The sequence below is a fragment of the Cryptomeria japonica genome, chromosome 6 (genome assembly GCF_030272615.1).
Source record: "Cryptomeria japonica chromosome 6, Sugi_1.0, whole genome shotgun sequence".
Lineage (NCBI taxonomy): Eukaryota > Viridiplantae > Streptophyta > Pinopsida > Cupressales > Cupressaceae > Cryptomeria > Cryptomeria japonica.
In genome coordinates, this window is record NC_081410.1 from 651347723 (window position 1) to 651636080 (window position 288358).

The 288358-nt window shown below is 38.6% G+C and overlaps 2 protein-coding genes across 2 annotated transcripts; one reads left to right on the forward strand and one right to left on the reverse strand.

The window, feature by feature from the left end:
• Positions 1-82829: 82829 nt before the first annotated feature.
• On the reverse strand, positions 82830-83597 carry LOC131876769 (uncharacterized). The gene has a single exon (XM_059222245.1). It carries the CDS (start codon positions 83595-83597, stop codon positions 82830-82832), a length of 768 nt encoding a protein of 255 aa, XP_059078228.1.
• An 8558-nt stretch (positions 83598-92155) lies between these two features.
• LOC131033173 (indole-3-acetaldehyde oxidase) lies at positions 92156-223475 on the forward strand. Its single transcript, XM_059207548.1, has 6 exons — positions 92156-93121; positions 154976-155062; positions 219890-219985; positions 220067-220165; positions 222754-222943; positions 223071-223475. The coding sequence occupies exons 1-6, from the start codon at positions 92204-92206 to the stop codon at positions 223277-223279; spliced, it is 1599 nt and encodes a 532-aa protein (XP_059063531.1). The 5' UTR covers positions 92156-92203; the 3' UTR covers positions 223280-223475.
• The last annotated feature ends 64883 nt before the right edge of the window (positions 223476-288358 follow it).

The following is a 288358-nucleotide window of genomic DNA, read 5'->3' on the forward strand; positions in this document are numbered from 1 at the left end:
TCTCTAGAAACTGATCCTCGCCATGCAGGTATTCCCGCCATAAATCATGAACTGCTGCTCGTTCCTCGCGAACGTATTCTTGGAATTTGATACACAACTGGAAGAGCAGACTGAATGGAGGCATGGTAGGGTGGCGAATTTTGTACTGCATGCCCTCGAGATACTGGTCCATGTGCTTTAAACCGTCCTTCTAGCTGGAGCGATTACGCTCAAAGGATAATATATCTTGTTGGTTGAAAATTTTGTACACTTAGGGGAAATATACAAAATTGTGGTTTCAACCACAGCACACGAGTAAAAACTCTCCTAATTAAGGGAAGGCTCCCCCTATCTAACTAAAACTGAAATAAAAATAGGATGGGACAGCAGTCTTCCTTCTTTCTTCAAGAAAGACAATATCCTTTTCTCTTCACAGAAAAGGATAGCGATTGAATATGAACAGCAGTAATTACTTTCAAGTGAAATGAGAGAAAGGAAATGAAGTTTCCTGAAAGCGCAAAGACTTCCGTCACTTCCTTCGGGACGGGACAGCAATATCAAGCTCAAAGACTTGACTATTGGAAGTCCTATCTACCCTTTGCTATACTAAAATTTACAATGAATAAAAGATAACAGCTCAAAGACTGGAATAATCTATTCTTTCAACATAAAGACAAGAAATAATGCGAGCTCAAAGACTTGCTGCTATTTCTTATCAAACAATAATTTTCCTCAAGAATGGACGCAAGCTCAAAGACTTGCTGTTCCTTCAAGAGAGTTTCCTATTCTAATTAATCTTCTCTACTTGCAGCTCAAAGACTTCAAATCAGATTGGACTAAGCTCCTTTAGAAACACTTTGCATAGAAGAAATAAAAAGATTCAAACTCAAACATGTAGCTCAAAGACTAAAAACTTGAGTAATCCTTCTTTATTATTCTTCCAAAACCTTCAATTCACATTCATAAGCTCAAAGACTTCTTGCTGTAAATTTGGCAGAGTTTTTGCTTGCTTTCCAAAAAGATCCAAAATTACAATGGACCTCTCAAGTATTTATAGAATAGGAGCCTTGAGAAAAAGGTGGGAGGATCCTAACTAACTTGAGAGATTCTCTCAACCACCAAGACTTATTCAATAAATAACTGAGACTTCATTAACTAACTAAGAGTTACTCTAACTAACTACAGTCCTAATCGGACACAACTTGTTGTTAACTTACATGTAATTACAAAAGTACAAGTAATGTGTAACTTGCATTTTACATAAACTACTTTTACATGTATCTTGTTAAAACAAAATTACAACTAAGAAATTACAAAAAGAGAGAAGATTCAACTAAGTGCTGAAAAACACTTAAGTTGAATTTTGTGAAGACATGAATCCTTGAAACTTCAGGATGCTTGCTTGTAGTTCCTCGGGATTCGGTTCATGAGTGTTCTTAGCAACTACCATAGTCTTCACAATAGTGTCGTGGCAGCGGAGAAGCGCGGAATTGTCTTTATCCAAGATGGACTGAATCTCATGCAAGAAGGCTTGGTGTTTCATCAATGTTTGAATTGAAACTGCTGAGAATTGTTCACTTCTCCATTCACTGTGAATCCTCATCTGTAAATCTGCAAGAACCTCTTCTTCTGGAATTAGCTCTCCATCCTGACTTACTATGTTGCAAGAGACCCTTTCACAATGTGAAACAATACCTTGATAAATTTCATCCCGGAATTTCCTTGCATCGCTGATCTCTTCGATGAGGGATTTAAGAACAAGAGTTTTATTTTCCATGAGTTCCTCGAATTCCAAGTACATGACCCTGGAAGAAATGATGGCGTGATCCTGCAGGATATTGAGCTGTTGTTGGGGCATGGTACGCCAGATTGCCAGACTTTTCTCAACACTTTCCAGATTCTTTTTGAAAGTGTTAGAAGTCTGATCCAATTTCTCCTCAATGGTTTCCAGCTTAGACATTATTTGAAAAATGTCTTTTATAACTTGCACGCATTGATCATGAAGCTGATCAACCCAGGAATCCAGTGCTTGTACTTTCTGAGCAGCTCTTTCCACTCCACGAATCGATTCTTGGGAACCAGAAGAACCAATAGAGTTACTCCCTTCGGCAGCAGGTTTTGTGATTTTATGGATGGCTGTCATGAGCTGTCGATTTTCTTCTTCTAGCTTGTTTTTCTTAGCAAGAAGATCGTCACATCTTTGCACTAGTGAAGCAACAGAAAACTGGGCATCATGTTTAATAACCTCATGTGTTTGCTTGCCCAATTCTACCTTTGTAACCCTATAATTAGCAGCTGACATTTCCTCAAGTGGTTTATCCGCAATAGGTTCCACAATTTCAGCTACCTTCATCTTGTTGCTATCAACAGTTACCCTGGAAATAGTCTTCGCCTTCTTAGCAACTTTGGATCTGGACTGTTTGAGTTGCTGGTAGTCGAAGGCATCAGGTGAGATCTCTTGCTTCTTTCTTTTCGGGGTGAAAGAACTAAGCCATGGAGGCAAAGTCATCAACTCACTTCCTGTAGCAGCTGTAGGCAAAGGAGAAGCAGTTTCTGTTTGAATCACTGTGGTCACCCTGGGAGGAATATCTGTTTGAATAGCAACTATGTTTTGCTCAGTTACCAACGGACATGAAGATTGCCTCATGAATTCTTCAAAACCAGAAGTGGAAGTGTCAATTTCTGATAACTGAATGCAAATGGGAATATCTTCAGGAACTTTCAACATACTTTCTCGCTGTTGATCAGGAGAAGGCTCGTATGCTGAAATTGGAACTGCATTCTGAGGAGACTCATCAATGAGCAAATCAGGAGGAGAAAGAGGCGTCTCAATGGAAACTGGAGGAATGACCTCGTGAGGCGTGTCTAGAACTGGAGACCTAGGCGCATCATCAGATTGCTGCCCCTCTTCTGGATTATCCAGATCAACCACCTGAACATGGAACCGCGATTTCTCCTTCCCACGAGTAGTTGTTTCTTCAGGTGGAAGCACTACTGCACGACTAACTCATAATTTGATCCTTGTGCTTGAAGATGAAGCACCCTCCTTATTATCAATCTGGATCTCAGACTTCCGTCCAAGAGGCCCTGTAGAATCATCTTCCTTCCCAACCTTGATTTTGATAAGTCTAACAGCATTGCTTTTCAACCATGCGTTGGTGTTGGCCAAGATGGGCTGAAATCTGTCAAGAATGGAGACGCACCCTTTATGTGACCATTGAATCAAAGGAAGTGGAGCTTCCTCAACCCTCCGTGAAATGTATTCAAGATCAAGTATACGCCCGTCATCAATCATCCCTTGTGGGATATCTGCCAAGTTCAAGTCAACAATTTGCTCAACAGTGAGCCTGCAGTAATCCATCTTCAGGACTTCAGCTTCTGTGCGGAGATCTGCCCAGATGTCTTCAATGCGATGAACATGTACAAAGGATTTCTTGATCTTTTCCTTCATACCTCTATAATCAAAATCAGCCCTAGGTTTGAACCTCTTAAGCTTGATTTCCTGCAATTCAACCTCCATGGCCTTAGCCTTCACAGATGTGACAAGGGAGTATCGACCAATTTTCAATGGATTTGTGCTGGAGATTCCCATTCCGACCTTGTGTCTAGCAGACTGAAGACTATGAACAGCCATAATCTGTCTTCCCAACTCCATAAGAATTATCCTATCGGTCGGGTATCTTGGAAGCATGTATGGTTGTCCATCATAGCACCCAATCCTCATGTAGGTGAAGGTGGGAAATTGCAGGAATAAGCAGCCATACTCAGATACCTTGACCCATGCTTCATCTGACACTCGTTTATTTCGGAGATCCATGTCAAACTGACACATAAAATATCCAAAGAATGCATCTTGGGCTCTTCTGAAATGTAGTCTGCTAGGTTTCAAGGGCAGCTGGTCATAATATTCCCAAACTGGTATGAGCGAGCGATCACCCTTGGTAGAAAGACCTGGAAAGTGTCTAAGTGATGCTGCTAAATATACCAAATAAGAATTCATAAAGAAGGTCATAGTGGTAGGAACTGCTGCAAGTTGTTCGCACAAAGCATCGCTGATGATTTCACCCCATGAAATGTGATGCGACTGCCGTATGAACATGATGAATTCATACATCCATGGCTCAAAGACATTAGAGTGCTCAAGGCCTATCATTCTGCTGAGAAGAGTGATGGTGTCTCCTATCTCCCACTTGAAATCACAACGGTACAACTTTGCCCATCTTGAGAAGGAAGGACGTGGCTCATGAATCCACTTATTGATGTGGCGCTTGCAATCTTTTTCTCTTTTCACATAATACTCTGCTGCACTTTCTTTGGTGATTTCCATATAAACAGGTGCAGGAGGTATTTTGAAGACCTTCTCGATCGTATCCGCATCAAGACGAATTATGGCTTCACCATCATCATTTTTTATGACTCTTGACTCTTTGTCAAAATGATGGGCGCATGCAAGAATAAATTCAGGTTCTAGGGCAGCCACTGGGAAAGAAGACGCATGATGGATATGGCTGTCCAACAGCCGCTGCAAGTTGTTATCCTGTGGATCTTCTACCCTGTGAATGAATTCCGCCATATCAACGTGCCCTATTTCTGTATCCCTGATACGATCCAATGGAGAAGATACCTGGGAAGGTGCAATCTCATTCTGGTATTTGTCATATTTGTATTTCATTTTCTTTGGAGTTGGCGATGCCGGCAAATCTGACATTGATTGCGAACCTGGAATGCTGTGATGAAGACTTAAAAGGGTTAAGGCCACATCATAATCAGCTGTAAATATCATTTTTTCTTTTTTCAAATGGGTAAAACTTTGATCTCTGAATTTCACGGTTTTGTGAGAAGAAGAGGGAAGACATGTAGAAATGGGAAAATCTTGACTTTGACCAATTTCGGATCTTGGGGGAATTTTCGTAAGTATACAAGTTGGAAAGTACATACATGCAATCGGGATTTTAAAACCCGAATACAAGTATACTTGTAAATTCGAAAATGGAGAAACGGATGGAAAATGGGGTTTTGACTTGCGGGAAATGATGGAAATGAAAAGTGCGGATATGGGGAACGTGGATGGATAGAAATGGGAATATCCGGGATAGTCATTTTCATGAAAATGGGAAGATCTTTTCAACATGTAATCCGGTTTTCAAAATCCGAATTTGCAAGAGAGAGGTATTTCACATTTTTCAAGCTTGGAAATTTAACCAAAAATGATTAATTTTCTCAACCGTAAGGGAAGAACAAGAATTTCCAGCGAACTTGCAATCGAGATTAAAAATCTCGAATACAAGTTAAGATGGAATTTTGAGAAGAATAGTGCAATTTAACAATTGCATTTTAGAGGGAAGATTTGTTTCATGAAAACCAATTTTAAGGGAAGAACAACACATGCGAAGAACGTAACAAGAAACGAAAAATGAAGAAGACATGAAAATAATAAAAAGAAGAGAAGAAAGGAAGAACATACCTTGATTGGAAAATCAAAATGCTTCTCCAACAATGCAATACTTCTTGAGATGAAGAAGCAAAACTGAACTATTAAACCCTTATCACGTTTTTGTGAAAATGCCCCCAAAAATGGCAGCAATCTTAAACTTGCAAGAGTAAAATGCCAATGAAAGTGTTCCTTCCGGGTTTGTTGAAGCAAAACGATCAAGGTATTTGCTGGAATAATAACACCAAAGGTGTTTGAAGAGATATTAATGCCAAAGGATTAAACACGCAGCCAAGAGAGAGTCACGTTTTTGTTAAAACGTGGCATTTATCGCATATTGCACATTCAATGCACCATTAAATGGTGCGAAACCTTTCTTACCCTCCACGCCTTAGGAAGAAAGGCCAAAACGATTTAGGAGTGTGGGCAACATTGAAGATTTAACCGCTCAAATCGTGGCATTCATGAGGCACGTTAAAAAAAACGCAGTTGCTGTTTCTTAGGGTAAAAACCAGCGGATTTGTCTTTGAAATGGCATGATAGATGTCAAAAAATGCAAGAAGATAGGATGCAAACTCAAAACGCCCCCATCATCCAACGATTCATCCACGAATTTCGCCTTGAAAAAGTCCAAAATCGCTTCATTCTTGCATTTCGGGTTTTGAAAAATGAATGACAAGTTCGATTTTCTTCAAAAGGAAGCAAATCGGGTTTTAAACATAAAATGACAAGTTCGATTTTCTCCTTTTTCCTTTTCATGCTCAAAATCGGGTTTTAAATATAAAACAACAAGTTTAAAATTTCACTTTTTCACTCATTAAGCCAAAATCGGGTTTTTTTTGGACAAATGACAAGTTTAAAAATTGTCAAAAATGAACTTTATGCTAAAATCGGGTTTTGAAAGACAAACTGCAAGTTTAAAATTCCTTGTAAGGGGGAAATAAAATCCCTACAACAAGTATTAAACACTTGCACACATGTAATGGGGATTTAAAATCCCTATTACATGTAAAACCCATTAAAGTAGGGGTTTTTTGGACAAACTGCATGTTTACTTGCAGTTGAGCTAAAAAACCCCTATTTTAACTAAAAATGACCAAAAAACAATAAAAAGATAAAAACATTAAATGGGAAACTTAAAATAAATTACAAGTGACATATTTGAAATAAAAAAATGCACATGTAAGTGATAAAAAATTCCCCTACAAAGACCACAACAATGAATATCATTAAAACTTGCAGTTTGAAGAAAATTCTCCACCTGCAGTCTGGGTTTTAAAACCCGAATTTGAAGGAAAGGCATAGCAAACGAACTCAGAATTAGACGAAATTCGAAACGTAGTTCGAGAACGGACTGAGGATTAAGCCAGTCCAAGGATTAGTCATAATTCTGCCTCGGGAAGCATGCCATAGAGTAATAATTTTTATTTTTTCATAAAAATTTCCTCGTAGTGGTCCTTCATTTTTGGAAACAAAAATGAGGACAACATATCTGAATGGAACTGACCAACAAAACTCAAGTCCTTAGTGGAATAGGAAATCTTATCCATCCCCAACTTTTCTTATTAGTCCGGCTGGATTGCACTGTCGGACAGGTCATTTATCCATCTTGAAACCATTGATCGGAGGATTGTCTTACCTAGTTCTTGCATGTTCCCCAGAATTACCTCACATGCGCCACTTTCTTTGTCAATAATTTCTTTGGTGTCGTTCTTCATGGTGATGGTCCAGTACCACTCCTTGAGAACACTGATGCTATGAGGATCTAGGATGGTAGAGAATGTGGGAATTTGGGCATGTGTCCAGAAAAGAGCTCTCATGAGGGGAAGGGTAGAGGCTGCCACTTCGTGCATGTGAAGGGATTCCTTCTTTAACTCTAACAACTTGACTAGAGTGAGCTCTCGATGGAGGGCCATTTCTTTCACCTCTTTAAGGATCTGTTCTCCCCTTTTCTTGACGTCTTGCATCCACTGCTTGACAGCCTTTGCGGTATCCCGAATTCCTTCAAATTCAGTTGTGGTCCTTTGCGCCAATGTTGTTGGGGGAATATGGGATTCGGAGGGGTTGTGTAATGGCCTTAGGAGCCGATCAATGTATTCCTCAGCTTGCTCGGCACGAGCCCGTTACATATCCTTTTCCACTATGATCTCTTCGAGCTGTCTGAGTATGTTCTGCACTGAATCCTTAAATTCTTCTTTTTCTTGCTCTTTGGTAGCTCGTCCGATGGGGACAGTTGTGATGCTATAATCTGCTAGTGTTATCTGATCTGCTGGCTTGTCTACGGGCGGGGTGGCAATATGAAGAGTGCGGTTCCTTTGTTCGTCCTTGGTCACTCTAGAATATGCCCTTGGTTTCTTCTTCCTTTTGGCTTTTGCTTGATCCATACGCGAGAAGATATCCTCTAGATCGATGGGTGCTTTGGTGGCGGCCCTGCGCTGAGCTCTGGCAATCAACCACTCTTGAGGCACTGTCTGGGTTGATGATAGGGTCAAGTTAGCATTCTGTTCTCCCACGTTCTCAACCAACTGACCACAAATTCGTAGTTGCCCTGCCACCGAAGGAGTGAAAGAGGTGTGAAGCTCTTTGCTTGCAGCTGAATTCTCCCCTATTTCGCTGAACAATTGCCCGACATCTTCATGTGAAGGTTGCTCTTTAGTTCTCTCGAGCTCATGAGTTTCGTCTATCCTTTGTTCTCCCTCGACAGTGGAGTCGTCTTTGGCTACATTGAGGAGCAACAGCTCGTGATGGCTTTGTTGGGTAGGTTCATGCACTTTGACCCCCTGGGTGGATGGGATTTCTCCTTCTTCTATTTGGTTACCCAGTTCGGTCAACTCGAGGGCTCTTAGCTCAGTGTCCAGTACATCAGGCGTAGGAGGATCATTGGCCTCAAATGCATCGATGTCGCTTTGGGAGGGCGGAGCAGGAACGCAATCCAATTCTATGGCATCGTCGGACGAACTGGGATCTTTTGAAGATGAAGTGACCTCCGGCCTCTTTATAGGAATCTTCTCCCTTCTTGTTCTTTTGGACATCCGACTTTCTCTACAAGCCTTAGCCTTCTTTCTTTTCTTTGGTTTCTCAGTTCTTTCCCGGGGTGCACTAGATGTTCCTTCATCTTCTGAAGACTGAGAATCGAGACTGCCCATCAAATGGTAAGTGAACTGGACTCCCTCATGGACTAGCCTCTCAATCTGCTGATGTAGCCACTGATCTGTGTACCTTGCTGGGGCTGCCATAACTGCCTCAAAATCTGTGATTGGGTCTTGGGACCAATCAACGCCTGGCAGGAGGTGCCTTACTGCTTCAAATTCTCGGGCCTGGAGGCAATTTCCTGAGTCTGTGAGCTGGTCTGGGACCCGACGGTATTCAAAGAGTCACATCTGCTGCACACTCAACCTAGAATATTCCCGTCGCCTGATCTCGCAGTCATTGGAGCAATTCTTCCAATAGTCTTCAACTAACTCCTTTGCTTTGTACCTTCGACCATATGCTCTTTTAGCCAGATTATCGTGATCAAAATATTTTCTTGGGAAATGGTCCTGTAGGCCATAAGAGGCCAGCTCTGGAAGGGACTCCTCTGCTAGGGTAGGGGTCTTCAAGTGGACATCATGGCTGCCTATGATCATAGGAAATGTGAATCCAGCCTGCTTGCTCTCTCGGAGTCAGATGCCGGCCGGGTGTGATTGCCTTGCAACCTCCATAAGAATTACTTTGTCGGTTGGATACCGTGGAAGTCGGAGGGGGGCACCATCGAAACCAGCTATTCGGATGTAGGAAAACCTTTGGAACTGAATGAACCAGGCTCCATACCTCTGCACTAAAGTAGTAGCTTGCTCCGAGAGCCTTATGTGTAACCCTCCTTGCATTAGCCTAACCAGGTGCATTGTGAAGGCGTCATTGACGCGTTCATACTGACCAACCGTGTAAGCCGGGCTATTCTTTTCCCTCTGAGCTATATCCTGGTAGTGCAACTGTGGGTAACAATCATAGACTTTCACCTGACCGGGCTCAATCCTCCCCTCTGATATTGATACTTCATCTTTTCAACCTTACGCGGGATATCTGATTTGGAAGCTCGTGAGGTTTTGGCTGTAGCGGGCGTTTTTGATGATTCCACCACCGATTTAGGCATTTATCCTACACAGCTGGACGCGGATTACGAAGTGATACAAGAATGGTAATGCGGGTTAGATAAGAAAATGCTCCAGCACGCCGGGATTAATTTAAAGTTTTAGTTTGGACATGGAGCAATATTTCTAGCAAACAGCTTGATCAATTTTAACCACAGCATATTCATGAAGATTTTTGATTGGACACTTATACTAATCATTTATGGATTTTGGATTAATTCTCAGTAGAGGCAAAGCACGGAAATTTTCCTAAGTTGGAAAAGAGATGTAGTTTTCGGTGAAGCTTTAGGAGTGAATTTTGAATTTTCGAGTGCTTTGAACAACGTTTATGAGCAAAAGAGATGCAAATTTCAAGAATTCAAGCAGTGCGATCAAATTTTACACATTCGTCCATTCGATTTAAGCATTTTTCAAATGATCATATGCAATAAAGCGTACTTACCTAATGGGAGCAGATGGCGAGAGATTACCCAACCTTGTCGCGTGAAATGAACGAACGATCCTGCAAAGTTTGAATTCCAATGGTTATCTCTTTGTTTTAAATTTTCGCGGTTGCTGGACAAAAGAGGACTTATCATTTTAAATGGTTTTCTTCTTACCCTGGGTGATTGGCAATCTGAGTTTAAATGATCAGGAGGGGTTAATGTAACACTTTACCTTCCTATTTTCGGACCTCGGAGGGTTTTCAAATTTTGAACTGCGTTTTCCTCCTTGCAAGTTTGCAAATTTCATGTTTTCTACTTCGCGATTCGCACACCTCTGGCGAATTTCGGAGGTCTGACCCACTTTTGGTGAATTTCGGACCTCACACTTCCTCTTTTGCAAACTTGGAAACTTTGCGATCTTCACCTGCTGGGGCTTTGGGCGTTTGGCGGTCTTCGGAGCACTAGCACCATTTGCGAGCAGAACTTTCGGACTTAGAAGACGATCCTACAAATTTCGGAGCTGGGAGACTCTTGCTACCTCGGAGATATTTTCGAACTTCAAATGGTTTCGCCAAAACTTCGGATTCAGACGCTATACCCGCAGCTTATTGTTAGATGTTTGTCGATATCCAAAGGAAGAGGCTTTGGCGATTTTGAAAAAAAACTTCGGAGGACCTGGAGAGTTTGCCAATAGAACTTCGGAGGATTCGAATGAGTTCACAAGCTGCGCGAACCCTTTTATACTATACCATCCTTTGCGATTTTCACGACTTCAAGAGTCACGACGCCTCTATTCGTAAATAAAACCTCGGAGCTGGAGGCGTTCTTGCGATTTTTCGGACCAAACGCGCCCCTTTCAAATATTTCGCGTTTTTATCATGTGCTTTCTAGGGTCCGAATTTGAGTGTTTAGAGTTTTTCAGAGCTGGGAGGGTGCTTTGGTGAATTTCGGACCAAGTGCGTCCCTTTTGAATATTTCGCACATTCTTCATTTGCCCTCCAGGGTCCGAAAAAGAAACTTAAGTGATTTCGGACTACTTTGCGTCTTTGGAAACATTTCGCACGTTTTCTCTATTTTAAAAAAAATTCACTCTAAGGTCCGAATTTGAGGACTTTAAGTAATTTCGGACCTCGAGGCACTTTTGGAACATTTCGCGTTTTAATCTTTTAATCCCAAGGGTCCGAATTTGAGTGTTTAGAGATTTTCGGAGCTGGGAGGGCGTTTTGGTGAATTTCGGACCAAGTGCGTCCCTTTTGAATATTTCGCACATTCTTCATTTGCCCTCCAGGGTCCGAAAAAGGAAACTTAAGTGATTTCAGACAACTTAGCGCTTTATCTCCTCAAAATTCGCTCCAAGGTCCGAAAAAGTAACAAGTTTAAAGGTTTCGGACTTAGAAGATGATCCCTTGCGACATTTCGCACCTACACATTCGCCCTGGGGTCCGAAAATGTAACACCCAAGTGCTTTCGGAGTTGGAAACACATTTGGCAAACTTCGGACCTGAACGCCCGTATGTGTGTGCTCTTTACGTTAGCCATTTCTTAAATTTCGGAGCTGGGGTCCGAAAATAGGTGCGCTCTGAGGCGTTTTCGGGGTTTTGCATTTTACGCCCTTCATCTTTTGTCCCAGGGTTCGAACTTGGACATTTTTCACGATTATCGGACCTAGAACCATCTTTGCAATGCTTTAAAGGCTTTCGCATTATTTTCGGACCAAATGGATAGCATCAGATTTTGAAATTTTCGCCCCAGGGTCCGAAATTTGATCCCCTAGGCAATTTTGGCAAGATTATCTTAGTGAAATTGTTCGGACCTCAGACTAGCCTTTTGCCGGATTTCACAAATTTGGTTTTAGGAGGCTTCAGAATTCTAAGGCATTTGGCCAGGCAATCCGATCGTTCATCGGCAGGTGAAAAACATCTCCCATTTAAATCTCATAAACATCACGGCAACAATCCTTATGCAATTTGCTTCATAGCTGTTGTGCGAAAAAACGACAGCTTTGGTCTTTGTGCGACCTTTAGGCGCACTGTTCTTGCTTGGCGGGCTTCGCCGATTCTTGCTACCTTACACCTACCCAAGGCGATTTTCAAAACTTCGAACAAAACTCTTGGCGTTCACGCCCGAGAGCTGGACCAGCCGGGAAGATTCATCGGCTCATTACTTCAACATCAATCACTTTACGGATCAGTGGCGGACTCGCTTGAAGAGACGTGAGAAACTCTGCGCGAAACTCAGCAGGCAACGACGGAAAGCTCAAAGGGGGACCCTGTCGGTGACAGGGAGCGTGTGCAACGCATAACACTATCTTAGTTAAATTTATATTTTCTGTATCTCTCTCTCTCTCTATCCCTCTTTTTTCCCCTTTTTATCAAGAGAATCCACAGTCCTATTGAAGACAGTATCAACCCAACTTAAACCATTCGATAAGCGAGACTATCAAAGTTTTGGGAAACTCATCCAACAATTGCCTATTTCACCATAAGTCCCCCTTGTGTTTCCAGCAAAACACATCAAACCACTGAGCAATCCCGCAGTCAAGACCTGACAAACGAAACCTTGAGGTTGTCCCCTTTGATCAAGCACGAGAAATAGCATTAGGGATTTCCTTATCTCAAGAGAGGATAGGATACTCAGCAAGTTTATTCTATTCTGCGTTGGCCGTATGGAGTTTGCAGCAACGCGACTTTAGACACGTCAACAGAATTGGCGCTAGAAGGAGGGCCTTAATAATGCAGTATGGTATTGCTGCATGAATTCTTGCTCAATCTTCCCCTTGAACAGCCTGATCAAGGACTGAACCAATCATATATTGCAGACCAGTTACGAACCCTCGCTTGGAACTCAGAAGCAGATCACCCTCTTTTCAGACAAGTAAGTCGCACTATTAATCAGGAAAAAGAGAAGGGTTTGCAAATAGATATTGTGATCAGGGAAAATTTAGACAGACAAAGGATCACTGCCCTTCGCAAGCAAGTTCTTAAGGAAATCCGACAGTTGTCTTTCCGGTCTGCTAATATGGTAAGCAATGGGTCTGCCCGTTAATCCTCCTCAGCCAGGAAAAGACCCAAACCAGTGATACAGCCAGATTTGAATTTCAGCGACGAACAAGAAAGCCTTACCACTGAATTATATAGCTTGGGCTGGTCAGTAAAAAGAAATTATCCAGACTGGTCTCGAATGCATTTTATCCTTGAGCAAGAACAAGAAATTACTGATCGCATCGACGCACAGAATCAGAGAGATCAAGAAGAGGCTAATCTAGCTCCCGCACCGCATCAATAGATTTGATATTGGAAATAACCCACGCTGGAACGAATTGGATCTTTCTCTCCGGAGAGATTCGAGAGAGTCCTAAGGTCTAGCCCAGAGCGGGAAAGATTTGCTGGATTTTACTTTTACAGACGCAAGAGTTATTGCTGGGCTGCGGACCCCAGTGAGCCCAGTTCTTCGAACTAGCAGTTTGCTGTCCCAACAAGTACAGTTTTTGCAGCTCCAACGGTTATCACTCCGGTTCCTATTGTAACTCAAGTAATCAGCCATAGATGGCACACAATCCACCTGCTCCAAATGGTGCCACAGACTGAATTGTAGGAAATCAAGCTCAAAAGGTTTAAACCTAGAGCTGATTTTGATTATAGGGGTATGAAGGAGAAGATCAAGAAATCTTTTGTGCACGTGCATCGCATTGAGGACATCTGGGTAGATCTCCGCACAGAAGCCAAAGTTCTGAAGATGGATTACTGTAGGCTCACTGTCGAGCAAATTGTTGATTTGAACTTGGTGGATATCCCACAAGGGATGATTGATGATGGGCACATACTTGATCCTGAATACATTTCACAGAGGGTTGAGGAAGCTCCACTTCCTTTGATCCAATGGTCGCACAAAGAGTGCATATCCATCCTTGAGAGATTTTAGTCTATCTTGACCAACACCAATGCATGGCTGAAAAGTAATGCTGTTAGACTTATAAAAATCAAAGTTGGTAAAGAAGATGATTCTATGGGGCCTCTTGGACGCAAGTCTGAGATTCAGGTTGACAACAAGGAGAGTGCATCATCTTCGGGCACAAGGATCAAGTTGCGAGTCGGTCGTGTAGTAGTGCTTCCTCCTGAGGAGACAATAGTTCGTGGGAAGGAAAAATCACGATTCCATGTTCAGGTGATCGATCTGGATAATCCAGAAGAGGGGCAGCAATCTGATGATGCTCCTAAGTCTCCAGTTTCAGACTCACCTCATGAGATCATTCCTCCAGTTTCCATTGAGACGCCTCTTTCTCCTCCTGATTTGCTTGTGGATGAGTCTCCTCAGAATGCTATTCCCATTTCAGCATACGAGCCATCTCCTGATCATTAACAAGAGAGTGTGTTGAAAGTTCCTTAGGATATTCCTACTTGCATCCAGTTATCAGAAATTGATACTTCCACTTCTGGTTTTGAAGAATTCATAAGGCAATCTTCGTGCCCATTGGTAACTGAGAAAACCATGGTCGCTGTCCAAACAGATATTCCTCCCAGGATGACCACGGTGATTCAAACAGAAACTGCTTCTCCTTTGCCTACGGCTGCTAGTGGAGGGGAGTTGATGACTTTGCCTCCATGACTCAGTTCTTTTACTCCAAAAAGGAAGAAGCAAGAAATCTCACTTGATGCCTTTGATTACTAGCAATTACAACAGTCCAGATCCAAAGTTGCTAAGAAGGCCAAGACTATCTCTAGAGTAACTGTTGACAACAACAAGATGAAGGTAGCTGAAATTGTGGAACCTATTGCAGATAAGCCACTTGATAGAGTTGGGAAAACAGACGCATGAGGTTACAAGGATAGAGCTGGGAAAATAGACCCATGAGGTCATTAAACATGATGCTCAGTTTTCTGTTGCTTCATTGGTGCAAAGGTGTGATGAGCTTCTAGCAAAGAAAGACAAGCTAGAAGAGGAAAACCGACAACTTATGGCAGCCGTTCATAAAATTACAAAACCTGCTGCTGAAGGGAGTAACTGCATAGGTTCTTTTGGTTCCCAAGAATCAATTCGTGGAGTGGAAAGGGCTGCTTAGAAGGTACAAGCATTGGATTCCTGGGTTGATCAGCTTCACGATCTATGTGCACAGGTAATGAAAGACATTTTTCAGATAATATCTAAGTTAGAGGCCATTGAGGAGAAACTAGATCAGACTTATAATACTTTCAAAAAGAATTTGGAAAGTGTTGAAGAAAGTTTGACAATCTGGCATACCATGCCCCAACAACAGCTGAGTGTTTTGCAGGAGCATGCCATCATCTCTTCCAGGGTCATGTACTTGGAATTTGAAGAACTCCTGGAAAACAAGGTCCTTGTTCTTAAATCCCTCTTTGAGGAGATCAGTGATGCAAAGAGATTTCGGGGCGAAGTTTTCGGAGATATTGTCTCACATTGTGAAAGTGCCTCTTGTAACATAGTAAGTCAGGATGGAGAGCTGATTCCAGAAGAAGAAGTTCTTGCTGATTTACAAATGAGGATTCATAATGAATGGAGGAGCGAACAATTCTCGGCCACTTCAATTCAGACATTGATGAAACACCAAGCCTTTCTCCATGAAATCCAGTCTATCCTGGATAAAAACAATTCTGCACTCCTCCGGTGTCATGACACTATTGTGAAGACCATGGTTGTTGCCAAGAACACCCACGAACCAAATCCCGAGGAACTACAAACGAGCATCCAGAAATTTCAAGGATTTGTGTCTTCACAAAATGCAACTTAAGTGTTTTTCAACACTTAGTTGAATTTTCCCTCTTTTGTAATCTTTAGTTGTAATTTTGTTTTGACAAGTTACATGTAAAAGTAGTTTTTGTAAAATGCAAGTTACACATTACTTGCACTTTTGTAATTACATGTAAGGCAACTACAAGTTGTGTTCAACCAGGACTGTAGTTGGAATAAGTCTTAGTTAGTTATTGAATAAGTCTTGGTGGTTGAGAGAATCTCTCAAGTTAGTTAGGATCCTCCCACCTTTTTCTCAAGGCTCCTTTTCTATAAATACTTGAGGGGTCTATTGTAATATTTATCTTTTTGGAAAGCAAGCAAAAACTCTGCCAAATTTACAGCAAGAAGTCTTTGAGCTTATGTATGTGAATTGAAAGTTTTGAAGAATAATAAAGAAGGATTACTCGAGTTTTGAGTCTTTGAGCTACATGTTTGAGTTTGAATCTTTTTATTTCTTCTATGCAAAGTGTTTCTAAAGAAGCTTAGTCTAATCTGATTTGAAGTCTTTGAGCTGCAAGTAGAGAAGATTAATTAAAATAGGAAAATCTCTAGAAGGAGCAGCAAGTCTTTTAGCTTGCATCTATTCTTGAGGAAAAATTATTGTTTGATAAGAAATAGCAACAAGTCTTTGAGCTTGCATTAGTTCTTGTCTTTGTGTTGAAAGAATAGATTATTCCAGTCTTTGAGCTGTTGTCTTTTATTCGTTGTAAAGTTTAGTATAGCAAAGGGTAGATAGGACTTCACATAATCAAGTCTTTGAGCTTGATATTGCTGTCCCATCCCGAAGGAAGTGACGGAAGTCTTTGCGCTTTCAGGAAACTTCATTTTGTTTCTCTCATTTCATTTGAAAGTGGTTACGGCTGTTCATATTCAATCACTATCCTTTTCTGTGAAGAGAAAAGGATATTGTCTTTCTTGAAAAAAGAAGAAAGATTGCTATCCCATCCTATTTTATTTCCAAAGTTGTAGTTAGATAGGGGGAGCCTTCCCTTAATTAGGAGAGTTTTTACTCGTGTGCTGTGGTTGAAACCACAATTTTGTATATTTCCTCGTGCACAAAATTTTCAACCAACAGAGTTAGCAAAAGAGAGATAGTCAATAATTAGTAGCTCAATTGTAGATAGCATTTTAGAGTAGAGTAGAAAGAGAAGGAAAAGATTGTTGTCAAGACATTGTTGCAAAAGACACATAAACTTCATTGAAGGAATGGTGAATTCTATGTGTCGATTGTACAATTTGCATGGTCTCTATACTTCTCAAATTTAATTTCATGTTATTAGATGAATGGAAGAAATTTGTATGATCAATGGTGAAAATTGTATATCGATACTACTAGTGGTTTGTTGATTGCAAACTTGCCTTGCGTAGTGTTGTGCGAATCGCACACCCATCCCTGTCTTGGACAAGGACCCCCCGGTTTGTGCCTTTCTGTCTTTGCGGAAGAGGAAGGGGATATGAAGGGTCAAGTGCCGCTAAAACCAAATTCGGCCTCTAGGGCCATATTGCGAACTTAAAACTCCCCAATTCTTGCAAAATCGCCTAAATGTGAAGAAAGAGTCAAAGCCTGCAATGACGTTGAAATGCCAATTTTCGCCAAGGGATACAAAGGAGATAAAATATGCAAAGTGCCAATGTTGACAAGCTCGCCCAAGTGCCCAAGCTTGCACTTCTTGAAGAGAAAAGAAAAATCGCCAAAATGCCCGGGAAGGGCGAATTTCGGACTTTCAGGCCAAAATGAGGAAAATGCCTTAAGTTGACAAAAACCCCAAAAGGTCTGAAATTCACTTAAGTTGGCAAAAGTGCCAAAAGGTCCGAAAAATGCAAAAGTTGGCAAAAATGCCAAAAGGTCCGAAAAATGCAACAATTTACAAAAAGTGCCCAAAGGGCCGAATTTGGGCCTTTAAGTGAAAATTTGAAAAGTGAAAAGTTTGCAAAAAGTGCCCAAAGGGCCGAATTTGGGCCTTTTAGCCAAAATGTTAAAAAGTGAAAGTTGGCAAAACACTCCAAAATCCCAAAGTTTGCAAAAGTGCCCAAAATCTCGAAATTCACCATTAAGGGGTGAAATGTCAAAGTTTTTAAAACTTTTCAAACGCCCCTCTTGCCCAAAATTGCCAGGAACAACTAAATTCACGGAAGGAGTAAAGCGTTAAAACTTGGGAAATTTTCAAATGACCCTCCAAGCGTTAAATTTTAATATTTGTTAAATTAATTAATTAATTTTTCAAATTGATTTATTGAAATGAAATTGATCATTCGCAGGTCGCAGGACGTCATTAGAGAACCAGGAGAAAGACCTGAAATGCAAATCAAAGAAGGATCGCAATCAAGGCCAGACGCTGAAGACTGGAAAAGAAAAAAGATGTGGGAACGTGCTGCAGGAGCACGAGAGCAACCAAACATTGGGAACCATGCTACTGAACAAAGATGAAGTCCACCATCGAGACCAAAGACCAAACAACACTCTTAATGCTGCAAGTTTATGCCTTCTCGAGAAAAAGCACACAGCTGGATTTAATTCCAAGAATTCAATTTCTGAAAAGTTGAAATTGTTTTATTGTAAAACTGCTTGTAGGCCTCACTTAGATATTTTGAAAGAAAGGGGAAACAAGTCAGTTGTGGACAGTTATGTCCAACTACCGGATAGACTCAAATTGAAGCCAAATAGTGACAGGTAGTTGAAATTGTGGTTGAATGGATGAGTGAGAATTTAATGGGCATGGGTTAAGGCTGCTAGTTTCTGGAAGGCAGATCAGGACCTTTAGATGCAGTCAATCCTAGCCTCTGATTCAAAATTGTAAAATCTATAAAAGGCAGAGGCCTTTCTTTTGTAAGGGGTTAGATAGTTAGAGATTTTTGTTAAATAGTTAGACTCTGGTGAGAGAGTTAGAATAGGTTAGATTTTAAGTAGTAGCATAGAGATGCTGCAGAAATTGTTGTAATAGGCAGCGGAAATCAATATATAAACATTGATTTGGTGTTTTTTGTCTTGTTTTCATCCTGTTTGCATGGTTTCTCTTAGCATTTTAGATAGATCTTTTTGTTTTGGGTGTGCAGGTATTTGATAGATTCAGGCTCATACCATTGAGGATATACTGATTTTGTATCCTTTTGTATGGTTAGCCTGAGCCTTCGATTGTGCTTAGTTCAATTGCAGATGTCCATCTGAGCTGCGCTAGAATTGGGTGCTTAGCTGTGCGTCTCCAGTCTGAAAACCTTCCAAGTCCCTTTGAAGATTGCACCGTTCCTGCAAGGTTGTGAGCTATTCTGGCCAAACAAGAATTGGTTATGTTGAATCCATCTACCCGCATACCCATGTTGTTAGTTTTAGATCTCCTAAATCTTTCCTTTTGCTCTTTATTGCGTAATTCGAGAATCGCAGCAGACCAGCTTGTTGCAAATCGTAAATCCCCTTGTGCTCCCAGCAAATCACATTGACCACTGAGTAATCCCGCAGTCAAGACCTGACAATCAAAACCTTGAGGTCGTCCCCTTTGATCAAACATAGAAAATAGCATTAGGGATTCCCTTATCTCAAGAGAGGATAGGATACTCAGCAAGTTTATTTTATTTTGCGTTGGCCGTATGGAGTTTGCAGCAATGCGATTTCAGACACGTCAACACGTAGTCAACTGGAATCATTCAGCTTAAGCTTAACTTCAATTATTGCTTGTTTATTGATATGCATCAACCTGACGGTGTCTATGCTTGTAGCGGTGATCTGAACATCATAAAGCTTTCCTTAGAAGATCGCACTAACCTTGTGGAGATGATCGTCTCATGTCAAAGCAATACTTAGTTAAAGTTTCATCAAAGGTCATCCATTTCTCCTACATTCTTAGTGTTATAATTAGATCCTTCTCCAACCCTTATCCTTTTCCCTTTTTTAAAAATCAAGGATCAATAAAGACCCACGTTCCAATGATATCCAAAGCAAATCAGACACTCAGGTCATCGAATGTAAGTCCCCTTGTGATTCCAGCAAAATCACATCATACCGCAAGAGCTTATCCACACGTAGAGAACCTACAATCAAAACCTTGGAGCTACTCCGATTGATCCTTCTGCGAGATCTTCAGCATTCAGGGAAGGTTTATTCAAGAGAGGATAAAGTACCTTTAGGTATTTTATTCTGTGTTTGGTCGTGTACAAAAGACACATCAACACAGCCTTGTGTGAGTGATCTCCCCAAAGGAAACCTCTCGGTCAGTGAACCATTAACATCTACTTGAGCATTTGCATCATTCATTAATGCTTGTACTATATGGAAAAATGAAGTAGGTAACCCAAATGCTTCTAGCATCATCAACAAATAAGGCTACTCAACACTATCATAGGCTTTCTCAAAGTCCAATAGAAACATAGCAGTATTCTGATTGGTTTCCTTAGCCTAGTTCATAGCTTCCCAACTTGTCAATTGGTTTTCCAAGATTTATCTCCCTTTAATGAAACCCGTTTGAGTATTGCTCACAAATTTGGGTAAAATGTCCACTAGCCTTAATGCAATGATCTTAGCTAGGATCTTATTGGAGACATTTAGGAGAGTGATTGGTCTCTAGTTTTTGATTGAAGTCCTATCTTCATCCTTTGGGAGAAGTTTAATTACTCCTCTATTAATTTCTGAACCAAGAGAGCCTTTGCCAATGGCTTCCTTATATATTTGTATTAAATCCTCACCTATCCAATTGCTGTTCTGTTTGTAGAATTCAATGGGCAGCCCATCGGGCCCTGGAGATTTGTCATTTCTTAGTACATTGATTGCCTGCCGGACTTCTTCTATAGTGATTTCTTTGTCTAGTGAATGTTTGTCTCCTCAAAGATATTCTTAGGGATGAATCTCTTACATTTTTCCCTGGCCTCTTGACATTTATCATTGTTGGCTTCTGAAGTGAATAAACCTCTATAGAATTAGTAGAATGCCATTTTGATGTCTTTTTAATCAAGAAGTGTCCTGCCACCCTCCCAAATTTTATATATTCTTTCTCTGAACTCTTTCTGTCTTAACATATTGAAAAAAGAATTTTGATCCCTTATCCCCATACTGCATCCAATTGGCTCTAGATCTAGTCCTTAGTCCTTGAATTCTTTTGGACTACTCTTCTCATATTGTTCTTTATCATAGTTAATTTGTCATTGAAATCCTTCTATTGGGGGTTGTCCTGTAATTGAGTTTTTGCAACTAACAACTCATTCAACTATCCTCAGTCCTCCTAGCATCTTTTGCTTTCTTCGTCCCAATAGTCTGAAAAAGAGTTTTCCAACTAGCAATGTTTTGCTCCAATCTTTCTATAGGCAACCTATCCTTCATACCCCATTTATTTAATTGTCTAATCATGCATATGGCACAGTTGCAATCTTTATCTTTTAACAAACTAGTATTTAGTAGAAATTTGCAGTCTCTACTTTTTATAGTTCTCATGTCATCTTTATAAACAATTTCAGCTTGAATAGGATGGTGGTCAGAAAGAGTGTATGGGTGGACTTTGATGTTGCACCCATTCTCATCCTTGTTGAAGCTAAACATGTCTCTGTTTGCATAGAATCTATCAAGTCTGCAATAGATTCTTTTCCTAACCCGCTGAAAGTTTCACCATGTGAACCAGGTGTTCTTTCATTCATGCTTCTTCCCTACTAATGTATCAAATAGCTTTAACTTATCTTTCAACTTAGACCAATAGTGTTCTTCATTACTCTTCCATTCAAATTTTGTGCCTCCACATTTGTCATCTTGGTGCTCTATCATGTTAAAATTCCCACCTACCACCCAATGTACATCAAGCAAGGTATACATCCATTTCCAAAGTTCTATTCTGTTTTTGTAATCATTGATAGACAAAGCACAACCCTATTTTAACATCATCCTTGCTAATGATAATACATACCACCCTATTGCAGGGAGAGGATCCATGTTCAATAACATAGTTAATCTATTTGTTAGACAAAAGAATGACTACTCCACCTTTGCCTTTATCATGCTTAGTGGTGAATTGTGTGGCATCCTTCCATATACACTTGAAATTGACATCAAGAGTGAACTGTGTGGCCTTGACTTCTTGAAGAAAGATTACATCCTTATTTTTGACAGAGTAAAGGAACCTTTTGAGTACATATTTCCTCTCCGGGGATTCCGAACCTCTTACATTCCATGATACACAATTCATATTCATAATTAACTTTATTAAGAAGTGTCCATTGAATTCCTAACGCCTTCACAGAATTTAGGTAGTTTATCCTCTATCTCCTTCCTTTTATGAATGATAGAGGCAAATTCTTTATTCCTATTCTTCCTTTTATGATTAACTACTTTGACAAAACCATACCCTGCTGGTATTAGTTTATCATTGAAGTCATCTTTCAGTTTGGACTTCTTCTTCCTCTTAATGACTACCAAGCTAGGGCCATCCATAGTTGTCCCAACAGAATTCAGAATAGATTCCCCATTAGGTTTTAAGCTAGGGAGGCTATTATATGGAACCAAAGCTTGACAGTCAGGTCTATTGGGATCCTCACTCTGGCAATTGGGGTTCATTTGCAGGCCATCATCGGCCTTGTCTTGGAGTGGTTTCTCCATAATATCAACTTCAAGGGGTGCCTTATCACATACTCCATTGCTTGAACCATAACAGCTTAGAGACAAACGATTTGTTGTTTGCATAGTCCTATTAGTCTTCTCATCCTCCTTGGCACGGGCTGCCTTAGATCTTTGCCCAATAGGGAGGCCATTTGGGGAGTCTTCCTTCCCCCTAGTGGTCTCATTAGCCACTTGGTTTGAGAGTACGCTAAACCTGTTAGATAGACCTAGGGCAGATAGTGCCTTAGAGGATGAAAGACTACTAGGTCTTTGCACACTTGAACCAGAGTGACTCTTACTTTCTAGTTCAAGGATAATAGATTTAACCACAAAACCCAATTAAGAAGTCTGGCCCTCTATGGTATTCAACATCTTTTATTAGTCATTATAATCAGTTGGTGTACAAGGCACCATTTCCTCTTCCATATAAGCCTTCTTACACTCAATAGTGTTTTTAATCTTGTCCAAAACAATTTGCTGTGTATTTTTCTTCCTAAGCCTATTATGTTTGGAAATGTCATTCGGTCAATAATCCCATTTTTGCCTTTCGAGGGTTCTCAAATTTGGGAGAGAGACTCAGAGATAGCTGAGTACGAAAGAGGGTCAACATTTAACTTGCTCACTTCTAGGGACTCCAGAGGCGAGGGGAAGCAATTAGGGCCTTTATTAGGATTTGATATCTCTACCGGGTCCTTCAAGGCCCGACGAATGGCACTAGTCAAGGAGTTAAGGTTAGCTATAATACCATCCTTATTCCCTTCAGGGAAATTGTCCATGACATACTTATTTCCCATGCTAGATGAGTTAGGGTTAGGTATTGAAGCCATGGTCATGTTAGCACTGGGAGAAAGTCCTTTGGAAACCACTTGCTTAAGTTTGGTACTGTTATTACCAGGTTTATTAGAAATAATAGGGCAATTTCTTCAAATGTAGCCTTCTTTCTTGCAAAGATAACATGCATTAATATCTCCAAGCACATCAATATAACATGTAAAGATTTCATTATTGATATTGATTTCTGCAGAACCAAGGATCTCAAAAGTGAGGAAGGGTAACCCTTGCCTCTTCTTGTCTAACAATTTTCCCCAAAGAAGCGAGCATTTGAGGTAATAGAGTCCATAGAAAAGGTGGAATGTTCTTGAAAAAGATCTATCCACGGTACAATAAGGCCATAGCCTCATTGTTTACAATGCCAGGTGTCCATTTAAGGGCCTGAAAAATGCAGTTACCAATATTCCAATATTGATTATTGGTAAGTATCAGAACTTCTACAAACTATGCCATAATTAAAGGTAGCAATCACCAATATAGTCGGTGACAACATAGTCGGCGGGAATCAATGCAAGCCACAAGAAGAAATGAAAGTGAAACCGACACTTGAAGGCAACTATGCTATTGATCACATGTTGTTGACGATGAGCATCGAGAGAAAGCCGACCATTGTTGAGATCGAAATAATGGGTCTGAACTTGACCAACACCATCATGGATAGAGGCCTAGGAGTTAATGTCCTACTAGAAGACACTTGAAAATGTCTCAGGAAACTAACCCTTTGGCCGCCGACATTCCATTTGGTGGGTGCTGACCAATATTGTATCAAACTGTTGGGAACATTGATGGTGCAAAAGGTAACAATTGGGATGTAGTAGTTCCTCTTGGATTTTGTGGTCATCCCATTGTAGGTGTATGATGCGTTGCACAGGAGGGGATGGTTGATTACTGTGAAGGCAAATTACAACTGAAAATGGAACACACTCTCCATTGAGAGCAAAGGAAGGAAACACGCCATCAACTTGAGGAATCAGGTGGTGAGCGAGTGTCATGTCCCCTCTTTAGCTCTGTCTAGCAGAGACATGTGAGTTAGCCTATTATGGAGTCTTGTAGGTTGGCAATGGTGGATAGAGACTTAGTCAGGATATTCAGTGTTTGGATTTGGTGTTTCTGGCAGTAGAAGACTAGTTTGGAGCAGTTCCTAGATTTTAGGAGGCAGTTCCTACATTTTAGGAGGCAGTTCCTACTTTTTAGGAGGTTGTGACAGCGTCCAGGGTTGGGGTTCCATGAGACCATTCCTTGGTTTCAGTTTTAGGAGATTTGGGTGTGTTTCCTAGTTTCTAGGAGCATCCCTAGATTTTAGGGATGAGACTGCCAGTTGATCCATGATTTACGACATCAGTCACAGACAGGTGACAGGTTCCGTTTCAGACTTTTGGAGTCATTTGAGCCTTTTGCAGCTATTTGGGTTATATTTTTAATATATTTAAATATTTCCTAAGTTAGCGTTTAATTAATTAAATAAGGCTATGTTAATAGCCATTTTGGAGTAATAAGGGGTTTTTGGCTTCATCTGGATGCATATGCCCATGTGTTATAGCTCGTTGGAAAGGTCTTGAACTTTTCTAAATGTTTCCCATTTGTCAGGGACCCTTTTGATGAACGGAATTCTTTTATATTAAAAAAGTGGCCTTTTCTCTATACTTGGCGACTAAAAATGAGAAATAAGACTTTATAAGCCTAAGCACACTTTTCATACACTTTTAGGGTTCGAGCTAGAGGGAAGGAGTTATAAGGAGATGGTAACCTAATTATCAAGTATCTTTTACACGTTTCATCTTTGATTTGGAGAATTTGCTCTGGAGAGCGATTCAACATCTGGGACGAAAACCCCAGGGTTTTGCCTGTCTGGGACATAGCCCCCAGCACAGTGGTTTATTTGGTTCTTGCATTCAGTTTTCAGTGCCTTAGAGTTTTTACGACATCTTTTCTGGAGGATTCAGTGAACAGAGTTAGGGTTCAGCGTGGAGATTGGGGTTTCTAGCTTGGCATCACCTAACAGACGTACGTCTGTACTTTGCAGCCATTTCTCTTCCCACGTGGAGCTATGTAAGAGCTTTGGATGTTTGCCGCAGCTTCCTTCTTGATTTCAGTATTCACTCTTCATTCAGGTTGGACTCATTGCTTATTGTAATCTTCCTGGAATTGTTTGGAATCACTATTTGGACAATTATTTGATTTAAATAAATCAGAAATCTGCTTGGTATGATTCTGATTTGGCTGTGTATGAACATTTATTTCCAGTACTCTTTTCATGTACTTGTTCTTCAATTATTACTTGCTGAAAAACTATCAAAAACACAAAAATAAACAAACCTTCTGCAACTTCTGTCTATTCTCTAAAACCATCAAAGGAAACACAGGAAAATATAGTTTATTAATTTAAAAACTACAGCAGCTCAGCAAGGGGATCCATCAGGGATCTTTTAGTGGTATCAGAGCCTGCATCTTGCCAGCCTATAGGGTTTATGAGAAATTGTCACATCTGGGTACTAGATAAAAAGTTTTAATAATTCATTTCAGCATCTGGATACTGGATAAAAGGTTTTGATAATTCATATCAGCAACTGGGTAGTTGTCAGCCTACACATTTATGCTTACAGTTGACAGCTGGTAAGAAGATACGCTGGCCAAAGTCCCAAAATTGTTGAGAACAAACTTTTATTTCGACCTCCGAGATCCGTTGGGATATCGGTTTAGTTACAGGTAAATACCATGGCTAGAACTAAAATTGGGCACTTAAAAGTTTCATCTTCTCCAGCACGTAAAAGTAGGATGCCTCCTGCCAAGATATTTAATGATACAGTTATGAGCATCTATTATCAGTATTGTTCTCTTCCTAAGATGATACGTGAGCTGCTTTCCTTCACACAATTTATGGGTGTACTCAGAGCAGACGAAGATAACTTGGTAGCTACAAGTTCAGATCAGTGGCAAAGAAGGAAAGAAGAATCAAGGGTGCAAGAATCAGGAATGGACAAAGAACTTTCATTTAGGGGTAATATACCTCTACATAAGAATGTTTTGGTGCCCTCAAGTTCCGATGAGTGGGACAAGAATTTATGTGATGGTTTTGTTAGACATGTGGATTCAACTCAAGGAGACATTAGGACAGCTTTGGATAATGAATTGTCCTCACCTTCCATGTAGGGGATTTCCCAAAAGGCAACTGATTTAGAAGTTAGCAATTCTGATTTTTATGACAGTAGTGAGGTACCTTTGCATCAGCTTGAGGTATCAATGTCTACACTTGTACAAGATGGTGCCAATGGGCTGTCACATGAAGGTATTCAAAATTCGGGTACCAATGATGCTTGGAATGTTGAGAACTCATATCATCATGATTCTGATTTTATAGATCAGACCTTAGAATCCAGCCCAATATGTTCTCTTAGTAGCACTGGATCCCAGGATCGTGAGCCAGTGGGTTGTGTGGACACATGGGATGTAGAAGAGAGTGATGACAGTGCATTTTCAGCAGTATCATCATTGATGGATGTGGTGTTCTAAGAGGCACAGAGCAGCAGTACTTTGGATGAGGTTGTATCCATGGCCGAGTGCATACACGATGTTGACTACAGAGAGGTACAGGATACAGATACAACTTCTTTCCACAATGTAGATTTTGAGTTTGTACAGGTACAAGAGAGCCAACATTCTCGGACTCCTCATCACCTGATTGGACAACTCAAGGTTGATGACAGGCGTATAGATACAGTTATTGAGCATTTCGATGTTGCTCGCCAATTGTTGGCTACACATAGTTGGAGCACCCTCATGATTGATGAGCAGGGCAGCAATGATTTTTCCTTACCAGAGTTTCATGCTCTTTATGGAGCCATTGGGATATTGAAGCATGAGTATTTACAGTTAGTGGGTGACCGAGATTATCTCCTTCAGAGGGATTTTATTAGTTATGGTGCTTTGTTGAGGGAAGAGGAGGAAGTTGATATCCTCTCTCAGGAGCTTGAGGCGACTATTGTTGCATGGGAGGATACCCAGTTGTCCCTTCAGGAAGCGAACTCCAGATTGGAGGAGCTTTCTGATAGATTGAGAGTGGCACAGACATCATTAGCGACAGATACAGTACAATGTTCTATTGTGACACTGCGAGATTCACCAGAGAGTTGTTATTTGACTCACGATATTACTCCATCATTGTTTTCACAGGTGACTAGCAGTTTGTTAGCTGGTTGGGAGTATGATACTCCTGTTGACTTGTTTCCTTCTCTGGAAAGCAAATCTTCTTTTACACCTCTTATAGCTGACGAGGGAAACCAGTATGTTTCACCGCAAAGCCACAGTGCTCAGTTGAGGTGTATTATGAATTTTGGATCTTAGACATATGAGTTGTCTTCGGATTCATGGTTTGAGAGCAGTGGGAGTGATGATGAGTTTGATGGACAAGATTATGACACAGAGCCATTGAGTGAGCCTACGAGAGTCCATTTAGATTACCTCGCGAGGAGTGCACTTCATTTCTCTTTTAGTCCGATTGTAGATGATTGGATGGCTCGTAGATGTGAGTTGGTTCGAGACTTATACTATCCGTGTTGCGATAGTGCTCTCCCATCTTCAGAGGATAGAGTTATTGATTGTAGGCACTTGATCCAACAGTTTGGGATGGATTGTTTGTGGGATCAGCAGACAATCAACCGTTATGATGAGCAGCGACCATCAGAGTTTTTCATCTCCTTGACACAGAGACTTCATCCAGGATCATGGGGGAAGGATGATGCATGGATTAGCAAGTGTGTTGTTGTGGATGGTTATCACAGGTGTGAGAGTTTCACAGTGGCTGTAGAGAGACACGGTATCGAGGATGCCTCTTACTATCATTGTCTCTTCATGACAGATGGATGTGGATTTAGTTTTATTTGGGATCCAGGTGTTGATTCATTTGATACAACATCTTATAGGGATTATAGTATGTTTCTCCAGATATTAAGATTATATGGCACTTATAACAGAGGAGAGCAGCAGGAGCAGTTTATGTCCTACAGGTGGTTTGTGTGGGATCATGGTATAGACATGTGTAATACCTTTCTTTCGTGGATCCTACATGGGTTGCTTCACTTCAGATGTATAGATGTAGTCGTGGGTGTACAGTGGTTGTTGAAACTTGGACGGTATGTTCGGAATTTCATGAGGATGGAGCTGGAGTTTACCCACTATCCATCTCAGTTTATCGAGCAGAGTGGGACGACGGTTGATCCATAGGTTGATTGTCATCAGATAGCTGACATGGATGAGTTATGTGATGTTACTCCTAATGAGTACTTTGAGCCAGTTGATGTGGCTATTTCACCCGATTCTCTAGACAAGGTGATTGTTTCATTGCTGGTTGGTGATTACATATTTTTAGATGCCAGCCTGGACAGTGATGATTTTAGTCAGTATTATATATTGTCTAGTGATTTGGCATTAGATCTTCCGGCACATCAGTAGCAGTGTGTGGCAGTTGTGTGTCACTTGTGTCAGATGGGGTCAGATCATAGAGGGTCTTCCATGGATTGGTATTCATTGGATATTATGACGGATGTTATGCATGTTGGTGATCACCGACACACTAGTGATCTTGGCATTTATGGATATTTGATCTATGGAGATGGTATAGTTTTCTATTGCTCACTTGAGGTATTCAGCGGGAGCTATGCTTCGCTCTGGGATCTAGGCAATGTTGATTTGACAGCACAGGTGCTTCAGCGTTTTGAGGAGCCATTCCAGACCGGGTTATTGCATGTTGTTTATATCAGAGATGAGCAACAGTTACACGCAATGATTTGTTTACGTCTTATTTGGGATGGTGGAGGATTGGTGTTTCAGTTGCTTGTGGGCAAGCATCTTCGAGAGGGGAGGACTGTAATGTCCCCTCTTTAGCTCTGTCTAGTAGAGACATGTGAGTTAGCCTATTATGGAGTCTTGTAGGTTGGCAATGGTGGATAGAGACTCAATCAAGATATTCAGTGTTTCGATTTGGTGTTTCTGGCAGTAGTAGACTAGTTTGGAGCAGTTCCTTGATTTTAGGAGGTAGTTCCTACATTTTAGGAGGCAGTTCCTACTTTTTAGGAGGTTGTGATAGCGTCCAGGGTTGGGGTGCCATGAGACCATTCCTTGGTTTCAGTTTCAGGAGATTTGGGTGTGTTTCCTAGTTTCTAGGAGCATCCCTAGATTTTAGGGATGAGATTGCCAGTTGATCCATGATTTCCGACATTAGTCACGACAAGTGACAAGTTCCGTTTCAGACTTTTGGAGTCATTTGAGCCTTCTGCAGCTATTTGGATTATATTTTTAATATATTTAAATATTTCCTAAGCGTTTAATTAATTAAATAAGGCTATGTTTATAGCCATTTTGGAGTAATAAGGGGTTTTTGGCTTCATCTGGATGCATATGCCCATGTGTTATAGCTCATTGGAAAGGTCTTGAACTTTTCTAAATGTTTCCCATTTGTCAGGGACCCTTTTGATGAATGAAATTCTTTTATATTAAAAAAGTGGCCTTTTCTCTATACTTGGCGACTAAAAATGAGAAATAAGACTTTATAAGCCTAAGCGCACTTTTCATACACTTTTAGGGTTCGAGCTAGAGGGAAGGAGTTATAAGGAGATGGTAACCTAATTATCAAGTATCTTTTACACATTTCATCTTTGATTTGGAGAATTTGCTCTAGAGAGCGATTCAGCATCTGGGACGAAAACCCCAGGGTCTTGCCTGTCTGGGACATAGCCCCCAGCACAGTGGTTATTTGGTTCTTGCACTCAGTTTTCAGTGCCTTAGAGTTGGTACGGCATCTTTTTTGGAGGATTCAGTAAACAGAGTTAGGGTTAAGCATGGAGATTGGGGTTTCTAGCTTGGCATCACCTAATAGACATAGGGTTGTACTTTGCAGGCATTTCTCTTCCCACGTGGAGCTATGTAAGAGCTTTGGATGTTTGCTGCAGCTTCCTTCTTGATTTCAGTATTCACTCTTCTTTCAAGTTGGACTCATTGCTTATTGTAATCTTCCTGGAATTGTTTGGAATCACTATTTGGACAATTATTTGATTTAAATAAATCAGAAATCTGCTTGGTATGATTCTGATTTGTCTGTGTATGAACATTTATTTCCAGTACTCTTTTCATGTACTTGTTCTTCAATTATTACTTGCTGAAAAACTATTAACAACACAAAAATAAAGAAAACTTCTGCAACTTCTGTCTATTCTCTAAAACCATCAAAGGAAACACAGGAAAATATAGTTAATTAATTTAAAAACTACAGCAGATCAGCAAGGGGATCCATCAGGGATCTTTCAGCGAGGAGTTGGCATCATCCAAGTTAGAGTAAGAAGACAGAGCTAGGAATAGATGAAATAAGAAAATGCATGGAATTGAACAATGAAGGGGTACTCGATTTGGAGAATTGTTCTAAAGATGAGATGAGTTCTCTGAATGTACTATTCCATTGGTAGATGGAAGACTATGAAGTCTTTCACTATGAATGCAAGATGCTATAGATTGGGGAGATGAAAGAAGGCGACCAAGATATAACAAGTAAGATATTTCCTCCGGAGTACGAAGAGTATAAATAGAGAGGAGCATGGGTGGATGATATGCCAACTCATCACTTTGAAAGATACAAGATAATAAAATACGAGGAGTTGAGTGTGAAGAAGGTAAATTTGGGTGACACAGACAACCCAAAGATTATCTTGGTTGATGACGACTAAGACCCAATACTGAAGGCCGCTTCATTCAAGATATTCATGTTGTATTAAGGCACCTTTGCCTAGGCATACAAGGACCTTAAGGGTATACCATCCAAATTGTGCGTACATAGAATTCCCCTTGTACCTGGTGAAAATAGTATGAATAAGACCATATAGGATGAATAAGAATTATGCCACCAAGGTACACAAAGAGATTGAAAAGATGCTGGAAGTTGGCATAATATTCAAAGTAGAGACAAGCGAATGGGTTTCACCAATTGTGATTTCGCTAAAGAAGGAAGTAGAACAAATCAGAATATGTGTTGATTTTTGAAGCTTGAATGCGGTGACCATTAAAGACCCATTCCCAATTTTGTTCATAGACTCAATCTTGGAGGAAGTTGCTTGTCATGAAATATACTCCTTGATGGATGGATTCTTGGGTATAACCAAATTAGTATTGATGAAGAGGATAAGCTGAAGATGACATTCGTGGTTGAAGAAGGCGTGTATACAAACAATCGAATGTCGTTTGGTCTATGCAATGCTCTAGAGACATTGCAAATAATCATCCTCCATATTTTGATAAGATGTGTGTGGGAAACTTCAAAGCATTTTTGGATGATTGGTTAGTCTTTGGTGACCAAGAGAATCACTTGAGAGCACTCAGAGAGTGCATGGAACAATGCAGAAGGGCACATCTCACACTCAACCCAAAGATCTGCAAATTTTTGGTATACCAAGGCAAGTTACTTGGCCACATTGTCTACAAGGTTGGATTGAAGACAAATCCCGACAAGATAAGGGTGATTGTGTAGATGGAGGCACCTGATAATATCATAGGGGTTAAGTCATTCCTTGGGCATTTGGTTATTACAAAAGATTTATAAAGAATTGGGCTTAGATTTCTCACCCACTAGATATATTGATGAGGAAAGGCCAACCATTCGTAAGGACTGAAGGCTAGGAGGTCTTTAATGAATTAAAGACAAGGTTGATAAGTTCGTTAATCTTGGTATACTTGGATTGGAGTCGAGAATTCCACATACACGTGGATGCCTCAAATTATGTGACTAGAGAAACACTCACGCAAGTGGATACCCAAGTGCTATACTATCCTGTATTTTTTGCAAGTCTTTCTATTACCAGAAGAAAAAAGGAACTACAACACAACCAAGAGGGAGGCACTTGGAATGATGTACTCAGTAAATAAATTCAGGCACTACCTTTTGGTGACACTGTTTACATTCTTCGTAGACCACCAAGCTCTTATGTTTCTAGTGAACAAACCAATTACCAGGCGTGAGTGAGTAGATGGTTGCTGCTACTTTAGGAGTTCACATTCACCATCATCGTTAGTCCTAGGAAAACCCATGCGATAGCCGACCAACTCTCAAGGATAAAGTTGGGAGAACCACTTGAGGGACTAATTGAAGATTTCCTAGAGGCCCACCTATTCCAAATTGCTGCACTACCACCCTAGTATGAGAACATTGGAGAATACTTGTCCACAAGCACATTCCCAAGAGAGATGTTGTCATGAGAGAGAATGTAATGTGCCCTACTTGGACGCTGCTAGTTTACCAATAATTAACATATATCATTAAATATTATTATGCCTTAAATTAAGCGTTTGCGATTAGTGAACAACTAGTTCTTCATAATACAATCAATAACCAATTATATTAAGGATTTATCCTTACTACTTCCCTAACCCTAATGGAGGATGGGGGAATTATTGTGCTAGGGTACTTGGAAACCAATCCACAAGCAGGCTCCCTCAAGGTTTCAAGAACATAGGTCCTTACCCCATCTTGGAACTTCTCCCTCAAGGTTTCCAGAACACTTGTCCATACCCCATCTTGGGACCTACCCATCTTGTGAGGAATTACTCCGCCTCTCCCCACACAAACTAACCTATCCTTATGAAGGCATTAGCGGAAGACCAAGGACTAGACCATTTAATATATTGGCCTTTCAACTATTATGAATGCATAAGAAATTAAGTATAAATCTGATTTCTTTATTATTACCAATGTAAATTATTGACAACATTCCCTAATATACGTTTATAAATATAGTGTCTCATATTATAGATATTTATTCTTTGTTCTTAATGTTCCATATCATATAATTGCAAATAGTCACTTTAGAAATCAGTGAGATATGTCTTACCAAACTGTTGCCACACACAGTAATGATCGATCTTCTTCTTGATGAGTGTAGATTACCCATATTGTTCCTTTGATCTGATTCGATGATTATTCCTTTTCTGCATTCCCTTGGAGGTTGATCTTAACATTTATATCTCCCCACAGAGTGAAAAGGAATGTCTCTTCAAATGGTCACTGTTTGCAAAGGACATGTCCCTCGTTGTCATGTCTTTTGACCATTCACTACACTTAATTAACTTTTAGTTAAATGATATTGATTATTTCTCCTTGTTCACTATTGGTTTCCTAATCTTGGCGTCAGGTGATGAGTATTAATGTTATTATTATAAAGGCAGCTATCAACTTTCTGTAATGATCCACAATCCTTACTTTTCTATCGCCGCTTAGCAAATTATATATATGATTACATTTGCTTTATTTCTTAGTTGCTGTACATAACTTTCATTGTTTTATTTTAAATATGTAATCACCACTACCTTTAATCTCAAGTGCTTCAATTTTATATTTATCACTGTCATATATCAGAGGTTTACACTTTGATCGCTGGTTTAATGCTTTGTATTTCATGAAGTTGCTGCTTTATAGAATAGAAACAAATTAATGATGATTGCCAGCTGGAGACTGGAAAATTGTGATGTCTTATAAATAAGGCAATTTTCCATTTAATCGATTTTAGTTTTACGTAATATATTTTGTCTTTTAAGAATGGTTCGAGGAGGTATCTGGCAAGACATGACAGTCCGTTCTCTCCCAAAATTGTTTGTCCTCAAGCAATTATAGTCCATTTAATCGATTTTAGTTTTACTTAATATATTTTGTCTTTTAAGAATGGTTCGAGGAGGTATTTGGCAAGGCATGACAGAGAATAAAGCTTCTTGAAAAGTAAAACCTTCCAATTGGTAAATGGATTACTATACAAAATGGGGTCTGATCAAATGCTTAGGCAATGTATAATGCAAGAGGAAATACCAAGCGTACTGAAAGAAGCACATGGGGGTCTTATGGGAGGACATTCGGGACGGGATTGATGGAAATATTGTCATTGATGTCAAGGTACTTAGTTGTGTTTGTTAGGTTTCATCATTGATGTCAAAGAAGAATTGTTTGAGAAAACATGATGGCCAAAGGCCACTAATCATTCAGAAATTTGATTTAGAAGAATTGAAAAGATACACAAGAAGACTCGCCTGATTTGTGTGCAAGACAAAGGCATACATATGAAATGATTAGAAGATAATGAATGATAATTGTATGTGGGAAAAGCGGGGCGATGAAACTTAAAATGTGAAAAATAAAGCTCAAAGAGGCTTGTCCACACACCCACAGGACTTCTTGGTGCAAGTAATGGAGTCATGAAGAATGACTCAACTTCCCAAGGATGGTTCCATGGTTCTCTATCTCACAAGATCCCTCAAGCCAATGTCTTTGCTTTCAGATCACTGAGCAAAGTGGCTTAGGGATGACAAATGCAAGAATGAGGGATGCTTATGATTGATTTAGTTATGAAAATGCATCCTATCTATGCATGATTCTACAAATGCAATAAACTAGATTATAAGATGACAAGATTAGTAGCAATACTATCCTAACATGATATACTAGTTTATGAGTTAAGCTAATGATAAAGGAAATAGTCTAAAATGCTTATTAGATTTATTCCTATAACAAAGAGAAGCTAGATGTGTTAATAAAATTGAGCATAAATGAGATATTAAAGCTTGCATGGATGTTTAAAATGGAGGGATGAGAGCTCTATTTATAGTGAAAATAGGGCAATGGATGGTCAGGATTGAAAGAGTTAATCAAGGGTCAAGTTTGAAAGTTGTCAATCCATGTTTTCAATTTTCACCAATGAAATGGTGACAATTGTCAACATAAGGCTGGTTGAGAGGAGAGGTAAGAAGCATTAAATGCTTGAGAAGACCTCATGGTTACCCTAGGAGGTAAGGGTTAAGGTTAGGTTAGGGTTATCCATTGGATAAAGCTTTTACCCAAAGGGTAAACTCTTGTGCAAAGGTTAAAGGAATAACTATGGTCAAAGCAATAAATGCTTGATGAGACCCTTGGGTTAGATGGAGGTTAAGTTAGTCAAAAAGTCCTTAACCATACCACTAAGGGTTAGTTAACCATTAATAGTTTGAAGACTTTGGGGACAAATTTGTAAGCATCCATCCAAATTTGGGGGCTTTAATGCCTTTTGAAGACTTTACTCCAAATTTGAGAAGTGACCGCTGTTATCGGGAAAAAGTGTATAATTTAGTAATGTTAATTATTGATAGTTAGTTAGCTGACCGGTAGGTAGTTGGAGTCGCGACGGTTGTGTCGCACCCCTTCGGCTGTCATATATTGTACCACCTCCGGGTGTTGGAGGACATGTAATATGGGCGACAGATTATAATATGAACATCCTTTGACATTAATGGCAAGCTTATTCTGGTACTTCTTTTGTATTGGCATTGTGCATTACTATTCAGTTTCTGTATTCTTCCTGTTTACCCAGTGAGGTAAACATTTGGCGCCGTTGCCTAGACGAACTCGGAACGGAAGACACGGATGGCGCACAGACCCAATGGGCCTACCCGTTGCTGAAATAAACCCAGAAGTCGACGATGCCCAAACAAAACTCTACGTAGGAGAAGACACCGCGACGAGAGAATTTTCAATTCTACTCCAAGTAGCCATTCAGACCTACGTGCGACGAGAGGCGGCGGAGGCGGAAGTCCCACTAAGTGCCGTGTGGACAGCGTTGGAAGTGAGTCCGGAGGTCAATCGGTTGATGAACCATCTCCCCCGATTGCTAGCACAAGCATCGTTGGCACAACAAGCTTGCCTGGAGGAGATTGCCTGGGAGGAGCGACGCCAAGAAATTTTGCAACAGTACGAGGAACGGGAAGCAGAACGAGATGGCGCCATGTCAGGGGCATTTGAACCGTGAGCCATACGGGGCGGAATAAAGAACACTTATTGTAATAATTATGTCATATTGTTGGCATAAACTTGTCTTCCACATTATGAATGAATAAAAGTGTTCTACTTTTTATGCCATTAAGTATATAGAAAGCTGTCTGGGAATTAATGCCCAATACACTGAATAAAGACAAAAATAAGCCACAATATATAGATGAATGTGCAGTAGCCCAACGTGCCTTGACCCTTGAACAGCAAGCGGAAAGGCGATAGAGGTATAAGCGAAGAGAGGAGGAACGCTCCGAAGGGGACGGTGAGGCCAGCGGCCACCCACGGAGTCGGGAGGAGTTACTTGCGGAAACCCGCCGTAGGATAGAGTGTACCAAAACTCAGTTGAGGGATTTGAGGGACTTGCCACACACACCAAAGGCTAGGAAAACTCCAAGGAGTGGGGAGGAGGCAGAAGAGGGAGAAGACACCGGGGCTGCCAGGAGTGTTGGAGGGACACCGGGGCACGGCGGTCAGGCACCCCTTATAGGATCTGACCCATCCGGAGTAGGACAACAGCCACCAGTAGTAAAAAGGCAAGGTATGGCACAAAAACAAAAACTTCCAAAGTTCCATGGGGATGGGAAAGAAGACCCTGTCCGCCACTGTCGCACTTGTGAAACAATTTGGGGAGCGAATGGTGTTACCGATGAGGACGAGTGGGTAACACAGTTTCCCGCAACCCTGAGGGGCGTAGCCATCGACTGGTTTTCGGATACGGATAAGGCTAAAATTAGCACATGGGCAGACTTGAAGAAGGAATTTCAAGCAGAGTTTCGTCTCCTAAGAGACGATAATGAGATCGTAGCCGAAATCTACGGCACGAAACAGAGAAAGGACGAGACTGTTCGAACCTACAGCCGGCGACTCAAAGAGCTGCTAGGAAAGATGGAGAACCAGCCGGTAGACGGACTGAAAAAACGGTGGTTTGTGGAAGGTCTAAAGAAATCCCTTAGACGAAAAATGAAGATAGTACCTCCCTCTTCATATTCTGACGCCTATAACAGGGCAATGGATTTAGAAAGTGAACAGAAGACGTCCAAGAAGAAGAAAAATAAATCCTCGTCGGAGGATGATTCCTCTTCTGACAAAAGTGATAGCAGTGATGACGACTCTAATCGGAAGGTACGGGCTCTCCAGAAAGATATGGAGCGAATGATGAGAGAGATAAAGGCAACCAAAGGAAGCACAAGCAAGGGCGACGAAGGGGAGTTATGGTGCACGGACTGCCGTACTGACGGACACACCAAGGGGTCTTGTCCGAAAAAAGCATTTTGCGATATTTGCCAGATTGCCGGGCACCTTACCAAGGAGTGTCCGTACAATATGAGGACACGTAACCAACAGGTTCTCTTTACAGAACCATCTGCGTCAGCCGGCACGTCCCAGCCTGCGAGCAACAACGCCTCATCTGGCGGCTATCGAAACAACAGGCGAGGAAGAGGTAATAATAACAATACGAATAATAGAAGCCGAATCCAATACGACGCTAAAGGGCGGCCGATGATACAATGCCGAGCTTGCAATCACTGGGGGCATTTTGCCAGAGACTGTACAGTGGAGGAAGCACCACAAAAACTTTGCAAGTGGTGCGGTCCGGGGGACCATGATGATGGCAATTGTCCCAAATCTGGCATGAACCTGTTGAATGTAGAAACGGAGGATGTACTCGCCATAACAAGGTCCAAGACGAAAGCAGCCACTTATCCAGATCCCCGCACGGAAAAATGAAAGGCACTGGAGGCACGAGCGGAATTGGAGAAGGAGATGTCAACTAGCAAGGATGCACAGGGGCTTGCGGGTACTTCTCGCTCTGAAGGAGAAACAAACATTATAAACCAACTGTTACAGGTCGAGATACTCGTCAAAATGAAGGACCTCCTGGAAAGTATGCCGCACTTGCGAGCGACATTGTTGCAATCCGCAATGATAACCCTAGTAGGCCAACCAATACATGGCAAGGACAACCTTGGCGAGACAGCGGCAGACCCATTAACCCTTACGATCAATAATGGTAGACACCCAGCAGTGGTGGAAATGGGTATATTGGGCACCATCCTGACCGACACAATTGTCGACGGCGGGTCGGGAGTAAATGTCTTGCCAGAGGAAACATGGAAAAAATTGGGTAAGCCTACTCTCTGGCCGTCCACCTTTAATTTATTGGGAGCAGACCAACACGGCATCAAGCCGCTTGGCACACTCATGGCGCAACCAGTGACGATCGGAACACAGCCGTTCGTCTTGAATTTTGTGGTCATCCCATTGAAGAAGGGGTATGATGCCATCCTCGGCAGAGGCTGGTTGGTGGCGGCCAAAGCAAACCACAATTGGAAAAAGAACACCTTGTCCATGGAAAAGGCTGGTAGAAGGTATACCATTGACCTCAAAACTCAACTGGTCAGTGAAGAGTTGGCGTCAGAGTCAGAGTCCGACGGAGACAACGATATCGACGAAGGAAAAGATGGCAGGGAACCAGATGACGAAGGCATCTTAGGAATTCAAGCCTGTTCTGAGGATGAGATGGATTCTTTGAAAGGGCTCTTCCATTGGCAAATGGAAGACTATGAATTATTGTACGGGTGCAATATGTTGGGGATTGAAGAACTTGACATGAACGAGTTTCCGCCAGAATACGGACAATACAAGGAAGGGGATGTCCCTATGGATGATGCACCAGCGCACCAGTTTGACAAAAGTAAGCCCATAAGATACGAAGAATCCGCACTTCAAGTTACAAACCTTGGAGAAACTTCAGAACAGAAAAATATTCTGGTCGGCGACGACTGGAATCCGGTCTTAAAGACGGCGGCGTTCAAAATCTTCACAGAATACAAAGATGTGTTCGCTTGGACGTATAAGGACCTCAAGGGGCTACCACAAGAACTTTGTGTACATCGGATCCCTCTGGTTCCCGGAGCCGTGCTCGTACGGAAGAGGCCATACAGGATGAACAAAAATTATGCGGCCAGGGTAAATAACGAAATTGACCGCATGCTTGAATCAGGGATTATCTTCAAGGTCCAGACGAGTGAATGGGTATCACCCATTGTGATATCCTTGAAAAAGGAGGCCGATCAGATAAGAATCTGTGTAGACTTCAGGTGTTTGAATGCTGTCACAATTAAAGATCCATTTCCCATACCATTCACAGACACCATCCTCGAGGAAGTCGCGGGTCATGAAATCTATTCATTTATGGATGGATTCTCCGGATATAATCAAATTTCCATTGTAGAGGAGGACAAATTGAAGACCACCTTTGTCGTAGAAGATGGCGTCTATGCATACAACCGGATGCCGTTCGGGTTGTGCAACGCGCCAGCTACCTTTCAACGGATAATCCTCCATATTTTCGATAAAATGTCCGTAGGAAACTTCAAAGCATTCTTGGATGATTGGTCCATTTACAGCACGGAGGAGGCACATCTGGCCGCACTTGGCGAATGCATGGAGAGATGCCGACGAGCCCGCCTCGCCCTAAATCCCAAGAAATGCAGATTCATGGTGCCTCAGGGCAAGTTACTAGGGCACATCGTCTGCAAGGCTGGACTGAAGACGGACCCTGACAAAGTACGGGTCATTGTGGAGATGGAGGCGCCCGACGATGTCACTGGTGTCAAGTCATTTCTTGGACACATCGGGTATTATAGGCGGTTTATTAAGAACTTTGCCCAAGTATCATACCCACTTGATAGGCTGACATGAACGGGGGAGCCGTACGTCTGGGGGACGGCCCAAGAAGAGGCTTTTCAAGAGTTAAAGTCATGGTTGGTGGGTGCGCCAATCTTGACATACCCAGACTGGGACAAGGAGTTCCATGTACATGTCGATGCATCCAACTTCGCCATAGGGGCCACCCTGGCACAGGTTGGCAGCCATGGGCTGGGCCACCCAGTGTATTTTGCAAGTCGACTCTTGTCAAACGCAGAGAGGAACTACAACACGACGGAGAGAGAAGCCCTCGGCATGGTATACTCCGTCCAAAAATTCCGACATTACCTATTGGCGACACCATTCACATTTTATGTGGATCACCAGGCGTTGATGTATTTGGTGAACAAGCCAATCATCCAGGGGCAGATTAGTCGATGGCTGTTACTGTTACAAGAATTTACGTTCAACATCATTGTTAGACTTGGCAGGAGCCATGTCATAGCCGACCAGCTATCACGGATCAAGTCTGGAGAGCCGGCCGAAGGCGTTAGCGAGGATTTTCCGGACGCCCATCTTTTCCGCATTGCCATCCTTCCTCCCTGGTACACGAGTGTGGGTGAATACCTATCAACGTCAAAATTTCCTAAGGAAATGTCAGCAGGCGAAAGACGGAAACTTGTACTAAGAAGCCGAACATTCCAACTTATAAATGGCCTTCTCTACAAAATGGGACCTGACCAGATCCTACGACGATGCATCTTGGAAGAGGAAATCCCAGGAGTATTGAGAGAAGCCCATGAAGGGGCCGCTGGAGGACACATGGGACCGGATACGACAGCAAGGAAGGTCCTACCAGCTGGCTTGTGGTGGCTGACACTGCATAATGACGCCAGAGAATGGGTGACAAGTTGTGATACATGTCAGCGTGCTGGGCGACCGTTAAAGAGAGATTTCATGCCACTTAACCCGTCGCATGCTCAAGAGTTGTTCGAAAGATGGGGGTTAGACTTCGTTGGTCGATTGAAACCGAGTCGCGCCCGACGATGTAGATACATTGTCGTGGCGACAGAATATTTGACCAAATGGGTCGAAGCGAGGGCTTTGGCAGACAACTCCGCTGTCAGTACGGCGAAATTCATTTATGAACAGATTATCACCCGGTACGGAATACCTATTCAACTGACAAGTGATAGAGGGGGGCACTTTGTAAATCATATTATTCGACTACTGACAACCGAGTTCAAAATTTTTCATTCCCTATCAAGTCCGTACTATCCCAGGGCAAACGGTCAGGTTGAGGCGACCAACAAAATCATGGTGTCGGTAATTTATAAGTCCTGTGGGGTTGAAAAAGAAGACTGGGAGGAGCGTCTGCCGTCGGTACTTTGGGCGTATCGAACAACTTACAAAGTAACCACCGGGCAGACACCTTTCCAATTGATGTACGGTCAGGAGGCTGTGGTACCAGTGGAATTCATGGTGCCAAGTCTCAGAATCACTATTGACAACAGGCTAGGCGACATGGAAAGCCTTCGAGAGAGACTATACGCCCTAAATAAGTTGGATGAAAGACGGACGATGGCACAATGGGTGACAGACGTGGCCCAACAACGCAGGAAATATTGGCATGACCAACACATTCGGCGGGCGAGGTTCACGCCGAGCCAATTAGTCCTAAAGTATAACGGACGGAACGAGATTAAGCCCAGCAAGTTCAGAGTGAAGTGGCTAGGTCCTTACAGGATCCGAGAGGTCGCAGCGAATGGATCGGTCAAGCTCTCGACCCTTGATGGACAGGAAATTCCAGAGGGCGTCAACGGGTCAAAACTGAAAGTGTATCACCAGAGGCTGGAGGCGTGCAGTCGCAGTCAGATAATGAAAGAAAATGAAAAAAAAAAATTTAGAAAATTTGAAAAAAAAATATATATACGAAAATTTGAAAAAAAATATATATAAAAGAAAAATTGAAAAAAAAAATTGAAAAAAAATTGAAAAAAAAAAGAAAAAGAAAAAAGAAAAACGAAGGAAAGACCACCGTACGGTGGCCACGTAGTGGATACCACCGTGCGGTGGCACCACCGAAGGTGGAACCCACCGTGCAGTGGAAGCCACCGACGGTGGAAGCCACCGTGCGGTGGCACCACCGAAGGTGGAACCCATCGTGCGGTGGAAGCCACCGACGGTGGAAGCCACCGTGCGGTGGAAGCCGTGAAGCCGCATAAATAAAAAGGCCGCGGTTGTCATTACAACGCCGCGCAAAGGGAAGAATAGGACACACAGCCAAGGAAAAAAGAACCCCGCACCACCACGCCACCACGCGGTAAGGGAATCACCGAAGGGAAAACAAAAGCAGCCGAAGGGAAAAAAGGAAGCCACGGTGCGGTGGAAGAAGGCCGCGAAAATAAAGCCGCACACGAAGTAGGAAGAAAGAAAGCGCACCGCACGAAGTAGGAAGAAAGAAAGCGCACCGCACGAAGCAAGGAAGAAAGAACACCGCACAACAAGCAAACACCGCACGCAGCCATTGTTCGGGTGAAGCATAGGGTTTAAATAATAGTAAAATAGAGCGAGCTCGAAAGGACCAGCATCCTGACCTTCCAGCAGCCGTTGGTCTAAGCTGTGGGCATGGTCGTTAGCCCATCCATCCCCGTGACTACCGTTAAAGTTTGACAGTCTTTCCTGGAAAAAGCGGCATTTTCTTTGCCGAAAACCCTTTCGCCCCGGATGTGCGGATCATGGTGTGAATTTCATCATTCGGCCAAGGCAGATTGCACTCTACCAGGGTCGTGATGTACCTGCAGATTGCACTGTTTTCATTGGAATTGTGAAAGATTTTTGGGTACAAGTTCTTGCTGTGTATTTCATCGTTCGGATTGCTCTCTACCAGATTTCATAGTGATGACCTGCTTGTATTGATAGAACAGGAATCAGGATGCAACCATTTGAAGTTTTACCTCTAACTGTACACAGAAGATAGAGCAAGAAGCTATCGTGCGGTGTTCACAAGCATAGGCGGAGATATATAGTGCGGGAGGTGGACAAGAGGATTTTTTTTTTGAGCTTTTTACTAGCCGGAGGTAGTTGGGGATTACAGCCGTACGGCCTACCTGACAGGAGGTAGTTAGGTGCCTTCCGTCCGACAAGGGAAAATCAAGAAGTGGTTAGCAGGTCAATGGAGTCTGCGGGAAAAAGAAATTGGAAAAAACAATTGCAGGATAGCAGCCATAGAAAGCCGGATGCACGTATTCTTCCTTCAGGTGTTCGAATAGCAGGTGGCACAATGGAAGCCAGGCAGAAGAAAAAGACACCACAGCAGCCCACTGCACGAGGGAAGAACACCTTCACTTCACAGAATATCACCTTTGAGGGATTGAATGGGGTGGAATGTAGGAAATGGTGGCAAGACACGCAGGATGATAATTTGGTGAAGGCAAGTCTTCGCAAAGCAGGGGTAGAATGGGCTATCCGGATGCCTGTGTTCGCCATTCGCGAGTACGTGGGAGCATTGCGATATATGGTTGATACCTTTGATAGCCACTCACGGACGAGCACATTTGAGTACCTTGGGAAGGATATCACCATATCTTTCAAACCTGCAGATTTCACCAGAGTATTTGGCATCCCAGGCATACATGGCAAGAAAGTGGACTTGAAGGCGAAGAAGATGGCACGGGAGGAAAAGGAACATTGGATTACGCGAGTGTCCTGAGACTTGACCCCAGCAAAGTTGGCGAGCATCGTAGACGCCACGAAGGGTCGTGGGATGCGTAGGTCCTTTGTCGCAGAGGGTCATTGGCGATGCATTATGGACGTCATCAAAAGCAGGTTGACAGGGTCGGGTAGGGCATCAGACATCGCTCTACCACAGATCGTATTGATGAACGGGTTGATGAACGGAGTCGTGTATGATTGGGCTACCTTGTTATCAGAGTGGATGTGCGCATTCTTGATGATAGAGCAGCACACCTTTTACATGCCCCACTATGCCATTGGACTGTTCTTGGAGGCTACGCGGGAAGCAGTGCCAGAGGCTGAGTTGGAGGTACGGCCACAGGGACCTTTGGCGGAGGGTGAGCCTCCTATCATGCATTGGCGACACCTTGACATTGGCCACTCTTCCGCGAAGCGGAAAAGGATATTAGAGACCACCTCAGCAGAACCTGATAGTGGGCGAGAAAATTCTAGCAGTGCAGAGGATTCAGAGGATGAGGAGGATGAGGATGACAGTAGCAGTCGGGCCACAGACGAGGGGAGGATGGAGCCCGCCGGAGAGCGAGTGTTGTTTGCACCACCCACACTCCCACTTGGCACACTTGTGGGGTTATCAGCGGGCAGTACTTCGATTCCGGCATTTGGGCACAGCCGCACGCCCATTACACTCGGGCCCATGCAGTCGACCGCATCACCTTCCGCCATACCACCGCAGCAGGCTTGTGCACCAGCCGCAGGACCGACTCCCGCAGAGGCATGTACTGATAGCAGGGCGGAGTTGTGTGGTCCACCGCAGGGAGGCGTGGCAGGGGAGATGGTTGAGACGGAGCCTCAGGTGCGACTAGACGTTGTGGAATCCGACGCAGTGGTGACGGTTGCTGCCTCCTTGTTGGAGGAGCCCACCGCAGGACATGTTTCCGAGGGGGAGAGAGGGTCGGAGGTGTTGAGTGCAGCTCCATCGGTGGCCGGTATGGGGAGTTGGTTGACCCGGAGATTCCAAATGACAGTGATGCCACCCGTAGGAGTAGCTGTATTCTCACCTCGGCGAGAGCCTCCCACTGAGGTGGTGGATCTAGAGGATTCCTCGGCGGAGACGCAGGCACCAGCAGAGGGACAGGTGACTGGAGAGGGTGTTCCTACCGGCCCAGAGCAGGCGACTGCTATACTTGAGGGGGCGGGGGAGACACCGTTGTGCCAGCAGGATGCAGCAGGTGTGGTCCCTGAGGAGACTTTTGACTTACCACGTGGGCTTCCTGTACCTACATCGGGGCTGGATGGAGAGGATATTGAGCTTTACTTGGCAGATATGGTGACGAGGGGTCGGCGAGTGGTGGCCGCGGCTCAGACACGAGCTCTGCAGCAGGTTGTGGAGGAATTAGAGCAGGTCCTCTAGTTTATGCGAGACGGCTGTCCCGTAGCTTTCACTTCATGTTTTGAGGCACGAGGGTGGCCAGTTATCCAGACGGATGCGATGTTGGAGGCTTGGAGTGTGCCTCAGCCCGTCGTGGAGAGTAGGGTGACGACTCTCATCCGGGAGATTGAGCAGGTTTACAGGGAGGCCTACTATGCCTTACGCCAGACGCAGCATGAGTTTGCGGTTCGCGAGGCTGCTTGAGTTGAGTTAGAGCAAGACATGGCCAGACAACAAGCCTCGTGGGCAGCCGAGAGATCAGAGTTGGTAGCACAGCTTGAGACAGCCCGCGCAGAGAAGGTTGCGGTGGACACCCGTCTTTCGGAGGAGCAGAGTGCGCGGAGTCTCGTCCAGCAGGAGTTAAATGTTGCTCAGGCTCAGTTGGTTCGCATGACAGAGTCCGCCGATACCAAGGAGAAGGAGCTATTGGAGGCTGCGCTTATGGTGAAGACGGCCTTAGAGAAGGTCTTGGTGGCCGAGCGGGATGTGGCAGCACGCACCCAGCAGGTCTATGAGCTCCGCACCCGCCTGGCGGCCCAGACACCCGCATCTCACCCTTCGACTTCAGGGACGCTTCCTCAGCCCCCTCCTTGACTTTATCTTGGTTGTATATCTATATTACATTGTCTCCATTTTGTTGTTAGTCGTCGGAGACGACTTCTTTTTTGGGGGGGATGATGTTATCGGGAAAAAGTGTATAATTTAGTAATGTTAATTATTGATAGTTAGTTAGCCGACGGGTAGGTAGTTGGAGTCGCGACGGTTGTGTCGCACCCCTTCGGCTGTCATATATTGTACCACCTCCGAGTGTTGGAGGACATGTAATATGGGCGACAGATTATAATATGAACATCCTTTGACATTAATGGCAAGCTTATTCTGGTACTTCTTTTGTATTGGCATTGTGCATTACTGTTCAGTTTCTGTATTCTTCCTGTTTACCCAGTGAGGTAAACAACCGCCTCAAATCTAGGGAAAGGGGATAATGGATGCGTTTGGGGTTAATTGATTAGGATTAGATGGATTCTAGAATAAATTAGGAATAGGGTTAGGAGGCAAGTGGGAGATGTAGGAAAATACAAGTGGATGAGGAAAATAGAATTTAATTAAAATAAAATTAATTTATTTCAATTGTGGTTGCAAATTTGCATTTATAGGATTTTGCAAGTGGGGGGATTTTAATTAAATGTAAATTTAATTAAATGGGCTAGAAGGGGGATTTTAATTAAATGGGTTAGAAGGGGGATTTAATTAAATGGCTTAGATAGAAGAATGGTAAATTAATTAAATCTTAATTTAATTAATTTGAACATTTAAAAATAATTAAATGAATAAAATTCACTTAATTCATTGTGCAACTTTTAGGTGTCTACAATAATATATAGTATACAGAGTTATTACAAAGTTTCAGACTTGTACCATGTGTGAAGACTAATAAGTCAATAACCTCGAATGGCAACAGCTCACTGTCAGCATGTGTAAGGACAGGGTGATTATTATTTCATGAGTAGATTCAAAAAGCGTATGAGAAGACAATAGACAGATAAATGACTTAAGTGCAGCGACCATAAGAAGACAGCAAGTGTTAAATATTTAAGAGAATCGACTATGACTAAACATAGCAATTAAGGTGAAGTATGACATGGCAGCGATTAAATCAGATTAATATGCAGAATGTCGACTCCTTTGTGATCACATCAGAGAAAGATATAAGTAGTAATAAAATTTAAAGTGAGTAATGAGCAGTGATAAGAGAGCAATTAATATAATGGCTAATGATCAACCTAACAACAGTTACCTTGAAGTTTGGACAGCAATTATAGAATACTTGTGAAGGCAATAATCAAGGCAACTATGGTTAGAGAAGTGATAACAAATCAATGTAAGAATGACAAAGTAATCCTTTGCTTGTTAAAAGTGAACAGCAACCTGTATGCTTAGTTTGCAAGGTCAATAATTGAAGACACATAGGCAATATTGAGATTGGAACCAGTGATTAATGTATTTATAAAAATGACTCGCATTATAATCATCGAGTTATATAAATTAATAAAGCAGAGACTATATTGGAAGCGACTTACAACGATTACAAGAGAAACTCAGTATGAATGAAGACAACAAATTTAACGACAGTGATTCATTATATTTACGTATCAATTGGCGGCTGTAATATGGATTACTGAAACAAACACAAAGTGATATCGGAGAACAGTGGCTCATCACAGTGCAATCGATTGTATTGAAGAGATATTGAATGCAGTGCTAATTATTATATTGACAATGGTAGCGATCAGCATTAGTCGGAAAAAATAAGAGGCAAACAAGGTTGACTTTGTGAAAGTTGATTTGTTAAATATCATGATGTTTGATTTGTGAATATCATGATGTTTGTTTTGGGGACTGTTGGCCAATTCCGAGTCCCGTTGGTCAGTCAAAGGCAAAATTAGGGTTTCCTATTTTCTAGGAGGATGCTTTGGCAGTTTTGGTGGTTTGCATGTTGAAGTTTTACAGGTTTTGATTCTGGATTCCTTCTGGGTTTTTAGAAATCTTCGCAATGATGGTACATGCGTAGCAATCAGTGGAGTTTGGTGAACTTAATATTTTAGTAAGTGGGGGGAGGCGAGGACAACTCATTTTTTTGGGTTTTTTTTTGTTTTTAGAGAGCTTCACGATGGTGTGACATGCAAATGAATTTGAAGACTTTTTGGACATACTATTTTTAGTAAGTTGCGACAACTGTTCAAAATGTGGTTAAAATGCATTTGGACACTATTTTTAGCAGTATGCTATTTTTAGTAAGTACTATTTTTAGCAGGGTTTCAACAGGTCTATTCAGATGGCTATTTTCGGTAGGTCAGTTTGAGCAGTTGGTCTTCCAACATTTTTGGAGCTATTTTGGCAAGTCTGAGCTTATGTTGGGCGAAATCATGGTTGAGGAAAAATATTTTATAAATGAATTATTAGTAAGGCAAGATGGACACCTTAGGAAGAAAAAGTTAATTTTGTGAAATAAGTCAATTATTTACTTTGGATGCCATAATGCACTTTATTGATATTTTTAATAAAGTTTCATTTTCAAGACATAAGGTGGGCGTCCATTTTGGAGATATTTCATTTAAAGATTATAACCTTTAAAGTGTCCAAGCAATAGTTCATTTTTGGCATCTCTTTTGGAGGAATATATGATTTAAAATAAAGGTAAATACTATATTGCTTTGGGCATCCAAGTTGGCATTTGACTTCATTTCATTTCATGTCAATTTGGAGGGAGTTGAATTTGAAGTTGAATTTGGAGCTTCAAAAGCTATAAATAAGAGTGCTGGGCTCTTGTTTTTGGCATCCATTGTTATTATAACAAAGTGTTGTCGAAATTATTCCAAACTCTTGCTTCGAGGGATGCATACCTCCTAGCACCTTCAGTTTCATGCTTGAAAGATAGCCCCTAGCTGAACTTTGTGACTATTTCTCATCCAGAGGAGCAAATTGAGCTCAACGAAGATGAAGATTTTTGTGGTTTTCTGAATTTTGGAGTGTGTTTTTTCAGTTTGGAGTTTTCTGGTTGCATAGAGCTGAAAGTGAAATTCGTTCATAAGTCTTTCGTAGTCCAGTCACCGCTTCTAGGTATTTCTTTGTCTTCCTCTACACTAGGTGATTCAATTTGCTAAGTTGCGTGGGTTTTGGAGTTGATTTGGATTTTCTAGAGAAAATCGCCCTACTTCCCAGGTCGTACCATGCTAGTGTATTGGAAAGCGTGCAGTGATGATTTGATCCTAGTTGCAGTGGTCTGTTGGTTTGGGAGTGGATGCCTTGTCTCCTAGGCCCCTTTGCATTTGATTTCATATCATTCGGAGCTACGTGGACGAAGTTATGAGCATTTAGGTGAATTCTAGTCTTGCTGGTCTGTATTTTCAGATTGTTGTTTTTCATATCAGACCTGGGTTATTTACTTGTTTAAGTACTTTTCATATGCTGCATAGTTCTTATTTGTTAGAGGATTGATTCCTAACATTTTGGTGTGTCCAAATATCATTTTCCTATTGTAATCTGCAAGCTAATGCTCTCATTGTAACGCTGAATTCAGTAGTACTAATCAGCCTTTATTTAGTTGCATTTTACATTTTGTATTCCCACTGAAAAGTGGAAGAGGATGGCCTAGCTGCCTAATTTGTTATTTTCAGAAGTTTTCATAGTCCCCCCGCTGAATAAGTGGTTGAGTGATCTATTTCCATGTTTGTAATAACTGTCCTCCCGTTGAATAAGTGGTTGAGTGATCTATTTCCATGTTTGTAATAACTGTCCTCCGTTGAATAAGTGGTTGAGTGATCTATTTCCATGTTTGTAATAACTGTCCTCCCACTAAATAAGTGGTTGAGTGATCTATTACCATGTTTGTAATAATTGTCCTCCCGTTGGAAAGTGGTAGAGTGATCTATTTTTCAGAATTGTAATGATTGTCCTCCCGCTGAAAAGTGGTTGAGTGATTCTACTTTAAGTTGTTCTTGCCCGTTGGACAAGCGGAAAGGGCTGGCTTGCTGCTTCGCATTGTACTTCAGTTGATTATTGGAGCTAACGATCCCCTATTCACCGTATACTCTCACCTTCCCACACTGGGCTCTTGGTGATCAGAAAGTGGAAGGGTTATCTTACACCTTCCCTAGCCGCAACATCCTTCATGCCTCTCTCTATCCTCCCTTCCATTCATCCACCTCCATCTTCCCTCCATCTTCCTTCATCTCCATCCACCCTCCATCTTTCTTCCATCCTACATTTTCCATCCCTTATCCCTCACCTTTCTTCATCTTTCCATCCTTCACCTACCCTCCCTTCATTCATTATTCCCCACCTTCATACTTTCCCTTACCCTTCTACCTATCCTCCATCTACTCTTCCTTCCATCTCACCCATTTCCTAACCCACACCTCATAACCTTTACCTTCCTTATTCCCTTAAGCTTACCTTCCATCTCATCCCAATCTTATCCCTCCATTTTCCTTCACCTACCTTCCCCTTCATCCTTCACATCCGTTATGCCTCCCTTTCCACCTCACTTCCTACCATTCCTATCCTCCATCTACCTTTCACATCCACATCCCTTAACCTCCTTCACTTTCCTACCTTCCACTACCCCTTATACCTCCCAACTTTCATTTACCATAGTTTCTAACCCACTTTCCTCCCTTTTTCTATCCTAACCCTTCACCTACCACTACCCTTCCATTTCCTACATCCTATCCTAACCCACACTTCCTACCATTCCTAAACCCCCCTTAGCCTAACCCCATCGCATACTAACCTACCCCTTCACTACCCACCGCCAACTTTTTTATCTGCCAACATCCCAGGGCAGTCATCCTTATTTCTCCCTTTCACCTCCCACATCCTTCATCTCTTATATCTCCATCCCTTACTACCCTATCCACCGCGGCATATCCTTCATACACATCTTGCACCCCTATCTTCCCCGCGGCATATCCTTCTTTCACCTTTCTTACTACCCTTCCGTCGTGACACCTTCCTTTCTCCACATCCCCTGCTACCTTCTCCCACGCGGCACATTAATCTCCAACATCCCTCTCTCTTTCTCCCACTACGACATTTCTTCTTTTCACTTTCTGCACACCGCTTCTCACTGCGGCATATTTCCTCCAACATCCCTCGCACCCCCTTTTACTGCGGCATGTGCTCCTTCATTCCAAAACACCCGACAAGCATATGGCTGATGTTAGTGCTAGCAAGGATAAGGAGGTGCCCGCTTAGAAGATCCGTTTTTTTTATTAAAATCTCAAAACAAGAACAAGTCGGCTTTCACAAATAAAAAAAAATATTAAATGAAAAGGCATGAGATAAGTCGGCCATCAAGCAAAAATCAGAGGATGGAGCGCTTAGCAAGGGAGATAAAACATTTTATTTATTAAAGCAAGTCAGCCTAATAAAGTCAAGATGAGAAGATGCATCCTCTCACTCAATAGCGCTTATATAAGGGAGTATTTTACTTCATTCAAATAATCTTTCCTAGGCGTTTTTGATCAGCACTTGAAGGCACAACGAAATACATCAAGGACTGCAATTTTTGCTAACAGAGACCAGCGAATCTCTTGATCGTTTCATTGATCAAAGAAGGCGATTTTGACTAAGGTGGCTTGAGATCTAGTTGGAGACATTTTAATCTACTTTGAAGGCAGCCTGGGCAGAGCTAAGTGAATTTTCCATACATTATCAGACCTGAAGCAAACATAAAACCAGACCTAAAATATAGCCTAATCAAACAAATCAGAGCACATAGAGATTGAAGGTAGGTAAAATTAGTATGAGTTATATGTGTTTGATGCCTTCTTGTTTGTTTTGTAGGTGACAAAGGAGGAAATCAAAAGGGCCAGATTGTAGAGGCTACTTCAACATCAAGGTCAAGTATATCATGAACAGGGGAAGATCAACAAGGGCCATCACATAGTCTACGTCAAACATGATCAAGGAAGTAGATAGTTTCAGAAGAGTTAATCAAAGTTTGCTGGATCATAATGATGCTTCCGATCATCATCACCACATTAAGCAAAGTTGAATAATGTTGAGTATCAAGAGATATTGCTCAAACACTTTGTGTTGATGTATCAAGTCTACAAGTTCAAATTGAAGTGGCATCCTAGTCACCACTCATCCAATTGAGGAGTTCCACATCAGCATGTCCGAATACAATGCATCTGACTCATCCATGGAGGCACAAACTTTGAAATACCTAACCTCATTTCATTGGTCCACATTCAATATGGAACATGTGCCAAATTAAATGCAATTTTCTCATTGACCTTAAAAGAGTTGTTTTAACAAACCATAATTAGGATTTTATTATAAAATCTCGACCATTGATCTCAAATCAATCGGAGCCTTTGAATTGTAATGAGCTCTCTATAAAAGTCTCAAACCTCTCATTTGTAAAGGTTAATATTTAGTAGTTCAAGAATAGTTTAGTAGCAGATAGCAGCTAGAGTAGAATAGGAAGAGAAGGCATAAATTGTTGCCAAAGTTGTAAAAAGCTTCCTTTTCATTGAAGTTATGGTGGAACGTATTGTTTCTTATTCAATAGCATGGTTTCTTGTTGGATTTTCATTTTAGATAATGATAATTAGATGAATGAAAATTTTTTGTGCATGATCAATGGTGAAATTCGTATATCCATACTACTAGCAGTTTGCTGATTGTAGACTTGCCTTGCATAGTGTTGTGACCTTTTTCACAAATCGCCCCATTGCAAATGGGGATCCTCTGATTTTTTCTGCCTTCTAGGATTTCGTTAGTGCCCTGCGACCTTTTGCTACAGTTTCACCAAGCCTTGTCCAGTTCAGAGCATTTTAGGCCTTGACAATTGAAAGTTAGTTTTTGCAAGTTATGTGATTCCGAAGTGTGAACACCACTAGAGTGCTTAGAGAGGCCAAAGGACAAAGATCGCAATTGATTTGGACGAATTTGGACAACTTTCTATTTTTAGAAAGTTTGCTTTTTTGCTTTTTCCTATTTTTTAGGAAGTTTCGTTTTTGGCATTTTCAGCCCGATCCCTGGTATGGCTATTTTTAGAAATTTATGGGTCGATTCAACAATTTGCATGGTCTCTATACTTCTCATATTTGATTTCATGTTATTAGATGAGTGGAAGAAATGTGTTTGATTGATGGTGAAATTCGTATATCCATACTACTAGCAGTTTGTTGATTGCAGACTTGCCTTGCGTAGTCAACTGGAATTATTCAGCTTAAGCTTAACTTCAATTATCGCTTCTTCATTGATATGCATCAATCTGATGGTGTCTATGCCTGTAGTGATGATTTGAACATCATAAAGCTTTCCTTCGAAGATCGCACTAACCTTGTGGAGATGGTCCTGCGATGTCAAAACAAGACTTAGTTAGAATTTCATCAAAGATCATTAATTGCTCCTACATTCTTAGTATCAGAATTAGATCCTTTCCTCACCCTTTTTTCAAATCAAAGTTAGTAGGACTTGTGATTCCAGCAAATCAGACGTTCAGGTCATTAAGTGTAAGTCCCCTTGTGATTCCAGCAAATCACATCATACCACAGAGAGCTTATCCACACGTAGAAATCCTACAACAAAGAACCTTGAAGTCATCCCGATTGATCCTTTTCGCGACATCTTTAGCATTCGGAGACTTTACTCAAGAGAGGATAAGGTACCCTTGGGTATTTTATTCTGTGTTTGATAGTGTACAAAATACACGTCAACAGAATTGGCGCTAGGAGGGCCTGAACAGTTGGACTTTGAAATTTTATCAATTTATGTTTGCAGGAGTTATCTTAAAGACTTTTTACCCTCTTCCACGCTTGACAGAATTGAAGCAGAAGAAAGGTGAGCGAACGCGAACTCTTGAATCCAAGGAAGATCAGTGGAAAGCCTTTTTCAACGCTCGACGGAAGTGATACAGAGAAGGAAGGTGATCGCTGGATCGGCAGTTGGACTTACGCAAGAAGGAATCAAGCTGGAACCAATTGAACGTTCAAGTTGAATCTGAGATATTCAAGATCTCTCTTATTCCAGAAAATCCAAAAAAAAGTTAAAAATGGAAAATCCAAAAAAATCAAAAAATCAAAAAATCAAAAAAAGAAAAGATTTCTCAATGGAGCAACAACAGTTTCACGATGAGCAACAAGTTGATTTTCTTGAACTTTGGTGGAGATTAGATACACAACTTTATCCACGTAGATTGTTTGAGTTTGCAAGGCTAGGACAGTGTCGAATCCACGAGACAGAGGAACATGATGAAATGCATTGCTTGAAGTACTTGTCGAGGATGGAATCGGCAACGCAGGGAAAAATCTTCTTTTGGGATGTCCCCAGGCCAGAAACAGAAGAAGGCAGCTTTAGTGTCCCCGAGAGCAAGGATCCTCTTCTAAGCTTCATGTGGATGATCGAGAGTCAACTCGTTTTGAATGGCGAAATGTGCTTAGAGAACATATTGCTACCATTGTGGTGTAGAATTCACAACTCGCCTCACTCAGAATTTGCTTGCTCAGTATGTGAAATGGCTATCAATCAAGTCAGAAACTAGTTTGGAATGCCAACTTTGTCCGAGGAAGAGTGTATTATTAACAGATCTTGGGGTGCACATCTCGCTGCTGAATTCAGGAAAACCTATGAACATGACATTGCTCCAGCATCTAAATGTGAGAAGGATCAGTTGTATGTTGACAATACCAATGCACCTGGGGAACAATGTATTACAACAGATAGCTTGCCATGCCTTGCACCTGAAAAAGAATACCATGAGACAAAAGTTGAAGAATCAGTTGAGAATACTCAAATAGTGATAAAGGAAGATCCAGGAGTTGAACAAGCAATTAAAGAAGAAGATGACTTATTCCTTGAGGAATTCTCACTTATGCTACAAAAGGAGATCCTTTAGATTGAATTGCAGGATGTTTCAAATGGCCTTATTGAAAAAGACAATCAAGAGCTACAAATTATCATAAGTGAGCCCAGACATGAACAACAATTCAAAGGGGCGCTTGAAGATTTCATCACCATTATGCTATTTGAGGAAGGGATGAAGGAAAGCATGTTCTATCCGTTGAATATAATTTGGAGGATCAACACAAGAAGAAATCAACCCAAAATGAAAAAATCGCTCCTGACCCTCACTGAAGGCCCACAGCGAGAAATCTTATAAGGGTCATTGCTAGCCTTATTTGGTCGACTTAAGATGTCAAAGGCATGGGGATGGATGAAATGAGCACAGTGAAGTATCCAGACTTGATCAAAGATGATGAATTGAAGGAGTTTTGCCCAGGAATGGAAAAATCGCTCCTGACCCTCAGAGAGGGCCCACAGTGATTTTCTTTGTGTGCACATTTTTGGACCTTTCTTGGACATGAATTTTTATTCATAGCAAAGAACAAGACGATATCTCCCTTGGCAAAGTGATTTTTAGATGAAAAGTGAAACATTTTGGTCCAGGTAGCAAAAATCGCTCCTGACCCTCAGAGAGGGTCCACAGTGAGATTTTCAAATATGCATTATTCTTGCAAGATCAAAGTGATTTTAAGATTGGAAGGGAATCATTCAGCTTAAGCTTAACTTCAGTTGTCGCTTCTTCATTGATATGCATCAGCCTGATGGTGTCTATGCCTGTAGTGATGATTTGAACATCATAAAGCTTTCCTCCGAAGATCGCACTAACCTTGTGGAGATGGTCCGGGGATGTCAAAACAAGATCTAGTTAGAATTTCATCAAAGATCATTCATTGCTCCTACATTCTTAGTATCAGAATTAGATCCTTTCCTCACCCTCATCTTTTTTCCTTTTTTCAAATCAAAGTTATTAGGACTTGTGATTCCAGCAAATCAGACGTTCAGGTCATTAAGTGTAAGTCCCCTTGTGTTTCCAGCAAATCACATCATACCACAGAGAGCTTATCCACACGTAGAGATCCTACAGCAAAGAACCTTGAAGTCACCTTGATTGATCCTTTTTGCGATACCTTTAGCATTCAGAGGCTTTACTCAAGAGAGGATAAGGTACCCTTGGGTATTTTATTCTGTGTTCGCATGTGCATAAAAAACACATCAACACACCCCTAGGATTCGTTGGTCCTCTTACCTCATTACCGATCTTCTGGGGTTGTCCTTGCAATACTCTCTGTCCGGAGTGCTCGTCGGTTCCTTTGGACTGAACTGGCGAGGGTTCCCTAAGGCTACTCAAGACCACGTCTCTAACTTCGGAGACTTTCATTAGTTCAGCAAGGGATAAGTTGACTTTGATCTTTTTGAACTCATCTGCCACCAACTGGCCTAGCTTAGTAATCTCTATATTGCTGGATGGCCTATCACTGGAGCCCTGATTGGTGACGGCAGTCAGCTGATTTTGTGGAGTAAGTATTCTCGAAGGGAATTGTGCCTTCTGTGATTGACCTTGGCTCGCATACTGCTGCGATGCCTTAGGATAATTCGGGTTGTTGCTGGCATTCTGATTTGGAGGAACTTGGATGTCCTTTGGAGGTGTGGAAGTTGTGTAAGGACCGCTACTGCTATTCTGGTTATTATTGTTGTAATATCCCCGATTTCCGCACTGGTATTGCTGAAATGCATTTACATCTGCGGGCTGATTTGGGTCGGCCACCTCAGTTTCATCCTGATTAGGGAAGAAGAATGGGGGAAGGTAAGTTTCTAGGACAAGTGCAGTATCATACCTTGGTGATGGCACTATTTCAAATCCGAAGGGAGGAAGCACTGGCTGAGGCATTGTGTTCTCCACTTCCCGCTGGAATATGTTGGCTGCAACCTGAAATTCTTCGCATTGTAACTCTGAGTGTTGGTTAGTGTTGTGCAACCTGCACCAGTTAGAAAGTGCTTCCTCTGCCAAAAATACCCTATCGGTTGGCCTGCTTTCTGATGCTGGCAGATTATCAAGTGGAATAGGCACTCCTCCGTTGTTGGGACGGGTGTTCCACGCCCTTGTGGGTCTTTGATACCCTTGGTTTTGGTATTGACCTTGGTGCTGGTTCCTCTGATTACTCTGCAATTGATTATTCTGGTTTCATAGATAAGTGACTTCAGAGGAAAGCCTCTTCATTTGGTCAGTTAGCTCCCACATTTCATCCTTCTCCTCTTGGGTTCTGGACGACACCATGGTATTTTGCAAATATATGGGGCTGTTTAGGAGGGATTTGGGATATAGGTGGTCCTGGATGAAGTACCAATTGATTGGTAGATTGTTGAGGCTGATACGCTAGTTGCGGAATTGGGTTCAAAATGGGCGTTTGGTGAGCCAAAGCCTGGCTGATTTCTTGAACTTGGCCAGGCGCAGCAGGGGGTCCTAATTGCATCAAGGGTCCGGCGATGTTTTGGCCTAGTCCCTTACTGATTTCCATAGCCTTGGCATAGGCTTCAATCAATGTGGTCGGTGCGGGGTGTGACTATCGGACAAACATAGCTGTTAGGTAATCCAGAGCTGAGTAGTAGATTTCCCTTGCCGAAGCGTCACTTACCACATATGGATCTTGCAATCGAGTGAAGGCCTTATGGAACTTGTTGTTGAAGGAACTGATTGGCTCGTGCCCTTGTCTCTTGACTTCTACGAATTGCCTGTATAGCTCTGTAGGGGTTATAGGGATACCATACTTTCTCGTGAAAGCTGTTTTCACCTTCTCCCAAGAGTCAATAGAGGATACTGGCAAATGGATAAACCAGTAAAATGCGTCTTCCCCTAACGAATAAGGGAAAAGTCTACATTGAACATCTGCATACTCAATTTGTCTATTGCGTAACGAATCTTCAAATATTTTGATATGCTCTTCCGCTATCCTATTCGGGTCATTTGGATGAAAAATGGAACAGAACGTATCCGGGCTCTTGGGCATATCATGGTAAGCGGCAAAAATTAGCGGCGACGGGTTATCTACCAACCATGTGGCACCATTTGTGGCTGATTTGTCTGTGTTGCAATAGGAACTGGAGTTACAACCGTTGGAGCTGCAAGAACGGAACTTGCTGGAACAGCAAACTGCTGATTTGCAGAGCTGGACTCACTGGGATCTGAAGCCCGGCGATAACTCTTGCGTCTGTAGAAATGAAAACCAGCGAATCTTTCCCGCTCTGGGCTTGATTTTTGGACTTTTTCGAATCTCTCCGGAGAGAAAGATCCAATTCGTTCCAGCGTGAGTTATCTTCGAAGTCAATTTTGTGGATTCGGTGCGGGAGCTAGATTAGCCTCTTCCTGATCTCTCTGATTCTGTTCGTCAATACGCTCATCAGTCTCTTGTTCTTCTTCAAGGATCATACACATTCGGGACCAATCTGGATAATTCCTTTTTACTGACCAAGCCAAGCTATATAATTCTATAATAAGGTTTTCTTGCTCATCGCTGAAATCCAAATCTGGCTGTATCACTGGTTGAGGGTCTCTTTCTGGCTAAGGAGGATTAATGGGCAGACCCATTATTAACCATATTAGTGGACGGGAAAGAAAACAGTTGGATTTCCTTAAGAACTTGCTTGCGAAGGGCAGCAATCCGTTGCCTTTCTAGATTTTCCCTGATCACCACCTCTATTGTCAAACCCTTCTGCTCTTCCTGGTTAATACTGTGACTTACTTGTCTAAAAAGAGGGTGGTCTGCTACCGATTTCCAAGCCAAGGATCGTAACTTATCTGCAATATATGACTGGTTTAGTCCCTGATCTGGCTGTTCAAGGGGAAGGTTAAGTGGGAATTCATGCAGCAACACCATACTGCATCCTGAGCTGCCTTCCTAGTATTGTTTCTGCTGTGCGCGAAAGAGGGTAAAAGCTAATTCTGTTACCCTTCACAAAAGCAGGTTGATATGATCTTGAACTAATTGTCAAAACAGTGAAGGCCCTCCTTCTAGCGCCAATTCTGTTGACGTGTTTGAAATCGTATTGCTGCAAACTCCATACGGCCAACGCAGAATAGAATAGCCAATTGATTATCCTACTCTCTCTTGAGATAAGGAAGTCTCTAATGCTGTTTTTTTTTATTTAGTTTGATCAAAGGAGACAACCTCAAGGTTTCTTTTGTCAGGTCTTGACTGCGGGATTTTTTTTTTTTTTAGTGGCTTGATGTGTTTATGCTGGAAACACAAGGGGGACTTACGTTTAATTGGCAATTTATGGATAAGTTCCTTGGAACTTTTACGATCTTTCTATTGGATGATATCGGTTAATTTGATACTGTTTTGATAGGACTGCAGATTTTCTGAATAAAAAAGGGAAAAAAGGAGGGAAGGATAGAGAGGGAGAGAGAGACATGAACTGTAAATTCTAACTAAGATAGCAAATTCAGTCAAGCAGATAGACACCTCCAGGAAACTAGATTAAACATCACCAGCTATTTAGACACAATGTTTGCATAAATCCAGTGCAATATGTAGACATCTAAAAATGGTCAACGCTTGCGGAGTCATACTTTAACATGTACGCATTGCCTTATTTTAGGGTTCTTGCGTCGCATTAACATTTCTTCTATGTTGCGCACTTGGTCTTTATCATTTGCAAGCATCGAGTCCTTCTGCATTCTTCATTTTCGAATTTGGTCTTGTCGATAACAATCTTCAGTCATGATTTTGGTCGATCTTATCCTATCGCATCAATGTGTGTGCTCATTTGGCATATTTTGACATCGTCAATTCGATTTCATTTTCGACATCGTCAATCCTAATTGATGATAGAATTAGGGTTTTATCCTCTTTTCAATCTCGTCAATCTTGCGATCGATTCGCCATCGATCCTTGTCAATCTCGTCAATTTTGCGATCGATTTGTCATCGATCGTTGTCATTTTCAATCTTGTCGTTTTGCGATCGATTTGTCATCGATCGTTGTCATTTTCAATCTTGTCGTTTTGCGATCGATTTGTCATCGATCGTTGTCATTTTCAATCTTGTCGTTTTGCGATCGATTTGTCATCGATCGTTGTCATTTTCAATCTTGTCATTTTGCGATCGATTTGACATCGATCGTCGTCCTTCTCAATCATGTCAATTTGGATCAATTAGTTATTGTTCCTCGTCAATTGGCACATTTATCAATCAAATCATTTATCAGCATTGGTCCTTCGTTAATCAGAATCATGATCAAATCGACATCAATTGTCTTTTGTCGAGACCTAATTGTCGTCCTTGCATTTTTAATTCATCTTCAAGGGTTTTATGATTTATTCATTTAACCTTGTTTGTCATTTTCCCTCTAGGTTAAATAATTTATTTATCCTAAGTCTTCTTGTCACAATTAAATATTTATTTAATTGGCTAATTAATTCCTCCTCTTTTTGTAAATTAATTAATGAATGAAAAATTATTAATTAATTTACCTAATTTTCATCAATTTCCTAATTTCCAAGTCATCATTTCTAATCTAATTTTCTAATTTCTCCTAAATTCCTAAATGTCTATTTCTATTTCAAATTCTTGTCATAATTCTTGCATAGCAATTTGTCATAAATTGTCATAAATTGTCATAACTCCTTGCATAGCAATTTGTCATACACTTGTCATAATTTTGCTATTCTTGATTTAAATTTCCATTCGAATCAATTTCATGCTAATCTTGTCTTTTCTCCAATTTATCTATAAATTGGATGAATTTCTTCAATCAGGATCCCCGAATCAATCACGCTTCTAGTATTCTTGCGCTACCGTCTTGTCAATCTTGCTTTCACATTATGTTTATGCACTTGAAGGTGAGATCCATAAAACAAAGCAATTTGAAGGAGAAAGAAGGACAATGGAGAATCATGGAGGAGACATCCGCATTTGTGATGGTTTGCGTTTGAATTGAATGTTTTATTTCCATATCTCTATTGAGTGTTTTTAGGATTGTTATCATTGCAATCTGGTTTTGTGATTGAACTAGTCTAATTTGTTAATTGCTTTGATGATTTCCGAATTCCTATCTACACAATCTTCAAAGGAGAAACTAGATTTTCATATTATCAAGTACGATATTAGAACTTCTACATTCACAGTATGTATTTGATAATTGAACTAAGCATGAAAGGGTCCAGATTAACCATGCGGAAAGAAAAGCAATCAGCGATTCTCTAATGGTATGGACTGTAAGGATTCTATCAGATGCTTGATTGAAAAAATGCTATGTAAAATAAATAGACATAACTGAAAGCTTTCTAAATTAAGTGAAGAACGAGACCATGCACTCACAAGGAAACTTGAAAACAGTCTTAATTCATTGCATTAATTCCTGTAAATTTCTCCAGAGCTTTCGCAACAATCCAAGAACTTCTTACAAAAAAGAGGGAAAACCAGTTCCTTAAATAGGCTTCAAAAAGGATGAATGGCCTAGATTTAATCTAAACAAGTGGCCCAGATTCATCCATAAAGCATGGCTGCCCATATCCATAAATGGGAGGCAAATATCAACAACCACCCCAAATGGGCAATAACTACCCAAAAAGGGATAATTACAACAATTTGAAATAATCCAAAAAGGTGCATCAAATAAAGCTTTACATTTGTTGACCAAAAGTCAACTGTCACCTTTTTGTGCAAAAGTGCACTTTTAAGATTTAGAGGGAAGAAAGCACTTTTGAGAAATTACTTTCTCTATTTTGGTCTCGCACTCCTTTTCTAGAAACTGATCCTCGCCATGCAGGTATTCCCGCCATAAATCATGACCTGCTACTCGTTCCTCGCGAACGTATTCTTGGAACTTGATACACAACTAGAAGAGCAGACTGAATGGAGGCATGGGAGGATGGCGAATTTTATATTGCATGCCCTCGAGATACTGGTCCACGTGCTTTAAACCGTCCTTCCAGCTGGAGCGATTACGCTCAAAGCATAATATATTTGAATGGAACTGACCAGCAAAACTCAAGTCTTTAGCGGAATAGGAAATCTTATCCGTCCCCAACCTTTCTTCCCAGTCCGGCTGGATTGCATTATCGGACAGGTCGTTTATCCATCCTGAAACCATTGATCGGAGGATGGTCTTACCTAGTTCTTGCATGTTCCCCAGAATTGCCTCACATGCGTCACTTTCTTTGTCAATAATTTCTTTGGTGTCGTTCTTCATGGTGATGGTCCAATACCACTCCTTGAGAACACTGATGCTATGAGGATCTAGGATGGTAGACAATGTGGGAATTTGTGCGTGTGTCCAGAAAAGAGCTCTCATGAGGGGGAGGGTAGTGGCTGCCACTTTGTGCATGTGAAGGGATTCCTTCTTTACCTCCAACAACTTGACTAGAGTGAACTCTCGATGAAGGGCCATTTCTTTCACCTCCTTAAGGATCTGCTCTCCCTTTTTCTTGATGTCTTGCATCCATTCCTTGACGGCTTTTGCGGTGTCCCGAACTTCTTCAAATTCAGTTGTGGTCCTTTGCGTCAATGCTGTCGGGGGAATATGGGATTCAGAGGGATTGTGTAATGGCCTTAGGAGCTGATCGATGTATCCTTCAGCTTGCTCAGCACGGGCCCGATACATGCCCTTTTCCGCTGTGATCTCTTCAAGCTGTCTGAGTATATTCTGCACTGAATCCTTAAATTCTTCCTTTTCTTGCTCTTTGGTAGCTCGTCTGTCATGATCCCACATTTTTGTAAAAAAACATTTCCATTTTTCAATACTATTGTAACTTAATTAATGATAACTCCTTATTTTTTTAATATATCTATTGATCATATTTTTAATTAATTAATGTTAAATATTAAAATGAGTTTTATCATAATATATTAACACATAATTTAATATAAATCATACAACACAAACAAAAATAAATTATCATATTAAATATAACATTATAATTATCATATAATATATAATTAGACAAACATAAACTACGATATTAAAATTCAATCCCCCCCAAGAAATACTTTATAAAGTATTATGAAATTAATCTCTGAAAGCACCATACGATATAAATGAAATTCTATCGCACATAATCTTAAAGCAATTACATTAACAAGTTTGTGATTAAAAAACGCACACTAAAGAAGGGACGCATCATAAAACGGCGGCATCTATTAACAAGGGCGTCCACGAGGGTAGCGTCTGGAACAGGGAGCAGTCACCACTGCTCACCAAGCAGTCACGTCCCGTGGAGGTATCCACTCCAAGCGCCTCCCCCCACGGGTATAAGGATGCGAGCCAAAGGGGAGGAAGGGTACGGAGAGAGTGACGGAGGATTTAGCGCAGGATAACAGCGGGAAGACCAGGTAAGAACTATGGCCCGCTAAGTATTCATTTTGCAGTAGAAGTTAATAAATAAAAGGAAACTCAGGCAGAAAAGATAGGAAGTTAAATACTAAACAAATGTATATAGTTTCATTAATTCAGTATATAGTATATGAATGGTATACAAATGTTAGAGGCTAATATAATAAAGATCAAAGTACATATATATATATATATATATATATATATATGGTTGTGCAATGTGAATAAATTCTCATGGAATAAACAAGTTAATAAATAAATTGATTAATAAACTACAACTCCTATTTAAGGAATAAACAACATTGTGCAATTAGGGACTAATAGGTATGATATGCGTTACTACCAAAATTATGAATAAAGCAATTGCATATCCAAACCTAGTGGGGTAGATGAGGAATTAGGCAACAGGGATAGCAGGAACTAGGCCTCTGCCAGGTAGGCCACCCACTGCAGTTGACAAAGGGCTTCTGACAGTAGGGCCAAGGGGGAGTGTACCGCCCTTGGGCCTGATAAGCGCTACGGGCATCCTATGGTAGCTAATCCTCTCAATCCCCTTAGGAATTAAATATGGGAATTGACTTATTGGTAATAAGTGACTTAAAAATGAATTTGGCTAATTACCCTATAAATAAATTATTCATACTCAAAATAAATTGTTGAAATCCACTGTTTATATGTCTCTTTAGATTGCGGAGTTGGGGACATTACAATTGGTCTCAGAGCCACGATTCTGCCATCCTGTTAAGGGTTGTTAATGCAAACTTATCAAAGGAGAACCAGAGGAAGTATTAACCACATGGGTGAACCATTGGAAAATGAACTTAGAACATTTATGGAAAACAATGATAGAAAAACTCAAGCTCTAATAGAGCAAAATGAAAAAACAAGTCAGGCTTTACTTCAAGCCTTACAAGATATGAATACCACCATGAATACTCTTAGGAATCATTCCAATGGCAGGGAAGAAAACTCCAATCATTCGGAGAACACTTATAATACATCCTCTAGCTCCAGGATTCAAAAACCCAATTTCCTACCTAGAGAAGGAAATAATAGAGAAGAAATGGCCGTGGCCTACGCGGGATTAGGACCAGAAGTAAGAGAGGTTGTATCTTTTAGGGAGTTTTGTGAAGCAAAGAAAAATGAGACCCCTAGGAGAAAACCATTCAGCAGGGATCTAAAACACAAAGTGAATAAACTACCAATACCTAACTTTGATGGCTCCGGAAAAATATCAGCTCAAGCATGGATACAAAAACTAAATACATATTTAAATCTCAGCCCCATGACAGAAGACGATGCAGTCCAATTTGCCATTTTACACCTAGAAGGTTTAGCCCACGAGTGGTGGTATCATGGCACCCTCACACAAGGTCATGATGGTATAACAACATATGGCGAGTTCACTCAGAAACTCATTAAGAGATTTGAGAGGAAACACCCACAAAAAGATTTCAAAGAATTAACCCTCTTAAGACAAAGGGGAACAGTGGAAGAATACATCACAGAATTTCAAAATTTTTTTGTAAGGGTCTCAGGAGTGGATGAGGACAGGCTCACCTATCTTTTTGTGGAGGGACTCAAAGACTCCATTAAAGGATTGATGAGAGCATTAAAACCCCCTACCCTAGACGACGCCATAGATAAAGCTTTGGGCCTAGAAGACACTTCAACTTGGGAGAAACCCTCCAAAACATTCACTAAAAATACACATACTAAAGAATGGCCTAGGAAGGGAAACACCTTTAAAGAAAGGGAAGAGCTTAAGAGAAAGAACGTATGTTACCATTGTCATGAGAAATGGGAACATGGTCACAGTTGCAAAGAAGGAAATGAAAGAGATATGCTTAAGAAAAAAAATCTAGGCTTTAAGTGCAAAGAAAAGTGGCAACCGGGTCACATATGTGGGAGGAAGAGCCAAGCCCACAACTTAGAAGCCTTATCTAGTGATGAAGAAGAAGAAATCAATGAACCCCCAAGCAAAAGAGAAAAAATTACCGAAGAGGTGCAAGTATCATTAGCAGCAATTTCCGTAGCCTCAAAACACCATCCCTTTAGAATCAAAAGTGCGATCAAAGGGCAGAGAGTAATTGCACTACTGGATAGCGGGGCTACCCACAACTTTATTGATAAAAGCTTAGTTAAGAGATTGAAGCTGACAACACAAGAGTTTAAGGGTTTCCAAGTAGCCCTTGCCGATGGATCCACTTCCTCATGTAACCAAAAAATCCTTCAATTGAGCATAACATTAGGGAAATACCCTACCAAAGAAGATTTCTGTGTTCGAGTTAGGGGATTCAGATGTAATCCTAGGAATTCCTTGGATACATTCCTTGGGAAGATTCTATCTCGATCACCCCAAATTAGAACTATGTTTCACTCAAAATGGACAGGAAGTGTTAATCAAAGGGTTGCATGATGGCACAACCAGGATGGTAACCTCCAAAAGAATGGAAAGGATTTTTAGACGTAGTCAAGGAGAGTGGGCTGCCCAATGCATGATACTAGACCAAAATTCAAACCAAGGGGAAGCCATTCATGTTGATATTAAACCCATTATTAGAAAACATAAAAGGGTGTTTGAAGACATCCCAAAAGGACTGCCACCCAAGAGAGGATTTGAACACACTATTGAACTGGAAGAAGGTACAAAACCAGTAATCTCCACCCCTTATCGCCATCCAAGGGGCTATAAGGAAGAAATTGAGAAAGCTATCAAAGAGCTTCTAGAAATGGGACACATTCAACCTAGCTCCAGTCCTTTCGCCTCCTCCGTTGTACTGGTAAAAAAGAAGGATGGGACCATGCGGATGTGCATTGATTATAGAGCACTCAATAAGAAGACTATAAAAAAACCGATACCCCATCCCTAGGGTGGACGAACTTATAGATGAATTACATGGAGCGGTATACTTTTCAAAAATAGATTTGAGATCGGGATACCATCAGATAAGATTGAGGAAGGAAGATGTTCCCAAAACAGCTTTCCGATGCCACTATGGTCACTTTGAGTTTTTGGTCCTCCCATTTGGCCTTACAAATGCCCCTGCCACCTTCCAGTCATGCATGAACCACATCTTTAGGGGACAGTTAAGGAAGTTCCTGTTAGTATTTTTTGATGACATATTGATTTACAGCAAAACTTGGGAAGCCCACTTAAGACATATAGATGAAATATTGGGCCTCCTTGAACAACATTCTCTTTTCGCCAAAATGTCAAAATGTGAGTTTGGGATGGAAGAAATTTTGTATCTTGGTCATAAGATCAGTACCCATGGAGTTAAGGTGGATGAAGAAAAAATTGAAGCCATCAAAAATTGGCCAAAACCTCGAACCCTCACTCATCTCAGAGGTTTCCTAGGTTTATGCAGTTACTATAGAAGATTTGTTAAAGGATTTTCGAAGCTAACTTCTCCCTTAACAAATTTAACTAAGAAGGGAGCATTCTTATGGTCAGATGAAGCCCAATCCGCATTTGAAAAACTTAAAGAAGTAATGAGTTCTTGCCCCGTCTTAGCAATTCCGGATTTTTCAGCACCTTTTGAGCTTTATTGTGATGCCTCAGGAGAAGGCATCGGAGTTGTCTTAATGCAAAAGAAACACCCCATAACCTTTGAAAGCAGGAAACTTCGAGACACAGAAAGAGCCTATTCAGTTTATGATAAAGAAATGCTAGCTATCATGCATGCATTAGAGAAGTTCAGACAATACCTGATCTGTGGGAAGTTTATAGTTAAAACTGATCATAACAGCTTGAAGTTCTTTCTCAATCAAAAAGATTTGAATGATAGACAACAGAAATGGGTGAGTAAACTTCAGGCATATAATTTCGACATAGAATATATGAAAGGGAAATATAATGTTGTGGCAGATGCCCTCTCAAGGAAACCCTACTTGGGGTCTTTATCAGTCCTATCTATAGATTGGAAGGCAGCTTTAAGTACCGAATATGCCAAAGACAAATTCTCTAGCAACATTCTAGATGGGAAAGAAACAGATGAAAACTATCGGGTAATTGATGACCTCATCCTCTACAAAAACAGAATCTATGTTCCATCAGGGTCAAAAATGAAAGAAGACATTATAAGGACTTATCATGACATTCCTTTAGTAGGTCATCAAGGGTATTATAAGACCTACAAGCTGATCAGAGAAAGATTTTCATGGAAGGGGCTGAAGGAAGATGTATTGAGGCACACCCAAGAATGCATGGTGTGTCAAAGAAATAAAGAAGAACACACTTTTCCCTCAGGATTACTCCAACCACTACCCATCCCAAATCAAAAATGGGAGAGTATATCCATGGACTTCATAACAGGACTCCCAAAAGTTCAGAATGAAGAATGCATTTTTGTAGTAGTGGACAGATTAACGAAATATGCTCATTTTATGGCCATTCCTTCAAGTTTCGGAGCATCACAAGTGGCCGACATTTTCTTTAAGGAAATATTCAAGCTACACGGCTTACCCAAGAATATTGTGAGTGACAGAGATAGACGATTTCTTAGCATATTTTGGCAAGAACTATTCAAACTAGCCGGGATAGAGTTAACACCCAGTACCAGTTATCATCCACAGACCGATGGGCAAACGGAAATCGTAAACAAATGGATAGAAGGTTATCTAAGGAATTATGTTTTAGGTCAACAAAATGCTTGGGTAAAATGGCTTCATCTTGGAGAGTATTGTTACAACACAACCCATCATATGTCAATTAAAATGAGTCCCTTTAAGGCCCTCTATGGGTACGAAGCAACATCCTTTGGGGATCTCATCCGCTCAGAAAGTCATGTACCAGGTGCAAAGGATTTCCTCCAGCAAAACACAGATATCATGAATGCCCTTAAAGATAATCTTCACCAAGCACAAAACCAACAAAAACTGTATGCGGACAAAAAAAGAATTGAGAGATCTTTTGAAGTAGGAGACTTGGTATTTTTAAGACTCCAACCTTATAAGCAGTCATCCATTAAAATTAGTGGAGTTGAGAAATTGAAACCACGATTCTATGGTCCTTATAAAATTTTGAGAAGGATAGGTGAAGTGGCCTATGAATTGGAGCTACCAGATCACAGTAAAATACACAATGTATTTCATGTATCCCAACTAAAAAAGGTTTTGGGACTACACATTTCGCCTTGTACTGAGCTACCACCAATTGATAATGAGGGGAAGTTGATTTTAGAACCCGAGCTCATCCTTGATAAGCGAGAAAGAGAATTAAGAAGGAGGACCATAACAGAATACTTAGTCAAATGGAAGAACCTTCCTAGGGAAGATGCCACATGGGAGGGAGATGAGACCATTAATCATCTTAACCCCAGATTGCTTGAGGACAAGCAATTTTGAGTGGGGAGGACTGTCATGATCCCACATTTTTGTAATAAAACATTTCCATTGTTCAATACTATTGTAACTTAATTAATGATAACTCCTTATTTTTTTAATATATCTATTGATCATATTTTTAATTAATTAATGTTAAATATTAAAATGAGTTTTATCATAATATATTAACACATAATTTAATATAAATCATACAACGCAAACAAAAATAAATTATCATATTAAATATAACATTATAATTATCATATAATATATAATTAGACAAACATAAACTACAATATTAAAATTCAATCCCCCCCAAGAAATACTTTATAAAGTATTATGAAAGTAATCTCTGAAAGCACCATACGATATAAATGAAATTCTATCGCACATAATCTTAAAGCAATTACATTAACAAGTTTGTGATTAAAAAACGCACACTAAAGAAGGGACGCATCATAAAACGGCGGCATCTATTAACAAGGGTGTCCACGAGGGTAGCGTCTGGAACAGGGAGCAGTTACCACCGCTCACCAAGCAGTCACGTCCCGTGGAGGTATCCACTCCAAGCGCCTCCCCCCACGGGTATAAGGATGCGAGCCAAAGGGGAGGAAGGGTACGGAGAGAGTGACGGAGGATTTAGCGCAGGATAACAGCGGGAAGACCAGGTAAGAACTATGGCCCGCTAAGTATTCATTTTGCAGTAGAAGTTAATAAATAAAAGGAAACTCAGGCAGAAAAGATAGGAAGTTAAATACTAAACAAATGTATATAGTTTCATTAATTCAGTATATAGTATATGAATGGTATACAAATGTTAGAGGCTAATATAATAAAGATCAAAGTAAATATATATATATATATATATATATATGTATATATGTATATGGTTGTGCAATGTGAATAAATTCTCATGGAATAAACAAGTTAATAAATAAGTTAATAAATAAATTGATTAATAAACTACAACTCCTATTTAAGGAATAAACAACATTGTGCAATTAGGGACTAATAGGTATGATATGCGTTACTACCAAAATTATGAATAAAGCAATTGCATATCCAAACCTAGTGGGGTAGATGAGGAATTAGGCAACAGGGATAGCAGCAACTAGGCCTCTGCCAGGTAGGCCACCCACTGCAATTGACAAAGGGCTTCTGACAGTAGGGCCAAGGGGGAGTGTACCGCCCTTGGGCCTGATAAGCGCTACGGGCATCCTATGGTAGCTAATCCTCTCAATCCCCTTAGGAATTAAATATGGGAATTGACTTATTGGTAATAAGTGACTTAAAAATGAATTTGGCTAATTACCCTATAAATAAATTATTCATACTCAAAATAAATTGTTGAAATCCACTGTTTATATGTCTCTTTAGATTGCGGAGTTGGGGACATTACATCATCCGATGGGGACAGTTGTGATGCTATAATCTGCCAGTGTTATCTGATCTGCTGGCTTGTCTACGGGCGGGGTGGCAATATGAAGAGTGCGGTTCCTTTGCTCGTCCTTGGTCACTCTAGAATATGCCCTTGGTTTCTTCTTCCCTTTGTCTTTTGCTTGATCCATACGCGAGAAGATATCCTCTAGATCAATGGGTGATTTGGTGGCGGCCCTGTGCTGAGCTCTGGCAATCAGCCACTCTTGAGGCACTGTTTGGGTTGATGATAGGGTCAAGTCAGCATTCTGTTCTCCTACGTTCTCAACCGACTGACCACAGATTCGTGGCTGCCCTGCCACCGGAGGAGTGAAAGAGGTGTGAAGCTCTTTGCTTGCAGCTGAATTCTCCCCTATTTCGCTGAACAACTGCCTGACATCTTCATGTGAATGTCGTTCTTTAGTTCTCTCGAGCTCATGAGTCTCGTCTATCCTTTGTTCTCCCTCGACGGTGGAGTCGTCTTTGGCTATATTGAGGAGCAGCAACTCGTGGCAGCTCTGTTGAGTAGGTTCATGCGCTTTGACCCCTTGGGTGGATGGGATTTCTCCTTCTTTTATTTGGTTACCCAGTTCGGTCAATTTGAGGGCTGTTAGCTCAGTGTCTAGCACATCAGGCGCAGGAGGATCATTGGCTTCAAATGCATTGATGTCGCTCTGGGAAGGCGGAGCAGGTATGCAATCCAATTCTATAGCATCGTAGGACGAACTGGGATCTTTTGAAGATGAAGTGACCTCTGGCCTTTTTATAGGAATCTTCTCCCTTCTTGTTCTTTTGGACGTCCGAGTCCCTCTGCAAGCCTTAGCCTTCTTTCTTTTCTCTGGTTTCTCGGTTCCTTCTCGGGGTGCACTAGATGTTCCTTCATCTTCTGAAGACTGAGAATTGAGGCTGCCCATTAAATGGTAAGTGAACTGGACTCCCTCATGGACTAGGCTCTCGGTCTGCTGATGTAACCACTGATCTGTGTACCTTGCTGGGGCTGCCATAATTGCCTTGAAATCTGTGATTGGGTCCAGGGACCAATGAACGCCTGGCAAGAGATGCCTTACTGCTTCAAATTCTCGGACTTGGAGGCATTTCCCTGAGTCTGTGAGCTGATCTGGGACCTGATGGTATTCAAAGAGTCGCATCTGCTACACACTCAGCCTAGAATATTCCCGTCGCTTGACCTCATAGTCATCAGAGCAATTCTTCCAATAGTCTTCAACTGACTCCTTTGCTCTGTACCTTCGACCATAGGCTCTTTTTGCCAGATTATCATGATCGAAGTATTTTCTTGGGAAATGGTCCCGTAGGCCATAAGAGGCCAACTCTACAAGGGACTCCTCTACTAGGGTAGGGGTCTTCAAGTGGACATCTTGGCTGCCTATGATCATAGGAAATGTGAATCCAACCTGCTTGCTTTCTCGGAGTAAGATGTCGGCCGGGCGTGATTGCCTTGCAACCTCCATAAGAATTACTTTGTTGGTTGGATACCGTGGAAGTCGGAGGGGAGCACCATCGAAGCCAGCTATTCGGATGTAGGAAAACCTTTGGAACTGAATGAACCAGGCTCCATACCTCTGCACTAAAGTAGTAGCTTGCTCCGAGAGCCTTATGTGTATCCCTCCTTGCATTAGCCTGACTAGGCGCATTGTGAAGGTGTCATTGACGCGTTCATATTGACCAACTGCGTAAGCTGGGTTGTTCTTTTCCCTCTGAGCTATATCTTGGTAGTGCAGCTGGGTGTAACAATCATAGACTTTCACTTGATCGGGCCCATTTCCGATTTCACCTTTCATTATCAATCCGGGTAGTGGCTGGTTCTTGGGGAACATATAGACCAAATAAGAGGTCATGGTGAAGTACTTCTTCGTTCCGAGCTCAATCAGTTGAGTGTGGATGTTATCGCTTATGATCTGGGCCCAGTCAAACTTAGACTTTCCGACGAAGACCTGCTCTGTAAAATAGAACATCCATTCTTCAAAGTAGCTGGACTTAGGAAGTCCCATGACTCGGCTGAGTAAGGTGACCATATCCCCATGTTCATTATGAAAATCACTCCTGGGGGTCTTTTTCACAATTCTGGTGCTTGAAGGCCTTTCTCCTTGAACCATTCTTCGTTGATCAGTGCCTTGCATCGGGCCGGATTCATATCATATGCCCCCTGTGCTTCGTCTATTGTTGTAGCTGTGGGATTGTTTGGAAAGGGGATGTCAAATGCATCACCAATGGCCTCAGGAGAGAAGTCGGCGATAGTCATATTCTCCAGGAGCACTAGTCTGGAATTCGGCTCATAATGTTGGGCAGCCTCCACTACTAATTCATAGTTTTGTATTGCAGGAGGAAAACCCGCCGCTTGGGCGATGCCACTTTCCACCATCTGCCTAGGCCTGCCATATGTGTTGGGTGAGAAGACCGATTCCTAATGTCTTGAATATCGATATGGCCAAGGTCAGTATCACCAATGTTGTCCCAGATGCTCTGATCTTTTGACTCCCTGAATCCTCCCCTCTAATATTGATACTTCATCGTTTCAACCTTACGCAGGATATCAGATTTGGATGCTCGTGAGGTTTCGGCTACAGTGGGGGTTTTTGATGATTCCACCACTGATTTAGGCATTTATCCTGCACAGCCGGACGCGGATTATGAGGTGATACAAGAAAAGTAATGCGGGTTAGACAGCAAAATGCTCCAGCATGCCGGGATTAATTTAAAGTTTAGTTTGGACATGGAGCAATATTTCTAGCTAACAACTTGATCAATTTGAAACCAGAATATTTATGAAGATTTCTGACTGCACATTTATACTTATCATTTCTGGATTTCGGATTAATTTTCAACAGAGGCAAAGCATGAAAATTTTCCTAAGTTTGGAAAGAGATGCAATTTCTGGTGAAGCCTTAGGAATGGATTCTGAATTTTCGAGTGCTTTGAATAACGTTTATGAGCAAAAGAGATGCAGATTTTCGAGAACTCAAGCATTGTGATCAAATTTCATGCATTTGTCTATTCGATTTAAGCATTTTTCAAATGATCATACGCAACAAAGCGTACTTACCTGATGGGAGCGGATGGCGAGAGATTACCCAACCTTGTTGCGTGAAATGAACGAACGATCTTGCAAAGTTTGAATTCCAACGGTTATCTCTTTGTTTTAAATTTTCGCGGTTACCGGACAAAAGAGAATTTATCATTTTTAAATGGTTTTACCCCGGGTAATTGGCAATCTGAATTTAAATGATCAAGAGGGAGTTAATGCAGCGTTTTACCTTCTTATTTTTGGACCTCGGAGGGTTTTCAAATTTTGAACTACGTTTTCCTCCTTGCAAGTTTCGCAAATCTTGCGTTTTATATTTCGCGATTTGCATACCTTTGGCGAATTTCGGAGGTCTTTGGGGTTTTAGGCGAGTTGGAGATTTTCGGAGCACTTAGCATGCTTCGTAACTTTTAAAACTTCGGACCTGAGCGCCTTATTTCGCATGCTTTGCAAAACCCTGGAGTCACGGTGCCCTTCGCGATTTTGGCGATTCCTGGAATTTCGGAGCTCGATGCCTATAAGAAAAACTTCGGACTTCCAATGCTTATATGCAGTTTACGCTAGATGCATTCGCTACCCAAGGAAGGGTTTTGGCGATTTGAAAAAAAAAGACTTCGGAGGACTTGGAGAGTTTGCCAATAGAACTTTGGAGGATTTGAATGAATTTGCAAGCTGCGCGAACCTTTTAAACTATGCCATCCTTCACGATTTTCGCGATTTCAAGAGTCACGGTGCCCTTATTCGCAAATAAAACTTCGGACCTGGAAGCGTTTTCGATCTTAAATGATTTTCGGAGCTGGGGGGAACTTTCGCGATTTCCTTTTATCTCTCATTTTGGAGCTAGTGTCCGAAAACAAGCTTCTAAGTGCTTTTCGGAGTTTTTACGCCTTTGGAAACATTTTGCGTTTTTCACTTTGGTCCAAAGGGTCCGAAAATATAATCGCTTAGTGATTTTCGGAGCTGGGGGCACTTTTGCGATTTTTGAACCAAGTGCATCCCTTTTTTAAATATTTCGCGTTTCTTCCTTTTGCTCCCCAGGGTCCGAAAATATAGACTAAGGCGAATTCCGGAGCTGGGAGTACTTTTGGAGATGTTGCGATTTCACCCCTTTTTTATCGAATTCTGCTGCCAGATCTTGCTTACATTTTACAATGAGATTATCCTTTCCTGTTATCAAAAGATCATCCACATAAAGGACCAATATAATCATATTGCCATTTGAAGCCTTGAAGTAGATGTTGGGATTTGCTAGGTTCTTGGAGTACCCTAGTTTGGAGAGATAGTTGTCTATCCTTGCATACCAGGCCCTAGGTGCTTGTTTTAGCCCATAGAGAGCTTTCTTTAGTTTACAAACATAGCAATTTTTATCACGTATGGTGAATCCTTCTGGTTGTTCTATATATACTTCTTCTTCAATTGAACCATTTAGGAAGGCAGTCTTTACATCCATTTGGTGAATTTTCCATCCTTTGAATGCTGCAATTGCAATGATTGTTCTTACTGACATATACCGGGCTGTTCTTAGTGACGTATACCGAGCAACTGGGGCAAATGTCTCTTCATAATCAATTCCTACTTTCTGAGAGAATCCCCTGGCCACAAAGCGAGCTTTATGTTTTTCAATGCTGCCATCAAATGCATATTCGATCTTGAATAACCACTTGGATGAGACAACTGATTTGTCTTTTGGTCTAGGCACTATATCCCAAACATCATTTTTTAGTATAGATTGATATTCTTCAACCATAGCATCTTTCCAAGCCTGTTTTGATAAAGCTTCTCTGACATTTGTTGGTTCAGAATTTGTGAGTTCGGTTAGAAGTGCAGCATAACATTTTAGAGTTCTTGTTCTCTTATTTTCTTTGGAAATTTCATTTGGTTCTACATTATTCTCTTCAATCATTTTCCTTGCCCACAAAGGTCTTTTCTTGTTATTGAGTGTTTCAATATTTTCATCAACAAGAGGTTCAGAAGCTCTTATGATGTCCTCCCTCTCAGTGTCTGAAGGTTCGGAATTTTCTATGATATTCTCCCTCTCAATGTTTGAAGGTTTGGAATTTTCTATGATATTGTCCCTCTCAATCTCAGTTATGTGATCTTCTTCTTCTTTAGTAATGTTATTATCCTCAGGTTCTTTGAGTGTAGTGTTTTCTTCAAACTTTACATCTCTATTTATCTCAACAGATTTTTTCCCTGGAATGTAAATGCGATATCCTTTAGTATTTTCACTATAGCCAATGAAGATACCTTTTTTTCTGGATGGTTCTAGTTTTGTCCTCTTTTCTTTAGGAACATGTATATATACGGAACAGCCAAATATCCTTAAATGACTTAAGTCTGGTTTGTTCGCTGTAAAAGCTTCTTCAGGAGTTATGTTTTCTAGAACTGAGTGCGGACATCTGTTTTGAATGTAGACTGCTGTATTTGAAGCTTCTGCCCATAATGAAGTGTGTAAGTTTTGGTCATGCATCATGGCTTTTGCTGCTTCAATTATGGTTCTGTTCTTTCTTTCTGCTACTCCATTCTGTTGTGGATTATATGGTACAGCATTCTCCCTCTTAATCCCAACAAAATTACAAAAGTCTTTGAAGTTGTCAGATGTATATTCTCCCCCATTGTCGGATCTTAACACCTTAATTTTCTTCCCTGACTGGTTTTCTACTAGTGCCTTGAATTCTTTGAACTTAGATAGTACTTCATTTGAGTCTTTGCACTTTAGAAAATATATCCATGTTTTTCGAGAGTAGTCGTCAACAAAGATTATGTAGTATAAGGATCCAGTTAGGGATGGTGTTGACATGGGACCGCATAGGTCTGAGTGAATTAGTTCTAAAATAGATTTTGATTTGTGCTCGCTTGAGGGAAAAGAAACTTTCACATTCTTTCCCAAGGCACATCCTTTGCAAATGCCCGTGTGTTCAGATTTTAGTTGGGGCAGTCTTGAAGTAATCTTCTTTATGTTGGATAGAGCACTATATCTTAGGTGTCCTAATCTTTTGTGCCATAATTCATTATTATTTGAAACTTCAAGATTTAGTGCTTCCTTTTGATCACTGCACAATTTGTATAGGCTACCATCTCTTGAACCTATTGTTATGGCATTTTTGATATTTGTATTTTTAGGCCAGAGTAGAACTTTATCTTCATTGAAGGTAACCCGATATCCTTGATCAGCTAGGCCTGAGATTGAGACTAGATTTCTTTTTATTCCAGGTACAAACAGAACATCCTTTAATTGTAGAGATACTCCATTTCTTAGTTTGATAGTACAGGTCCCAAATCCTTTCACAGGATATGTGGAGTTATCTCCAATAGTAACCTCTTCACTTGAGTGTCTATTAAGTGTTTCAAACTAATTTCTGAATCCAGTTATATGCCTTGATGCTCCACTGCCTATGATCCAAGTGTTTTTATTTGTATTTATTTCGCTTGATAGGGCTAAGAAGATGTCATGTCCCCACTCTAGCTCAGTCTAGCAGAGACATGTGAGTCAGCTTATTATGGGGTCTTGTAGGCTGACAGGGTTGGACAGAGACCCGGTATGGTTATTCAGTGTTGGAGACTTGGTATTCTAGCAGTTATTGATCAGTTGGGAGACATTCCTTGTTTTTAGGAGGTAGTTCCTACTTTTTAGGAGGTTTGATCATGCCCAAGGTTGGGTCTCCATGAGATGCCTCTTTGGGTTCAGTTTCAGAGAGATTGGGCTTGTTTCCTAAATTTTAGGAGCATCCCTAGATTTTAGGGGTGAGACTACCAGTGAATCCTTGATTTCCGACTTCAGTCACAGACAGGTGACAGGATGATTTTAGGGTTTGTAATGTCAGTTGGGCATTTTATGGCTATTTGGGTTATATTTTTAATATTTCCTAAGTTAGCGTTTAATAATTAAATAAGGCTAAGTTGTTAGCCATTTTGGAGTAATAAGGGGATTTTTGGCCTCATCTGGATGCGCACCCTATTGTGTGATAGCTCGTTGGAAAGATCTTGAAATTCTTTAAATCTTTCTCTTTGGTCTCAGGGCAATTCAGTGAGCGGATTTCTGTCTATGAGGAAAAAGGTCATTTTCTAGTAACATGACCACTTTAAAATAAGAAATTATAACATTTCCACTAGACCATGCCACTTGGAGACAATTAGGGTTCGATTTGCAATTGAGAGGGGTTATAAGGGGATAGGAGCTTCATTCTATCATCATCTTTTGCATATTTGACAACTTGTATGAATTTGCTCTGGAGAGCGATTTCTAGACTGGGACGCAAACCCTAGGATTAGGATTGGCTGGGACGTAGCCCTCAGCAATCTTTGGCACCGGACTTATAAGGCATTGTGCGTGGTGATTAAGGACAGAGGCATCAATTCTCAGTAGGGTTTCAGCGTAGCCTACCATCTTTCCAGTGGAGACGTGGTTCATTGCAGCTGGAGGAATGCCATTTGCAGCAAATACACCACGTGGTGTATAGGGTATTGCTTGTATTCACTTCCAGTGTATGTGGGGTTGGAGAACATTCTTCATCTTCCAGTTTGACTTCGAATTTGTATGAGAGCTTGGGAAATACATTGGATTCATTGTTTGGCTTTGTAATTCAGACAAATCTGCCTGGTACGATTTGCAATAATTCTGACTTTTGCTGTATACCTCATTTATTTCAGTATTGCTTCATATTTGCTGTTATCTATTCCTTCCTATGCTATAAAACAATCAAAACACAAAAACAAACAACCCTTTCTGCACTTCTGTCTAGTTCTGTAAGAAAAACTTAAATAAACAGGAAAACAAAATTAAAAATAAAAAATTACAGCAGGTTAACAGCAAAGATCTATCAGGGATCTTTCAGAAGAAAAGTGAGTTTTCTCCTTTGACTTTGGCTAGAGTAGCTTGTGTTTTCTTCCTTTCTAGACAATTCCTGTGAGTGTGCCCATATTTGTCGCATTTGTAACATTGAATTTTAGACATATCTCTTTTCTGATGGTTTTTATTTCCTAGCTTCCGTTTGGAGAACTTTTTCTTTTTGTTGAAGGTATTTGTATTAAGTGCTTGGATTTCTCCTTCTTTATTTGGCCCTAATCCTCTTGAGATTAGTCAAGATTCCTCTTGAATGCACTCATTCTTAAGTTGTTCAAATTTGGGTAAGGGGGGTGTTCTGCTAATACATTGAATGTAGGATTCCCATGAAATTGGTAATCCTCTTAGGGCTATGAGAGAGATTTCTTGATCATCTACCTCATTTCCAATAGTTTGTAATTGGTCTTTTACTTCAGATATCCTTGAAAACTATGTAGATATTGTATCATCTTTATTCATCTTTATGTTTAAAAGTAATTGTTTCAAGGTTAACATTTTGCTCGCATTGTTAACTTCATATGTATTTTTAATGGTTTTAAATACTTCATATGCTTTAGGCAGTCTGGCTATAGATGGAAGAATATGATCTTTGATTGGGTCAATAATTATTTTCTTTGCTTTATTATTACACCTTTTCCAGGTAGATTTCTCTAGATCATCATTTGGCATTTCTAGATTTTCTTCTATGTAAGACTCTAATTCTAGTTCTTCAAGAATGGAAATGATTCGTATCTTCTAGGAAACGAAGTTGGAGGCTCCTTCGAGTCTATCTTCCATTCTCATATTACTTGACATTTTGAATATTTTCTTAGTCGGATATATCCTCTGCGTATATAGCCTTTGCGTCGATTTGTTATTTACTTCCGATAAATGCTTATGAGTAATATGGCTGTCTAATTTATTCTCTTAATAACTTGGCTCTGATACCATGTTGTGAAATATGGATTGAAGAATAATGACAGCGATTCTGGAAGACTGATTGCCATGAGTTATTGATCGTCTCCATCATTGAATCCAGTTTAAATACAAGAGGAAAGGTTGCCTACATAGGGACATGTCCATACGTGGCAGTTGCCACGTATGGACATGCCCCTACGGAGGCAACCATTCATAACAATTAGTTTGTTTATGTTTAATTTCCGAACTACATGCTCTGTTAATATAATGTGATCGAGAATCACATGGGCACGATAACTATCGTGCCCACTGTGATTACATTACAGTGCGTATTGTAATGTAATCATAGTGGCACGATAAATATCGTGCTCACTGTGATAATCATCGCAGTGTATACAAAGTTTATGTCCATCTGCATATCGGGACTGTGTGTTAATAGCACTCTCCAGAATGACTTTCAGGCATCGATCATATATATATAATAACCGATTTACCATCAGTTAGATTCACGAGGGCTATATCTTAACAGTTTCTTCATCCTTTTGTGAGAGTTCATAATTGAAAAGACAAAAAAATTAAAATAGAATTTGTTTTGAGTATTTTAGATGAGTGAAAGATGCATGTGCATGATTGAAAGTGAAGCTCGTTATCCATACTACTAACACCTTGCTGATGGTAAAGTGCCTTGTGTAGTCAATTGGATCCATTCTTAGCCAAAATTTAACTTCAATTACTATTCATCATTGATATGCTTCATCTTGAAGGTGTCTATGTTTGTGATAGTGATTTCAAAATCACCAAGCTATTCCTAGACGACTGCACTAGCGTTGTGGAGATGTTTACTCTATGTCAAAGAAAAGTTGAGTTCAACTCACTTGAGATTGTCCATTATCTTGCATTCTTAGCTATAGCTTAGCATTCCTAAACCCTACTCCTTTTTCACTTTTTTTATCAAAGATCATTTAGAAGTAGGAAGAGTAATATCCAACATCATTCGAAGAATGTTACACCATTGAGCATGAATTGAAGAATAATTACCTAAGTCCCCTCGCAGGTACAACAAATCACATCATACCATTGAAGCTATCCAACGTGTCAAGACTTGACATCGAGAACCTTCAAGTCATCTCAAGTGATCCTTTTTGCTAATCTTCAGCATTGGAAAAGTTTTTATTCAAGAGAGGATAGAGTGCCTTTGGTATTTTATTCTACGTTGTATAGTGTGTAAAAACACCATCAACAAATAGGAATAGGATGATCATACTCTAGCTTCATGTCTTTCAATGTTTGCTTCATCCAAAGTACCTGTGTACAACAAGATACAACTACAATATACTCAACTTCAATTGTAGATAATGAAATAGAAGGCTGTTTTTTACTTAACCAAGAAACAAAATAGCTTCCAAGAAAGAAAACACCATCACTTGCGTTCTTTTTATCATCAATTGAACCTCTTCAATCTTCATCAGTATCAACTATGAGAGTAAAGTTTTTACCTCTAGGATACCATAAATCAAAATCCATTGTACCCTTAAGATTTCTGAAGATTCGTTTTACAGCTTGAATGTGAGTGTCTTTTCGTGTGGCTTGAAATTTGCCAACATAACCAACATTTTGCATAATATCAGGTCTATTAGCTGTAACATATAACAAACTACCTACCATATACCTGTAATAAGTTTGATTTACATTAGGAGATTCATCATCTTTACTAAGCTTGCAACCTGTTACCATAGGCGTACATATAGGATTGCAATCTTCCATTCTAAACCTCTTCAACATCTATCTAATGTACTTGGTTTGAGAGATAAAAATACCTTTTTCAGATTGAAGAATTTGTAACCCAAGAAAGAAGGACAATTCACCCAACATTGACATTTCGAATTCCTCCTTCATGTTAGCAATGAAAACTTTGCACATATCTACACAAACGCTTCCAAGAATCAGATCATCAACATAAACCACTACAACCAAAATGTATTTACCTTCTTCTTTGACATAGAGGTTGCTGTCCACCATTCCTCTTTTGAATCCTTGTTGCTGTAGATATTTATATAAAACTTGTTATACCAAGCACGTGGGGCTTGCTTAAAGCCATAAAGTGCCTTTTTCAGCTTACACACATAGTCATGATTCATTGACAAAACAAATCCATCAGGCTGTTCTATATACACTTCTTCATTCAAATTTCCATTACAGGAAAATAGATTTGACATCCATTCGAAAATTTTCGAAACCTTTGAACGAAGCAAAAGATAAGAACATTCTAATTGCCTCTAGATGTGCAATAGGAGAAAAGGTTTCATCCAAATCAATACCTTCCACCTGTGCATATCCTTTGCAAACAAGCCTTGCTTTGTTCCTAACCACTTTGCCTTCTTTATTCAATTTTTTTGTAAAAACCCATTTTTGCCTATCACGTTCTTATCTTTGGGTCTAGGCACAAGCTCCCATGTTCCACTTCTCTATATTTGATCAAGCTCTTCTTTCATGGCTGCTATCCAATGTTTATCTTCAACTGCTTCTCCAAAACTCTTTGGTTCAAACATGGACAGCGAAGAGATATCCTCATCTTCAAAATAATTTACATTTCTTCTAGTTGCTCTAGTTCTATTTTCAGGTAAGATTTGATCAATAGGATGATTCCTTTGAACAAACTTAGGAGTCTTAGAAGTAGTCTTACCATGATCAATTTCAGATTCATTTTCAGAAAGAGTACCTGCTGTCCCAAGCTGAAAACTTGAAGAAGAGGTGTTTGTTGCCTCCGGTTGAACTTTTTCTGAAGTGATCTTTGCATCATTTCTTGCTTTTCCAGCTTGTACATGAGAGGACGAAGTTTGAACAGCACCTTCAATATTATCTTTTTGAGCCCTGTTATCACCATTTTCATACTTGTCACAAGTGTTAGTAATCTCATGGATTTTTACATTAACACTCTCAACAATCTTGCGTAATCTTTTGTTGAAGCATTTATAAGCTTTACTTTTAGAAGAATAGCCCAAAAAGATACCTTCATTTGCCCTAGGATCAAATTTTACTTGGGTTGTCTTCTTCTCTCTTAATAAAGCAGGGACTATCAAATACTCTAAAATACTTAAATTGTAGTAGTTTTATCTTTCCACAACTCATATGGTGTTTTATTGTGCTTTGCTCTCATCATTCCTCTATTCTGAATGTAGACAGTAGTATGAACTGCCTCTCTCCAAAAAGTGTCTTTTACCTTAGAATCATTCATCATACTTCAAGCCATTTCTTGGACTAATTGTTTTTTCTCTCAACAATACCATTTTGTTTTGGTGTCCTAGCTGCTGAAAACTATCTTTTAATATCATTTTTCTCACAAAAACTTATAAACTTGTTAGAAGTAAATTCACCTCCATTATCAAAACGTAAACACTTAATTTTCAGTCCTATCTCATTTTCAACTAGAGCCTTGAAAGCTTTAAACTTTTGAAGTGCTTCTAATTTTTCTTGTAAAAATGTCACCCAAGTCATGCATGGAAAGTCATCAATCAAAAGCATGAAGTTTTTCTCACCTTGTAAACTTGTAGTCCTTGTAGGATCACATAAATTAGTGTGTATGAGCTCAAGAGGTCTAGCACTGGATAATTCCTTTGATTTGAAACTATATCTAGTTTGTTTGCCCATCTGACAGTCTTTGCAAACAATATTTGAATGCTTAGCAAGCTGTAGCATGTCTCTAACAGCTTCCTTCTTGCTGATTTGGATCAGATTATCAAAGTTCATGTGCCCAAATCTCCTATGCCACAACCAAGCTTCGTCAAGTTGACTTAAACAACACTTTTCACCATTACTATCATCAAGAATATAAAGATTGTTAGCAGCCCTCCTAGCATCAACAACATGTTTTCCGTTTTTACTAATAACACAACAATATGAATTAAAGATCAAGTTATGTCCTTGATCACATAGCTGACTAACGCTTAACAAATTATGCCTCAACCCTTTAACATATAAAACATTTTCAACTTTGGTTTCACCATTATTCAACACAAGTGTTCCTTTACCTATAACTCTTGCAGAAGAATTATCTCCAAATTTGACTTTACCTCCATTCATTCTATTAAGAGGTAGAAATTTACTCTTATCCCGTGTCATATGTCCGGAGCAGCCACTGTCAACATACCCGATATCTTTTTCATTTTGTGCAAGGAAGGCCGTTTGCACAGTTAAGGACTTTTCAGAAGTTTCCTTCTCCTTTTTCCTCCACACTTTGGTAATCTCCTGTGCCTTGCTCTTCATTTCAACCTTCTTGGTGAACCCTGTCAAGCCATTCTTACAAACTCTTGCAGTATGACCAAAGTTATTGCATTTATAACAAATAACATTATAGTTTCTCAGAGGTGCAAATGAATTTCTGTTTACAAAACTAAAATCTCTCCTAGCAAACACTCTACAATTTGTGCCTTTCTGACCAAAATAATTACATGCAAAGAAATAACCATAAAAGTAAGAGTTATTAAACCTGCCCATATGACTGTCCAGTAGTAGGAAACCTTTTAGAGGCACTATTTCTATTTTTAGAGATTGAATCTCTTGTGTTATGAGCATTAAATTTTTGTTGCTCTTTAGACGATTTTGAACATTGACCTTCTTCATAGCCAACTCCACTCTTATCAAGAGATTGTTTCTAAGAACCAAGAAGATCATCCAAAGACATAGATCCTTTATGTTTAATCTTCACATGATTTAGTAACTGTGAAGTTATATCCAACTTCCTTAGAGAAACTATTTCAGTTTCAAGCTTTTCACAGTTTAGTTCTTTATCCTTGAGCTGATATCTGATTCCTTCTTCTGCCTTCTTTGATTCCTCAATCTGAAACTTCAAATCAGCTATCAACGTTTCTGCTACCTCTAATGCAAGAGATTTTTCAGAATCTTTGTTACTCTCTTCTTGTAACAGTAACTTTAAACTTCTTAATCTCACTTAGGGCACTAATAAGTTCTTGCTCAAGTTCAACTTCAACCTCATCTTCCTCAAAATAGTCTTCTTCCTCTTGATTTTTAGTTAAAGTCTCTTCTAGAGCCATGAATAAAATCTCGTCATTCAAGGACTTTTCATCACTTCCATCAGAGGAACTGCTTTCCTCTTTGGAGTAGATACTTCTTCTGAAATTGCGAAACTTCTTTCCTTTTCTCATAAATTTCTTATTGTTGTGTTTAGTTTTTTTCTCATAGCTGTTGTGCTCCTCCTTCTCATAAGGGCACTTGGATGCAAAGTGACCTATTTTTCCATGGTTAAAGCATTTTAAGGGCAACTTGCCCTTATACTTACCAAAACCTCTTTTTAACTTTCTCACAAAGTGTGTTGTTTCACATTTAGATTCTTCTTTAGAGCTTTCACTAGACACTCGTTCCTTTTCTTTATTTCTATTTGAATCTTTGAAGGCCTTTTCTTTCTTTGAAGAAGATTCAACATTTGTTCTCATTTCATAAGCTGTCAAGATTCCATGTAGCTTGTCTACTATCAACTTGTCAAGGTCAGCCATCTCTTCAATAGTTGAAACTTTGGCATCAAATCTTAGAAGTAGCGATCTTAAAATCTTTGGAACTATAGTTTTATCTTCAATCTTTTCTCCTAAGCCCTTTAGAGAGTTCACAATTTCATCAACTCTCAAGAAATAAGCTGCAATACTTTCTTCTTCATGCATTTTGAGATCTTCAAACAACATTCAACGAATTTGAAGTTTTCATTCTTAACTTTCTCATCTCCTTCATATGCATTCTGAAGTTTATCCCACATAGCTTGAGCTGTATCACAATGCATAACTTTTTACAAACTCTGACTTAGATAAGCCACATAATATAGCATTCATGGCGTTAGCATTACTTTCAAATGCATTCTTTCCATCAACATCCGTAGGAGGTACAAAAGGGACTATATACCCATTTGCAACACTCGTCCAAATATCAAATCTTAGAGACATCAAGTATGCTTTAATGCAAATACTTCAAAATGTATAGTTAGACCCATTGAACAAAGGAGCTCTATTAGTTGCAAGATCTTCAAGGGCATTCATCTTATGAACTACCAGGAACTGACCTTCAAGCTTTTAAACTTAAATAGAAGGTATCCAGGCTCTGATACCAATTGAAAACAAAGTAATAAATACTGAGGGGGGGGAGGGGGTGAATTAGTATTTCAAGAACTTTTAGCAGATTTAACCAAATGAAAAAGCAGAACAAACAACCACAAAGATGACACAAAGTTTATCGTGTGGAAAACCCTCTCGGGTAAAAAACCACGACACAAAATAGCTATCATAAACAAAATGGGCACTGACCCTAATTAATTACAATGGAGAGCATCAACTCTCTGTTCAACTATAGCACTGACTCTAGACTATGTTGAAGAACAAATTTTGATAAGACCTTTCTTAAATACTCTAAATAGAACCATCAAAGATGCACTACAATATATTATATCTTGAAACCGTGCAAAGACTCATAACACATTCTTATCATCTTGATATAGTCGAAAGGTCTTGAAAAGAACTCAAAATAAACACTCTAAACCTGTAACAACTAGAATTTACCGTCGTAGAGATGACTGTAACTGAAACAAATCCATGCCATTTTTTTCTTCATAAAGACAACCTTTCCTTACTTATATAAAACCATTCATACTCAGTGAAGAAACCCCCTTTTTTTAACTCAAAAATTATTTCAGATATGAACCACTTGAAAGCAATACTACACAAAAACACCCATAGAGAGCAATAACTTCTGAAGCATTATATTTTCCGTGTTAGCATAGCAGAGATATAATGCCTCATACTCAGTTTTCTGCCACACAAGCCAGAAAAAGATTATGGCAATATTAAATGGAACACTCTCATAACACATACAAATTATTCATAGGTTTGTATCTACTAACTGTTTTGAAAAGAACGTGTCATCTTTACAGCCCAATGCACTGCAAGAGAAATATCGCACAACCCGATATTTTTCAAAAACGTTTTTCCCCCAACCTTAAACGCACACAATCTTCTTTTAAAAAACAGACCTTCCACACCTTTTTACTGCCGCCACATCAAAAAATATAACAATCACGCACACTATAATTTAGAAATGTCGTAACTCCCATGGCTTTCACAACACAACCTGAACATGTATTCAAATATACACACAACTTGAATTGTTGCGGAGACATTTCCATTTTTAAACAACAGAAGATACCTTCAAAAACAATTGAAAAAGAATAACATTGTTACACAACCATTTTTTTGTGTTTTTTTTTTTTGACATGTATACTGAGATTTTTGGAATTTAACATATTGAGAACAAAAATGTCTTCTGCAGTTTGAGCCATATTAGGAATAAAGTCTTCAAAAAACCTTATTTTTAATCCATCTTTTCAATCATCCAACAACATTTCTGCCACCATTCAACTATAACAAAATTTCTGTACACTAACCATTGTTACCTGACACTCTGCATCTGCCAAGATGGACACAAAAAGCTTTCAGAGTTCATAATTGGACTTCCCAAAACAAAACAATACTGGCAATAATCTGCAAAATCTGTACCGTCGAACTTTGTCTCTGAACTAACAGAACTAATCAACATTCCATTCACCTAACTCTGCAAACAAACTGTAACTGTCCTGACAAGTTTGAAGACTCAGATCAAAGACCATTTGAACTAGACAGATGTGGGACAAGTCTGATCAAATAAAAGAACTTGGATCCAAACATTTGATTTAAACAGATATAGGACAAATCTGATCAAACAAAACATCTGACAAACTGAACAGATGCTAGCAACATCACAAACTACAAGGTGGACGTCAATGACAAAATTTCCAGCAGCAAGTACACACAAGATTTGCCAGTGCTCCGCAAGTTTATCAACCATGGTTAGTAGACCAAGACATACTAACACCTAATGATTTAGACATTTTGACATGAAACGTAACATGGTTGAGATTGATGTCACTAGAATGACCTAACAATTGGCTATATATATGATTAGAAACAATTTTTTTTTAGAAGTAGCAAAATTGGGTGCCAATAAAACTTTCCTTGGACCAACTAGAACTCAAACCTAGGACCTCCCTTTTGTTGCTATGCTAGTCTACCACTAAGCTATCGGTCCACTTTGTGACCCATTCTTTTATAGTTCGGTCGTATCTTATTTCTCCAATATTAGAACTCATTCTTATACCAAAGTGATCTATAATTACTGATAAATGCTTATAGAAACTATTAGATCACCAATTCAAACAATTGTCCCATTTGCTCAATCTAGATGAAAGTATTAGATGGTAGAATGTTGTGCAGTTCTGATTATTAAAAGCAGAAATGGAGAAGGAATCAAAACAAAACTTGAAAATTTATCTTAGGAAACCCCATCAGGAAAAACCAGCTAGTAGAGGCAATCGTATTTCTAACAAATATCATTAAACAAGAAACAAGTATAGAGAGTAGATAAAAGTTCTAGCTGCTCCAATTGCTCACTTTTTAAGTCCCTAATGTCTCCCAAAGCTGAGTTTTCAATTCAACAACTGCAACACTCACACAAGCCTCTAATAATGCAACTTATTCTCCTCATGCTTTTATATAGATCTTGGGATGTCCTTGTGTACTTGAAGATCCCAGCATCAGAGTATTCATGAAACTGCCCCTTTAAGGAGATAAACAGTTTTGTAACCGCCCCAGCTGTTGTGAACTGCCCCTATTAGAGAACTGATGATTTCAAATCCTATTCCTCTCTTGGGAAATTGCCTTTACATTCTGCTGATAAAACAAGGTGTTTTCTATTGCTGATTGTTTCTGGAAAGCCTCAAGTTGATGAAGAATTTTCAATACCGGATCCTTTTGGATCACTTAGATCTTGGGCAATAAGGAGCATCTTAAATCTTCAAAATTTACAGGAAAAATTGAACTAAGGAACACATTCCATTATTAGCTTTGCTAATGATTATACAAGATTCTCAAGCCAGAATAATGCTCTGTGATAGAGTTCACTTTGATAAAGATATGATTAGGAACTTAAATTGAAAAAATTAGAAGCAATTGAGAAAATCTTGTACTAATGGAGAGTGTTGCTAATTTATGTTAAGGTGGTTTAAGAGAAATTCATTGCTGCATAAAGGATTTGTCAAAGCAGTCTATAATAAAAATAAAATAATTACAAGCTGTGTGATGTCCCCATCCTTAGTATTAAATAATCAAACCCATCCAGCAACAGATCGCTAATATGCCTTCATATTAATATTACGTATCACATATTAATCATCTTATTAATATCAATATTCATTAATACTTTTATTAATAATTACATGAAGCAATATTGATTAAAACATCAATTTTACTGTTATTAACAATATTCAATAAAAATTATATATAATAGAATTGCATTCATCCTGATTGGTAACCTGCAAAATAAATAAATTTAATTATTAAAGAAATACTAAGTGGACTGCAGGTGTCAGAGATTGTCCCCTCAGCAATAGACAGTGATTATTTAATAAACTAAGACATATCAAAGTCAAGCAACAACAATGATACAAGTCGGCAAGATAAGGTTGCCACATCGGAAAGGAATAGAACAAACCAAAGGGTGCGATTAGTTTGTAGCAACTAATTAGTAATTCATTTACTAGGAAGGTGCGATTAAAGGAAAGGAAACGTTAAGTAAATAAATTTGCTGTCCTCATTTTTTGTTTGCAAAAAATAAAGGACCACTATGGTAAAATTTTATGAAAAATTTGAAATTTTTACTCTCTGGCACGCTTCCCAAGGCAGAATTTCGACTAATCCTTGGACTGGCTTGATCCTCAGTCCATTCTCGAACTACGTTTCGAATTTCGTCCAATTCTGGGTTCGTTTGCTATGCCTTTCCTTCAATTTCGGGTTTTAAAACCCGGACTGCAGGTGGAGAATTTTCTTCAAACTGCAAGTTTTAATGATATTCATTGTTATGGTCTTTGTAGGGGAATTTTTGATCAATTACATGTGCACTTTTGTTTTAAATATGTCACTTGTAATTTATTTTAAGTTTCCCCTTTAATGTTTTTATCTTTTTATTATTTTTGGGTCATTTTTAGTTAAAATAGGGGTTTTTTGGCTCAACTGCAAGTAAACTTGCAGTTTGTTCAAAAAACCCCTACTTTAGTGGTTTTCACATGTAATAGGGATTTTAAATCCCCATTACATATGTGCAAGTGTTTTTAACTTGTTGTAGGGATTTTATTTCCCTTTTACAAGTATTTTTAAACTTGCAGTTTGTCTTTTAAAACCCGATTTTGACATAAAAGTGCATTTTTGACAATTTCGAACTTGTCATTTGCCTTTTAAAACCCGATTTTGGCTTGGTGAGGGAAAAATGAAAAATTAAACTTGCTATTTGTCTTTTAAAACCCGATTTTGGCTTGTAAGTGGGAAAAGTGAAAATTGAACTTGTTGTTTTCTATCTAAAACCCGATTTGCTTCATTTTGGACAAATTGAACTTGCCTTTTGCTCCAAAAACCCGAAATGCAAGGGAAAAATGATTTTTGACCATTTCAAAGCGAATTTTGTGGAGAAATTGTTGGAGGAAGGAGGCGTTTTGGTTTGCATCTTATCTTCATGCATTGTTGGATATCTTGCACGCCATTTGGAGGATACATTTGCTGGTTTTTTGCCCTAAATCAGCAACCATGTTTTTCTTTAATGCCACATTTTGAGGGGTTAAATCTTTAACAAATTGCAAACTCCTAAATCGTTTTGCCCTTTCTCACCTCGGCGTGGAGTTTGGGAGGAGTTTTTAGTCATTTAATGATACCATATCCATTATGCAACAAGTGCCGCGTTTTTTCCCTAACGTGAATCATTATGGCTGCGTTTTAGAAGTATTGAATGCCACGCATCTTCTAGAACATGGATCGTTTTAGCTTGAAGCATCAAGGCGTTGAGGTTTAAGAAGCATTCAAACATTTTACATGACATTTTGCTCTTGCTTGGAACCACGTTTTTCCATATGAGACATTTTTTGCAAAAAAAAAAAACGTGATAAAGGTTTTGGTATTCCGGTTTTGCTTCTTCATCTCAAGAATTGTTGCATTGTTGGAGAAGCATTTTGCATTTCTAAGAAAGGTATGTTCTTCCTTTCTTCTCTTCTTTTTATTATTTTCTTGTTTTCTTTATTTTTCGTTATTAGTTGCATTTTTGGCATGTGATGTTCTTCCCCTAGAAATTGGTTTTCGTGAAAGAAATCTTCCCCTTTGAAATGCAATTGTTGAATTGCATTGTTCTTCCTAAAATTCCCTCTTAAACTTGTATTCGGAATTTTTAATCTCGATTACAAGTTCGCTGGAAATTCTTGTTCTTCCCCTACGGTTAAGGAATTTTAACTATTTTTGGTTAAAATTCCAAGCTTGAAAAGTGTGAAATACCCTTCCCTTGCAAATTCGGGTTTTAAAAACCGGATTACATGTTGAAAAGTTCTTCCCATTTTCATGAAAATGACTTTCCCGGATATTCCCATTTCTATTCATTCGTGTTCCCCATATCCATACTTTCCATTTCCATCATTTCCCGCAAGTCAAAATCCCATTTTTCATCCATTTCTCCATTTTCGAATTTACAAGTGTACTTGTATTCGGGTTTTAAAACCCCGATTGCATGTATCTACTTTCCAACTTGTATACTTGCGAAAATTCTCCCAAGATCCGAAATTGGTCAAAGTCAAGATTTTTCCATTTCTACATAACTCCCCTCTTCCTCTCACAAAACCATGAAATTCAGAGATCAAAGTTTTACCCATTTGAAGAAGAAAGAATGATATTAGAAGCTGATTATGATGTGGCCTTAACTCTTTTAAGTCTTCATCACAGCATTCCAGGTTCACAATCAATGTCAGATTTGCCGGCATCGCCAACTCCAAAGAAAATGAAATACAAATATGACAAATACCAGAATGAGGTTACACCTTCCCAGGTATCTTCTCCATTGGATCGTATCAGGGACACAGAAATAGGGCACGTTGATATGGCAGAATTCATTCACAGGGTAGAAGATCCACAAGATAACAACTTGTAATTTCGTTTTGACAAGTTACATGTAAAAGTAATTTTTGTAAAATACAAGTTACACATTACTTGTACTTTTGTAATTACATGTAAGACAACTACAAGTTGTGTCCAATTAGGACTGTAGTTGGAATAAGTCTTAGTTAGTTAGAGTAACTCTTAGTTAATTAATGAAGTCTCAGTTATTTATTGGATGAGTCTTGGTGGTTGAGAGAATCTCTCAAGTTAGTTAGGATCCTCCCACCTTTTTTTCAAGGCTCCTCCTCTATAAATACTTGAGAGATCCATTGTAAATATATCTTTTGGAAAGCAAGCAAAAACTCTGCCAAATTTACAGCAAGAAGTCTTTGAGCTTATGTATGTGGATTGAAAGTTTTTGAAGAATAATAAAGAAGGATTACTCAAGTTTTGAGTCTTTGAGCTACATGTTTGAGTTTGAATCTTTTTATTTCTTCTATGCAAAGTATTTTTAAAAGAGCTTAGTCCAATCTGATTTGAAGTCTTTGAGCTGCAAGTAGAGAAGATTAATTAAAATAGGAAACTCTCTTGAAGGAGCAGCAAGTCTTTGAGCTTGCGTCTATTCTTGAAGAAAAAATTACTGTTTGATAAGAAATAGCAGCAAGTCTTTGAGCTTGCATTAGTTCTTGTCTTTGTGTTAAAAGAATAGATTATTTCAGTCTTTGAGCTGTTATCTTTTATTCGTTGTAAAATTTAGTATAGCAAAGGGTAGATAGGACTTCCAATAGTCAAGTCTTTGAGCTTGATATTGCTGTCCCGTCCCGAAGGAAGTGACGGAAGTCTTTGCGCTTTCAGGAAACTTCATTTCCTTTCTCTCATTTCACTTGAAAGTAGTTACTGTTGTTCATTTTCAATCGCTATCCTTTTCTGTGAAGAGAAAAGGATATTGTCTTTCTTGAAGAAAGAAGGAAGACTGCTGTCCCACCCTGTTTTTATTTCAGTTTTAGTTAGATAGGGGGAGCCTTCCCTTAATTAGGAGAGTTTTTACTCGTGTGCTGTGGTTGAAACCACAATTTTGTATATTTCCCCCAAGTGTACAAAATTTTCAACCAACAAAATTAACGTTATTTAGTGAAGGACGTGGCTGTTAGAGAAAATCATCCTATTGAAGGGACATAACTCTTGATATTAGTTATGTTCGATGCATATTAAGGGGAAGGAGATACGATTCTGGAAAAATATAGCAGGTTGGGAAGAAAGACAAGTAAAGGTGGTGAATCCACCCTTTTGACCATAACACACAGGAATTAAGGAACTGTTAAAGAAGAGTCGGCATCCCCATTCTCGCAAAAATAAAGGATTAAAATCAGACATAGCGTTCAGACTGAGATTATTGTCTTTTACATATGAATACTCGTGTGATTACACAGATATTAATCTGAGACAATAACCGTGTATATAACTGTTCATACATAAACATACATTCACAATCCACTCCATAGTATTTACATTTAGGAAGGATCGATTTTTAGTTATATCAGACATCCTTCCTTTACATATCAGATTTTTTTCACTGGGAGCAGAACTGCAGAATCTATAATAAAATCAAATCTTGTCATCATAAGATCATTTGGCCATAATACTAATTGATTTTTTCCCATTCCTTACCAAGCCATCACTGAAACAAATATATATATATATATATATATATATTAGTATATATATATACTCATATTTCTACTTGTACTAAGCCATACAATTCTTTAGAGATCACTGAGTTCATTGGCAATATTAGACACTTAATCACTTAAAAGTAAGGCGAATTTAAGTTGGTACTTCAAGGGACATTACAAGTTGTCTCGACAGTGTATAGGAAGAAGACATCTTTTTGAATGTGTTTTTACAGTTATGCTGACCAGCCAATGCCAAACATGAATCTCATCAACAGTTTCACCACTGCTGTTTCTTGCATGAAAGAAGTAATGCCCATTGAATTGAAAATGTATGAATGGTTTTATGTTAACTAGTCAATTTTTAATTTTTTAGTCATTTAGTCTGATTTCACAATTTTGTAGCCCCACAAATTTAATCAGAATATTTTTTTGGGGAGATAACAGAATTTACTTTATATGTTTGTTTGAATGAACCTCTAGTATACTTCCACACAGATTGCACCATGCTTTCCTTTTAAGTATATATTGTATTGAATTCAATTTGTCCTTTAACATTTTCAGGTTGCAGTTTCATGTGCATTGGCTGCATACAAATTGAAGCGTCCTGTTCGTATGTACCTTGATCGTAAAACAGACATGATTATGAGCGGTGGACGGCATCCTATCAAGGCAAACTATACAGTTGGGTTAAAAAATGATGGAAAAATTACAGCTTTGCATGTGGATTTATTCATTGACGCAGGATTTACGGTTGATTTTAGCCCTATTTTTCCCTATACTATAAATAAAACAATGATGAAATACAACTGGGGAGCTTATTCAGTTGACTATAAAGTATGTAAAACAAATCTACCAAGCAAGTCTGCAATGAGGGGCCCTGGAGATACACAGGGATCTTTCTTTGCTGAAACCATTATTGAGCATGTTGCCTCAATTCTAGGTTTGGATTCAATTGTTGTAAGAGAGAAGAACATTCACACACTTGAAAGTGCCAAGCTCTTCTATGGATCTTCTGTGGAGAGTCCTGTTAGTTATACATTGCCTTCAATATGGGAGAAACTAAAGCAATCTGCATCTTTTTATGAGAGGACGAAGAATATTAGAGAGTTTAATGCTACTAACCGATGGTTTAAAAGAGGCTTATCCTTGGTACCATGCTTTTATGCAGTAAGACTTTCTTCTAGACCAGCAAGAGTAACCATATTTGAAGATGGTTCTATTGCTGTAGAGGTGGGAGGAGTTGAGTTAGGTCAGGGAATTTGGACTAAGGTAAAGCAGATGACAGCATATGCTCTTGGTCAGTTATGGCCAGGTTTAAGTGCAGATATTATGGCAAAAGTTAGACTGTTTCAGTCAGACAGTATCAGCTTAGCACATGGAGGACTTACATCTGGAAGCACCACATCTGAGGAAAGCTGTGAAGCAGTTCGACATGCTTGTGACATATTAGTTGAGAGACTTCAGCCAGTTCAGATTCTTTTAAAGAAGAGCAATCCAAATGGTTTCTCTTGGATGGATTTAATTTTTCAGGTATGCTTGTAAGTCTAAGCGTAAAAGATCCTAGCTACAAAAAAAGTTAAGATAGGAACATTTCTTGTTTAACTCGTGATTTTTTTTTAATGCTAATTCTTCTATTTAACTTTATAATTCTCTATACATAGGATGAATTTTTTTCCATCGTCATTCCTACTTTTGGTCCATTGCTTCCCTAGCTTAGCATGTTTCATTTCAGCAGGAATTTGTTCATTGTATGATTAACCATTGGCATCAGACAAAAAAAAAGTGAATTTTGTTGATTGCACAAGCAACTCTTGGCATTGAAGAAGAGATCTACTTAAATTCTTAATTTTTCATCTTTGAAGATTTAAGGTTTTGGACAGATTTTGAGTGTAGACATTGAAATCTCACATATGCTCATCTTCATACCACTGTTCCCATATTGACACCTAACAATATAACTCTTCCTCGTAGTAGAACAATTCATCTCACCTTAATTAATTGGCTTTATCAAAATCAAATTGATTAAGTAATGTTTATTATTTAAATAATTTTTTTTTCACAAATATTCAAATATTAAAATTAATCCAAATAAATCTATCATCCACAAATAATTTAATAACAATTATGATTTATACCCCATAATCAATCTGCATAATTAACACACCAATAAATTCAGTTAACAATTCAATCAAAACAATTAACTCATCAATCGACAAAGTTAACTGCTTATTTAAATGAGATAACTAGCTAATTACCTCCATGAAAATGGTTAATAGCTGCCACCTCTCTAAATCTATTCCACCATCAATGGGGGTAAACTCATAATTCAAGATCAAATCCTAGCCATTCATCCATCTCATCAAAATTCCATAAATTGAAATCAAATCTATCATTCCTTCATCTTGATTTGGAGCAAGTAGATGTCAAAGTGTGCAAAATATATTCAATCATTGGCTAGAAAACAGCTCTTTATCATCAAGAGGTATTGCATTTTGGTTTGAATCATGTCTTCAATTCTTTGTGTTTATACAATTCATCTTTATTCTCTATTAGAGGAGAGTGTGTGATCTGATTTGGAGTTTGTATTTCTTATATTGATTTCTTTGTGTTCAATTTGACACTTACATTGAGATTTAACTGCAAAAGAACTGTATTCTTAAAAATTTCCTCTTTCTGAAGAAGGGTTGATGATATCTCTGTGTGCTTTCAATCTTTTCAATGAACTACGCTACAAGGAACATTATAACTATCTGTACTAGTTGATATTTCTACCATATCCAAGAAGATGACCGAAGCTTTACGAGATAAATTTATACCAGGTAAAGAGAACTTGATAATTTTGTGAGACGCTAAGTGAGCTCCATTTAAATGGTTGAACTCTTTGATAGAAACACTTTATTTGTGATCAATAAAATCCAATATATTCCTTCTTTACCGTTGTTCTTAGCTAGAATCCCAATCTATACATGCCCTTCCATACAAATCCAAAAGAATTCTTACCCATACAGCCAACAGATCATTCAACATAATGCTTGCTTCCTAGAGAACGTTATGGTCTCCTTATGGAGAAGTATCCCTCTAATCCAAACTACAATTTTAGATCTGTTGTTTTCAAGAAGCACTAAAAATCCTCAAAGAAGATCTACAAGCAGAATCCTTCAGCACTGTGGTAGAAGAAAAATCACTAGGCCCGATTTTCCCATAAAAAAGGAAAATAGTTACTATCTTAAAATGGAAACTTTGCCAATGATTTTTTTGTCCATAAATGAAATGGAGAAAAATATTTTGATGCTAAAAGAAAGAGCTCTCATATGAGATTAATTTGTGCCTTCCTTGAACTCACACAGTCTAGGAATACTATAAGGCCTTAGGCTGTGAAGAAATAATGATTCTTAATGGATATTTCCAGGCATTTTTTTTTCATCAAAACATGTGAAAGATCAAGTTTTCCAAAGGGCCATGGTTCATGAAGAAATCAGACCTATTTATGAAACATTGGTCTCTCGATTTCGATCAACTGGAGGATCTGCCGAGTACTGCCCCAGTATGGTTAAGGAGGTTGCCTCTATTTCCAAGTAAACATTGGCACCTAAACTCTCTAAACAAGATTGGGAGTGCCATTGATGAGTACAAAGTAGAATCAAAATTTACAAGAAATTTAGGACTATTTATGGATTTGTGTCACCTTGAACTTGGACAATGCCTTCTCCAGATAGATTAATATTGGACATGGGAGGAAAATTTGGTAGCATGCATTGGACCATAGTTTCAAAACTCACAACTTGGAAAAACTCAAAGTACACAAGTTTCTCATGAGTATACTCATCAAGTCCTTACCACAAGTTTCTCTCTAAAACTCGCCACAGCTTACTCATGTAAATGGGTGAGTTTCTAGGTTGTCAAAATGTTTCACAAGTACTGAGCTAGTTTTAAAACTATGCTTTGTGTTAATGCATTAGTATTTTCTGCAAGATAAGACGCTCCTAAACCTTTACTCTGTTATTAGCTTACTCATTCATGCTTCATGTTTATCAGATTATAACATTGATCATAATTATGATATTGATATTGGATAATAATGAATTAGATTGACGATCTACTTAACTATGTTAAGCGTCAATCTAAATGCTATTGGGCTATTAACCCGATAGCATGTTAATGTCGATTCATATATGAATCGGCATTAATATGTTATCGGGGTATTAACCCGATAGCATATAATGCTAACTACTATTGTTATTGTTTACTTTACATATATGCGTTGATACCGATTCATTATCGGGCATGATTTATATCTGTAACAATTAACAATGATACCGATTAAACTATCGGTTATGTTCTATAAGCAATGATACCGATTAACTATCGGTTATGTCTATAAGCAATGATACCGATTAACTATCGGTTATGATAAAGCAATGATACCGATTCACTAGCGTGTATGTTTGTAGCACCGAATGGTTATGAATCGGTTTATGTTAGTAAGGGTCACGACCAAGTGACATCTTGGTCGAACATGTCTAAAGGACATGTCCGATCAAGGTGCCACTTGATCGTGGCCTTCCTACTACTTATACACCATGCAAATCAAAGGAGATGACATTGAAATCGATACATGTTCATCCTCCTCATCTGCAGCAAAAGAAAGATAGTTATATTAGTATCATAGTCATAATATCAAAATTTAAAATATACTACCCTGCATATAACTTGTTATTAAATTGGAGATTACAATACATTTACATGGTATCAGAGCCAAGTTGATCGAACTTGAGGCTATTTAATTTCGTGAAACAAATTTAAGAACAAGTTTATATACTACATCACATTTCTTCAAATGGCCAGTGCTATCAGATTCGAAGACAGACTCGGAGGTGGTGATGATTTTTCGGCTTGGAAATTCAGAATTCAGATGATCTTAAAAGAGAACAAAGTGGACTCGTTTGTTCAAACTAAAAATGATCAACCCGAAAATGAACCTGACAAAACAACATGGATTGAGGGAAATGAAAAGGCGATTAAAATTATAGTTGATGGGGTGAGAAACAACATAATGCCCATCATAAGAAAACATCAGACAGCCTACAGAATGTTCAAAGCTCTTGAAAGCACATTTGAGATATCAAATGCAAGTCGAACTTTAGCATTAAAACGAGATAAAATCATATCACCATGAACAAAGGGGAGACAATCAACGCCTACTTTATGCGGATATCAGTTCTAAAAGATGAACTTGCAACTCTAGACTACGAGATCCAAAGCAAAGAATTAACACTCATTGCTTTAGATGGGTTACCTAGTGGATGGAGCACATTTGTCCAAGGCATTAGTGCAAGGTCCAAATATCCTAAGTTTGAAAGACTAAGGGATGACTGTCTCCAAGAAGAATCAAGATTGAACAAAATGGGAATGAAACACAAGAATATAGATGAAGACCTACAAGTTCTAAACACCAACTCCACCAAGCAAAATAAGAAAAGGCAGTTTAGAAAGAGAAAAGGTCGTCAAGGCAAGAATACTTCAAAGAAGGACTTATCTCACATTCAATGTTACAGATGTGATCAGTTCGGACACTTCGCTGCAAAATGCCCAGAAAGAACCAAGAAACATGCTACAGGAAAGACTAAAGGGGAAGATGACTCCGGGAAATACGTATTCTACTCAACACTCACAAGTCAAGCTTCTAACAAAATCAATTCATGGGTAATTGACAGTGGTTCATCCAGGCACATCACTAGATTTAGAGAAGTACTTGATTCCATGATAGAGAAAAGTGATGAGGACGTAACCATCGTAGATGACTCCACATATCCAGTCAGAGGAATAGGAACCTGCACCATCAAATTGAAGACAGGCATAGCTCTGCGGCTTGAAGGAGTACTATATGTTCCCGGCATCAAAAGAAATTTAGTATCTATATCGGCACTGGAAGATAACGGATACAGAGTGACATTCATGGACAACAGAGTATTGGCTTGGCCAAGGAACTCCTCCATCAAGAAGGCAAACACCATTGGACAAAGACGAGGCTATTTGTATGAGCTGTGCACAGAACCCAATCTAGCCCTAATCCATGAAGCCACTAATGCAAATGAAGTTTGGCATAGAAGATTAGGCCATCTAAATTTTAGGGCTTTATCTTCAATGGGAAACCTTGTCACAGGTCTACCCAAGCTAAAGCAAGATCATTCAGGGGCATGCAAAGGATGTGCTCTAGGTAAGAATACCAAAGGTGCATTCCAAAATAGTACTAGGAAAACTAGCAAAATTCTAGAATTAATTCATTCTGATGTATTCAGACCTATGTCTGTATCCTCCCTAGGGGGATTCTTGTATTATGTAATATTTATTGATGACTACTCTAGGAAGACCTGGATCTACTTTCTGAAAAGTAAAGAATCAGAAGAGATCCTCTCTAGGTTTAAAGAATTTAAAACACTAACTGAAAACCAGTCAGGAAACAAAGTTAAAACCCTAAGAACTGACAATGGGGGAGAATACACATCAGATTCATTTAAAGAATTCTGTAGAGATAATGGGATTAAGAGGGAGCTTACTATACCTTATAACCCTCAACAAAATGGGGTAGCAAAAAGAAAAAATAGGACTATAGTTGAAGCTGCCAAGGCCATGATCCTAGATCAAAACCTTAACACAAATCTCTGGGCTGAAGCATCCAGCACCGCTATATCTATACAGAATAGGTGCCCTCACTCCCATCTTGAGGACAAAACTCCTGAGGAAGTATTCACTAAGATTAAGCCTGATATTAGTCACCTTAGGATATTTGGATGTCCTGTCTATATCCATATACCTAAAGAAAAGAGACTAAAACTAGAGCCTTCTGGAAAAAGAGGATTGCTTGTAGGATATAGTGAAACCTCCAAAGCCTACAGAATCTATGTACCTGGTCAAAGAAATATTGAACTAAGTAGGGATGTAATATTTGAAGAAGACCTGGCTTTCAAAAAAGCTCAGAACTTCATAGAACCTGAAATCTATATACCTACCCCTAACTTAGATGAAAATCCTGCTCCTGAGTTTTAGAGGGAGAATCTAGACGAGACTGAAAATGAAAATGAAAACTCACCTAGACATCTCAAGAAAAGACCTCTATGGGCCACCAAAACAATAGAAAAAGCTCAGAGTTTTGTTGCTCCTTCTAGAACCTTCAGAGAAAGCAAAAGACCTAACAAATTTACCAGCTATGTTGCTCTCATGAATGATCTATCTAAAAACGAACCTGACAATGTGACAAAAGCCCTTAAACATCAAGTATGGAAGGATGCTATGTCTGAAGAGTATCAATCCATAATGAAAAATGATGTATGGGAAACTGTTCCTAGGCCAACTAAGAAGTCTGTTGTTTCTTCTAAATGGCTTTTTAAAATCAAACATGCAACAGATGGCAGTATTGAGAAATATAAGACAAGATTTGTAGCTAGAGGATTTTCTCAAAAGGAAGGAATAGACTATGAAGAAACATTTGCTCCCGTAGCCAGATATACCTCAGTAAGAGCAGTACTAGCCATTGTAGCAGCAAAGGGATGGAAGGTACATCAAATGGATGTAAAGACAACTTTTCTTAATGGAGAAATATCTGAAGAAGTATACCTAGAGCAACCTGAAGGGTTTGAGATCCATCATGCAGAATCTCATGTGTGCAGACTCAAGAAAGCTCTATATGGGCTCAAACAAGCTCCCAGGGTCCGGTATGAAAGAATTGACACATATCTATCAAAACTAGGCTTCTCTAGAAATGATGCAGATCCTAATCTCTACTACAAACAGAATAAAGGTGATATGCTAATAATAATTTTATATGTTGATGACTTATTAATCTCTGGAGAAGATCACCTTATAGATTCATGCAAGAAAGAACTATCCAAAGAATTTGATATGAAGGACTTGGGATTTCTTCATTATTTTCTAGGGTTGGAAGTATGGCAGAATCCTGACAACATTGTTCTAAACCAAGGCAAGTATACATTAGACATCCTGAAGAGATTTGGAATGCTCAGCTGCAGACCTATGACCGCTCCAATGGAAACCAATCTCCATAAACTTAAAGAAGCAGCAGCAGAATCACCTTCTACTGACCCCACTCTATACAGGCAAATGATTGGGTCTCTTATGTATCTAGTAAATACAAGACCAGATATATGCTATGCAGTAAATGCTTTGAGTCAGTTTATGTGTGAACCAAAGGAGATACACCTGGTAGCAGTAAAACATATTATGAGATATTTACAAGGCACCTTAAACCTTGGTCTCAAGTATGAGAAAATTGATATTAATCTGCACGGATTCACAGATTCAGATTGGGCTGGAAGTGTGACCGATCGGAAAAGCATTTCTGGGTGCTGCTTCAGTTTAGGATCAGCCATGATATCCTGGATCAGCAGAAAGCAGTCTTCTGTGGTGCAAAGTTCCACCGAGGCCGAATACATTGCAGCCTCCATGGCCACCCGAGAAGCAGTATGGCTTAGGAAGTTGCTTGTGGGATTGTTTGGTAATCCGATGAAACCTACTATCATCCATTGCGACAATCAGAGTTGCATAAAACTTTCAGTGAATCTAGTATTCCATGATAGATCCAAACATATTGAGATCCCATACCATTATGTGCGAGACATGGTAGACAAAAATGTGATCAAATTAGAATATGTTAGTATGGGAGATCAGATTGCAGATATTCTGACCAAACCACTTTCCAGAGTAAAGGTTGATCACTTTAGAAAGGGTTTAGGTATGATAGAAAGGTAATCTGCTTTGTAAATAAAGATGTTGAAAATGTAAACTTCTTTTGTCATGTTGAGACATTCTGGGTTTATACCCCCTGTATTCATATCTAAGAGGTGACAATCTCTCAGATCATGAACACTTGTATGCAGATATCATAAGGTGACGATCTTATGATTCTCAAACCAGTTATCATGTTGGATCTCTGGTATGTCATGGATGTGCCATGATGATGTTGTGATAAAACATTTGAATGTTTGTGCACATATCACAATATGGATAAGATGAGAATTTAACCATCCTCATATGTTTATCCTCAGTGTTGCGTGTTTAGGCAACACTAATATCACGTGTCTAGGTGATATCTTGTTATAATAAAATGATGAAACATTTTTTATCACATGGTTGGGTGATACACTATGTCACATACTTAGAGTAATGTATTACATTTGTATCCCATGCTTTGATGATACTTCATATCATATGTATAGTTGATATATATTCTTGGAGACTGACATTATGAAAAGAAATGTGATGCAGGTTAATTTATCTATCTTCCAAAGCTAAGAGGGAGTGTTAATGCATTAGTAGCTTCTGCAAGATAAGACTCTCCTAAACCTTTACTCTGTTATTAGCTTACTCATTCATGCTTCATGTTTATCAGATTATAACATTGATCATAATTATGATATTGATATTGGATAATAATGAGTTAGATTGACGATCTACTTAACTATGTTAAGCGTCAATCTAAATGCTATCAGGCTATTAACCCGATAGCATATTAATGTCGATTCATATATGAATCGACATTAATATGTTATCGGGGTATTAACCCGATAGCATATAATGCTAACTACTATTGTTATTGTTTACTTTACATATATGCGTTGATACCGATTCATTATCGGGCATGATTTATATCTGTAACAATTAACAATGATACCGATTAAACTATCGGTTATGTTCTATAAGCAATGATACCGATTAACTATCGATTATGTTCTATAAGCAATGATACTGATTAACTATCGGTTATGATAAAGCAATGATACCGGTTCACTAGCGTGTATGTTTGTAGCACCGAATGGTTATGAATCGGTTTATGTTAGTAAGGGTCACGACCAAGTGACATCTTGGTTGGACATGTCTAAAGGACATGTCCGATCAAGGTGCCACTTGATCGTGGCCTTCCTACTACTTATACACCATGCAAATCAAAGGAGATGACATTGAAATCGATACATGTTCATCCTCCTTATCTGCAGCAAAAGAAAGATAGTTATATTAGTATCATAGTCATAATATCAAAATTTAAAATATACTACCCTGCATATAACTTGTTATTAAATTGGAGATTACAATACATTTACACTTTGGACTATGAAGTTATCCTATTTCCATGTCACAATATTATGAAGGTTATGCTCCTCAAGAAATTCACAAGAAGCATCAGATTCATCCAACCTATTTTTACCAAGATTCAAAGTACTCTTTCCAGCAATTTAGGGAACAAATTTTTTACCAAGGGTAACATCTCTTCTGTCATAGTTTTTGAGATTCATGAACTTGCTTTTATCTCCAATCATGTGACTTGTACATACACTATCAATAATCAATAAATTCTTTTCCTTCTGAGCATGAACTGTTGTTTGGGCTACCAAAGACTTCTTGGGCTTCTGCTCTTCTGGTTTCTTCTTCCAAACTTCTTGAAATCATCTCTGTCTTATAGGACTATCACCTTGTATTTTGGAAAAAAACTACTCACAAGTTGGCTTCTACAATTTCTTGCAATGTGACCAAAGTTGTTGCACTTATGACAAATGATATAAAATTGAATAATGGAGCAAACACATTTCTGCTGACAAAATTATTTCATCTAATTGGACCTCCTCTACAATCCATTGCCCTACGACCAAAATTATTGCAATTAAAACAATAAACAGAAAAATAATAATTGAACCTAGTATTGAATCCTTCTCCTCTTTGTGCTTTCTTTTTGGATCTTCTATTTTGCCTCCAAACTTGAATGAAACCATCATCCATCTTCTTGCTCTCTTCAGTTGTCACATCTTGCTTTGTTTTTGAACTTCTAGACCCTTTCTCTTTCGCACAGACTGCTTCTAGCCCTACAGATTGCTCTACCTTCTTTCCATTCTTTTCTTCCGTAAAGCCTATGCCGGTTTTGGTATGTGGTGATCTTTGACTTCCAATAATCTAATCCAACATCTTTGTGCTCTTCTCAAACTTCATCTTTAGTTAATTATTTGCTTTGTCAAGATCTTTTGTTAATGCAACAATTTTTGCTTCTAGTTTTTCATTGTCCTTATCTTTGTTTCGCAAACTTTTTGTCGGTACTTCTTGAATCCTTTTTGCTTCTTCTATTTCAACCTTCAACTTAATTATTGTTCTCTCTGTTCTGTCTAATTTGTGAGATAATTTTTCAGAGTTTTCACTTCCTGAAGTATCGTCTTCTTTTGTTCTTTGATTTAAGAGAAAAGTAACTCTTTTACTATGTAACCTTCATCATCTATTCCCATTCCCTTATTATCATCCGGTGACTGCAATGCCATGAATAACGCTCTCTTACCACTATTTCCAATAGTATCTAGATCTTCTTCTTCATCAAATGATCAACGCCATGAATAACGCTCTCTTACCACTATTTCCAATAGTATCTAGATCTTCTTCTTCATCAAATGATCCATTGTCCTTATTCACAAAGTAACTTTTTTTATTCTTGTTAAAATTCTTTTTGTTGAAATACTTTTTCCCATTCTTTTAACCTTCATTGTTAGAATCCTTGTAGGGACACTTGTTAATACATAATAGCTTCGGTAAGATAAATGATTGAATGAGAGATAAATGAAGTCTCTCATTCAATCATTTATCATATCGTTAACTATGATAAAATCATCAAGCAATTAATTCATCCTTGATAGCGATTCTATATTTGCATATGAGCAATCTATGGATAATCACATATTCATCTATATAATGAATTCTGTATTTAGATGAATAACAATAATGATCACACCGATTAATATATACCGAATTGCATATATATTATATCGGATTGCATATATATTATATCGGGTTGCATGTATATTATATCGGGTTGCATGTTATATTATATCGGATTGCATATATATTATATCGGATTGCATATATATTATATCAGGTTGCATATAGAGTATATCGCAATATATCGGGTGGCAATGAACTAACCACCGATAGTTATCGGTGTGTTAGTCTACACCGATAGTTATCGGTTGTCAAGACTAACACACCGATAACTATCGGCTGTTAGCATTGACAACCACCGATATACTATTGGTCATTAGCATTGGGTTAAATACATCGATAACTACGATTGTGATAACTGATTTGCATTCACCGTAACATGCCCTTGTTAGTATTAACAAAAAAAGGTACGATCAAGTAATGTCTTGATCGGTCATGACCGATCAAGGCATTGCTTGATCGTGCCTCCTTTGTCATATACTTATAGTAAGTGGCATTCTTGAGATAGGACATAGAAAATATAAAATGCTCCTCTCATCTGCCACAAGCAAGAAGATAGTTAGACATATACAATAAAGAACGTAATAATACATATCAGATAAATAGAAATATAACTTGCAAATTGAATTGTAAATTGATCAACATTTAACATGGTATCAGAGCTAGGTTGAATCGAACCTGAGGCTGTTCAATTTTATGGAAAATTCATAGCAAAGCATATATTCAACATCACAATTCTTCTAATGGCTAGCGCTATATTGAGCATGGCATCAGAATAGGTTCAGTTCTGGGCCAGTCTGTAGTTTAAAATCCTTGTGATCATATTTATGGTCTCAATCAAGGAATGGTTGATGATCATGATATTATTAGAATTTGTTGCGCCGTGGATGCATGGGCATGTTTGTTGACTACCGAAAATATAACAATGGTGTGAGGGCTATCGCTACGGAACTCAATGGTGGTCATCGGTGAAAAGACATTGGAGATGATATATGGCAAAAAGAAAATCATGATTTCCTTCTAGTCTGATTCATAGGAATACAAATACGTTTATGTTGCCACACATATCATATAACCGCTGAATTATGTTTTTTAAAGGAACAGACAGAAGCACATTGATTATTATTCACGTGGAGGAAGACCAAATAACATTATAAACTACGCTATCAAGATATGATCATAATCAGCATATCGATTATCCTCCACCAACGGGAAGGTTGGATACGATAGGCATCTGATTGTCTGGATTGATCATTAAGCATTGGATGAGCATGAATATCGACATAATAAATCAATTACTTTAATTGGACAAATTTGTAGTTCGGCTTTAAAGAAAAACGACTATGAAATACATTGATCACGACCTTCAGAGACAACAATTACAGGAGTATCGATAAATATAAATTCAGAGATGGGCACTTTTACTGTTAATCGATATAAGGTTATGGTGCTGCCAAACCACTGATTGCTAGGGAGTAATCGTGGGTATTTGGAATGTCTTGGAGCAATAGTGAAATAGAAAACAATTATCGATGTATGATGAATCGATAGGAAGGATTAAGATTATCGCCTACCCAAATTTTAAATAAAAAAAAAAAAGGAGAAATCTGACTTACTGTTATAACATAAGTATATGAAGGCAAATTTATCCCTTGGTAAAATCAGGTAAGGATTCTAAGATCTGAATTGAATCCATAGACAAAGACATAAAGAAGACCAGATGGGACATCGATGATATAGTAAGTATACAACAGTTCAAATATACACTGCGGTTTTGGTATGAGTTTCCTATACATAGCATAGTGAAATATATATATCAGGTTCAGGGGTGAAAGATTTGCAGATAGGTTTAACATTTGAAGATTCGTAAAATGTCAAGTCTTGCAAGCAAAACAATTTATACGAGTACTTGTTAGAGTTTTCCAGTACTGGCATCATATTTAGATGTTGTTGTTGAGCGATGGAATGTCTTAACTCTGGCAGCCATATTACATTATGTTGTTGGGTGACAATATAGGTTTATTAAGGCATGTGTATTGATAGAGTTTGTGGGACATGGGATCCTCTTATTGCTTGACACTTAAAGATTGAGTGGCGATTCTCATTTGCTAAGCATAGGAGATTGTGACCACAGTTGGTGTGAGCCTTTGGAGACAAATTACAAGATTTGAACAGTATGAAGTTTCATTCTAGCAAGGCATGTGAACTGAGGCAATCGCTGGAAGTTGGGGAGCCTCTGTCTTTGGAAATTATGAGGTTGGTTGCATGGGATGGCAACATTGAAGGCAGTGAAGATGAATCACAGCTACAGGTCTAGCACAATTTATATCAACAATTAAGAGATAAGTATTCATTTGTTTGTTTGTACCCTTGATTAATGATCATGAATTTTATGTGTGGTATAAATTCATGCAATAACATTGGTAATAGTGAATCATGTATGCTTCCAACATTGCTCTATTTCTCTACAAGTAGCTTGATCCCTTGAACTATTGTTAATCTCTCTTTAAATGCTTCTGGTACGGATCAAGGAGCAAAAAGGGTGACGAAAGATTGAATAAAGACTGTATTCAAGGAAGGAAGAAATTGGAAATTGCTGCTATGAGACTGAGTTAGTGGTTGGAGACACTTTTTCAAAAGAGGAGGAGGAATTAACATTCAGAGGGAGTCTGACAATCCATCAGAGGCAACCTTGGACGAGGAGGTCAAGAGATTGATGCAAGAACTTGGGCTTCAGAGGGAGCCACATCATCATGAAGATCTGGTAGATCCTACCATGTATAGGTAGATGATTGGGTCTCTTATGTACCTGGTAAATACAAGGCCAGATATCTGCTATGCAGTGAATGCTTTGAGTCAGCTTATGTGTGAGCCAAAGGAGATACACCTGGTTGCAGTAAAACACATTATGAGATACTTACAAGGCACCTTAAATCTCGGTCTCAAGTATGAGAAAGTTGATCTTAATCTACACGGATTCACAGATTCAGATTGGGCTGGAAGTGTGACTGACAGGAAAAGCACCTCTGGGTGCTACTTTAGTTTGGGATCAGCATAAAGCAGTGTTCTGTAGCGCAAAGTTCCACCAAGGCCGAATACATTGTGGCCTCCATGGCTGTTCGAGAAGCAGTGTGGCTTAGAAAGTTACTTGTGGGATTGTTTGGTGATCCTATGAAACCTACTATATCCATTGCGACAATCAAAGCTGCATAAAACTTTCAGTGAATCCAGCGTTCCATGATAGATCCAAGCATATTGAGATCCCATACCATTACGTGCGAGATATGGTAGACAAAAATGTGATCCAATTGGAGTATGTGAATACAGGAGACCAGACTGCAGATATTCTGACCAAACCCCTTTCCAGAGTGAAGGTTGATCACTTTAGAAAAGGTTTGGGTATGATAGAAAGGTAATTTGTTTTGTAAACTATACTTGCATATCAATAAGATGTTTAATGTGTAAACTTCTTTGTCATGTTAGGACTTCTATGGGTGTAACCCCTTGTGTTCATATTCAAGAAGTCACGACTTCTCAAATATTGTACACTTGTATGGGAACATCATAAGGTGACAATCTTATGATGTTCAAACCAGTTATCGTGATAGGATCTCTGGTACGTCATGGATGTGCCATGATTGTGTTGTGATATTACATTTGAAATAGAATGATAGTGCACTTATCACAACTTGGATATGTTGAAAATTTAATTATTTTCATATGATTATCCTTAAGTATTGCGTGTGTAGGCAATACTGATATCACGTGCTTAGGTGATATCATGTCATTACAATATGACTAACCCCTTGTATCACGTGTTTAGGTGATACTTCTATGTAGAGTAAGATTATGAAACCTCATAAGGAATCCTGACCATCATAAAGAAATGAGATGATAGATATGGTAACTTTATCTTCCCTAACTAAGAGGGAGTGTTGATAATATATATAGTGTCGGTAGTAATCCTACAGGCCGACTAACTGAAACCAAATATGTAAATAGCCTATCGGCCTTACATATTTGGTAAACCGATTATTTACTATCACCATGCTTTATACACTATTCGTTTAACCCTTATATGCATGATTAATAAGCAAAGCAATATTATTTAAATCGGTATGTGTATAACTGATTGGGCCTTGATTAAATATCTTTGTTGGCATGGACCAAACGATCTTATAATGTCCAAACCAGTTATCATGTTGGATCTCTGGTATGCCATGGATGTGCCATGATTGTGTTGTGATAAAACATTTGTATAAAGTGTTAGTGCACTTGTCACAACTAGGATAAGGTGAGAAATTAAAGCTTTCTCATATGATTATCCTTAAGTATTGCGTGTAGGCAATACCGATATCACATGCTTAGGTGATATCCTATCAATTGCAAGATTGATGTGATAAACTTCAGTATCACGTGTTTAGGTGATACTACATACCAAATGATTAGATGGTATGATTCTCATGAATGATTAAAATGATTACTATCAATTAAATTATGATGCTTGAATATATTGTCTACATTCATCTTACCTAGCTAAGAGGGAGTGTTAATACATAATAGCTTCGGTAAGATAAATGATTGAATGAGAGATAAATGAAGTCTCTCATTCAATCATTTATCATATCGTTAACTATGATAAAATCATCAAGCAATTAATTCATCCTTGATAGCGATTCTATATTTGCATATGAGCAATCTATGGATAATCACATATTCATCTATATAATGAATTCTGTATTTAGATGAATAACAATAATGATCACACCGATTAATATATACCGAATTGCATATATATTATATCGGATTGCATATATATTATATCAGGTTGCATATAGAGTATATCGCAATATATTGGGTGGCAATGAACTAACCACCGATGGTTATCGGTGTGTTAGTCTACATCGATAGTTATCGGTTGTCAAGGCTAACACACCGATAACTATCAGCTGTTAGCATTGATAGCCACCGATATACTATCGGTCATTAGCATTGGGTTAAATACACCGATAACTATGATTGTGATCACCGATTTGCATTCACCGTAACATGCCCTTGTTAGTATTAACAACAAAAGGTACGATCAAGTAATGTCTTGATCGGTCATGACCGATCAAGGCATTGCTTGATCGTGCCTCCTTTGTCATATACTTATAGTAAGTGGCATTCTTGAGATAGGACATAGAAAATATAAAATGCTCCTCTCATTTGCCACAAGCAAGAAGATAGACATATACAATAAAGAACGTAATAATACATATCAGATAAATAGAAATATAACTTGCATATTGAATTGTAAATTGATCAACATTTAACAACACTTAGCCATACAATGTACTATTTCTCCACAATTAAAACATTTCAAAAGATAACTTACCTTTGTATTTGCCGAAACTTCTTTGTAGTCTTCTAACAAAATGACTCATCTTCCTTTTTAGATGCCTTGAAAGCTCTCTTTTGCATTAGATTTTTCATTGTCCAGTCCCATCTCAAAAGCAACTAGGGATCCATGTAATTCATCCATTGTAAGTTTGTTCAAATCCTTAGCTTCTTATATCAACTACTTTGGGAAAGAATCTTAACAGTCGGGATCTAAGAACCTTTTTCATGATACATGGTTCTTTTGATTCTTTGCCTAGTCCTCTTATGGAGAAAACTACCTCATCAACCTAGAGCATAAATGCAACAATATTTTCATCCTCCTTCATCTTTAAGCCTTCAAATTGAGCCTTGCAAGTATGAAGCTTTGCTTCCATACCCAAGGAAACATGGTGATGCAAAGCACAGGCTTACGATATCTCTACTAACTCAAACAAACATTCAACTTAGACTTTGGGCATGGATCAATCATGGTTCCCTCACAATTAGGCCTAATTCCTAGTAGCCCTCCAAACAGGTCTGACATAGAATAAATTTTGGAGCAGTCTTCATTGGCTAAAACTAAGGGTAGTTTTAGATACCCATTTGGCCATTTTACAACATATCTCAAAATGACTAGGGGTTTCTTTGGAGTGAAGGGTTCAAATTTTGACTGTCCTACTCTTCCACTAGGCCTAATTGACAAGTTGCCTAGGCTTGATGATAGGGCTTGGTACCAAATCCTTCCAAAGGTGCTAACTCCTGTTCCAACACATGGAACACATCCATTAAGATCCAAAAACACTGATTCCAACCCCCCAACCCTTTCTCCAATCAATTTCAAAGACACTATTCACTATTTACTGTGACTGATACATAGGGATATCGGTCAATCATGGCCTCCAAAACACATAGCAACCTCCACCAAATCCTCGGCACCTTTGGGGAACCATAGAATACACAAAAACAGACCATTCCATCGAGTTTGAGGGTATTTCATCTATGGAATGGTCAGGAATACATTTTTGAGTGCTATCGGTTACCCTAACCTAGGGTTTCAGGCAAGCCGAAAAGAAAATTCAATAACTTTTGATCTACCCAATGAAAATGACTGAAACTTGTTGCAAATGAAAGAAGATTCAATGCTTTATCATTTCCAATCAAATTTGGGCCACCAAAAGTCCGTACAGAGCCGTACAACTCAATAGAGCAGCAAAAAGGCGTTAGAATTGCAGAAAATTTGATGTTTTTATTGCTTCAACTTCTCCAAATTCATCCAACCGACCCTTGGTCGATGAAACAAGGCTTTTATAAGTTTTCCAACCTTCCCCCAATGGTTAGAAACCAGATTTTGAATTACAACTAACAAAACATCATTTTGTGCTTTCATGACAATATTGACAAGAAATAGTTGCTTGACAACAATGGCAACTTTTACATTATGATATTCCCAAAGATTTAATGAGCCAACCTATGCTCCTAACAACCAAAAATGATCTAATAAGACCTTATTACATGAAAACAAAACAAAATTCAACCAAATGATCACATGGGCCACTTGGAGTCATGGGTGCTCCTGCACCACATGGGAAGAAAGAGCTTTCATATTCTGCAATAAGGGGGTAGTGGAAACAGAATGACACTTGATCATGGAGTGCACAACGTATGAGGATATCTGCAATTAGTACGAAAATGGATTAAAGGTCAACAACATGCACCAGTTATTTGAGGAAGATAGAATTAAGCAAACTGCTAGCTTCCTAGTCAAAATTAATAGTAGGAGATCTGACATCGAAAACAATTTGAATTTAAATTAAAGATGCCATCTTTGGTCCCATAGACTATTTAGTCTCGTGGACATCATTAAAATCTTTCATTCATTCATTAACCTTCTCATCTCCTTCATATATTGTATGTAGTTTGGTCCACATTTTTTAGTTGTCTTGCATTGCATTACCTTCACATACTTAGAGTTAGTCAAACCACAAATGATATCATTTCTAGCCCTTGCATTGTTTTCACAGGGTTTCTAACCAGCCGCATCCTTTGGGATACTATCCAAAAACACATATTTGTCTATCACAGATTACCAAACTTCAAAACCTAAAGCCATCAAATAGGACTCCATCCTTCCACTCCAAAACCCATAATTCGATCAATGGAGCACCATTTGCAAATGAACCTTTTGAAGTAATTGAGTGTGCCACCTCAGATCTACCTCAAGTGTTTAATCTTTATCCAAGGAACCTTGCTTTGATACTAATTGAAGGGCACACAAAACACTGAGAGGGGTAGGGGTGAATCAATATATCCAATTTTTCACTTAGTGTCAACATTAATTACTATAAAGAACTTGTCAATTCAAACATCAAATCAGATTTACTAATATATCTCAATGATGCAGCAAATAAGACATGTAAATCAACACACAATCACACAATGAACACCAAATATATGTGGAAACCTAGGATGGGAAAAACCACGGTGAGAATAGTTGCTTGATTCTACTGCCCAAATCTAGCCTCATATAATAATAAATCACTTAAATAGATTTAGTAGGCACCAACCTACTGAAGACACCAATCCCCTTAATATAATGCGAGCACCAACTCACTAGAGACACCGATCTCAATTGCCTATGTTTGAGCACTAACTCAATAACTAGGACCTCAATCTCAACAAATATGAATGATATGAATTTAGGATCTTGTTGTGACGTTTTCACATATCGCCCCATTGCAAATGGGGACCCCCACTTTTTCTGCATTTTTAGTTAGTTTTGAGTCTTTTTGCTATTTGCCTTTCATTTGAAGAAGTATAGTCGGTCAAGAACTGATCAAGTTGAGTTACCTTTGATGTGAAAATTTGGCTAAGGCATGAAGTGGTTTGGGCTTCCAGTTTCATTGGCACCCCCCTTTGTCAATCAATGCGAAAAAGTAGGAAGGAAAGCAAGAAATATGATCAAGTCAAGATGGGTTATGGAAGGAAAGGAGGCAATGTTTACAATACGAGATGTAATGAATGAAAAGCCCCAGTGCATAAGCTTGCACAATGAAATTTGGTAATATGATCATTGCAAGTGCGATGAAGAATGCAAATGATGATTAAAATTCATTAAATGAATGGTCGTCCAAATGCAAATATTGGAAATCAATGCCTTGCGTTATTTAAAATTCGATGTGCATCATTCAGTGTAAGTCGGCCAGCATTATCATAATTGGAACTTTAAAGTTTTGAACTAGCGATTAATGTTTGAACTTTGAAGGCAAAAAAAAATAATAATAGATGCATTTTTACCAATAATCGATCATGAGGCATTGAATGGGTGTGGTAAGTTGTAAAGTTTGAAGTCTTATACAGAGGCATTATGGTATCACATTTAATTGCAAGCACTCATTGATTGCATTCAAAGGTGCAAAGGTCGAAGTTTATATGCAACACATTTAATGTTATAATCAAATGAGAGGATGTACTTTCCACCTCCCAAGTACCATGATTTTAATATTGAATAGAGGTGGCAGAGTGTTTCATTTCAAACTGGATTCCATTTAACAAATGATCCCTAACCTTTGTAGAATCGATATGTTGAATCCCCTATACATCCCAGTTGGCAATCAATATTTAATAATTGACATAGAGTCATTTAATGCAGATCGCCTAATGTAGTATCCCTTGCTAATTCTGATCTAAATTTGCTGATTAGAGGCTCAAGGAATATCGTCAAACACTTTGCACATAATATCTGATCTTGCTGATTAGGGCTTTGGTTTACCTTGCTATGAGTTTGTATGCTGCAAATGATGTTTTTTTTTAATGCTTCTAATGATGCAAGATGGATTATTAATGTAATAGAAATGATGTGCTAACTGTTCTTGACCTTTCACATGCATATAAGTGACTGAAATTTACTTGTACAGCTAGTTGGCATATTGTCAAACACTTTCCATGCATCCTAGTTAACCAACATGCACTTATAACAACTGGGAATTATGACAAGCACTTAGTGTGTAAACTAGATTGCAACTTGAAGCATATCAATATGAACATTACATCAAACAGTTACTATGCAACCTGTCCCTCCATTATTGAGGTGCAATTCAATTACAATGCTGGTATTGATTTGAGCAGCCAAGGCTATTGGCCTTACAATGAATTCCCAATGCTACACAAGTCTGATATAAAATGATCATCTACAGCAGCCCCCTTAAGGTCTGATATAACAATTCATTGTTCAGGAAATAACACTACAATGCATGAAGTGACTATGAAAGAACCTGACTATAGGCAGCCACTGTTGGGACTGATTACAAGTTTGATCTGCTACATATAATGACTCCTCCACCTTAAGATGTGCATGTATTGCCTTTAGAAGAAGATATGCCCTAAATGTTGGAAGCTTAGGCACATAACCCAAATCGTCCTAGCTGGAAATTAACACGCCTTGGCTGGAAGAATGGTACAGCTGGAGATTAGAGAGCTGTACGGCCTGCAATTAATGTGTCCAACAAGTAATGATCTCTGCCCTAAGTAATCTGCTCGACACCATCAACAATCTACTTGATGCCCTTGATTTATCCTTCTCTAATTCACACAAATGTGACCTTTGAGTGAAGCCACTCCGATTGCTACCCTCAATGGATATTTCACCACCTCAGAATAGCTGCAACACTGAAGAGTTGACATTCTCGAATGGCTGGAAGTGCTGGAAAGCCTTGGTTTCTTCCCACCGCTCAAGAAAGAGGAATAACAAATGCTCAATCATAATGAATTCGATCTTCTCTTGGCACTTTATATATTTATCATGAAAAGGGTCGATTTCCCTCTAAAAAGCACCTTTTTTAATTATTTAATAACATCACCAAATTTGCACTTTATTAATAATTAATATCCTCCTTGGTCTTAGCACCTAAATAATTAAATAACATGCCCCCCTTTTAATGATGAATTGACCCTTCAACTTAAAGTGCAAATAATTTTTTTATAATATGCCTTTAATGATTAATTATTAATAAAGTATTACTTTATTAATAATTAAAATAGCATAACTCCATAAATACTCATTATTTCTCGATTCCGTCTGAACAAGGGAGTCAACCACTTCATCCACTGCACATCTAACTACCTTACTAAAAATAGTAAGGGTCCTGTTGATGTGTTTTTTATGCACATGCGAACACAGAATAAAATACCCAAAAGTATCTTATCCTCTCTTGAACAAAATCTCTCAAATGCTGAAGATTAGCTTAAGGATCACTTGAGAAGACTCCAAGGTTTCGGTATGTCGGGTCACGATGTGTGGATAAGCACAGTTGGTCGATGTGATTGTTGGTATCACAAGGGGACTTACGTTGAAGTGTCGAATGCTTGAATCGCTGGAACTTGATCATCTGATGTTGCGATCTTGTGATGCTTTTTGATCCTAAACTAACTCACTATTGAAAAGGGCAAAAGGTGAAGGGTTAAGAAAGTCTATTCTAAGGCTTAGAATGTAAGAAGATGGATGAATGATTAGTTGGAATCCTACCGAGTGAGGTCTCACCATCAAACTGAACAATTTGACACAAGCTCAGTGCAATCTTCTAAGGACGTTTCAAAGATGTTCAAATCATTACCATCAAACATTGCTCAATCAGCAAGAGGCTAGTAGTATGGACTAAATGGATTCCACACAAATATATTCAACAAATCCTCCCATTCAATCTAATCAACATGAAAATAAATTGAGAAGTAAAGACCATGCGAGTTGTTAAAGTAACAAATCAAATTCACCATAACTTCAATGAAATCAATTGTTCTTTACAACAAGTTTTGGCACAATCCTTGCCTTCTCCTAATCTAACTCCTACTCTAATTGCTATTCTTCTAAGCTATCTATTGCTCTATTCTATTCACTATTTCCTCTGCTACTAACTATTAACTATTAGCCATTACAAATGATAGATTTGAGCCTTTTATAATGCTCTCAATACAATTCAATGGCTCAGATCAATTTAAGATTAATGGCCAAGATTTTACAATGAAAACCCTAATTAGGGTTTGTTACAACAAACTCAATTTGGCCGATGAAATAATTACAACACTTTGGACACATGTCACCTCTAGAATATTCGACCAATGTATAACAAGGGTAGGGGCCTCGAAGTTTGTGCCTTCATGTATGAGTCAAGTACATTGAATCTGGACATGCTGATGTGGAACTTCTCTGATTGGTAGAGATAGTGACTGGGATGATGACTAGGATTTGACCTCCAACTTGCACTTGTATGCTTGATAAATCATCATGAAGGAATATTTCTTGATACTTAACATTATCCAGCCTCAACGATGATGACGATGATCTTCTAACTTTGATTAACTCTTCTGAAACTGTCTTCTCGAATGCCTTGATCATGGAAGTGCAAGGTATAAATCTTAGTTTTGAAGTATTGATGAACTTCTGATGTCACCATTTTATCTCTCCTTCGGAATTCCTTCTCTTGTTGCTCCCTTCATGTCATTAATGTTGTAGACCATGTCTTTGTGTAAGTGAATACTTCTTGTGTGATCTCCTTATTTCTTTATCTCCTGCAAAACAAACAAGCAAGTATCAAATACACTTGATATATAGGTTTAATAAGAGCATATAAAGAGAATTCGCCCTCATGAAGGGACGCTTGAAGTTGATTTTCGCTTTTACAAAGGAGCTCTTAAAGTTCGCTCTACCCCCTGATGTTCATGAAGTTACCCTTAACTTGCCTTTGAACTCACTCTCATTCTTTTATCTTCATTCTATGGGTTCCAACATTGAGCCCTTTAGTCATTAATTGATGACAACATCATGAACTACCTTTAGGATAGGCCTCTATAGGAATTTTGCTCTGGGAGTGTTGCTCATGAAGTTCGCCTTGACTTTGCTTCACATGAAGTGATCTTTGAACTTCTACCTTTATCTTCTTAACTCAAAATGACTCTTCCAAACATCAAATCAATCTTGCAACTTCTCCTTCTATTAAGAATACATGGAGTAGAGTTCACTCACTTGAAATTCGTTCTTGAAGCTCAATTTGTGGAATTTGCTCATATCCTTCAAATTATGAAGTTTGCTCATGTAGGTCAAATCCTGAAGCTCACTCATCTCCTTTATTTTGTGAAGTTCGACATGAAGTTCTTGAGGTCTTGGAGATGAACTGAATTTCAAATGAACTTCCCTTCAATCCTTTTGTTGTTTCATTGATTTAATCCTTACACTTATACATACACTCAAACAAAGCTCTTAAGGAAAATTCGCTCATCTCCCTCCAATCATGAAGTTCGCTCATGTAGGTGAGTTTATGAAGTTCAACTTTCTTATGTATGTTAATTCATGAAGTTGAGATTCGCTCATGTATGCTTGAACATGAAGTTGAGATTCACTCATGTATGTTTGAAGATGAAGATCGCTCTAAATGGTGTGCACATGAAGCTTGTTTCAATCACCTTTCTTATTAAGTTTGCTTGTCTCTTCCAACTCATGAGGTTCACTCCAATCTTCCAACTCATGAAGTTCGCTCCAATCTCCAGGTCATGAAGTTCGCTCCAAATCTCCAGGTCATGAAGTTTACTCGAGTGTTTGAACATCAAGTAAGTGCTCTCAAATTTCCTTAACATGAAATTCGCTCCAAATCTCTCAAACATGAAGTTCGCTCCAATTTGTCAATTCACGAAGTTCGCTCCAATTCTCTCAAACATGAAGTTCTCACCAATTTGTCAACTCATGAAGTTTGCTCCAATTCTCTCAAACATGAAGTTCGCTCCAAATCTCTCAAACATGAAGTTCGCTTCAAATTTCCAACTCATGAAGTCGCTCCAAACTTCCAACTCATGAAGTCGCTCAAAGTGTCTCAAACATGAAGTTCGCTCCAATTTGTCAACTCATGAAGTTCGCTCCAATTTGTCAACTCATGAAGTTCGCTCCAAATTGTCAAGTCACGAAGTTTGCTTGTGTTGTTGAGTTCGTGAAGTTCATTTCAAATTGAATCCATTCAAGATAAGTGCTATCAAACATCCTTCATTTCTCTTTCAATTTCGCTCATGTAGGTTTGAAGGTGTAGTTCGCTCATGTGTTCTCATTGATGAAGTTTGCTCCAAATCTTTCAAACATGAAGTTCGCTCCAAAAGTGCAAGTAATGAAGTTGAAGTTCACTCTCCTAACCTTGAAGATGAAGTCTCTCTTGAGGTTGAGCATATCAAGTGGATTTCAAATCAAGATTAAACTCTCCTTTGCTCACTTTCGCTTACTTTCTCAACTTCAATACATGATAACTTACTCAACATGAGATCTTAGAGTGAATTTTTGCTCTTTGGGAGTGTTGGTGTCTGTTTTATCATCTACCAAACATTAGAATAAGATACCCAAAGGTATTTTATCCTCTCCTGAAAAATTACTGCGGATTCCAAGGTATGTGCAAACAAGCAACTTTAGTGGGATAGCTAGTCGGGTAGTGTTTGCTGAAAATCTCAAGGGGGACTTACGTTAACAAGTGTCTTTCAAGCTTCTGGACTCAGATAGATTTATCAATTTTAGGCTCTTTCTTTTTTTTTTAGATTTTCCGGGATTTAGACTTTCAAAAAGGGGAAAAGGGATAGAGTTTCAGAAAGCTGATCTAATCCTACGAATTCCGGAGACAATATTAAATGGGTTTTCTCAAGAAACCACACTTTGCTTCGCCACACTAAGGACAACTACACAAAGCGGGTGCAATCTTCAACGGGTTGTGCTTATGATCAAAATGTTGGCATGTACAGAGGATAGGCTCAGACTAACTTTGCACAGTGAAATGGAAATCATCCATTCACCAAAAGTATGAGCAGAGATACACTGTCACTTAACACTTATCAAATCTTTCGTTCAATTCTAACAACATGAAAGCAAATCTAAATTAACTTTAACTAAAGTGTTGAGGAAATTGAAACCATGCTAATCATTCAAACAACAGAGATTACAAAGCCTTAAGAGAAAGCGCACATGCAATATATTATTTGAAAATGACCTTTACGCAACAATACATCAAAAACCTCACTCTCCAAATGAGAGGAGGTAGCCTTATATAGTTTTTTAGAAAAATAATGAACGACCGAGATCAAACAGTGATCAAGGGCCCAGATTGAAAGTTACCAACCCTAATTAGGGTTTCCCAAGACTCTATTAGTTTGAAATAATGAGAACATGACAAGTGGCACAGCTGCTATTGTCACTAAGGTGAGTGTCCAGTTTCCCCTTTTGCAGATTCATTGTATTTGGACACGATGAGCCTAACCTCTTCCATAGTGACACTTGGTAAGTTGCTAATCTGGAAGTCGACGATGTCCACATCATCAGTACACGCAGCGAGGATGCCTTCCCACTCAACTGCCTGGACAAGAAAGTTCTCGTCAATGAAGAAAAAAATTGCAATCCTTGAAAGATTGCCCTTATCAATCATCCCCGTGTCTTTGAAAAAGCTCGACTGAATTCTGGCTCTCAGGTTCTCTGCCTGCAGGTGTTTTTCTCATATACTCTCTTTCTTCCAGATCTCTGATGCTACACGAAACACCTTACTCAAAATTTCTCTGACACTTTCCTCTGTCTCAAAACGCTTAGTTTCTGATTTCTTCAAGACTTCAATCCTGGTGACCAAAGCATAATACCAAGTGTTAAAGTCATATCTATCCCCAGCCTGTATGACACCTGCATCTACCAAGCTTCGTTTTGACAGACCTTGGATAACCTTCAATTGCAGAAGTATTTCATCTTGAATTTCTTCAACATCTTCCCAATTTGTAGCTAAGTCCTGAATTCGGCTGACCAATGAAGAGGCCGACTCATGTGCTGATACTAAATTTTCTACAGGTATGTCAGCACGTGTCGAAGCATCTGAAATCCATTCCTTAGCTTGCTTGAATGTGCTCTTCATGTCCTCGTAATCTTTCATTGACTCTTGCTAAAGAGGCTGCAGAGGGATGACAGGTATCTCATGGTTGAGTGGCCTGGTTAGATGGAGAACATATTTCCTCCACTGTTGATTCTCTTCCTCAACCTTCTTTCTTTTCTCCTTCTCCTGGGCTAGCCTTGCCTTGAGGGCGTTGCAAGAGTCGTCAAAGTACTGAACTTCTTGGTCCTGAATAGGCTTACCCAACTCTATGGTAGTAATCTTATAATCCTTCGGAGCAATATTGTCCCGAGTTTTTCCTTCCTTTGGCATAGCTATCTGAACTGTCCTAAACCCTGCACTATCCCTTTGAATCAAAGAGAATTTTCTGGTTGGCTTAGGTGGCTTGACTATAACTGGTTTGTTCACCTTTGCCAGAAATGTTGCTATATTCTCTTTAGAATGGGTTTCCTTAGGGACCTTAGCCCTTATCCTTTCCCTCAACCAATCAGGAATGGTTGAGTGCTCCACATTTTGATCAAATCCATCATCTGTCTCTCCTGATCCAGTAACTATACCATCAAGGAAAACTATTGGGGGCTCAAGCTCTTCAACTTCTGTGGCTGCATTTAAAACATGTTCCTTGTCCGGATGTTGGACAACTTCTCTCATTATTTCTTCGATCGAAGGAGAAGGCACTCTCATTTCATTTTTCACCATATATGTGTCCATCTCTTTCTTTTTAACTGCATTTTGATCAGGCACAACAAATGCGACACTCAGAATGGAACGACCTTCGTTAGACTCACGTCTCTCCCCAACAACTTTCTTTCCCTTAGGCTTTCCAGAGCTTCCAACTAATTCCTTCCTTTTCCGGGACCCAACACTCTCTGGGTTCTGAGCATTGCCTACAGAGATGCAAGGGTTGGAGGACAGAGAGTCATCTACTCCCATTAAATCATAAGTCAGGGCCACACCTTTAGACTTCAATTGTTTCGTCTTCTTAGATGTCCACCACTTGGAGTATTCAACCATTGATCTCATGAGGTCTACCAAATCTGACTTCTCTCCTTCTAACCAATCAACCAAGGCCAGTGGCTCATTCCTCATCTTCTCAAAGCCCGGTTGCTGAAGCTTGAGACTGTCTTCTACTTGATCAGCAACTCTGAATACTTCCGTTGCTCTTACCATGCTCAAGGGAATCCTTGACCAAAATCTTCTCCTGATTTCGAAACTACCGGCTGCGTTAGCCCAATAATCTTCTAGATCAGCTCTGTGCTCGAATGCCATCCCTTCTACCCTTTTCATCTTATGGAATGGATCAAAGTTCTTTCTTGCTTTGTACTGGTAGAAAGGGTACCAAGCCAGCTCTTTCTCTGCAGTGGCAGCGGCTTGTGATGATGAGCATGTCTCTAGTCCATTTCCAATCGTGAGAGAGGAGGTTCCTTCCTTCTTCTGCTTATCTCTTTGAACTATCATATAGCCCTCTAGTTGCCTCACAACTTCCAGTAGCACAACTTGGTTGGTAGGGTAAGCTGGGAGCTTATAGGTAGATTCGGAAAACCCCTGAATTTTTATGTAGGTGAACTTCGGGTATTGAATATACCAATATCTGAATCTGCTTATGAAGTCCATAGACTCTTGAGAGAGTCTCTAATGCAATCCACCTTGCAGTGTCCGTGTGATGTTCATAAAAAATGTATCATTTACCCTCTTGAAATGGAACTTTTCTTCCATGTGAAGTTGGGGATAACAGTCATAGACAGGAAACTAATTTTCTTTGTTTCCCACTTCCCCTCTACAAGTGAGGCCTCTGTATCTGTAGGTTCTAGCCAGGGAATAGAACAAGTATGAGCTCATGTAAAAGGTCCTATCCGCCTCCAGATTCTTCAGCTGGCTGTCCAAGTTATCACTTATCATTCGAGCCCAGTCTATCATCTTGACTCCGCTTGTTATTTCATTTATGAAATAATACATCCAAGGCTCAAATGGAGCGTCTTGGGGATTGCCCATTATCTTGTTCAACAAGACAATCATATCTCCAATATCCTCTTTGAAATACGCCCTCACGAAGCTCTTCCTCTGTAGTTTGGAGGCACCCTTCCTTGGCTTGTCCAGCTAGGAATGATTGAGGATGGCGTCGTACTCCTCCAAATGATCTTGATACATGCGATCAACTTCATCCTTGGTTACGTACACAACATTATGATATTCTGGAATTATGAAAGCTTCTCATGGCCTCATCACTAATGTTTGCCAACACTCTTCCATCTGGTGCGATAATATCCCTACTGACAGGGTTGTAGTGCCTAGCGCACTCAGCTACCAACTTTGTGCACTGCATGGTAGGGAGAAAGCCAGCTGCATGCACAATACCACTCTTCATCATCTTTCGCACGGTCACGGTAGGCACAAGGTTATCTAAACCGAACATCCGCTTCTTGAACTCCCTCAGATTGATATGTTTGAGGTTAGTATCTCTGATATTCTTCCATTTTGAGGTCATTCTTGATTTAGGAGGAGCATCCTTGTCTACTTGGAACTTCATCATGCCTTGAAATCTGCAAATAAACATGAAGGTTAAGTTAGAAATCAGAACTTGGATTAAAGAAATCAAGGTTGTGAATGGCTAAGTGTTTGGAGCTTTTACTTCACTTTCATACTTAGCCATGAAAATGGAATTTTCACATGTAAACTCTCCACTCTAAGGACTTTTATGATTGCAATCCAAAACCAAGTTTTATAACTTTGACAACCCTCATCCCATTTAATCTAAATGTGATCCTTCTTACTGAAAATTTGGACAAATCCATAAAAATCACCTCCAACGAATCTAGAAAACTCAGAAAATATAACAAATCTACATTTTAAAACCAACTTCACCTTCGAATGAATGAGAATAAGGCTAGAAGATAGAAGGAATTTCAAGAAAACTCAGAAAAATTGACGAATCTGCCTTCTACCATCTAGTTCAACTCCAAAAATCTGCAGATACTTGACAAGAATGGAGTTGATAAATCAAAATTCCTCAAAAAGTTCGCCCAACCTGCAAGAGATAACCTTGCAACACTTCCAATCTACAAAATTTTCTACCAAATGATTTTCTATCTGCAAAATAATTCTCAATGTTTTCCTTAGCTTTCTCAGAAAGTTCGAACTTTTGTGTGAGAATGAAGAAGTAAAGTTTGAACAGGCAGATCTTTTCCAATTCATGTTTCTAATTCATACTTAGTCCATTGTATCCACAAAGAAAGTTTCCATTTTATATTTCAGTTGCAATGTCATCTTCTTTAAGTTCGACTTCTTCACTTTACAACTTTCTAATCTGTTTTTCCACTTCATATTCGAACTAGACTCGTAGATTGACATCTTCCAAAAAGTTTCTACTTTGGAACTCAGTCCAAAATTGCCTCAATCTGCAAGTATCCTCTTTTTAATTTTGATTCATTGTTCGAATCTCTCACAAACTCAAGTTTCTATTTTGATTTTCCAGCTCATATTCGAACTTGATATTCAAATATCTCTTTCTAAAAACTTTCTAATTTGGGATTCAGTTCAAATTCCATGAAGATTTGGATGACATCACCAGAGAATATTCCTTATTCTCAATTCTTTAGCAAGTATTGGTTTAATCTTTGACTTAGGCAGACTTTTGAAGCACCTTCTTGTTGCTTGGAGGGCAGACTTTTGCTTCACCAAGGATAGCGGACTTTTCTTCTTCCTCCAAGGTGGACTTTTCTTCTTCCAACTTGATGCTTGGGCAGAGTTTTGGATTACTACCTCCAAGAGCGGACTTTTGGGTGATCACCAAGGTGAACTTCCTAGTGACCTTGGGCAGACTTTGAAGACTCTTCATCAGGAGGGCGGACTTTGAAGACACCTCCTCATCATGCTTGGGCAGAGTTTTAGGCTTCTCCAAGTAGGGTGGACTTTTAGTATCTCTCCATAGGGCGGAGTTTTGAATGACTAACAAGGTGGACTTTGAAGGCATCTCCAAGGGCGGAGTTTTGGAAAACCACCTCTTGCATAGGGCGGAGTTTTGTGCTTCCGCCAAGGTGGACTTTAGAGACATTATCAAGCATGGCAGACTTTTAGTCCACCTCCAAGGGTGGACTTTCTTTGCCTTAGACTACCTTTTTTCATCCATAAGGCGGACTTTGAAGGCTTGGCAACTTCATGGAGGGCGGACTTTTGAGCCTTCACCAAGGATGACGAACTTTGAAGACATCTCCACATAGGGCGGAGTTTCTCATGCTCTTTCCACGGGGCGAACTTTAAGACTACCTCCATCATCATGCTCTCTTCAAAAGGCGGACTTTTCATCACCTGCCATAACACTCACCATCAATCATTAGCCAGACTTAGAAAATATTTGGAAAACTTCAAAATTTCACAATCTCTTTAATTTTAACCAGATTAACTTAAAATTCGAAATCCATACTCAGGAAAACAATCTGAAGCATCTTGACCCCTAAAATGTAGGAACTTAGCTTTTTAGGTCAAAACTTGAAAATTCTTGATCGCAATCGAAGCAGGTCAGTGGTATCAGTGCAAACCCTAGGTCCCCACTCCGAAAACGCAAAAAGCAGGCATCCCTAAAAAATAGGGAAAAATTTCTAAAAAATAGCCATACTGGGGATTGGGCTAAAAATGCCAAAACTGAAACTTCCTAAAAAATAGGAAAAAGCAAAAAAGCAAACTTTCTAAAAATTCGTTCAAATCAATTGCGTTCTTTGTCCTTTGGCCTTTCTAGGCACTTTGATGGTATCCGAACTCTGTTATCACTTGGCTTGCAAAAACTAACTTTCAATCTTTTAGACTCAAACCATTCAAAATTGATAGGACCGAGCAGAACTGAAGTGGAAGGCCACGGGCACTAACAAAAACCCTAGAAAGAAGGAAAGGAGAGGGTCCCTGTGATGAACCCGCATTAGCACCTGATATAAAGTTATGTAAATAATATTAAGGATATGGATCGAGTAAATAAGATTATGGTAAATACATGACTAATACGATAAAATAAGTATTATATTAAATAGAGGAAATATATTTAAAATAAGTATTATATTAAATAGAGGAAATGCATTTAATATAAGTATTATATTTAATAGAGGAATTATATTTAATAGAGGAAATACATTTAATATAAGTAATATATTAAAAAGAGGAAATACATGTTAAAAGAATTAGTTAAAATATCATATATTTCAAAGTTCCCAGACTCGGACTCGACTCTGACTCGGCAAGGCTGGCTTGACTCGTGACTCGGCTCGGACTCAGCAATGACTCGGCAAAATAAGAAAACCCTTGAAATTTAGAGATTTTTAACGATTTAAAACTTGTTTCATACACCCATTATTGAATTAAGCTTAAAGACACTATAACATCATCAAATAGAAGCTAATTTGATCACATACATAAACATACATCCATCACATGCGTAGAAATGTAAATTGTAGCTGAAGGAATTAGAAAACATAGATATATAGAGTTATAAATGTTGTCCAATGTATATAAATTATAAAATTCATGACTTCAAATGTTCCCAAACATATATCTAACTGTAAAGTGTAAACAAAAACAAGTCTATGGCTCAGGCTTTGGCTCAGCCTCGTCTATCTGCCTCCTAGAAAGGCATCTAAGGTAGGTCCTGGATGACTGAGTAGCCATAGTCTCTGCCTATGATGTGCTAGTCTGAGTAGCCATAGTTGTTGTGCCTGATCGTGCTCTATCCTCCTCCTCTGCCATAGCCACAGCCTCAGCCTCTCTGTCTGCCTGGTCAACCCACTCAAGGTCCTCATCAGTGAAGACTGGATTGGTGGACTCAGTGAGCCAATCGGACTCGAGGTGGACTTCCTCTAGAGTGATCAGAGAGGAGTTAGCGTCCAAAATCTGTCTGGTTCTGAGACGGAGGTTGTAATGAACAAAGACTAGATCATTCAACCTCTCCACTGACAATCTATTTCGCCTCTTTGAGTGGATGTGCTCGAACATGCTCCAGTTGCGCTCACATCCAGAAGCACTACATGGCTGGCTCAATATGCGGATGGCAATTTTTTGAAGGTTTGGGGTTGAAGGCCCAAACATTTGCTACCATCTATCTGAGATAAGGAAAAGAAAAAAACATTAGTCTCATTTCCAACTTTAAAGGTAGATTATAAAATGAAAAATTAAAATGCATAAGTTATAAACTTTAGAATTTTCTACCTAGCTGCAATTTTGTCCGACCCTCTTTGCACAATTGGCTGGCAAAGATCGCCCCTACTGCATTATTAAATGCATCCATCTCGAGCAATGTAGTTGTGGTATCAGTGCCCATCCGTTGTACTATTGAATATAGCCCGCTAAGAACCTCCTCATCCGCTTTGAAATCAGCACGGAAACAAAATGATGGATTGAGGTAATAAGCTGCTGCATGGATGGGCCTATGAAGTTGGTTATGCCATCTTCTATCAATTATGTCCCAAATGGGCCTATACTTATCCTCAACTCTAGCATATATAGATCTAATAGCCTCCTTGGCCCTATCCATACCCTCATATATGTAGCCCATAGCGGGCTTCTCCCCATCAACAACTCATAGGAGAACTACTAGGGGCTCAGTGACCTGCAAATAATGTTAAACAAAAATAGTTAACTCACAAGTGTGCATGAAAATAAGAAAAATTGCAAAGTTGCACAATGCAAACAAAACAAAAATATGCATATAAATTTATAAAATTACTTGCACGATCTCTGCACAAGGAGTCCAAAAACCTGGCTCATCAAAAATGCAATCTGCTACATCCATCCCTGCAGTGGTCGTAGCATAGGATGAGGAAGTCCACTCCTCACCAACAAACATGCGCCTCAAAGATGTCTTTGATTTTAGCAAGGACTTCAATGTGAGGAAATTCGAGGCAAATCTCATTATACTAGGATGAGCCAACTCCCTTTCCCCCGTGTATTGCCTCATAATGCTAAGGACCAATGCATGATTGTAAATAAATTTGCATATATTTTTGGCCCTTTCAACGCATTCTTCCACCCATCCAAGCTTACCTATATCCTCCAACATGAGGTCAAGGCAATGGGCTGCACATGGAGACCAAAAGATTTTTGGGTGCCTCTCCATCAAAAGTTTTCCTGCAACAATTTTAAATTAGTTAAAGAATTAGATGTGATAAGTATCAAGAAATTTTACCATTAATATTTAAAAGTTAAAAACTTAAAAGTTTAAAAGTTAAAACTTAAAACTTAAAAGAAAACTTTTAAAGTTTACCTACAACAAGATAACTTGCTGCATTATCCGTCACTACTTGCACCACATTTTCTTCCCCCACCTCATCTATAACTTCCTCAATAGCCTCACATAAGTATGCCGCATTTTTGACATGTGAGGAAGCATCGATGGACTTCAAAAACATGGTGGATCCTGAAAATAAAACAAATTAATTATCAATAAATTGGAATGCAAATTATTCAATTTTAATCACAATGCATTTAGAGAAGTAAAATGATCAATCACCTCCGCTTGAAACAAGAAATTTAGGAGTGTTCTATTCCTCCTATCAGTCCAACCATCTGTCATAATGGTGCAACCCTTGTGGCTCCAAGATTGGCGGTGCTCCTCTAGGTCAACTTTCATATCTTCCACCATTTCCAACAAGAGAGGGCCACTCAACTCTGTATCACTAGGGGCTTTAAACCCCTGTTAATGTTTGTAGCTTCAGTCGAATGATCATTTAGAATACATATAATATATGTTGATTAATAATAATATATTATTATATTATTATTAATCATATAAAATTTAATATTCAATATTAATCTATTATATTATTCTAAATTAATAATTGATTGATGAAACATTATAATATTGATTAAATTATTATAATTAAAGGAGAGACATGTCCGTTCAAGGACATGCCTCTCCAAAGGAATATATATAGTATAATGTTATTCAATTTGAGAACACATAGAATTCCAAGAATGCAAGTATCAAATTGAATCAGATATATACATTAAAATACATCCAATAAAACCTGGGAAAATCAACATGGTATCAGAGCTCAGGCTTGTGAAGTTTAATTTGGAGGTTGGAAAGGGTTGGAGAATTTAGTTTTTTTAGAATTTTCAGTCTGAAATATGCCATTGTACGGCCCTTGGTTGGCCTCAAAATGAGGACTATAATATATGGATGGAAAGATCTGTGTTTCTAGTTTTCAAATATGTTTATCTCATCAAATTTGATTCAGTTTTGTGCAAGATATGACGACTTTGGTGCAGGTCACTTGAAACCCTACCTAGGGTTAGCAGTTTTGGGAAAAATGTCATAACTTTTGTTTTAACCGTTGGATCTCGCTATAACTTGGAGGAAATGTTTTTAATTAGATTTTATAACATCTCACCGACGAGATTGGATAAATTTAGTAAATTGCAAAAGTTATTAACGACTGTGTGTGGCAGATCATAATGAAAGTGTTGATCAAAATTATGAAAATGTTCTACATCATTCAAAGGGAATTATGATGAGAGATGATTCATGCGTGATATTTCTTATATGGGCTCACCTTATGAAAGGAAATGTTTTAAACTTAAGGACGAAAGCATAATAAAATTGAATTAAAGGGAGAAATAAATTGATGCTTATAAACGAATTGATGATTGAGACCAGATGCAAAGGGAGTCTGACATTTCAAAAGAGGACAAGAGGTTGATACAAGAACTTGAGCTTCAGAGGGAGAAGATGGTTTAGTCAACTTGTGACAATTTCGATCATAGTGATTGAGAGGGATTTTCACTATTGAAGGTGAAACACTTATGAGGTAAATAATGCTAAAACACATGTATGCAAGTTAGAGAAAGCACTGTATGGATTAAAACAAGCTCCCAGAGCATGGTACAAAAGAATTGACAGTTACTTATTAGAGATAGGTTTCTCTAAGAACATTGCTGATCCAAATCTGTATTCAAAATAATCAAAGGTGAAATGTTGATACTCATATTATATGTAGATGACTTATTAATTATAGGCGAAGATCATCTCATTGCAAAATGCAAACAAGAACTAGCTTTTGAGTTTGAGATGAAAGGATTTAGGTCTACTCCATTATTTCCTTGTTTTAGAAGTATGGAAAAAACCAGATGGTATTTATCTAAATCAAGGTAAATACACCATTGACATTCTGAAGAGATTTGGAATGATGAATTGTAAGCCAATGTCATCTCCTATGGAAACAAACCTACATAAACTAAAAGAAGCTATAGCAGATTCCAAATTTGCAGATCCAACATTATACAGACAGATTATTGGATCATTAATGTACCTAGTCAATACCAGACCTGATATATGTTATGCAGTAAATGCACTCAGCCAACACATGGTTGAACCCAAAGAAATACATTTGGTTGCAGTAAAGCATATATTGAGATATCTTCAAGGTACCTTGGACTATGGATTGCATTATGAACACACTGCATTGAACCTCCATGGATACTCTGATTCAGACTGGGCTGGAAGCGTGATAGATAGGAAGAGCACTTCAGGATGCTGTTTCAGCTTGGGATCAGCTATGGTATCTTGGATCTGCAGAAAACAATCATCCGTAGCTCAGAGCTCCACAGAAGCTGAATATATAGCTACATCCATGGCAGCTAAGGAAGCCGTATGGTTGAGGAAATTGATAGTAGGACTGTTTAGTGAAAGTCTGAAGCCTACTATCATTCATTGTGACAATCAGAGCTGCATTAAACTTTCAGTGAATCCAGTTTTCCATGATAGATCCAAGCACATTGAGATCCCATATCACTATGTAAGAGACATGACAGAGAGAAAGGTAATAAGACTGGAATATGTCAATACAGGAGATCAGACAGCTGACATTCTCACCAAACCCCTAGCAAGAGTGAAAATTGATCACTTCAGGAGGTATCTTGGTATGGTTAAAATGTAATTGATGTCTAAAATTATGTAAACTTCTTAGTCATATAATTGAGTATATGAATTATGTAACCTTTCCCTATGTTCATTCCTAAAGGATGACGATTCTTTAGTTAATGAACACTTGTATTTTAACATTGTAAGGTGACGATCTTATAAATGTTTGGAAGATCATATAAACTGAAAATCAGACAATTTGAATATCAGTAATATGATAAGTTATAGTAGACATTATGTAAGTGGATTAATGTCAGTGCACATACTATAACAGAGATATCAAAGTGAGTATATCCTTAGTATCATAGGCTGATACTTATAACAGGGATATCAAAGTGAGTATCCTTAGTATCACAGACTAATACTTAAAACAGGGATATCAAAGTGAGTATATCCTTAGAATCACAGGCTGATTCTTCACACCTAGGTGATGTAATTATCATGAGATTAGTGTTGAGCTAAATTAAGTTCTAGGTCTATACTCCTAAGACTAAGAGGGAGTGTTAAATTTAGTCTCAGTCGTAACTCTAAAATCGTAATCTGTTTTAGCGCCTAGAAAATTCGATTTTATACTTGCGATTTAATTTAGTATTAAACTAACATACTAGTTTGTTATTGTTATGTTTGGTTTAAGTAATCTCGCCAGTGTAGAAGGATTGTGGCTCCACACAGGGGTCACGACCCTATGTGGAATGTAGTACCCCTACCCTAATCAGTTTCTAATCTTGGTTTAATCTTGGTTAGTTTATTTTAATATAATGATTTTAGTCAGATGTTTGATTTAACGCATAGCTGTTGATGTGGGTCCCACACTAGTTGTATGCAAGTTGTTTAGTGTTCCTATTTCGTGGTATTAATATCGAGCTAACGCTTTCATTAAATTTTATATATGTATGCATGTATGACTCTTGGTTGCAGGAGATTTCAGGTACAATGCCGCATGAGTGCGAGGTTCGTCTTCACCTGGAATTGCAGGTTTGAGTGTACCTCTTTAATCCTTAGAGTTGGGTTAGGTGGTCGTAAGACCCTAGTTGACCCTAGTCGTGCTCAGGTGAGCATCGTCGGTCGTCGTCGGTAATCCCTTTTTGTTCGGGTTTGCGAGTCGTCTGTTTGGTTGACCTTCTCGGTTTGCGTGCTTGGTGTGTATGGTTAAATTGTTTAATTAGTCCTTAGTAATTATTTTGATTATATATGTGTTTGTGCATTGAAGATTAATGGACTAGATTAATCGGGATTTCGTTATGTGATTTTCGTTGATATTGGATTGCTCGTTTTAATTTGGGAGTAAGTTCAATTAAATAGCTGATTTTGAATATTAAATGCATTTTGTATATGCTGTCGAAAAAGAACGTTTTGTATTTAATTGCCATAGATTTAATTGTATTCTGTTGGCTTTTGAAATTAGAAAGGTTAAATGGAATTAAATGAGAAAATCGATTTTGAATTGGAAAGCAATTTAATTTATTGTAATAGTTAGAAAAGAATTAATTTTGAGAATTATTTTTAAATAAAAATTTTAATTCCCAAAAATGGAATTTTTGGTCAACTCTTCCTTATAACCTAAATTTTGGGAAATTTGGAAGGGGGAGAATTTTTTGGAAATTTTTGGTTGGAGAAAGTTTTTTTTTGGATGAAATTTGGGGGTTTTGGAGGGAGAAGGAAGGTTTTGGGAGCTGCTGATTGGGGCTCTTCAGCAGATCTTGCCAGGAATGCGAGATCAGGTAGGATCTGTTTATCAATTTAGTTATTGTTTAAAATAAGGATGGGGGTTTGAATGTTTCCATGCTATCTTGGTTCCAGATTCTCCATTGAATGCCAAGATTTAGAACTGTTATAGTAAATTAGTTAGTTTGGCTGGGAATTTATTTGAGGTGTTGTTATTCCTCATTTCTTTTTGGGTGTTTGAAACCCCTTTGTGTTTGGAAAGGATGAATACCATCAAAGAAAATGTGATACCAAAACATAGTTCTTTTTAACCAAATTTATATTAAATCGAAATTTATAAACATTTTTGGTGTGGCGTTTTTTATTAATTTCGAACTGTGAAATTTTTTTTAAAAAAAAAAGGGGACTGTTAAAACTTTTGGTTTGGGGTTTGGAGGGTGGGGAGCGGAGCTCCACCCGCCTCCTCCTCCCCTCCCCCGCTCGTTCCCCCGTTCGTTTCCCCGCTCGTTGTGGCCGCGGGCACACTGCAGTGGCCGCAAGGCGCCGCGGGACCTGCGGGCGCCACAGTGGCGTCGCCCGCGCGGGAGTCACCTGCGGCTAGGGTTTGGGCGCCCAGCCATCCGCGTTGGAAGGTGGGCCCCGCCTTCGCCGCCCCTTTTTAAATGTTTTTTTTAAATTAGTTTTTAAAAATGTTTTTTTTGTTATGTATTTTTTTTATTCAAAAAAAAATATATATAATATTTTAATATTATTTAAAAGGTAATTTTTAATTAAGTTTTTTTTTTTATATAATGAGTAATGTGGCATAATGGATATATATTAATTGATATTTAATTAGATTATTATGCAAGCTTCAATACTAATTGTGTATATTTTGGCTTCATAGTGATAGATGAAATATTGTTTTATGGGAAAATCTTTTGAGTTTAAACATACTTTATTCACGAATATATATTGTGGAAGATTTTAATGTTATAAGCCATTTGGAGATGTTAGAAATGAATATTTAACCATTAGACATTAGGTATTTAAATGATGTGCTTTTGGGAATTTAATTTAGTCTCATTTGGGAAATTGTTTAGTTACTGATATGCTCATGTAGTAAAATGAATGGTTAATTTATATTTTCCCTTTGTTTGAGAAATAGACAATGGTACTGTTGTAGATTGTGGTATTGTACTCACCTGGTAACGGTGATTTCCCGTCAATGCATTTTGAAAACTTAGATCAATCAGAGAATTGGATCAACTGTTATGCGTAAATCAATTTGAGAAATATTGTCTTGTTCGATTATTGCCTATGCGAGTTTAATTTCGGTATTCGCTTTTGATTATGAAATGGCAAGTCGTGCTTGTTTGATAGGTCCCTGTCGTATGGATTGACTTGGGGTACCTGTATCAGTCCTCGGTTCTGAGTTGACTGTTGTTTTGTGGTAGTGTCATAGTTGGTCATATCATTTGTGTGGGTGTCGAATGGTGATTCGTGTTTGACTAGATGGTTGTTCCCTCTTTCTTGAACTCCGTTCGTCTGACCATGTGTATTCCTTGGTATTTTTTTTTGAGTTCGTCTGAGTATAGGCTAGTGTCGTATGGGAAAGTGGCTTTAGATTGGGGGCTGCGCCCAAAGTGGCTGCTGGGTAACCCATCGAAAGTGAGTCTATTGAGTGATAACCTATCAGTAGATTAGAATGTAATATCTAAGTAAGATAATTGTGCCTCACACATGGGACGAGTGCTAACACAGACTCGACATGTTGTGAGAAGGCCTGAAATGGCAAACCATCATCCTTGTCTTCACGAGAGGATGTGTGGGTCCACATGAGGCTTGGATGGGCCGGAAGCTCGGATTAGGTTGCCAGGTTAACCCAGTGTATGGGGCCAGGACCTATGAAGACTTGCCATGGTAACCATACCAGGTTGTGTGATGACACTTGTCCCTACGTTCGCTAGTGTGTTGTCGTTTGTCCTGTTAGGAGTACCTTTGTGGGTCGTCCTTTTGTCTATGCCCTTGTGAGTACCTGGTTTCATGATAGACCTTGGGTGGTGATGACTCAGTTTTGTGGATGCTCTCCTAGACCTTTGTATTAGTTTGATTATGTTCAGCTGGATCCTTTCCTTTTGAAGGATCGTTTGTGTATTAATTGACCGATGTGGTCGTGTGTATATTGTTTATTTTCGCCTTGACGGCCGGATTGTAATGGTGTAACCTCTTGTATTCTTAACTTTATTATTTATCAGAGGGGTCTTGCAGTTGAGCAGACTCGGAGATGTAGCCCTTTAGGGGTGAACTCTGAGATCATTATGGTGTTATGTGATGTTATTCTCTTATGTTTCCTTTATTCAGCTTTATCTTGTGTGATTAGCTTATGTTAGAATGGATAAGTGGATAAATGGAATTAACTTTAAATGCTTATATGCAGTCCTTTCTTGAATGCCTTTTTGATCGAATGCATAAGTGGTTTAGATGAGATTTATCGTAGATGCATGTATGCAATCGTCTTTTAAATGCAATAAATTGGAATATGAAAGAATGTAATTTAGAGTAATGGAATATATTCAGTTGTTGTTAAGGAAATTAAGTATGCTTGAAAAGATCTCATATGTTTATGATGAAATTCTAGTGTGTTAGAATATTAGATGTATGGCTTGTAATTCTTATGAAAAGCTTGAATGAAGATTATGAATAGATCTTAATGGTTGAATCTTTGCTTGTGATTAATATTTCCATCTTTTGAAAGAAATTATCCTAATTAAGAATTATCTCGTTATTAAGGTAATCGGCTTGTTGGATTAATTGTGGAAGTTAAGTGAATTGTGAAAATTAAGTAATCTCGTTGGGAAACTCTTTAGGTGTTAGTTGATGTCTTCTGCTATGTAATTCTAAATCTTTGATATCTTGTTGTATCTTAATGTGGTGTAACTTTAAAAAAAAAATTATTGCACTCTAATCTTGTATTTTGGCTTATCCCTTCGGGGTTTCCTGGCGGGGCATTACATGGAACCACGTGGTTCCACATAGGATCGCGACCCCCTGTGGAGGCATGATCCAATGAAGACAAATGATATATATCCGCCACCCTTGTTGAATAAAATTACATACGATACATGTGGTGAACGTAGAAGATATAATTGCTTGGTCTTCGCATCTGCAGAGGCAAATTGATAAGAGCTTGTGGATAGAATCGCCGACTGAGGCAATCCATGTGAGAGCTCATGGATAGAATCGCCAACTAAGGCAATCCACATAAGAGCTTGTGGATAGAATCGCCGACTGAGGCAATCCACGTGAGAGCTCATGGATAGAATCGCCGACTGAGGCACTTCACGTGAGAGTGCATGGATAGAATCACCAATTGAGGCAACCCACACAAGAGCTTATGGATAGAATTGCTGACAGAGGCAATCCACGCAAGATCTTGTGAATAGAATCGCCGACGGAGGCAAATTCACACCTTGAGACTATGGTCCCCTATGATGAGCATCATATGGTTGATGCAAATACTCCCAATATCATGAGATGATATTTTTGAGTTATGGTGAATATCATGTGCCTTGATATTCTTGTTTATACCATACTTCCTGATATCATAGTGAGATAATATTTTCTCTATTCCATAATTAATCTAGACTTAATGCATTTGCATTGATTTTATCTTCCCTAGCTAAGAGGGAGTGTTAATTATGTTTTGTGTAGCTATGGTGAGGGCCATAAGTGTTGACATGGGAGATCACTACACATTATGTCTGATCATCCTCCCTAGCTAAGAGGGAGTGTTAATGTTTGTAGCTTCAGTCGAATGATCATTTAGAATACATATAATATATGTTGATTAATAATAATATATTATTATGTTATATTATTATATTATTATTAATCATATAAAATTTAATATTCAATATTAATCTATTATATTATTCTAAATTAATAATTGATTGATGAAACATTATAATATTGATTAAATTATTATAATTAAAGGAGAGACATGTCCATTCAAGGACATGCCTCTCCAAAGGAATATATATAGTATAATGTTATTCAATTTGAGAACACATACAATTCCAAGAATGCAAGTATCAGATTGAATCAGATATATACATTAAAATACATCCAATAAAACCTGGGAAAATCAACAACCCTGCCCCACAAATGGTTACTGCATCAATCATGCCTTGCCAACAAGGAGACCTGTCACAAATTGAAATAGATTAAATAAGAAAAGTTCAATTTCAATTTCAATTTTCAACTTCAAACCATAAAATTTTAGATTTTAATTTAAAACAATCAAATAAAAAAGTACCTGGCTGCAATAAATGGAATGTTGCAGAAGTACCAAAACTTGCAAATTGCTTTTCTTCCTGCATCATGGACCTCCTTGTTCCAAGACATGCTCTCAAGCAAGGGCTATGCGCCAGGAGTAGTGCGTGGTACAAAAAAATTGTCTATCTTCGATTTTCGCACTCTAGGACCAAAAGTGTGACTAGTAGGAGCAGAAATAGAAGTACTAGCACTAGCAGAAGCACTAGGACGAAAGGGAGGCATGGAAGAACCCTCTCCAACACAACCTATGGATGCAGCTGTGGATGCAGATGCGGATGTGGATGGAGGGGAACCAACATGACATAACTCCTCTCTTTGTCTTTTTTTTGTTTGCTTATGTATTTCAAAATTTTCTAATTGGACGTAACAAAAACGGACTGCTTCAAGAGGTGCCTTGGTACAAGGCTCAGTATCATGACCACATATGCCAGCAATATGATATTTCAATCTATTTATCCCCCCATGGTTAATTTCCTTACAAAAACTACACTTGGCTTGATTTCTTTGTCTACCAGGGAATTCTTCAATGTATTTCCATGCCTCATCTTTTTGACCATGTTTTCTAGGCTTAGGTTGTGGAGGATTAGGGTGAGCCATTAGGGAAAAAAATTGTTTTCAAAACGTGAGGGCTGCTGCAATAAGACAATTTTACAAATCACCATTTGAGGATTGTGTTTGACAAAGTTTTAAATTTTAAATTTTAAACTAATTAAAAAAAATCAGCAAAGACTAATTTGTGCATTGTGTTTTTTCTTGAAAATTTTCAAATTTCAAAGAAAGAAATTAAGAATTGAGAAAAATCAGCAAACCCTAGATTTTTTTTTAAAAAAATTGTAAATACATGTATACATTTTTTTCAAAAAAAAATCTAGGGTTTGCTATGCTATTGTTCTATTTATCTCATTGTGATTGATCATTGAAGTATGCAATGTAGATCTGGAAAGTTGAACTTTAAAAAAAAATAACAACAAAACAAAAAATCCATAAATATAGAAAAAAAATCAACATAATCAATAAAAATTAACACTTACCTCTTTCAAATTTGTTGAGAAGTGTTTGAAATGAGCTTCTATGGACTCCTTGATGCTCTCAATGCAGCTGTAGTGCTGCCCCAATTTGATTTGTGCAAGCTTCTCACCTCTTCCTCTCAGCTGGTTGCAAAACTATGGCTTCCTATTTTTCTCTCTTCCTCTCTTCCTCTCTTTTTTCCTCTCTTCCACTCATAAAAGTGAATGCCAATCCCTTTTAGGGTTAAAAGAAAGGGAAATGAAAAAAAAAACATATAAAAATGTTATATTTTTTAATAATTTTGTGACTCCGCGTTTTCAATTCATGCGGCAGGGTCACGGGCCTCGGACTCGGCGAGTCAGGGTGTGACTCGCTGACTCGGCGAGTCAGGCGAGTCACACTCCCTGACCCGTCTGAGCCCGGGTCAAGGTCACTGTGACCCGGCAGAGGTCACCCGGCCCGAGGACTAGCGTGACTCGCGTGACTCGCCGCGAGTCACGGAACTCTGATATATTTAATATAATGAAAGAAGTGTTATATTATTATTTTAATGAAAAAGTATTACATTTAATATTACAAAGGCAAAACTTAGTATCATTATATATTTAAAAATTAAAACCCTCCCGATTCCCCCGCACCAAGAGGTGCGATGGTAATCGCAGCATGGGCTGTGATTACCACCGCACCCCTTGGTGCAGAAAGGGATCGTGGAGTGTCACAACCCTTCACAAGGCTATAAAGGGAAGCAACCACCGCAAGGGAAGGGGAGGAGATAACACGGGAGAGCAGTCAGGAGCAGACTTCGTGACCAGCAGGTAAGAGGTAAAGTATAATATATTATAAATTAATATATTAATGTGAATTAATATATGGTAATAGTAACTAATGTATATTTCATTGAGTATTAATAAGTATGATAATTAATAGATGTTAATGTTAATTAATATATGTTTCATTGCGCATTAATTAAGGATGATAGTTAATATGTTAATATTAATTAAAGTGCATTTCATTGAGCAGTAGTAAGAATATATTAAGGCTAAAACATGTGGGCATTAAGGAATACAATTAATTAATATACTAATCTGCTCATAGGGAATGGTTAAGGAATATAGATGTTATCAAGGAAGGTGTAATGCATATGTCAACAATGATAGGGTATATTTAATATGAATATATGTTAAAGAATACATTAGGATTACATGTTAACATAAAATGTAGATTAGGAAATAAAATAGTACTAAATCATCAAAGTGCATTATAAATACAAATGTAAACACATGTTGGAGGCTATAGGGAGGAAACTCCCTTAGTCTAAGGAAGGGATTATGAAATCCCTAGGGCAGTATATATACTAATTATTGATATGCATATGTAGGGCTTGGTTGATTAAGTTCAACCAAGAGGAGTTGGATTTGGCCGGTCCACTCCGAGGACTTGGGTGATGGGATGCATCACCCAAGGCAAGGAATGACACATGGTCTTCCTTGGAGGGCTTGGGTGTAAGAGGTTACATCCAAGACAGGAATCGAAATAACCTTCAATTTCCTGGAGGGCTTGGATGTAAGAAATTACATTCAAGACAGGAGTCGAATTCACCTTCGACTTCCTGGAGGGCTTGGAACCAAGATGGGTTCCAAGAAGGCGAGCTTCACAGCCGCCTAAGGACATACTTTGTATGGCATTCGTATCCTTTTTTTAGATTAAAATTATGATTATGTTAATTAAGTATTTTTAAATTCGGTGGCAATTTAGATTACATATATATTTATATGTCTGTTGTATTCTAACAATCTGTTTTTCCATATATATATTTATAGGGAAAAATTTCTAAAAAATAGCCATACCGGGGATTGGGCGAAAAATGCCAAAAACGAAACTTCCTAAAAATAGGAAAAAGCAAAAAAGCAAACTTTCTAAAAATTCGTTCAAATCAATTGCGTTCTTCGTCCTTTGGCCTTTCTAGGCACTTTGACGGTATCCGGACTCTGTTATCACTTGGCTTGCAAAAACTGACTTTCAATCTTTTAGACTCAAACCATTCAAAACTGATAGGACTGAGCAGAATTGAAGTGGAAGGCCACGAGCACTAACAAAAACCCTAGAAAGAAGGAAAGGAGAGGGTCCTGTTGTGACCATTTCACACATCGCCCCATTAAAATGGGGGCCCCCTCTTTTTGCTTGTTTTTGCTCGCCTTTTCTCTTCTTTTTAGGGTTTTGGTAGTTTGTCAGTTGTCTGGATTTAAGGGTCAAGCCTTAGGGTTTCTGTTTTGTTGTTTTTGGGCCAGAGTCCAGTCAATCTTGAGAGTTTTTCGAGCTTCCTTTCGTAGGATGCAATTTTGAATAAAGTGAATTCGCCAGAGGCTAAGTGAGTTGGTCTATTTTCAATTGGAATTTTGAATGAAGAGTCTAAATTTGTCTAAGTGTGAATGATGAAATTGCGAATTTTGTCCAATTGAATGATTTTGACCAAATTTTGAAAATTTTGATATTTGATCCCGGGCATTGGAAAGGTCTTGTTTTTGCCTTGTGAAGTGATTGTAATCCCGAAATCATGATATTTTGGCCTGTAGGAACAAAATCGCTCCTGTCCCTCAGTGGAGGACCGGAGCTCGTTTCTCAAAATCTTACTGTCCTTGCAGGATCCAAACGAATTTCAGAGTGGAAGTGATAAAGGGAGGGATAATCTTTTCGTTGAATATAATTTGAAGAATTTCACAAGCATGGAAATGTGCCAGGAGTAAAAATCGCTCCTGTCCCTCAGTGAAGGACCGGAGCTCAAAATCAAACATTGCCTTGTCCTTGCAGGATTTGAACAACTTGACGATTTGAAGAGATCAAAGGAGATATGTTTTATCAATTGAATATAATTTAGAAGTGCCTTCGTGAAGGAAAATGGACCAAAATGAAAAATCGCTCCTGTCCCTCAGTCAGGGACCAGGGCGAAATTCAGTGTAGTTCCCGTCCCTCTCCCAGGAACCAGAGCAAAATTTCTCATAGGGCAAAATTTGGGTGAAGATTGAGCAAGTTTTGAGTTTGAAGCAAGAAAGGAGGGTGAAATGAACCCGTTGAATACAAATTGAAGATTACAAGACATCAATAGGAGACTCAAATTGGCCTAGGCGCTCCTGTCCCTCAGTCAGGGACCAGAGCGATTTTTGCCTTAGGTCAATTTCTTGCCAAGTTAGAATGAATTCCAGGCCATGGATGAATGAAGGGATGCACAACAAGATCGTTGAAGATAAATTTTGGGGTTGGCAAAGTGTAATTGAGCTTGCACATGAAAATTCGCTCCTGTCCCTCAGCCAAGGACCAGGGCGAAATGATGATTATCTTGCCTTTCACTCAAAGTTCAAACCACTCCAAGTCAGGATACATGAAGGCAAGGACGTTTTGAAGCGTCTCAACGAAGAACAAAGTTACAAGGACCGCTAAAGTTGAAAGAATTGCACCAAATGCCCAAATTCGCTCCTGTCCCTCAGTCAGGGACCAGAGCGAAATTTCTATGAAGGCTTGGGTTTTGAAGGTTTATCAAGTTTCAAGGGTCTAAGAGGGATCAAAGGACCTCATTCTACATGGTGAAAGTGATTGCAAGTTGATACAAACTAGGATGAGCCCAAAACATTGAAGTTCGCTCCTGTCCCTCAGTCAGGGACCAGGGCGATATTTACCATATTGGCCAAATCCTTCAAAAATCACGCCAAGTCAAGGTTGTACAAGGTGGCACAGGGTCTAAGGTGTCTTAAGAAGGTGATATGCAAAGAAATCAAACGTCAAAAGGTGATCAATTGAGCCAAGGAGACAACATCGCTCCTGTCCCTCAGTCAGGGACCAGGGCGATTTTCACAAGATCATTCATCTTCCTTCAAAATCATGACAAGGCAAGGATACACAAGATCAAGGATGTCGTTTGGAAAGCAATGAATAAGGAATAAAGGTTACAAAACAACAAATTTAGGCTAAGATACAAGGTTCGCTCCTGTCCCTCACCAAGGGACCAGGGCGATAATCCTCCAAGCATCAAAGTGCCTTGTTAACGACAAGTAGAACAAGCATGGAACGAAAGGATAACGTTGTTTCTTCCTCATGATGAAATTTGGTGATCATAGAAGCTAGGATCAAGGAGAAAACACCAAGATCGCTCCTGTCCCTCAGCCAGGGACCAGGGCGATGATGGTCACAAGAGACATTCAGTTACGAAACCAAGTTAATCAAGTTCGAAATTCCTTACAAATATGCCAGTTTCAACGTGAAGATGATGGTTTTGAACGTCGAAAGCACAAGAATCAAGGCCAAAATGAAGTTCGCTCCTGTCCCTCAGTCAGGGACCAGAGCGATGGGGTTTGTATCTTTCCCTTCTCCTAATTTTTTGGCGCTAAAACAATTTTTTAAATTTTATTAAATGCTAGAAAAAATCGATAAATCAATTGATAGCATTTAAAAATTGCGCATAAGCATTAATTAATTAATTTTTGCCTATTTAAAAATCGAATTAATTAAAGAACGATGGCATTTAATTAATTAATTATTATTTTAAATAATAAAATGGGGCGCTTGGTGTTTATTTGTTTATTTTACAAAGGTCGGCCTTTAAATTTATTTAAAAAATTGTTTTAAATTACCTCATTTTATAAAAGTTGGCCCTTGTTATTTATTTAAAAATCATTTTAATTTCTTTATTTTGGCAAAGTCGGCCTAGAGGTAAATGAGAGGTGAGCGCTGATAAAAGGAGGGTGAAAATTTTCATTTTCACATTATCATTTTATCATCTTCCATATGCGATTTTGGAGAAGTGCGATTTGTATTTACAAGGAGCGAATTTCCATTCCAAGGAAGGCGCAAACATCATCAAGGAAGTGCGAACTTGAAGTTAAAGTGAGGCGAACTTGCCAAAGATATTGAAGATCACATCAAAGACCCCCCCAAAGGTGGCGAAGTTGCTAGCTTGAGAGAGATCACGTTGAAGCCACCAAATTTCGAGTTTTGCCTAGGCGAATTTCTTGTTTTGCATTTTAGAGTTAAACTCTCAAGTGAGGTATGGCGAGGATCCCTTGAATTTTGAATTTTGATCGTCATAGCTTCAAATTTTGAATTTGGAAATTTTGAATTCCAGTAGCTCAATCGTTTTTAGGAAATGATAACTCAAAGACTTATCATGAAGTTTCCTAATCTTTAATCTAATCTATGTTATGCATTGCAATATCTAGTTACTTATTATGAAATGTTGTGTAGGTATGGCGACTCCGAAGGCGGGAGCATCCACCAGTCGTCCAGCTCTCATGAAGGAAGATCAAAAGACCGAAGAAGTGGAGACCAAGATCGTGTCTAAATGGAGCAACATTGGAGATACCAACTTGGGCAACTTCAGCAGGAAGAAGTTTCGAGAGGTCCCCTACATTGGTAAGCCATCACCTGTCGCCCGGAGAATAATTGAAAGTGGCATCATTAAGGCGGCCGGCTTCCCTCTAGCAGTTCAGTGCCATGAGTTGATGATCGAGTGTGCTCGTCATTATGATCCTCAGTCCAGAACGATCGTGTCCAAGGAAGGAAACACTTTAGCATATCTTTCAGAGGAAGCTATAAGTGAGGCTTTCCATCTTCCAGAGCACAGGGATATGATATACAAGAGCATCGAAGGAGCCAGGTCCATGTACGAAGATGATCCAGATGCTTGCCTAAGCATCATCAACAAGAACTGGTTACTCAAGAGTCGTCCTCGCCTGAGCAAGATCCCGAACACACCACATTGGATTGATTTCCAGGAGGAGTAGAGAGATTTGAATACAATGCTCAACCGAGTCACAGGAGCCCCTCAAGCCTTTTACTTTGAAAGGTGGATGTTCTACTTTATCCAGGTGATAGTTCAGGGAAAAGGAACAATTCATTGGGCTAGAATGATTAGCCATTGCTTGGACGTACAGTTGAGGAGACTAAAAGCTACCAAGTCCTTCCACATGAGTTCATACGTCATATATGCTTTGATTAGGAGCTTTGAGTACGCAGGAAACTCACAGAGGAGTGATTGGAAGAGGACCCGGCGAGGTCAGAGTTTGTGATTCCTATGTCCACTTGCATCATCCGCCAGGAAGCAACTACAAGTTAGTTAATGATACCTTCACAATGAACATCACAAGGACGTTGCAAGGCGGGATTCACAATAGATTATCACAGGATGCACAGGAACTAGTAAAGAGGTACGGTGCTTGGTTTATCCAATTTCCGAAGTTTACTTATATCAGAGTTCATGGATGTCCTTCACCTCCATATATGTTGCCGAGATATCCGACAGACAGAATAGTGTTACTTGAGGTAACAAGACAGTTGGCAGCTTATGCGAAGGCATTCAGACACAAACATGGAAATGGAGTTCCTGTACCTATCATCTTAGGCAATTCAGTTGAGGTATGTCCTAATGCTTTAGCCATGGATGACGCAGAGAAGGAGTTAGCTTTGTATTCTTTTTCATCCTTTGCCTTGAGAGAAAGCTTTGATCCACATGGATATATAGAGGAGACAGTCGGTAGGAAGTTTAAGCATGAATTTCAGATAGAAGATTTTATGATGAATCTCTTAGACGATCTTGAAGTGAAAAGAAAGATGCATTCTAGATTGCCTTTGGATTTCATCAGGAAATGCAAGATTTACAGAGTGGCCGACCAAGCTCAGGACAGTGGCAGACATCTCCAGTCATCCTATGACCGAGAAAGCAAATCAGTAAGGTTAGATTGGAATGAGCCTGAGGTCGTGGATCTAGATGTTTTGATGGCTCCAGTCTTGTCTTGTACTCGCAGATGGGTTGATGTGCAGCATCAGAAGGTGAGAGAGCAAGGCATAGCTATGACTTTCACTTTGGAAGAGAAACCAGCCGAAGGTGGAGCTAGTGTAAGCGAAGGTAATCCTAATCCCAGAAATACAAATGAAGGCAACCTTTGAAGTGCAAGTGAAGGCGATCTCCATCCAAGAGGCTCGAAGAGGAAAGAGAGACCTGAAAAGAGAGAATCTTCCAAGAAGAAGCAAGGGGCCAACCGAGATCGTTCATCCGGCACATCTTCTCGACCTGAGAAGAGGACACTTGAAGTGGAAGATTCTATGGAGTCAATGGTACAGAATGATAAAGAAGGACAGGCAACAGGTGGATCTCTTCAAGACAATGAGTTGCATGAGGATGGGGAAGATAATGAAGTAACATCTCCTCCCAGAGAAGAAGAATTGCCCAAGGAAATACAGGTTAAAGAGACAAGATCTGCCATCCCAGATTGGTTGAAGGAAAGATTAACTAAGGTGATCGTGATTGAGGACGAAGACAATGTAATTGACTTGGAGAGCCTTGTCGGACATTCCCAGGAAGTGACAAAAAAGAGGAAGGCTACCAAGATGTCCAAGATGATTAGAGATGAAACTGGATCCAGAAAGTTGCAGATAGCTACACCGGCAATGGACAAGTATGAAGGTGAGATCTTAGTAGAGGAATATGATATAGAGACATTTGAGCTAGGTCCATCCACAGCCGAGCAGACACTTGATGATGCCACTGATTCATTTGAGGCCTTGAAAGACAAACTTAGGGAAGAAATGGAGAAGAATAGGAAGCTTGAGAGAGAGGTTGGTGCATGGAGGACATATTTCAGCCATCTCAATCAACCTTTAGGACGTCAGGATCCAACAAGATCACCCATACAGGCACTTCCCCTTCAATCAATTGGTGAGGCAGAGAGATTCAAGAGTATGGTCCAGCGTATGAGTACTTGGATGGACAAATCTCATACAGTTGACGTAGAATTTACAACAAGGATGATGAAGACTATTCATAGGGCTATTCAGGTTCTTGAGATTATCCACAACTTGATGATAACCGTAGCTGCTTTTGCTCATACCAAAGAGGTTATCATTCCTGTCTTGAAAGTAATCAGACAAACATCGAGGAAGGTCTTAGCACAGGAAAAGATCATGGATGGAGGACCTCATAGTTTGCTTCAGTGGTCAACCTTACTCCAGATGAAGGAAGTTCTCTTTGAGGACATCTGTACTAGATGTAGCCATGTTGAGGAGGTGATCAATCCGATCCTGGACAGAGTATTTGAGGTACTACGTACCATTCTTGGCAGGAGGATCGAAGTTGAGACAGATGTGGATTTGCAGGAATTGGAGGATAGAATCAAGGTCATCTTTTGCAAGGACGCTAATATCACAGATGAGCAACAGGACCAGATGTTTGCTACCATGCTCTTGATTGAAAAGACTAAAGAACTTGAACTTACATGGGACGCAGCTCTTCTAGATGCATTTGATCAGGTCATCCACTTGGAAGAAAGAATGAAGAATCTTCCCGAGATTCCAATTGCTGAGATCGAAGGAATCGTGTCAAGATTCATTGCATATGCTAAAAAAGAGAATTGGAAAGGGAATAAGATTCTAGATGAGAGGTTGTTATAGATGACATGGCACCTTAGTTGTCATTGGTTTATGTCTCCTAGATTTTTGTGCCAAATTTAATATTTGGCTATGCATTTAATGTTGTGCAATAAAAGGGGAACTTTTGTAACAAACCCTAATTAGGGTTTAGGTGTCATGATCTTGACCGTTGATCTGCTTTTTGATCTGGACCATTCATTGTAATTGAGGATGCTATTTATACCCTCATTTCATTTCATTTTCATAATAATTAGATGTGAGAAGAAGATTAGATTATTGATGTATTAGAGAGATTAGAGTTTAGAAGCAATTTACTTTTGTAGCAAGATTGAGCTTTGAAGAAAGAATTCAAACAATTGTTGTACATGATGACTTTGAAATCAATGAAATATTGAAGTTATGGTGTTTTGTTGCAATTCTCTTGGTTATCTTCATGGTTGTTCAATTTTCTTGAATCATTCTCAATCAAAGTAGTGTGTTAATTCGAAGGACAAAGTGTTGGACTTGATCTTTGGTAGGATTCGCTTTCCAAACCACTAGCTTCTTGCTGATTGTAGGAACGCCTTGCGTGGTCAACTGGAGAATACTTGAATCACTTAACCTTCAATCATTGTTGTATCTTGGATATGTACCTTCGTGGTAGTGTTTTTGATCTTTGATGTATTGAAAAATCATTTGTTACCTTAGAAGATCGCATCAATTTCAATTGAGTTGTTATTTTATGGAAAAATTGAAGTTGGTAGAATCTTGCCAAGTCTTGTCCACATTGAGTCATTCTTAGGGTTAGACTAGATTAGATCTCTTGCAAACCCTATCCTTTTGTCTTTTTTGAAAAGCTTCTTTAGTTTAGCAAAATCTTCGACAACGTAAGGCCCTTTGAGGACACAGCAAATCACAACGACCACTGGTGCTTATCCACATGTAGAGACCCTACCAAAAAGAACATTGGAGTCATCCTAACTGATCCTTTTGCGAATCTTCAGCAGTTAGCGACTTTATTCAAGAGAGGATAAGATGCCTTTGGGTATTTTATTCTGTGTATGATCGTGTACAAAATACACGTCAACAAGTCCCCATTTGCAATGGGGCGATGTGTGAAAAAGGTCACAATAGGGAGAAGTGCAAGAAATTCCCTACACAAGGAGTGTTCATTAAGTGGACTTCGTTCCTTTAAGAGGAGCACTTGAAGTGACCTTCAAATTAGCAATCCTTCCTCACTCATGGTTGAACTCATGATATCTAGACTTTACAAACTTACTTACTTCATATTTCACACAAGGCTATTGATAGGGGTTCACCTAGCTTGCTCACACTTCACCTAGTTGGTGTTGCTCAATTCCACCAACCTCTCCAGGTCTAGCTATGCTCTAAGACCTCCAAGTCCTTCTCAATCTCTTCTAGGGCTTGCTTCTTGTCAATCTCAAGGTGTTTGCATCAAGTGTTTAACTAGGAACCCTACCAACTTAAAGAGTTTCCCACATGCTCATTCTTGTTGTCTTGGCTTCAACTTGTCAATTTTACCTCCTTCTGTTGTGAGTCTCTACAGAGGTGTGTTGGTGGCTTCTAACATGAAATGATTACCATTTGGGTCCTTTTGTGGTTTGCATCCATTAGCTTTCTTACCGATTTCACCATTTTGCCTAGGAAAGGGCTACAAGGAATGAGCCCCTATTAGGCCTCCAAAATCAGTTTTCTAGGGCTTGGAAGAAAAAGGTCCAAAAGACCCTACAACAAGGTTGGTTTTTCTTCAAACACTCACCTATCCCCAAGTGATTTTGGTGGTTTTGGTTTCCCAACTCACTGTACAATGCCCTAACCCAAAAATGAGGGTTTTGAAGGGTTTCTAGGCCTCTTAACGGGCAGTGATTGGTCAAGTTTGAGAAATGGGTATCTATAGGTCTTGTCAAGGCTTCTCCTTGTAATGGCAAGTCTGTATGGACCTCTCCAAAAGGTTTGGTTGTGGTTTGATATTCACCCCTGCACTTTGTACTCCAATTTCACCCTGTCTTCTCTAGCCGGGTTGCCCCTAGACTTGCCTAGAACAAGGTGGTAGCCATATCAAACATCACATCCAGAACTTCTCCCTACATATGTACACTATTCAAGTGGTTGCCTTCCATATCCCAACAAGTCGTGATGGTAGCACAAAGGGATTTTATGGGGCAACCATTTTACATAAAATTGCTATATACAAGCCAAAACTGGCTGATTGCAAACAAAACTATGAAAACACCAACACACACTAACTACAAAGCTTGAAATGAATTAAATGACTTTGAAACACATCAAGGAAACTCAATCCATTACTGGATCAATGGATTCAATCCATTTGTATTCACATTGTAAGCAAAATAAGCCAAAACAATGACAAACAGTCCAAAAATGAGTAGTTTCAGAATGTTGATCATACAAAAACAATCTTCCAACCCTGGTAACCGTGCAAGAGGAGGTTCTTATAGTCTTCCCCACATGTGGAGGCATTCTAGAGCGTTGTGCTATCCCCAACTCCATCACTAAGCATTTTAGGACAAAAGTTGTCATGACAACTTTTACAATTTTGCACTTTTTGCTTTTCCAACCTATGAAACCTATTCTAAGTCTTTACTCATGACTTTTTAATCTTTCCTAAGACTATTCTAAACCTCACTCATGCTCATACCAAGTTTTACTACTTTGACCATCAAGAAGGTCAATTTCCTACTCAAACCACTACTTATGCACAAAAATGCAAACCTAGGAAGAAACTAACTCAAATAGGCATACACTTGACTCATCACACTCACTCTTGGACCCTCCTGGAGTCCTTATTGAGTACCTGACTTGGCTAAGGTCAGTACAAGTCAAAATTGAGAAAATACTATAAGCCTAAGTCCTAGGTGCTCCTGCACCATTCTCCCAAACAAAAGAAAACTAAGTCACCTCCTTGGGAATCAGATTCTGATCTATGCCTAACTTCTTAAACTCTGTCTCAAGCACCCATGTAGCTTCAGCATCATCCCTACCCTGCCATTTGATTAGGTGCTCCCAATAGATTTGATGCCTTGTCTTCTTAGCAATCCTTGAACTCAACACCTTCTCAGCCTTTGAATTTGGTTTTGCTGGTAGTTGAAGGTTGTTTGCATCATTTGATACCTCTGAGTGACTGCAATCTGAACCTTGAATTGGTCCTTTGTAGGCAACTAAGTTTGCTATGTTGAAAACCGGTGACAATCCTATGTCACTAGGTAGATCCACTTTGTATGCATTTTCTCTATACTTGGCTAGAATGGCACATGGACCCAACGTTCTCATTTGCAACTTGTTAGGTACTCCTTGCTGTAGCCTTGGTTTGTTTAGGTGCACCATGACAAGATCTCCTACTTGGAATTGTAGGTTCTTCCTTCTCTCATCAACTTTTTGCTTGATTTTGCTTGTGTTCTCCATCAATGCTTGCTTGACTGATTCATGTACCTCCTTCATGGACTGAGCAAAGTCTTCTGCATATCCACTTCTTGCTGCTGCATTACCTAAGTCTCTTAGCTCCAATATACCCCTTGGGTGAACACCATAGACCACTTCAAAAGGGCTCTTGTCGGTGGTCCTATTTATTGTGTCATTGTAAGCACATTCAGCTTGTGATAGCACTTGATCCCATGTCTGACCATATTCTTTGGTAAGGCACCTCAATAAGTTCCCTAAGCTTCTATTCGCCACTTCGGTCTGCCCATCTGTTTGTGGATGGTAGGCTGATCCAAAAGTAGGTTGGTGCCAAGCTTTTGCCAAAGTGTCTTCCAAAAATGACTCATGAACTTTGAGTCTCTATTTGAAACAATGCACATCACTGAGAAGGGGACATTACAATCTGCCCTTCCCAAAATTGCTTGTCCTCAAGCAATCCCACCATAACTCCAGAAAATTTTAAACTCATCCACACCCAAGCAAGTACGATCCCAGGGTCCCATGCTCGTCTCAAGAGGAACCCACGATGTTGATGCTGCGCTACTCTGATGACATCAGTGAAAACATCACGCCAAAACTGCACTAACCTCCCTTGTAACTCCAAAATGTTACCATCCCTGATGCTCAGATTGAAAAATCTTGAAGGACTGACATCACTATCGGGCATCATCTCATGCCCATAAAGCTTTGAGTAATCAATATCAACAAGGCCACTATCTATCACAAGCCTGGAAAATAGGAAATAAAGTCTACACAACTCACAATAAACCTCCACAACATATCTCCCCAAGGTGTCAAGCGGAGCCATGACTGTAAATGTGGCTTCTCCAAATCTCCCTGCAAAGATGAAAACAATCCTTTGCAATAGCTCAACAACCTCATCCCCATAGCTCTACATGAATCTACTAGGCCTCAATTGAATTATTCTGATACAACCATGGAGACTTCTAAAATCTCTTATAGTTCCTATTTCAAGCTCCTCAGAATGATGAACCATAGAGAGCAAAGGTTCGCTATCCCAATCATAAGTAGAAGAGAGGGCATAAGTATAACCACTAGTTAGAGCTTGAACACTTCCCATATATAGATACTGATAGCCCCAACTCGCCATACCTCTCATCTGAGACCATAAACCCGTTCTGCCAAGAGACTGTGAAGTCTGAAAAAAAGTGCACCAACAGCCCACCAAGTCTGAAATGATTGACTTGAGATCTGATTTTAAGAAAATCAGCATCCAAGTAGATGAACAGCTGCTGCAACACAGGAAATCGTCATCCAAAACAACACATCTGCTCATGTTCAAGGCTGGAAAACACCTCCAAGCAATCTCCAATTGAAAGCCATTACTTGCATGACCAAAGAAATTGCACCAACTGCCCTGAATGAGAGAAAACCATAAAGTGAAGTGGTTAATTTGCAACCAATCAGCAAGCCCAAATCTAAAAATCTGATCCATTCTTTTCCAAAGAAGATGCCCAAGAGTATGCATTTGTTCAATGCTCCAATTTTGAAACAATATCTCATGGTTGCAAATTGCACCTAGATCCCAAACTCTGCAATGTGATCCACCCTCATCACTGAAGTCAAAAGGAATTCCCACATCAAACTTGAAAAGTGGATTAACAATTGTCCAATCAGCATCTGTATCAAACAACGGACTATCAACTTGCCGATTACTCTCAGGGTCATGTTCCACCCAAACATTCTTTTGCTCCAAAAACTCTTTTTCTGATCTTTGGGGACAAAGAGCAAGATCATACTCCTCATGAATGCAATCAAGCTCCTCCATTACCTAATTGATCTCCTTGGCCATTTCTCTATTCTCTTGCTCTCTTAAATGTATGAAATCAGCAAACTGATCTTCTACCTCCATTACAACCAACTGAGTATTTTTTAACATGTCCTTTGTTGACTCAAGCTCAAGAGTAAGCTCTTCAAGTTTCCTCTCTTTTCCTTGTAAAGCATTAAGGACCTTCTTTGCAGATTCGATGACATAATCACGATCCGTGGTCAATTGTATGCACTCTGATTTCAATGTCTCCAAAGAGTCTTTGATGAGTTGCAGATTGGGGAGAGCAACTTCATCCTTAACTCCCTTTCGTCTCTCTTCAATTTGAGCATTCCAATAGAGTTGTTATCACTTGAACCTGCACCCCTGTTTGCTAAGCTATCAACTCAGCAGGCTTCTGACACATGGGAACCCTCCTAGGCCTGTGGGTTGCCTAAAAAATGGAGTGAACCTCCAGAGTAAGCTGGTTCTTTTCAGATTCTGCACCTAAACTAACAATTTCTTCAGGGAAAAGAGTAAGGAGGAGAACATGTAAAACTAAAAATTAAATCTAAGGTGATTGCACCAGATGGTATTTTTTGAAATCTAACTAAGCAAAAGACACACAGTACAACAGTGATAATAAACCTCTTTTACACTAACCAACAACCCATGATCTTTGCATCAATGCTTCATAAGAAGGCTGGATAATCACAGTCCTAAGAGGAAAATCCTTTTCACAACCTAAGACTATTAATCACTAAAACACAGCTTATGACCTGCAAGTAGTATATATGTTTCTGCATAAGGCATCAAAAGGAAATGTAAATTTTAAGGGGGGCAAAAGCCAACCACCAAAGAACTGACTAACCCTGAAGATGCAATAACAGAGAAAGATGAGAAGTAGAGAAGTAAACCAAGCTATTATCCTTGCCAAACAGGTATCACCAAGCTTTATAACTCCTGAAAATGTGTTACAAAGACATCCCTTCTTGCAGAGAGAACTAAAAAATTACAATCTGCTCCAAGATGAATGAATCAGAACCCTTACCAAAATGAAGGCTCCCAGTATATATGCCTTTTTCCAAAGTTATCAAGAAGACTCCACCTCCTCATTTTAGGTCGAGCAAACTCAAAAAACCTACTTTTTGGGCCTCAAAAATATCTGAAAAGGGATAAACCTGAGCCAAAAGGTTAAGTCATCCATTCTGCAACCATAAAACCTCATAAATGCATCATAAATGACCCTGAAATGTCTCTGACAGGCCTGCAAGCCCTCATAAATGCAAAAATATCCCTCCCTTTGTCCAAACAAAATATCTAATAAAGTGATTTTTTTTTTTTTAAATTTATTATTATCTGGTCAGACATTTGTTTGATTTTATTTTCATTTATATTTAAAGGTTTTAATAATATAAAAATAATAGAATCGTTTTATTTAAAGTGATAAATAAATCACCTTAATAAGACAATTTTATTATTTTTATTTATTAAATAATAAAATATAATAAAAATATATTTAATAAAAGTGTTTGATTTACACTTTAATAAATAAATTTTTTTATTATATTTTATTAATTTTTAAATATAAAATAAAAATAAAATAAAACCTATGTCTGATCAGATAATGATAAATAATAATAAAAAGAAAACTTTATTAAAACGTTTGCTTACATTAATTGGAGGGCGTATTTTTGAGTTTTAAAATTACTTGCTAAGTAATTTGCAAGTGGGGACATTAAGTGATATAAGATCACTTAGGAAACAAGAAAGTTTGCAAAACTTTAAAGTGATTAAAATCACTTAGAAGACATGGCAAACTCTACCATGTGGCCTCCATACATCTTGCGTGGCATAGAAGAGAAGGGAAAAAAAAATGCGAAGGAATTAAAGATGATTTTTTATGAAGATATTTTAGGGGAAACATAACCCTAAAAGCTCATTTTGCCTCTTCACTTTTGATATGCGACACTTCTGGAAACTTCGCTCTGCATCTGGGCGCCGCTAGGGTTCGAACTGGGCATGGAAAGAAGGAAAAAATCTCGGTCTCTTCACTATTCTGGGTGCCGAAATGAGTGCTGGGCCTCTGTTTTTCCTTACGGCCTGCTCTTTGTCTGCATTTTTGCTAGTTTCGGGCCTATTTATGGAGCCGCCGTGGAAATTTTCCTGTGTTTTTGAGCATTTTCTGGGCGTTCGAACCTGGTTTCCTTGCTGGGCGCGATCTTTTCTCCCTGCATCCTTCATTCTTCACAGGTTCGCTATCTCTTACTGATTATGCTGTTTGAAAATCGCTCCTCTGAATCATTTCATGGCGTTTGAACTTGCTTTCCATACTACCATGCTTTAAGACTTCTATTACATAACTGATAGCCCCTGCCTGAACAATCAATCCTTTGTTACTACTATGAATAGATAAATTTAGAAGTGCAGTCACGGCATGCTCCTGAATCTTCGCATCAGTTGATGATAACAACTTCACCAAGTGTGGAATAGCTCCTGCCTCTGCAATTAAAATCCTGTTATCTGAATTTCTCTTTGCAAGTAATCAAATTTCTTCTGCAGCAGCTCTTTGCACATCTGTCTCTCTACAAGAAAGTTTCTGAACCAAAATATCTATACCTCTTTGATCTTCAAAACAAACATTAGAGCTGTTACTGCATACACTGGAGCCACTGGGACCTGCTTTACTTGGTACTTCAACACCATGAGTTTCACACCATTGAGCAATCAAGCTTTGAAGCACATAATTTGGTGTCAAAATTATGTGAGGCAAGACTTGTTGAGTCTTAGGGCATGTTTTGTGGCCTGAATCAAACCATTTCTGAATAAATAATCGGTCGTACGTCTGTCCTGTAGCAACAATAACAGGATCTTTCATCAACTCTAATGAAATTGGGCAACGGAAATCTTCAGGAACAATAGGGGAAGTAGTCTCTAAAGCAAGACATTCAACACCATACTTATCTTCTTCCAGGCTCCCAATCTCCTGAATACCTTTCATCTTTTTCAGAAGATAGATAATATGTTCAGCAGTTTCACCCATCTCACCACCTCTTTCTTTCAAGAGATCTTTCATTGCCCTTGACTCTATTGTTAAATCGGAAATTGTTGATAGCTGCAGTTTGTCTGCTAGCCTTTCTAAAACAGCAGAATCTGCATTTCTACCATCCTTGTGTGAAAGGGCAATCATGATATCCATGAAAAGCTCAATATCTTGTGTATCAGCTCTTCCCTTGGATCTCTTTAATTGGAGGTGCATTAGTTCAACCGTGCAATCCAATCTGATATGTCCAATTTGTGGACAAGTCTATTGATCCATTTCGAAAGCCTTCTAATTTGACCTTGGAAATGCCTACTCCCACAAAATCATAATGTGGTCCACCATTCTGTAAATCCACTGTCATGCTCAAGAAAACAATGTCATTTTTTCCTGCCCTTGAATGAATAGCTTTTTCATACTTGAATGTGATATCATCCCCATTCCCTGATGCACTTCCTATAAATTCATTATTGATGAAGAGGTGCATTGCATGTCCCCTTGACTCAACTATTAGCACTGGCAGCAACCCATTACTAAAAAAAAAAATGGTTCCTTTTCATCAACCTGCAGACTTGTTGTGTACCACAAATAATCAGTGGTGTCTTTTGTTGTATTAATTTGGTCTATAAGAGTGTTAGTAGTAAAAGCATCATTTCCCCAAACTCCAACTTTTTCCTTGAATGTCTCCCAATGTATTGCTGCATTTGACTCTTCTTCTAGCAAGGAATTTGCAGACATCATATCTATAGACTGCATTTCTACAATAGAAGTCTGCACTCCAATCTTGCAATCCAATCTGATATGTCCGTTGCCACATTGAAAGATCTTGTGTACCACTTTTCAAGCCTTTCAAAGTAATCGGGCCAGTAATTCCTGCACCTTCTATATCATAATATGGGCCAATATTCTTTAGGCCCACAATCATACTTAATAGGTCCAATGTATTCTCTCCTGGTTTTACAAATATCAGCTTATACATTGTAAATTTTGGATTTGAATTACTACCAGTCCCAGTACCTATGTACTGTTTGTTGATAAAAATATGCAGTGCATGTCCCAATGTCTTGACATTTAGAAATGGCCAGGTGCCATCAGCAAGTTCATTGCTGGTAACTTCAAAACTTATTGGGTACCATAAGTAATCACTTGAGTCGCCTGTCATATTTATTTGGTCCACTAGACCATTTTTTGTAAATGCATTAGGCCCCCATATTCCTATAGGCTCTTTGTACCACTTCCATGTTGGGCCTACTGTCCCATTAGTGCTCTCCACAAATTCCAATTGTGCAGAAGTGGTGAGTGTGGTAACCTTTGCTGTATTGAAGACAACATTTTTACAATCCGGAAGGATGCTCACAGACCATGCAGGCAAGCTATAAGTGTTTCCATTAAATGTTGTAGTTAAATCTTTTGTCTTATCGGTATTGGCACTGAATGCTGAACATGTTCCTGAGTCTGTGTAGTAAAGGTGTGCCTCTAAACCAGGTCCAAGATAGCGATATTCAGGCTCTAAGCTTATCATAGCTGGTTCACAAAGTTTAATAGCTCTATGTAGATCTTTAATGTGCCCCCATTTTGGTTGTCTCGTCATTCTAAAAGCTGATTGCCATTGACACTCACAGCTGATTCAAGTACATCCTTGTCTGATTCTGGAACAACATCACTCCAAGATTCTGGGTACCTCATGTCCACTCGGACCAATTTATACCTTGGAGCATTTTTATTTGTCCGGAATGTGAACTCAGTATCATTATTTGCAAAAAGGGCATATTCTGCTTCAAAATTATCAATGAGCTTCTGGAATGGAAGCATCTCCTCCTTGCCTTTGAAACTCTCAATACCTTGAGGAAGGATATCGAGATCACAATAATAGAGCCTATTCACAGGATCACAACCCTCTGTAATATGTAAAAGAATATACTTTCCATCCTCAGATACATCGGCCCCAACAATTGATAATTAAGGTTGACATTAATTTTTGTTCCTGCATCTAGCTCTCCATCTGGAACAAAACAAAATGGGTCAACAAGACTTGTCTGATCATGACCACTGTGTACTCCTTTGATAACTTCACTGCTGTGTGCATCTCTGAATGACTGTTTGGACTGAAAATGGTGAAAAAACAACATTAAAAACCCTCCCTTTGTCATCTGCCACCTAATGATGTGCATCAAAAATAGATATTTTATGAAAACTGTAGCTGCCATTTAAACATTATTCTCTTAAAACCTGAATATTATTTCCAAGGACGCAGCTGTCTTGAATTTGTTGAAATGTCTGATCAATCACGCCTTTTCCAGCTTATCATAAAAAATCTTTTAGGCTTGATGCATAAAATGTCGTCTTGTTGATCATTTGTAGATATTTGCACATCTTATTCACGTTCTAAAAAGAAGTCTCATCATGTATATTGGCTGATAATGTGATTGCATACTTGCGTTTTCGTTACTCTTCTTCCTTTTATCACCAGCTCTGACATGATTTGATTGTATGAAACCTTGCCATTCTTCACATGAGCTGGGCTCAACCCTTGTGGGAGCCGCATTCATCTCCACTCATCTTAGTGAACTTCATGACCAGCAAGCTGTCCTTTTTCCTTTCCCTGCACATGAAACAAACCTGTTAGCAAAATATGCATATGTATGGTGATTTTCCTTTGATCTGATATTTGCCTTTCGAGATTCCTTTATGATTCGAGTTATATGCATCTGATGCATGTAGGGATCATATATATATATGCGTGCATTAGTACACATGTTAAAAATGCAGTCAGCCATTGCTTAGAACAAAATGTTCTAACGCATTGCTTGTTTCAACTCTTTTGCAGATATCAGAAGGAAAACATCAACGGACCAGGGTGGAGCAGCAAGACAAAGGCGACATCGAGCGTACCTCAACTGTTCCAGTCATTCAGGCAATGACTGGTTCCATTCTCGACATGCCTTTCCTCATTTTTTTCTTTGTACTTGTGCATACATATATGTATATTTCCTTTCTGCATTGGATGCACGTAGCTAGTCTCACGGCTCTTTGTGTGGGACGCATGTTTGAATATGAATAAAATACTTCTCCTTTTGAATGAGATGTTTCTCTCTTTGTCGTTACAGACTAGAAGTACTGAGAAATACCATCTTTAAATCACTCCTTAGTATAGTTGGAAACACAAAAATAGAGAATTGGTACACACTAGCCTTCTTTTGTTCATGCTAGCATTTCTTAACCTATTTTTCAGCCAGGAGCGAAAAATAGGTAACAAGAGTTCTTCTGTCAAACTATGTGTATGGTCAAACCCAGATAGAACTCACACCTCATTCTCAAAGGACCTCATGAATTTATCCTTCCACTCGTGAACATTTAAAGGTGGTGTACTGGTCATTGGCTGCAACTGAAAATCAGAACTTTGTTTCTTGTCTTTGCTGCCCACAAAGCTGCTCCAAGACTCTTTTTCTTCACCACCCACTAGCTGCAATTGCTCAATATCATGAAAAGGATCAGATTCTACTAAATCTTCAAGATTTTGCTTACCACCAACTTCATGAATAGGTAAATTAGATTTGTATTTCAGAACCTCTTTAAACTTTCCATCATCAAAAACCATATGGTCCTCTAACTCTACAACATAATCTGTTTTTTGAGCCTCATCAGGATCAAAGGGAAATTCATCCCATGTTGGATCATCTTCATACTTAGTTTCTATTACATCAGAATCCCAAATGCCAAAAGGCTGAAAACCGAATACCAACTTAGACTTTGAATCTTCTCACCAAGAGAAATGCTAGAGCCAAGTGATGCTCCATCTTCTATCTCATACAATGGATTATTGGATGTTATCCAATTCTATTCTAGGGTAGAAAGTGAACTGCCACTATGGTCAAGATCTAAATGAGAATCATAATACTTGTCAACACTGATCCCATAGCTGTCCCAACCCTCTTGTGCATCCTCATCATCACTTTCAGCGGTGTTGTGTGGATCCAATTCACCAAGATGACTAACTTCATGCTCAAAATCAGGCTCATGTGAAGATAAGTCTGATTCCTCTCAGGGATTAAATCATCTTCATCGGTTCTAACCGCATATCTGTATCATCCTCTTCATTCTTGAACTCATTGCTCTCAAGACCAACATTGACTAAATCTGAATTAGGCTTTAGGATCGTTGTTTTGTTCTTTCCACAAAACCAATCATCATTATTTCTAATTTCATGCAAGTTTGAGGGAGTATCTTGAGGCTTTGTCACACATTCTTCATGTGTCAAGACAACCTTCCCATCCAAACGTTTGGATTTTGCAGCACTCATTGTGCATACCCTTTCTTCTCTCCTCTTCTTATGATTCATAAACTGGTCAAGAGACAAAATATTTTTGATCTCCGTCGAGAGTGATGCATACTCTGTGTAACAAGCTCGTATCTCATCAGCCACAAGGACTTCAACTTCAGGTGGCGGTGCTTTCCTTGGAAGGAAAACAGGCTGCAAGGGTTTTGACACTTAACCAACCAGCATTCCACCATTGTTACTGCTATGGTTGTTGGCATTCCCATTACCTCTTGGATTGTTAGAGATGCTAGCATTGTGACCCTTGTTGTTTTGATTTTGATTATGGCCTCCACTAGGATTCTGAGTCATAGTAGCTAGCAGCTGGGACATCATGTTCATCATGGTGTCAAACTTCTTCTCAACTCTTTCCACAGCCACATTTGCATCATTCTAACCAAATATTCTCTCTGCCATTGAATCAACCACTGTTTCTTTGTCACTCAACGAGAACTCCGATTAATCGGAACATACAGGCTAGCAGGAAAACCAGCTCTGATACCACTGTAATATCCTGGATAAATTTTTTTTTGTTTTAAAGCAATAAGGATTACAAACAAACACCATAACTCGTTAAGGTTAGAAAATATAATCTCAATATTGCTTAAAGTAACCCTTCCACTTTCTAATCACCAAGAGCCCAATCTGGGAGGGTGAGAGCATACGGTGTTCCAGGGATCGTTAGCACCATAAACCAATTGAAAGTTGAATACAATAATGGGTGGCAAGCCAGCCCCTTCCGCTTATCCAATAGGTAAGCAAGATATTTGGCAGTAAACCAGCCAAGCGAACAATTCACCAAGACACAAATCACTCAACCGCAATGTTTCAGCGGGAGGATTGAATCACATCAAAAACTTAACTCGACCGCTTATTCCGCGGGAGGACCATTACAAACATAAAATCACTCAACCACTTACTCAGTGGGAGGACAAAACTTCATAACTGAATTACAGAGCAAATAGGCGGCTAAGTCAGCCTCTTCCACTTATGTAGTGGGCAAGCAACACCAGAAATGGTAGATGACACACTTGCTGAAAACTCGGCGAGTGACAAAAACTCGCCGAGTTTTTGGACCTGGCGAGTAGTAATGACTTCTACTCGCCAAGAAAACTTGCCGAGTTTTTGGTGAGTTTTTGCCAAAAACTCGCCTGCGTTAGCCTGATAGCCGAAAACGGCAAAAAATACAGTCATTTTTTGTTTTTCGATATGGTTTTGGGCTGAGAAGGGGGAAACTCACTTGGAAGGGCTTGCAAGGTGATTTGGAGTGATTATTGGGTGATTCCAAGTGGATTTGAAGGGGATTTGAAGGGGAAATCAAATTCCCAAGTATGTTTTTTATTTTTTTTTCTATGCTTTTTTAAAACAATTTGTTTATTTTTTGTTGCATTTAGATTGATTACAAATGATTCCTAGGTAGTCTAAATCATTTCTAAGTTATTTACACAAGATTTAACACAAGTTTTGTTGAATTTTCACAATTTTTTTGAAGAATCTAGTTTTCAAAAAAAAATTCAAACCCTATTCTTTTTTAAAAAAAACTTCGAATAATGTCTAAATTTATTTAAACTAATGTAGATAGTTTGCTTAGTACTAAATTGTTTAACTAAAATGTTAATTTTTTTTTTCACTTTGTATGTGTAGGTTAAGTAAGCATTAATCATGGCAAGGGAGCAATGGCCACTATATCCATGCCCATCTGGATATATAGGCACCTGTCCTGGAGGTGCTAGAGATGGGGCATGGAGGTATTCCTATGAGGGACCCGATCCTGGGTCAACTATATGCATAAAGTGTGAGAGAATACTTAATGGAGGCATCAACCGCCTCAAATACCACCTTGCAGGAATAGATAGGCATGATGCTAGAGCATGCCCTGGGACCAATGAAGAAATAAAAAGACAAATGAATGCCCTACTTGCAGCTGGGGAAGAGAAGAAATTGCAAAGGGAGAGGGCAAAGCTAGCCATGAGATCAGCCATAGCTGAATCTCAAGGTGTTTCTATTGACCTTGAAGAGGAAGAAGAAGCACTTGAGGGCATAGTGGGCTCTTGGCGTGGCCCACGTATTCGCAAACCCACCATCACCTTGCCCATTGCTTCTGCTTCCTCTAGTAGAGTACCTGGCACTGTTCTACATCCATCACAACGATCAGGGTCGATAGGTGATTATTTTGTGCCCAGGAACACACCTGGAGCACAACCATCATTAGAGGCCACTAGATGGAATAAGGAGGTACATGAGAAAACTGACATTGCAGTTGTTGATTTTTGGTACTTCAACAACATTGCATTCAATGTGGCGGAGAATGCTTATTGGCTGAATTTGGTGACTGCTATGACAGTTTCAGGAAAGGGGTACAAGGCCCCTTCTCGCAAGGATTTGAGTGGGAGGTTAGTAAATTACTACATAGTCCACTTGATTTCATTTTTAGTTATTTTTTAGATTTCTTGTTTATTAAATAAAATTGTGTACTAAGACCTAATTTCACTTTGCACTTACAAGTTGCTCACAAATGCAGTTGCTAGGGCAAGAGAAGTGATGGAGGATCAAAAAATTGAATGGGCAAATTATGGTTGCACCATTCTTTCTGATGGGTGGACAGATGGCAAGAACCGCACCATCATCAATTTTTTGGTCACTTGCAAGGACAATGTAGTGTTCTTGAAATTTGTTGATGCCTCCAACAAGGTGAAAAATGCAGAAACATTGGCTGGAATGTTGGAGCATGTCATCATGGAGGTGGGGCTAGAGAATGTGGTGCAAATCATCATAGATAATGCAGCAGCATAAGTGTCAGTAGGTAGAATCCTTTTGAATTATCACCTTTAGGCATTAGCAATATTCTCATTTGTTGTGGGCTTTGTTTTACTTGGTTGCATATTTCTTAAGAATAAATTCTTCTTTTGTGGGAAGAATCCTCCAAGAGAGGCACCCCACTCTGTTTTGGACACCTTGTGCAGCACATGTCCTTGACCTTGTTTTGGAGGACATAGGAAAACTTGAGTGGGTGACTCCAGTTGTGGAAGATGCAAGGAGGATCACCAAATATATTTACAATCACCCTTGGGTCCTAAATTTGATGAGACAACACACGCAAGGGAAAGATTTGGTGAGAGATGGTGTCACAAGGTTTGCAACGATTTTCTTGACGTTGCAAAGCATTCTTGCTGCATTGACTTCTTTGAAACAAATGTTTGTGAGTGGAGAATGGCTTAACTCACCTTATTCAAAGAAGCCTGAAGGAGAGGTTGTCGCATGTATAGTCTTCGACAGCCAATTTGCACAAAGGGCTGCAGAGATTGTGAAGGTTGTTACTAACTTCAAAACTTTAATTTTTAAATTTTAGTTATTCATGATTCAAGTCTCTCATTACTAATTTGTAACTTCATTATTTAAATTTTGATCTTTTTGTAATTTGTATTTTTCAATTGTAGGTGTCAAAGCCCTTGGTTCGAGTTCTTCGCTTGGTGGATGGGGATAAAACCCCAATGGGATATCTTTATGAGGCCATGGATAGGGCCAAGGAGTCTATCAAAAATTACTACAAGGGGGATAGGCTCAAATTTGATCCCATTTGGGAAATTGTTGATAGGAGGTGGAACAATCAGCTCCACCAACCCATTCATGTAGCAGGGTACTTCCTCAACCCTCGTTTTAGGTTCGGGGATTCTTACTCAGATCCGAATGGAGAAGTCATGGATGGTCTCAGTGCATGCATTAAGAGGATGGTACTTGATGTGGAGGAGAGAGACCTCATTGTGAGTGAGCTCCAAAATTATGAGGGAGGAAGGGGTAAGCTATTCTCTTCAAAGCTGGCTAGGAGAGGAAGAACCACTCAAACCCCAGGTATAACATTTGCCATTTGGATTTTGGGATCTAAACACTAAAATGATTGATAAATTGTGTTTTCTCTTTTCTCTTTGCTTTCTAACTTTTCCATTTTATTTATTTTGCAGATGCTTGGTGGCAAAATTGGGGTGGAAACACCCCACATCTCAAAAACTTTGCCCTCAGAGTCTTATGTCAGCCTTGCAGTTCATCCAATTGTGAGCGCAATTGGAGCTTGTTTGAAGCAATCCACACGAAGAAGAGGAGCAAGTTAGCACAGAAACGACTCAATGACCTTGTCTACGTGCAATATAATCTTCGATTGCGCGTAAAGAAGGTAGAGGAACTAGAAGGTGGTCCAATTGACTTGGATGATATAGATCCTTACAGTGATTGGACATCACAGGAGTAGCCTCCATTGTTTTCCGACACTGACATCACTGATTTGGAGAGGCAGGCTATGGAGGAGGGGGGTGGATTTGGTTTCAGGCTGGATGACATTGAGGAGGATGAGGATGAGGATGAGGATGAGGATGAGGATTCATTGCTAGTGCCAAAGGTAGGTGGAGACATAGCTTCATCCAGGATGGAGGATGAGTCTCAATCAACCATACCGAGCGAGGAGGCACAGTCACGCCCAGTCCCACAGCAGACTTATACGACTAGATAGTCTAGACCCTCTAGTTCTACCTCTCCCCATGTTTTTGCTAGAGATGGGAAGAGGAAGTTGTAATTGTAATTTGTAATGATGTATTTACTTTTGTTTTTACAAAAACTATTTAGTAATTTACTATTTTGCTTCCAGGCTTCTAGCCATCAGCATTCCTCATGAGGATGCGATTTTGTAGACAATTTGCATTTAAATATATCTAGAATTAGCTTGTTTCTTTTGTGTTATCATTTATTGACTCATTGGATGCATCTTCTCATTAAATTTTGCTTAAAAAATGTATTTTTTACTAAGTTTAAGCGTGTTTTTAAGTTGCCGAGTTTTTCGCCGAGTTTTTTTCCTAGGGGCTTGGCAAGTTGAGCCGAGTCGTGAGTAGTTCAACTATGGTTGGTAGTACTACTACTTGACCTTACAATTCAGAAACACAAGATTAGAGATAATATCCAGTGCAGATTACAGCAAGAAACAACTAACAAATTAACTCAAATCATGCTACTACTGCTGTACCAAAAATCTGAAGTCAAACAAGCATGACTAGTCTCAACCGGCAACACCAAAATGATCATAACTCACTCAAATGAAGTTGGAAACACACCAAATCAAATGCGAATGAAAGATATAACCTGGACGATGAAACATGAACACAAAACCTGCAATCCAGTCACCTCAAAACAGAAGCACGCATCCCAATGCACCTCTAGAATGGTACAGCCCAGCTGAAAGGTACGATTTGCAACTAAAAATCCAATTCTCCAAATGAGTGGCTATAAAATTGCAGACTATATTGCCTCCATGCCACGTTTTGATAGAGCCAATACCCAGAACAAAAGAATCACTTGGTCGAGAGGTATGAGCAAAGTAAAGTTTCAGCAACTCCGCGACCAGCAGCAAGAAAATACTCCAAAATCCACACTCCACACTCAGCAAAACACTCTCTAACAGCATTGGAAATACAAGAAACGCAGCTAGGTACTATCTCCCAAGTATGAAACTGAGACTTAGCTAGGAAGCCACACTTCAAAGCTCAGATTTCAATCACCAAACCGACAGCATAACAATGCAATTTCATAAGATACCAAAAATGAGAGCTCAAGGCTCTTATTTATAACTTCTTGCTCCACCAAATTCAAATGCAAATGCACACAAATTCGTCCAAATTACATGTCCTCCAATGCGCCCAACACATTTGAATTTAATTAAACATGTCCCCTCAAAATGGCATCCACTTATTCCCAACTCCCTAGGCAAAGTTCGAACTTTTACTAGGTGAACAACTTGCAATATTAAAACAATATAAACATGACATGTTTAATCATTCTCAACACCACCTAACTAAGGGAAATAATAATATTAGTAGCATATTTTTATCCTTTTCCCTAAGTCACACAAAACACAATTAATCAATAATAAAATAATTAAATATTAAACCTTAGGATAAGGAATTAATATTTAATTAAATAACTTATAACTCCAATGCTGATTAATACCAAAATCAAGGATGAAGCTGTGCGATGAAGACCACTGAACTGTGCTGAGTCAGGACTCTGTCCGAGACTGCTAAAAATAGAAATGCTCAACAGAGCCACTTACTAAAAATAGTAAGTCAAGAAATACTGCTTCGAAAAACATAATCTTTGCACCCAGAGAAAGAGCTTGGAAAGCTCAGTAGAACTGCATCATCCAAATAGCCAAACCCTAACTTACTAAAAATAGTAAGTTCTGACTTCACCAAAGAATCAAATGCATGTTATGCCACCCTGGAGTTCATGGAAAACCCAGAAGGAAACCATAAGAAGAACTAAAGAATTCCCTCCTGACAAACCCAAAAAAGCTCGCACAAAACTCCACAAAAGTTGGAAACCCTAATTCTCCTTTCCAAATAGCCTACGGGTCTCCGGAATAGGCCAATGGACCACTGAATGCACATCACTGAGAAGGGGACATTACAAGTGCATTGGGGCCCGCTTCTTGCTCACCAGGTTGTAGTGCTATCACAAACAAGTCTTCAACTTTTAGTACCATTTTCAAACACGGCCCCAAGGTTGCACCGTACTCCTCCAAGTCTACCTCCTCCTCTAGGTCGACTGGCTCCTCTTCTTTGTCAACACATTCTGCCTTCCTTTTGGCCTCTACCTCCTCATCAATGTCGTATGCTATATAGCCTTCGCGGAGACCTTCGTACAGAGCCCTCTTTCTCCAGTGTCCCGTGATCCTTATCCATAACGCCGGATCACCGAAGTAGGCATTTGTAAGGTGCTTGTGAATTCTAGGTACCACGATGCCTTCAACTTGTTTGGGCGCAAGTCTTTCTTCTATGAATGTGAGTGGCTTAGCCCAATCTTCGTCATGTCTGTAAGGTTCTGCAACAACCACAGGATCTTCCTCTACTTCTTGACTTCTTCCAATGCTCCAGTCTCCCTTCGTTGTGTATCCTAGCATGTTGATTGATACGACTGGTTTATCATGTTCCCGATACAGTTTCAACTTCGAGTCGTTTATAGGGTCGCATATTGGATTATCATCTAGGGTGGAAAGTTTTACTTCTCCATTCTTACTTCCTGACTTCTTCCGATGGTCCAGTCTCCCTTCGTTGCGTATCCTAGCATGTTGATTGATACGACTGGTTTATCACGTTCCCGATATGGTTTCAACTTCGAGTCATTTACAGGGTCGCATATTGGATTATCGTCCAGGGTGGAAAGTTTTACTGATCTTATAGGCCCCAACCAACGAACTTTGAACATCCCAGGACGAAGTTTGTTGTGGCCGTTATACTTGAGGACCAAGTGTTCGGGATGAAAGTTTGTTCGTCTAAGGTGTTTGTCATGCGAGTACTTCTGTCGACGTTGGACCACTTCTGTCGCCCATTGGGCCATCATTCGACGTTCATCTAGCTTGGTGAGGCTCATGAGATGGGCATTCAGACTCTTCTAGTCTCTAAGTCGGTTATCCACAGCAATTCATAGACTCGACACGGTATATTCTGCTGGTACCACTGCCTCTTGGCTGTACATGAGCTGGAACGGTGTGTGACCCATGGTCACCTTGAATGTGGTACGGTATGCCCATAGTACTACTGGCAGACGCTCCTCCCAATCTTCATGTTCCACTCCACAGGATTTATAAATAATGGACACCAACACTTTATTTGTGGCTTCCGCTTGACCATTCGCTCGGGGGTAGTACGGGCTTGAAAGGTTGTGAAAGATTTTGAATTCCACCGTCATCGTACGGATCAGTTGATTGACAAAATGGACTCCTCGATCACTCGTGATCTGGATAGGGATCTGTTGATGTGTTGCTCAGGCACATGCAAACTCAGAATAAAATACCAAGGTATCTTATCCTCTCTTGAACAAAATCTCTTGGATGCTGAGATTTAGCTTAAGGATAGCCCAAAAAGACTCCAAGGTTCATGTATGTAGGATCACTACGTGTGGATAAGCCTGGTTGGTTGTTGTGATTGTTGTTTCATCAAGGGGCATTTATGGTTCAAAAAAGATCTCATGAAGTGACTGGCAGATGATATGCAAATGGATTTTCTCCTAAGACTACTAAATGATTACTCAAAAAAATGGCAAAAGGATGAGGGTTTAGAGGAATTCGAAGCTATTCTAAAATGAATGAAATGAAGAAATGACACAAGTGAAACCCAACTAGTTACAACTTTGCCATACACAAACAACTCCACTAGAACTAGTGCAATCTTGTAAGGAAGTTCGAAGATTTTTCAAATCACTGCTAACCATAAACACCATCAATAGAATGCATATCACAGATTAAGCAATAATCGAACTTAAATACTTTCAAATGTTCCAGTTGACCACACAAGGCTCACTTACAATCAGCAAGAAAGCTAGTGGTATGGATAACGAGCTTCACAATATATCAAATGCAACATTCCATCATCTAATCTAAAGACTAAAACTAACATAAAAGATTGACTTGAGATGACGAAAGAACCATGCAATAAGCTTCAAGGATTGAGCGAAACACCCTAACTTCAATGTTTCATTTATCCAAAAGCCAAACAACAACAATTCTTTGAGTCTTTCTCTTACCAATATTATAGCACTATTACTCTCTCTTCTACTCTATTGCTATAGCTATTGCTTACTAATATCACTATTAACCTTTACAAATGAATTGAGTGGAGCTTATATAGGATTCCCAAATACAATGAAGGGCCGAGATTGAATGAAGATCAAGGGCCAAGATTTTGCCACCTAAACCCTAATTAGGGTTTAACACACATGAAAACTCTATCAAGATAATCATCATCATGAATCAACCAATAAGAAGACAACATGTACTGACACGAGAATTTTGTTCCCTTTATCCTTCTCTTTTCTGGCGTATTCAATGAATCTAGACGTCATGCTTTCCACTTCAACAATTGGAATCTCAGGTAGATTCTTCATACGCTCTTCCAAGTGAATTACTTCTTCAAAAGCTGCAAGAAGTGCGACCTCCCATCCATGCTCTAGTTCTTTTGTTCTATCAATGAGGAATATGGTGGCATGCATAAGATCTAATTGTTTTTTTGTGATCGGTCCGCCTTCTCCCTAAAATATAACTTTTATCCTGCCCTCTAGTTCATGAATGTCCACATCTGTTTCAATTTCCGCCCTTTTGTCAAGAATGATGCATATCACCTCAATTATTTTGTCATGGATAGGATGAACGGTGTCTTCGACTTGACTACATCTGTTACTCACGTCATCAAAAAGGATTTTCTTCATTTGAAGCAAGGTCGACCACTATAACAGATTAGGAGTTGATTCCTTTCTGATTACCCCTTCTTGTGTTAGTATCTGTCTAGGTGAGTGAAGGCATCGACTGTCACCATGAGGTTATGAACTATCTCAAGAACTCGAATTGGCTCTACCAAGTATCTTCATCATATTTCTTTCAAATTCATTAGCCATTGTGAAAGATTTGTTGATCCAAGCCTCTAGAAGTTGTGCTAAGTTCTTCATTTTCTCCATATGATCAATTGTTTCAACGGGAAGCAAGGGAGCTGGTGTGGCTGCCGGACTTTGATGTGTCAATGGTTGCTGAAATTGTTGAACATAGTTCCTCCATGCATTGACCTCCTTTTCTAACCTTTTGTTTTTCTTTATTTCGGCCTTTAGCTTCTCATTAACCACCTTGACTGAGTCGGTTGCTTCCTCCATGGCTTGCTCAGAAGTGAGTGGACCTAAGTCGAATGTCTCCAAATCATATTCTTCTACCATAATCTCATCTTCATATTTGTCTACTGCTGGGGTGGCAATCTGTATCTTTCTAGAACCTGCATCATCCCTTATTATCTTAGACATCTTTGGAGCTTTCTTTCTCTCAATGACTTCTTGAGGTCCATTTAGAAGACTTTCAAAATCAAACACTTGTTCTTCTTTGTTAAATTTAGTGATCAGATTATCATATAACACAGAATGAAACAAAATTGCATACACAAAACACACATATACCCTGGGAAAACCTTCCTCTTGGAGGAAAAACCTAGCAACAAGATTTAGATCTGATTATATTAATGTCAGAAGATAATCAAATACAAATTCGCCCACCTAGGGCATGACAGAATTGACTTATTTGAATCACAAGTTCTGATTTGAACTTGACTGAATCTCCAATCAGATGTAGGGCAGACCTTAGGGCAGATTAGTCTAATATAATTCGCACAGCAAGAGGATAGCTTCTTGGATCAGAAGTCTGCCGATTTGCAAGAATGTGAATTCCCTGTCACTCAGAATGTGTTAGTTGACTCTTGGAGAATATTCGCTGACTTCAATATTGAATTCGCTGGCAGAGTGATATTCGTTGATCAAGTGCTGATTATTGTATATGAAATGGATTACAATGCATTGATTATATAGGAGGTACAAACATTATATCTTGCCTTAGTCGGCTAAGAAACTTGGCACCAAAATATAATGCTTTGAGTTTAAGTTACATGAATAGGTCCATGATTTCACACGTTACGTTTGTATTTGCCCTTTGTGTGTTTTATGTGCCTAGGTGGGACCAATCTCCAATGGTCACAAGTTACATTATAGCAATCGATTTTAAGCTGAGTTACCAGGTTCGCCCCTGGGACACCCTGGTATGGGTCCGGGTTCGACCGGGTTTGTGGTATGGGTCCGGTTCGACCATGGTTCGAAAAACCTAGGGTGGGTTCGACCCTGGTCGAACCCAGTCGAACCCGGGCGGACCTAGTCGAACCCGGGCGGCTAGGCGGCCCATAAAGTCAAAAAACAAAGAAATTTTTTTTTTTTTTTCAATTCCGCCTTGTAAAAAGTGAAAATTATAACCTAAAAAACACTTCTAAAACATTTTATTGACACATTTCACCTCATTTGTGTTGCAAACAAAATTTTTATGAGAGCAGGTTGAAGAAAGGTTGAACAAAATTTGGCTTCCAAGATCAAAGAGGAGGAGTTGAAGACTGATTTTAGAAGCTTCAACAAGTGTTGCAGCATCATTTCCATACATTTTCAAGCTTCCATTGGCTGCAAGAGGTAGGTTTTTAAACATTTTTTTCCAACTATTTTTGTTTCACAAATTGTCAAACATGAAACTTGAATTTTTTTCCATTATTTAGTTTTTGTTTTTGAATATGTTTATTTTATTTCTTGCCATAGGAACTAGAATGACATCTACATCTTCCTCCATTGGCAATGAACAAATAATTGCAAAACAAAGAAATGATCCAAATTCTCCCTTATGGAAATATGTGGACATTATAAAACAACTTCCAAGAGGTGGGGGATTCCATTGGAAATGACATGGATGTGATATTGAACGTAATAGTTCATATTATCGGGTGGTAGGCCATTTGTGTGGAATAAAAGGAAGAGGCATCAAAAAATGCCCTGGAAAAAATGGTAAACTTATACCAGATGAGATAGTGATGAAATATATTAGGAAGCATGAGGCGGCATAAGAGAGGGAAGCCCGTAGATTGAACCAAACCACATCAAAGAAAACAAGGGGAATGCAAGGCCTCTCTAATCCCAGTATTGTAGTAGAAGACCACCCCTTCTTTGCCACAAATGAACCTCAAAGTGAACCACCCTTGACACATAAAAGAACAAAGGGGCCTTTAGAAACCGCATTCCAAAATGAGAGTAGAGACAATGCTGATCAAGATATAGTAAGGTGCATTTATGCAAATGGGTTGTCATTCAATGTTGTTCGCTCCCCATATTGGAAGCAAATGATAAAAAGTGTTAATGAGGCACCAAGTGGGTATAAGGGCCCCAGTTATGAGAAGGTACGTGGAACATTATTGGAGAAAGAGGTGAAGAGGGTTGAAGATGCATTGAAACCCATAAGGGATTCATGGGTTGAGACAGGTGTAACAATTGTTTCAGATGGGTGGAAAGGTGCTAAAAACCGTCCCTTGATCAATGTCATAGCGGTGTCCCCTAAAGGGGCAATGTTTTTGAGAGCTGTGGATTGTGAGGGCCAAATAAAAGATAGCCAATTTATTGCAGAAATTCTCATCTCTGCCATTGAGTCTGTGGGACCCCGCAATGTTGTCCAAGTCATAACGAACAATGCAAAAAATTGTAGAGCTGCTGGTTTGTTGGTTGAGCAACACTATGATCACATCTTTTGGACACCTTGTGCGGTACATTCACTCAATCTTATGCTACAAAGGATTGGGCAAAAAATAAAATGGATCAGAGATGTGTATGCAGAGGCTGAGGACATCCAAATGTTCATCACAAACCACCACATGTCTCAAGGGATTTTTAGAACCTATTCGAATTTGGAGCTATTGAAGGTAAGTGAAATAGTAATTTAATTTTACATTTTCTGATTTTTTTGAATTTTCAATGTTAATAATATCATTGTGTAAGCTATATTGTGTATTCTTCTTTAAAGTTTGGCTTTATTTTTTAATCATTTGGCATTAATTTGTGTTATAGGTTGCTGAGACCCGTTTTGCATCAAACACAATCGTCTTAAGATGACTTGTGAAAGTTAGAGTGGCACTATGCAATATGGTGATCAGCACCAATTGGACTGTATGGAAGCAAAGTAGCACTGAGAGGGCAGAAAAAATTAGGGATAGAATATTGAATGAGAAATGGTGGGATCTTGTTACATATCTCCTAAGTATCACTGAGCCCATCATGAGCATGATTCGCTATACAGACATGGATAGGCCTTGCATAGGTGAGATTTATGATGGCATTGATTCAATGCTTGAAAAAATAAAGGTCACTATAAATGAAAAAGAGAATGATCCTCAGGAGAAATTCTTCAAAGAACTAGAAGTAATTATTGTAGAGAGGTGGAATAAGATGACCACTCCTTTGCACCTTCTTGCCTATGCCTTGACACCTAAGTACTATAGCAATTAGTTTCTTGATAAACCAGGAAGGATTCCACCATGGGGAGATCTAGAAGTATCTGATGGGTATAAGGCAGCATTTCTTAGACTATATCTCGATGATGATTTGCGAGATGTTGTTACAAATGAGTTCATAGAATTCGCAAATGGGAATGGTCTAAGTGTTGATGCACTTCATCATAGATCCAAGAAAGATGCTCATAGCTGGTGGTACTTCCATGGCACATGCTTCCAACACCTACAACCCCTCACTATAAAATGTTTATCACAAGTAAGTTTAATTAATTAAAATTTTAAATTTACAAGTTTTAGTTTATTTATAGTTTACTTTGTCTTCATAGGTTGCTAGTAATTTTATTTTTATTAATGTATAACTCTAATTGTTTACTTTGTCTTCATAGGTTGCTAGTTCATCTGCTTCAGAAAAAAATTGGAGCACATACTCTTTCATCCACTCGGTAAAGCGCAATAGGCTGCTATCAAAAAGAGCGGAGAATTTAGTATATGTGCATTCCAACCTACGTCTTCTTTCACACAAACAACATGACTACATACAAGGGGAAACAAAGATGTGGGATATAGAGCCAGAGCATACTGATTTGGATGCTCCTGCTTCTCAGCTTCTTGCATTGACACTTGATGACTTGGAAATTGAGCCAACTTATAGTGCAAGTGCAAGTGGCATTGGCTCATGTAATGTCAATGTCAATGAGGAGGAGGAGGAGGATGAAGAATTAGATGATCCATTTGATGATTAAACTTTAAGTTTATATTGTTGAAAGTTGAAACAATGATACTTGAATATTTTGTCATTTTGTTATTAAACTTGATGTATATGATGCTATTATCAATTATGGTATGATCATGATGCTATGATTACAAGTTTATGTTTGTTTTGTTGTTTATATGATGCTATGTGACATGCATATTTTAATTCATGCTTATAAGCTTCACAAATATCAAAATATATATATATATATAAAAAAAATTTACATGTTTTTGTACTAACGAACCCAAACAAACCCAAACCCCTTTTCAAAATTTTGCCATACCGGCGTACCGGGTTCTTCGAACCTGAACCCGAACCCGAACTCGAACCCGAACCCGAACCGGCAACCTAGATTTTAAGTTATTACCATTCAAAATAAATAATCCGATCGAAGCTATTTATTTCAACATTCTTCTTCCTCTATCACTTCTTTATTTCAAGAATAGAGGATCTTCCTTCTCTTACTTGCACTTCTTTGAGCAATAGTTCATTCCTGGGGGGGGAAGTTGCTTCATTATTATCTCCTTGCTCTTCATCATCACCAATCTAGATATGAGGGGCTGGATTTGATGATCCTTGAGGCATCTTTACTTGATCTTGCCTATCATTCTCGTCATTTTGAATTGTTGACTCTATCGATTCACCTACTTCGTGGACCATGCCTTGATCCATTCCTTGATCTTTGCCTTGATTTTCCTTCTCATGTCTAGAAGAGGCACTAGGAGGTTGATCAGGATTTGTCTTTTGCTTCTTCTTGGAAGTCTCCTTCTTTCCTTGTTCATTCTTTCTCTTTGATCTTTTGGAGTGGGAAGTGTTTTCACTGACACTCGCCCTTTCTTCTTCTTCTAGCCTTGTCTCCAAATTGAATGTCATTGTCACATCTTGCTCCTTCAATTTATGATGTTGGATATCTACCCATCTTCTGTGCAAGTTAAAACTTGATTCATCAATTCTCTCAAATCTATGATTTCCTTTTCATTCCAATCAATCTTTATTTCTTTATCTTCGTTCTCATAGGTAGATTGGACATATCAGCCACTGTCATGTGCTTGATCGGCCACTCTATAGATCTTGCATTTCCTGATGAGATCAAGAGGCAACCGGGAGTGCATCTTCTTCTTTATCTCGAAGTCATCTTGTGCATTCATCCAAAAATCTTCTACTTGAAACACGTGCCTATACTTCCTTCCAGCCATTTCTTCTACATTACCATATGGATCAAAGTTATCTCTAGAAGCAAATAGTGTAGAGAGATAGAGAGATAACTCTGGCTTGGCACTTTCAGCTATTTGAAAGGAAGGACAAACTTCGATTGAATTCCCAAGTGAAATGGACTCATGTTGGCATTTGTCTGAACCGGCAAAAACTGTTGGTGATACACACCGGTAAATGATTGATTGGTGAATGTGATGAAGAGATTGAGATTCATGTTTGATGACTAAGTCTTGTGTTGTCATTGATGGCAACAATTTTTTGTTGTCATCTAAGTTTTGGAAGTCAACCGGTAAGGAATAACCAGTATAGAAGACAGTTTAACAGAGAACCGGTAAATAGGTTCTCAACCAGCAAACAGGAACAGAGTTGCATTCTAGCAACTGGTACAAGTGATTCATAAAGAGTTGGATGATGTTGTTTTTAAGTAATGATGGAGAAAGGTATTTGGAGCTATGTTCATGACCGCATTGGCAAATTCAACTGGACAAGTGAGATTTGATGTACAGAGCAGGCATTCTGGAAGAACACTTAACCGGTAGTGATAAAGTCACTTAAATCGGTAAATTGGCACAGGTTTTGTTTTATTTTTGGTTTGTTATGTCGGTGGCCGACATAAGTTCGGCATGCAATGTTGGTTTGTCTAGATTCATTGGACCTAGGAAATTGTTCCAAGGTTGTAGCCGACTAAGAGATGTTTATAAAAGTGTGATGAGGTATCAAGTCGGTGTGTATATAAGAGTATGAGATCGAAGGCGAATATTGAGATTCTGATTGTGCGGTGATTAGTGTAGCTCTGTATTGATATGTTGTTGAATTTTTGAGGATCTGAAGCGGATCTTATCAGACACAGAGGTGTTACATGAAGATCATTTGACTGTTGTTTTCCTAACAATTTGCAATTGTAAAATCCCCTAACCAGGTAGGTCCTAACAGGCTTTACATTGTAAATCCCCTAACAAGGTGGCTCTATATCAGAGTCTTAAATCCTCTTGCGAGGTTGATCCTAATAGGTCAAAGCTCCTAACAGGGCTCATCATATTAAATCCCTTAACCGGGTGACTCCTAACAGGGTCTGCTCCTAACCGGGCATATTTGTAAGACCTTAAGCGGTCAAGATTTCTATTCTACAGATAGTGAATCTTGTGGGTATTAACTCCCACCGTGGTTTTTCCCTTTTGGGTTTCCACATATAAATACCGTGTTATGTGGAATTTGTTTTATTGGGCATTAGCTTATGTGGTGATATTCCTCTTATGCTTGTTAAGTTTTAAGTTGTTTAAGTTGGTGATCAAATTCATATTGTTTTTACTTGCACTGATTCACCCCCCCCCCCCTCAGTGCCTTATAAGTTTATCAATTGGTATCAGAGCCAAACTTCCTTGAGGCTTAACCACTTGGGAAGGATTCCTAAGGCAGACATGGGGGATATGAGTTATAGAGGGATGTCTAATAAACTTCCAGAAACTGAGGAAGCCCTAGAAACATTGAGAGGCAAGTATAAAGCTTCACTTGCTAAGAGAAGAGAGTTAACCGAACAATTGTTGGAGATTTCTGAAAGCAATTCTTTTGATGAAGAAAACATAGGTGCATTGGTTGATGAATTGGAGAAACTAAATGATGAGAAGGCTAACTTGAGGAGAGAGCTAGAAGCCATAACCATTCGGATGAGTCGGGAACTTGAAGCAAGGAGGGCAACAGAAGACAAGATCATAGAGAAAGAACATGAGATCTTTAAGTTAAATCAGGAAAATGGTACTCTATATGCACATTGGCATGAGGAGAAAGAAGAAAAAGAAGAAATAAAGGCAGAACTGGATATGGCAATGTCTCTTAGAGAGATTCTTATGAAAAGGAATGAAGACCTTACACAAGAACTTGCTGATGCTAATGAGAAGCTTGCAAAGTTTAACAAAAGTTCTACCATGCTTGATGAACAAATCCAATCACAAAGGATGAAAGTTGATACAACTGGATTGGGTTACAATACATTTGAGAAAGGTGAGTCTTCTGGTACTAAGGACAACATGCATGAAGGTAAACCTGCACCTAAGATTCAGAAATCCACCGGTAAGAAATCCTATAAACTTGTTTATTTCAATTGTCATAAACCAGGACATACCGCTAATGTTTGTAGAAGTAGATCTGATGTTACTAATGGTTATAGACCTAATACATATCAAGGATATAAGCCTAGAACCTTTAATGGTTATTGTTACACTTGCAACATGCATGGACATAGAGTTGTTGAGTGCAGGTATGGAGCAAATAATCCGACACCTCACATGAGTTAGAGGTCTGGTGGTGGTTGGCAAAGAACTTTTAATGATCGGAGAAGTCCTAACTGTCAGAGACTCTATGCTAACCGGTCTAGTCCCTATGAGATGGAAAAGAGGATGAATGTGGTTTGCACAATCTATCATAACTATGGTCATGTAGCAATGAACTACAAAAGAAGGACTAGTAGAGGCAATGCTGGATCTTGGAGAGCATTTGGTATGGTTTGTTATCATTGTCATAAACCGGGACATATTGCAAATTTTTCGCAGAGCTAAGGTGAACCAACCGGTGAATCAATCTGTTGACCGAAAAGGGAAGATGAAAGTTGATGTGGAGGAGACCAGAGCTGAAATGAATAGAATCCGGAAAAGAAGGATGATGAGAAAATCGAAGACAAACCATTTGAAGATCCTATTTCTTCACCTAGTGTAGAGAACCCTTCATCAGCAAACTAAGTTAAAAAGCTTAGGGGGAGCTTAATGTTAGATCTATTTCAGAACCCCCTGAAGGACCATGAGGTATGTTAAATCTGCATACTTTGATGCATTATGATATTGTGAAGTGATTATGTGATCAAACCGATAGGTTTGATGTGTTATGAGAACCGGTAGTATGTTGGAAAATATTTTAGGGTTTTACCGGTAATGACATTTAATGCAGTAGATAATGGGCAAATAAAAGGAACTTTTTGAATGTTATTTGTCACATTGCATTCTTGTGGGCACTCGAAGAGCAAATAGAGCAGAGCAGACTTTGTGTTTGCAGCATTGATTGAGATTTGAAGTGATCAGGTGTGATTTGCGGTCGGCAATCGGTGAGAAAGCTTTGTCGGTGTTTGGAACCCTAGTGCAGAAGCAGTAAAAGGTATTTATCCAAAAGTCTTGTTATTTGCTTATCTTTCTGAATCATTGAAGATGGACACCTGTTGTGACGTTTTCACACATCGCCCCATTGCAAATGGGGACCCATGTTTTTTTTGCTTTTTAGGGTTTGTTTTTGGTCTTCTAGGGTTTTGTTAGTTGGCCTTTGCATTTTGAGTATCGCCCAGGAGATCAATAGGATAGCAAGTCCGGCTTGAGTGATGTCCTGATCCTGAAATTTGGCTAAGTCTGGAATGTCCTGATCCTGAATTTGACTAAGTCTGGAAACTCAAAAAACCTCCAAAAACTAGATTTTGCAATATAACTCCTGGAGGTCTGAAACCACTCTCAAACATCCTGAAAGTATATATGGAATATAACTTAAAGTATAAGAATAATGTTATATTCCATTAAAATTATCCTGATAGAGAGTTCGAAAAGTCAAATTTCGCTCCTGTCCTTCACTGAGGATCCAGAGCGAATTTCGCTCCTGTCCCTCTCAGGAGGACCAAGGGGAAGCGCTCCTGTCCCTCACCAAGGGACCAGGGCGATAATACTTATTTGAGCCATTCCTGACCTTGTTTGGACGAATTGAGACATCAAAGGCATGGTGAAGGACAAAATGAGCATGATAGAGCATCCAGACTTGATCAAAAACAATGAAATGATGAAGTTTTTGCCTAAAGGGTCAAATTCGCTCCTGTCCCCCACTGAAGGACCAGAGCGAAATTCTTCATAAGGTACGATTTGGGCAAAGATCAAGCAAGTTTTATGTTTGAAGGCAAGAAAGGAGGCGAGATGAACGCGTTTAAGACAAATTGAAGATTATGAAACGCCAACAAGGGACCAAAATGCTTAAGTTCGCTCCTGTCCCTCAGGAAGGGACCAGAGCGATTTTTGTTTTAGATGATTTTCTTGCCCAATTTGAATGGATCCCAAGGCATGAATAAATGGAATGGAACATTGCGAATCCGTTGAATATAATTTTTGAAGGATATGAAGTAAAGTGAAGCCTACAAGAGCAAGATCACTCCTGTCCCTCTCCAAGGGACCAGGGCGATGTAATGAGTATATTGCTTCTTATTCAAGTTCAAGACATTCCAAGACGGAGAACAAGGTGGCAAGGACATTTCAAGACATTTCAATCAAGCACGAAGTTACAAAGGTCGCCAAGTTGAAGGATTTGCATTAAAATATCCTAGTTCGCTCCTGTCCCTCAGGGAGGGACCAGAGCGATATTTCCATAAAGGCATAAATTTTGAAAGTTTGTCAAGCATCAAGCGATTAAGGAGGGTCAAGGGACGTCATATCACGCATTGAAGGTAATGGCAAGCTGAAGACCGCAAGAACAAACTCAAAACCTTGAAGTTCGCTACTGTCCCTTGGGAAGGGACCAGAGCGATGTTTACTATATTGGCTAATTCATGCAAAAATCACGTAAGGTCAAGACTTCACAAGGTTGTAAAAGGTTTAAGGCGTCTTTTGATGGAGATATACAAAAACTTCAAACGTAAAATGATCGTCAAATTGAATATAGAAGCTATATCGCTCCTGTCCCTCTCCAAGGGACCAGGGCGATTTATATGGAATCATTCATTTTCCTTCAAGTTCATGCCAAGTCAAGGTCTTTCGGGATCACACAATGTATAAGGTGTCATTTGAAGATGATTTACAAAGGTTTCGAACGTCAAAATGTTATCAATCAAGCTAAGGAACTCATATCGCTCCTGTCCTTTGGACAAGGACCAAAGCGATTTTTACTAAAACACTTATGCTCCTTCAAAATCAAAACAATGTAAGGATTGGCGAAGTAAAGGATGTCCTTTGGAAAGCAATGAATGAAGAACGAAGATCAAATGTTTACAAATTTGAGCCAGAACATGGAGATCGCTCCTGTCCCTCTCCAAGGGACCAGGGCAATATTTGCCAAAACGCATGATATCCTTTAAAGATCACGTTGAAATAAGGTTGCACAAGGTATTAAACATTGTTTGGAAGGCGATACAAAGGGAGATAGACGTTAAATATTACCAATTTGAGCTTAAAATGGAGAAAAGACAAGGATCGCTCCTGTCCCTCTCCAAGGGACAAGGGCGATGATCCTTCTAACGTCCAACGGCCTCATAAAAGTCAAGTGATACAAGTATGGAAGGAACAAGCAAGGTTATTATTCACCATACAAGGAAAAGTTGATATCAAAATGGAGAATTTCAAGTGAAAACATCAAGATCGCTCCTGTCCCTCTCCAAGGGACCAGGGCGATGATACATCCAAAGGCACTTGTTCACACAAGCAAGACACTCAAACTCGAAGGACCCGACAAAATGGTCGATTTTGAACGTGGAGATGAAGACTTTGGACGTCAAAAATGCAAGAATCATGACCAAAGTAATGGATCGCTCCTGTCCCTCAGTCAGGGACCAGGGCGATGAGGTACGTATACTTCATTTTCAAAATATATTTGGCGCTCAAACAAACATTTTTTTTAATTTATTTTAAATGCTAAGATCGATAAGTTTGAAAATCCTATTAAATTAGCATTTAAATGTTGCGCTTGATATTAATTAATTAATTGTTTTGCCTTGTGAAAAAAAAATCGAATTTGTTAACCAAGGCATTTAATTAATTATTTGTTAATTAATTATAAAATCAAATTGAGCGCTTGGGTTTATTTTACAAAAGTCGGCCTTGGTTCTTATTAAAAATGGCTTTTAATTATCTTTGTTTTCACCAAGTCGGCCTAAGGTAATGCATGAGGAAAGTGCTTATAAAAGGAGGTGTTTATTTCATTTTTAAATCATTATTCAAGCATCCTCTTTCATATGCGATTTGGAGTATACAAAGGAAGTGCGAAATTATCATTCAAGGGGAGGAGCGAATTTCAAAGGGAAGGTGCAAGCATTACCAAAGGGGTGCGAATTCGAGTTTCAAGTTAGGCGAACTTGCCAAGGACATTGAGGAACACATCAAAGATATCCCCAAGGGTGGCGAATTGACAAAGAGAACGTTCATTATCCTTCAAGATCAAGTCAAAGGCTTCAAAATTTTTGATTTTTGCTTGGGCAAATTCCTTCATTTTGCATTCTAGAGTTAGTTCTCTAGTGAGGTATGGCGATATGGATTTATTGTTTTGATTTTGAACGTTGATCATCATAGCTTAAATTTTGAATTTTGAATTTTGAATTCCAGTAGCCCAATTGTTTTTTAGGAAATAATAACTCAAGGATTTATTATGAAGTTTCCTAAAAATTAATCTAATCTATGTTATATATTGCAAAATCGTGTTTCTAATTTTGAAATGTTGTGTAGGCATCAAATGGAGATCTCATCAAGGAAAATCAAGCCGGATCAAGGACGGTCTTCGCCAGGACGATCAAGCCAGGACAGGGGCGACCTCTTTCAATCCAGCGTTCCAAGGCGAGGTACATCATCATCCTGCACATCAAGGACACAAGGAGTTAGAACAAGGGCTCGTTGAAGAAGTAAATAGTTCCAGATGAATTAATTAAAGCAAGCTTCTCAACAACATCAAGTTGAATATCTACCAAGTTACAAGTGTCAAATGAGGTGGCGTCCTAGTCATCATTTCTCCAATCAGTGAGGTTCACCTCAGCATGTCCAGATTCAATGTACTTAACTCATGGAAGGTGGCACAAACTCCGATGTACCTACCCCGGCCATCCATTGGTCGATTTTTCTAGAGGGGACATGTGTCCAAGCAATACAATTTTATCATTGGTCAAGCATTAAATGTTATGTAATGGTTGTAACAAACCCTAATTAGGGTTTTCATTGTTGAATCTTGGCCATTGATCTTGAATTGATCTAAGCCATCAAATTGTATTGTGGGCACTATATAAGCCCAGGCATTTCATTTGTAAAGGCTAATTAGCAATAAGTTAGAGATAGCATGTAAATAGTTGGAAGAGTTAGAATATAGTTGATAGAATAGTAATTAGAGTAGAATAGGAGGACAAGGCAAGAAATTGTTGCCATTGATTGTAAACAAACTCCATTTTCATTGAAGTAATGGTGAAGTGTGTCGTTTATTGCTATTTGCATGGTTTCTTGTTGAGTCTTCAATCCTAGATGGTAGATGATTAAATGAATGGAGGAAATGTGATTGATTGATGATGGAATTCGTATATCCATACTACTAGCAGTTTGTTGATTGCAAACTTGCCTTGTGTAGTCAACTGGAATCGTTCAGCTTAAGCTCAATTTCAATTTGTCGCTTCTTCATTGATATGCATCAACTTGATGGTGTCTATGCCTGCGGTGATGATTTGAACATCATAAAGCTTCCCTTAGAAGATCGCACTAGCCTTGTGTAGATGTTCCATTGATGTCAAAACAAGACCTAGTTGGAATTTCATCAAAAATCAAATCATTGCTCCTACATTCTTAGTATTAGGATTAGATCCTCTCTTCACCCCCTTCCTTTTTCCTTTTTTTTTTTAATCTAAGTTAGTCAGAGCCTGTGTTCCAGCAAAGCAGATCGGAAGTTCAATCATCAGATGTAAGTCCCCTTGTGATTCCAGCAAATCACATCATACCACGGCGAGCTTATCCACATGTAGAGACCCTACCAAAAGGAACCTTGAAGTCATCCTAACTGATCCTTCATGCGAATCTTCAGCAGTTAGCGACTTTATTCAAGAGAGGATAAGATACCCTTAGGTATTTTATTCTGTGTATGATGGTGTACAAAATACACGTCAACAACACCCCACATCTAGTTGATGTTACCGATAGACCCCGTCCTTAATTTAAGAGGCACCCGTTTAAGTCTGAGGCAATTGATCCCGACGGACCCCTGTCTAGAGTTCCTTATGGTGTCTTACATGTTGAAGATGTTAGATCGTTTTATCATTGCAAACTAGAGGATCTTGGTATTGCTGCTATTTTTTATCAATATAGAGCATTATGTGATAAGAATGGTATTTTGAAGGAACAATTCAAAAGGGTTACCGAGAAAGGGTTTCACCATGCCCTAAACACCATTGATGATTTTGATAATGAACTTGTGAGATATGTTCTTAGCAGAATTCATGACCAGTTTATGTGGTTAGACTGACCACATAAAACTTCTAAGGAAGCTATTCACGCAGTCACCGGACGTTGTGCCACCGGTGAGGTTTCACTATTGAGATCCATTCCTAAGAATGATGTTGAAAGGCTAACTAATTCAAGAGATGGAAGAGCAATGATAGTGAATAATATCAATGATCCGGCAGTGAAATATGCCTCAATGGTTATCGGTTACCGGATCTATTACTCTAGCAGGATGAACAACATCCCTGTTGCTTCTATTCACACTGCCCACTGAATGATAAAAGAGGACGTTGATTATGACTTGTCAGAGGCGTTGAGAAGTCAACTGATGCTGAACCTAGAATCCATCAAGAAGGATAAGCGGCTAAGGTTTAAGTTTGGACAACTAATTCTTGGTCTATTCTTTTATTTTCAGAAATGCTTCCCCGGTATTGGTGATATCCAATGGATAGTGTTGTCCTCATTTTTGTTTCCAAAAATGAAGGACCACTACATGAAATTTTTGTGAAAAAATGAAAAATTTTACTCTATGGCATGCTTCCCGAGGCAGAATTTTGACGAATCCTTGGACTGACTTAATCCTTGGTCTATCCTCGAACTACGTTTCGAATTTCATCAAATTCTGGGTTCGTTTGCTCTGTCTTTCCTTCAATTTTGGGTTTTAAAACCCCGACTGCAGGTGGAGAATTTTCTTCAAACTGCAAGTTTTAACGATGTTCATTGTTTTGGTTGTTGTAGGGGAATTTTTAGCTTATTACATGTGCATCTTTATTAAAAAATGAAACTTGCAATTTGTTTTAAATTTCTCTTTCTTGTTTTTGTCTTTTTTATTGGTTTTTGGTCTTGTCTAATTAAAATAGGGATTTTTTCGCCCAATTACAAGTAAATTTGCAGTTTGGTCAAAAAACCTCTACTTTAATGGTTTTTGCATGTAATAGGGATTTTAAATCCCCATTACATATGTGCAAGTATTTCTAACTTCTTGTAGGGATTTTATTTCCCTTATACAAGTAATTAAAACTTGTATTCCTCTCCAAAAAACCCGATTTTGCCTTGCAAGTGCTTTTTGGCAATTTTAAACTTGTCATTTGCTCCAAAAAACCCGATTTTTTTTGCATTTCAGGTTTCTTGGAATGAAAGACAAGTTCGATTTTGCATAAGGGAATGCAAATCGGGTTTTTGGGAGAGAATGACAAGTTTTATTTTCCACTTTTTCACTTACTAGCCAAAATCGGGTTTTTTGGAGCAAACTGCAAGTTTTATTTTTGGAGAGTTCTTCCCATTTTCATGAAAATGACTTTCCCGGATTTTCCCATTTCTATCCATTCATGTTCCCCATATCCGTATTTTCCATTTCCGTCATTTTGCGCAAGTCAAAATCTCATTATTCGTCCATTTCTCCATTTTTCGAATTTACAAATGTACTTGTATTCGGGTCTTAAAACCCCGATTGCATGTATGTTCTTTCCAACTTGTATACTTGCGAAAATTCTCCCAAGATCTGAAATTGGTCAAAGTCAAGATTTTCCCATTTCTATATATTTCCCCACTTCCTCTCACAAAATCGTGAAATTCAAGAATCAAAGTTTTACCCATTTGGAGAAGGAAGAATGATATTTGCAGCTGACTATGATGTTGCCTTAACCCTTTTAAGTCTTCATCACAGTATTCCAAGTTCACAATCAATGACAGATTTGCCGGCATCTCCAACTCCAAAGAAAATGAAATACAAATATGACAAATATTAGAATGAGGTTGCAGCTTCCCAGGTTTCTTCTCCTTTGGATCGCATCAGAGACACGGAGATAGGGCATGTTGATATGGCAGAATTCGTCAACCGAGTAGAAGATCCACAGGATAATAACTTGCAGCAGCTGTTGGACAGCCATATCCATCATGCATCTTCCTTCCCAGTGGCTGCCCTAGAACCTGAGTTTGTTCTTGCATGCGCCCATCATTTTGACAAGGAATCAAGAGTCATCAAAAATGATGATGGTGAAGCTATAATTCGTCTCGATGCGGATACAATCGAGAAGGTCTTCAGAATACCTCCTGCACCTGTTTATATGGAAATCACCAAAGAAAGTGCAGCGGAATATTACGTAAAGAGGGAAAAAGATTGCAGGGGGCACATCAATAGGTGGATCCAAGAGCCACGTCCTTCCTTCTCAAGGTGGGCAAAGTGTACAAGTAATGAAAGACATTTTTCAGATAATGTCTAAGTTGGAGACTATTGAGGAGAAACTGGATCAGACTTCTAATACTTTCAAAAAGAACTGGGAAAGTGTTGAAGAAAGTTTGACAATCTGGCGTACCATGGCCCAACAATAGCTGAGTATTTTGCAGGAGCATGCCATCATCTCTTCTAGGATCATGTACTTGGAATTTGAAGAACTCTTGGAAAACAAGACCCTTGTTCTTAAATCCCTCATTGAGGAGATCGGTGATGCAAGAAGATTTCGGGGTGAAGTTTACCGAGATATTGTCTCACATTGTGAAAGGGCCTCTTGCAACATAGTAAGTCGGGATGGAGAGCTGATTCCAGAAGAAGAAGTTCTTGTTGATTTATAGATGAGGATTCATAATGAATGGAGGAGCGAACAATTCTCGGCAGCTTCGATTCAAGCATTGATGAAACACCAAGCCTTTCTGCATGAAATCCAGTCTATCCTGGATAAAAAACGATTCTGCGCTCCTCCACTGTCACGACACTATTGTGAAGACTATGGTTGTTGCCAAGAACACCCATGAACCGAATCCCGAGGAACTACAAGCGAGCATCCAGAAATTTCAAGGATTTGTGTCTTCACAAAATGCAACTTAAATGTTTTTCAACACTTAGTTAAATATTCCTTTTTCGTAATCTTTAGTTGTAATTTAGTTTTGACAAGTTACATGTAAAAGTATTTTTTTGTAAAACGCAAGTTACACATTACTTGCACTTTTGTAATTACATGTAAGTCAACTACGAGTTGTGTCTGATTAGGACTGTAGTTGGAATAAGTCTTAGTTAGTTGGAGTAACTCTTAGTTAGTTAATGAAGTCTCAGTTAGTTATTGAATGAGTCTTGGTGGTTGAGAGAATCTCTCAAGTTAGTTAGGATCCTCCCACCTTTTTCTCAAGCCTCCTCTTCTATAAATATTTGAGGGGTCTATTGAAATAGATATCTTTTGGGAAAGCAAGCAAAAACTCTGCCAAATTTACAGCAAGAAGTCTTTGAGCTTATGTATGTGAATTGAAGGTTTTGAAGAATAATAAAGAAGGATTACTCAAGTTTTGAGTTTTTGAGCTACATGTTTGAGTTTGAATCTTTTTTTTTCTTCTATGCAAAGTGTTTCTAAAGGAGCTTAGTCCAATCTGATTTGAAGTCTTTGCGCTGCAAGTAGAGAAGATTAATTAAAATAGGAAAATCTCTAGAAGGAGCAGCAAGTCTTTGAGCTTGCGTCTATTCTTGAGGAAAAATTACTATTTGATAAGAAATAGTGGCAAGTCTTTGAACTTGCATTAGTTCTTGTCTTTGTGTTGAAAGAATAGATTATTCCGGTCTTTGAGCTGTTATCTTTTATTCGTTGTAAAATTTAGTATAGCAAAGGGTAGATAGGACTTTCAATAGTCAAGTCTTTGAGCTTGATATTGCTGTCCCGTCCCGAAGGAAGTGACGGAAGTCTTTGCACTTTCAGGAAACTTCATTTCCTTTCTCTCATTTCACTTGAAAGTAGTTACTGCTGTTCATATTCAATCACTATCCTTTTCTGTGAAGAGAAAAGGATATTGTCTTTCTTGAAGAAAGAAGGAAGACTACTGTCCCATCCTGTTTTTATTTCAGTTTTAGTTAGATAGGGGGAGCCTTCCCTTAATTAGGAGAGTTTTTACTCGTGTGCTATGGTTGAAACCTCAATTTTGTATATTCCCCCCAAGTGTACAAAATTTTCAACCAACAGATAGATGGCACTCTAGCATTGGTGCAAATGAAGAATAGCATAAGAATGCTTGGTAATGATTTTGGCAAGATTGCATGGGGATATTTTAAGGACTTTCAGAAGAAAATGCATGCAAGGGAAAGGATATTGACAGAGGTTGTCAACCAGTATGAAAACACAATTTGCTTTATGGTTGATACAGATACTTCCATGATGGAGGCAACTGAGCCCCGGATTACATGGGTCATGCCCATAGGATATGAAGTGGACAAGGATCTTTTGATTGCATATGCTGATCATTTGCTTGCCCAACCAATAGATACAACAACAAAACGTTTTGGCACTTACAAGGGGAAATCTAAGTTACCGGTTCCGGTTCAGATTCAACTTCGGATTCGGGTACGGATTCACGGATTTGCGGATTCGGCAAAAAAAAAAAAATTGGGTACGGGTACAGGTTCGTCCGTACATATATATATATATTTTTAATTTTTTTTTTATATATATATGTTCAAATTTCAAGCATCAAAATTATATATGTTCACAGATCAAACATACAAATATGAAACATACAATGTAACTTTCCCATACAATGATACATAAATGATAACAGATAAATCATAAATCATAAATCCATAATTGTCAATGCCAATAAATATTCTGATATTGATATATCGTAAATCATAAATGTAATATCATATTCATAATTTGCAAAAAAGATAATATTCAAGTTTCAAGTTTCAACTGATTCAAGTTTCAAAATGTTAAAATAAGATTAAAAAATTTGTTTTTTAATTGTTTTTCTTTATTTTCTAACCTATGGGCCCCATTTTTGGGAACCCACGGGTTTGGGTTCAACCGGGTCCTCCCTGATTCGACCTGGGTCCCACCCGGGTCCTGCCCAGGCGGCAGGACTCGGGTGGGACCCAAGTCAAACCAGGCTCGGACCAGAACCGGGCATGACCCAGGACCAGGACCCGGCCATTTTTGGCAAGAACCAGTAACTGAGGGAGAAATCCCTTCAAGTGCATTCAGAACTTAACAAATCGGTAATTGCTAAGAAAGTGAGAAAAGAAGTGGAGGCATTTGCTGAACAAGAAGGATTTACTAAGGAGGCCATTGCAGAAGCAAGAGCAAGACATGCTGCACAACAAGAAGGAGCATCTGGTGCCCCAACCGGTACCAGCACTGATAGACAAACAAGGAGTACAGTGGTGAAGAAGACACCTACAGAGGCAAAGAAGGAGAAACCTTCCAAGATTCAATTCAAGAGGAAAGGCAAAATCGTCGAGCCCCCTATACCTAAAGCACCCAAGGTGAAAGAAGTTTACAAGAAAAGGAAAAAGGAACAAGCATAGAAACCGGTAGCTATTGATGAAGAAGAAACTGAATCAGAAGGTGAGAAGAAAGCCTTAAGAGCTAATGGTAAGAGATCAAAGGATGTTGGAACTTCCATTGATAAGACGGTAAAGAAACCGGTAACTAAGCTTACAGTTTTTGAAATGATGTTTATGCATATTAAGGAATATGGAATTCTTAAGGACTTGAATAAACTGTATTATAAGCTTAGTGAGGATGAACAAAGACAGATAGAGGATGCAGTAGTTTTTATGATGAATAAATATAGTAAAGCCTTAATTGAATTGCAAGGGCAGATTCCAAATTCTTTGTATGAAACGCTTGAGGCTAGATGGCAGGCAGCCATAAAACAGGATAGAGAATTCATGGAATACATTCTTAAAAATCTACAACCTGAAGCTACAAGAGAGGAGATAGATGAAATTCTGGTAAAGGCTAAATCATCTTTTAGATCCAAGAAAAGGTTGACAAGACTGTGTTGACGTGTCTAAAGTCGCATTGCTTCAAACTCCATCTAGCCAATGCAGAATAGAATTTACTTGCTGAGTATCCTATCCTCTCTTGGGATAAGGAAATCCCTAATGCTGTTTTTGCGTTTGATCAAAGGGGATAACCTCAAGGTTTCGATTGTCAAGTCTTGACTGCAGGATTGCTCAGTGGTTTGATGTGTTTTGCTGGAAACACAAAGGGGACTTACGGTGATATGGATAATTGCTGGATGAGTCCCTAAAACTTTGACAGTCTCGTTATCGATTGGTTTCAGTTGCATGATACTATTTCAGTAGGACTGCGGATTCTTCTTGGTAAAAAAAAAGGGAAAAAAAAAGAGGGATAGGGAAAGAAAGGTATAGAAAGTATCTAACTATTTAACTAAGATAGCATATTAAGAGAAACAGACAGACACCTCCGAATAACCAGATTAAACACTATCAGCCATTTAAGCACAATACTTGTATGAATCTAGTGCGATCTTCAAGGGAAAATTGAGTTTTCATGCTATTAAACACAACATCAGAACTTTAACATCCATTCAATGAGTATTCAATATCCGAACTAAGCATGTGAAAGGGTTCAGATTAACCATGCAGGAGGAGTGACAATCAGTCAGTCCCTAATGGTATGAACAGCAAGGATTCTATTAGATGTTTATCTAGAAAATGCTATGTAAATAAAAGAAACATAACCGAATAATTCAAATTAGTGAAGAAGGAGACCATGCACTCACAATGAAATTTGAAATAGTCTTAACTTTGCATTAATACCTGTAAATTTCGCCAAAGCCTCAGCAACAATCCATGAACTTCTTACAAAATGAGGGAAAACTAGTCCCCTTTAAATAGGCCTTCAAAAAAGATGAATGGCCAAGATCTAATCTAAACAAGGGGCCCAGATTCATCCTTACAAAAGGTACCCATACCATTAATGGAGGGTAAATATTAGCAACTATCCAAAAAGGGAGCAATAACTACCCAAAAAGGATAATTAAATAAAAGCTGCCCATAATAATTCAAAAAGTGCCCATGCACAAAGTTTTAAAGTTTATAGTTGACTTGGAAGTCAAATAAAAACTTCTAGCCAAAAGGTGCACTTTTCAAAAATTACAAAAGGGTAAAGTGCATTTTTAGGAAAGCGCTTTTTCTTTTTTTTAGCTTTCAAATCCTTTTACCAAGAATTCATCTTCGCCATGCAAATATTCTTGCCAAAGGTCTCAACCTGCTGCACGCTCTTCACAAACATATTCTTGGAACCTGATGCACAATTGGAACAGCAAACTGATTGGAGGCATAGGAGGATGACGAATTTTATACTGCATGCCTTCGAGGTATTGGTCTACGTGCTTCAAACCATCTTGCTAGCTGAAACGATTATTCTCGAAGCACGACATGTTTGAGTGGAATTGACCGGCAAAACTCAGGTCCTTAGCAGAATAGGTGATCCTATCCGTTCCCAATCTTTCCTCCCAGTCAGGCTGTATCACGTCATCGGATTGTTCATTTTTCCATCCCAAAACCATTGATCGGAGGATGGTTTTGCCAAGTTCCTGCATGTCTTTCAGAACTGCCTCGCATGCATCGTGTTCTTTATCAATGATTTCTTTTGTGTCATTCTTCATGGTGATTGTCCAGTACCACTCTTTGAAAACACTGATATCATGGGGGGGCAGGATGTCGGAGAGTGTAGGGATCTGTGCTTGGGTCCAAAAGAGAGCTCTTACAAGGGGGAGAGTTGTAGCAGCTACCTCATGGATTCTGAGGGATTCCCTTTTTACCTCTAACAACTTGACCAGAGTGGTCTCTCGATGGTGAGACATTTCTTTTACTTCTCCAAGGATTCGTTCTCCCCTTCCTTTGATGCCTTGTACCCATTCCCTAACGGCCCTTGCGGTGTCTCGTACTCCTTCAAATTCTGTTGTGGTCCTCTGTGCCAATGTCGTCGGGGGAATGTGGGATTCGGGGGCATTATGCAATGGTCTTAGGAGTTGGCCAATGTACCCCTCGGCCTGCTCAGCACAAGCTTGATACATGTTCTTTTCAGCTGTTAGCTCTTCAAGTTGCTTGAGCATGTTCTGTACTGAATCCTTGAATTCCTCCTTTTCCTGCTCCTTAGTGGCTCGTCCGATGGGGACAGTCCTGATGCTATAATCAGCCAATGTAATCTGATCTGTTGGCTTGTCTACAGGCGGGGTGGCAATATGAAGGGTACGGTTTCTTTTCTCATCCTTGGTTATCTTGGAATACGCCTTGGGCTTTTTCTTCCCCTTGGCCTTGGCTTGGTCTATATGTGAAAAGATGTCCTCCAAATCGATGGATGGCTTAGTGGCGGCCTTGCATTGAGCTTGAGCAATTAACCATTCTTGAGGTACAATCTGGGCTGATGCTATGGTTAAATTGTCACTCTATTCTTTAATGTTTTCAGCCGACTCATCGCATATTTGCAGTTGTTCCGTTACAGAAGGAGTAGAGGAAGTGTCAAGTTCCTTGCTCGCAACCGAATTCTCTCCCACTTCATTGAATAACTGCCTGGTATTTTCATGTGATGGTTGTTCTTCAGTGTTTTCAGGCTCTCAGGTTTCATCTGTCCTTTGCTCTCCTTCAACAATGGAGTCATCCTTGGTAGTATTATGGAGCAGCAATTCATGGCGGCTCTGCTGGCTGGGTTCATGCAATTCAATCCCTTGAGTGGATGGAATCTCCCCTTCCTCAACTTGATTATCAAGTTCGGCTAATTCAATGGCTCTTAGCTCGGCATCCAGCATGTCGGGTGCAGGAGGATCATCAGCCCCAAATGCGTCAATATCACTCTGGGAAGGCGGAGCAGGTATATATTCTAGTTCAACTACATCATCAGACGAACTAGGGTCTTTTAATGATGAAGTGACCTCTGGTCTCCTAATAGGGATCTTTTCTCTTGTTCTTTTGGATGTCCGAGTTCCTCTACTGACCTTAGCCTTCTTCCTTTTCTCAAGCTTTTCGATCTCTTCCCTAGGTGCACTAGAAGTTCCCTCATCTTCGAAGGACTGAGAATCAAGGTTACCCATCAAGTGGTAGGTGAACTGGACTCCCTCGTGTATCAGTCGCTCAATTTGCTGGTGCAACCATTGGTCAGTCTCTCTCCCTGGGGCTGCCATAACTGCCTCGAAATCAGCGATTGGATCTTGCGACCAATCGATGCCTGGCACAAGATGTCTTACTACCTCAAATTTTCGGACTTGCAGGCAATTTCTTGAATCTGTTAGTTGATCTGGGACCCAACGGTATTCATAGAGTCGCATTTGCTGCACACTCAGCCTTGAATATTCGCGCCTTCGGACCTCATAGTCATCAGAGTAGTTCTTCCAATAATCTTCAACTGATTCTTTTGCTCTGTATCGCCTGCCATAGGCTCTCTTCGCCAGATTGTCATGATCAAAGCATTTCCTTGGATAATGCTCTTGTAGGTCGTAGGAAGCTAGCTCTACAAAGGATTCCTCTGCCTAGGATGGGTTCTTTAGATGGACATCCTGGTTACCCATAATCATAGGGAATGCAAATCCAGACTGCCTCCTGTCTCTGAGTAAGCCGCTCGCCGGACGTGACTGCCTTGCGACTTCAGGAAAACTATCTTGTCAGTTGGGTACCGCTGAAGTCGGAAAGGAGCACCCTCAAAGCCAGCTATCCGGATGTAGGAGAACCTTGGGAACTGGATGAACCAGGCACCATACCTCTGTACTAGATTAGTAGCTTGCTCTGAGAGCCTTCTGTGTAATCCTCCTTGCATCAGCCTGACTAGGCACATTGTGAAGGTGTCATTGACGCACTCATACTGACCAACTGCATAGGCAGGGCTGTTCTTTTCCCTTTGAGCTATGTCCTAATAGTGTAGCTGTAGATAACAATCATATACCTTAACCTAACTAGGCCCATTCCCAATTTCACCTTTCATGATTAAACCCGACAGTGGCTGGATTTTGGCAAACATATAGATCAAATAGGTCATAGTGAAGTATTTCTTCATCTCAAGTTCGATCAGCTAAGAGTGGATGTTGTCGCTTATGATCTGGTCCCAGTCAAACTTGGATTTCCCAATGAAGACCTGTTCTGTGAAGTAAAACATCCATTCTTCAAAGTAATTGGATTGGGGAAGACCCATAATCCTGTCGAGCAATGTGACCATGTCCCCATGCTCGTTGTGAAAGTCACTTCTAGGGGTCTTTTTCCCGATCCTGACGCTTGGAGGTCTTCTCTCCTTGTACCACTCTTCATTTATCAGTGTTCTGTATCTGGCGAGGTTCATATCATACGCCCCCTGCGCTTCATCTATAGTCATGGTTGTGGGGTTGTTCGGGAAGGGAATGTCAAATGCGTCGCTAATGGCCTCAGGAGTGAAGTTAGCGAGAATCATGTCCTCGAGGAGCACCAATCTGGAGCTTGGTTGGTAATGTCGGGCAGCCTCTACTACTAGCTCATATTTTTGCATTGCCAAGGGAAATCCTACTGCCTGGGCAATGCCACTTTCCATCATCCGCCTAGGCCTGCCATAGGCATTAGGGGAGAAAACCCGGTTTCTAAAATCTTGAATATCAATATGGCCCAAGTCAGTATCACTGACATTCTCCCAGACAGTCTGAACTTTCGATTCCCTCAGTCCCCCTCTCTGATATTGATACTTCATCCTTTCGACTCTGCGAGGGATATCTGATTTAGATGCTCGTGACATTTTGGCTGCAGCAGGTGTCTTTGATGATTCTATCGTTGATTTAGGCATTTATCCTACATAGGCGGATGCGGATTATGAGGCGATATAAAGGGAACGAAGCGAGTTAGATAAAGGATATGCCAGCATACAAGGATCAATTTGAAAACCGAATTTAATGAACAACATGACACTTTAGCTAAAAAGCTTAATTGATTTAAACATGAATAGTTATGAAGCTTTCGACTGCGAATTTATACTTAGGCATTTTAGGATCAATTTTCAAAATGGACGATGCTTTAAAATTTTCCAAAGTTTGAAAATGCGTTTTCTAGCTGATTCTTAGGAACAGACTCTGATTTAATTGCCTTGTGCGACGTCCTATAAACGTAAAAAGATGCGGTTTCGGATTTAATCAGTTTAAATTTATTTTGCACATACATCTATTCGGTTTTGCAAATATTTCGAATGATTTTGAGAGAGGCGATCCGAACTTACTTGGCGAAATGAATGGCGCAAATTCGCACAACTTGCCTTGCAAGAATGAATTCCAAATTTTGAATGGGAGAGTCTGCAATTTGAATTTCAACCGTTAACTCCCTGTTCAAATTTCGCGCCTTTGGTTTGAAAAGAACATGCAGATTTAAGCACTCAGACTTAGAAATTTTATTACCTTGGTGATTTTGCCTCTTGCGTGATTTTTCAACAAACTACTTAACCTTCCACACTCCTCTACGACTGTTATGGGCTCAAGGTGTTTGAAGAGGGGTTGGAGAGCTTTTTAGAAATCGCGGCGAACTTCGGCGTTTTATTGCTCTCTACAAGGTATGAAAACCTCGTGACTTTCAACCCTTAGAGAAGAATCGCGGTATTACCTTTAAATGGCAAATTTCGGAAAATAAGACATATTTGCAAGTTTGTAGCCTTCTAAAAATCGCAGTTTCAACCCTACGCGAAATTTTAAAAATGGAGAATGGAGTTCACAGAAAACAATCACTGCGCAATATGCCTCATAGCGTGAACCCTGGCAAATGGGGGGCGGGGGTTTCCTCTATCTTCTTCAAACTTTGGCAAAAATGACTACGCTAAAAACTCCTTGGGTAATTCCACCGTATATAGCGATTTTCAGCGATTGGGAGGAGTTTGCAAATTTTACTTTTTACGCACTCTACCCTAACTTCGGGTTTTTGAGGCAATTTGCAAGCTTCGGACTTTTCGCATTTATCCCTTATTATGTGAATTTCAGAGTTTGATGGGCCTTTGCCAATTTCGGCACTTCAAGGGGTTTTGCAAACTTTACTCTCTTCGCACATTCACCCAAAAGTGCGATTTTCGGAGTTTGGAGGACCTTTTCAAATTTTAACTTTCCACGCATTTTTCCTTTCGAAATCGCAAACTTCGAGGATGTGGAGGTTTTTGAAAACTTTTTAACTTCTCGCATTTGCACCCAAAAGTGTGAACTTCGGTGTTTTGAAGGAGTTTGCCAATTTCGGCACTTTTAAGTGTTTTTGCAAACTTCGGACTTTTGACTCCTTTTGTCAATTTTGGCTATTTCGGGCATTTTGAAAATTTCGCACTTTAAGCATTTTCACCCAAAAGTACGAATTTCGGCGTTTTGAAGGAGTTTGCCAATTTCGGCACTTTAAGTGTTTTTGCAAACTTCGGACTTTTGACTCCTTTTGTCAATTTCGGCGATTTCAAGTGTTTTGAGAATTTCGCACTTTAAGCATTTTCACCCAAAAGTGCAAATTTCGGCGCTTTCATGCATTTTGCCAATTTTGGCACTTTGGAGGCACTTGCAAGGTTTTCGCCCTTTTACCCTCCAACTGACGAAAATCGCCATTTTCATCCATCTTGCAAACTTTTAAAACATCATGTAATTCTTTCTTGGTGCGAATTTCAGGATTCAGAGGAGGTTTTGAAAATTTATACTTTTGCATCCTCTTATGTAATGGACACCCCGGAATGCCCAAAAACCATACCAACTATTGCTAGGAATTTTATCAAACAGTTTGCATCCAACTCCTTATTTCTTCGTTTAATGTTTTAAATTCCCTTATAGCTCCAGAAATGAAATGTTGGTTTGTTTTACATGGAATTGAAATCATAGAATATAAACAAGAATGAAACTACAATAATATGCAACTGGAAATTGAACTACTACTGATATGATATTATTTTCAGAATTAATCAAATACATAGCAGATTTTTTTAACTCACTAAATACTCCAGCAATAATGCTCCATCAAATGTTTTCCAATCTTGCTGCTACAATGACATGAATAGTGCTGCATGAATAGTGTCGAGTGAATAGTGCCATGTGAATAGTGTCACGTGAATAGTGCCACATGAATAGTGCCCGCGTGAATAGTGTTGCGGCTTGTAGTTGGAAATACACCCAAATACTGTTGTTGGCTATAGCTGGAAATGCACCCAGAATGCACCCAATCTGCCTGTTAATGAAGCTGAAAGCAATGGATTCCAAAGGCCAAACCCCAAGGGAATGACGTCTAGAATGTCACACGAGAGGATAGACGTCCTCTAATGCCAAGAAAGGATCTGCAACTCACACATCAATTTCTTCTCAAATTCAACATGCTGAATGAAGCCACAAAAGCTTCCTTTTATTCTTTCTCCAAAGGTCGGCCCAACTCACTTAAGCAATGTGGGATAAAACATGTGCAATATAAAACATATTAAAATATTCACTTATGTCTCCCTTGGATGCCCCTTTGATTTGCACACATCCCCATAAAATAAATATTAAAGTAACACTTTAATATTTTACAATTAAATTAAATGTTACTTTAATAACACTTCAGGCATTAAAATATACTAGCAATCGGACTCCGAATAGCGCGACTGATAACTCGTCGGAAAGCTCTCGCCAAGGAGTATCAAATCCAATCACCAAAACTAGCCTCCGTTGTGTCCTATTGACTTACTAAAAATAGTAAGTATGCCTAAAACTAAGTAAATCAACTCCATTTTGGCCTGAACTAGAAATGACTAGGCCAAAACACTCCAGGATCCCTTTAAACCCTTCATTAGCCCTCGGGACCATGTAGAGCTAGGCTAACACACATATGCTTGGTTAACTGCTAAAGTGGGGACATTACAGTCCGCCCCCCTTGAAATTGCTTGTCCTCAAGCAATCTCAGTCCAGCCTACTGTATCACCTGCTCATTCTCCCATGTAGCATCTTCCTCCAGCAGGTCTCTCCATCTGACCAAATACTCCTTCACTATCCTGTTTCTGAGTTTCCTCTCTCTGGTGTCCAGAATAGCCTCAGGTACTAACACGAGCTTCCCCTCCTCATCCAAAGGGGGTAAATCTGCAGAAGGTACTACACTCTGACCAATAGCTTTCTTAAGCCTAGACACATGAAATAAATTGTGTACCCGACTGCCCTCTGGAAGATCAAGCTCATAGGCGACTTCGCCCACTCTGCGAATCACCCTGAAGGGACCATAAAATCTAGGCTTCAGCTTCTCTGCTCCGCTCCTCTTGAGCGATGATTGCCTATTTGGCTGTAGCCTCAAGTACACCATATCCCCCACCTCAAAACTGCGTTCTACCCTGTGCTGATCAGCATACAACTTCTGTTGATTCTAAGCCTGTTGTATGTTCTCCTTGAGCACTCTCAGGATATCCTGACTATCCTGCAATAAGTCTTTGGCTTTGGGCACCCTGCTGTCCCCCAAAACCAAATCCATGAAGCTTGGTGCTTCATAACCATAAAGTGCCATGAAGGGTGTCATCATGATGGACATATGATATGTAGTATTGTAACAGTACTCTCCCATATGCAACCATCTAACCCAAGCCCTTTGCCGTGTAGTCACATAGTTCCTCAAATATCCCTCCACCCATTTATTCACAATCTTTGTCTGCCCATCTGTCTGCGGATGATAACTAGTGCTGGGTGTAAGATCTGTGCCACACAACCTAAACAACTCTTGCCAGAAAATACTCATAAATTTACTATCTCGATCACTGACAATGAATCTAGGCAGCCCATGTAACCTGAATATCTCTCTGAAGAAAATATCTGCCACCTGTGTTGCTGTGTAAGTGGACGGAATAGCAGAGAAGTGAGCGAACTTCGTTAAGTGGTCTACCACCACATAGATGCAATCTCTCCCTTCACTCATGGTAACCCAGTGATAAAGTCCATTGAAATACTTTCCCATTTCCTGTTCGGAATGGGCAAGGGCTGTAGTAACCCTGCAGGGAACGTGTGCTCTCCCTTGTTCTGCTGACAAACTACACACCCCCTGACATACCTCTGAACATCATCCTTGAGCCCTCTCCATGAGAAACGTTCTCAGATCTGCTTGTAGGTCTTGAAGACCCCTGGATGCCCAGCTGTAGGCGCATCATGAAATACCCTCAGTATCGCCTCTTTCAACTGTGATGACGGAATCAAATAAACCCTGTCCTGAAATCTAATCAATCCATCTATCACCTCATAGCGATCATCCCGTATAGTACCTAAAATCAAACCTGAAGCCCAAGTATCTCCGACATACTCTGCTATAATCTTATCCCTCCAATCTCCTGTAATCTCTGCAAGAGCACAAATGTGAGGTCTTCTAGATAAGGCATCAGCTACTACATTCTTCTTCCCTTTAGTGACCCACTTCAATGTCAAAGTCATAAGCTTGGAATTTAGTGACCCACTTCTGCTGCCTGTCATTCAAGTCTCGTTGGCTCATGAAATACTTTATGCTGTTGTGATCCGTCTTGATCACAAACTTCCCTCCAACCAAGTAGGATCGGAATTTGGCCAAGGCATGGATGATGGCCAACATCTCACGATCATAAATAGAATAGCTCCTCTCCACACCTCGGAGCTTCCTACTCTCAAAAGCGATGGGGTGCTTCTCCTGCATCAATACTGCTCCAATCCCATCACTTGATGCATCACAATGAAGCTCAAAAGGCTTCGTGAAGTCTAGGAGAGCTAGAACTGGACATGAAGACATCACCTACTTGAAATGCTCAAAACACCTCTGTGCTGCCAATATCCACATGAAGGCCCCCTTCTTAGTAAGATCTGTCAAGGGAGCAGCTGTCTGAGAAAACCCCTTAACAAACCTCCTATAAAAACCACATAAGCCAAAGAACCCCTTAAGCTGAGTAAGGTTCGTAGGCGTGGGCCAATCAACAATAGCTCTAATCTTTTCAGGGTCCACCCGAACTCCCTTTGCACTGATAATATGACCAAGGTACAAAAGCTCTGTCATCCCAAACTCACACTTAGACTCCTTGGCATACAGGGACTCTTTCTCCAAAATAGATAGTACCTCCTCAAGATGCTGCAAATGCTCCCCCCATGATTTGCTAAAGACCAAAATATCGTCAAAGAAAATCAAAACATATCTCCTCAATTGCCCCCTAAACACCTGGTTCATGCAACTCTGAAAAGTAGCAGGAGCATTGGTTAGCCCAAATGGCATAACCAAAAACTCGAAATGACCATAGTGACACCGAAAAGTTGTCTTCTCAATGTCCTCTGCCCTCATATTGATCTGATGATACCCTGATCTCAAATCTATATTTGTGAAGACGCATGCCCCATGTAGCTCATCTATCAGCTCATCTGTCCTCGGAATGGGGTACCTGTTCTTAATAGTTTTCTTGTTCAAGGCCCTATAGTCAATGCACATGTGCATTGTTCCATCTTTCTTCTTAACCAAAACAACTGCTGAAGCAAAAGGGCTTTTGCTTGGCCTAATGTGCCCCATCTCCAACAACTCCTTGATGACTTTCTCTATCTCATCCTTGTGTTTCTTAGGATGACGATAGGGTGTGATCATAATGGGCTTAGCCCTCTCTTCTAATTCAATGACATGCTCTATTCCCCTATCTGGAGGAACGCCATGTGGAATACTGCTAAATACCTTGGCATGTCTATCAAGGATGTCCTGCATATCAAGCAGATGACTCTTAACTTGTGGTTCTGGTGATGCTGGCATAATCAAGCACTCTACTGCCCACTCAACATCATCATGTCTAAACAACCTCTCCATCCTCCTCAAAGAAACTACCCTACAACTGCCATCTGATAATCCTCTGAGTACCACGGTCCCGCCCTCATGCTGGAACCTCATCTCTACTTTCTCCATGTTGAGAGTAAATTCTCTCAACGATGCCATCCAAGTCATCCCTAAGATAACGTCATAATCACCCATGTCCACAACATAGAACTCATCCTGGAGCTCATAACCATCTCCCAATCTGATGCGAAGATTTGTAATCTTCTGTGTGCATAGTAACTTGTGACCACTAGCTACCATGACTCGGAATCCTGAATGTTCTTCAGTTTGCCACCCTCTCCTAGCCACTAACTGTGAATCTATGAAATTATGTGTGGCCCTAGTGTCCAGCAAAGCAACCACCTTATGTCCTTGTATGGTACCACGCACCTTAAAAGTAATTGCCTTTTGAGCACCTGTCAATCTAGCTAGGGACTTCTCATTCCCTGAACCCTCCTCAGTGGCACTGCTCTCACCATCAGACTCTGACTGGTGCTCCTCATCCTCTGACTGTGACTCCTCAGCAGAGAAGTACTCCATCTGGTTGGCCTTAGCCTTCAGAGGACACTTGTGAGATAAATCCCACGGTTCCCTACACTGAAAACATAGTTTTTTCCGCCTCAACTCATTCAGTGTCTCCTTGTCTAACCTCTTTGATTCCTTTTTCTAAGGCTGAGAATCCCTATGTAGAGGTTTATTATCCTTATCCTTCTTGAAGTGTGGATCCTTAGGAGTGAACTTACTCCTAGAAGCAGAAGGTGCAAGATCTCTCGCCTTCCGAATGGCATCCTGCAATGTGAGGGGATCATGTCCCTTCACCCAACCATGAAGAGGCTCTGACAATCCATCCACAAATGGTACAATCAACCTCCTCTCCAAAATGTCTGTAACCAACGCTGATAGTCTCTAGAAATCTGAGATGTAACTGTCGATAGGACCCCACTGTCTCAACTGAGCTAACTCCTTGAAATGGAGTTCTAGATCCTTCGTATCAAACCTATCAATCAACCTCTCAGTGAACTATGCGTATGTGTCTATCTGATTATGGTCCAATGTGACCATACCATGGTGCCACCACTCGTGTGCACTCCCATCCAAGTGCAATGCAGCATACTTAATCGCATCCTCCTCAAGCATGGAATTAAGCTGAAAATAAGTATCTAATTTCTGGACCCATGTCCGTGCTGAAGCCTTCCCTGTACCATCATAGTAGGGAATAGACAACTTTCCCAACTTCTTCCTCATCTCATAATTCTATTGTCGGTTTCCTCTCATGGGCATATTCTTGAGTCTAACATCCATATATTCCCTGAATGTCATCTCAGCCTATAGCTCAAGGCTAGAGTCCCTCCAATCATCCATAATCATATTTTGAATCTCTTGCTGTGTAGGACCGACATTATTCTGGTCATTCTGTCTCGGAGGAAACTGTGGCATGAGTGGTCTCGTAGTAGAAGAACCTACTCTAGCATATGTCCTGGTTCCCCTGTTAACCAATGCGTCTCCATTACCTCCATTACCCTGTCCACCTCCCTGATTAGCATTATTACCCTGATTGGTATTATTACCTTGGTTGCCATTATTACCTCGGTTGACATTATTGCCTTGATCTGCTCTCGTCAAATGTTGTGTAAATGCTATAGCCATCTACTGCAACGTAGCCTGGAGCTCCCTCTGACCCCTAGCAAGATCACTGAGCATCTCCCTAGTGCTAGGTTCTCCCCTTTCCCCATCTCTGTCACCCATGGCTGGTGCTGAAAAAGGGTTACCCTCCTCTTCAATCTCTGGAGAATTCTGTAGGTTTGTGTTTGACCTGTTTCTCCTCAAGTAATACTGATGTGTTGGACGCATGAAACCCTCACAGGATGGCAAGAAAAACAAGCTCTGATACCACTGTAATGGACACCCCGGAATGCCCAAAAACCATACCAACTGCTGCTAGGAATTTTATCAAACAGTTTGCATCCAACTCCTTATTTCTCCGTTTAATGTTTTAAATTCCCTTATGGCTCCAGAAATGAAATGTTGGTTTGTTTTACATGGAATTGAAATCACAGAATATAAACAAGAATGAAACTACAATAATATGCAACTGGAAATTGAACTACTGCTGATATGATATTATTTTCAGAATTAATCAAATACATAGCAGATTTTTTTAACTCACTAAATACTCCAGCAATAATGCTCCATCAAATGTTTTCCAATCTTGCTGCTACAATGACATGAATAGTGCTACATGAATAGTGTCGAGTGAATAGTGCCGCATGAATAGTGTCGCATGAATAGTGCCACATGAATAGTGCCCATGTGAATAGTACCACGTAAATAGTGTTGTGGCCCGTAGCTGGAAATACACCCAAATAGTGTTGTTGCCTGTAGTTGGAAATGCACCCAGAATGCACCCAATCTGCCTGTTCATGAAGCTGAAAGCAATGGATTCCAAAGGCCAAACCCCAAGGGAGTGACGTCTAGAATGTTACATGAGAGGATAGACGTCCTCTAATGCCAAGAAAGGATCTGCAAGCCACAAAAGCTTCCTTTTATTCTTTCTCCAAAGGTCGACCCAACTCACTTAAGCAATGTGGGATAAAACATGTGCAATATAAAACATATTAAAATATTCACTTATGTCTCCCTTGGATGCCCCTTTGATTTACACACATCCCCATAAAATAAATATTAAAGTAACACTTTAATATTTTACAATTAAATTAAATGTTACTTTAATAACACTTCAGGCATTAAAATATACTAGCAATCAGACTCCGAATAGCGCGACTGATAACTCGTCGGAAAGCTCTCGCCAAGGAGTATCGAATCCAATCACCAAAACTAGCCTCCGTTGTGTCCTGTTGACTTACTAAAAATAGTAAGTAGGCCTGAAACTAAGTAAATCAACTCCGTTTTGGCTTGAACTGGAAATGACTAGGCCAAAACACTCCAGGATCCCTTTAAACCCTTCGTTAGCCCTCAGGACCATGTAGAACTAGGCTAACGCACATATGCTTGGTCAATTGCTAAAGTGGGGACATTACATCTTATCTCTCCTATATCCTCTTACGAAAATCGGCGTTTTGGGTCTTCATGTGACCTTCAGACGCTTTATCTATTATTTGGGGGGATTTGGCCAGTTTCTATCATCCCATGCCTATCTCAGGTGATTTCACAAGCTTAAACGATCTCTTGGAATTTTCATTCCTGAAGGCTCAACTGATGTCACGGATTCACAGGTTCTTCCGTTCATAACATCATCGTCCCATGGACTGATTACGGGCTCGCTTAAAAGGACACAAGACACTCAGCGCAGAACTCAACAGAGCGAAGGCGAAAAGGCCCAAAAAAAGGAAAGAGGACCCTATCGGCGATAGGGAGCGTGTGCAACGCACAACTGACTGTTAATTGGTGAGACCCAATTAGTTCACATGGAAACTGAGCTGATATTGAAGAAGCTACTGGGTTTGATTCTCGAAGAGGAAGAGCAACTAGAGAAGTGTGAGACAGAAGAGATTTCGGACAATGTTGATATCAGTGACTTTCAACTTGATAAAATTGTAATGGGTGATCAACCGGTGAACACACAAACTGAACCTGTGATTATCCCTTATGATGTTGATACCGGTAATAATGATGATGCTGATGCTACTGACAATGTAGATGTACAGGATGTTGATGTTCAAATGTCTGAGCAACATGAACAAGAACAAGGACAAGAAGAAAAGAAGGATGAGGGGCCACTGGTAGTAACTCAAACTATTGATACACAACACCCACCGGTATAGGAAACTGAAAAGGAAAAGAAGATAGAAGAAAAGAAAGAGGACAAGGTAGAAGAGAAAACTAAAGAAAAGAAAACAGAGGATACTGTGCCTAAAGTGACACCTTTGTCACTTGATTCCAAAAAGAAAATTGTAGATGAAGATGATGATGATGATGATGCTATAAGCATCAAAGGACCACTAGACATGGACAATTTGAGCTCAACTGAGTTGATGGAGATTGCAACTGTCATGCAATCCCGGGCCAAGAAGAAGAGGATGAAAGAACAACAGAAGGAGGCAGAAACAATAAACAATGTTGTTGAGATTTTGTCGAGTCTCCTATTGGAGACTGCTACAGATAATTTTGTTACTCCTATTGATAAGCTTGGACAACTTGTTTTTGATGTCGAAGAGCAAATGAAATCATTTGAGGATGCAGCTTATGTCAGTGTTGAGAAAGATTACAAGAAGAAGAGAACAGAGCACTTAATGATTAAAATTGATAAAGGGAAAGTTGCTCTTACTGTCAGTAAGGACTATTTAAAAGAGGCACTTGAAACCGGAGATTGGTTGTTGAACTTCAACATAAGCTGAAAGCTTATGAAAATGAACAGGTTAAGAGGATCAGATCATTGCAGGAATTACAGACACAGCTAATACCGAAGGTTGAAATCTTGCAGAGAGCTTACAAAGAATCTAAAGCTATCCTTGCAACACCGTAGATGAGTACCATAGATGCCATGGAGGAGCTTGCTAGACAGATAAAGACACATGTGGAGATTACCAGAATTATTTTGGAGACATAGCATAATGATTTGAAACAATTAAAGTCTCATTTTAGTGATGCTTTTTCTAAGATTGCATTGTAAAGACATTCATAAATGCTAATGCAATTTTGATGCACATTTTGATGTAACATGTATTTACTTCTTTGTTTGGCATTGTTGTCAAAGGGGGAGTAATAGTTGTCAGTCAAAATTATGTATGTAAAAGTAAAGGGAGAATTAGTAGAGAGTCAAAATTTTGTAGTAGCATGTAATTGCTAAGGGGGAGTATATGTCATGAAGTCAATTTTTGTTTTTGCACACTTAGTTGACAAAAATTTTCCTAAGTGTTGCCATCAATGCCAAAGGGGGAGAATGTTGGCATTTGAGTGAACTGGCAAAGACTGTTGGTGATATGCAATCGGTAAATGATTGATTGGTGAATGTGATGAAGAGATTGAGATTCATGTTTGATGACTAAGTCTTTTGTTGTCATTGAAGGGCAACAATGTTTTTGCTGTCATCTAAGTCTTGGAAGTCAACTGGTAAGGAATAACCGGTACAGAAGACAGTTTAACAAAGAACCGGTAAATAGGTCCTCAACCAGTAAACAGGAACAGAGTTGCATTTCGGCAACCAGTACAAGTGATTCATAAAGAGTTGGATGATGCAGTTTTTAAGTAATGATGGAGAAAGGTATTTGGAGCTATGTTCATGACCGCATTGGCAGATTCAACTGAACAAGCGAGATTTGATGTACAGAGCAGGCATTCTGGAAGAACACTTAACCGGTAGTGATAAAGTCACTTAAATCGGTAAACCGACATAGATTTTGTTTTATTTTAGGTTTGTTATGTTGGTGGCCGACATAAGTTCGGTGTGCAATGTTAGTTTGTCTAGATTCATTGAACCTAGGAAATTGTTCCAAGGTTGTAGCCGACTAAGATGTTTATAAAAGTGTGATGAGGTATCAAGTCGGTGTGTATGTAAGAGTATGAAATCAAAGGCGAATATTGAGATTCTGATTGTGTGGTGATTAGTGAAGCTCTGTATTGATGTGTTGTTGAAGTTTTGAGGATCTGAAGTGGATCTTATCAGACACAGAGGTGTTACATGAAGATCATTTGACTGTTGTTTTCCTAACAGTTTGCAGCAGTAAAATTCCCTAACCGGGTAGGTCCTAACAGGCCTTACATTGTAAATCCCCTAACAGGGTGGCTCTATATCAGAGTCTTAAATCCTCTTGCGAGGTTGATCCTAATAGGTCAAAGCTCCTAACAGGGCTCATCATATTAAATCCTTAACCGGGTGACTCCTAATAGGGTCTGCTCCTAACCGAGCATATTTGTAAGACCTTAACCGGTCAAGATTTCTATTTTGTAGATAGTGAATCTTGTGGGTATTAACTCCCACTGTGGTTTTTCCCTTTTGAGTTTCCTCGTATAAATCTCGTGTTATGTGGAATTTGTTTTATTGGGCCTTAGCTTATGTGGTGATATTCCTCTTATGCTTGTTAAGTTTTAAGTTGTTTAAGTTGGTGATCAGATTCATATTTGCTTGCACTGATTCACCCCCCCCTCTCAGTGCCTTATAAGTTTATCAAATTAGTGATGACAACTCCATGTTTGTACCTCAAGGATCTGGTACATGCTAATAATTGTCTTGCCACTTCTAGAAGTACTATCCTACCTACATACAAAATTCGTTGATGGAAAAGATAATGTTTTTAATTTGATGTTGAAATGATCTTATGAGCTCTCTTTATATATGCGACCTAGGGTAGAGATATGTCTCTTGGATACAAGGCCAACTTGATATAGTGAAAATAAAAAATGTAAATTCCCCTTCCTAATGCTGACCAACTTGGTTAAGCACATTCTCCTTTCCATCAACTTGAAATTTGAATTAATTTTGGTGCTAAAATGTTTACCTTGTGGAATTTCGCCTTAGATCTCAAGCAAGGTACATGTAATTCGCCCAAGATGGTGACTTCACTCTATGTCTTTGCTAAAGACAGGCCTAAATGATCAATTTCGCTCTCTGTCCTTCCCAAGGACAAGACCTATATGAAGCTCGCTGATCGTACTTTGAGAGGACAAGACCAATATGAAGAAATTTGCTCATCGTCTTTCCCAAGGACAAGACTCATATGAAATTTTCGCTCCCTGACCGGCCTAAGGACATGACCTATAATAAAATTTTGCTGGTCGGCCTTTGAGAGGACAAGACCTATAATGCATTTCACTTTGTGTCCTTGTTAGAAATTAGGATCTTAGGATACTAATCATTATAAACAAGATTATAAAGTAAATGAAATAAGAAGCATACATGCATAAATGTACACATTACACAAGATATACATGGGGAAAACCCTTTTGGGTAAAAAACCCCCATAAAGTATCATTTAATTAAAACACTTACAAATATAGTCTATCATAAAATAGACATGAACCTGAGGATACTCCTCCAATACTTCCACATGGCCAATAATACCTCTTGTGCATAGTGATACAACTCACCACAAAGCTCCAAATTCACACAACTCTCAAATGAGAGAGAACCTCCTTAAATATAGGAGGAAGGGTGACTTCACTAGTCACACCTTTTCAATAACCCCCATTCATAAATAATAAATAATCTAATATTTATAAGATTATAATCATTTCAAATGGGATATGCTTATAAAGCATGTAATATATAAAGTTTTCTAACCTTATATTAGAACATTATATATAAATATTATTAGGATGTGACCCCTAATAACATTATGCTCTAACAGTCCTTCCTAAGGACAAACTCAAATTCGCTCTTGGGCCCTTCTAAGGACATAATCAAATGATTAATTTCGCTCTAAAACCAAGGTAAGGACAAAGCATAACAAAACTCACTCCAAGACACTTTCTAAGTTCGGTCAACCATCAGCAAGGAGAACGACCTCGCCCAATGTTCTTAGTAAGGACATGACCTATATGGGAAATTTCACTCTAAAACCCTTCCAAGGTCAAGCTTCAAGAGGTGAATTCGCTTTATGTCCCTTGGAAAGACAGGCCCTACAAGAAGCATTTGTTCCAAGCTGATGCAAACTAAGTGAAGAAGTTCGCTCACCGTCCTTGGTAAGGACAAAGTCAAGATGTGAGGGTTTCGCTCAAGGACAAAATCAAGATAAGAGAATTTGGCTCACCGTCCTTGGTAAGGACAAGGTTTGATAGATGAAACTCACTCTATGCCCTTCCTAAGGACAAGACCTAAGGACATGAAACTTACCATTTCCTTTCACATCATCTAAGGTTTTCCAACTTCTCCATGTGAAAGCATCATCAATTCAGCCCCCTAAGAATACCTATATAAGAAATTTGCTCTGTGACCTTCAAAAGGATGGGACCTAAAACAAAAGCTCGCTCTAAAGCCTGAACAAGGTATGGGTCAAGGTACTTAGGTGAATTTCAATGCAATGACAATTCTTGATGGAGGCTTAGTTCTCAAATTGGGGCAATGTAGGCAACCTCATGACTAACTCTGGACTTGACTCTTTCATCTAACTTTACTTGACAATCTACTCCACTCATTCACTAGAAAAGAGCATAGAGAGAGAAAACAATCCTAGAGAGGGCAAAACCTAAAAAAAGGAGGTCCCCATCTTGATGGGGCGATGTGTGATGTGGTCACAACATCTGGCAACTCCATTGAGAAAATGTTCCTGAACATTTCAAAAATAAAATTCAATCCATCTCTCGGAACCTACAAAGAATTCAATCCAACGAATCAAAGGGTTAGAGAGTGTACACAAACAAGAGAAAAATCTCAAAGTATATCAAGATACTTAGTCTTTGATTATTTGTGTGTGCAATTGAGTTCATTTCCTCTCAACAAGCACATTATGATATCCAAGTTCCCTTGTGATTAGCTACATAGTTTATCTCTACTTCATAAGCATCCTGGATAGAGCCCTGCTGCCAATTGGACGTCTATAGCCCCGACGAGGTTATTGTCGCAATCTCACGAATATTGCTCCATTGCTAGTCGGGCGTCCATAGCCCCGATGGAGTTACTCGCATGTTCCCATTAGCCAATTTTGATATTTCATTTTCCTTCATTTTTTCTTTTTCTCTTGATTTTTTTCTTTTCTTTCATCTCATCTTCTCTTTTTTGATATTGCTTTCTTTTCTTTTCATATTCCGTCAATTCCTTTGGCTTGTAAGCAATGAAGCTTACTAGGGTTTGAGGATTGCGGTGGCGCTGAAGCCAAATTTTGGATTTTTCACTAACCACAGCTTCACCTGAAATCCATAACATCTCGGAGTTTAATTAATGTGAAAAAATATAATAATCATAGGATATCAGCATCAAGATACATTAAGTGATTTCTTCCATGTCGTGTACAAATTCTAAACTAATGATGTCATTGAGAAAGAACGACCTAAGATTAAAAGATCATCATGAATGTTTACTCAAGAAATATACTAGAATGGAAGTGGGAGGGCACCAGGGTGTATAATTGACACATTCACCCTTCTCTTAATGGATACCCCAAAGGCAAAACAAAACCTAAAAAGCAAACTAAAACTAACAAAAAACAAGCCTAAAACAAACCAAACCAATCTAAACAAAAACAAACTGGGATTAAGGCAAACCTAAACAAACTAGACTCGAACACACCAATACACGGATAAGGACACAAACAACCAGACAAAGGCAAACCAAGCGGGAAACCTAGACTAACTATGTATAAGGTAGACCTCTAGGGGTTCATGATTGAAAGTAGTGTTTGAAGAATTGTCCATTGATAGGTAGTAGGATATCCTCTCCCGTTAAGGTCTTAAGTTTGAAGGCATTCTCCCCCAAGATCTCTAAGATCTGATAAGGACCCTTCCAAAGTTTATCAAATTTATCGTGTTCTCCTTTCTTCTCATGGGCCTTATCCTAGTATAGCACAAGATCGGAAACTCTAAACGCTTTGATCTTTGCTTGTCTATCGAACCACCTTTTCACCACGCCTTGGTGCTTGGTAGAGTTTTCCAATGTTGTGTCTCTTCTTTCCTCCAAATTCATAAGTTGTGTCAAACGGGCTTGTATTCTGTCTTCACCTTCCATGTATTCCTGAATAAATCACAATGTTGGGATCTTTAGTTGCACTAGAAAAATAGGCTCTTGTCCATAAACCAAAAAATAAGAAGTCCCCAAGGAATTCTTGGTTTGGGTTCGATCCGCCCAAAGAGTGAATCTTAGCTAGGTGTGCCAATCCTTGGAGTTTCTTTCTAACAGCTTATTGATCATGCTCAACAGGTTCTTGTTTGTGGATTCCGCTAGACTGTTGCCCTGTAGGTAATAATTAGATGAAAATTTAAGTGTTATTCCATATTCAAAAGCCCAATTGGAAAATCTTAAAGATGTGAAAGCAGGACCATTGTCACAAACCAAAGCATGCAGGCATCCAAACCTGGTTATGATATTTTCTTCCACAAACTTAATTACAACCTTAGTATTGCAAAGTTTTAAGGCTTGAGCTTTCGTCCATCGAGTACAGTAATCGGTAGCAGTCAGAATGTACCTGTGTTGTGCCGAAGAAGGTGGATTGATCATACCAATAAAATCTAGTCCCCATTCGGCGAAAGGTCGAACCTCTATCACTGGTTGCAATGGCATTGCTGGATTCTTCTCGCAAAAGGCTGCTACTTGACAGGTGTGACATGTTCTAATGTGCTCATGAGTGTCTTTGAATAGTGTAGGCCAATAGCATCCAGCCCTCAGTATTTGGTGTGTCGTAGCTAAGCCAGCTCCATGTCCTGTACCAAACTTGTTGTGAAAGTGTTCCATGATATGTTTTGCTTCATCTTTGCCTACACACCTCAAGTAAATTCCTTCATGATTCCTTCTATATAAAACTGAGCCTTGAAGCATGTAGTGTTGACTCTTTAATCTAAGTGCTCTCTTTTGTGTGGGAGTCATATGTGTGGGGCACTAGTGATTGAGCAGGTAGGTCACAATATCCTTGTACCATTCATCTGGTGTGAGATCATCTAATTCATACACTTGTTGAATCAGTCTTGGCCCTTCTACTGCTAGAGTTTGCGCAAGAGCTTGTCCTCGAACTAGCTTCATTGGTTGTATCTCAAATTCATATTCTTGAATAGTGGCGACCCACTTTCCTCTCCTTTCTCCTAATTCATTCTGCATGAGAAGAGTCTTTACAGCTGCATCAAGCACAATTGCGTAGACTTTGCTCCTTAAAATATAGTGTCTGAACTTCTTGATTGCTTTCACTAGCGCATAGGCTTGTTTTTCCACATTGGGATACCTTAATTCGGCATCTTTGAGGGGAGCACTTGTAAATGCTATAGGATTCTCATCCTTTGCTTCGCTCCTCTAAGTAAGAATAGTTGCACATGTATGTTCTGAGGCGAAGGAATATTCTCTTTTTTCACTATTATGACTTTGATTTTTTCAATCATGGTGTCCATGCCATCATAGACTTCCTCCGAACATGTTGCATCTATATCAGTATACCAATCATACTCATGATAGGCTCAATGAAATTCAATACATATTCCACACAATCCCACCAAGTGAGATCTAGGATCAATGACCTAACCTTTTGGGTCTTCACTGAATTTGATTGCTTCCAAACACCCCATTGGTTACTAATAACCATGGCACTCAATGCCTATTTCCTAGTTTATATGTTCGCCCGACACCAGCCACTGACGGGGTTGATCAAGAAGGGTGAAATCGGGAACGGGCCCAATCAGGTAAAGGTGTACGACTGCTATCCTTAGCTACATTACTATGATATAGCTCAGAGGGAAAAGAACAACCCTACTTATGCAATTGGTTAGTATGAGCGAGTCAATGACGCCTTCACAATGGGCCTAGTTAGGTTGATGTAGGGGGGATTGCACATAAGGCTCTCAGAGAAGGCTACCATTTTGGTACAAAAGTACGGCGCCTGGTTTATTCAATTCCCTAGGTTCTCCTATATCCGGATAACCGGCTTTGAGGGAGCTCCGTTCCAACTTCCACGCTATCCAACAAACAAAGTAATTCTTTTGGAAGTTGCAAGGCAAGCATGTCCAACGGGCAGCTTACTCAGAGACAAGAAACAGTCCGGATTCACCTTCCCTATGATTTTGGGTAACTTCGATGTGCATTAAAAAAATTTAGCACATGTCGATGAGTCACTTGTCGAATTAGCATCTTATGGCCTACAGGAACATTTTGGAACATTTCCCAAGGAAATGTTTTGATCATGACAATTTGGCAAAAAGAGCCTATGGCAGGCGTTACAGAGCAAAGGAATCAATTGAAGACTATTGGAAGAATTGTTCTGATGACTATGAGGTCCAACGGCGTGAATATTCAAGGTTAAGTGTGCAGAAAATGCAACTTTACGAATACCGTCGGGTCCTGGATCAAGTGGCAGATTCTGGCAATTGCTTACAGGTTTAGGATTTTGAGGTGGTAAGGTACCTCTTGTCGGGCATTGATTGGTCTCAGGATCCAATTATTGATTTCGAGGTAGTTATGACAGCTTCGGGAAGGTACACCGATCAATGGTTATACCAGCAGATTGAGAGACTAACCCATGAGGGAGTTCAATTCACATACCATATGATGGGTAGTCTTGATTCTCAATCCTCGGAAGATGAGGGAACCTCAAGTGCACCAAAAGAGGAGGTCGAGAAACCCGAAAAAGAGGAAGAAAGCCAGAGCTAATAGAGGGACTCGGGCGTCAAAAAGGAATAGAAGGGAGAAGATCCCTATTAGAAGGCCAGAGGTCACTTCATCATCCAAGGACCCCAATTCCGATGATGATGTAGTTGAACTTGATTATATACCTGCTCCGCCCTCCCAGAGCAATGTTGATGCATTCGAGGCTGATAATCCTCCAGCACAAAACGAGCTAAATATAGAGGTGAGGATCATTGATTCTAGTGAACCTGAAAATCAAGTTGAGGAAGGAGAAATTTCGTCCAATCAAGAGGTTGATGTACATGAACTCACCCAGGGGAATCGGCATGAATTACAACTGCATAGTACCGGCAAAGATGACACCACCGTCGAAGGAGAACGAAAGGCGGATGAGACCAACGAGCTCGATAGAATTGAGGAGCAACCATCACATGGGGATACCCGACAGTTGTTCAGTGAGGTAGGGGAGAACTCAGCTATAAGCAAAGGGCTGGATACTACCTCTGCTCCTCCTATGACAGATCAATTGCAGATATTCAATGAACTAGCTGAACCTCTAAGGAGCAGAGTGGAAATTTGGCCATAACATCCAGGCAGACCACACCTCAAGACTGGTTAGTTGCTCGTGCACAACGGAAGGCAGCCACCAAGCCACTTATCGACTTGGAGGATATTTTTTCTCGCATAGGGGAAACAAAGTCCAAAGGGAAGAAAAAGCCCAAGACCTACTCCTGAATCACCAAGGATGAGCAGAGGAACCGCACCATCCATATCGCTACCCCGCCTGTCGATAAGTCAGTAGATCAAATTGTATTGGCCGATTATAGCATTACAATCATCCTGATAGGGCGAGCCACCAAAGAACAAGAAAGGGAGGAGTTCAAGGACTCTGTGCAAAATATGCTTAGGCAACTCGACAAGATAACTGTTGAGAGAAACATGTACCGAGTTCGTGCTGAGCAGGCCTAGGGGTACATTGATCACTTCCTGAGACCGTTGCATCATGCCCTTGAATCCCATGTCCCCAAATCAGCATTGGCGCAAAGGAATACAACAGAGTTCGAAGGAGTACGGGATATCGCCCAGGCCGTCAGAGAATGGATTCAAAGCATTAAGGAAAGAGGAGAGCAAATCTTCAAGGATCTGCACGAAATGGCCCTCCATAGGGAATCCACTATTATCAAAATGTGTAAGCTAAGGAAGGAATGCTATAACACTCATGAGGCGATTGCCAAGGCATTGCCCCTCAGTAGGGCTCTATTTTGGACCTACTCTCAAATCCCCACTATTGATATTATCCTAAATCCTTATAATGTCAATACCTTCAAGGAATGGTATTGGACTCTCAGCATGAAGAACGACATGAAGGATAATATCAATAAAATGCAAGATAAGTGCGATGATGCTTTATCAAATGTGAAGGATCTTGGTGAAAGGATCCTCAAATCAATGGTTCCCGGTTGGAAAAATAGTATGGAAGATAATGAGGTGCAACCACAGTGGGAGGACAGGCTTAAACCCAGGGTCACCTACTCCATGGAGGATCTAGATTTTGTTGGTGGGCTGCAAGCGGACATATCATGCTTTGAAAATCACAAGTCATACTGGAGGGAAGAGTTGGAGAATTTAGATAGCCTCCTACAGGGTATTCATTACAAAATGTTTAATCCTTCTATGCTGCCAACAACCAAACTATTCAAGTTATGTCTAAGATTTCAGGACTACGTTCGGGTAGAGCGTGCAGCCGATCGGGATATCTGGGGAGAGTACCTGCACGATGAGGTCGAATTTATCACAAAGGAGTCTACTGCAGGAAAGAAAAAAGTGCTTTCATTAAGTGCAGAATTCTTTTAAAATCATAAAAAGCACTTTTTGGCCATAAAGTTCATTTCTAATTGCCAAGTCAGTTGTAAATTTTGAGCTCTGTGCATGTGCACTTTTTGAGCTGTTTTTTGGTAGTTATTAATTGCCTTTTTAGGTAGTTATTATTCCTCCTTTGGTGGTTGTTGATATTTTGTCTCCTATTTATGGGCATGGGTACTATGTTGTATGGATGAATCTGGGCCACTTATTTTGTTTTAATCTTGGCCAATCATCTAATTTTGAAGCTCTTTTTAAAGGGGTTGGTTTTCCCTTATTTTGGTAAGAAGTCTAAGATTGTTGCTAAAACTCTGGCAAAATTCATTCAGAATTAATGGAAATTAAAGTTGTTTCATTTCTTTGTGAGTGCATGGTCTCCTTTGTTAGAGTATCCGGGTATTTACTTGATTAATTATTGTTTAATTATTTAAGTTCCCTTTATCTCTTTTACACTTAAGCTAACTTTAGGTGCATAACAATTAATTCTTTTATTAATTACTATGTGCAAACCTAGGTTTTCCTTTTTAGGGTTTCTTGACCTATTAAAGGTTGATCTCTTTTTTTTCATTGTATGAAGAAGAAGGTTTTTTACATTACACATTTTGTGAATATTGAGCTCTCTCTTTTTAGCATATTTTCTGTGTATTTCTTTGTTCTGTGATTTGCTTCCTTGCTTCTCCTTGTAACAGGTTTCTCAGCTTGCAAAGATCATTTGGGCTCCTGTGGTGTTGTATTTTCTCAACTCCAACATGGTATCAAAGCATTAGATCTGCAGCTACCTGTTCTTGTTTTGAGAATTTTTGCTTGGAAGCAGATCTGGGTTTTCAGAAAAAAAAAATTATGTACTTAGGGATTGGCCTTTTTTTCTGAGCACTTTGGGCCTAAACAGACCTCACCATCGTGCTCAGAAAGCCCGAAAACCTCTATGGTCATATAAAATTCAACCTATTTTGGTTCCTGAGCCTCTGGGAGTTTTTTTTTCTTAGATCTAGGTCGTACGGCCCTGGCACGCAGTTCGAGAAAAAATTCAAAATAATTATTTTTTTGCCTTTTACGATATGCAAGCCGAAATTTGATTTTCTTAAAAAAAAAGTTGAAAAAAAATCAAAAAGAGGCGATTGTTTATTTTTTGCAAAAAGAAACAAAAAAAAAATTGGGGGGGGGTTTGTTTTGCATTGCGCAGGGTACCGGGCTGACAGTCTGGCCGTCGTACGGCGATCAGACCTGTCAGTCCGGTCCCCTGCCAATCCCAACGGCAGCTCCCTTCCGACCCCGGCGGCCTCTACAGCCCTACCGGCAGCTCCCTCCAGCCCTCGTCGCCCGCACTCAGCTCGCCGCCTGCCTCCTCCGCGCTCAGAGCCTGGCTCCCCGCAGCTCCGCCACTGACTCCTGCTGGTCCTGTCTCCCCACAGCCGCTTCCCTCCGACCGTTGCCGCCCGCCGGAAACCGCCGTCTGCAGCTGCCACCGCCGGGAACCGCTTCGGCCACCTCCCACCACCAGCTGCATTGCCGGAAACCGCCGCCAAGCTCGGCCGCCGCCCGGACACCACCGCCCAGCCACTGGGGAGCCACCATCCCGCCACTGGAGTGCCGCTCCCTGGCCACCTCCGGCCGAACAACCACCAGACTACTCCTTCCTCTTGTTTTGAAAGGGGGTTTGGTTTTTTGGCCATATCTTGGGCATACGGAGTCGTTTTTTCGAAAACGAATAGGCATCGGAAAGCTGGTTCCGAGCCGGACCTCGTCATGTTGGTAATTTTTTCCAATTTTGCAGTTTGACTATGTTTTTTTCCAGTCAAAGTGAGGTCTCTTTTTTGCACTCCAAGGGACGTAGAATGAGCATTCGAACTCCGTTTTTCGAAAATTTTATATTTTTGGAAAGAGTGTACTGTGTACTTTCTAGCCATGAGTTTTATTTCCAGATTCTGCTCCATGCATATTTTATTTAGTTTTTTGCTTTTCAGCACTTTGGTGGATATCTTGGTTGTTTCAGGTCCTAAGATCTCTTCTTTGGGTAGGATGTCTCTATTTTGGTTCTCGTTTCTATTTCCAGTCTTCTTATCATTGTAGCATTGTAATTATGCAAACGCACTGAGATAAAGTGCCATCATGCATTGTTTACTTGGAATCTTGCACCTCTTGTGCCTTGTTGTACATGCACTATTGATAAAGTGCCATGATGGGGTTGATGTTTGCCTGTTGTTTGCTATCTTCCTTTTTCCGGTGAGTGTTCCTTCCACGACACCATGTACTTTTCTCAGCACCTTTGATGTTCCTGGTTCTTCATCATGCAGTTCTTCTTGGCTGTTCTTTTCGGTGTTCCTCTCCCTCTCCCTTTTCCGCATTATGGGGAGGTTTGTCTTGTTGGTTCGAATGCTTCCGTGGTTCGATTGATCAGCTCTTCAGACTTTGGTTTCTCATTCCATTTGTATCTTCGAGTTCAGTGTTTGCCTTGTTTGCCATCTGATTCGAGTAGTGTCATTTGAGGGCACTCATACAGATTACAGTCTTCTCTACCTGGTCATGTTCTATTTCAATGGAGGTTCTTCAGATCAGCAGTTATTCTTCGACAGTGTTTGCAGGTTCTTCATGCTTCAATGGTGTTCTTTTCCATCTCTTTTTGGAGTAGAGTTTTGTTCCCACGTGGTTTTCTCTATTTCTCCAGTTCATAGAGATTTCATTGTATTTGAGTACCTGATCAGGCGTTGTTGTCGGGACCCATCTTTCTTGCTTTCAGTAGTTGTTCTAGGTTTTAGTTTCTCCCTAAGTTTAACTTAAGGGGGGGTGTTAGAGTATTCGGATATTTACTTGATTAATTAAAAAATATTTGTTTAATTATTTAAGTTCTCTTTATCTCTTTTACACTTAAGCTAACTTTAGGTGCATAATAATTAATTCTTTTATTAATTACTATGTGCAAACCTAGGTTTTCCCTTTTAGGGTTTCTTGACCTATTAAAAGTTGATTTCTTTCTTTTCATTGTATGAAAAAGAAGTTTTTTACATTACACATTTTGTAAATATTGAGCTCTCTTTTTGAGCATATTTTCTGTGTATTTCTTTCTTCTATGATTTGCTTCCTTGCTTCTCCTTGTAACAGGTTTTTCAGCTTGCAGAGATCATTTGGGCTCCTGTGGTGTTGTATTTTCTCAACTCCAACATCCTTCTTCACCATTTAATATTCTTGTTGTGCATTTTGTTTTTAGATAGTATTTTTAGGATAATATTTGATAGAAACCTTGGTGTTCATACCATTAAGGATCGGCTGATTGTCACTCCCCTTGCATGGTTAGTCTGAACCCATTTGTGTGCTTAGTTCGGTTGTTAAACATCAAGTGAATGGATGTCAAATTTTGCATTTATGTTTAGTAGCATGAAAATTCAGCTCCCTTTGAAGATTGCACTAGATTTTACAACATTGTGCTTTATTAGCTGATAATGTTAAATCTGGTTTTTTGAGGTTTCTGTATGTTTTCCTGAATATGTTATCTTAGATAAATTAATTAGATATTCTCTATCTCTTTTCCTTTTTCCCCCTTTCCTTTTTCCCCCTTTCCTTTTTCTCCCTTTTTATCAAGAAGAAACCATACAGTCAAGCTGAGCTAATATCAATCCAAGTGAAATCAAATGATATAGGACTATTAAACTTTAGGCAACTCGCTCGAAGTCGTCTATCTAACCTTAAGTCCCCTTTGTGTTTCCAGTGAAACACATCAAACTGCTAAGCTATCCTGCAGTCAAGACCTGAAAACTGAAACATTGAGGTAATCCCCATTGATCAATTAAAAAACAACACTAGGGATTTCCTTATTTCAAGAGAGGATAGAATTCTTAGTATTATATTTTGCGTTGGGCGGATGGAGTCGTAGTGATGCGATTTTAGACACGTCAACAGTTACCAAAGCGCTTAGAGACCAAATACAATAGGTTCCCTCAAAGTTTAGAAATCCAAGGCCTTACCTATCTTGGGTCTATACCTTCAAGGCTTATGGGTCGCTGATCCCCACCCTATCTTGGGACTTAACCTATTGCTTGGATTTAGACTGCCCCTCTTTGGAACATCTCATTCCCATCTTCTTAAATACTGATAGTAATAACATGATTTAGACTATAAGTATACTAATTTCTTATGTATTATGAATATATATGAAATTAAGTATGACTGTCATACATATTACAATCCATATTAATATTACTATTAATTCTGCATAAGAACATTATCAGGTTTCATATATTAAGCATACATACTCATCTCATCCCCATGCATACCACCAAGAACAAAGATGTTACTGCTTGTAACTTAATAACAGTTCTGATCTTATCAATCCATGGTGATGTTATTGGATGTTTTGATTCCTTTGTGTTATCTCTCAATGTGAGGGAGAGGTCACACCTCTTCATCATGCATGCCCTTTGGCAAGAGACACACCCTTTCACCATTAGCACCTTTTGAAAGAGTGCAACTCTTCATTATTTATGCCCTTTGAAAGGGACTTAACCTTTCATAATTAGATCTGCACTTCTTATTTAAATCAGATGCACTTCCCATTTTTCAAATTCTCCCTCTGTCAAATGAGTTTCTCTTCTCCCTTTAATATCTCACGTTTGAGGAAGTACAAACTTATCATTTTATGCCTTTTGACCCTTCATTAACTTTAATTATATTTAATTATATTCTTTTATATTTTAATTTTAATTTTTTATATTTATTCTTTTGTATTTTAATTTTATTATTATTTATTATTAGAATATATTTCAAAGTAGGGACATTACAGTCCACCCTTCCCAAATTTGCTTGTCCTCAAACAATGTAAATTTTAATTTTCTCAAACTAAGTCATCCACCAATATGAATCAAAAACACAAAGCATACACATGGACAACACGAAGCATACAATGTAGAATTTCCTGCATAACAAAACTACAGAATCTAGCTAGAAAGCAAGAAACAAAACTTGTGGAGAAATTGAGAAGAAAAACAGAAAAGTTGAGAATGAAATTCTATTAATTCATTGTGTCAAATTATATTATGCTGAATGCATATTTATACAATAAGTTAACCACTGCTTTCAAGGAAGAAATTATGGAGGAAACAAAGACAGATCTGAAGAAATGAAGGCAGATCTGAGGAAGCATAAGTGCTAACAATAGTTGTCTTAGGTTAGCTTATTACAAACAGCTTGCACGAGCACTGTTACGTAAATAATGGGTAGAACTGAACAATAGGCAGTGAAACAAAAAGCTGCATGTGCTAAGTCAACCTTAGTTGGAGTTAACATTACTCCAACATACAAATGGATATATGCAAACATGGAGCATACACGTGAATACACTTATTGTTAGATTTCTTCTTATTAACTAGAATGGTTCATTGATTCATCTTTACCCTACAGGATGGCAAGATCATAGATCTGATACCATTTGTAATGCATTTTTAATGTCCCCTACTTGATCTATTTCAATATACTAAAATTGATTGATATTCTTCAATTAGTTATTAACAAGTTCTTATTTATTTTCCTCATTAGATAATTAATTTCATTATTCGTAGTTTTTAATATAGATATCAGACCCTGCTACTACTTCAGTTTTAAGGGAGAAGGGTCTATGTATGTTACCAAAGCGCTTAGAGACCAAATACAGTAGGTTCCCTCAAAGTTTATAGATCCAAGCCCTTACCTATCTTGGGTCTATACCCCTCAAGGCTTATGGGTCGCTGATCCCCACCCTATCTTGGGACTTAACCTATTGCTTGGATTTAGACTGACCCTCTTTGGAACATCTCATTCCCATCTTCTTAAATACTAACAGTAATAACATGATTTAGACTATAAGTATACCATTTTCTTATGTATTATGAATATATATGAAATTAAGTATGACTGTCATACATATTGCAGTCCATATTAATATTACTATTAATTCTGCATAAGAACATTATCAGGTTTCATATATTAAGCATACATACTCAGCTTATCCCCATGCATACCACAAGAACAAATATATTACTGCTTGTAACTTAATAACAGTTCTGATCTTATCAATCCATGGTGATGTTATTGGAGGCTTTACCTCCTTTCCTTTATATCTCTCAATGTGAGGGAGAGGTCACACCTCTTCATCATGCATGCCCTTTGGCAAGAGACACACCCTTTCACCATTAGCACCTTTTGAAAGAGTGCAACTCTTCATTATTTTTGCCCTTTGAAAGGGACATAACCTTTCATAATTAGATCTGCACTTCTCATTTTTCAAATTCTCCCCCTCTCAAATGAGTTTTTCTTCTCCCTTTAATATCTCACATTTGAGGAAGTCACAACTTATCATTTCATGCCTTTTGATCCTTCATTAACTTTAATTATATTTAATTATATTCTTTTATATTTTAATTTTAATTTTTAAATTTATTCTTTTGTATTTTAATTTTATTATTATTTATTATTAAATTATATTTCAAAGTAGGGACATTACAGTTTATCCTTCCCAAATTTACTTTTCCTCAAGCAATGTAAATTTTAATTTTCTCGAACTAAGTCATCCACCAATATGAATAAAAAACACAGACATGCACATAGAAAACATGAAGCATACAAATGGATATATGCAAACACGGAGTATACACATATTGTTATATTTCTTCTTATTAACTAGAATGGTTCATTGATTCATCTTTACCTACAGGATGGCAAGACCATAGCTCTGAGACTTTTTAAATCAGATCCGTACTTCTCATTTTTCAAATTCTCCCCCTCTCAAATGAGTTTCTCTTATCCCTTTTATATCTCACGTTTGAGGAAGTCACAACTTATCATGTCATGCCTTTTGACCTTTCATTAACTTTAATCAAATTTTAATTATATTTAATTATATTCTTTTATATATTAATTTTAATTTTTATATTTATTCTTTTGTATTTTAATTTTATTATTATTTATTATTAAATTATATTTCAAAGTAGGGACATTACAGTCCACCCTTCCCAAATTTGCTTTTCCTCAAGCAATGTAAATTTTAATTTTCTCAAACTAAGTAATCCACCAATATGAATGAAAAACATAGAGCATACACATGAAAAACACGAAGCATACAAATGGATATATGCAAACACGGAGCATACACGTGAATACACGTATTGTTATATTTCTTCTTATTAACTAGAATGGTTCATTGATTCATCTTTACCCTATAGGATGGCAAGATCATAGCTCTGATACCATTTGTAATGTCCCCTACTTGATCTATTTCAATATACTAAAATTGATTGATATTCTTCAATTAGTTATTAACAAGTTCTTATTTATTTTCCTCATTAGATGATTAATTTCATTATTCATAGTTTTTAATATAGATATCAGACCTTGCTACTACTTCAGTTTTAAGGGAGAAGGCTCTATGTATGTTACCAAAGCGCTTAGAGACCAAATACAATAGGTTCCCTCAAAGTTTACAAATCCAAGCCCTTACCTATCTTGGGTCTATACCCTCAAGGCTTATGGATCGCCGATTCCCACCCTATCTTGGAACTTAACCTATTGCTTGGATTTAGACTGCCCCTTTTTGGAACATCTCATTCCCATCTTCTTAAATACTGATAGTAATAACATGATTTAGACTATAAGTATACTAATTTCTATGTATTATGAATATATATGAAATTAAGTATGATTGTCATACATATTGCAGTCCATATTAATATTACTATTAATTCTGCATAAGAACATTATTAGGTTTCATATATTAAGCATACATACTTAGCTCATCCCCATGCATACCACCAAGAACAAAGATGTTAGCACCAAGAACAAAGATGTTAGTGCTTGTAACTTAATAACAGTTCTGATCTTATCAATCCATGGTGATGTTATTGGATGCTTTGATTCCTTTCCTTTATATCTCTCAATGTGAGGGAGAGGTCACACCTCTTCATCATGCATGCCCTTTGGCAAGAGACACACCCTTTCACCATTAGCACCTTTTGAAAGAGTGCAACTCTTCATTATTTCTGCCCTTTGAAAGGGACATAACCTTTCATAATCAGATCTGCACTTCTTATTTAAATAAGATTTGCACTTCTCATTTTTCAAATTCTCCCCTCTCAAATGAGTTTCTCTTCTCCCTTTTATATCTCACATTTGAGGAAGTCACAACTTATCATTTCATGCCTTTTGACCTTACATTAACTTTAATTATATTTAATTATATTCTTTTATATTTTAATTTTAATTTTTATATTTATTCTTTTGTATTTTAATTTTATTATTATTTATTATTAAATTATATTTCAAAGTAGGGACATTACAGGTTTTACCATCTTGGGTTTCCACGTATTCTCTTGTGCATTGGTGTCATTGTGTAGTGTCTCTTTCAGATTTCAGTTTGGTGCTTTCATTTCAGAATTGGGATTAAAAGTTTTTAATAAGTTTATCAAAAGACTTAGTTGGATAAGGATTTAAATTTTATTTACTACTGATTCACCTCCCACTCTCAGTAGTAAATCTATGTTCTACAGAGATATGCATTGACGGGATTCAAGGGTAGGCCTGCAAAACTTTATACATGCTCAAGGAAGGTTGATTTTTACTTAGCCAAATTTCCATGATTTTGCCCCCTCTAGGTCCTGTATAGAATATAAACTCCCTCTAGTTAATCATGGTGAGAACTAACACAACCAGACATTACTGATCATACCAGTGAATATTTCAGCCAACTTCTAAATCAAGTGAAGGTCTTCCCTATCACAAGTCCATCCTAATGGAGAATTCTAAAACATCTCCCTGGGCAATTATATATATGGATAGTGAACAAATCATGATGGAAATTGTGGAAGAATGAAAGGAAACATTCTCCTTTAACAAAGAGAAATCCCCAAGTTCAGATGGCTGTTTAGCTATGTTTTATCAACTCTCTTGGAAAAACATGAAATTATATCTACTGTGGTGGAAGAGGAATCAAGAAGAAATAAAAAAAATGTTAACTCAAATTAATACCACAGTTATAGCTTTAAACCCAAATGTTACCAAAGTGGATTTGATGGATCATTATAGAACAATTGCTCTTTAAAACATGGTCTGTAAGATTATCTCTAATAACTACCTGAGGGTTGATCTCTGTTACTATAGATGATTTCTAAAACCAAACAGCTTTAGTTCCAAGGAGACAAATTACAAACAATATCATGATAGTCCAAGAACTCCTCCATTCAACCAAGTTTCAACATAGTCTAGTCTCGTGATTAAATTAGACATTGCAAAGGCCTTTAATAGATAAACATGGACCTTTTCAACTCAGGCTCTAGGGGTTGTTGGATTTAGCAATCAAGTTATCAGTTGGATCAAAAAATGCACAACTCCTACCTTCCCAATTTCAGTAAATGGACACACTGGTAAATGGTTCCATCCACTTAAAGGGGTACACAAGGTAGATTCTCCTAGTCCCTATCTATTTATTTTAACGGGAGAAAATCTCCTTCACTTCATAAAAGATTCACAAATGCAAGGAAAAATTCATGGACTTTGTATAGTGTTAGGTGGATTTAGATACAGATGCTACCAAATTGTTGATGACACTATTATTTTCTGAACTTAAATGATTAAATATGAAGTACACATAATGCACTGACATATTTTACAAATAAAGATCAAATACTTCAACGTGTCAATAGCTTTGTTAAAATTGAAGCTCAAATCACAATTTTTTATAAAAACAGGTTGAAGATGTTAGTACTAGTAGTATGTGTATTGCCACTTCATGCATTAGTTTGAGTAATAGTTTGAAAATCTTCAAATAATTGTGGAACACAAACCCTGAGGTTTTTTCTCATTCACAGGCTAAAAGCCAATCAGTGGATCTTTCTGCACAAACTTATTGGGTTCCTGATTCAAGTGCATCACAATATCTCAATTATGGCGCTGGAGCAAGTGAGGTGAGAATGTAAACTATCTTCCTGATTTTTATTATTAATTGTAATATTACAGAAGTATTCATCGTCAAACTTGTTTGGCAGGTTGAGATTGATCTCCTTTCAGGAGCAACTACAATCCTTCGGACAGATATCATTTATGACTGTGGAAGAAGCTTGAATCCTGCTGTGGACCTTGGACAGGTTGGGTAAATGGATGTTGAATTATTCTGATTCAAGTAGTTTTAAACTGTCTCCTTTGTCTGAAATTAGAATAAGCTTTATGTCTCTCATGTTTTTAATAATATGTTTCTGCAATGAACAAATTTGGAGTAGTTTGTACAGAATTCTGATCATATGTTAATGATTACGAATTTGCATAGCGCAAAAGTTGTCACTGAAAAATCTCTTTCTTTAAGGATTCTCTAAACAACTTGAAAATTGTCTCCCCCTATCTAATGTCAGATTTCAACCATTAAAAACATAAATGGTAGCATTTCATGCCCCCGACTGGGCATCCCAATGCAAATGAATATAAAATCGGGAAAGTCTGAATGGTATCGAGTGCACATAGTTCGCTCCTCAACAACAGCAAGTGGTTCAGGGAAAACAACATGTTAAGGACTGATTAGACACAATGATTCATTAAGACAGTGAATTAGTTATGAGGGAAAGACAGCGATTAAGATTCAGAAAGGGACACCATCTTTCAAGAAAAGGTTCCACCCAAAATGACATGACTTCTCAACAATAAGAGAAGGGTATATGATGAGAGAATGGGATGGTAGAAGGGAAGCATCAGGAATAATTGAAATCACTAAGGAGTCATTTCCAGCAGACCGAGTCCTCAAACAATAATCAGACTGAAACAACATCAAGTTAGACTAATGCATCATCTGTCATCATTCAATAATACATCTTGTGGATCATCGACTAAGAACCAATCACAGCAATCAGCGAACAAGGAACAATAATCAGAATCAGAAACGTGTAAACAGCAGACACATACTTAGGATCAGACTCTCACTAATCTGATTCAGACCTGTTATAATCAGCATCTAATAATCTGAATAATAGTTCTTGTGGTATATATCTAGCTTATGCATTAATCGTCAATATTTATTTCTTATATACATATATGTATGATTGGATATAAATTGAATATGTCCGATTAATAAATCTATTTGTAAGCCCCCATCATGTATAGAAGGAAGGAGGTGTAAGGAAGGGGGAAATCATGAGGATTGCCATCTAGGTAGGATACCCCGAGTGGATGTCTATGTTGCCTGCCACCAGGGCCAAGAAGGCCAAATTTCTACCCTTGGGCTTAGATAGGAGAATTGAGGAACCTCCATTACAATCTTCTCTCTGACTTTATGATGGCTATCAGTCGTAGGAGATGAGGCATGGATAGGGAAAGCAGGTACAAGCACCCCACTAGGTAGGATACCCCGAGTGGATGTCCATGTTGCCTACCATCGGGGCCAAAAGGACCAAAGTTCCACTCTTGGGCTTAGTGTGGGATAGCTTAAGGTGGACCTATCATGCTTCTTCTCCCACACCCTAATGTGTTTGAAATGATGTTATAGATATTGTAACCCTAATAATGGATATATATTATATATGTGTATATGTTTCTATGTGTTGGGTTGCAAACACACACAGCCCATTGCAAATGGAGACCCCCCTTTTTGCTTGTTAGCATAGGTGTTTTTTTGCTTAGTTTGCATAGCTTGGCAATAGTTTTGTCTCCTAGCTCTTAAAGAAGGTTTTGTCTTGTCAGTCTGGAAAGAACAGTTGATCAATCCTTGAAATGAATGAGTGCTATACCTTGTCCTTGGAGTTGGACAGATCGAATCAGGAAATTCACTAAGTCTTAGGCCGAGAATGGGTAAGTTGAGTCAGGAATTCCAAGTCCGGGATAGGAACTGAATGTGCAATCCACCATCTAGACTAGGAAAATTCCTTGTTTTGAGATTAGAAATGTGCAATTGTTCCAAGGAATGAAAATGGAAGCTGTCCAAATTCAAGACCAAGAGTGTGATCAAATCAGGAATTCAAGGGTGAGCTGATATTACTGTATAACTTTTCTTTTATCTATTTTACTCCTAGATCTAGAAACATGTGTTATAACAGTCAAATTTATTTTCAGATCTACTATGTTACGTATTAGCATCAACATGTGTAGTCTGCACTATGCACTTCTGGTATATTAAAACATTGCTTTCTGTTTACCGATCAAGAAGAAAATCAGAACCATATATATGCTACCAATTCATAATTAAGGATTGGTAAACACATTCACCCTCCTGATTATTTGTAAATTTGAAATTATTTGTTGTTGTCTCTTAAACCCCTTGATTGTATTTTCTTGAATTTTGTTTAATTATCCAATTGGTTCCTCAAATATTCAGTGACAAGAGTCATAAGTTTATCTTAATTTAACTTGATTACAAATACCTCATATACAAAGTTTGTAGTCATTCTTGAATCACAAATCCACAGTAATATGCATTCGTAGCAGCTCATGCAAACAAGGAAAATACCTACAAGGCAAAATCAACACTTCATGAATGCATGGGATGCAACGATGGAATGTAAAAGAATTTGTTTTCCCTTTCTAATATTTTTTGACCATATTAGAATGCCTTTTAGTAATAGTGTCTCATTCATAATTATTGAAAGCTTCTCCATTCCTATGCAGCATTCTCATAGTTTGAAGGATTTAGATGACAAGTTAGTTTATATGATCAACTTATAGTCTAATATTTGAAAGAGAGTACATGATGCAGATTGAAGGTGCTTTTGTGCAAGGAGTTGGGTTCTTCATGACAGAGGAACATCATGTTGACAACAATGGAAAGCTTGTATCTGATGGAACATGGACATACAAAGTTCCTACAATTGACACCATACCTCGAAAGTTCAATGTTGAGATACTTAATAGCCCTTTTCACCAAAAACGTATTCTCTCTTCAAAAGGTTTGCTTTTAAGTCTCCTTAAGCGCTATAGAAACATTTTATTTGTAGAGTACAACATAGATTCTGTTCTCTAATATGGTGATATTTATTTAACATGGTATTTTGTGCGTGAACAATTATGTTACAGCTTCTGGTGAACCACCTTTGCTTCTAGCAGCATCTGTTCATTGTGCAATAAGAGAAGCTATAAGAGCAGCACGCAAGGAGCTCCCAACTGATAACAACAAACACTTCCGAATGGACACCCCTGCATCCATGGATGTCATAAAATCTCTGTGTGCCCTCAACAACGTAGAACTTTATTTAAAGAGCTTGTGCATTTCTACTAAACAATAGCATGATAATTCCGAAATCATATTTTACAATTACAATCTATTCGGACATACTTATTAATGTTGAGATGTATTCTACAATGGCACCAAAGGGTGGAGTGTAATGGTGTGAATGTGTTAACAAAAACTCTTAACTTTTACCTTAATTTTGAGATCCTTTTACATGTCAAACTATTGATATTTAATAATCAAATAAATTTTCAATAAATGAATGGCTCAAAAATTCAAAATTGATATCATTTTGTTAGATAGATGTATTTAAGATATCTATACTAGTTAAATATACAGTGTCAGGAAAAATTGAACACCATGTTTGGTGCAAGGATTGAAAGACATTTATTCACTTTTAAGGCATGGTACGATAGCTCCTAATTCCCCACAGTCTCAAGTATAACTGCAATCTCCTCATTTATTATACTTTTCTTATCAACAAAAATAGGAATCACACTATTTCTATTAATCATATAATTGAAAAAATTAAAGAAATTATAGAAGTATCATCACATGCCCAGAATAGATATTTATCCAATTGTATTGAAAGCTAGAAAGAATACAGTGGAGAGTTATGGTGATATGTGGAAGGATTCAGCTTAAGCCAACAAAATTTGCAAGCTTGCAACCCAGGAACCCATACCAAAAAATTGCTGACAAAGACTTGCAATGGATGACAATGAACTGTACCTATGTTTGATAGCAACAATATCCTTTCAGGACAGGAATATTCCTGGATGACAACAAACATACAACACTTTTTTCACAACACTGAAAAAAATGCCAATCGGGACGTCTTTTTTTCCCTTGTTTCATTTGCCCCTTGCAGGGGCAAGGTGCATGGGCAGGAGCAGCACCCCTTATACCTCCAAACATGAAGAAATAGGTGCTAATTTTAAAACATTTCCAAAAGGTTAAATGGTGAAATGTCTTTCCAATGTTAGGTAGTTGCAACTCATGAAAATTAACATGAAAATAAATTGAAGGTGAAACTTTGACAAGTACATAATTCAGTTTCAGGCAGGCAAACAATTCCTCTTTCTCCAAAATATATGAAGTAACTGGGGGCCACAGTCAGGATGCCTCTTTGAAGATGAGAATATCCTGTTGTCTTCCATTTACAATAGTTCAAAACAAATAATTGATGAAAAATATATATACACAACCATCATACAAGGTCATTTCCAAGGAGGAAAATAGGCAATAAATAAAGGATAACACTACTATGGTATTGTTTGTAAATGCGGAATAACATCTCAATTAATTTCATAACAAAGTGTTCGAAAAAGATTAAAACAAGTTCCAGATTTTTCATTAAGGAATGATTTCCCCATGTTAAATATCTCTGTCATCCATGTCGTGCACTTTTTAAAAAAAAAATGTTCAAAATTTAATGTAGTTGTTTTCATGCAGATAGGAAGTAGAAGAATTTCGTCTATGGCTTAGTATATAGTTTGTTGTTTTCTTCATGCAGAAACGTATAAAGATCTTGAAATCACTATAGGTTTTTTTCTTTATCTTTTTGAAATTTAAGAAAGAGATGTTTGTTGAGCTATACTTATACAGAGAATAGTCAATTATGAATTAAATGTTGGGATGTGAAGCCCAATGGTCACGACCTTTCGTCTTCTCCAGACTCTTCATTTCAAACCTTAATGTGAATGTATATATAGACGTGTACAGTCATGTATTGTAGAGAGTTGTATTTGTATTATTCATTAATAGAAGAACTCCCTGCGTTTCTGGTGGACGTAGCCACTTAGTGGTGAACCACGTTAAACTTATGTTTTGTGTTTATGTTATTAGCTTTCTGCTGTTTTGTATTAATTTCTTTGCTCATTTATAACTAACAATTGGTATCAGAGCTACGGTGAAATGTTGAGCAGAGATGGGATCCGATTGGATAGTTGATCCCGGATCTGGGTGCCCTTACTTTGTCTTTGATCCTGGAGCTAGGGGCTTTTATGTTATTGACAAAAAGGCTGAAGATTCCGAGGATGAAGCTGATTCAGATGATGAAGTCGAATCAGTCATCGAAAAATTTCTTGGCAATCTAGACTCAGAAGAGAGTGATGTCCAAGTGGAGGTTGAAACCAAACGACATTGGTGGGATGGCTGGGAAAAGGAGGACACTTCGTCTGAAGAAGAAGAGGGCTTGTTGTATTTGCTATTTGAAGAAGAAGAGACTGGTTTGTTTGCCTTCCAAGATAAGGAAGATGCCTCCCGGGGTGAGGAGGATGCAGTCTCAAAACTGGCGAATGAAGATGACCCTGAAGAAGGTGAGGCCTACAGCTTGAAACATTACCTATACAAACAAATTGAGAAACTGCGGGAGGAAAATTTAATTCTCGCAGAGCGAATATGCCGTATGGAAGATGAAATGGCAGAATTGAAAGAGAAATTTATGAAAAGTGGGAGTTTTTTGTAGAAAAAAGAAATAAAGAGTTGAAGAAAGAATTGGTTGAGGTCCATTCTATTTTTACGGAGTTGGGCATAGACTGCGAGGAAGAAAATAAGGAGTGCGGGACTCGAAATAAGGGGATAAGGCATTCGGTTTGCTACTTGAGCCCTGTATGCGAATCGGCACGTTACCCACCTTCGCAATCAGAGAGGTTTGGAATTGTGGAAACAAAGGACCTGGAGGGGTTTGATCACAGTAGATCATTTCGGTTCTCATAGGTGGGAATTAATAATGTTAATGCCAATTATTTGTTTGAACAGGCCAAGATGAAGGCACCATGTTTTGATTATATTGAAGCTATAGAAGCTTCTCATGTGGAGCAAACGACTCAGGACAATCCACTGGTGTCATGAAAGTGCTGGTTGGAGCCCGTGAAGGTGATGCGGGAGAATAAGGATGTGGGTGGTGAGAAGTGTGCCATTACTATGGCTTTGGCATCTACAGCTATTGCAAAAGTAGAAGTGATATCTGCTCCGGTCGCTGTTGAAGTTGTGCGGCTCACAAAGTCCAGCAAAAATTTTAGAGGAGAGACCGAGATTCTGGTTAAAGGCCGAGATTACGAGCATTGGCTTATTGCAAAAGAGTTTCCTGATACATTGCCCACACGCGAGGAAAAAGAATACTCTGCCGAAGAATTTGATGGCTAGGACATGGTGCATGAAATAGGCCAAACCATTACAAAAGTAGTAATAGCCCAGAATGGTGGAGCAGTAGAAATCAAGCGAACTGTGGATGGAAAAATGGAAAATCTTCATGAAGCTCACGACTCCCTTGAAACGCCTGTGCATGCCCCTGTTTTTGTAATGCTAGTAGAGGAATTAGAGCCTGCTGGAGAAATTGTGGGGCTCATTCACGACTACATAAGGACCATGTATCTATCCACGAGAGAAGAAGAGGAGAGGGCTCATGTGGAGCATACGGTTTTATTACGGGCCAGGGATATATTGCCTTCCAATAGAACCTACATTGCATTTTTGTTTTTACTTGGGGTGGTGGTCGAGAAGTTGCAAGGGGTTTTTGAGAGATTGACCGTGTATAATCAGCTTCAGCAGTGTATTGATGTTTATGTGGATATACGGGGCAGAAATAGCTGGGATAGTTTGGAAGCATTGATTTTGGATTATCTCGATATTGAGTTCAGCAGCATGTTGACTATAGATGCATGGTGCAAGGATTTGGAATTTGGTGTGAAGCACTCGTCGGAGGCAGAGTTGAGGAGATTTGGAGAGAGCAGTGTTAACATCAAGGTGCATGAGATGTACAGTTCACTAGACAATGCTCTACAAGGTGGATTGACTGAGAATGAGTTTGTGTTTCGTGAAGTAATAGGCACTGATGTTTTTGACTGCGATTTGGTTTGGAGAAGACTGATTCGTACAGTCTGTGAGCAAAATCTGGCGAAATTGAAGTCTTTGATGCGCCCAATTGCGAGGTGAAGAATTGGAAATGCAGGGAATGTTGAGGCATGGCTGTGCCAATTGAGCTTCAAGTGGGAGATTGTTGGGATGTGAAGCCCAATGGTCACAACCTTTCGTCTTCTCCAGACTCTTCATTTCAAACCTTAATGTGAATGTATATATAGACGTGTACAGTCATGTATTGTAGAGAGTTGTATTTGTATTATTCATTAATAGAAGAGCTCCCTGCGTTTCTGGTGGACGTAGCCACTTAGTGGTGAACCACGTTAAACTTGTGTTTTGTGTTTATGTTATTAGCTTTCTGTTGTTTTGTATTAATTTCTTTGCTCATTTATAACTAACATTAAATATATATAAGGAAATTGAAATTAGTCAAAGTCAAATTTTTTGTTGCTCTGCAGAGTATTTGAGGTCATCTAAGTGGTATTCCGAACAGAATTGATGCAACCAAATACAAGCTGCCTAAAGAAAGGCAGGTTCAACAGTACCGATCAAAAACAGAAAATGCTTGCATTAAATCAACATATCATAGAAACAAGAAAAGATCCAGCACACCAACAAAAACCTTTAATATCATAATATCGCTGACTTCCAGCAACAGCTATACTCAGACCATCAATAGAGACTACAAAATAGACTCTTTAACATCTAGAAAAATAAAACCTAAATTCCTCAATAGATCACAAAACTACAATTGAATCAACAATAGCTCATACAAGCTTGATGGTCAAAATGTGTATGAAGACATGATGACATCCAAACTTCAAACTTTTCAATCAAGCTTTGAGTTCCTGCACTACCATACTTTCCCTCTAGGACTTCTGAGATTTCAGATTTTATTGTAAACATTCACCCTCTCCCCTTCAACATGAAGAGCTTCTCAATGTACATATGGTGAAAAAACCTCTAATTGAAGACCATCCCTACCACTACTAGCCGCCAAAGTGTTATTGATAGTGATCATCGTAATTTTGCTAGACTCGATTGACTTAAAAGCAAAAGTTGCAAAGACAAACCACCGCAGATTTTAAAGAACATGCCAAAAATAGCAACCACCTCCTTAAGTTGAGTTTCATAAATCACCTAAATATGCTCTTACATCAGACACCTGAGTAAAAGGAAATATTCCATGCGTCTAAACCTCATCAACATCTATAAGTATTTCGGAATTGAAATTCTTGCTTGGACATTTCTAATTCTTGCATCCAATATGCTTCCTCCATTGCCTTATTTTTCTATTTGTTCAAATATTCTATGTACACTTTTCTCCTTGTTCTCTTGGTGGTTCGAAAGTCAAAGATAATCAATTTCTTCCTTTTCTTTTTCAAGCAATTGTTGTACCCATTCTAGTTAATTTCAAGAAAGCTTTCGACACGGTACCTAGAAGGCATTACCCTCAGACACTTGATTGAAAAGGTTTGGGACAAACAAGGAGACGAGGTCTTTTGTTGCTTTGTTGATTTCAAGAAAGCTTTCGACACGGTACCTAGAAGTAAACTATAGAGAAGGATGGAAGAATTGGAAATTCCAGAACATTATAGAGTTGTTATACATAGGTTGTATGACCAAGTCTGGGCCAAACTCCATACCAAACAGGGATTATCGGAATGCTTTGGAAGTGACATTGGGGTCAAGTAGGGCTGCCCACTTTCTCCCACCTTATTTGGGTTATACATTGACAAACTAGAGGATTGGATAGATAAGTTTGGTGGAGGGGGAGTTCGTCTGACCAACTATATAATAAAATTGCTCTTATATGTTGATGATCTTATCTCAATGGCAAAATCAACACCAGATTTGGAGAAACACTTGAAGGCCTTAGAACTTTTTTGCCATGAGGCAGGGATGCAAGTAAACACTAGCAAAACTAAGATCATGATCTTTACCTTGAAGAGAAAGAAGGTTCATAGGGAATTTGTTTTTTAGGGCAGCCCATTACAAATGGTCAATGAATTAAAATACCTTGGCCTTGATTTCCACAATAAACTCAGCTGGGAAACATGTAGAGCAAAAGGGAACCAAGGAGGATGGAAAACCTAATACTCATTGCAAAATAGATGTAGAAGAGCTGAGCTATTGGACTAGAAAACTAAAAAGACTCTCTTTGGCCTTCTTGCGGTTCCAATGGTCTTATATGGTTGTGAGGTATGGGGCAGCAACAACTTCAGAAAGTAAATGGAGAGAGATAGAGAGATTACAAAAACACTTAATCACAAATAGCCTCAAGATTAAATCATCTGTTCCATACGAGATTGTTCTAGTAGAAGCGGGGGCTTTCCCTATTGAGCCAACAACTATGACCTGGTTACTAAGTTATTTAAAATGAGTAGAAAACATGGAGACACATCGTTGGCCAAAAATAACAGCGAAAGAGAAGCTAGAAAGAAGAAAGAAAACATGGATGAAGAAAAACATTAAATGGTTGAATAAATGGAGTATTAGCATAAGTGACTACCCAAATAACAAAAAGGAAATAAAAAAGTACATGCAAGGAAAGTTTAGAGAAAACACGTGGGCATGACAACTCGGGAGAAAAAAGAAATATTATATCAAACATTTCAATCGTACACATGACCATACACAAAAGAATTACATTGGAATGGATATAAAATAGAAAGAAAAAATGTTAATTTCTCAAATCAGGACTAGTTCACATCAACTTAGGTGTGAAACTGGGAGATGGATGATACCTAAAGAAGAGTGGGCAGATAGAAAATGTAGATATTGCACCTGAGGGATTGTGGAGACAAAGTGGCATTATATCATGGAATGTCCAACTTACAATGGTATCTGAATTCACTACATTGACATGCTAAATGTAAACACCTTAAGCAGTTTATTTGAAGAAGATAAGATAAAAAGAGTCGCAGATTTATTGATCAAGTTACACAGTTTAAGATCCAATATGCAGAAGGAAATGGAAAAGGAGGTTTAGCAGATTGTTCTTTGGTCTTTGCATACTCTTCTTTTGTTGGCTACTTGTGGGTCTCATAGGTTGTTTGGCCTCGTGGACGTTATTAAAAGTATTCATTCATTCAATTGTTTATGTTGATACATGATAGCCTCGGTAAGATAAATGATTGAATGAGAGATAAATGAAGTCTCTCATTCAATCATCTATCTCATCGATAGACTATGATAAGACTTCAGTCATCATTCCTTCGTCTAATAAATATAATTACTCTTCGATATGTCATCTTCGATTTATATTATGCATGATATATACAATCTAGTTGTGATCGTATCCCTTGATTCTTATATATAACCTTGCTAATAATCGAGTTCTTAACTAATACATGAAATATCGATTGTTATCGGGTTTATTGTTAAACTACATAACATACCGATTGTTATCGGGTTTTATGATAACTACATATATACCAATTGCTATCGGGTTTATTAAATGACTGCATACATGCCGATTAGTATCGGTTCACTTGTTAATTATATGCATGTCGGTTAGTATCTATTAACTTGTTAAGTTATATACATACCGATTGGTATAAGTTAAATGCGATTATGATTGAAGAGGTGTGATCAAGTAATATCTTGATCGGTCATGTCTAATAGACATGACCAATCAAGGTATTGTTTGATCCTCCTTGTTAGCAATATATATATATATATATATATATATATATATATATATATATATATATATATATATATATATATATTGTGGTGATTATGAGAAGAACATTGAAATTCATAAATGCTCTTTCTCCATCTGCAACATACCAGATAATAATCAGATCTATTATATTAAGAAATAACATATACTTGAAAGAAGAAAAATAACCTTGAATATAACTTGCATCTTGAATTGAAAATTGAATAATATTTACATGGTATCAGAGCTATAGTTAAATCGAACCTGAGGCTATTCAATTTTGTGGAAAATTCAAGACAAGCAAATATTCAACATCACATTTCTCCTAATGGCTAGCACTATCAGATTCGAATATAGACTCAAAGGAGGTGATGACTTCTCAGCATGGAAGTTCAGAATTCAGATGATTCTAAGAGAAAATAAAGTCGAATCATTTGTGAAAACTGGAACTACAGAACATGAGACTGAACCTGACAAAGCAAGGATAGAGGGAAATGAAAAGGCCATCAAAATCATAGTTGATGGGGTGAGGAATAATATTATGCCCATCATAAGGAAACATGAAACGGCCTACAACATGTTCAAAGCACTTAAAGATGCATTTGAGATATCCAATGCTAGTAGAACCTTGGCTTTAAAGAGAGAAATAAATCATATAGCTATGATCAAAGGGGAGTCAGTCAATGCCTACTTCATGCGAATATCAGCCCTAAGAGATGAACTAGCAACCCTTAGATATGAGATCCAGAGCAAAGAATTAACACTCATTGCTCTAGATGGGTTGCCTAGTATATGGGAAACATTCATCCAAGGCATCAGTGCAAAGGATAAATTTCCAAAGTTTGACAGGCTAAAGGCAGATTGTCTCCAAGAAGAATCAAGGTTAAATAAGAAAGGGATCAAACAAAAGAATATAGATGAAGATCTTCAAGTCCTAAATACAAACTCCAATAAGAAAAACAAGCAAAAACAATTTAGGAAGAGGAAAGGTCGTCATGGCAAGAACACCTTCAAGAAGGATCTTTCACATATTCAATGTTTCAGATGTGACAAATTCAGACACTATGTTGCTAAATGTCCGGAAAGAGCCAAACAACAAACCACATTTGCCAAAACAGGAGAATCTAAAGGGGAAGATGACTCCGAGAAGCGTGTACTCTACTCAACACTTACAAACCAAGCATCAAACAAGGTTAACTCCTGGCTGATCGACAGTGGCTCATCCAGACACATTACATGGTTTAGAGAAGTGCTAGATTCCATGATAGAGGAGAATGATGAGGAAGTGACTAGCGAAGATGACTCCACACATCCAATCAGGGGAGTTGGAACCTGCACCATCAAACTAAAGTCAGACATATCATTGCAACTTAAAGGAGTACTATATGTCCTAGGCATCAAGAGAAACCTAGTCTCCATATTAGCACTAGAGGATAATGGGTACAGAGTGACCTTCATGGACAACAGAGTGTTGGCTTGGCCAAAGAATTCATCTATCAAGAAAGCTAAAACCATTGGTCAAAGACAAGGCTACTTGTATGAGCTGTGCACAAAGCCCAACCTAGCCCTAATCCATGAAACTACAGATGCTAATGAGGTTTGGCATAGAAGACTAGGTCACCTGAATTTTAGAGCTTTATCATCAATGGGAAACCTTGGCATAGGCCTACCTAAGTTAAAGCAATATCATTCAGGGGCATGCAAGGGATGTGCCCTAGGTAAAAATGCTAAGGGTGTTTTTCAAAATAGTACTGGGAAAACAAGCAAAGTTCTAGAATTAGTTCATTCTGATGTATGTGGACCTATGTTCATACCTTCTTTAAGGGGATTTTTGTATTATGTAATATTTGTTGATGACTACTATAGGAAAAATTGGATCTACTTTTTGAAATGTAAAGAATCAGAAAAGATCCTTAATAGGTTTAAGGAATTTAAATCACTAACAAAAAACTACTCAGGAAATAAAATCAAAACCTTAAGAACTAACAATGGGGGGGAATATACCTCAGATTTGTTTAAAGATTTTTGTTAAAATGTTGGGATTAAGAGGGAGCTTACTATACCTTATAATCCTCAACAAAATGGGGTAGCTAAGAGGAAAAATAGGACAATTGTAGAAGCTGCCAAAGCCATGATTCTTGATCAGAATCTAAATACCAATCTTTGGGCAGAAGCAACAAGCACTGGTGTATATATACAAAATAGATGTCCTCACTCCCATCTTGAAGCAAAGCCCCTGAGGAAGTCTTTGCTAAAACAAAGCCAAATATCAGCCACTTTAGAATATTTGGGTGTCCTGTCTATATTCATGTACCTAAGGAGAAAAGATTAAAATTAGAGCCTTCTAGAAAAAGGGAATGCTTGTAGGATATAGTGAAACCTCTAAGGCCTACAGAATCTATATACCTAGTTAGAGGAATATTGAACTGAGTAGGGATGTAATCTTTGAAGAAGACTTAGCCTTCAAAAGAGCCCAAAGCTCACTAGAACTTGAAGTCTATATCCCTACCCCTGGCATGGAGGAAGATCCTGCTCTTGAGCTTCAGAGGGAGAGTTTTGAGGAAAATGTAGGTGAAACTCAAAATCCACCTAGAGAAAATTTCAAGAAAAGACCACTATGGGCCACCAAAACTATAGAAGAAGCTCAAAAGTATGCAGCTCCTTCAGGAACCTTCAGAGAAAGAAAAAAGCCTAACAAACTCACCAACTACATTTCTCTCATGAATGATCTATCAAAAGCAGAACCTACTAATGTATCAAATGCACTTAAACATCAAGTATGGAAGAATGCCATGTCTGAGGAATACCAATCCCTTATGAAAAATAATGTTTGGGAGATTGTTCCTAGGCCAGTTGGGAAATCTGTTGTCACCTCCAAATGGCTCTTCAAAATTAAACATGTTGCAGATGGTAGCATTGTGAAACACAAGGCTAGATCTGTAGCCAGAGGGTTCTCACAAAAGGAAGGAATTGACTATGAAGAAACCTTTGCACCTGTAGCCAAATATACCTCAGTAAGAACAATCTTAGCCATTGCAGCAGCAAAAGGATGGAAAGTACATCAGATGGATGTAAAGACAATATTTCTTAATGGAGAGATTACACGAGAAGTATACCTAGAGCAACCTGAAGGGTTTGAGATTCATGATGTAGAATCTCATGTATGTAAACTCAAGAAAGCTCTTTATGGGCTTAAACAGGCTCCCAGGACCTGGTATGAAAGAATTGACACTTATCTCTTAGGGCTAGGCTTCTCAAAGATTGATGCAGATCCAAATCTCTACTACAAGCAAAACAAAGGTGATATGCTGATATTGATTTTATATGTTGATGATTTGTTAATCACAGGAAAAGATCACCTCATAGATCAGTGTAAGAAAGACCTTGCTAAAGAATTTGATATGAAGGACTTGGGACTCCTTCATTACTTCCTAGGTTTGGAAGCATGGCAGAATTTTGATGGCATTATACTAAACCAGGGTAAATATACCTTGGACATTTTGAAGAGATTTGGAATGCTAAATTGCAGACCCATGACCTCTCCAATGGAAATAAACCTTCATAAACTTAAGGAAGCTGCAATAGAATCACAACCCTCAAATCCCACTCTATACAGGCAAATGATTGGGTCCTTGATGTATCTTGTAAATACGAGACCAGATATATGTTATGCAGTTAATGCCTTGAGTCAGTTTATGTGTGAACCAAAGGAGATATATCTGGTAGCAGTAAAACATATCATGAGATATCTATAAGGTACCCTAAACTTGGTCTCAAATATGAGAGAGTTGAACTAGATCTACACGGATTCACAGATTCAGATTGGGTTGGAAGTGTAACTAACAGGAAAAGCACCTCAGGATGTTTTTTCAGTTTAGGTTCAGCCATGATACCTTAGATCAGTAGAAAACAGTCATCGGTAGCACAAAGTTCCACTGAGGCCGAATACATTGCAGCCTCCATGGCTGCTCGAGAGGCAGTATGGCTTAGGAAGCTGCTTGTGGGGTTATTCGGTGAACCAATGAAGCCTACAATTATTCATTGCAACAACCAAAGTTATAAAAAAATTTCAGTGAATCCGGTGTTTCATGACCGATCCAAACATATTGAGATTCCATATCATTATGTACGAGACATGGTGGATAGGAATGTGATCCAGTTGGAATACATTTGTATAGGAGAGCAGACAATAGATATTCTTACCAAACCACTTTCAAGGTTGAAAGTTGAGCACTTCAGAAAAGGTCTTGGTATGATTGAAATTTAATTTGCTTTGTACTCCTATACTTATTAAGGTGTTTTATGTGTAAACTTCTTTGTCATGTTAGGGCTTTTATGGGTTTAACCCCATGTGTTCATGTCTAAGAGGTGAGGATCTCTCAGATAATGAACACTTGTATGTAGACATTATAAGGTGATGATCTTATGATGTTCAAACCAGTTATCATGTTGGATCTCTGGTATGCCATGGATGTGCCATGGTTATGTTGAGGTAAAACATTTGAATAAAATGTTAGTGCACATAGCACAACTTGGATAAGTTGAGAATTTGACTATTCTCATGTGCTTATTCTTAAAGTATTGTGTGTTTAGGAAATACTAATATCACGTGCTTGGGTGATATCTTGTCATCACAAGTTGATGTGATGAACGTTTGTATCACGCGTTTAGGTGATACTTCATGTCACGTGTTTAGGTGATGTGATTTCTTGTATCAGATGATTGATGATACTTCATGTCCAGGAGATATGATTCCCTAGAGAGTAAGATTACGTAAGGAATACCGACCATCATGAAAAATGTGATGCTAGATATGATGTCTTTTATTTATCTTCCCTAGCTAAGAGGGAGTGTTGATACATGATAGCCTCGGTAAGATAAATGATTGAATGAGAGATAAATGAAGTCTCTCATTCAATCATCTATCTCATCGATAGACTATGATAAGACTTTAGTCATCATTCCTTCGTCTGATAAATATAATTACTCTTTGATATGTTATCTTCAATTTATATTATGCATGATATATACAATCTAGTTGTGATCGTATCCCTTGATTCTTATATATAACCTTGCTAATAATCGGGTTCTTAACTAATACACAAAATACCGATTGTTATCGGGTTTATTGTTAAACTACATAACATATCGATTGTTATCGGGTTTTATGATAACTACATATATACCGATTGCTATCAGGTTTATTAAATGACTGCATACATACCGATTAGTATTGGTTCACTTGTTAATTATATGCACGTCGGTTAGTATTGGTTAACTTGTTAAGTTATATACATACCGATTGGTATAAGTTAAATGTGATTATGAATGAAGAGGTGCGATCAAGTAATATCTTGATCGGTCATGTCTAATAGACATGACCGGTCAAGGTATTGCTTGATCCTCCTTGTTGGCATATATATATATATATATATATATATAGCAGATGGAGAAAGAGCATTTATGAATTTCAATGTTCTTCTCATAATCACCGATATATATATATATATATATATATATATATATCAATCGGTGATTATGAGAAGAACATTGAAATTCATAAATGCTCTTTCTCCATCTGCAACATACCATATAATAATCAGATCTATTATATTAAGAAATAACATATACTTGAAAGAAGAAGAACAACCCTGAATATAACTTGCATCTTGAATTGAAAATTGAATAACATTTACAGTTTATAGCAACTAGACTTTGATTTGCACAATTTGACTCTTCATAATAATGATATAAATCCACAATTGTGAAATGTCAATACTTTCAAGAAGTTCAACCTCACAAGCATTTGCTAAAATTTTCTTTAAGACCTTACATAATCCGATCTTCTTTTGTTTCAATTTGTTATAAGTTCCATGAGGAAACCGTTCGTTTCTCAAATGTACCAATACAAGGTTCCCAAACTTGAAATTCTTGCTCCCTCTTCTAATGATTAGCATGCTCCTTATACTTCATTGCATGTTTCTCCGAATCCTTTTGAAATCCTGCTGAAATTCAGTCGTCACTAAGCCAGGTGCTTGTTTTCCCAATACATTCAAACAAGGGCATAAAACCCATTCGACAAGTTTGGATAACTAGCAAAATGTTCTGCTACTACACTTAGAGTATCTATCCCCTTTTGATGGGGCTCATATACAATTTGAAAATAAGTCTTTTTTTATATATACTTCTATTAATTGAATTGTTATAAGAAAATTTAGCTTGTGCCAAGACCAAATCCCATTGTGTGGACTTTTTTCAACCAAACTCAACAAATTATCCAGACTCCTATTAACAAATTCCATTTGTCCAGTTAGCTGAGTTGAAGCTTAGCTTAATGTCCAATTTCCTCCATAACATTTGCCAAAAGTGGCTCACAAAATAAGTATCTTGATTTGAGATTATGTTCTTTGGTAATCCATTGAGTCTTACTATTTCCTTAATGGATAAATTAACAATGTGAGATTCATAATTTTATTTCTTATTAGGTATAAAATATACTAGATTTTAATTGGTCTAGCTAAAATAAAGATTGAATTATTACCTCTTTGCGCTCTTAGAAACTATAGTCAGCGTACAATGCCTATTGTTATGTTTGATAATATTGGTTATCTGGTAATGTATTAATTGTCCAAACTAGGTTGTTCACTCTCGAGTAGTTATAATGTCGATTGGTTGATGGTTGTGTTCCTCTTAGCAACCATCGGGTCCTTTAAATATATTGTGTATGTCAAGGAAGAGTATGATAGAGTCAGATCAATTGTAATCCTTGGCTGACCATCTCCGGTCTTCTTCTCTATAATGATTTCATGTGTGATTAAAGATATATTTTTACTCTTGTATCTAGTATGCATTGTCATCTTTATTGTTATTTCCTGTATTTAATTTATCAGATATAGTAGTAAACATTTGGCATAGTTGCCTTAACTGAAATCGGGTCAGCTTTGAGTGATTCATGCCCTTAGATCCCTATAAAGGCAAGAAGAGGTCAGAGGGTGGTCAAGACCAAGCGATGAAGAAAACTCTAAGGATCGTAGATTGGTTAAGACCAAGCGATCAGGCGATTGCTAAGGATTGTAGAATGAAGAGAATGAAGAAGAATATGAGAAACATTTAAGGAAAATCTAGTCGAACAATTCAATTTGTCTGTATAGTCAATGTCGGATGAGGAGTATGAAGAGGGTAATCATGAACTCATAGACATATTTCGTTGCCTATCCACACGAATTGGAGGACCTGAACCACAGACCCCTGGATGGAGAGAGCACAGGAACAAGTCAGAATCTAAAAGTACTCATAGTGTTGGGGTCACTGGAGGCAAATGTATAGAGGATGTGTTGACGGATGTTTTGTGACACTCTCCAACATAGAATCAAAAACACTAAGTATTTTATCCTCTCTTGAATAAGGAAACCTCAAATGCTACCCCAAGGTTCCTACTGTAGGGTCTTGACATGTAATTGATAGTCTCAATGAAATGATGTGATATTGCTAGTATCACAAAGGGACTTGCACTTCTACAAAGTTGGAACTTTAAAAACATTTTTTTATGGCGATCTAAGTGATGCTTTCCTCCTAAACTAACCCAAACTCTTCAAACAAAAGGACAAAATGATAAGGATTAGAGAAACTAAGATAAGATCCTAAGGATAATGATGATAATGGATAGTGTCTTAGATAGACAAATTCCCTAAATCAAGCTTTGCTTTGTCATGATAACTACACAAAACCGATGTGATCTTCTAAGGTAGTGAAATATTTTTATATTGTAAACATCCATCCAAATACCCAATGTTGGTGCAATCCAACTGAACATCCACAATTGAACTATTGCCAAAATGAGGTTCAGACTAACCATACACTATAATTTGCAATCAACAAACTACAAATGGTATGAACCAAGGAATTCATCAAATAGCTTCACATTTCTCCATTAAAAACAATGAACTTTAACTAAATATTGAGAAGTAGAAACCATGCAAAATGTTTAAACTCCATATAAATGTTCACCATATCTTTAATGAAAAATATGCATTTATTCCAGCATAGTCTTAGCAACAATTTCTAACCTCCTTATTACTACTACTACTACCACTATTGCTATTAACCTTTACAAATGAAAAGGCTAAGCCTTATATAGACCTTGAGTTACAAAATGAAGGACCTAGGTTGATTCTAAATCAATGACAAAGATTATTCAATGAAACCCTAATGCGGGGTTAGTTATAACTAACACCTCATACATTTAATGACATCCAATGAGAAAATTGGAAGTCTTTGAATACATATCCTTTTGAGAGAAAGGATTACTGAAAAAAAAGTTGTAATATCTTATTCAATGCCTCCTACACGTCCATCTTCTCTTTTTTAGATGAGTCAGGTTCAATGAATTTGGACATATTGACCTTGGGTTATTTGATTGTTGCAGGTGAGTAGGTGCCACCTCATTTTGCATGTTTTGCAAAGTTTCTCCTTTCTTCTCCTAGCACCTTGTTTCAACTCCACTTCTATATCATCATAAAGAAGTATTTCCATCTCCAACAATATCTTTTGATACTCAACATCATCCAATTTTTTAATTCAACTTGTCTTCTTCAAAATGTATTCCTTTTCCTATTCTTTTACATTTCTATCTCCATCTTCGCCATCTTCCTTCTTGGATATCCTTGATGTTTACCTCCTTGCCATAGACTTTGCATCCTTCATATTGTGATGTCCCTTTTTGTCACCTTCTTGAATATCTTGATCTTGACTTCTTTCATGTTGTTGAGATATCCTTTTCCATCATTTTCCATCATCTTCCTTGCATCATCTAAAAAAGAAAGAGAATTCTTGGATTAAAGTTATGGATAAACAATTTTATCAATTCTAGGTTTTGGAATTCCTTGAGAGAAATACAAGAAATTTATGAAAAAAAAAATGAAAATTCAAAATCTTACACTCCTAATTCAATTGAAGAACTCTAAAAGAATTTTTCATAAAAATTGATTTTCAAAATGGAATTGTGAAACAAACTTTATCCTAAAGAAAAAAATCATTTGGAATTTCAAAGTGTTATCAAGAATTCACAAAAATTGTTTCATAAGATGCTTCACAAACCCTTATTTTTATTTTCCCAAATTTTCCAAAAAATTAATCTGTAATGAATTTTTATTTTTCTTCCAATAGTCTGGAAATAACACTCTTGACTTGAATTTTTTGTCGTGATGATGTTTCCTTTTGCCTTGAAATTTAGAAATGCTCAATTTGTGAACATATTTGCTCAAATTTGCATGTAAATTACTTGAATTTCTTTAACAAATGGCCTCCCTTAATTGCTTCTGATTTGATCTTTGACAAAATTCACCCTCTTCTACTATAAATTCACTCCTCTACTATGAATTTTTTTTGAATTGAATTGAAGTGTGGAGATGATCCCTTTTACCTTACCTTTATAGGCACTCATATAGCAATTCAATCTTTTGATAAGGGTCTTCTATAGAAGATGGTTCCTTATCTTTTTCAAAATTTTGTTTTAAAACTTTTGGTGTGATTTCATTTTTCCCGCTCTAGGTCAACCCTCCTTTCATGCTGATTTTTTTCATGTTCTTGTCATAAGAAACTCGACTTCTCATTGAAAAAATCATCATCTTGGGCAAAATTTTACTTGTCATAGCATGATTTTGTCAAAATATTGGGGTGGAATTTTACTTGATGCTTACAACTTTAGACAAAACTTCAAGGTCATCTTACAATTTGCAGAAGAAGTGCATCTGATGTTTACAATTTCAAGTAGAATTTCAAGGTTGTCTTACAATTCTAAGCAGAAATGCAAGGGTGTTCTACAATTTTGGGTGGAAATTCAAGGTGGACTTGTAATTGGAAGCATAATTTTATGTCTCACTTGCAATTTTCTTACACAAATTTCTTCTCCTTGCAATGATTTTCCTCTCTTGGAACGATTTTATTTACAATTTATTTTATGAAGTTGGCCATCTTATTGTGTTTTCCCTTATTTCATCTAATTTTGTCAATACATTCTCCTCTTTTTCATGGCGTAAATTTGACCTAGGAATGGATTCGTGAGTGGGAATCAAGTGTGTACAAGGATTCCTTGGCAAGATTCCAACATGGTCATGGATTTCCAAGCAAAAATCCATGATGTATGTGGATTTTTCTTTGACTTAGCTTTGGATTCCTTGGATTTTCCTTCTTTTTATCTTGGATTTTCATTATCTCAACCTTGGAATTTTTTACCAAACCTACCCATTCCCAACTTGAACCTAACTAGGTCATTGCACTCTAGGGTCATTCACTCAACAAGGATTTTGGGAGTCTCATTGATACTTAGGTAATTTTGACAAAGGAAAGAGAAAATATCTCCTTATTCTGAGGGTTGTCCTTACCCATTTCCAGATTTACAAGAACCTTTCTACTCTTAATAGCTAGGAGACCAAACTATTGCCAATATAGGAAAAACTAAGCAAAACAACTAAGCTCACAAGAAAAAGGAGGGGTCCCCATTTGCAATGGGGTATGTGTGTTTAAGACACAACACTAGCGCCAATTCAAAAAAACATACCTAAACATTTCAAAGATAAAGACCCATTTCACACTCAGAACCTCTAGATAATTCCTTCCAACCTATCAACTAATTAGGGAATACACTCAAAAGGGACGAAAAACCAGAAATTGGATCATAGTAGTTTATCTTTTTATTATTCAAGTGTGTGCAAATGTGTTTATTCCATCTCACAAGACCATTGAAATTCTTAAAATCCATCGTGACAATCTATGTGAATAGTCCTACTTCAAAAGAAACTTGGAACTTGCCTCGATGTCAATTAGGCATCCATAGCCCCAATGAGTTTATCGTTGTGATTCTTAGGAGCATTGTTCCATTGCTAGTTAAGCGTCCATAGTCCAGATGGAAACATTCGCAATTTCCCAAAGCCAAAATAGTTGATATTTCTTTTCATTTTTTTTTCTCTTTTCCCTCTCTTTTTTTTTATACTTCTTTACTCACATTTTTTTCATTTTGGCTCATAAGAGGTGAAGCTCATAATGGGTTTGAGAAGTACAAAGGCATTGAAGTAGGATTTAGGATTTTTCACTAGCCACGACTTCTCCTATGAAATTGCAATGACTTAGAGCAATTTAATTGTGTGAAAGATAAAATAATCGTAAGACATCAGTATCAAAACAATATAATATTCCCTTCCGAGTCAAGGACAAATCCTAGTCAAATGATAAAGTTAGAGAGAACCAACCTCGGATCCTAAAGCACTTCACAAATATTTACTCAAGAAATGAACTAGACATAAAAACAAAATCGTGCCAATGTATGTCAAAACATAACACCCTTCTCAGAAACAAAGTTCCTACAAAGGAAATTGAAACTACATAAAAACTAACACTAATGCAAACTAAACTTTATGGATGTAATTGTCCACTCAAAGCCCACCAAAGCTGAAGAATATCAACTTGAAGATAATCTTGACTAGAAGAAATATGAAATTGTTGCCTATCCATTGAGATTTTTTTTGAATTTTTCTTTTTTTGGGGGAGGGGGATTTAAATTATCTATTTTTTATTTTATTTTTGAAGATATGAAAAGACATCTAACATATCTCAATTTTAATGCTTGAAAGGTCATACTGGTTCCAACTTGTTGTAGATTTGAACATGAACAACCCTCCTAGTGCCAATTCCGTTGATGGATGTTTTGTGAATCTCCAACACAGAATTAAATACATTAAGTATTCTATCCTCTTTTGAATTCAAAAACCTCAAATGCTAAAGATAATGATCATATAAGGTTACCACGAGGTTCCTACTATTAGGTCTTTATGTGCAATGGATAGTCTCAGTGAAATAATGTGATATTGTTGGTATCACAAAGGGACTTACACTCCTACAAATCCAGAACTTTGAACATACATTATGTCAATCTAAGTGATGCTTTCCTCCTAAGCTAACTAAACTCTTCAAACAAAGGGAAAAAATGATAAGGGTTAGAGAAACTAAGCTAAGATCCTAAGAACAATGATGATAATGGATAATGTTTTAGATAGACAAATTTCTTAAATCAATCTTTTCTTTGTCATGATAACAACAACTACACAAAACCAATGCAATCTCCGAAGGTAGTGAAATATTTTCATATTGTAAACATCCATCCAAATACCCAATGTTGTGCAATCCAAATGAACATCCACGATCGAACTACTGCCAAAATGAGATTTAGACTAACCATACACTACAATTTGCAATCAACAAACTACAAATGGTATGAACCAAGGAATTCATCAAATATCTTCACATTTCTCCATTAAAATCAGTGAACTTTAACTAAATATTGAGAAGTAGAAATCATGCAAAATGTTGAAACTTCATACAAATGTTCACCACATCTTCAATGAAAAATATGTATTTATTCCAACTTAGTCTTGGTAACAAATTTTAATCTCCTCCTTACTACTACTACTACTACTACTATTAACCTTTACAAATGAAAAGGCTAAGCCTTATATAGACCTTGACTTACAAAATGAAGGGCATATATTAATTTTAAATCAATGGCCAAGATTATTCAACGAAACCCTAAGGTGGGGTTAGTTATAGCTAACACCTCATACATTTAATGTCATCCAATAACAAAATTGGAAGCCTTTGAATACATATCCTTTTTAGATAAAGGACCACTAGAAAAAAAAAAGGTTGTAAAATCTTATTTAATGCCTCCTACATGTCCATCTCATCTTATTTGGATGAGTCAAATTCAGTGAATCTAGACATGTTGACCTTGGATTATTTGATTAAAGGAGGTGAGTAGGTGTCACCTCAATTTGCATGTTTTGCAAAGTTTCTCCTTTCTTCTCCTAGCTCCTTGTTTCAACTCCACTTCTATATTATCATTAAAAGTCTTTGCATCTCCAAAAATATCTCTTGATACTCAACATCAACTAGTTTTTTAATTCAACTTGTCTTCTTCAAAATGTATTCTGTGTCCTATTCTTTCACATTTCCATCTCCATATTTACCATCCTCCTTCTTGGATATCCTTGACCTTGACCTCCTTGTCATAGTTGCATCCTTCATGTTGTGATGTCCTTCTTTGTCACCTTCTTGAATATCTTGATCTTGACTTCTTTCATATTGTTGATATATCCTTTTCCATCATTCTCTGTCATGTTCCTTGCATCATCTAAAAAGGAAAGAGAATATTTGGATTAAAGCTATGGATAAACAATTTTACCAATTCTTTATTTTGGAATTCCTTGAGTGAAATACAAGCAATTTATAAAAAAGAAAATGATATTTCAAAATCTTACACTCCTAATTCATTTGAAGAAGTTTAAAAGAATTTTCAAGGAAATTAGTCTTCAAAATGGAATTGTGAAACAAAATTTATCCTAAGGAACAAAAGCATTTGAATTTTCAAACTTTCATCAAGAATTCACAAAAATTGCTTCATAATATGCTTTACAAACCCTTCTAAAATCCTTGTCTTCACTTTTTCAAAAAATTTACAAAAAAAATTAACGAATTCTTATTTTTCTTCCAACGGTTTGGAAATAACACCCTTGACTTTAAAATTTTGTGTTGATGATGTTTCATTTTGCCTTCAAATATGGAAATGCTTAATTTGTGAAGAGATCCACTCAAATTTACATGTAAATTAGTTGAATTTATTTCACAAATCACCTCCCATAGTTGTTTCTAATTTGATCTTTGACAAAATGTGCGCTCTTCTAGTATAATTCACTCCTTTGTTGTGGAATTATTTTGAATTGAATTGAAGTGTGGAGATGACCCCTTTTACCTTACCTTTATAGGTGCTCTTATAGCAGTTTTTTCTCCTTGATAAGAGTGAGCTATGGAAGATGGTTCCTTATCTTTTTCAAAATTTTGTTTTAAAACTTTTGGACAGATTTCATGTTTCCCGCTCTAGGTCAACCCTTCTTTCATTTTGATTTTTTTCTTTTTCTTGTCATAAGAAACTTGACTTTTCATTGAAAAATTCATCATCTTGGGCAAAATTTTACTTCTCATAGCATCAATTTGTCAAAATATTGTGGCAAAATTTTACTTGATGCTTACAACTTCAAGAGAAACTTCAAGGTCATGTTACAATTCATGATGGAAATGCATGCGATGCTTGCAATTTCAAGTGGAATTTTAAGGTTGTCTTATAATTCTAGACATAAATGCTAGAGAGTTCTACAATTCTGGGCAAAAAAGCAAGGTGTACTTGCAATTTGAAGTAGAATTCAATGTCTCACTTGCAACTTTATGTTGGTGTTGGAAATAAGCCACACCCGGACCGACGATGGACTGGTCCAAGAGGGGCCAGTAGCTCAGTGGTAGATCACTCCAACAGTCTATGGAAGGTCCTAGGTTCGAGTCCTAGCTGGTCCATGTCTCAACATGGTATTAGAGCCAGGTTGACCGAACTTGAGGCTATTTAATTTCGTGAAACAAATTTAAGAACAAGTTGATATACTACATCACATTTCTTCAAATGGCTAGTGCTATCAAATTTGAAGACAGACTCAGAGGTGGCAATGATTTTTCAGCCTAGAAATTCATAATTCAAATGATCTTAAAAGAGAACAAAGTGGATTCAATTGTTCAAAACAAAAATGTTCAACCCGAAAATGAACCTGACAAATCGGCATGGATTGAGGGAAATGAAAAGGAAATAAAAATAATAGTTGATGGGGTAAGAAACAACATAATGCCCATCATAAGAAAACATCAAACAACCTATAAAATGTTCAAAGCTCTTGAAAGCACATTTGAGATATCGAATGCAAGTCGAACTCTAGCATTAAAATGAGAAATACATCACATCACCATGAACAAAGGGGAGACAATCAATGCCTACTTTATGCGGATATCAGTTCTAAAAGATGAACTTGCAACTCTGGACTATGAGATCCAAAGCAAAGAGTTAACACTCATTGCTTTAGATGGGTTGCCTAGTGGATGGAGCACATTCGTCCAAGGCATCAGTGCAAGGTCCAAATATCCCAAGTTTGAAACACAAGAATATAGATGAAGACCTACAAGTTCTAAACACCAACACCACCAAGCATAACAAGAAAAGGCAATTTAGAAAGAGAAAAGGTCGTCAAGGCAAGAATACTTCAAAGAAGGACTCATCTCACATTCAATGTTACAGATGTGATCAGTTCAGACACTTCGTTGCAAAATGCCCAGAAAGAACAAAGAAACATGCTACATTTGTTAAAGCAGGAAAGATTAAAGGGGAAGATGACTCCAGGAAATGCGTATTCTACTCAACACTCACAAGTCAAACTTCTAACAAAATCAACTCATGGGTGATTGATAGTGGTTCATCCAGGCACATCACTGGGTTTAAAGAAGTAATTGATTCCATGATAGAGGATAGTGATGAGGACATAACCATTGGAGATGACTCCACACATCCAGTTAGAGGAGTAGGAACCTGCACCATCAAATTGAAGACAGGCATAACCCTGCGGCTTGAAGGAGTACTATATGTCCCTGGCATCAAAAGAAATCTAGTCTCTATATTGGCACTAGAAGATAACGGATACAGAGTGACATTCATGGACAAAAAAGTATTGGCCAGGCCAAAGAACTCCTCCATAAAGAAGGCAAAGACCATTGGACAGAGACGGGGCTATCTGTATGAACTGTGCACAGAACCTAATCTAGCCCTAATCCATGAGCCACTAATGCAAATGAAGTTTGGCATAGAAGATTAGGTCATCTGAATTTTAGGGATTTATCTTTGATGGGAAACCTTGTCACAGGTCTACCCAAGATAAAGCAAGATCATTCAGGGGCATGCAAAGGATGTGCCCTAGGTAAGAATACTAAAGGTGCATTTCAAAATAGTACTAGGAAAACTAGCAAAATTCTAGAATTAGTTCATTCTGATGTATGCGGACCTATGTCTGTCTCCTCTTTAGGGGGATTCTTGTATTATGTAATATTTGTTGATGACTACTCTAGGAAGACTTGGATCTACTTTCTGAAAAGTAAAGAATCAAAAGAGATCCTCTCTAGATTTAAAGAATTTAAATCACTAACTGAAAACCACTCAGGAAACAAAGTTAAAACCCTAAGAACCGGCAATGGGGGAGAATACACATTAGATTCATTTAAAGAATTTTGTAGAGAGAATGGGATTAAGAGGGAGCTTACTATACCTTGTAACCCTCAACAAAATGGGGTAGCAGAAAGGAAAAATAGAACCATAGTTGAAGCTACCAAGGCCATGATCCTAGATCAAAACCTTAACACAAATCTCTTGGTTGAAGCATCTAGCACCGCTGTATATATACAGAATAGGTGCCCTCACTCCCATCTTGAGGACAAAACTCCTAAAGAAGTATTCACTAAAATTAAGCCTAATATTGGCCACCTTAGGATATTTGGATGCCCTGTCTATATCCATATACCTAAAGAAAAGAGACTAAAACTAGAGCCTTCTGGAAAAAGAGGATTACTTGTAGGATATAGTGAAACCTCCAAATCCTACAAAATCTATGTACCTGGTCAAAGAAATATTGAAGTAAGTAGGGATGTAATATTTGAAGAGGATCTAGCTTTCAAAAGAGCTTAGAACTTCATAGAACCTGAAATCTATGTACCCACCTCTAACTTAGATGAAAATCCTGCCCCTGAGTTTCAGAGGGAGAAACTAGATGAAATTGAAAATGAAAATGAAAACTCACCTAGAGAGCTCAAGAAAAGACCACTATGGGCCACCAAAACAATAGAAGAAGCTCAGAGGTTTGCTTCTCCTTTTGGAACCTTCAGAGAAAGCAAAAGACCTAATAAATTTACTAGCTATGTTACTCTTATGAATGATCTATCTAAAAACAAACCTGACAATGTGACAGATGCCCTTAAACATCAAGTATGGAAAGATGCTATGTCTTAAGAGTATCAATCCATAATGAAAAATGATGTATGGGAAATTGTTCCTAGGCCAACTCAAAGTCTGTTGTTTCTTCTAAATGGTTTTTTAAGATCAAACATGTAGCAGATGGCAGCATTGAAAAATATAAGGCAAGATTTGTAGCCAGAGGATTCTCTCAAAAGGAAGGAATAGACTATGAAGAAACATTTTCTCCTGTAGCTAGATATACCTCAGTCAGGGCTGTACTAGCCATTGTAGCAGCTAAGGGATGGAAGGTACATCAAATGGATGTAAAGACAACTTTTCTTAATGGAGAGATATATGAAAAAGTATACCTAGAGCAACCTGAGGGGTTTGAGATCCATCATGCATAATCTCATGTGTGTAGACTCAAGAAAGCTCTATATGGGCTCAAACAGGCTCCCAGGGTTTGGTATGAAATAATTGACACATATCTATCAAAACTAGGCTTCTCTAAAAATGATACAGATCCTAATCTCTACTACAAACAGAATAAAGGTGATATGCTAATAATAATTTTATATGTTGATGACTTATTAATCTCTAGAGAAGATCACCTTATAGATCAATGCAAGAAAGAGATATCCAAAGAATTTGATATGAAGGACTTGAGATTCCTTCATTATTTCCTAGGGTTGGAAGTATGGCAGAATCCTGATAACATTGTTCTAAACCAAGGCAAGTATACATTAGACATTCTGAAGAGATTTGGAATGCTCAACTACAGACCTATGACCTCTCCAATGGAGACCAATCTTCATAAACTCAAAGAAGTAGCAGCAGAATCACCTTCTACTGACCCCACTCTATACAGGCAAATGATTGAGTCTCTTATGTATTTGGTAAATACAAGACTAGATATATGCTATGCAGTAAATGCCTTGAGTCAGTTTATGTGTGAGCCAAAGGAGATACACCTGGTAGTAGTAAAACACATTATGAGATATCTACAAGGCACCTTAAACCTTGGTCTCAAGTATAAGAAAATTGATCTTAATCTACACGGATTCTCAGATTCAGATTGGGCTGGAAGTGTGACTGATCGGAAAAGCACCTCTGGGTACTGCTTCAGTTTGGGATCAGCCATGATATCTTGGATCAGCAGAAAGAAGTCTTCTATAGCTCAAAGTTCCACTGAGTCCGAATACATTGCAGCCTCCATGGCCGCCCGAGAAGTGGTGTGGCTTAGAAAGTTGCTTGTGGGATTGTTTGGTAATCCGATGAAACCTACAATCATCCACTGTGACAATAAAAGTTGCATAAAACTTTCAGTGAATCCAGTATTCCATGATAGATCCAAACATATTGAGATCCCATACCATTATGTACGAGACATGGTAGACAAAAATGTGATCAAATTAGAATATGTTAGTATGGGAGATCAGACTGCAGACATTCTGACCAAACCACTTTCCAGAGTGAAGGTTGATCACTTTAGAAAAGGTTTAGGTATGATAGAAAGGTAATCTGCTTTGTAAATAAGATGTTGAAAATGTAAACTTCTTGTCATGTTGAGACATTATGGGTTTTACCCCCTATGTTCATATCTAAGAGGTGACGATTTCTCAGATTATGAACACTTGTATGTAGACATCATAAGGTGATGATCTTATGGTTCTTGAACCAGTTATCATGTTGGATCTTTGGTATGTCATGGATGTGCCATGATGGTGTTGTGATAAAACTTTTGAATAAAATGTTTGTGCACATATCACAATATGGATAAGATGAGAATTTAACCATCCTCATATGTTTATCCTCAGTATTGCGTGTTTAGGCAATACTAATATCACGTGTCTAGGTGATATTTTGTTATAATAAAATGATGAATTCTTTATATCACATGATTGGGTGATACATACTTAGAGTAAAATCTTATATTTGTATCCTATGTCCTAATGATACTTCATATCATATGTATAGATGATATATATTCTTGGAGACTGACATTCAGAAAAGAAATGTGATGCAGGTTACTTTATCTATCTTCCAAAAGCTAAGAGGGAGTGTTAATGCATTAGTAGCTTCTGCAAGATAAGACTCTTGTAACTCTCTACTCTGTTATTAGTTTACTTATTCATGCTTTATGTTTATCAGACTATAACATTGATCATAATTATGCTATTGATATTGGATAATGATGGATTAGATTGACGATCTACTTAACTATGTTAAGCGTCAATCTAAAAGGCTATCGGGCTACTAACCTGATAGCATATTAATGTCGATTCATATATGAATTGTCATTAATATGCTATCGGGGTATTAACCCGATAGCATATAATGCTAACCATAATTGTTACTGTTTACTTTATATTATATGCTTTGATACCGATTCATTATCGAGTATGTTTTATCTAAAACAATTAACAAATACTGATTCATGATACTGATTCACCATTGGGTATGTTCATAAGCATTAACTGATTCATAATACCAATTCACCATCGGGTATGTTCATAAGCATTAAATGATTCATTATCAGGTATAAGCACTGTTATCACTATACCAATACATTAATGTTTGAAGCACCGATTAGTTATGGATCGGTTAAAGATAAAGGGTCACGACCAAGTGACATCTTGGTCGGACATGTCTAAAAGACATGTCCGATCAAAGTGCCACTTGATCATGGCCATCCTTCTACTTATACATCATTCAAACCAAAGGAAATGACATTGAAATCGATACATGTTCATTCTCCTAACCTGCAGTAAAAGAAAGATATCAATATTAGTGTCATAGCCATAATATCAAAATTAAAATACACCATCCTGCATATAACATGTTCATTAAATTGGAAATAACAATACTTCAACATGGTATGAGAGCCAAGTCCAGGCTAGGAGCCCCAAGCACACGAGAGGTGTGGCTTAAGGGGGGGTGTTGGTGTTGGAAATAAGCCACACCCGGACTGACGATGGACTGGTCCAAGAGGGGCCAGTAGCTTAGTGGTAGAGCACTCCAGCAACGTATGGAAGGTCCTAGGTTTGAGTCCTAGCTGGTCCATGTCTCAACACTTTAAACCCTACACTTGAAATTTTCTTGCACAAATTTCTTCTCCTTGCAATTATTTTCCTCTCTTGGAATGATTTTATTTGCAATTTCTTTTATGAAGTTGGTCATGTCATTGTGTTTCCCCTTATTTCATCTAATTTTATTAATACATTCTCATATTTTCCATGTTACAAATTTGACCTCGACATAGATTCTTGAGCGAGAATCAAGTGTGTGCAAGGTCTCCTTAGTAGGATTCCAACATGTCCATGGATTTCCAAGCAGAAATCCATGATGTATGTTGATTTTTCTTTGACTTAGCGTTGGATTCCATGGATTTTCCTTGTTTTGATCTTGGATTTTCATTATCTCAACCTTGTAATTTTCTACTCGGCCTACTCATTCCTAACTTGAACTTTACTAAGTCGTTGCACTCTAGAGTCATTCACTCAACAAGGATTTGGGGACTCTAATTGATATATAGGTGATTTTGACAAAGTAAAGAAATTATTTCCTTATTTTGAGGGTTGTCCTTGCTCACTTCTAAATTGATAGGGACCTTGCTACCTTCTCCCAATAGCTAGGAGACCAAATCTACTACCAAGCTAAGAAAAACTAAGCAAAAATACTAAGCTAATAAGAAAAAAGAGGGGTCCCCATTAGCAATGTGGCGTGTGTGTTTACAACACAATAGGACACACATGTGGCTTAGAGTGCAAGGAAAGCACCAGAATGTAGTGCTCAAGATAGTACACCCTGGTTTGACACACAAGGGAGTAAGCAGGCGAGAAATATGGTGAATTGTTTGGCAAGTCCGAATGTGGATCAATAGAAATTGTCAAAGTTCATGGGGGATGGGTGAAGGGATCCTTTGAGGCACTACAATACATGTGAAACCATTTGGCTAGAAAGAAGTCAGTTAGATAAATACTACTTGTTGAGGGTTTTTCTTGCAACTTTATGAGGAATAGCGGTCGAGTAATTCTCTAGACTACAAAATGAACACATAGAATCTTGGGAAAAGATGAATAAGGTGTTCTAGACAGATTTTAAACTCCAATGAGGTGACAATGAAATTGTTGCTGAAATATATAATATTAAATAAGGTAAGCATGAGAATGTATAAGCATACAATCATAGGCTCAAGGAGTTGCTGAGTAAGATGGAGAACTTTCTAGTTGATGGGTTGAAGAAGAGGTGGTTCATCAAGGGACTAATCCCCTTGTTGCACAAGAAGATGAAAGTAGTGGCCCCATCCTCATACGTTGATGCATAAAATTGGGTGATGGACATTGAGAATGAAAACAAAACATCCTGTCCAGGGAAGAGGAAGACTGACAATGACGAGACCACTGAAGCTAGTAGCGATGAATAATCCAAAATAGTTCAAGCCCTACAATGGGATATGAGGAGAATGGTGGAATAATTGAAGGCAAAGAAAGGAAACAGTAAAAAAATTAATGAATTATGGTGTACTAAGTGCAACATTGAGGGGCACACAAAAGGTAATTGTCTAAGAAAGATGTATTGTGATATTTTCTAGGTGATGGGTCATTCAACAAAGGAGTGTCCATATAATTTGAATACTATAAGTACACAAGTACTCTTCACAGAGGGAGAGTCTACTCCATCAAAACCATAGAATGTATCATTGGGCATTTATGGAAATTAACAAGGAGGTCAAAATAAAATATAGTATGACTCCAAAAGACATCCTATCATACAATGTCAAAAATGTAGCGAATGGGGACACTTTACAAGAGACTATTGGAATAGGAAAGACAATATACAATTATTGTTAAAATGTTGTATACCAGGTGACCATGAAGACACCAACTGGCTGAAGGAAAATGGTGTTAATATGATGGATACGAAGGAACAAGATGAGACAACTCTATCGATCACAAGAGCATAGACAAAGAAGGCGATGTAGTCATACCCTTGTACGAAGAAGGAACAACTCTAAGAAGTTAGAGTAGAAGTAGAACAAGTGTTAGCAAAGGAATGAATAACCTCCAATGAAACTACAAGTATGTCATTGCAATCAAATTCAGAGAAGAACATAGTTTTCTAGGTGCTATAGACAACTGTAGCCATCAAGGTGACAAAACTTCTTCAAACTATGTCACAATTAAGAGTGGTAATTACCAATGCGGTTAGTGACAACACAATTGGCCAAAACTAATGTAAGCCACAAGAAGAACTGACACTGAAACCACCACCCGAAAGAAACCAATCCAATTGATCCCATGTTGTTGACGGTGAGCATTGGGATAAAGCCGACCATCATCGAGATGGAAATAATGGGGAAAAATCTAACAAACACCATCGTCGAAGGAGGCTCAAGAGTAAACATACTATGATAAAATACTTGGAAATGCTTCAGAAGACCAACAATATAGTCATTGACCTTCTACTTGGTAGGTGTTGACCAACATGAAATCAAGTCATTGGGAACATTAATGGAAGAAAAAGTAATGATCAAGACAATGATTTCTTTTGGAATTCGTAGTCAACCCCTTACAAAAGAAGGTGTATGATTCACTCCTCGGGAGGGGATGGTTGATTTCTGCCAAGGTAGATCTTAATTGGAACTAAAACATGCTCTCGATCAAGAGTAAAGGAAGGAAGTACATCATTGACCTAAGAAATTAGGTGATCAAGGAGAAGTTGGCGTCCTTTGAATTAGAGTCTGAACTCGAAGAATCGGGTATGGACGAAGGAAGGAAAGGCATGGAACCAAACAATGAAGGGGTTCAAGTAAACTATAAGATTGTTTTAAAGATGAGATGAGTTCCTTGAATGGACTACTTAACTAGAAAATGGAGGACTATGAGGTATTTTTGTCAACGTGTAATTTACTTGAAGCCATAACTATCTATGAAGAGAAGATGATGAAAGTGTGTAAAGTTATGGATGATACATTTGATAGTAAAAAGATGGAAAATGGGAAGAAAAAGTAAAGGGTGTCAGAGAAAATTAAAAAATTAAAAAGAAAAAACATGGAGTTGGCAGGTGAGATTTTTTTTTAAAAGGAGGTATTAAAGTGGTACGATACGTATGAAACTCAATAATCAACACATAGCCTCCAAGAAGTTTTATAGTTTTGCATCCAAGTCTTCATTTTATAGGACAACATTTGGCAGAGCCCATCCAACAATCTTGGTATGACACTTTAAGATTTTGGCAATGTATTCTAAGGTGTGCCATATAGCCCAAACCCTCATGATACGACAACTCCCTTATACCATAGCAATTAGTTTCATACGACACCTAGTTGCTACTCTCATACAGTGGTTCTTTCACCATGTACATCATTTAAACTTCATTGTACGACTCAACCCACAAGAAGAGTTTTATACCATATAACATGTTCCTTGTTGTCTCATCATATGACAACTCCCTAAAATATTTCCTTGCACCATATGGAAGCTCCCTAAAATATCTCTTCAAACTATACAACCACGATAGAGATCCCTTCATACCATATGAATATGACTCACAAAATAGATCCTCCATACTGTACAAGTACATTTTCTTGGTTTATGGTTTGGCAACATATGGGTACTTGATTCATGGCATACCATATGACGTACAACACATCTTCTTGGTTGGTGGTTTGGAAACATACAGGCACTTGGTTTGTGGCATACCATACAATGTCTTCAATAGTAGTCCATACATTGTCTCATTCACATCGTACTTCTTCTCATTTTTCTATATGACAACAATAGGTGGTAGGATTGGTACAACAATCTTATGCAAGCACTGTAAGCAAATATCTAGTACGGTCATCAATTATTGAGTAAAGGGTATGACTTTATCAAAATTTTGACATCATACATTGGTTAAACGTTGGGCATCTCTATTTTCTGGCTTCATCAACATTGTTTTTGGCATCTTAAAAAGTCAATAAAATGAGGTACACCATGGAGTTCGATGTGGTTTTGAAGGTCTTAATTTGTTCTTGGCTTGGGACCCCATGAGGGGCACTACCCCTTGACCTCGCGGGAGGCTGCTACCCCTTGACCTTGTTGGGGGCATTTCCTCTAGACCCCCATTTGATTTATCAAGTACAATACAAGTTGGGGTTGCCTACAACAAGTCATTGTCTACACTCTTGTCATTAGTCTTCTCGAATATTACTTGATGTATTATTATCTAGAAGATAACTTTATCCTCTGGGGAGGATGATGTAGTCAACGTACAATGCTTATTATTATGCTTGATAACATTGGTTATCCATATTTTTGATTGGCTCTAGCGACTCCTGTTGCCACTCAAACGACTTATGTGTTTGGGCTTGGGAGGTATCTAGCGGGCAAGATTATGAATGGGTCTTTGTTTGCCACTGGAGTTGTTCTAGGTGTGGGTAATGCTGGGTCATGCCCCCCCACCCTCCTTGCTGGCGCTAATGGTTCTCCTGCCACTGTTCCTCCTCCTATGTAGTGTGTTACAGGTAGTGTGGCTTCCACTGGTGTCGGTGTTGTCATGGATGGTTTGGTCTCCCCTCCTCCCCCACCCCCTCCCGTGAGTGTTATTGGTCAGGGGGGTCATTCTGCTGTCACTAGTATTGACGTTGGTAGAGTGAATGTTACCGGTGATGTTGGTGCCTTGGTCCCTCCTAGACCTCCTCCTTTCACTATTGGACGAATTTTTTCTCGTGTTTCCAAATCTACTACTCATCCTCCTAAGGGGATTCACCCTCTTCCCTATGCCAAATCCTTCCTTGTGGTGGTTTTTGGACAAGATGTTGAGGATAATATTGATTTTTATCAATGTCGAGCATTGGTGTGCAGATTTGCTAGATTCTGGCCTTCTCTTCCAAACCTCCATCATTGGGTGAGTGATTTTTGGAAGCCTCTCGTTGCCCATAGCATTGATCTCTATCCTTGTGCTAAGGGGTTTTTCATTGCTAACTTTATTTATTCTTCGGAGAGAGATTTGGTGTTGGGTAAGTTGTGGGCTTGGGGGGATCATCCTCTTTCGATGAAGCCCTGGACAACTTTTTAAAACCCCCTTACCAAGTGGTTGAGTTTGGGTTCACCTTCCTAATCTTCCTCTCCATTTCTGAGAGCTTTCTTGCTACGAGGCCATTGGTAACTCCATTGGACGTTTCTTGAAGGTGGATGAGGCCACATCTTCTATGGAACACTCTACCTTTGCCTGTATTTTAATTGACATTGACATCTCTTCACCTCTCTTGAGAGATGTGGTTCTTATGGTTGGGGATAGGCCATGGATGCAACCGTTAGATTATGAGGGACTCCCCTTTCACTGCTGGAAATGCTTCTCAACTGGTCATCCTGCTTCAGATTGTTCTATTCCATGTCATAGAGGTGTTGTTACTTGGTGGAAGGATGCTACTATGGATAATTTGACAATCAATGCTTTGGGCTCTGATTCTATCGGTTCCCCTCATGAGGATGATGTCTCATCCTAAGAGGATGTTGTCACTGTTGCTAAAGCTTCTATTGATCCTCTTGCTTCTACTATTTTGACCACCTCTATTGAGCCTCCCACCTTTGGTTGTCCTATTATGCAGCCTCACTCTACCCCTGCTAAACCTATTTCTAGTTTTTTTTTCTGTTGTTGCAACCTTTTGTTGTTCTGCTTTAGCAACCTGCTACCATTATGGATAGAAACATTGCAGGGTCCTCCCTGCTTGATCCTCCCTTGGAGGATTCTAGTGGAAGTATTGTCTGGACTGTCAATTGTTGCAAGTGAAAGGGGAATTCTTCCCCTCTCCCCCAAACCCCTCTTTGTCAAGGCCTGAGTGCTTCTCCCCTTCCTTGAGCTGGGTTTTGGGTTGGCTTGACAGGTGTGTGTTTTTTCCTGTTTGGTTGTGGAAGTGCTATTATGGCTACTGTATGTTTTGTGTCCTATAGTTTTCAATTAATGTGTTGTTAATGTGCTGCTACTGGTTTTGGTTAACCTTTCTCCCTTTGGGTTGTTTTATTTGGGGACAACACCCTTGTTTTGATTCTTTTAATAAAAAAAACATTGGTTATCCAGCAATGTATTAATTGTCCAAATTAAGTTGTTGTCACTCTTGGGTAGTTATAAGTGTCGATTGGTTGATAGTTGTGTTCCTCTTGGAAATTGTTGGGTCCTTTAAATATATTATGTACGTCAAATTAGTATGATAGAGTCAGATCAATTGTAATCCTTAGCTGACAATTTGTGGTCTTCCTCTATGTAATAATTTCATGTGCACATAAAGATATATTTTTACTCCTGTATCTAGTATGCATTTTCATCTTTATTGTTAGTTCCTATAGTTAATTTATCACATATAGTAGTAAATAGAAACACAAGAACAAAATCCATTCTCATATCTTCCCATGGTTGAGTATGTAATGGCTGATGTAATCAAGTGTTTTGACTCCTTTGTTTAGAAAGTTGACAAATTTTGTGTTGGTAAACCAAGTGTTGTACATCCCTATTCATTTTAGGCCAATAATAACTTTCTCTTAATTGATCTAACATCTTAACAATTCTAAAGTGTTCAATCAATCCTCCACTTTGCTTTTATCTTATGAAATTTTCCCTTGTGGTCATTTTGGTATGCATAAACATTTACCCTTGAAGAGTACGTCTTATCTAATAAACTAATCAAGTCAAGGTGTCCTATCTTAATCCATTATATTTTGAAATGCAACCCATATATCTTTCAAACCAACATCATCCTTATACAGTTCTTTTATTGCATCAAATATAATTACTTCAACCCTTATTTATAATAACAACAAATTCCTCCTACTTAAAGCATCTAATCCTTGACTAGTTTTTCCACTTCAATGCTTTAAGATAAATGAATAATTTGGTAAAAATTCTACCCATTTCATTTTTCTTTGATTAAACTTACCTTGACTATTTATGGACAACAATGCTTGTTGATCAATATATAAAACAAACTCTTTGGGAAGAAAGTAATGTCTCCACCTTTTAAGTTCATGTATGATAGCATCAAATTATTGATCATAGATTGAATACTTTCATTTGACTTTGTAGTGTCCTAAATTATACTTGCCTACAATTTTGTCCTCACCTAGGCCTCTCTTTGGTGTTACGTCTTCCAAGGCCTAATTGCAATGTTGATTCTACTCACACCACTTGCCTATTTCACATTCTCATCAATTACCCAGCTTAACCCCCAATTTGGAGTCTTGATTTCTAAGACCAGGATGTACCATGCCCTAGTCCTAAATCAAGACCATGGCATATATGCCCAAAGCCTCTTAATTAAGACCCTAATTGAACCCTTACAATGGTCATCTTTGATGAGTGGGAAAATAGATCACATGTCAACCTGTGTCAAAAATTTAATTTGATTTTTGACAAGCAATTATAAAAGGAGGTCTACCCCTCTCATTTGATACCTAATCTCATTCAAGATATCAAGTACACTTTTGCAAAAAATCAAGTGAGCAAGCAATTATTCATTCATCAAGATTTAGAGCAGAAGTGAAGTCAGGTTTCCAACATTGAAGATGTCATTCATGATCTGTGTTTTATGAAGATAACCTACATGAAACCCTAATTCCTTTGTGAAGGTGAAACAAAACTTCATTAAGGGATATCATTAGTGTTTCAAGCATTTTTGGTATTTCTCTCAAAAGGAAAGTATTTTACTGTAATCTTTCATTTACATTTGTCAATTCAATTTTATGGTAAATTCCAAAATTAGGGTTTGACCTAAGAAGAACCCCTATTCCTAACATATTTCCCCTTTTCTCTGTGTGCAAGAATGGGTATAGAGTTGTAATTAGGAGGACTAACAAAATTCATAGAGATGAATAGGTTCAACTTTCAACGACAAGAAATTCGGAGGACCATGGCGAATTAATACCACCTAGTCCCAAGAAATCAGCCCAAACTTCTAGGAACATATCCAAAACATATTATTTTGCTCAAATCTAGGTTGGTGCCTCCTTACAACATATGTAGCTTACTGTTTCTATTAGATTGCTTCAATAGCTCACTATTTAACCCTAATTATAAATGATTCAATCAATTCAATTTAGGAAGGAGAAAGGCCCTACCCAAAGAGCCTTAAATCTGATTAGAATTTCAGTATTTTGAGGCTAGATCTATTAGATTTCCTCTCTTCCTTAATGTGATGGTTAATTAGGTCATTTAGTGGTTCTATTATCTTAATTTAACCCTAACCCTAATTTTTCACCATTACATTTTGGTGAACCTGGCATATCTTATGCTTACTTTTGATTTTCATTTTCAGATTTGTTTCATATGCAATTAATTAATTCATATTTGCAATCATTTTTGAAACATATAGCATATGCACTCATTGATACATCCATTTGAGAGCTAGTGTTCACCTCCATTACATTTTGGTGAACCTAACTTCTTGCACCTTAATTTCTTATGTGTGTTCTCAGATCTGATTTTTATGCATTTTAAAATTCAAGCTTGCACTCATAAGTATTATTTTCAACTGAATTACATAAATTGAGAGGTTAAATTCACAAAACCCTAATTTATGATTCTGAAATTCACTTGTGGGTTACATAATTTTTCAAATATATTTTCAGATCTGATCTTTATGACATGTTATTCTATGATTTAGAGACATTTTTTGTTCAAATCCAAAATTTATATTGCTTAATTAATTGGTTAATCAATCATTTTAGCAAAAAAATGCATTTTTTAATCATAATTTTCAATTTGTACATTCATTTTTCCCTCCTTTGTGCATGAGTTTTGTTACTATTAGTCCTACCTATAATATTCCTGTGAGAAGAAGTTGTAGAATTAAGGCTTCCCAAGGTTTAAACACTAAGGGTAGGGAGCCTAATTTGGATAAATTATTTCATGAGAATTTTTGTGCTTCCTCTAATCCCACAAATGACATCATTTATCCCTATTCTCCTTATAATTCTCATGATGTGGATGTATCACTAACTAAGGTTACTATTGACCATTTGGAGAAGATTAACAATGGATTTGAAAATCTTCAACAATGGATGAGTCATCAATCCTTGAAAAGTGAGTCAATCCCATTGATTGAAGGATTAAAAATAATGATGCAAAGTGATAAAATTGGTGTTGATTTGTTGTGTGGTTTTGATCATATTGTAGACATTAATATCATGAAAATCAAAAGTTGTCTTGAAGTCCTTGGTTATTTTCAACCCACTAGTCAAGCCAACCTTATATTCCTATGTCTACAACCTTGCCTAGTGTGCCTACATTTACATATTCAATAATGAATACTTGCACACAAAATGTTAATCCTACACATGTTAGTCATGGGGTTAATCTCAATATTCTTACATAACTCCTTCCGTGAGTCTTCCATTTGTATCCCAATCATCTCCCATACCAACATACCATAATGTTTTGCCTCCTTATTCTCAACCTCCACCTACATACAATAATGTTACTCATCCATCACCCAATATGTCCAATTTCAATCCATCCATCGAAGCAACCATCAATAACTTAGCCCAAATTGTTACTGTAGACACCCAAAATTGTCATGTCTAATTAAATAAATATTTTATTTATTTAATTATCTAAGCCTAATTCTTCTATTAATTAAATAAATCTTTATTTATTTAATTAATTCATTTATCCTCTTCTAGCCTTATTTCTCATTTAAATAAATACATTTATTTATTTAAATTATCCCTTTCCTAAATTAAATAAATATTTTATTTATTTAATTGTCCTACTTCTTCTATTAATTAAATAAATCTTTATTTATTTAATTAATTCATTAACCTTTTCTACACATGACACATGTCATTCATCTCTTATTTCCTACACTACCTACCCCTTTCATTATTTTGGTATTTCTTATACCTACCCTCTAATCCTAGCCGACCTCCTTTTTACACCTCTCAATCTTAACCCTCCATTTTCTATTGTGTCTTCTATTTAAGGAGATGCTTTCTTCATTATCAAACCCTAACTACTGGATCAATTGACTACACTACAATTCTACTTGCAACCACATTCCGTTCTTTGTTGAGCTCTTGTGCATACAAAAATCTGAGAGCAAGCATATCAAACAAGATCAATGGAGATAGGAAGAATGGAGATCAAAACCCTAGTGGACATTGTGATGGTATAATCTTTGTGATTTTTGAGTTATTTGCATTGTCTTAGGTTATCTTCATATGTTATGGTGGATCTTTGTTCATTGTTAGGCTAGGGTTTGGTGGTTGAATCCATTTTAGTCTTTCAATATTGTTGTTTATTGCTATCCATTTTCACCATATACATTTTGGCACGCCCGGTGGGACTCTTGTCCCTTTGCATTTAACATTTTGTTGCAGATTTTGCATTTTTGAAGTTGCAGATCGGACGATTTCGACGACATTTTAGGTTTTTTTCCGCGTCTGCGAGTGTTCGGATCGCGTTTTTGTATTTCAGAGGCGTCTGTGATATCTTTTATCGCGTCTGTGTTTCTGTCATTTCTATTTTTGCAGGTTTCCGAAAGTCGCATCTGTGATCCCGAATCGCGTCTGTGCACCATCTGATCGCGTCTGCAGAATAAAGAGGCGTCTGTGTTCTGAGACCGCGTCTGTGAATAACAGAACTGCGTCTGTGTCAGACAGACGCGTCTGTGTCTGGTATAACAGCGTCTGTGCATTCTGTTTTGCAAATTTTTCAAGTTTTTTGATTAGGGTTTTCGGATTTTTGTGCTTAGGGTTTCAGATCTGGTTTATTTTCGGCTAACCTTTGCAGATCTAGCTAACCTTGTTTGTGCAGCTTGCTTTGGAGGCAAATACGTTTTGTTGAAGGCCCCTTTTCACAAAGTCTTTTTGGGTTTTCTTAAAATTTACCTAACTTGTGTGCTTGCAGGAAGGGGTTATCACTTGAAACAACCCAAACTACTAACAATTTTGTTGCAGGGCCTTAGCTAGGGTTTTGTAATTTTATTTGTGTGCCTTGTCTTCATAGCTTAGCAAACACTTCAATTGGTGCACTAAAATTGAACCATTGTCTTTTGTGTCTTGAGCAATAGGCTCTTTTTGTTTATTCTTTAGAGGGCCTGTCTTCCCGTGTGGTCATTAGGACTACTAGTGAGAAGAGAACGACCCAAGTGGTAGCAAAAGAAAAGCCATCTTCTTCCAAGCCACTATAATCAAATGTATTCATGGTGAAAACTATGAATAACGTGTGCTGATTAGTTCATACCGACACTATGTCTCCCCATAAACCCATTTGATCAAATTTATTTGATCATTTGTAGGGCGTAACCCCTACCGGCTGGGAGCCTTCTGTATTTACAGAGCTGAAAGTGCCGCATGTATGGCCACACGAGTGGATGCCCTTACTAGCACCTCATTGTTTTAGATGCCCAAATCCTTCTAGTTGTTGAGGCAGGAGGTCGGACCTCTGGTAGCGGCCCACACACATACGGTTCTTAGTAGAGATACAAAGTTCGCCATGGGGAGTTTTCATGGGGACTGATGCTTGGCTGACCCGAGAAGTGAGTGCCGAGGGTGGAGCCAGTGAAGTCAAGCATCTAAGTATCCGCTCTGAATAGCGTAGCCTCGGGGGTAAAACCCCATGTGGGATCAACAATTATTGTCCTGGCCAGCCATAAGAATTGTGCTTGACTTATGATAAACATTCAAACAATCAAGACAAAACAGCAAAACATTGTGTCTTTTGTGTCTTCAAGTGTATGCAAAAACTTTTTACATCAAACAACACACTTTTTGGAGTCTAAACAGTCTGCAAACATTGGGTCATCAACACTGTGTCCTCTTGTCACGAAAAACAGTCGAAAAATCAGATTTGGTCACAGCAAAACAAATTCACAGATAGGAAAGATTGCACTAAGGTTACAGAAATGCGTCTGTGTCTGTTAAAACCGCGTCTGTGTCAAATAAACGCGTCTGTGAAGTACAGAATAGCGTCTGTGTTTTTATCAGCGTCTGTGTCGAACAGAGACACGTCTGTGTCTGGAAATCGTGTCTGTGAAGTATACAGGCGCGTCTGTGTCCACAATTGCAAAAAAAAAACTGTTACAGTCCCAGCAAACATCAACAGGAAATCTCAGAATCACGTCTGCGTCAAACAGAATAGCGTCTGTGTCTTAAAACCGCGTCTGTGAAGTATACAGAGGCGTCTGTGTCAGGATTTGAAAAGTTTAACAGTCCAGCAAACAAAGAAATCAGTTTCGGCATACTTGAGCTTCCTAGGTTGTCTCTTCAGGTTTCATCTAGCATTCAGCCTGTTCTAAGGTCTTACACAGTCCATCATTGCTTCATACCTCATTTTACATTCATACTTGTCTAAACTTGAGTCAAAAGGTCACTTGCTTGTCCTCACTATACTTTGTCAACACACTACATACAACAACACTTTGCTAAGTGGTCCCTCATCAAGGTTTCTTACCTTTGGGTCTCATTTGGTCTTACTTAGAGTCAAGGTCAGCTTACCTCATCAAGAGAAACTATCCTCTCTTTGGAAGTCACACCTACTCTACTACGTACATACTTGGTCTTACACTTTGGACATTGCAAGTAAACTTCAGATTCATTTACACTCCATACAACTCTTGGTCTTACATACTCTTGTCATTTTCATCTAAATCTCTCACATATTGCTAAACACCTAGTTCATGGTTGAAACCCGTCTTCAAAAATCTAGGAGAAAAGCTAAAGAAGCTCAAGGGTCCGTAAACATGAGTTCTTATGAGTATGACAATGATGTCTTCTACAATCCTGAGCACACTACATTACCAGACATGAATGTTTATAGACACAATCCAAATATGGAAAGCGCAAACGCTATACACAACGCTACACACAATGACAATGTTGACAATTCTTCAATACTATCAGCAGACATACAAGAATCTATAATGGACCCTCAATTCAATAGATTGGTTGAAGAGATAATGAGGAGAGATCGTCAATATTTCCTAAACATGATGGCACAAAGTGGAGCTAAAATACCACATGATTTTGACTTATCTCAACTTATGGAAAGTAGACCTTCACAACAAACTCAACCTAATAGTGGAGGACCCAATAATATGATGCCGGAGTCACCATCAGTTTTGCTTCAGAAACCAGCAATCCCACATACACAAGCTCAAATGCATGATACTTACACTCAAAGACCATCATGGAGGCCTTATGTTCAAACACATGCTCAAGATATGGGTCAACCAAGACAAATGGATACTCAAGGACTTCCTCAAAATTTTGACACAAGAAGACCTCATGCCAAAATTGGGGGCAACACAATGGAAAATGAAAGGCCCATTGAATATGGTTTATACACACAAAACAGATATGGGGTCCCTCAACAAGAAGTTATGCCAAGCGCTCCATACATGTCGCAACAATATAGACCTCCATATGGACATGTCTACGATCAGTATCATCCATACATGCAACAAGCTCCTCTTCAAATGGGTGTTTCAAACATGGGATATGCTACAAGAAATCCATCTCCTCCCAAAAATAATTTGGAGCAACAAATTAGAGATCTACAAAAGAAAGTGGAAGACATGGGCACATCAAAACCCACATATACTATGAGAGATATATGCCCTTATCCATTTGATAAGAGCATTCCAATGCCTCCGTTTCCTCCGCACTTTGCAACACCGAAATTTGACAAATATAGAGGGAGAGGAGACCCCAAGGCACACATAAGACAATTCTTCACAGCTTGCATTGAGGTAGCGGCAGAAGAAACATACTTAATGAGGTTGTTCCCACAGAGCTTAGGAGATCAAGCGATGGAATGGTTTTCTCAATTACCTCCTGGTATTAAGTCATGGGGCGACTTGGCAGAGGCATTCATCCAACATTTCTCTTACAACATTGAAATAGATGTCTCAGTTACTACCTTGTGCAATACGAAACAAAAAGAAGGAGAATCTTTTGCGTCATTTTTACAAAGATGGAGAAACTTAGCTAGCAGATGCTCTTGTGAAATCCCGCAAAAACAAATGGTGGAAATGTTCACACAAAATGTTAACAAGGCTATTGGTTATGATCTCAGAAAAGCTTGTTTGTCTACATTTAAGGATGTCATTGAAAAGGGCCTAGCAACAGAAAAGGTCTTGATTGAACAAGGAGTTATCAAACTATTCAAAGAAAACAAAGAGGACTTTAAGGGAAAGGACAAACCAAAGTTTTGGAACAAGAACAAGAACACAGTTAATGATGGTGTTGTTGATGCCAACACAGTGAGACCAAAGTTCATCTTTTCTGGATCAAATTCTACCAACAATCAAGTGAACAATCAAACGGCTGCTAAACCACGAAGGAAGTACACTCCATTGGGAGAACCACTTGAATCAGTATTCAAAAAGCTTGTAGCAAACAAGGTGATCACAGTCCCAGATTTTTCTCCATATGAACCAAAGGTAAAACCAAATTGGTGGAATGATGATGAGTTTTGCGAATTTCATAAGAGCAAGGGTCACAAGACAAGTAATTGCCATCGATTGAAAAACATTGTACAAGATCTCATTGACAGAGGAGATATTGAGATTGAGGGACATTCATCTAACCAAGAGCATGAGGTGTTTAAGGAACCATTCCCAAAACATGACAAGGGAAAAGGCAAAGTCACAGATGATCAAGCCAATTACACCAGAACATCTTACAATTATGATTCCACTATTAATCACATCTCAATGGACAATCATATTTCTACCATTACTATCAAAAATAAAAATCCTAAGAATCCTCCTCAACGACCTAAAATTGTCCTAAAGGGTGTGGGATCTTCATCCGAAGCTACCTCTGAATGTCATGTTACAACCCGTCGAGGTAAGATCACATTGCCAGGTACCTCTACTAAGAATACCAATCTTTCGTCAACTAAGCCTGAGTACGATCTTGTAGAGCAATTAGGGAAAACACCCGCACTCATCTCTATTCTTGAGCTCTTACGTATATCTCTTGCACATAAAGCTGTCCTTGACAAAACCTTGAGAGATACTGCTGTCCCTACTGATCTGAACGTGGATCAGTTTCAAGCCATGGTGGGATACCTATCCGTTCCACACTCCCTCACATTCACAGAAGCCGATGACGCCTCCATAAGTCAGCCTCATAATGCACCTCTACATATTGAAGCCTTCATACATAAACACCGAATAAAACGAGTCCTGATAGATGGAGGAGCAGGTCTTAATATTTGTACATTGAGCACCATCAGACAATTGGGATATTCTGACAAAGCTGTGAATTCTACAAACCAAATCACTATTAAGGCTTATGATGATGAAGAGCGTTCGTCCAAGGGCACAGTCATCTTACCACTAAGAATAGGGCCAGTCACAAAGGACGTGATTTGTCAAGTCCTGGATCTAGACCTCACGTATAACATATTGCTAGGACGTCCGTGGATTCATGAAATGAGAGCGGTCCCATCAACATACCATCAGTGCATAAAATTTCCTCATAATGGAGTCGAGGTAACGGTCAATGGTGATCCAAATCCATTCATATATTGCAATAACTTGAGATCACATACTGAGATTATCATTCCCAGCAATCGTGAGGCTACTCCTTCTTCAGCATATATTGATCCTGAGTCATTAAAGCCCTCGACATCCAAACAAGGTGAACTTAGAGCCAAGTTTCAAGACAAAGGCATGGGAGAATACACTCTGAATCAAACAATGTTCTTACGACAAGTCATGAACTCCCCCAAGGAATATGGGAGGCCACATCCTAATAAGCAAATCTCCATCATGCTACTCAAATGGGATCCTACCGTCTTTCAAAAATGGGGCGAACTAGAGGAAGAAATTTTATATAAAATGCTATATAAGGACGTTGAAGATGATACACATGATCAAATTATAATACCCTGTGAAAACTATGGTAAAGGTTTCAAAATTCTGCAGAGATTCGGGTATGATGGAAAAAGTCCTCTCGGACTACGCAAAGAAGGTGTCATGGAGCCTCTACAACCTGAGCTAACTACAAGAAGGGAACGCTCTAAGGGGCTTGGTTTTCTGAATCCCAAGATTCAAAACAAGAGAACAAAACAGATATGGCGAGTCAAAGTGGCTGAAGTTCAACAAGAGGATAATTATTCCACAGACTCCAATGAGTGGGAATGGGGTTCAGACAAATCCTCCAGCGACTATGAACTCAATGAGACATTTAGAGAGCCAGATGAACCTACAGAGGAGGAGGAGTTTTACAAGAAATTCAGAGTTGGTCAAGAACCGACCCATAAGGATCCCGCACAAGCTTCGTTTCAAGGCCCTAGGTCAGGATCACATAGGATGAGGACACCTGTCCCTGAGGGTGCTACTAGTGATGATAATTTGGACTCACTCACGATCGAAACTGATGAGGAGAGTGCCATTGACGACCTCGATGACTATCTTGACATACCTGAATATAACCACATCTTCACTATTAGCCTTGCGGACTCTAAAAACACTAAAGACCTTCCCCTCGTTCACCCCCAACTCATTGACTGGGATCAGGATGGACCACCACAGTTTGATACATTTCAAAATGACGAAGCTATTGTTGATTATCTTGGCATTCGCGAAGATCTTCCTCTTGGAGACCATAAAGCAGGATACGCCATAGAGCTAAATAACATGGCATACTTTGGTGAGGGTGTCGGGCCTTCTAGTCGCAAAAATGTGAAAATAAAGACAAAACAAGGGTCTTATGGCGAAAACCACACTGTGGCGTTCTCTGACTCTAAAAAAGTAAAAAGAAAGGACGTATCTGAGGGTGAAAACCTCTCTGAGGCGCCCGAAGATGGAAGGCTTGACATTCTCCCAGCATCATACGAGGAAAAATCATCCATGTTGGTAGAAGAGACTATAAAGACAAACATTGGTACAGCAGAGGTTCCACACAACATATTTTTGGCTCAATCATTGACAGAGACCGAGAGAGCAAAATTCATAAGCTTCTTTAAGGAACGACAAGTCAACTTCGCATGGTCTTATGCTGATATGCCTGGACTAGACCCCGACTTAGTAATGCATCATTTAACAGTCAAACCGGGGGCAAAACCAGTAAAACAGAAATTGAGGAAAATGCATCCACAGGTGGCATTGCTAGTCAAGGCAGAGCTGGAGAAATTACTAGATGTCGGATTCATACGCCCAATTGATTATCCTGAATGGATTTCCAACTTAGTGCCTGTTAGCAAACCAGATCGCAGCATCCGAATATGTACAGACTTCAGGGATATCAACAAGGCTTGTCCGAAGGACGATTTCCCATTACCAAACATTGATTTAATTGTTGATCTCACAGCAGGCCATGAGATGTTATCTTTAATGGACGGATTCTCTGGATATAATCAGATCAGGATTGCACCTGAAGATCAACATAAAACATCATTCACTTGTCCATGGGGAACCTTCTGCTGGAATGTCATGCCCTTTGGGCTGAAAAATGCAGGTGCCACGTATCAACGAGCCATGACTACTATCTTCCATGATCTCATGCATGTAAAGGTGGAAGATTATGTCGACGACCTTTTGGTTAAATCAATAGACAGAAATACACACTTGGACATACTTTCAGTTGCTTTTGATAGGCTGGAAAAATACAAGGTAAGATTAAATCCAAAGAAATGTGTCTTTGGAGTAACCTCCGGGAAGCTCCTAGGATTCATTGTGTCTAAAAGAGGAATAGAAGCGGATCCAGCAAAAGTCAAGGCTATCTTGGACATGCCGCCACCCAAGAATATCAGTCAACTTTGGTCTTTACAAGGGAGACTCCAGTCCATACGAAGATTCATAGCACAACTTGCAGATAAGTGTAATCCTTTCCAGCACCTGCTACACAAAAACATTAAGTTCAAATGGGGCGAGAACTGTCAACAGGCTTTTCAGGCACTTAAAGACTATCTTTTGAACCCGCCAGTTTTGATGCCACCAATTCCGGATCAACCATTGCTACTTTACATATCAGCTACTCCAACAGCACTGGGGGCACTACTAGCACAGCAAATATCTGACGGCAAGGAAAAAGCAGTCTACTATATCAGTCGCACATTGGTGGGATATGAGCTAAACTACACACCAATTGAGCGTGCATGTCTCGCTGTGGTCTTCGCTTCACAAAAATTACGACATTATATGCTCACTCACAAGACCAAGTTGATTGCCAGAATTGATCCACTAAAATATCTGCTCAACAAAGCTACACTTACTGGGCGACTGGCCAAGTGGGTAATGATTTTGAGTGAATTCGACATTGAATACGTGGACAGAAAAGCAATCAAAGGACAAGCCATCGCAGATCAACTGGCAGATGCTCCCATGATAGATGATGTTCCTCTACAGTCAGAATTTCCAGATGAGTCCATTCTAACAATATCACCTGCAAAGCCATGGCAACTATACTTTGATGGCTCATACACACAGCATGGGGCAGGAGCGGGTATACTCTTTATAACTCCCCAAGGTGATTCTATACCAAAGTCATACCGCTTATCATTTCCTTGCACCAACAATATAGCGGAATACGAGGCATTAACAACTGGGTTAAGAATTGCAGTTCAGTGGAAGATCCAGGAACTTCGTGTTTTTGGCGATTCTCAACTTGTCATCCGTCAAGCAACTGATGATTATCAAACAAAAGATGAAAAGCTAATGCCTTACAAACAACTGGTAGATGATCTGAAACAACACTTTGCAAAGATAGAGTTTGAGCAGATACCAAGAGAACAGAATCGCGCTGCCGATGCCATGGCTACAATTGCTTCACTCATTGACCTACCGCAAAATGAGACCTGTTATGAGTTCCTAATTGACAACTTGCTGATTCCGTCATATGAGATCACGCCTACGGAAATGATATGTGTTGTTGGTCCTGAATCCCAGTTATATGGTTCCATATTCACATACCTTCGCAACAATATCTTACCTCCCGATTTATCGAACAACCAACGCCGCACTTTCATCCGCCAATCCTCCCGATACGTTATCCTAGCTGATATCCTATACCGACGAGGTCTAGATGGCACCCTCCTTAGATGTTTAGAGAGTGACGAAGCTCATATTGCGTTACGAGAAGTGCACGAAGGGATATGTGGTCCGCATACTAGTGGTCCTACCTTGGCCAAGAAACTCATCAGGACTGGATACTACTGGCCTACTATGGAAAAAGATGCATATCAGTTTGTCAAGAGGTGTAAGCAGTGTCAAATTCATGGAGACCTCATACATGCACCAGCACAGGAACTACAGCCACTTGCATCTCCTTGGCCCTTTTGTCAGTGGGGACTTGATCTCATAGGCAAGATTCACCCTCCTTCTTCCAATGGACATAAATTCATTATCACAGCCACAGAGTATTTCACAAAGTGGATTGAAGCTGTGCCTCTCACACAAGTTACTGGGAAACAAATCGCTACTTTCATCCTGAACTACATCATTTGCCGATACGGGATTCCTACTTCCATTATTATCGATAACGGGCGTCCTTTCAAGAACCAGGATGTTCGTGAACTCTGTGAGCGCTTCCATATCTCTCATCGTTTCTCCACACCATATTACCCCCAAGGTAATGGCCAAGCTGAGGCGTCTAACAAAACAATTCTCAAAATACTTAAAAAGACAGTCGACGACGCTGGCCATAACTGGCATGTCCAACTCAATCCCGCACTTTGGGCCTATCGTACCAGTGTCCGCACACCTACAGGGGCTACACCTTACTCACTTGTCTACGGTGCTGAAGCCATCTTGCCTATTGAGGTCGAGTTACCTTCTTTACGGGTCTCCTTGAGAAACATAATCAACGATGAAGACTACAGGGTCTCTCGCTTACAAGAACTAGAACTGCTGGAGGAACGATGACACACTGCTTTTAATCATCTCAAGGCTTACCAACAACGAATGAGTCGCAGTTACAATCACAAGGTCAAGCCTCGCACATTTGAGGTAGGTGACTTAGTCCTCAGAGAGAACCCCAAGAATTAGCAAGATAGAGAAAAGAAGGGCAAATTTGAACCCAACTGGCTTGGTCCTTACATCATCACAACAGCATATGGATCTGGGGCATATCAACTCTCAACTACAGAAGGGGAATCTTTGGAGGATCCTATCAACAGCATGCACCTTCGCAGGTTCTACACATAAGCTCTTTTTGAGTATCCTAATGCAAAAATACAAAAAAAATTATAAAAACAAAAAAATCGTTACTTGGTGAAAACCTGGCAAACAGGCGCCTTGTGACAACAAAAAAAAATTGCAAAATCCAAAAAAGTAAAGAGAAATAATTTTGTCCAACAGTGAAAACCACTTCGGTGGTGCCTTGGGCAAGTACCATGGTGAAAATTGGGTCACCAGCGCCATGCGTAGAGACTTTGCTCCTCCCTCTTTCAGGATTCTCTTTCATCTTTCACTTCGCACACACTCACGACCAATTCACTCACAATAAACTTACCCAGTCCCATCATAGCTTGTTATTGATCTACCCAAGATTGGTTAGCCATTCATAATAAACCCTCCCTTTTCACTCCCTTTCCATCCATAATAAATCAGATCCTATCTGTGACTACGGCCAATTCCTACGTCTAGTAATGGGTGTGGAACTGAGAACATCACATGTTTCGAGGAGTACAGTTTCTTCTAGTTTCCTTCAAGTCTATCCGCGCACAATTCGCAATAAAGCAACATTTTGCATCGCAGATCCGCAATGAAGTTCCATCTTCTCCATAATAAAGTTTCAGTTTCATGGATTTAGTCAGTTTCAGATGAGACACAGCAGCAACAATGGGCTTTAACAAAATCAAATCTTTCAACAGACTCGGACAACATTATGGTTCAGTGCTATCTATCCTTTTTGGTGAAAGTGAACATTGTGACCACAATCGAATAAGACTTAAACAAGTGACAAGAGACACAAACTTGAGGACTACAGTGGATGTTGGTGTCGAGTCTTGGTTTTCTTTTGATTTCATCTTTTTTGGTGACATGTCTTTTAGCTTTTCCGGGATGTCTTTGACTAGAGATTCTATCTCCAGGATGTCTTTGACTAGAAAGGCGAGGATGGGGTATCGTCACCTATTTGCATTTGCTGTCTGTGGATTGTCTTTTAGTAATGCTATGACTTGTCCAAGGATATGAGGACACTGTGAGTCTAGTATGAACTAGGGCATTCCTTGTTTGTGACTGTCTTATCTCCATGCAAACAGGTACAATGACTTTCTGGGCCGAACATATGCCTCGATTGTCATAACCTATTCTGCCATAATAAAGCTCAATGATGATAACCCACAAGAAGCTCTTTCACGTTCATATCTTCTGTCTTCCATCCCCCGTTCTTGATTGACTTCCATTGTCCTTCTCGAGTCTGCGTAGCCCGCTATCACATGACTGAGTATAATGACACACCAAAAAAACATTTGCATTTCATATAGTTGCACCTGCATCACCACATATAAGCATTTCATACATACATATAGATATTACAATTGCATCACAACAATTTACATTTGCATTATCATATTCATTTGCATCACATACATTTTCATTTGCATCATGCATCACATATACAACATAAAAGAACAAAAATATATGGCATTGCATCATATAAGCATCCATATCATAAAACATGCATCACATAAGAACATCTCATCACATAAGGTACACATGCATATAGCTGCCGCAAAAGATGAATCATCTCATATATATAATCAAATGTGTCATAATACAATGATGTCAAAAGAATCATATGGCTACAAAAGAATCACCCGCAGGTGTCTACAATACAACAATGATACATCTACTGATACAATGGGAGCCCACTATAGCTATGAGGAACTCCCTCCCTCGGAGCCGCCTCACCTCGACGGAGTCTGAGCTATAGATGGACCCGCCCCAGGATCCCCCTGTCCCTCTGGTGGTGGTGGAGGCCCCATAACCCCACCGCTGGATGCATGTCTCCTGCGGCTCCCTCCCGTAGCCGTCGCTGTGCGCGACGATCTCTGGAAGCTCCTAGCCCGCTGCTCTACTGGCACGGCTGCATAATATAGATCCCTCCAGTAGGCGATCTCCTCTCCGGCTCGCAAAACATAGGCGTAGCCTACCCCTGCATCCTCTGCTGCCCGCCTCCCTGCCCTCAGAGCTGTCTCAGCCTCGGTGTATCTCTGGATGGCCTGATCCCTCTCCCGCTCTGTGTCTCGGACCCTGATCCTAAGGTGGTTCCTCTCTCGAACCAAATCCTCAATCTCATCTGCCTGGCCCTGGCAGATCTCCCGCAGCCTAAGCACCTCGTCCTCCTCAGAGTCTCCGCTCTCCGTCCCTGCCTGTGGCTCCTCCTCTACAGGTGCCTGTCCCTGTGCCTCTGCCTGCACCTGTCCCTGTGCCTGTATAGGTACCTGTGGCTGTACCTGTCTCTGTCCCTCTGGCTGCACCTGTCTCTGTCCCTCTCTGGGACCCTGTGCTGCTGGCACCTGTAGGGGCAGTCCACCCCATCCTCTCACCACTGGAGCTGCTCTCTCCTGTCCTCCCTCCCTCCGAGGTGCTACCCGTCTCTCTCCCACCACTCCCCTTGTCTCCGCCGGCCCCTACCTCCATCCCCTCCTCCATCATCATCCTCTCCTCCACCCTCTCCATCCACTGGCTCTGCTGGATCTGTCAATCTAGGAAATGGATGCTCTGCCCAGTACGCAGAGTACTCTGCGTCCATCCCTGCATCATCTACCTCTGGCCACATGTCCCATGGCATCGACATCATCTCCGCTAGCTGCATAACTGCCTGATCATAGGATAGCAGTGGGCCAAACTGCACCTGATCTCTGACCGTACGGGCATACATGCCCGAGCCTCGCGGCATCCTTTGAATCCTGCCATACTGCCTGCATACCCTGTCCACCAGCTGTCTCTCCAATATATAGGGCGTCCGCCCAATCAGGTACCTGCTCTGGAAGGTGTAGGGCAGCTCCAGTGCATCGTCCTCCCACTCCTCGCACCCCAGGTACGACCTCCAGATCACCATGTCAATGTCATCAATGACTCTCCTCTAGTGCTCCAATCTCCCAATCCGAGGCTGGGATGTAATCATCGCATATAGGTGCACAAAACTCTGTCCCTGTCCTCTGCCTCTGAAATGAATAGGCCATGTGATGGGAAGGTGCTCATAGGCCCACACCTGCAAGAGAGTCACACCGCAGCCCAACCCCACTGATCCATGGTATACAAACTGATGCAGCTCATAATACAAATGTGCTAGGACACATGGCCCCCATGCATACCTAGTGTGCTCTGCCATCAGCGTCTCCAAGGCCCCTCCCCAGCCCACTGCCAATCCTCGTGTGGCCCTGTCTGGACACAAGTATCCACTGATAACTCCCCCAACAACTGCCGGCAATGCTAATCCTGTGGCAGTCATGGTGTCCCAGGCTACATGTCCTGCTCGCATCTCCAACTCAGGATCTTGAAAGACCCGTCTCAAGGCCTCCCTGTCACCGTCACGGTCGTAGGGGATCAACTCTCCATCAATGGGAACATGTAATATCCTGTATACATCCTCCAGTGTCACTGTCATCTCACCCATCGGCAGGTGAAACGTGCATGTCTCTGAGTGCCATCTCTCGGCCAACGCAGTCAGCAACCCCATGTTTGCCCGAAACTTGGGCACATAGAGCATATGTGTGAGGCCCATCTCCTCAACGGAAATCATGTCCTGGATAGACAACTCTGGTCGCAACCTCTGAGTCGATGGGAATCTCTCCCGTGACTCCAACATCGGCAAATACTCCTGCAGTCAAGCAAATCAATCTTGTTAGTTATCGTGGCATTCACTGTTTATCACAAAATGCTACTTGCTACCTAAATGCATATGGCTATCTACCCTAGTGACACTCACTGTTCATCACAAAGTGTTGCTATTTATCCTAGTAGTGCTCACTGTTCATCACAAAGTACTACGTGTGTGACATTCCCTGTTCATCACAAAGTGTCACTCACATTCGCACTCCCTGTTCATCACAAAGTGCTACATATCCTGGTGCTCCCTGTTCATCACAAAGTGCCTTGATCTATCCTAATCTTCCTAGAGGACCTGCTTGAGTGTATCCTCTCAGCAGCTTATCCAATCGACAGCGTATGTTCATCACAGAACTGCCGATTTGACCTAAAGGACTAAAACCATGCATTTAAACACACAAACACACTGTTTCAACACACACGCGCTTTTAACTCATAAACGCGCTTATAGACTGCATAAACGCGCCTCTGCAACACAGACGCGCTTTCTGAACACAAACGTGCCTATGCCAGACACAAACGCGACCAGGGAACACAGACGTCCCTGTATGACATAAACGCTACTAAAAATCACAGACGCTGCTGAATTTCACAAACGCGTCCGCAATCAACACAAACGCGGTTCCAGGCACAGACGCGCCTGGACCCGACACAGACGCGCCTGTTGGACACAAACGCGCCTGGCGCTGACACAGACGTGGTTGCGTGTTTTTGCACTTCTACACTATCCTATTCCTAGCGCATTTATTGCTCCTAAACATGCATTAATGACAAAACTCGAAATGCGTGAAAGTACGAGGAGGTTTTCGGGTACTTACCGGCTCTCCTGCATCGGCTGGTCGCTGGAATCGGCGGACACGGTCGAATCTATGAACGAATGCCATCGCTGCTGACTGCTGCCGCTCTTTTCTCGCTCTGCACTGTGATCTTCTAAGGGTGTGGATGACAATGAGGATGTCTTTTGCCCGTGGTCTATCTTATAGCCTACCCTAGCCCTCGCCCTCATTTCCCGAGTCAGTCTTCCTCATCCCGTGACTTTGTCACTTTATCCAATCAGTCCATTCTATCCCATCTTTCTTATCGAGAGATTGTCTGCAATCTTTTCAGACATTTTCATCCAATCTCTCGAGGGGGCATATAATTCCTTATTCTGAGGCAACTCTGTATCAGTTCATCTTATTTTCTTTGAAACAACGCGACAAGCCGCATTGTCTCAAAGAGGGGCAAAATGTAGACACCCAAAATTGTCATGTCTAATTAAATAAATATTTTATTTATTTAATTATCTAAGCCTAATTCTTCTATTAATTAAATAAATCTTTATTTATTTAATTAATTCATTTATCCTCTTCTAGCCTTATTTCTCATTTAAATAAATACATTTATTTATTTAAATTATCCCTTTCCTAAATTAAATAAATATTTTATTTATTTAATTGTCCTACTTCTTCTATTAATTAAATAAATCTTTATTTATTTAATTAATTCATTAACCTTTTCTACACATGACACATGTCATTCATCTCTTATTTCCTACACTACCTACCCCTTTCATTATTTTGGTATTTCTTATACCTACCCTCTAATCCTAGCCGACCTCCTTTTTACACCTCTCAATCTTAACCCTCCATTTTCTATTGTGTCTTCTATTTAAGGAGATGCTTTCTTCATTATCAAACCCTAACTACTGGATCAATTGACTACACTACAATTCTACTTGCAACCACATTCCGTTCTTTGTTGAGCTCTTGTGCATACAAAAATCTGAGAGCAAGCATATCAAACAAGATCAATGGAGATAGGAAGAATGGAGATCAAAACCCTAGTGGACATGTGATGGTATAATCTTTGTGATTTTTTGAGTTATTTGCATTGTCTTAGGTTATCTTCATATGTTATGGTGGATCTTTGTTCATTGTTAGGCTAGGGTTTGGTGGTTGAATCCATTTTAGTCTTTCAATATTGTTGTTTATTGCTATCCATTTTCACCATATACAGTTACATCCTTACAACAATAATCAACTTCCATGGCCCAATCCACATTTAATGTGCCCACATTTGATGTCACGAGCCCATTATCTAATGAGATTATCCATGTTGTCCCTCCTAAGCATATGGAAGTCCCTCAGTTCAAGTTTTAAAATGTAAAAGGTGACCCCTTGACTCATGTAAAAACATTTCAAATTTTGTGTGGTGGTTTTGCTCATGACCAAAGACTTATGGCTAAATGTTTTACTCATGCCTTTATAGATAAAGATTTGCAATGGTATTTTTCTTTGTCTCCTTATTGTATTACACCATTTCAACAATTGGCTAATGCTTTCATTCAATAATTCCAAAATAATATTAGTCCTAAAATTACTTTGACTGATTTGTTTCATTGTAAGTAAGGAGTTACGAAAAAAATTACTGATTTAATTGGTAGATATAAACATTTGCATTATCAAATTGCTTATCAAGTGCCTGATCATGATGTGCAAAGAAATTTTATTTGTAATTCACAAAAAGACATTCAAGATAAACTTTTGTTTTATGAGTTTACTTCCTTTACGCAATTGTGTGCAGTTCTTCATAATTATCAACTTCAAGTGAGTCACTTTGAATCGTCTCCTTCAATGGATTCGATTGATAAGAATGAGGGTTCTCAACAATCGTTTGTGAAGTTTAAAAAAAAAAAGGGCTACATCAAGATAAATGATAACATCAATACTTGAGTGGTAGTCACGACATCAAGTGTGGCCTCTTTATCCAAATACTATAGAAAAAAATTTACTCCTCTTTTTGAGTCTTTGCATAGTATAATGTCATGGTTTATAAATGCTAAAGTGTTGAAACTTCCTTCCTTCAAGCCAATTGGCACCTCTAAACCTTTGCCATCTTAGCATGATCCCAAAGAATTTTGTCAATATCATCAACATGGCCATGATAATGAGAAGTGTTATACTTTAAGGAGTAATATTCAAGACTGTATCGATAATAATTATATATGCATTGTAATACCCATCTCAATTGTTTCCCTACTTTTCTAATTGTTGGTATGGTTTTGGTAAGGATGTGTCACTTGGGTGTTAGGATGTGGATCTCTTTATGATGCTTTGATATTGTCTAATGCTTCCTTGTTGCTCTATGTGACATGTGTGTTTGATTTCTTACTTCAATGCATTTATGTGATGGTGATGGTCTAGTAGTATAATGGACTCTGTGTAATAGTTTATTGTTTCCTTGTTACGAGTGCTTACTATTGTGTACCTAGTTGTGGAACCATTGTGATGTTGTGTTTGCATGCTTTCTTAGTGGTTGGATCAAAAGATAAACTATATTCATGTTATTTTATTCATTAAATAGATCAAGCGGTAATTGTTAAAAAAGATGTTATAGATGCAATAGTTGTTAATGATATTTTGAATTGATGAGAATATTATATTAGTAACCTCATGTTTTGGGATTAGATGTGTTCGTGATCACACTCGATTCATACTTTGATGATACTTGATGATGTTAGGATTTATTATCTATTTTGGATATATGCTTGACTTTTTGTGTGTGATACTCTATTTCGCATGTGTGTGGACATGTACATATTGTTTTATAATGATGAACTACCCATGATAATTTAATATTTAAGATTTATTGTGTTAGTTAAATGAGAGGGGGGGGGGGGTGAATCAAATAAACTCACAATACAAACTCTTCATCAGATTCAACCTCGGTAGAACTTGATATGCAACTATGACTGTAAATTATTCAAACTCATAAACTGATAAACTTGAAACATTAAAACACATTTAACACCAGATTTAACGTGGAAACCCAAATAGGGAAAAACAACTGTGGGATTTCGGACCCACTAAGAAAATATACTCTTCTAGAGTATGCTTGGTTAACAACCAATTCTGTTAAAGATTACATAAACACATTTGCTAGATGTGACCCGGTCAAGGGATTTCCCTCAGATCTATCAGAATCTTGCATTTTGTTAGAAGTGACCTTGTCAAAGGATTTCAAACACTCAATTAGAATGTTACCTTGCTAGAGGATTTACAAATAAGACTGTTAGGTCCACTCAGTTAAGAGATTCCGTCACTTACAAAAATAAATAACAGTAATAAAATATATCTGCAACTTCACATCTGAAATGTTATAGCAGACTCTATGTGCTCAAAATAATCTTGTCATAAGACTTATCTTCCTCCTTGCTGGGCTTCTCACTCTGTTCTTCAATCAGATCTTCTATCTTTTGTACTTTGTAGTCACTTCATCAGCATCACTGTTCTTCTATTTGCCCGCATACTTTTTTCATCAACTTTCCTTATTTATAAGCAATTCCTAACCGCTTAATCTCCTTAATCACATTTCCTATGATTAATATTAGCCATCAGATCTCCAAACTTGACTAGGTTCATTGAATCCTTCGAACTGAAAAACTTTTTATCTTGCCTTGAAACTTGTATTCCTTCCTTGGTACTTGTGCTCGGTTATGACCGTTCAATCTGTGTTGCAGATCTAACTCTTGAATTTTCATTGTCGTTGATCCTTAACAAACTTATTGCACGATATTCCACTCTTCTATAAATCTCCAGCTCATTGGCATCTTTCATTTAATAATGTATTTATTCATCCAATGCATTTTGTTACTGCTCGGTTGATACTCGGTTAATTCTAAACTTTACTCAGTAGACATTCTCGTCTCAGTTACTGTCTCGGTAGCTTTGCTTGCTGACGACGCTCGGTGACTTCTTCCTTCTTTAACCGACACCGATAATCCTTGGAGTTTACCGACTAGCTCCTTGCTCGGTAAAATAGAATAGTATCAAACATTTTCTCATTCTATTGCATGAAATCTTTTCTCCTTCTTATTCAGTCTTCAAATACACATATATAGGATATCAAAACAATCAAAATATCATAATCTCATCACTGTCTAACTCGGTAATAGTTACCCATTGAATAACTTATTACTTCCCTTCATTTTCACATTCTTTCAGTGTCACTTACCGACATCTTTATACTCATCAAAACATACTCTTTAAGATATGGCAACATCATACTGAATCAAAAAATCAATTGCTTGACATCAATGACAAAATAATATTATTAAGACAGTAATCATCCTTTATCAATTATATCATCAATCTCCAACAACCTTCTCAATATCCTCATACCAACAAACTTAATGTAATGCCAATAATCTCCCCCTTTGGCATTGATGGCAATACCAACTTGATTTATTCCAATTGATTCGAACTGTTGTTATTCTTCTCTTGTTATCCTTGAGCTGTATTCTTCTCTTGTAATCTTCTCACCCTGTCACTAGTCTTCTCCCCCTTTGACAACAATGCCAAAAGTAAAACTGATCCATAATTACTTCCCCTGTGAAGTAATTTCCTTGCTGTTAAAACATATACAAATGTATCATCTTAGTCTCGGTCAGAGCATCTTGTCTTCATTCACTATTTCCTACACAACTTTAGTCAACCTTCTAAAGTGTGTAAATCAGCATCAACTCACAAATAGTATTCTGTAGAGTCATAGAATTGATGCTTTCACCAAACTCTGTCAGTGAGTACTAGATAGGGGTAGGACCCCTAACTTACTTCTGAGATACTTGAAAGTGTCCCTTGGCAGTGGCTTTGTGAAGATGTCTGCTATTTGTTCCTTTGTGCTAACATATTCCAGTACAACTTTCTTTTCTTGAACTTCTTCTCTTAGATAATGATACTTTATAGAAATATGCTTTGTCTTAGAGTGCATTACCAGATTCTTTGAAATGTTAATAGCATTAGTATTATCACAAAATATAGTTACTGGTTCGGTAACTATCTCATTCATACCTTCCAACAGTTGTTTGATCCATGCTATATTGGTACAATTCAATGCCACAACGACATATTTAGCTTCACCTGTTGACTGTGAAATGCATCCTTGTTTCTTGCTAAGCCAACTCACTAGTCTTTCTCCCAAAAAGAAAGCTCCACCACTTGTGCTTTTCCTGTCATCAATATTTCCTTCCCAATCAGCATCAGTATAGACTTTTAAGTCAAAATCATTCCTCTTTTTATATATTAAACCATAATCTTCAGTGCCTCTCAAGTATCTAAAAATTCTCTTGATTGTTGTCATATGGGTTTCTTTGGGATCTGCAGAAAATCTTGCAGCTATACCTACTGCATGTGCTATATCAGGCCTGTTGTGAACTACATATTGCAACTTTCCAATCATAGATCGGTAAAGTGTCTCATCAACAGATGCAGATCTGTCATTCTTTGATAGTTTATAGTTAGTAGTCATAGGAGTACTTACAGGTTTAGAATCCTCCATTCCAAATTTCTTCAAGATTTCCTTTATATACTTGGATTGAGTAATGAAAATCCCATTTTTCATTTGCAAAATTTGTAAACCTATAAAGTACTTTATTTCACCGATTAATGACATCTCAAATTCTTTGCACATTTCATTTCCAAAGTTCTTACATAAAGAATCATTTCCACAAAAAATAATATCATCAACAAATGTGGCTGAAATCAGTATTCCATTATCCTCATCATTCTTCATATACATGTTGCTATTTTCACTAGTCCTCATAAATTCAATCTTTATTAAGTAAGAGTGCAACCTTTCATACCATGCTCTAGGTGCTTGCTTTAGACCATATAAAGCTTTGTTCAAATTACATACCTTATCTTTATTCTTCTCTTCAATAAATCCTTTAGGCTGTTCAATATAGACTTCTTCTTCTAGTATACCATTCAAAAATGCAGATTTAACATCCATTTGATATACCTTGAAATTTTTGTAAGCAACATATGCCAACAATGTTCTCACTCCCTCAAGTCTTGCCACAGGTGCAAAATTCTCACCATAGTCTATTCCTTCTTCTCGAGCATAACCTTTGCAAACTAGCCTTGCTTTATTCTGAATGACCTCACCTTTTTCATTTAGCTTATTTCTGAAAATCCACTTTGTACCGATTACATTTTTCTCTTTTGGTCTTGGGACCAGTGTCCATGTTTCATTTTTCTTGATTTGTTCAATCTCTTCTGTCATAGCATTCACCCAATCTTCATTGCTTAATGCCTCGTTTACTATCCTTGGTTCAAACTCGGATATCAGATGTGTTTTGTCTCAGTTTGTTCCTTGTCATCACTGGAGTGTCCTTATCTCCTATAATTTGACTTGATGCATGATTTCTTCTGACATATTTTGCTAATATAGGCTCGGTAGGCTCTATATGATCTTCTTCATCACTCAACAACTGAGTATTTTCTTCATCGGCTTTCTCGGTAAGACTTCTCAATTGTACATATACAAACTCTTCATAATCTTCTGGTTCTTTGGAATTTCCTTCATCATTCCTTTCTGCAAATTCATCAATTTTCACATTTGCACTTTCCACTATTTTGTTAGATGATTTGATCAGACATTTAAATGCTTTACTCCTAGAGGAATAACCAAGAAATGTTCCTTCCTCTCTTTTCTGATCAAATTTTTCATTTCTGTCATCTTTGTGAACATAACATCTACTTCCAAATATTTTAAAATAACTTACATTTGGTTTCTTGTCATACCAAATTTCATACGGTGTCTTCATAGTTACTTTCTTTAGTTGTACTTGGTTCAGGGTGTAAACTACAGTGCTTATTGCTTCTCTCCAAAATATTTGAGGTACTCTCTTGTCTATCATCAAAGTTCTGGCACAATCTATAATTGATCTGTTTCTTCTTTCAGCTATCCCATTTTACTGTGGTGTTCTCAGTGCAGACACTTGTCTCTTTATACCATGATCATTGCAAAATAAGTTAAATTCATCTGAAATGAACTCTCCTCCTATATCAGATCTTAGACATTTCAACTGTCTTCCTATTTCTTTTTCAACTCTTGCCTTATACCATTTGAACATTTGAAAGGCTTCTGATTTCTCCTTTAAAAACATAACCGACATCATCCTTGAGTAATCATCCATAAATAATATGAAGTATTTATCACCATAATAACTTTGAACTTTCATAGGACCACAAAGATCAGTGTGCACAAGATCTAAAATTCCTTTATAAGTGTAAGACTTACTTGTAAAGCTTGATTTTGTCATCTTACCCATCTGGCATCCTCGACATATTGCATTCTCAGGTTTTTCCAAGCTCGGTAGACCTCTTACACGGTGCTTCTTACTTATTTTGATCAGGTTATCAAAATTTACATGAAAAAACCTTTTATGCCATAACCAGGTATCTTCTATTTTTGCATACAGACAATTTTTCCGAGTTGAGTCAAGATGAAATGTATTACCTCTTGTTTGAGTCCTGGTAGCAGCCAACTTTCCATGTTTGTCATGAACTTTGACAATTCCTTTCTGAAATTATATTTGGTATCCTGTATTGTTTAGTTGTGCTACACTCAACAAATTGTATTTTAGACCTTCAACCCAATATACATCATCACATTTAGCATTGTCAAGAAGTGTGATAGAACCTTTACCTTTCACAGGACATGGTGCATCATTACCAGATCTTACAAAACCTCCATCATAATCTTCTAATTTAACAAACTTGTGTTTATCACCTGTCATGTGATGTGAGCATCCACTATCTATGATCCAAGAATCATTATTATTTATGTGTGATATTAAGGTTTTTTCTTCATACCTTTCTTCTTCTGATCCATCTTTGATAGCCACATAGACAACTTCCTCTGTCTTAGTCCCATCAGATTTATCATCATTGGATTCCTCATCAGCTACTAGGCATGTCTTTCTATCTCTCCTTTTGAAGTCTCGGTGCCCTTTGTATTGGTTGTCTTTCTGCTTGTCATCTCGGTATTCTCTCTTTTCACTAGATTCTTTGTCAGGACAGTTAGAAGCCATATGTCCAATTTTATCACAGTTAAAACATTTTAAAGGTAACTTCCCTTTATACTTACCTTTTCCTCTCGGTAACCTTCTGGCCAATAATGCTTCAAACTCTTCTTTCTTTCTGATTTCCTCATATAGTTTGTGTACTTCTTCCATGTTTTTGCAAAATCTCTCACTTGCTCCACTGTGATTTCCTTCAGCATACTGATACATTCTATCATTGTAATCATCAGATTCACCAAGATGAAAAGAACTGAAAGCAGATTCAACTTTGTTTACCGAAGATCCACTGTTATCAAAATTACTTAACTCAAAAGCATGTAGCTTACCAATAGTAGCATCCAAAGAGACTGGCATGTTTGGTACAGACCTTAATTCATTAATTGCAGAGACTCGAATGGCATAAGTAGGTAGAAGTGTTCTCAACAACTTACTTGTTACATCCTTTTCTTCAATAGTTCCTCCTGCTCCTTTGATTTGATTGACAGTTTCCTTTAACCTTGTACTATATTGGATTATGTTCTCACCTTCATTCATTCTCATGGATTCAAGTTGTCCTCTTAGACTATCTACTGTTGCTCTTTGAACATGTTCATCACCACCATATACAAATGTAAGCTTATTCCACATAGCTTTGGCATCATTACAACCTTCTAGATCATTAAACTCTGAGTCAGTCAATGTTGATGTTATTTCAATCATTGCTTGAATATGTTCTTTCTTTGCCTTTATTTCTTCCATTATCATAGGGTAGGTGCTAGGTGCAGTGTAATCATTTTCTAGATAATATGTTGCATATTCTCCAATTCTTGATAAGTGCAGCTTCATCCTTTTCTGCCATGTGGTGAAACTTGACTTGTTCAACTTTGGTGCATCCCTTTTATACATCTTCAGATCTTGCCTCAAGTTCCTTTAAACTTTTCCTTTCGGAGTTCCAGCTCTGATACCAATTGTTAGTTAAATGAGAGGGGGGGGGGGTGGTGAATCAGATAAACTCACAATACAAACTCTTCATCAGATTCAACCTCGGTAGAACTTACTTGATATGAAACTATGACTGTAAATTATTCAAACTCATAAACTGATAAACTTGAAACATTAAAACACATTTAACACCAGATTTAACGTGGAAACCCAAATAGGGAAAAACCATTGTGGGATTTCGGACCCACTAAGAAAATATACTCTTCTAGAGTATGCTCGGTTAAAAGCCAATCCTGTTAAAGATTACATAAACACATTTGTTAGATGTGACCTGGCCAAGGGATTTCCCTCAAATCTATTAGAATCTTGCATTTTGTTAGAAGTGACCTTGTCAAAGGATTTCAAATACTCAATTAGAATGTTACCTTGCTAGAGGATTTACAAATAAGACTGTTAGGTCCACTCGGTTAATTGATTTCCTATCACTTACAAAAATAAATAACAGTAATAAAATATATCTACAACTTCACATCTGAAATGTTATAGCAGACTCTATGTGCTCAAAATAATCTTGTCATAAGACTTATCTTCCTCCTTGCTGGGCTTCTCACTCTATTCTTCAATCTTCTGTACTCTATAGTCACTTTAGCAACATCACTATTCTTCTATTTTCCTGCATATTTTGTTCATCAACTTTCCTTATTTATAAGCAATTCCTAACCACTTAATCTCCTTAATCACATTTCCCATGATTAATATTAGCCATCAGATCTTCAAACTTGACTAGGTTCATTGAATCCTTCAAACTGAAAAATGTTTTATCTTGCCTTGAAACCTGTATTCCTTCCTTGGTACTTGTGCTCGGTTATGATTGTTCAATCTGTGTTGTAGATCTAACTCTTGAATTTTCATTTCCGTTGATCCTTAACAAACTTCTTGCACAACATTCCAATCTTCTATAAATCTCCAGCTCATTGGCATCCTTCATTTAATAATGTATTTATTCATCCAATACATTCTGTTACTGCTCAGTTGATGCTCGGTTAATTTTGAACTTTACTTGGTAGACATTCTCGTCTCGGTTACTATCTCGGTAGCTTTGCTTGCTGACGACGGCCAGTGACTTCTTCCTTCTTTAACCAACACTGATAATCCTTGGAGTTTACCATTTGGCTCCTTGCTTGGTAAAATAGAATAGTATCAAACCTTTGCTCATTCTATTGCATGAAATCTTTTTTCCTTCTTTTTCAGTCTTCGAATACACATATATAGGATATAAAAACAATCAAAATATCACAATCTCATCACTATCTAACTCGATAATAGTTTCCCATTGAATAACTTATTACTCCCCTTCATTTTCACATTCTTTTAGTGTCACTTACTGACATCTTTATACTCATCAAAACATACTCTTTAAGATATGAAAACATCACACTGAATCATAAAATCAATTGCTTGACATCAATGACAAAATAATATTATTAAGACAGTAATCATCCTTTATCAATTATATCATCAATCTCCAACAACCTTCTCAATATCCTCATACCAACAAACTTAATGTAATGCCAACATATTGATCATGTTAGAAAATATTGATTACTGATATTATGATTTCCTAACAACTTTGAGATGATGATTCATACTTGAGGATGCACTGATGGTATTGGTTTACAATGTTATTTTTTATTAGCGTTATTATCGTGATGAATTATGATGTGCTAACCTATGTTTTTGATTAAGTAAAAATAGGTTTTAGGGGACCTAAAACCCTATTACAATTCGAAAGATAGGCATTAAAGAGATGAAACAAAACAACTGCAAAACACCAACACAAAAACCAGCAGCAAAGAAAAAGACAACAAGAAGCCAACACGAAGTTGTCTCCAAACCCAACATTACAAATTACTTGAAAACTTTAATAGATTCCTCAGCATTTTGAACCAAGAGCATCATCGCCTTGGCCGCTTCCCTCAGGTCGTTGTTTTCCTCTCTCAGCTAGCTATCTTTCGTATTGATCTCTATCCTAGTAGTGTTCTACCTTGTTCTGCACCTAGGAGTCTGGTGGGTGGTGTTAGAAGTTGGAATATCATCAATGACAACTAGATTCTTTTCCTGATTTTTCCTTTCTTGATGTGCTAACCTATGTTGCAGGTGACACTATTGGATATATTAGATGGTTACTGTTGTTATTTAATGCTATGGATTTGATGAGTAGAATAGATCTTTATTGCACAATTGTTGGGTCACTAGGGTGAAAGGAATGATATCACATTACTCATTCGTGAGAGCCACACAATGTCAATATTTCCTTTCACTAAATTTGAATTGGTTTATATGTATATATAGGTTTTGCAAGACATTTTGTGTTATGCAGGATGCAAGTACCAAACATTGACTCCACTTGGTATCACAGGTCTGAGTGTGTCTTTATTCCCAACAGTGATTGTGGAGATAGCATTAAGGCCCAATTTCTACCCAATCTTATACATTGTCTCGAATTAGGTACAAATACCTTACTTTGAGTCTACCCAATTGGATTTGTCATGGAGACAATATCTATTTACCCTGTTGTTTGTGGTTAAGTTGTGAGCCTTGGATTTGATACCTATTGGTATTATTTAATGATGTTGTGAATTTTTATTTGTAGGTGGTATTTTATATTATTTAAATTATTGATATAATTTATAGCCTAAGTGTTATAATTATGTTAATAATTATTTAATTTAATGTTTTATTGTGCTCATGTCTTAATAACAATTATATTCCTATTATCGAATATTACTGAAGATTTATTATTTTTTGGAGTAATTATTTATGAGTTGGATAATAATTATTTAATCCATATTTTTAAGAGCGGAAAGTAATTATTTTATGGGGTTATTAATTGGGGATATTAATTTAATATTCTTGTTTTTATATTTTTGGGGATTTTCTGAGTGGAATTTTGCTTTTCTTCTAGTGTAATCTTTGTGATGATTTTTGTGAGTTATATTATGTTTCATTAATTTTTATTAGGGATTATTCACGATGGGCATTTGTTAGAAAGAAAAAAATTTGGAGAAATTTTGTAAGAGAATGGAATGAGTATTTTGGAGATGAAAATTACTTGAGGATTGGAACCTGTTGTTGAGCGGGTTTTCCTTTCACTGAAGATTGCTTGGATTTATTATTGAAAGTTTTGGTTGGAAAATTCTTCTTTTGAATTTGATTTATTGCTGGTTGATATCTTCTGGCTTTTCGAGGATTGTGTCTAAGTTTCATTTCTCCATCGATCTGCTTTTACCTTGTTTTTCTCTACAGGACTCGAGGTAGGATTTGAAATCCATATTCAATTATCTTTTAATCCTTCTTTTTTTGTGTGTGTAAAGTGTTTTATTTGTTTGTTTTGAATGATATTTAAAGGTATTATGAAATTCTAGTATGATTGTTGAGTATGAATCTTGTAAGTGCTCTCTTGACCTATATAGGTAATGTGATTTCTTAAGGGTTCTCTATAATATGGAAAAGGTTATTATTTTTTATGGTGTTTAAATAGAATTAGTGATGTATGTAAAAATATTATTGGTTATCATGAAGTGTTCTTTTGTTCTGGATAGGAATTTGCAATTTCATGTTTGAAACCTCTCTCCAGATGAAGTTTTAAGGGGTTGATTTTTGAATTTTGAGTCTTGTAAATTCAATTTCAATTCTTCAGGGACAATTTTTTAGTTTTTTGGAATGGAATTAGGCACTTCTCAATTGGGTATTTTCCAGTTTTCATTTTTAGTTCCTAGAAGTGCATCAATTTTTCTCTCTTTCTAACCCCTTCTAACTACGCAAGTCTGGGCCCCAACTGCACAGAAAATGAACCCAATTATGCATAAAATAAGACCAATTGAGAAAAATTAGAGGCCAAGTGTGTAGTAACTCATTTGATTTGATTTGATTTGATTTTCAGTTTGTTTCCATTTTGACTCTTTGTTTGTCCTAGAGGCTTAGTTTGGTCTAATACCTTGTTAGTAATGCAATTTTAGTCTAAATGCTCTTATTTTGGTTGGATTTATGTCTTCATTCCCTTTCCTATGTTTTCTTGTAGAAGAAATCAATGTATTATGTTTCAATTTTAGTTTTAGGACTTAACCCTTGTTGATAGGGTCTTGCATGGAAAGTCTTATTTTAGTTGACCAATCTAAACTTGAGAGTGGATTCATGTTGATA

What these genes read in the sequence shown, in the direction of transcription:
- LOC131033173 (XM_059207548.1), top strand. Translation starts at nt 92,204, where the DNA reads ATGTACCTTGATCGTAAAACAGACATGATTATGAGCGGTGGACGGCAT. An exon ending in ATGGCGCTGGAGCAAGTGAG is followed by an intron (nt 219,986 to 220,066) that starts GTGAGAATGTAA and finishes CTTGTTTGGCAG; the next exon opens with GTTGAGATTGATCTCCTTTC. An exon ending in ACGTATTCTCTCTTCAAAAG is followed by an intron (nt 222,944 to 223,070) that starts GTTTGCTTTTAA and finishes ATTATGTTACAG; the next exon opens with CTTCTGGTGAACCACCTTTG.
- LOC131876769 (XM_059222245.1), bottom strand. Translation starts at nt 83,597, where the DNA reads ATGCATGAAGAAGAAAGTATTGCAGCTTATTTCTTGAGAGTTGATGAA.